This window comes from Drosophila persimilis, unplaced genomic scaffold (assembly GCF_003286085.1).
Source record: "Drosophila persimilis strain 14011-0111.01,24,50 unplaced genomic scaffold, DperRS2 tig00000477-arrow-pilon, whole genome shotgun sequence".
Taxonomy (NCBI): Eukaryota; Metazoa; Arthropoda; class Insecta; order Diptera; family Drosophilidae; genus Drosophila; species Drosophila persimilis.
In genome coordinates this window covers 443500-669875 of record NW_020825313.1, presented here as the reverse complement: position 1 = coordinate 669875, position 226376 = coordinate 443500, and the positions used below count along the sequence as shown (strand labels likewise).

At 44.3% G+C, this 226376-nt stretch overlaps 1 protein-coding gene and 1 long non-coding RNA gene across 2 annotated transcripts; one reads left to right on the top strand and one right to left on the bottom strand.

Moving 5' to 3' along the window:
- Window positions 1-48157: 48157 nt before the first annotated feature.
- On the top strand, window positions 48158-187039 carry LOC6603548. Its single transcript, XM_026989984.1, has 4 exons — window positions 48158-48750; window positions 89809-89917; window positions 130297-130461; window positions 186607-187039. The coding sequence occupies exons 1-4, from the start codon at window positions 48223-48225 to the stop codon at window positions 186669-186671; spliced, it is 867 nt and encodes a 288-aa protein (XP_026845785.1). The 5' UTR covers window positions 48158-48222; the 3' UTR covers window positions 186672-187039.
- Window positions 187040-206638: 19599 nt separating this feature from the next.
- On the bottom strand, window positions 206639-219912 carry LOC113566069. The gene is made up of 3 exons (XR_003408923.1): window positions 219885-219912; window positions 218982-218983; window positions 206639-206803 (listed from the first exon to the last, which is right to left on the bottom strand). It is a non-coding gene; the product is annotated as an uncharacterized LOC113566069 (long non-coding RNA).
- Between the last annotated feature and the right edge of the window lie 6464 nt (window positions 219913-226376).

Sequence of the window (226376 nt, the reverse complement as noted above, 5' to 3'; positions counted from 1 at the left end):
TTTCGGTAGGGAAACTTGGGTTTGCTAGTTTTTCCTGATTATGTGGCAAAATGCCTAGTTTTAAGTACCGAAAAATATACTGAAGTTATACTAGCAATGAATATGGAATAGACCTTGAATTTCCTAGTGGCATGGTGATGTAATGGGGTAGGATGAGAATTATTGAGATTTCCAGAACCTTCTCACAACTGGAAATCATGGAAAGGTGGGTACAGAATCGTGGGGGTTACCATCTCATCTCGATATTTTTGGAATACCTTCGGGTACGCCCTGGGTATGATTGTGCCGTTTAGTTTTCGTGTATGCTCGGAATAGGCACATTGTTGTTTTCGGAGTTAGATCCCGTAGAGTCACTGGATTCTATTTTCTTAAGTTTATGTAGTAGGAGTCAAGACGCGGTCAAACGAACGTTGTTGCATACATTTTTGACGCCCAACGTGGGGCAAGCTCCTATCTTTTGCTCGTTTGTATTCAAATGCTTAATGCTGACTTTAGTTTTCTGCGAAAGATCTTACCATCGGTAGGATAAAATTTCAGAATATTACGGATTCTGTTTCTTTTTTTTTACCGAACAAGCGATATTAATTCAGTTAATTAAGAGGATTTTAGCTTCAATAAATTTAATTGTGAAATTGATTAAGAATTCTTCCACTTTGAGCGGAGCATACGGTTACATATAATTGCAGAGTATATTGCATATTTGGTTTAGGCCAGATATCAGAACAGACTGTCCCTGAACGGGTCATGGAAGCACAGATATTACGGTCCCAGATTTGGTTGCACTCATACCGTTGAATTGGCGGGCATTACTGCAACGGCAAGGACGACGGCAAGTCCTATCCCTATCTTATTATGTCACCAATAAAATGTCACCATAGGAAGCAATTTAGAATATGGAAAAGAAAAATTATAAAATATGTGTTGTCGGTGGTCCCGCGGAGTTGCCTTTAACAGCTCTAGCAGTTATTACCACAAGTTCTTGTCCAGTGCCGGTGCCAGGGCCGAGCTGTGCTGGTCTGTTTTATTCTATAAAGTATATCGACACATAACCTAGTACAATATTGCCAAATAATCTTATCGCAGTGTACCCCCCTGCTTTAACCACGTGACAGTGAAAAGTGAAGCTTAAAACTATGGCGGCATCTCATGGTAGCCGACAGTATGCCCGTATACTTGTGGCTAGAAATTCACCTTTATCGATATACTTTAAATACAAGATCTAATACTATCCCGCCTATTGCAGTCAACTATCGTCCGACGACATGCGTTTACGACATAGTCCTCAGCGAAACAATCCGCTGGGTTCGGAAAACTTTCGTGGCATTTGTTGCTCCGAAATGTCCAATACTCAGCCGTGTTTTTGTACTCCTTGCAATCACGTTTTCTATAAAGCATGTCTGGAAGAATGGTTCCCTCATTACGATAATTGTCCGAATTGTAGTTGGGTATGTGCGTTATCTAAAGTAAAACTAGCTGTTGGCAATTGTTCTCCAAACAAGCAGCAGCCGGAACCAACAGAATTACCAGGTCGCTCGGGAATTACTACTCATACTTGAAAAAGCTTTGGAGGTAGCACAGACCCGGGTAATGGACATGGTCAGCCAGAGACAGGATAGATAGCAGAGGGAAATGGAAACAATACCCAATTGGGCCAAATTCCAACTGTAGGTTTAGTCCTGGTCGAACGGACCACCGAGTTGGCCCTCGTTCGAAAAGAATTCAATCACCAGCCAAAAAGCAGCTCCTGCAAGGCGATCTTCAGGTCCTAAAGTGGGGTGTTTGTCGGGATTGGATGCTAGCCATAGCTCCAACCAGACTGAAGCTCCATTAGCCAATGTCGCTGCTCACTCTAGCCAAACCAGGGCTTGGACTTGAATGTCCTCCAACAGATAATTGAGCGCACCGTTGCCAGAGTCATATCCAAAGGGCTCGAGCAAAAAGTCACCCGCCTGGTGACTGTCGGATAGTCGATCGGGCGAAGACTTGTTGTGACGGGACCCTAGAATGACTAGCTCGGAATTGATTTTTGACTTTATAATGATACGATTTATTTATTTGATATTTTCTTTGCTGTCGTCGTGCCCCGAAAGATTTTTGTGAATTATTCTAAGGAGGGTAAGATTGGCACGCGGGACAACGTCAAAGGAATTTCGCTCGGCGATCGCTATCTTATCGGTATCTATGTGTTCGGAGCTTACGAGTAAGTGTGGGGAATAAAGTGTCAGCATGGGGTTGGCTGTTGGCTTCGCGAAACGTTGCAAAGTAGTGAGTGGAAGTGGGCGGACCACCGGTTTTCTCGCCGGAATCCGGATGGTCGATGAGAGAGCAGCGGAAGGCTGTGTCAAGGGCCCTCGTGTTGGCCCCTCAGCAGAACACGAGTAAACCTGTGGTCGCCGCCGCAGCGGAGCTGACCGAACGAAAGGAGAGGTGGGAAGCCGGGCCGAACAGCAGGTACACTACCATAACCATACGGAGGGTAAAGCAACCCGCTGCAGAGGCCCCTTCCACACTATGGAATTGGGAGAACAGAAGAATTGCTGGCGAACAGCAGCTTGGAGGAAATCTTGAAATTTCTTTAAGCCAAATGGAACATTTGTGAGGTGTTCTTAGATCTAAACAAAGGTATGTTAATGTAATACAAAATTAAGTGGCTTCGATCCCGCGCTGTAATGTCCTGCAGCACCCATTTTATGGTTCGTTACAAGATGAAACTTTGGATAGCGATTTTTTCGGCCTTTGCAAACATTTGCACATCTTGCTGGTTGGCAAGCACGCGATTGGCAATACCACAAGCAGGAGTGGATCATATCATTTGTTCGGCATTTTGTCAAGCTCTTAGACAACAATAAATAAAATAAATAAAGACTATCTTCAGAGTTTATAAACAAGGAATTGATTCGATCTCGAAAACAAAACGTCAGAGAATCCTTCGTTATCTGGCATTAAATTTGCTTCCCGAAACTCGTCACAAAATGTTATATCAGTCCATTAGCTCAGTCGGTCAATTGAGCAGATTAGATTAGATTAGATGCATGAAAGCGGTCCAGAAAGCGATCCAGAAAAGGATGAGGATATTAACATAGAGGCCATTCAAAGCTCGACGGCTAAGCGCACTTGTTGGAATTGCGAAGAGTTTGGTCATGTATGGGAAAATTGTCTTGCAGATAGGCGTACATTCTGTTACGGCTGTGGAAGGTAACAACAATCGGATGCCCCCGAAAAACCACAATTAGCCTTGCCTGTTGTCATAACTCGCGACAAGAAGAATTTGGCTTCTTGTTGTCATAAAATAAGGGAAAGGGAGATGATCGTATAGAAGAGTTGTAGGTTTTTACCGTATCACGGATGGATAAATAATTATTTAGAGGTGCGAAAAATAATTTTCAATGAAGAACCACATGAAGTACCAAAACGAACCCAGCGTTTAAGAAAATATGTTAAATATGTTAATGTTAAAAATAACCGTAGACTGTTAGTTTACGCTATTATTAGTAGTCCCAAGGATATGCGCAGTTTTGACGAAGTATCCTTTCTGGGTCTAACAGCACAGGGTCTGCTAGACACCGGCGCAGATATAAGCTGTATAGGTGCTGAAGTATCTCGGACTGATTTTTCATCCCTTTCTGAATATAAACTCACAAAAGCCAATGCAAAAACAGCAGATAGACCAGCAGTCAACAGATACTGGGGGTGTTCAATGTCATCATGCCGTATCGAACTTTTGAGAAACCTATGAAGTTATATATAATTCCTTCCCTGAAATAAAATCTAATTCTCGGTCACGATTTTTGGAGATCCTTTTCGATGGCCCCAGACATAATTACAGCTGTCGACATAAGCTCGAAGGACGATGTGGCAGCCGAACCAGACCCATTACGTTACCTTAGTTGCAGCAAAACCAACAACTCGAGGTTGCTAAGCAGTTATTTTTGAACAACTAGGCGTTATTGAACCAGTGCTATTACTCCAGTGCTTGGAGTTCGCCAATGAGACTGGTTTTCAAGCCCAACAAAGTCCGTCTGTGTCTCGATGCTCGACGACTTAATGAAGTTACCCGTAAGGGTTTCCGGTTGCCCAAGGCAAATATCATACACAAGATGGACCTAAAGGATGCTTATTGGCAGATCGAACTCTCTAAGGATTCAAAGTCACCAACTGCTTTTACGGTCCCGGAAAGGCCTTTATACCAGTTTAAGGTAACAGTTTCTGAACAGTTCAGAAAAGCAACCTGACTCTGAATTTTTGAAAAATACATTTCTGTGTCACCAGCGTAAATTATTTGGGAGGTATTTGCACCGATCCCTCCAAAGTAGCTTGTAAGCTGAACTGACCTCCGCGAAGGAACATAAAACAGGTTCGCGGCTTTCTTTGGGTTTGTGGCTGGTATCGTAGATACATCACAGAGCTTCTTTCTGACAAAAACAAGTTAATTCTGACCGCGGAAGCTCAAGTCGCAATGGACTTCATAAAAACAGTATTGACTTCTGCTGTTGTGGTGGGAAGGTTAGCTCGATGGATCTTTAGATTGCCGCAATTTAAATTCTCGAAATCGCTCGAAAAGGAAAAGATCACATTGTCTCCGATGCTCTATCCCGATTACATGAACTTGAAGTATCCTCAGTAGAGATGAGTCCTGGAGTAGATCTCGAATCCGATGCCTTTCAGGATGAGAGCTACCAACAGTTAAAAACACAGTATATAAAACATTCCGCTTAACTGCCCGATCTGAAAATAATCGACCAATTTCTGTACATTCGAAACGAATACGTATATGAAAATGCTGTGCAAAATAGACGAATTTGGAAGTTATGGGTGCCCGAGCGATTGAAGACCGACGTTCTTAAACAAGCTCATGACAATCCTACGTCCGCAAGCCGGCATGCAAAAAAATCATAGAAAAATACCGTAAAAGCTTGTTTTGGTCCGGTTTAGCTAAAGATATTCGAGAGTATATTCGCAGTTGTAAGGTTTGCAAAGCTTTCAAAGCTCTAATTATACTTTGCGACCAGCCATGGGAAACCATATTCAAACTTGTCGACCATTTGTACATACATCTGCTTGGACCCTATCCACGCTGCAAAAATGGATATGCCGGCTTGCTAATTGTTTTAGATCACTTCAGCAAATACTATTGGCTATACCCCCTAAAAAAATTTACATCCGTAATAGTCCAAGAATTTCTGCTGCCTGAAACTGTCGTTAACGACAATGGAAACAAATTTACATCAATCTTCAGGCTGTTCACCATGTCGAGCCCTGTTTGGCCTAGATATGCTCACGCATGGGACGGATAATAAGCTTCTGAAGGAGTTAGACTTGCTGGAAGAACCCGATTTACTGGTATTTAGGTCGGACAATCTAGCGCAAATCCGAAAAAAGCAAAGCCTGTGTCGTTCCGAGAAGGTCAGGAAGTACTTCACCGAAGTTTTTCCTTTGAAAAATTCAAGCAAAATTGTAATGCCAAATGGGCTCCTAAGTTCCTTAAATGTCGCGTTCGGAAAAAACTTGATAATTGTTTCTAACTTCTGGAAAATTTGCAGAGCCGAGAAAGAGGAACCTTTAATGCGAAAGGCATTAGATCCTGATTTCCGCTAATATTCTGTCTAACGGTGGCAAATTATCGGGAGGTGTAACGGTTTCGGCTAGACAGTCCAGATCCAGGAAAGTCTATTGCTATGGTGCTCGGGTATATCGAGTGCAATAATCTTGGGCAAATTAGATTAGCAGATCATAGCATAGTTGGGGTGGGTGAATGCATGCTCGATTTAGGGAACAGCTGAGCTAAGCTTTCGCAAAGTTCTGTGCAGCGCATCGCAGAGGAGCTTTCGAAGCGAAGCGTTTAGATCTTTTAGCAATTATTTAAGCAGTCCAAAATAACAAGTTCGTTCTCTTTTTGAAAATTCGAATGGGTTCAACTGGGGATTGTCTCCGCCTCGACAAGAATTGAAAAAAACCAAAAAAAAATACTTTGAAAATCCCGTGCTGTGTGTGCTTCTCGAAAATCGGGGGAAATTAATAGCCGTGCGCCGAGAAAACTGGCAGGGCACCTACCCTCTCTTAAAGTGCCTATTTTCCACGCCTCGCCACCAATTGTTTTTCTGAACCGTGCGTCCCAAATTTCTGCAAAAAGAAAACAACACTCGTGTCCCCGTGGAAAATTCGGAGGAAAGTGCACTGTAGGAATAAATTCGATTTTTTTTCTTGGTCCTCGTGGTTTTGTTTCTGTTTCGCCCATAGGGCCCTGGCAGATCGGCAGCCATTCCAGCTAACCCAAATTTCTGCACCCATACCAAACTCCCACCCTTGACGGGAGTACTCTTCGTGACCCGACATTGGTGTGAGGCCGAGTTTTTATCCTTTGAAAATCGTTAGAAAAGTTCACCTGCCCGGTTACATAGCCTCCACCGGCCATATCCCTTGCGCCATCCATAACCTATACGCAGGCCCATGCGCTTTGCAGTTGCGGTGCATAAAGGTCATATGGATTACCCCCCGTGTGCTCCGCTAACTCGCTTTCTACGACGGCCTAGAAGACTGTTACGGATCCGGACCAAGATTTTATAGCATAGTGTATCTTTAATTTAATTTGCTTTAAGCTTGTATTGCTCGCATTCCATGCATTCCTCCTATGCATAAGAGCTTCACAGACAATTACACATAGAGTCCGCTCCGGCGAGGACATCGTCGACGTACATGAATGACCGGATAATGTGACTTGCTCTCGGGAATCTGGACTGGACGTCGCCTGCTAGCTGTTGCAACACTCGGATGGCAAGAAAAGGAGCACAGCTGACTCCAAAGGTTACGGTCTTTAGTTCATAGTTCCGGATGTGTCCCTCCTTGTTTCGAAATTATATTCGCTGGAAAGGGGTGTGCTTCGGATCAACCCAAATCTGGCCATACATTTTGGTGATGTCCGCGATGAGCACGTACCGGAAATAACGCCACTTTAGAATCTGGAGGGTCAAGTCAGATTGGAGGACCGGGCCGGCGTGCAGAAGATCGTTCAAGCTTACTCCGTTGGTCGAAGGGCTGGATGCGTTAAATACCACGCGGACCTTTGTGGTAGTGCTCTCAGGCTTGAAGACAGCGTGGTGCGGAAGGTAGTAAGTTGAGGACCCATGATTCGGAGGAACTTCTGTCATGTGATCAAGGTCTAGGTATTCTTGGATCACGGAGTCGTATTGCTTTTGTAAGGTAGCGTCTCTTTTTAAACGATTTTCGTTTCGCAAAGACTGAGTCAGGGCAATCGACCTGGAATACCCCAGATCGGATCCGAGACGATCTGGATCACGGAACGGCAACGCGACAACGTACTTTCCTTTCGACGTTCTTGAAGTGGCTCTGAGGAAATTGCTTTCGCATAACGCATCCGACTCGCCTACAGGCAAAATGACACAGCTTCGTGGATTGAGTGGATACTGTCTGATTAGGGCCCGAGACTTGTGCCTGGATTAGTCGGAACGGCAAATTGATTATACTGAAGAGACGTTCCGTGATAAACGTTGCCTCGGTACGACTGGGGAAGTGGAATCACGGGCGATTGGAGTGCCACGGTGCTGCAGCGTGTGGTGTCGGTCCCCACAAGTACTGCAGTTATGGGCACTTTGGCATTCCCGGATCTGATGGCCTCGTGCGAAACAGTTGAGCCAAAGCTGCTTTTTTTTTGATGCAGCTGGCACGAGCATCAGCGCTCATTTGGAAAAAGTGCGGACATAATCGGATTGGGTGATTCTTTCGGACTGTGTGAAGCGGACGGGTTGCCCTCGATGGTTTCGAGCGTCAGGTATCTCTGGCTGATGAAGGATTCCATCTCCTTCCACGAAGGCATCTCTTTCTTGGTGGTGACGGATTCTTCCCACAAAGCCCGGGTCAACTTCGGTAATTTGGAGGCACAAATAGTCACCAGCAAGCTGTCCCAGTTTTCGGTGGAGACCTTTGAGTGGGCCAGTGCGGTTAAAACCCCTTGGATGGTGTTGAGAAGCTCCTTTAGCGCACGACTGGATTCGGTACCAACGGAAGCCAATGAAACGAGGATATTTATTTGGTTAGTCACCAGGAGCGTGTTATTTTCGTACCGGTCCCGAAGGGCATTCCAGGCAGCCTCGAAGCCGTCATTTGTTTGTGAGGACTTTTCCACTATGGCCTTCGGATCACCACTGGTCTTAGTGGTGAGGTGCTACAGCTTCTCCACGGGAGATAGCCTGGGATTCTGTATGTAGATCGCAGTAAACAGGTCTCGGAACGTAGGCCAGCGTACGTAATCCCCAGCAAAAACTTCGCTGTCGCATTGGGGGAGTCTGCAGCCGCCGTGGAAATATGGCTGTGCGGAGGGACGGACTCCTGGTTGTTGGAGCTGATCAGTGAGATCAGCAATGCACTGTTCGTACAACGTAAAACAGTTATCGAACTTCGATTGAAGGTCCGCTTCAGCCTGCGCACCGCCTTTAGCCACAACCGGGAAACAATTTTTGTGCTCTGCCTCAACCTCCACATGCTTCGGATTTGGTCACGGCGTACCGTGGCAAGAGAGGCAGATGGAGTGCGGGGATTCGGAAGGTTTATTCGCTCTCAGAAATGCATAAGTTTGCGTGAGGCTGCTTCAAATTTAGCCTAAATAAATAATTATTTAGAGGTGCGAAAAATAATTTTCAATGAAGAACCACATGAAGTACCAAAACGAACCCAGCGTTTAAGAAAATATGTTAAATATGTTAATGTTAAAAATAACCGTAGACTGTTAGTTTACGCTATTATTAGTAGTCCCAAGGATATGCGCAGTTTTGACGAAGTATCCTTTCTGGGTCTAACAGCACAGGGTCTGCTAGACACCGGCGCAGATATAAGCTGTATAGGTGCTGAAGTATCTCGGACTGATTTTTCATCCCTTTCTGAATATAAACTCACAAAAGCCAATGCAAAAACAGCAGATAGACCAGCAGTCAACAGATACTGGGGGTGTTCAATGTCATCATGCCGTATCGAACTTTTGAGAAACCTATGAAGTTATATATAATTCCTTCCCTGAAATAAAATCTAATTCTCGGTCACGATTTTTGGAGATCCTTTTCGATGGCCCCAGACATAATTACAGCTGTCGACATAAGCTCGAAGGACGATGTGGCAGCCGAACCAGACCCATTACGTTACCTTAGTTGCAGCAAAACCAACAACTCGAGGTTGCTAAGCAGTTATTTTTGAACAACTAGGCGTTATTGAACCAGTGCTATTACTCCAGTGCTTGGAGTTCGCCAATGAGACTGGTATTCAAGCCCAACAAAGTCCGTCTGTGTCTCGATGCTCGACGACTTAATGAAGTTACCCGTAAGGGTTTCCGGTTGCCCAAGGCAAATATCATACACAAGATGGACCTAAAGGATGCTTATTGGCAGATCGAACTCTCTAAGGATTCAAAGTCACCAACTGCTTTTACGGTCCCGGAAAGGCCTTTATACCAGTTTAAGGTAACAGTTTCTGAACAGTTCAGAAAAGCAACCTGACTCTGAATTTTTGAAAAATACATTTCTGTGTCACCAGCGTAAATTATTTGGGAGGTATTTGCACCGATCCCTCCAAAGTAGCTTGTAAGCTGAACTGACCTCCGCGAAGGAACATAAAACAGGTTCGCGGCTTTCTTTGGGTTTGTGGCTGGTATCGTAGATACATCACAGAGCTTCTTTCTGACAAAAACAAGTTAATTCTGACCGCGGAAGCTCAAGTCGCAATGGACTTCATAAAAACAGTATTGACTTCTGCTGTTGTGGTGGGAAGGTTAGCTCGATGGATCTTTAGATTGCCGCAATTTAAATTCTCGAAATCGCTCGAAAAGGAAAAGATCACATTGTCTCCGATGCTCTATCCCGATTACATGAACTTGAAGTATCCCCAGTAGAGATGAGTCCTGGAGTAGATCTCGAATCCGATGCCTTTCAGGATGAGAGCTACCAACAGTTAAAAACACAGTATATAAAACATTCCGCTTAACTGCCCGATCTGAAAATAATCGACCAATTTCTGTACATTCGAAACGAATACGTATATGAAAATGCTGTGCAAAATAGACGAATTTGGAAGTTATGGGTGCCCGAGCGATTGAAGACCGACGTTCTTAAACAAGCTCATGACAATCCTACGTCCGCAAGCCGGCATGCAAAAAAATCATAGAAAAATACCGTAAAAGCTTGTTTTGGTCCGGTTTAGCTAAAGATATTCGAGAGTATATTCGCAGTTGTAAGGTTTGCAAAGCTTTCAAAGCTCTAATTATACTTTGCGACCAGCCATGGGAAACCATATTCAAACTTGTCGACCATTTGTACATACATCTGCTTGGACCCTATCCACGCTGCAAAAATGGATATGCCGGCTTGCTAATTGTTTTAGATCACTTCAGCAAATACTATTGGCTATACCCCCTAAAAAAATTTACATCCGTAATAGTCCAAGAATTTCTGCTGCCTGAAACTGTCGTTAACGACAATGGAAACAAATTTACATCAATCTTCAGGCTGTTCACCATGTCGAGCCCTGTTTGGCCTAGATATGCTCACGCATGGGACGGATAATAAGCTTCTGAAGGAGTTAGACTTGCTGGAAGAACCCGATTTACTGGTATTTAGGTCGGACAATCTAGCGCAAATCCGAAAAAAGCAAAGCCTGTGTCGTTCCGAGAAGGTCAGGAAGTACTTCACCGAAGTTTTTCCTTTGAAAAATTCAAGCAAAATTGTAATGCCAAATGGGCTCCTAAGTTCCTTAAATGTCGCGTTCGGAAAAAACTTGATAATTGTTTCTAACTTCTGGAAAATTTGCAGAGCCGAGAAAGAGGAACCTTTAATGCGAAAGGCATTAGATCCTGATTTCCGCTAATATTCTGTCTAACGGTGGCAAATTATCGGGAGGTGTAACGGTTTCGGCTAGACAGTCCAGATCCAGGAAAGTCTATTGCTATGGTGCTCGGGTATATCGAGTGCAATAATCTTGGGCAAATTAGATTAGCAGATCATAGCATAGTTGGGGTGGGTGAATGCATGCTCGATTTAGGGAACAGCTGAGCTAAGCTTTCGCAAAGTTCTGTGCAGCGCATCGCAGAGGAGCTTTCGAAGCGAAGCGTTTAGATCTTTTAGCAATTATTTAAGCAGTCCAAAATAACAAGTTCGTTCTCTTTTTGAAAATTCGAATGGGTTCAACTGGGGATTGTCTCCGCCTCGACAAGAATTGAAAAAAACCAAAAAAAAATACTTTGAAAATCCCGTGCTGTGTGTGCTTCTCGAAAATCGGGGGAAATTAATAGCCGTGCGCCGAGAAAACTGGCAGGGCACCTACCCTCTCTTAAAGTGCCTATTTTCCACGCCTCGCCACCAATTGTTTTTCTGAACCGTGCGTCCCAAATTTCTGCAAAAAGAAAACAACACTCGTGTCCCCGTGGAAAATTCGGAGGAAAGTGCACTGTAGGAATAAATTCGATTTTTTTTCTTGGTCCTCGTGGTTTTGTTTCTGTTTCGCCCATAGGGCCCTGGCAGATCGGCAGCCATTCCAGCTAACCCAAATTTCTGCACCCATACCAAACTCCCACCCTTGACGGGAGTACTCTTCGTGACCCGACATTGGTGTGAGGCCGAGTTTTTATCCTTTGAAAATCGTTAGAAAAGTTCACCTGCCCGGTTACATAACCTCCACCGGCCATATCCCTTGCGCCATCCATAACCTATACGCAGGCCCATGCGCTTTGCAGTTGCGGTGCATAAAGGTCATATGGATTACCCCCCGTGTGCTCCGCTAACTCGCTTTCTACGACGGCCTAGAAGACTGTTACGGATCCGGACCAAGATTTTATAGCATAGTGTATCTTTAATTTAATTTGCTTTAAGCTTGTATTGCTCGCATTCCATGCATTCCTCCTATGCATAAGAGCTTCACAGACAATTACACAGAGAGTCCGCTCCGGCGAGGACATCGTCGACGTACATGAATGACCGGATAATGTGACTTGCTCTCGGGAATCTGGACTGGACGTCGCCTGCTAGCTGTTGCAACACTCGGATGGCAAGAAAAGGAGCACAGCTGACTCCAAAGGTTACGGTCTTTAGTTCATAGTTCCGGATGTGTCCCTCCTTGTTTCGAAATTATATTCGCTGGAAAGGGGTGTGCTTCGGATCAACCCAAATCTGGCCATACATTTTGGTGATGTCCGCGATGAGCACGTACCGGAAATAACGCCACTTTAGAATCTGGAGGGTCAAGTCAGATTGGAGGACCGGGCCGGCGTGCAGAAGATCGTTCAAGCTTACTCCGTTGGTCGAAGGGCTGGATGCGTTAAATACCACGCGGACCTTTGTGGTAGTGCTCTCAGGCTTGAAGACAGCGTGGTGCGGAAGGTAGTAAGTTGAGGACCCATGATTCGGAGGAACTTCTGTCATGTGATCAAGGTCTAGGTATTCTTGGATCACGGAGTCGTATTGCTTTTGTAAGGTAGCGTCTCTTTTTAAACGATTTTCGTTTCGCAAAGACTGAGTCAGGGCAATCGACCTGGAATACCCCAGATCGGATCCGAGACGATCTGGATCACGGAACGGCAACGCGACAACGTACTTTCCTTTCGACGTTCTTGAAGTGGCTCTGAGGAAATTGCTTTCGCATAACGCATCCGACTCGCCTACAGGCAAAATGACACAGCTTCGTGGATTGAGTGGATACTGTCTGATTAGGGCCCGAGACTTGTGCCTGGATTAGTCGGAACGGCAAATTGATTATACTGAAGAGACGTTCCGTGATAAACGTTGCCTCGGTACGACTGGGGAAGTGGAATCACGGGCGATTGGAGTGCCACGGTGCTGCAGCGTGTGGTGTCGGTCCCCACAAGTACTGCAGTTATGGGCACTTTGGCATTCCCGGATCTGATGGCCTCGTGCGAAACAGTTGAGCCAAAGCTGCTTTTTTTTTGATGCAGCTGGCACGAGCATCAGCGCTCATTTGGAAAAAGTGCGGACATAATCGGATTGGGTGATTCTTTCGGACTGTGTGAAGCGGACGGGTTGCCCTCGATGGCTTCGAGCGTCAGGTATCTCTGGCTGATGAAGGATTCCATCTCCTTCCACGAAGGCATCTCTTTCTTGGTGGTGACGGATTCTTCCCACAAAGCCCGGGTCAACTTCGGTAATTTGGAGGCACAAATAGTCACCAGCAAGCTGTCCCAGTTTTCGGTGGAGACCTTTGAGTGGGCCAGTGCGGTTAAAACCCCTTGGATGGTGTTGAGAAGCTCCTTTAGCGCACGACTGGATTCGGTACCAACGGAAGCCAATGAAACGAGGATATTTATTTGGTTAGTCACCAGGAGCGTGTTATTTTCGTACCGGTCCCGAAGGGCATTCCAGGCAGCCTCGAAGCCGTCATTTGTTTGTGAGGACTTTTCCACTATGGCCTTCGGATCACCACTGGTCTTAGTGGTGAGGTGCTACAGCTTCTCCACGGGAGATAGCCTGGGATTCTGTATGTAGATCGCAGTAAACAGGTCTCGGAACGTAGGCCAGCGTACGTAATCCCCAGCAAAAACTTCGCTGTCGCATTGGGGGAGTCTGCAGCCGCCGTGGAAATATGGCTGTGCGGAGGGACGGACTCCTGGTTGTTGGAGCTGATCAGTGAGATCAGCAATGCACTGTTCGTACAACGTAAAACAGTTATCGAACTTCGATTGAAGGTCCGCTTCAGCCTGCGCACCGCCTTTAGCCACAACCGGGAAACAATTTTTGTGCTCTGCCTCAACCTCCACATGCTTCGGATTTGGTCACGGCGTACCGTGGCAAGAGAGGCAGATGGAGTGCGGGGATTCGGAAGGTTTATTCGCTCTCAGAAATGCATAAGTTTGCGTGAGGCTGCTTCAAATTTAGCCTTTGCTGTAGTGGCAGCGGAGTGAGCCATTGTGTGGGACGGTCGAGAATGGCTTGGACTGCTTTGCGTACGCGCTGGCACCTTAAGCGTGGGCCCGGGAGTACTGGATGACTTAACTTTGCGAGTCACCGAGGTGGGTATTTCTGGGGCGGACGAGCTGCGTGGTCTTCTGACACTTGGAGAGGTCACGGACAAAAGTTTTTTGCAAATTCGGAAATCACACGAAGAAAGGAGAACAAACCCCCACTAGGATGAGGAAGAGTGGGGCGAATGGCCACAACCTTGGTTGTATACGGAGATTAGGATGAAAATTGAGGATGAACAATAATATTGAGGCACGAGGTATCAATATATAGAGTCGGTTGCAAACGGCCGTCTAAAACAATATACCCTCGAAATGCAGGGTAGCGCGTAACTTGACGCTCAGTTACGGTCAAGCGCGGCACCGAAAAATGTTCTCCCACCAACAACAACGCAAGCGAACACGGTAGAAAAGCGAAAGCGAAAAAAAAAACGAAACGAATGCACCGCTGCTGCTGCTTGGATGTGTGTGCGTATGGATGTAAGTGCTATGTACGGTGCCTTGAGTTAACGCAATTGAACAACGGGTACAAAACGGTAACCGTTTTAAATACAAGATGTGTGTATGTATATAGATATGCAAGAATATGCTACTTTAAAAAGAATGCGTACTTATGTATATGTAAATAAATATGTGCCGGGCGTATGAAATCGTGTATTATGTTGTGGACAATATAATTAGTTAAGAAAGAGCGACGTAGTTAGTTTATATATGTATGTAATTATAAAACCAAAAACTGTGGGCTATTGGACATGCACGGAATAAACACCAAGGTGACTGCAAGAATCTGTGCAGAATATGTACAGTGGGGAGCAAAACTGAGTACATGTTCGCAGACTTTGCACATAAATGCCCACAGAATGAAAACGATCAAAGCAAAACAAACAATTTTTTTTTCAGTATTGCTTTATCAAATCTGAATGCATTTAAGTGAAAGAGAAAGAAAGAACAAAAGAATGGGGGAAAAGAAAACGAAAAAACAAAAACAACTCGCATGTACTCACTTTTGCACATTTCTATTTTGATCTATGTTATCGCAGCAAATCATCATCAAGCATCGCAGAAAGAAAGAAATAAGTCATTTATTATATTCTAGTCTCTTGGTGAGAACAGTGCAATCAAATGCATTATTAATTGAAGAGTTCCTAAAATGTAATAAAAATGAAAAAAACTCCTTTTGAAGTTGAAAATAAAATCCATACTTTAACTGAAAACGGCTGCTCGTCTCGAAAAATTGCAAAAGCATTAAATGTTAGCCAGTCGGTGGTAATTAGAGTGCAGAAAAGGCGTGGAGTTGCCTCTAAGAATATTTCTGGTGGACGCCCCCCACTGTTAAGAGATGGTGACGCAAGGCTAATAGTCACAAATCTTAAAAAAGACCCTCAAATAACACCAGAAATGGCTGCCACAGCTATTGGCAAAAATGTTAGTCGATGGACAACAAGGAGAGCCCTTAAAAAAATCGGCAACGTGGCTGAAATCAAAAAGAAAAAGCCGGCACTATCTAAAAAAAATGTTGAGGCTCGCTTAAAATTTGTCAAAAAACACCGAGACTGGACCATCGACGATTGGAAAAAAGTTATTTGGTCAGATGAGTCGAAGTTTAACCGGTACCAGTCCGACGGGAAGCAGTATTGCTGGAAAGGCCCAGGCGAATCATTACAACGACGTCATATAAAGGAAACCGTCAAGCACGGAGGCGGCAATGTTATGGCGTGGGGTTGCTTTACGTGGTGGAAGCTCGGTCCCCTAGTAAAAATAGACGGGATAATGAAAAAGGAGGACTACCTTAGCATTCTACAAACCCATCTTGCCAGCTTTGTGGATGTATGCTCATATCAGTCGGCTGAACTAACATTTCAGCAGGATGGAGACCCCAAGCATACAGCAAAGGTGGTTAAGGTATGGCTTTCGAGTCAAAGTTTTAAGTTGATGGAGCTATGGAGCAAATATTAAAAAAAGACAACAAAATTGAAATTGCCATAAGTGCAAAACTGAGTACATACGAGTGCCATTCATTTTGAATTTTTCTACGTTATATGGATTATTATTTTTTTTGTTTAACTATGAAATTTTGTTAATTATTTGTTATTGAATATGTATGTGCATATGTATGTACGTTTGTCAGCCGCGAAAGCTCAGCTGGTAGCTGAGAGAGGAAGGCAAATGAGTTACCGACAGATATGCATACATATGTGTATGAAAGTAAGCGCTGGATCGGATAAAATTGATCTCGCTGCAGGTGAATTCTTTTTATTTCACTGTGGCACAACTGATTGCACAGACAACGGAACTATAAGCACGACCGTTGTATTGGGTATGTAGATGTGGGTATATACTAGCACTCGAAGAAGCGGAGAGCGCCCGGAGAATATGCCCGGAGAATATTGCCAAGAATATGGCGCCGTCGATAGAATGGTGAAAGGAAAGACGCGGTACGTATATATATGTATATATGTCCAGCCGAATGGGACCACTGAGGAGCCACTGGAGATGGGCAGATGTGGAATCAGTACTTATCTTGGAGGCTGGGAATTATCCGCCGCTGCTTGCTGGGGTGGACTTCTCCTTTTGTTTAGGCGAAGATCCGGCTCGAATGAGCAATGATTGTAGTGGGGCGGACGAAGCTCAAGTCTCCAACGACGATATGGATGATCCAGAGAAACCTCCTAGTAGCCGTCGCACGAAATGAAATGCCGTGGTGCTTCGTGGTATATATGTAGTATTTATTTCGGGGGTCGCGCGGTAGATCGGGCGTTTGAAACGGGGGTTGAAACGTAACTAAGCTATGCCTTATGATCTATGCTCTATGATTGCTTGAGCGCCGGGTGGATCGTGGATCGTAAAATCTCCCGAGCGCCCGTCCGAGCGTGCGAGAGCGAGTTGGGACCGGAGCGCACAAAGTTGGCACAGTGCGTGGCACTCATCTGCTGCTGGCCTGAACAAATAGCAAGGTTCAGAAGGAATCAACAAAAAAAAATAAAATTAATGCAAATAAAACTACAAAATTGTAGTCCGGATCCTTAGCGGCTTTTTTTAGGCCGTCGCAGAAATTGAGTTACCGGAGCACCCGAGGGATGACCTCGAAGTATGCACAGCAACTGCACGGCGCATGGGGCCAGTGCATAGGTTATGGATGACGTGGTTATGTAACCGGGCAGTTGGATTTTTTGAACGATTTCTAAAGAAGAAAAATTCAGTCCCACACTTTGGTCGGCTGATTGATCTGTGCTGCCCAACTGCAACTGTTACAAGATCGCTCACGGAGAGTAAGATTCGGACGGTGTTGGCGGAGGCAGAGGCCATTTTATACTCCAGGTCACTCACTCCGGACAGTAAAGATCCCAAGGACGGAGAGGTGATCACGCCAGGCCATTTTCTGGGCGGCCAGGTACCACATAAACCAGGTGTCAACAGCTCTTAGCACTCCAACGTCGCTGGCTGAAGTTCGGCATTCTTGGGAACTGCTGTCTTGCGCCTCGTGGGTTGTGTCGGATTGCTGCAACGGCTGCCAACATTGTTGCGATACATTCGCCGCACTCTGGGCGTGGACTTCGCTAATATATAAGGTCAGCACACTTCTAGTGTCGGTGGTTATCTTATAAAAATGGTGTTGAAAAATTATTTTAGAATTGTCATCCCCCACTAACTATATTTTTTCAGTGTAGTGCCTCCGGATATAGGTTACCTAACAATAACGTTGGTGTCACGGGTCAAACACGGCAAGGATTCGGAAGTGGCGGAGAGCCAGAAGGCTGGTATCAGCTCACTGGCATGACGCCAATGGGTGAGTGGGGCTCGTTGCGCCTCCGCATGCGATATCTTGATGATCTTACAGTGCCTTGCGAGGAGTGCAGTCCACTACAGCAATTGCCTATGGAGAATGCTCGCCGTGTCGGGGTTCGCTGAAATTTGTTTGATCTCTGGATGTGGTAGATGAAATATAGTCTCGTGGTTCAAGAACTTGGCGTGGATTAAGCTGTACAAAAAATAGGTTCGATCTATTTCTCTTAAATTTATATAGTTTGGGATGGGTCGTCCTTTCTTCTGGGTCGTCTGCGAGGGTGGGCGCACGTGGCTGATTACTTTGTTCTGGTCAGGGGGGGTCGTCCTACCGGCGTTAGTCTAGGTTGCGGAGGTTTAAGTACGCTACGTGGAGAAGTTTTGTTGTGGAGGTTTAAGCAGAGGAGGGAAGGCCGAGGATAAAATACACTCCGAGAGGAATCGGAGACGGAGAATGAAGTACACTCCGAGAGGAATTGGAGGCGGAGTACACCCCGGATTAAATTGTGCATACAAATCATACCCATCATTTTTCTCCGATTAACTAAAGTTTAGCAATCTACTAGGGTAAGATGGCAATCTCACACCTGCATCCCAATTAAGGCCCCTCTGAGCAAAAAGTAAAAAATTGTCTATAAAAAAATTCTTATATCGGACGAACAAACGAGGTAAAGAGATTCTTTGTTATATAGGGATCGTCATATTTCTTTGATCACCTCTTTATAAACCCAAGCACGCTCATGGCCTTATTCACAATGAAAGAAATGTGTTCAAAAATGTTTAGCTTGGCGTCTAGTATTACACAATCCACCATGGTAATTATGTCAAGACAACCACCGCATGGGGTATAGGGAGCCAGCAAGGGGCTAGAAAGATGAAATGTCATTACTTTACATTTCGAGGCATTAAGCGGTAACACATTTGCTCAACACAATGACTAAAAGCTATTGAGATCGGACTTCAAGCGAGAATGAAATGAAATTTCCGAATGCTGGACAAATGAGTACATGAGGACTCGAGAGTATGTTAATACCAAAGGTAAGTCATTAAAAAAAAGTACGAAGGGTAAGGGGCCTAGATGGCTACCCTGTGGTACTCCCGATGAAACCTTGACTAGTGAAGAGAGGGAGTTTTTGAAGAGGACTCTTTGAGACCTGGAACAAAGATAGCTAGAAATCCATCTCAGGAGGTTGGGCGCAAACCCTAAAAGGTCAAGTTTATGCGCTAAAAGGGAATGGTTTACATAGTCGAATGCTTTACTAAATTCGGTGTAAATAACATCCGTCTGTAAGTTACCTTGAAAGCCTTTAATAATGAAAGAGGTAAACTCTAACAAGTTCGTGGTGGTTGATCGCCGCCTTATAAATCCATGCTGAGTTGAAGATATAAGTGACTTGCAGAGATGTTGCAAGTGCGGAGTTAAAACCTTCTCAAACAATTTGGGAATAGCGGATAACTTTGCTATACCTCTATAATTTTTTGCTTCAGACTTGCTACCCTTTTTATGGAGAGAAATAATAAATTATTCCTTTCAGATCGGTGGGAAGCATGAGGAATCAATGGACAGGGTTAATAGTTTACGCAAAGGTCCACTCAGAGCCTCGGCGCAGTACCTGAGTACACAACCTGGAACCCCGTCTGGACCCGGTGATTTGAGGAAAGATTTTCATTAGAAGACGCCGATTTCGACCGAATAACTCAAAAATTCTTCCAGTACGCCCAGGACAGAGTGTCGAAGGGGCAAAAACAAATTAAATTTAATTCACTAATCTAATTATCTATTCATTGTATGTACTATACAAATTAAAAATTAAAATGAATACATATTAAATTAAAAATTATTAAAAACAAACAACAAAATTTGCTTCCCTTTTCATATTACTTTCGGCTCGCAAAAGATAACATAAAGGGCTCGTAAACGATATTGCAAAAGGCTCGCAATCTATATTGCAAAAGTCTCGCAATCTATATTACAAAAGTCTCGCAAAAGATATCATAAAAGGCTCGCAAAAGTCTCGAAAAAGATGTCATGGAAGGCTCGCAAAAGATGTCATAAAAGACTCGCAAAAGATCCGTTTTTGAGCAGTGAAACTTTCACTGCCACAAACTGAGCGACTAGTTATTAATTTACTTATCTTAATTCAGATCTTAATTCGATACTTTTACACGGCTGAGTTTTGCGTAACTCTCGTTTGCGATATCGTTTACGAAGTTTTTGTCCACTGGGAACATATTGCGTGTGTTCTAACACATGTTTTCTCTGCGTTCTCTCATGATGACGCGTCAGTACCTAAACGCCAGAGCCGAAGTCTCTGGGGTTCTCAGACTGGTAACCCATCGTGTGACGCTTTCGTAGTATGAACTGGCACATTTATATACTGTATGGTTAGTGCTATCACTCAACCCTAAATAAATGTTCTTCCTTCCTCGCTGACTCTTATTAGATGTTGCTGCAAACGCTCTAATTTCAGTGTTTACTAATTCCCTTTTCAGCATTTGTCTGGCACATTGCTCTGATACCTAATACCTGAGTACCCGATACTCAAAATGAGTATTGGGTTATATTGGATTTGTGGTAAAAATGGATTTCAAAGATACGAGAAAACAAAAAACGCAGAATCGTAGAGAAAGACCATATCTTTTATGCTGCAGAATCTGAATTGGATCGTATCATTTTCTAGCCCTGTCTCTCTCTAACACACACTATCATAACCGGCTTTGCTTAGCGCAAATTAGCGCATAGATCTCAAAGAATATACGAGCTAGAGCAACCAAATTTGTAATCCACATTCCTATGATATCGAACCTGCACAAGTATATTTCAAAACTTTACCCCACCCCTTTCCACCCACGCAGAGGAGGAACACCTGTGGCATCCACAGATCTTAGAGACTATGAGAACTGACTGTAGATCTCTCACTGTTACAAAACTATTTGCAATTTTTCACTGCAGAGCTTACTGTTACAAGTGTATTTCTTTTTGCTCACTGTATAGAGCTCACTGCTACTGCCTTATAAATCCATTCTGAGTTGGAGATATAAGTGACTTGCAGAGATGTTGCAAGTGCGGAGTTAAAACCTTCTCAAACATTTTAGGATAACTATGCTATACCTCTATAATTTTTTGCGTCAGACTTGCTACCTTGTTTATGGAGAAGAATTATAGAAAAATTTAACAAGGGACTGAAAATGCCGTTCGACCTCGGTAAACCGTATGGGTACGGATGACCAGAGTAGCTTTCCTCAGAATAGGTCGTTTGGAAAAATTGGGCAAAAAGATCGGCAATTGCCTGATCATTAATTGCCGACGTATTACAAAATGATAGCGAGGATAAGTGTGCGGACGTTCTACGCTTACAGTTTACGAAGCAGTAAAACTGTTTAGGGTCCTGAGAAAAACGTATCCTGCATCGAGATAGGTAGTTCTTATAGCATTGAGCATTAAGAACTGAAAAGTTTGACCGAGCTATTACATAGCGAGAGTGAGAATTAGGAGAACCTACTTCTTGAAATTTTTTATAAAGTCTTGATTTTAAGTTTTTTAGACTGGATAACTCTTTGGTAAACCAAGGGGGTTTTCCAGATCTAATCGGACAAGAAAGCGGGACACAAGAATCAAAAAATGTACCAAGAGCATTGTAAAAAATGTTTGTGCCTTTTATGACATCAGTGCACAAGTACAAAGCGGACCAATCAAAATCCCTAATGAGGTTATTAGCCTACTCGAACGATCCAATACAGTTGGTCCTATAGTTGAAAGTAAGATGGTAGGCGTCTTCAGGTATTGTGAGCGGATGGGCTCGGGTTAACAACACTATGATCGGATCCGATACAAAGCACAGATCAAGCAATCGACCCAAGGAATTTTTCATATCGTTGACTTGAGACGGGGACAGGTCAAGCAATCCGTCAACAAAGTTTTGTCATGACAATCGATATTTACATTGCCAGATTTGTGCCCTCGGAATGTGCGCTATATTTGCAACTGTCTGCAGAAGTCTGTAATGGTTAAGTAACCCTCGGATTATATGTCGCGCACGCGCGTCGCGTCTGGTTTTGTTTTTCTTCGCTTACTGTGCCCTGCATTGCTGAATCCGCAAACCACAGCATCTCGTTTTCTCATAATGGTACCAAAGTATATGCAAAACATAGCTAATCCGATTAAAATTGGTAAGATTGCAGCATTTAGCGGTTGGTAATCAAAAAAACAATTCACAATTGTTCATTGCCTTTACTTGCTGAAAATACACAAAAACTATTTAAAACTATTTTGGGAATCAGTAGCGTACCTTCAGTAAGCGTCACCCATAAAAGTCATGGGTAGGTGGGACTTTCGACTGCATTTAACCACTAAATATTAATTGAATGCGCTTATTAAGAATATTAAATGATATATTAATACCCTTTCTACTTCGTTTTAATACCTAGTACTCGAAGAGTTTAGGGATATATTAGTTTTATGGGGGATGTACATACATGTGTGTAACAGTCAGAAAAAGCGTTTCTGACCTCATAAAGTATATATATTCTTAATAAGCATCAATACCCCAGTCGATGTCTGTGTCTGTCTGTCCGTCCGTCCGTCTTGTTTGACGCCTAGCTCTCAAAAACTATAAAAGCTAGTGCAATCAAATTTTGTGTGGAGACTCCTGTGATATCACGCAGAATCAAGTTTGCTTAAAACTTTTTCCACGCCCCCTACCACCCCCACAAAAAGCGAAAGTCTGCCATCCACAAATCTGAGGATACGAAAACATCGAATTACAGTGGATATGCTACCCCTTCCACGCGCTTACTCTCCCTACCCTCACTCGCACACACACTCTTCCTCATGCAGTGTGCGGGATTCGAACGCGAACGTTTCAAAGTGCGGCTGTTTTGCATCACGGGCTCCTGGTTTTCCGCCTGTGATATCCGTGCTGCGCTTGTGATTTGAAAAGTTGCTGAGAGCAGGTTGACGTCGCGCCGGTGCTTACTGTGTATAAATACAGGCTCCTTGGACATCCCGCTGAGCTGCAGGGGCACAATCGGTGCGCTCCGGGCTGCAGGGGAAAGGGGGGTGAACCCTCGTTTGGCACCTTCCACTTTCCACATTGTTGGTGGAGGAAAAAAGGAAGAAATATTCATTCAACTTTCCTCTTTTCTTCGTCTCGTCCGGAGCTTCACACAGAGCATCACACATAGCAGCTGATCGCGCAGAGTTACCACACGGACGGTGTTGCCAGATAGCCCTGAACGACTTAGGGCTGCCTGATTGTTGGTGAGCGTTGGGGTTGCGCGCCAACGGATATTCAAATTCAAATTTGAAATTCAATTCCTAAGTGAACGTTAGGAATGGAGGCGGAGGAGGAGCAGGCCTTTCGGAAGGGTAGCATGCTCGCCCGATCGCGGGCCAGAGTCGGGACAACGACTCTAGGGAGACCCCCAAGAGGGTTCGGGACCCAGCCAGCCCGGGAAGTTCCCAGAGGCAAACGCCGCCCAAGAAGAGCAAAGCCCAACAGGATGCTACCTTCCTAGAGGACCTCTCGGAGCTGGGGAAAATCCTTGACGAGGTTCAAACTAGGATGATGGACAAAAATACGCGCCACATCAACATGGCCACCAGAGCATTGTTCGTGCGCATGAAGGAGCTGCACTCGAACATCATTGAATCGAGCCAGGAAGCTGCAGCGGGTAGAAGCGCCTTGCAGGAAGGCTCCGGTGGAGGCATTGGTGGAGCTGGGAACCCCACCCACGCGACCAAGGCAGCCAGGAGGACCCTTAGGAAGGCCCCGTTGCGGCCACACGGAGGCGTGGCAACGACCAGCGCCATGAGGCAGCAAATGGAGCGTGGTGGCCAAGAGGCCGAGAGCAGTACGCCGCGCTCACCCAGACGCGGTCATAGTTCAGGCCTCCGGGAAGTCGTACAGCGAGGTGCTGGCAACGGTCACCAGACGAGACGACAACCAGCTTTCGGACCTGGGAAGCTGCGTCTCCAATGTGCGCCGCACTATTAACGGCAACCTTCTGCTGGAGGTGGCAAAATATAGCGTGGAAAGTGCTGAGGGCATGAAGGACAACATCGCACGGGTCCTCGGCGATGGAGCGTCAGTGCGCGCAATGATAGAAGAATCGAAGGTCGTCGTATTGAAGATACGAGACATCGATTCCCTCGCGACGGAGCAGGAGATCCGTGCCGCTCTAGCTCGCCAATTCAAGTTTGACGAGGGACAAGTAAGAGTCCGCAGTCCGCATACGTGGAGTCCCAGCCGGCGGTGGTAAGCTTGCCCTTCTCCCTGGGCCAAGCGGTCCTGAAAGGCGGCGATGTGAGGATCGGCTGGACCATCTGACGGATCCGGGAAAGAATCCTTGGGAGTCCAAGGTGCTACCGAAGCCTGGAACCTGGGCATATTGCGAGGATCTGCAAGAGCACAGTGGACAGAAGTGGCTCCTGCATCAAATGCGGTGAGAAGGGGCTCAAAGTTGCTGAGTTTACCAACGTGTGCATGTTTCATGAGCGGGGTCGGCAAATCCAGGACGACATGCAGTAGATTCAACTCAATTTGAATCACTGCAGGGCCGCACAGGATCTCCTGACGCAGACGGTGCGCGATCTTGTCTCTGAGGTGGCACTCCTCAGCGAACCACATAAGGTGGGCAGCAGCAGCGATTCGGCCACGGACCTCACTGGCAAAGCGGCCCTGTGGCTCTGTGGCGTTGACGAGCCACAATTGCGTGACACCAAGTCGGCAGACGGGTTCGTTCGAGGGAACGTAGATGGCATATGGCTCTACAGCTGCTACCTGGCACCCAGCCTCTCACTCGAGACCTTCAGCCGCATTATCGACGAGCTGAGTTGCGATCTGCGAGGACGCAACAACGTCGTAGTCGGGGGCGACTTCAACGCCTGGGCCCTGGAATGTGGGTCCTCCCGTACAAACGCCAGAGGCCGCACGGTGCTGGAGGCTTTTGCCTCTCTGGACGTCATCCTTCTGAACGAAGGGTCCTAACACATATTCAACAGGGCAGGTGTAGGGACGATCATCGACCTCACTTATTGAAGCAGCTCACTGGCCCGGCACGCCCGATGGAGGAGCAGCGACGTATACACTGCCAGCGATCACGAGGCCATACTATGCACCCTGGGCACCCTTGCCCGAACGAGAGGTACCCCGCTCCGGCATGGGAAGGCTGGGTACCACCAGGACACGCTCGAGAGCTACTCTGCAAACGATGCAGACGGAACCAACGACATGGCGACCAAATCGACGGCCGCACTGGAAGGCGCCTGCGATCAGAGCATGCTACCGAGAGGGACGTTCCGAAAGCACAAGGATCCACTTTTCTGGTAGAGCGAAGCGATTGTGGATCTATGCAGAACCTGACACCGGGCCAGAAGGCTGCTCCAGCGAGCCAGAGGCACACCGCGCTTGGCCCGATGCAGCGAGACATACAAAGCGGCGAGGAAGGATCTGAAGAGCGCCATAAGGAACAGCAAGAGGGAATGCTTCCTGAAGCTGTGTGATGCCGCCGAAGATGACCCCTGGGGAGGTGCGTACAGGATGGTGGTGAAGAGGCTAAACGCGGGCAGCAAAGCCCCAACAGATCCAGAGGCACTGGAGGGAATAGTCAGCGTTTCCTCTACTTCCTACTGTTTCCTCGAGGACGGCATATCACTAGCTCCCTACGGTTCGAGCGACATCTGCGAGGTTACGGAAGCCTGCAACGGAGGTTGCAGGCAGGCAGAAACCTGATACCAACAGTGCGTTGAAGCTGGCACTTCTTCTGCTCCCGAGGGAAGTTGCGGGCCTTTTCAGGAGGGGATCTTCCTTGAGAGGTGGAAAAGGCAACGGCTACTATTACTAACCAAGCCGGGCAAGCCGCCAGGGGTGGCCTCTTCCTACAGGCCCATCTGCCTTCTGGACTCCATAGGAAAGGTTTTCGAAATGGTGATCGGTGCGAGGCTGAGCGCAGCCATCGAAGCAGGTCTCCCAGAACCAATACGGGTTCAGGAAAGGGAGGTCGACGCTGGACGCCATTTTGAGGGTCGTACAAACGACGGATAAGGCCACTGCTGGGACTAGGTGGAGAGGCGGAACAAAGTCCTATTGCCTGGTGGTGACAGTGGAAATAAGGAACGCCTTCAACTCGGCCGACTGGACCCGGACGCTGGAGGCACTGAGGTCCTTCAACATCCCGGGCTACCTACTAAATATAGCGCGCAGCTATTTCAGCAAAAGGCTGATAATGGACACGTGTCAGGGCTCCAGGGTAAACGAAGTCTCAGCCGGAGTCCCACAGGGCTCCGTTTTGGGACCCCTGCTCTGGAACGCCATGTACGACGGGGTCCTAAGGCTACCGATGCCAGCCAACACTAACCTGGTGGGATTTGCTGATGACGTCGCAATAGTGGCTTTAGCGAAAGAACTAGCCGCAGTGGAGGAGCTTACCAACGTCGCAATACAAGCTGTTGAGACGTGGCTAGCCGCCGCGGGGCTGGAGCTGGCGGCCCAAAAAACAGAGGCGGTCCTAATATCCAGCCGTAAAGTGGTCGAGACCGCCAGAGTGCAGGTTTGTGACTGAGCCACTGAGCGGACATGGCTGCTTCCGCGGCTACCTCAAGCGCTTTGGTGAGGGACAGAGGGATGGTGCCCCGAGTGTGGCACAGGCATTAAGAAGAACGCTCGTCACGTCCTCTTCGACTATCACAGGTTTGACCATGAGCGTCAGATACTGGAGGCAGCAGCAGGGTCTAGGGTCAGCAAGTGCAAGAATTAACAATGGAATATAAATAGCGGTACTGTTTCTTCTGTTTCTCTTTATGTTTTCTCCATCTCTCATGATAAGTGCAAGCAAAATTGCTCCCCGCCTTAACCAACAAGTCAAATCATCCCTTTTACGAGCAGCGAGAAAATGCGGCAGTCATTGGCTTCGATACCAATTCCGACGTTTAGAGCCACGGCCCTTTATGGGGATCACAACGTTCTCGCTCGTTTTTTTTGGCTGCTGCTGTATCTCTATATCTCTATTTTCCTCCTAATAGAGACCGACGATGTCGGTGTATGTCCTATCGAAAACCCTTACAACCCTTACAAAATATGAATGTACAGCTGTGTTCAGTGAAATAGTAGTGCCACACCTCGCCACTTTCAAAACTCTTCTTGAGATATTTTTAATCTTTCAAATTCAAAAAGTGATGCCTTTTTAGAAAACCTTATTTGCTTATCTATGCTTATCGATACTCAGCGATCAGCAATCGGATGTGAAGGGAAAGCAAGCTTCACTTGCATTTTGGATATTACGCATTCAGCCAAATATCGTAGTTTTATGTGTGCGCTGTGTTGTTATTTAATCGGAATAATAATGATAATAATAATAATAATAATTGTTGGGGTTTAATTGTTTAATTGGGGTTTAAAACCATTATACAATTTGGTGACTCGACGTAATATTCTCAATTGCAGTGTCAACTAATGAAACAATCAAACAATCGCAGTGAACTCACAAATACACACAAATACTATTCCTGTCGTGGTAAGGGAATAAGACTAATAATGTCCCTAACGCAGTAATGCCAATTGACTTCTGATTTTATAAGCACAAGGCAGAGTCCATTGCGCGTCAACTTAAGGCCATGAATTCATTTCTTATCATAATATAGGCCATTCTTGATTGGACAGAATTCCACTCGATGTTCTCGACAACGATGCACAAGGCGTTCCGTATACCAATCATCGTTGGGTCAAATTCGATCCTAGAAGATGTCTGAGGAAATTAATGACAAGGCGAACAATTTTTTAAATATTCGATTAGATTTATGCCTTATGCGTTTTCCGGCACACGTCAAGGCTATTTTCGATCTGCAGTTTCCGTGCACTCAGCGATAAGATCAATGCTAACTTGCGTGCTCTTTAGACCTTGGCAACAACACAATACATTTCGGATGGGCTGCTGACTTACATCGTGTGCATGAAATTGGACACACCAAAAGCACAGAAGAAATGGGAGGAGAACCTGCCGACCGCAAGATTTCCCCAGTGGGCAGGCATGGCCTCATTCTGGGAAACGAAATGTAGGATGCTGGAGAATTTGGGATCGGCTATAGTAACAAGTCTTAGTCCAGAAAAGTAAATTGGTTTTTAAAAATATATATATGACTTGTTGAAGCATTAACATAGATTTGACACCATTATCAGGGGAAATTACCGTGTGCCTTCTTTATAAATATATGTTTTTAACCTAACCTTAATGCTTGAGGTGCTAATAGCTGTCACAGCCCGATACGATTTTCGGAAAGTTTGCAAAAAATTTGTGCGTAACAAGACAAAAGAGCGCGTAACAGATCAAGTTGTGCTCGTTATACATATATTTATTTCGATGAAGGGGTGGAAGCGACGAATGTTTCATTTCTGTGGGACCTGCATAATAAAAGTCAACATTTAACAGCTCTAGCCTTAACAGGTAGGAGTTTTTTTTAGAGGACTCATTGAGACCTGCATCAAAAGTTACTTAACCTTACGTCCGCTACTGATGATTATCTAGCACTTCTTGAAGACCCATACCATCCAACTCTATCAAATATCCCTTGAATGTGTCCGATCTAGTTGTACTGACAGTTCTAAGGCAAAAGTATTTTTGAAAAAAATTTCACTGAGCTAAATTTTCATCTCTCGCATGATGACGGTCGTTTCATCAATTACACTATGCAACACCATATTAACGCTTCGAAACAAATCGAATTTTTCTGATTTATATTTGGGGTTTTAAAATTTTTAATGAATAATGTTTTTTTCATAGTGGGTGTTTTTTTTTAATTTTTGAAAACTAATATTTTTTAATGTTTTTACAGCGGCATCGACCGCTGTTAGATTTAAATTAGAAGAAAATTAAAATGAAATAAGAAGAGACAATGATGACGTTACCATCTAAGATCTACCGCCTAACATATTTACATATGCATTCACACTTATGAAGAACCATAACGATGCAGAGCAACATACGCCGTAGCATAGCCTGGCCGAAAAATCAACTTGAAGAGAGTCGCAATATTAAATTTATTAGAAACGGTCGTGTTTTTCGTTCTCGTCTTAGCCTCCTATAGCCCTGGTTCACCCCGCGAGTCCCCGGTGTCCAAAGCCTAATTAAAGGCATTTAAACCAAAATAAATTATTCCCGCAAAAATCTACATGGCGCCCGAGCAGGGACCTTGGGATTGACTTTTCGTTATCGCACATTTTCGTTTGGACCAGATCGCTGTTCTACGCTGTTCCGTCGTTAAAACTTCACAGCGGAAACGTCATAGCCAGAAGACCACACCGAAGACTATAAAAACGATGAATATTCAGTTGCCATCGCCCAGGGAAGAAGATTCATACGATGATCAGGCAACAATGCCAAAACATTAGCGGCTAAAATAATAGCTTGGCATTGAACAGTACATGAACATGTAACCTAACGTTTCAATATTCGTGTGTCGCTTTGTAAAAGAGGAAGAGTATCAGAACGCGCCAACGCCAAAGTTTACCGCATATTTCAATTCTTGGGTTGCTAGGCATTTCGTTTCGTTGCTTGCTTTTGAAGCTTCGTTTGTCCTCTTTGCTGACCTCGCTCAACTTACGTTTCGTTCATGTGTCAAGAAGCGATCATTTCGGTCTCTTATACTTGGGAAGTTAACTAAGACATTAGAGCATCGCTCATCTTCGTCGTCGCTCAGTTTGATTTCCCAGTTCGTTCGTGTGGAAGGCTGCTCAAACTTCATTCTCTTAAATTGTTTGAATTAAATGTGTGAAGGCACAAACCTTCACAAACATCACAGCAACACCATCCCCAGAAGGGACAGACCCTTATTATTTCATTTCAATTCATTTGTTTACTTCAACACTACCATGAATCTGTATTTACCCCCCAGTAGATAGATCTCCAATAAGAATAAGAAATAGATTAAGAAAAACCAAAACGATGAGGTCTTTTACTTACTATGACTAATAGTGTAAAAAGAACACGAAACCGGAACCAGTACCAAGAACCAACCAGACCATCACCATCAATGGACCTTGCTCAGCACAGCGGCAGCTCACCACGAACACCAAGAGAAACAGCACGGAAGAGAGGAAGGCGGAGAGAGCCAACGACCGCTCACACCCTCGCAACCGAAGCAATAGCGCCGACGGACATATACAGCAGCATCTCATCACTAACACCAAGAGAAAGGCACGAAAGAGAGAGAAACGGAGAGAGCCGCCGATCGCTCTTACGACCACGCAGCCGATGCACCGCCGAGCAGAGGCCGGCAACTGAAGGTTACGAAGCAGCAAAGCGGCAAAGAGGCTGCCGACAAAGAAAAGAAAAACCAGGCCTGGCACTGTCCAGCGCGGGCCAGACTCGGGAGTGCTTTCTAAGCCCCGAACAAGAGCGGTCGCGCGGCGGAAGCCAAGATAAGTGAACAAAATAAGCATTAACCAAACATTGTACCCGTGTGTACATTCGGCTACTGAGTAGCTCCTTTTTTTCCAAAGTACTTGTATGTAGTAATAGCAGCGATAGAGCAGCGGAGAAGCGACGGAACAGCCGGCGAACCGAGAGGAACAGCAACATGGCAGAGGAGCCGTCGGTCCCAAAGCCATGGCCAAGGACAATATAAGGCGGAGCAGGAACACCTGCCGGGACAGTTTTTTCGAGCCTTCGGACAGATAGTACGAAGTGACGGGGGCTATCACCGAACCTCTGAGAAGTCGAAGAAATAATACGAACTAACGAGAGTGATCACAAAGCCTTCGAGCAGGATCACCTTCCCCAGTACCGTGCCGCGTGTCCTTCGACAGGATAATCTACCCAGTGCTGTGTATCCTAGTATAGGATCACATTCCCCAGTACCGTGCCGACAGGATCATCCACCCAGTGCCGTGTATTCTGGTATAGGACCCCAGACCCGGTACCGTGCCGACAAGACCCCAGACAGGAGCCCCGGTTAGTAACCAGGCCCAAGATGAACATACGTTGAATAGTGTCCCGTAGGAAGGACAAGCTACAGAGTCTAGCCAAGGAGTTTGGACTAGGAGAAACTAGGACCGTAGAGGAACTACAGCCGGATCACCGCATTCATCGCACGCCCCGCACACCCCGAAGCCGTGCAAGCAATTCTGGACGAATTGGCCACGCACTTTGGGATTATACCGAGCCTCAGGGACCACCGGAGCCTAGCCACGTCACCCGGGCCAGATAGCCGGACGAAGATGGAAGCCTGCCCAGCAGCCAAGGATCCAGCCACGGATCCACTTGCGTTCATCGAAAGGCTAGCTGAGCGAGTGGAATCATACGGTGGAAGCCCAGGGCAGTTCCCCGAGCCATCTCCGGTCTCCTAACAGGTAAGGCCGAAGGATGATTCCGAACTTTTCAGATGCAAGGACAGAATTGGACGGATTTTCGAAAGGAATACCTGGAAATCTTCTTGCCCCCAGATGTTTCCAGCGTCTGGAAGTCACCATACAAAGTCGGGCGCAGAAGCCCAAAGAATCTTTTTGGGATTACCTGATGGAGCTACGGTTGATGATGCAGCTGGCCCAGTATACTCGGGAACAGAAGCTCGAGCGGATCTACGAAAATCTCCGCCTGGAGTATCAAATGTACACGCGCCGACGGGATTTCCGATCACTCACGGAATTGACCCAACTCATATCGGCCTACGAAACCGCACGGGACCGAGAATCACCCCACAGCAAAGAAAACACACAAAACCATCGACCCGAGCCGCATACACGGCCAATGTAACAACCACGCAGCGAGGCACCACACACGAGTCAGCCGCGAAAGCAGAGATCGCCAACAGGGTCGCGCAAGACCGGAGAGACCTCGACGATGGACTACCAACTGGAGCCATTAGCCGACGCCGAGATAGCTAGGGAACGAAACCCAGCCGACCCGGATGACTACGAGAGCGCAATCTCGGCCGTCATTACCGCCCTGGAACCCCGAACCCCGAACCACCCCCAACGCTCCCACATCGTCGAGCACACAATAACGATGCGAGACAACAGGCCCGTGATGCAGCGCTATTTCCTCAAGAACCCGGCCATGCAGAAGATCATCAACGCGCAGGTAAACGAGCTGCTACGGGACGGAAGGATCGAACCATCTGGAAGCCCCCACAGCGCCCCGATCGTTTTAGTAGGAAAGAAGACCGGGGAGATGCGAATTTACGTGGCCAGCTATATGCCCGTTCAGTGCCTGATGCCTATCCGCTACCACGGATCAACCACATCCTCGAGAGACTCCGTCATACGCGCTACATCTCCACGCTGGATCTCAAAAAAGGGTACTGGCCGATCCTGGTGGTCAAGGGCAGCAGAGAGGCAACAGCATTTACCGTCTCAGGCAGAGGATTCTTCCAGTGGAAGGTCACTCAGCCCCAGCGACGTTCCAGCGAGCTTTGGACAGCGTCATCGGACCCACCATGGAGTCGTACGCGTTCGCGTATCTCGACGACATCATCGTCACACGTCGACAACCTTCGAGAAGTATTCAGGAGGCTGCGAGAGGCGAACCTCCGACTGAACAGAAACAAGAGTAGTTTCTTCAGGAAGAGTTTAGTCTACCTCGACCATTGATAATGTGTATGTGTGTAGGAAGCTGGGTTGCATACGGTACATAAACCGTCTACAGTTTGGTCGTCGCAACTAGAACTTGAACCAGTTGGATTGCGGAGTGGGTATCCTACGGTGCGCAAGGGAGGGTCTGAAGACACGGCGACAGCCTCTGATGATTGCGATGGAAGATGAGTGATAGGCAGTTATGGTACTGTTTCTGATACTGATTTTATTGATAAAAATGATTCTTATTTATAGGTAACAAAAGGTACAAAAGTGCTGAGTCTGCAAAAATATATGTTTGTGTATTATGGATATGTCTGGTGGGCAATTGCGACATTGTGATGGTCAGCAATCGCACAGCTGATTTTGCCCTCTACGGAAAGAGTGCATTGTCAGCAGAACTCACTGCAGTGGCTAGTGTGTTGTCGTGAGGTATTACATTACATGTTAAATAGAAAACTGTGTCACGGTGTCACTGTGTTATGCCGAAGGGTATTCTAAACTATTAATTAAGCATATTTCTACAACTGAACAACCATGTCATCAGCGAACGCGGGATTCACGCGGACTCAGACAAGTTCAGCGCAGTCCAGAAACTATCACCCCCATCACCCTGAAATAACTACGACAGATGGTCTCCTGGTATCGACGTTTCGTCCTCAACTTCGCCACGGTGGTCCAGCCCATGACCAACCTGCTCAAAAAGGATCAAAAGTGGGAGTGGACAGACGAACAACAACAGGCGTTCGAGACGCTCAAGGAAAGACTCACGCAAGCACCAGTCCCAGCATGCCCCGACTTCGCCAAGCGATTCATACTCCAAACGGACGCCAGTTCTTATGGCCTCGGAGCAGTGTTGACACAACAGATCAAACGAGCAGAAAGACTCATCGCCTACGCAAGCCGTCGACTTCTCAAGGCAGAGGAAAATTACTCGGCCACCGAGAAAGAGTGTCTTGCCATAGTCTGGACAATCCGGAACCTCCGATGCTTTCTGGAAGGATACCACTTCGATGTAATCACGGATCACCTCGCCTTTAAGTGGATGAACTCCATCGATAATCCAACGGGAGGCATTGCCCGATGGGCCTTGGAGCTACAACAATATAGGTTTGACATCCACTACTGACGAGGAAACCAGAACGTTGTGGCTGACGCCCTCTCCCAACAACCAGTAGAGACCCTGCAGCGAGTGGATGAAGACCGCAGCCCCTGCCCCTGGCTGCAAAGAATCGGCAAGCGGATCCAAGAACAGCCGGAAGGGCATCCGGAGTTCATCATTGAGAGCGATCAGATATACAAACAGGCCAGCAACAGAACAAGCGAAAAAGACCCCATCCAATGGAAATTATGTGTCCACAGGGACCATCGCTGACGCGTGCTAGAAGAGCAGAAGGACACTTCGGGATCAGGAAGACAGCGACACGGATAGCTCAGAGTTACTACTGGCCCGGACTACACCGAGATGTCACCCGATATATCCTACAATGTACCAAGTGCCATCAGTACAAGGTGAGTCAAACCAAACCAGGAGAGTAGATGCAGACCTGCCAAGCCCAGGAACCACTGGACATCGTATGCACTGACTTCGTCTGAGCATTTTTGTCCCTGATCAGCTCCAACTGCTCTTCAGGCATGCATTTTAGTGGCCACATGGGGGTCTGCATCTCCACCATGTAGTCCTTGAATGGCTCTCCCCACTTTTGCTTCCTTAACCTCACTTCCTGGAGCAATTTTTCGAAGTAGCCCCTCGGAAGGAAGTACGCTTGGAAGCTACCTGCAAAGGCATTCCACGACCGCCACTGCCTGTTGTTGGCGACGAACCACATGAGAGCCCGACCCTTTAACAGCTCTGGCATTGCTCGTGGAATCTGATTCAGGTCCAATCCGTACATGCCGGCTGACCACTCGACCTGCTCTAGGAACTCGAGTGGTTTTGCCGTTCCGTCAAAATGACCACTCCCTGACCTGCTTGGCGACGTGGGCAAAATTCGATCCGGGCGGTCTCGTAGCCTGTTCGTCGGGTCCCCGCCGATGATCCTCTCCTGCTCACCCCTCTGAAAACCATTGTGGGTTTCTCGCGCCCCTCTGCTCTGGCCGGCCTAGTTGGCCTCTCCCCACTCTCGGCCCGTAGCCTGCTGGCTGATCGGCTTTTCACCGGGACTGCCATGCTCGCAATGAGTTCCTCTTGGGACTCGGGTGGCTGGCTCCACAGCGCTGCCTGCTCCGCACTCGCCGGCAGCGTCGGGCGCTCGTATGGATCCGGTCCGTCCTCCATCTGGGCCGAGGGCGAGACTCTGCCCGCCTTCATTTCCCATCCTTCGAGCGCGTCCGCATACTGCGCATCTTCTCCGTGCTGCTCTAACCATTCCTTGAATACCCTGCGCATCTCGGACAGGGTGCCTTCCAATCGAAGCCCGCACGCCTGTGCACATTGGACCAAATCCTTCTTCCTCAACGAATGAACCGATCGTAGGCTCCTCATTTTTTTCACCCTCGGGATACCACACTCAGTACCGTCCTTTCCAAATGCAGTTTGTCTTTTATTTGTCGTGAGGCCCCACGTTGGGCGCCAGTTGCAACGAACCTCTTTGTTTCGTCTGATTCAGCTGGCTGGCTCAGCGGTCGGTGGGCTCGCCGCAACAAATTTAATAAGTTGCCCCGACGACAAATACATATGAACGCATGGATTGGGTTAGGTTACTGATATGACAATTATGCTTTTTTGTTATCTTAAAGCTATCTTACGCTACTTCGCCTCCTGGACTGTTTCGACAGTTCAGGACTGGCACGCTCGACTGCAGGAGTGGAACGCGCAAAGAAGGAGGATTCCGATGCAGAATAGGCCCGAATCCTCGGCGCCAGAGGAGAACCACTCGGCCGGGTTGATTGACAGCCGCTAGACTATGCACCAATGGAGTGGCTATTCCCAGTTCCCACTGACTGCGACGCCCCGAACCCGGAAACCCTAGCCAACACAAGGGAAACAGCTACCTGTCATTGGGCCTGGACGAGTCGGAGGTCGGCTGGTTATTTTTTTTTTTCATTTCATCCTCATTCATTTTCGGCCATTAGTTTATTAACATTTCAGGTTGAAGCACAATATAATGTCTTGTAAAGAACCTAAAAGGGTTCGATACAATTCTTCCCCCGACATATTATAAGCATAAATTACAACATCTCACAAATCACCCCGCATACATTATTTACCAACACCCCCTCTCCACACATAGCCACCGATCGACACCCGCCGACTCTATAACGCTGAGCAAAGACAACAGGTCACGCGGACTTCCCCCACTCCAGACCAAGCCACCGGCCAGACGCGGTCTTCCGGGTTCATCGACGCCAGAAAGATGACACCGCGGAAACTTACGACAGACCCGCCAGAAACAGAAACGAGGTCAATCCACGATCGCCAAAACAGCGAAGTGCAACCCGAAACGGAAGCACATTTCGACCCCGCTAACACAGCAACCACAGGCGTATAAATAGACGCCAGCCAAAACCAGCAGACAACTTACGAAGAAGACCCGACCGTGAGCATAAGTCAGCACGTTTAAGCTAAGAATCTATAGAAATATAAGTTATCAGTTTCACCAACAATAAACCCAAGTTATAAACGCCAAACGCTGCGTAAGTTCATTCCACCCCACCACAAGTCCACGCACGCCGTTTGTTATACACGACAAGCAGCGCTCGCCCCAGCCCCGGTCCACCAGCCCTAAGATAGGCCAACCCCGACGTCTCCCTCATTTTTCCATCTACTTCTACAAATTTCTTGTGGATTTACCCTGGACGTGACTGAGTTTACCAAAGCCTGAAATAGGTCCATCAGAAGTGGCGCCCGAGCAGGGACCTGAGGGAACGTCAACGCGGACTCGCGGAATAAAACCCCACGGCCACTAGAGGGCCAAGAAAAACACAACCCGAAGAAAACCCCGACCTCCCGCAATACCAACGGCACGAATTGCGCAACGAGCCAACGAAAGCGCGGCGCAGCAACAAAGAAACGCGAACGGTGCCATAGCACCGAGGGGAAATTCGAAACGCCCGCGGCGAAGCTCGACCCAGTGCCAGAAAACGCGAGCCAAACGAAACGGCAACCGCAGACAACGAACGGAGTAATGGAATCAAACACAGAGAAGCAGCCTGGCGAGAACCACTCTGGGAAATTTGTCGCCATCCCAGGGGTGAGTACCGGCTGGATACATAAACGCCGCCAAGAGAAGCTGGAGTCCTTCGCGGAGGAGCTCAAATTCAGCCGCGCCGTGCTCTCTCATACGGGGTAGACGTGAACTACCTGCCGCGAGCCATGGCGGAGCTCCTCACCGACCAAGCCAATCGATGGTTCTGCACCAGCCGACTACAGAGCGCCTCATGGACCGTGTTAATGTGTGTATGTGTGTAGGAAGCTGGGTTGCATACGGTCCATTAACCGTCTACAATTTGGTCGTCGCAACTAGAACTTGAACCAGTTGGACTGCGGAGTGGGTATCCTACGGTGCACAAGGGAGGGTCTGAAGACACGGCGACAGCCTCTGATGATTGCGATGGAAGATGAGTGACAGGCAGTTATAGTACTGTTTCTGATACTGACATTATTGATAAAATTGATTCTTATTTATAGGTAACAAAAGGTACAATAGTGCTGAGTCTGTAAAATATATGTTTTGTGTATTATGGATAATTTTAGTGGGCAATTGCGATATTTTGATGGTCAGCAATTGCACCGCTGTCTTCGCACTCTGCGGAGAGAGTGCATTGTCAGCAGAACTCGCTGCAGTGGATAGTGTGTTGTCGTGAGGTATTGAGGTATTGTTAAATAGAAAACTGTGTCACGGTGTCACTTTGTTATGCCGACGGGTATTATAAACTATTAATTACGCATATTTCTGCAACTGAACATTCTCCCGGCCGTTGAAACTGTGTTCAACCATCGTTGCACGGTGGTGAGATGGTGTGGCAGCTCGTGATGATTGATGACTGATAGTTGCTGACGTAGATCATCAAGTTCTTGAAGAAAGTCTGATGTCTGGTTCTTCAGTTGCCACATTGGTGGCGAGGGTGATGTCTCCGGTGGGATCACGTCACCAAACCGAGTGTAGGTCGATTTTACTTCGCTGATTGTGGTGCTGAAGGTGCTGATGCTTAATTCAGTATTGAGAGCAGTGCAACCAGGGGACATGGAGAGTAGACCAGTTCCTTCCAGTGTTATGGTTGACGGAACTCCGTTGCATACTGCTTGAAGTTTAGTTGTAGAATGCGTTGCGAAGATCCATTTATTTGGATGCTGAGTTTTTAGCCACACCGTGTCAGCCTTTGTGTGTGTTACCTGACACAGTGTTTCTGTTTTATTGTTAAACAGCTGAAACTCACAGCGATTGTGCACATAGAAGATCGTCTGATGGTCAAAGCAGATGAACTCCTCGTTGTGTACTTTAAGACAACGTCGGAATTTCTCTTAGGTAGTGCCCATGAACTGGTCTCGGTGGATGTTCACAGTTACTATGGTGGTTTTGAGGTCAAATAGACTCCAGCTTGTTGAATCCCAAAACGGAATTGGGATGATGCTGAAGACTTCGAGCTGAGCTGTTGAGACCAGCGGTAGCGTCAACTTGAAGATGACGTGTTTTGCAGTCGGGGTTCCTTCGGCTCGCATGATTCTGTATAGTTGAATCACCTCTTTCGTTGTGACCGGCAGCATTTGATATTGTGGCAAATGATCCCGTATCTGGTCTAGTTGGTCTGTTAGTTGCTCGGGAGACACCAAAGGGGGGGATTATTCTCCGATGATGAATACCGATTAGGACATCAGATATGTCGGACTGCATTCGTTGGAAAGTTGTTGTGTGCAGGGTTAATTGTGATATTAGTCCTAAGTACGCTTGAGTCAGATGATCGCTGTGATATGACCCTCTTTCTCGGTTGATAATAGCCATATGCTGTTAATGCCTGGATTTGGGCTATTCGATTTGCTACAAATGTATGGTATGTTGATGACGATGCGTTTATCCAGGATAACACAACGGTGGAATCACCCCAAAAACATCCTGAAACCGGGCTAATGTCCATGTGCAGATCCTGTCGGACTCGGTTTGTGAGCTCGGCACCGAGGACTGCAGCACAAAGTTCTAACCGTGGTAGCGATTGTTTGGCTGTCGGCGCCACACGTGATTTCGAACAGAGCAGTCTTACTGACACTTGGTTGTTTTTGTATGTAGCGCGTACATATACTGCTGCGCCATATGCTCGTTGTGATGCATCTACAAACGTATGGAGTTCTTGGGTAACTGGAATTTTACCATCGTAGATATGCCGGGGAATTTGCATTTTGTTCAATGTTTGTATGTCGTCGCGGTATTCTTTCCATTCGGTTTGGTGTTGTAATGGTAATTCGTCATCCCAATCCAGTTTGAGCTCCCAAAGTTATTGCATGAAGATTTTTGCCTTTACTACCACCGGTGCCTGACTTTTCTGTGTTCGTCCACACAATGTATCCTTCTTCGGCATCCAGATGAGACCCAGAGTTTTCACGCTGTAGTGCTCTAGTGTCTCTCCTAGTTTTACATCGGTTATATCCTCTTTGGGGATTCCTTCGAGAAGTTGCCCATTGTTGGAGCACGACTTGCGCAATTTGAATCCGGACGGTAGCAATATCTTATTTAGTTCTTGTCGAACATGAATTGCCTCTGGAATCGTGTTTGCTCCAGTTAGACAGTCGTCAACATAGAAATCGGTTTTTAATGTGGTTGATCCTACTGGTAGTCTGTCTTTGTATTGTATTTCCAAATGATCCAGACATTTCGTTGCTAGTAACGGAGCAGCTGTTGTCCCATATGTTACTGTTCTCAGGCGATAGTACCTGATCTCTTCGGATGGATTGTTTCTCCAGACTATCATCTGATGGAATTGATCCTCCGGATTCATCCACACTTGCCGGTACATCTTTTCTATGTCCGCTGTGAATACGTACTTATGAATTCGAAATCGTAGCAGAATGGACATAAGTTCGCTGTCGTTCAAAGATTTCCCGCTTGTTGATTTGCATGAGGCATCGAATACTACCCGAAGCTTTGTGGTGGTGCTCTCAGGTTTAAGTACACAGTGATGTGGAATGAAGTAGTGCCTTTTGGGAGCTTTTGATGCTGGCACAATCTTCATATGTCCTAGTCCTTCATACTCTTCCATGAAGTCCACATAACTCTTCCAAGTTTCTGTTGAGCTTCGCCGCTCCAACGCTAGGAATCTTTTTGTTGCGGTTTTCAACGACTCCCCCAGGGCTGAAGGGTGTTCGGAAAATGGGAGCCTTACAATAAAACGGCCGTCTGAAGCTGTCTGAAGATTTTCTATAAAATGAGCTTCGCACTGTGCTTCCACTCGAGTGCGTGGTTTGTCTTCCGTCTCTAGATTGTCCACAGTCCAGAATCTTTCCATGAGCTCGTTTACTCCCGTTGCACAAATGGGCTAGGAACTGTGGGCAGTCTTGACTTTTCCTGCCACAATTCATCCCAGTTTTGTATTTTGTAGCAACGAGCCTATCCTTAGCTGATGTTGATCTGGGAGCAGCAACGAATAGTAATGCTCGGCTCCGATTAGCATGTCGATTTTGCCTGGGTTATGGAAGTTTGGATCTGCCAGTGAGATCTTGGTTGGTACGTTTAAGCTCTCTGAATCGAGTGCCTCAGCTGGTTGATCAGCTATTATCTGTGGTAATACGAAAGCTTCAATTCTTGGCGTAAAACCATTGTGAAGGGATTTCGTGAGCACATTTACTCGTGCTCTGCTGGTCTTGGATTGACATCCAATTCCTTCGATCCGTAATGTTGTGTCTTTTAGTTTGAGTGACAACATTGATGCCATTCGTTCAAAGATCAAGTTTATCTGTGATCCTGAATATAGCAGTGCTCTGAAATTAGCAACCTGCCCGTTGTTGGCTTCTACTGCCACTTTTGCTGTGGCCAGAAGATTGTAACTATTGTTACTTGCTGCACCAACCGTCGGGCCTCTTGATTCTGTAGCTGCACCTGTTGCTGTTTCCAAATGTAGCATCGTGTTTCGCTTCTTGTCACACTTGAAGCAGTTTTGACCTGGGCATGCGTTTGTTTTGTGATTTGTTCTAAAAAAATTAACGCACATTTTTTGTTTTTGTACCCAATTTAGTCGTTCTGATGGAGATTTGGAGCGAAATTCTTCGCATCCGTAGACCCCATGGCTTGCTTTCTTGCAGAATGTGCATAAGGGTGCTCGCGCTCTCCCTGTGCTTGCTGATGCACATGTCGTGCCTTTTGGCTCTCTCCTTGATGCTGGTGGCTTCTTACTGGTTCCTAGAACTCGAATTCTTTGCTCCAAGAACTGAAGCATCGTATCCAGCGCCTGAATGTCCTTTGAGCTTCGCAATGATTGCTCATACAATGCCTTATTTGTAACATCCAGTTTGTTTCTGATAATGGCAATCAATATCGGATCCCAAGTAGATAAATTGATGCCCAATCCCTTTAGTGATGCAAGGGATTCTATGGTTGTTATATACAACTCATTTAATGACTTGGTATCGTCATTAGTTGTTTGGTGATTGAGAAAGCGGTTCAGTACCTTATTCGACACATCTCTGGGATTGTTGTATGCGTCAACTAGTATTTCCCAAGCGGCTTCATAATTTTCTTCCTTTAGATCGATGCCACATCTTTTTCACCGTAGGCATGTTGGTTTCATGCACCATGCATGAGAACAGATCGAAGAACTGTGTCCATTTGAATAGATCCCCATCAAACTTTGGGATGCTGATGCGTGGAAGCTGCACGTTATCCGTGTTTGGTGTGGCTGATTTTGCCAATACTCTTTGGACCTTACTTTCCAGTGTTAGGTAGGATTCCATGTCACATCCTCCTTCCACTGGGTCCTCGTATTCCTCATGAATTGTGAAGTGGACTTCCTGTGCTTGAGTCCATAGTGATTTTATCAAATCACTTGATGTGCGTCCTTCTGCCTCTGAAAGTTGTTTCAGATTGCGTTTAACGGACTCTACTATGGTTTTGTCGGCGACATAGTGAAAGCAGTATGCTGTAATCCTTCGAGGACTACTGGAGCAGACCGCTTTCTTTGGGATCTACTGGAGGATTCTCATGCTTTTCTTTAAAGACGATTTGACGTTCCCCACGAGCACTAGTAGTCTGTGATAGCTTATCCATGCATTCGGTAAAAATCGTAATGTATTGCTTACATGTTGTACGTAAGTCTTCACGGAATTTTACGTATTCATCCGTTTTGTCTGTATCGCGAAGATTGGAGTCGTTTTTGTTGAAGCGATTCCACGCATTTTCGAGTGCTGATATTTTGGCTTGAAAATAAGAGGCCGTTTGCTTTCGTTCTTGGGAATCTTTTTTAAAGTTCCGAATGCACCTCGATATTTCCTCACCAATCTCTTGTTGCACATCCATTGCCATTGTAGCGGCAGCTTCTGCCTCCATATGTGTATCCATTCTATCTGTTTGTACTTATTACTTTTGACCCATTGGGAGTGTTTTATTTGCTTTGAAACTGCATACGCTCCGAATCGCATTCGTTGTCGGTCAGAAGGTAATAGTACAGGTGATGTGTTAGATGGAGGGATTTGTGCTGTTTCCAATCTATGGAACGCACGAAACAACAAAAATTGATTACCTTGGTGGTAATCCAATTCTATAGCTGTTTTTCTGTTGGCTGATAACCTGAATACATATGTCAGATTTGCCAACGTGATACTTATTGGTAGGAGATGCTACCGTAAGTGTATGGCCTGATGCAAAATTTTTATTGAAGATGTCCTGTTGACTGCTTCAATCTGATGTCCAGATCGAATCCTTTCACTGTAGCTTGTCTGACAGTTTGAAAGGATGACCAAGGTCGGGGTCACCAAATGTTAATCTGTGTGTGTGTGTAGGAAGCTGGGTTGCATACGGTACATAAACCGTCTACAGTTTGGTCGTCGCAACTATAACTTGAACCAGTTGGACTGCGGAGTGGGTATCCTACGGTGCGCAAGGGAGGGTCTGAAGACACGGCGACAGCCTCTGATGATTGCGATGGAAGATGAGTGACAGGCAGTTATAGTACTGTTTCTGATACTGACATTATTGATAAAACTGATTCTTATTTATAGGTAACAAAAGGTACAATAGTGCTGAGTCTGTAAAATATATGTTTTGTGTATTATGGATAATTTTAGTGTCTGGTGGGCAATTGCGATATTTTGATGGTCAGCAACTGCCCCGCTGTCTTCGCCCTCTGCGGAGAGAGTGCATTGTCAGCAGAACTCACTGCAGTGGCCAGTGTGTTGTCGTGAGGTATTATATTACATGTTAAATAGAAAACTGTGTCACGGTGCCACTGTGTTATGCCGACGGGTATTATAAACTATTACTTAAGCATATTTCTGCAACTGAACAGTTCCTGATTTGAATAACTGTGTTGTTTTCGGAAGTGACACAGTTAATGGGGAAATGGGCATAGACAGCACGTATCATGTATTGAAAGCCAAACGTTACTCCCTTAATCATATTCTCAATATGACTGCAGACGGTACGTACTGCCGCAAGCTCCTTCTTTATTCCAAACCATTTCTCTACTTTCAATGAACTTTTGTCAGACATATACATGTCCAAAGCCAAATGCTTGAAGCTACGTTTCAGGATGCCGCGAGTACCGAAAATGTACTCGAGTACTCGAGCTCGATTTTCACGCACTGGGTCGAGTTTATCGTCCACATTTTTATGGCAGCTCCGTAAACCGACTGGAAAAAGGTTGCTCAACGCGTTCGAGGAGATGCCGGAGCTAAATGCGCTGAAGGAAGAGCAGGCATGGCCAATTGCCCCAGTTGCCTGGCAGGTGAGCACGCCCGATCCCGCAAAGCCTACTGAAAGTCGCTAGCTCTCTGGCGGCGTGGCACGGGCGGAGCCGGATCCGCAGTCTGGAGTATCTCGACGGCCAACGCTTCCGCGTATCGATCAGGGGAGACTTGGTTCGCATTTCGCTGCGTCCCACTCCGAAGTAGGAAGGGAGTGTGAAGAGACAAACCTTTACAAACATAAAAGCAACACCACACCCTGGAGGCACAGCCCAAAGGGCTTCTTATTTCATTATATTTCGTTCATTTACCCTGACACAACCATGAATCTGATCCCCATATGCTTGGATCTTCGTTCGATGTGGCTAAGCGCCGATTCTTATCGTTAGAGAAGTTGCTTTTACGAAGAAGTACCTCGAGCTCGGTCATATGTCTCAAAGAGCCAATATTATTCCGCCAGGCCTGATAGTATCTCAACCAAACTTCAAGTCGTGTTCGACGCGTCAGCGAAGACTACTTCAGCGCAGTCATTAAATGACATTTTAATGGGGCCAACTATTCAGAGGGAATTGCTATTATCTCTCGTCAGATTTCGTTTTCATCGCTTCGCCTTAACAACAGATGTATCGAAAATGTCCAGGCAAGTGGCTAGGGCTGAAGACTTTCATCTTTCAAATTGGTTTGCAGACGACTGTAGTTTTTACGGGCTTCAGCAAGGCATTCGATTCTGTGAACCATGCTCTGCGTATTCACAAGCTCTCTTTATTAGGGTTCCCAACGAATCTTCTAGATCTGATTTTGTCCTATCTCTCTAACCGTACTCAACGTGTTTTGTTTTCTAACGTGTTGTCAAATACTGTTAATGTTACTTCAGGTGGCTACAGGGAAGTCATCTGGGCTCGCTTCTGTTTATTTTATTTGTGAATGACCTTCCTCAAGTTATAACATACTCTACTACACCAATGTATGCTGATGATGATAAAATCTGTCTGTCTTACTCTGATTGGTATTTGCACACACGCCTTCAACTTGATCTAAGTGAACTACTATTGTGGTGTTCAACTAATCTTCTTTTTCTGAACCTTTCCAAATGCAAACTTATGACATTTTACCGTCGTGCTCCACATTTTGTCTCATATGTTCTAGGAAATCATGTCCTTGAGCGAATTTCGAGTTCAAATGACCTCGGAGTCCTTTTTGATCATAAGATGTGTTTTAACAGCCATATAGCTGCAACTGTAAATAAAGCTAAGGGTGTTTTAGCGTTCATCTAGCGTTGGTCCAAGGAGTTTGACGACCCGTACGTTACGAAACAACTGTACATCTCGTTAGTACGTCATATATTGGAGTATTGTTCTTGTGTGTGGAGCCCGCAGTATAAAGAGCAGCAGGTTGTTTTTGAATCCGTGCAAAAGCAATTCTTAATTTTTGCCCTTCGGAACTTTAACTGGGACTCGGGTAGAACCTTGCCACCCTACCGATCTATGCTAAATCTTATTGACCTGCCGTCGTTGCACCATCGCAGAATATGCAATGGCGTAATGTTCGCGCACAAGCTCCTTCTTGGGACTGTTGACTCCCAAACTGTCTTGTTTCAGATGGACTTGGCCGTTCCACCTAGACCTACCCGTACTTTTAGGCCTATCCGTTTACCTTTTAGGGTTTTATGCCATAATTATAACTCCCTCTGCCAAACCCTATCCCCTGAACTGTCTCTTAAACTAATTGCATGCAATATTTATAATCACTTAAATTTAGCTAACTTTTAACTCTCTCTTTTTCCGCCTTTTTTAATTAAGTACCATTATTAACAACAAATTTGTTAATTTAATAAATAAATAAATAAAAATTAACTGATCAAATTAGCAAAAACAAATTCTATGGTACGTCCATGAAAAGAGGTAACAAAAATTACAAGACAATTCGAAATACAAGTTATGACGAACATATGACGACTGACAACATAGAACAAATATTTGTGTGCTCTGTAAATCCTTTATGTTCTGGTCTGATGAGCTCGTGAGGTGGCTCAAAGGGGGTCTAGCTGAGGCCACCGGACGGGTCGCATGTTGCGGATAGCGAACGACCTACCTATATACAGGTCATATAGGTAGGTCAGCTGCGAATAAGCGGACATCCCTAGGGAGAGTACCGAAAATAAGCAGCCCCGGACAGCCAGCGGGTGTTCGCGAAGTAGCAACACTGACGATGCGCTTGTGGTGCCGCCTCGTATCAGTAGCTCACACACTCTCCTACCCCTACACACTACCTACCCACATCCCAACCCCCACATTCAGCTCACACCGGACCGGACTAAGAGTGTTATTCGACCCGTGCTGAGAGTCAGCCTGGCTGGGGGCCCGGTATATAAAACTAGCCCAGTCGTTAACGGAGAGCTCAGGGACTTGGCAGCAACACGTCTAAGAGACTCAGATCAATGGGTGACACAGTGCATAGGTCACTCAGCCATATTAAATAATAGAAGTACCGTCCCCTCAAAAACAGACTACCAAGTTCCAAGAGAGTACACAGTCACTCCCTTTGACACAATCATCCCTCACAGAGACGTATGGCTCGAGGGACTCCCAGGCCCAGATGGATCAAAGCTGGACGACAGAGTCGGATGGGGAATCTACTCTGAACAGCTAAATATAAGGTATTCCTTCAGGCTCCCAGATCATTGCAGTGTCTTTCAAGCGGAAGTCATAGCAATCAGGGAGGCTCTAGACTGCCTACAAGCGGCTGCCGTTACGGCAACCAAGCTAAACATTTAAAGCGACAGCCAGGCTGCGATCAAATCGCTAAGTGCGATTTCCTCGAACTCGGCCACCGTGGCAGACTGCCGCAAATCTCTGCACGAGATGGCTCAGCAATTTGCTATTAGCCTAATTTGGGTCCCGGGCCACCGGGACATCGAGGGCAACTGTATAGCGGACGAGCCTGCCAGATCTGGCACTACAATCCCCCTTCTCCAAGACAAGGAGGATATCTGTATGCCAAAGGCCACCTGTAAGCTTATTATAAAAGAGCAATACAAGCGACTATCAAACGATATGTAGCAAATAGTGCCACGATGTCGCATAACTCGGCAAACATGGCCGACCATGGACAAGAAGCGCACCTCCGAGCTCTGCACGCTAGGCAGGAAAAGGTGCAGCGTAGTTATACGTTCCCTCACGGGACACTGTCTAATAGGCACCCACGCTAACAGGCTGGGGGCCCCACATAACGATTTTTGTCGCAGCTGTAGAGACGAGGAAGAGGAAGAGACAGTGGAACATCTGTTCTGCTCCTGCCCAGCTCTCAGCAGAAGAAGGCTACAGCACCTGGGCTCAGCCTTTCTACACGACATCTCCGAGATGTCCAAACTATGTCCCAGGAGGATAGCGAACTTTGTGAGAGCATCTGGATGGGATAATTGCTGACAGGAAGTCTCACAACGCAGGAAGGAATGATCCTATGCGGTATCAAAACGGGCTGAAACCGGCCTAAGTGTGACGGGTTTCCGAGCGAGCCCGGCAGCCGCCTCAACCTAACCTAACCTAAATCCTTTATAGTATGCATAATTTGTTCTTTAATAATTTTCGGATTTTTCGGACATTATCGAGTTGGTTCTGGATGGATCATGTAACTTCAGCACATTTTCTGGCAACAAGGGCCCCCGCTAAAGTAATCAAAAAAGACGACACTTCTTGGATGGCAGATATCGCCAGAGAGCGACTCGAAGAGCAGAAAGACCATCACAGGAAGAAGGAAGAACATGATATGAGGCAGGAAAAGATGGTCGAGGAACATCATTCCAACCTCATCAAAAAATTCCAGAATGATTTATTCGAAGTGGTGAAAAATAAAAATAAATAAGTTTATAATTTGCATTACGATCTAAACAATATTTTGCGATTGCAGATCGTATCTATTGCTGCCATCGGGCTGTTCGCATACTTTTCTGTTGAACCACGGCCGAAATAATTGTTCCATCTTCATCATCCTTTATAAGAAAAAAATTTAATAAATCTTCCGCGCAAATTTAAAGTACTTGTTATTGTCATCAGCTCCATCAGTTCCAGTGTGAATTGGAGTTTCACATCTGTCAAAAAATCCCACCATTCCCCCGGGATGGGCTCAGTGTGCAGAGCCACGGACCATCCCCGAAATGGATGATGGTTGGTGGATGTTCATCAGTGTGAATAGTCTATCAGTCTGCAATGTCAATCAAATTCGCACTATCGATAGTTCCATCGATTTTCTGGGATCACAGCATGTATATCTATTTACAAATCTTAATATGTGTGCACAGTATCTTTGTGATTAATCGGAAAATAAATTATTTGGTCATGCCAAAGATATGATGATAACTTTAATGTGTTTGTGGATAAGAAGTGAAACAACTAACGAAATACAAATAAATAGTGCTAACCAATGTCAACACCCTTGTTTTTGTTTATTTATAGTGCAGTCGCGAGTCATCACTAACTAAATGTATAGAATATATGTACATATATGTTGATATAAATTTATGTACATGTGCATACAGTTTAAATTATAAAAAGTATATAAATAAAATAAGATTTAATAATGTAAAAGCACAGCATCTATTTAAAACAAAGTCTATCAATTTATGATTATAATATAGCACTATGTACATATGTACATCTATAAAATATGGTTTTAACCGTATATGTATGTGCAAATAAATGTAGATTTGTGTCACAAACATAAATACCATAAATTTAAATTGTTGTCGACAGTTGTCGACTTGTACGTATATTTTATTGATAATACCCAATTGTCTATAATCTTTGTACTCTTATAAACAAAAAAATAAATCAAAATGTATTAAATATGTTAATCCGACATAAAAAAATTGGTTAATAATATCAAATTGTGAAATTTTTCGAAATCGAATGCCATTTGATACTTAGTCTTTAAAGACAGCCATTAGCATAGTTTCCCATATCAAGTCGTGCACGTACTTATTTAAATATATTTCTAGATGTTCGTCAACAATGCTGTTCTTTAATAAAACATAATTTATGTGTTTAGCTCGTCGTTGCGCCGTGTCAATGAAATCATTTTAACTTATCGCCATGTCGGCAACCTCATCGGTTGAAACACCCACAACACAAAATCTTCAGAGTAAAACGGCAATAGTCATCAGTGAACAAAACGTGCAATCGCAATATGTGAAACGTTCTTTTTCCGTATCTTTAAGCGTGTCTTCTTCAACTTCATTAGGAGCCGCTGGGTCGGCAATCTCTCCATCAGTAGATGAGAGAACTGCTGTGATTGCTCCACCGCAACTGCTTTTGCAGTCCTCATCATCCTCAACCTCAACAAATGTGGCAGCCACAATAGCAGCAGTGCATCAGCGCAAATCGTACTCTTTAGAGCAAAAAGAATCATCGTTGCGGCATCAAGTAAAGCCAAACCAACAGCTCGCAAATATTTCGCTACCGGTAGCCATGACTTCGTCAGAAGTGACGCCATCGTTGACTGGAGCATCTGTGGCTATTCTAGGTACCTTAGAGGCTACCTCACGTCATTGCACCAACGCCACAGGAAAAATAGCACCGTTGACTTCACAGAAGATGCACCGAACCATACCATCTGATAAAGTAAGCATTATAGCATTGACATTTTGAGTATGTTACATTTTGTATTAATAATCTTTTCAATTCTGAAAAACTAATAAATGCAACTTCAGTCGGCCCTCAAAACCTTGTAGCCTAAACTTACAGTTATATTAACCCATGGTACGATTTTCATGAAATTTATTGTACCTGGGGAACCATATTAACTAAAAGAATTTTTTACTGTTATGGGGTGTTGGTGAATTTCTGTAAGTTGATGGTTAGATCGGCTCCTGCGACTCCGTTCTATCTGATGTCGTCCGCCAACATCTTTCCATGTTCGAGTCTCTGGGGTCATCTCAAGAAGTGGTGATCGCAAGCATTCGAAGAAAGACCAGCTAAACATAACGTGTTTAGCCATTACCTTAGGTTCACAGTGGTGTCAGCATGCGTCGGGACGCTCGAAACGGTTAAAGTACATATGCCGTGAAGCAGCAGTGGTTCGTTAGTACTACAGACCCACGATACAGAAAATCAAGATAGGGAAATGCACAGCACCGTTATGTTAGAAGAGGACAGATACAGTGCGCGTGTCACATGTACACTTGCTTGCATATCTCTGCGTACACTTAGAAAACTACATTTTCATGTTCAGTTGCGGATAACTTTTAATATAAGGCACTTTGGGCAACGATTTCTATACCCGATACCCAAAATGAGTATTGGGGTATATTAGATTTGTGGTAAAAGTGGATGTGTGTAACGTCCAGAAGGAATCGTTTCCGACCCCATAAAGTATATATATTCTTGATCAGCATCAATAGCCGAGTCGATTTAGCCCTGTCTGTCTGTCCGTCCCTATTACGCCTAGTGCTCAAAGACTTTAAGAGCTAGAGCAACGAAATTTTGTATCCAGATCCAGATATTTTGTATCAATTTGCAGTGGCTACGCAGCGCCCGACGTCACGCTCAGACTGATTTTCTGTCTCTCTCGCACGCACTCTTTGTCGTGTCGTTTAATATTAGCGGCGTCTGCCGGAGGAGAGCCATACTGACTAAGTATCGGGTATAAATGTAGAGTTGCGGCGTTACCAGCAACTCACAACGTTGTATGAACTGGCACATCTATATACTGTTATGTTAGTGATAAAATACTGTAGTGTATCCGTGGCCTTGTCCAATACTGTCGTGAGCACTCAAATGAGTCACGAGTGCAATCATAACAATTCCTCTCCCCAAGAATTAATAAAAAAGCTAAAATTAAGTAATAATATAAATGTCCAATGTGAGCAAAAAAAATACTTTAAAAGAAAAGCAGGAACTGCATATTCAGTTTTTTATCCGAAAAAAACAGACGGTATTTGACAAAATTTGTTTCATATCGTGGGCTTTATGACACGGCCTTATGAAACCCTATTATAATGTCAAAAATTGGCTTGCATGATCACCCAAATTGCCAGGAATTTAAACTTGGATCGTATTTATTGATAATAACCATTCAACAGAAGGAAATTCGTTGGAAGATAACACTCCAGACTTCGACCGTAATCTAAAGTCAATGACGGGTTGTTAATTGAAATATTGATTTCTAGATTAAATACGAATTATTATTGCTTATTGGGAATTATCTATAGATCAGTTAAGCCTTAATTGCCAAGAAAGATTAATTACAGATTGACGGTTTGAGGAGATAGGCTGATATATTTTGGCATAGTTTGAAGGATAAACTGAGGTTATCTGCAGAATTTTTCAAATCGAATCGTTAGGGTACACCCAACAGTTTCAATTATCTCATTTTCTATTTAGTATGCATGTTGAACGGCCATATTATTATAGCCAAAAGTAACAAATCAATTTGCAGTGGCTACGCAGCGCCTGTCGACACGCTCTGACTGATTTTCTGTCTCTCTCGCGCGCACTCTTTGTCGTTTAATGTAGCCATACTGACTATGTATCGGGTATAAATGGTCCGCAACGGTCTCCGCAGCAACTCACAATGTTCTCCTCGTTTTAAATCAGTTTTCTTTTAACCGTTAACCGTTAGGACAGCCTTGGACTTGGTGTTCGGGGACAGTATTTCTGCACTCTGATCACCACCGATTGACTAATGCAAAGTTTTTGTTTTTTTTGATAGCAATATTACGTATTGAACAGCCACTATTAGTATCAATACGATTAAAAATGTATGGTCAATCGTGAAACGACGACTTGGGCAATAGGAATCAGTGCCATCTGACCTAGTCGATCTTTGGGGAGGTTAGATGCGGATTGGAATTCCCAACCATATTAAAAAAGTAATATCAAATATGGACAAAATGTTAATACACCTAATTATTATTTTACACGGTAGATCCCCTAAATTTTTTCCATTTACAAGTGCTCTGACCAGTAAATTTGCTTGGATGTAAATATGTATATGTACACAAAAAAAAAACGAAAGAGAAACAAATATGTACATATGGGTATTTCCGCGGTCACTCACACAACTTTCGGAAGCAAAATAAAATTTTAAATGTTAAATAAATCAAAAAATTTTAAATTTTGTAGACTTCACCACTAATCATTTTTTTTTTGTATTTTGAGAGTACTATCAATGCATTGCCATTGCAATGGTAAACAAAAATTGAGAGCCTCCGGTTTTTATCTTTTGAGCATAGCTCGCAAACAACGGTCAACACTTTTTCCTCTCGTCACTGACAAAACAGAAAAACACCACGAAGACACGTGGTCTCTCACAGAGCAGAAGGAGCTGCACTCGAACATCATCGAATCGAGCCAGGCTGCAGCGGGTAGAAGCGCGCTGCAGGAAGGCTCCGATGCCCAAGGCCTGTGCCCGAAATGCTCACAGAGCACGCGGAGCGCAAACAAGGAGCAGCAGACAACGACCGTATGGAGGAAAGATGCCGCAGCGCAAACCGAACCGTGGCGTAGATATAGCCAGCCATCCGTGGCCGAAGGTCCAATGGTGGAGCCGGGAACCCCACCTACGCGCCCAAGGCAGCGAAAAGGAGCTATCGCAACCAAGAGGACCCTTAAAAAGGCCCCGTTGCGGCCACACGGAGACGTGGCGACGACCAGCGCCATGAGGCAGCCCAAGAGCCCCGGAATCCCGGACAGCGAATGGAGCGTGGTGGCCAAGAGGCAGAGAGCAGCACGCCGCGCTCACCCAGACGCGGTCATAGTTCAGGCCTCCGGGAAGTCGTACAGCGAGGTTCTGGCAATGGTCACCAGACGACACGACAACCAGCTTTCCGACCTGGGAAACTGCGTCTCCAAGGTACGCCGCACCATAAACGGCAACCTTCTGCTTGAGGTGGCAAAAGACAGCGTGGAGAGTGCTGAGGGCATGAAAGCCAGCATCGCACGTGTCCTCGGCGATGGAGCGTCTGTGCGCGCAATGACGGAAGACTCGAGGTTGTCATATTGGAGATACGGGACATCGACTCCCTCGCGACGGAGCAGGAGATCTGTGCCGCTCTTACTCGCCAATTCAACATTGACGAGGGTCGAGTAAGAGTCCGCAGTCTGCTCCGCGGATACGCGGAGTCCCAGCTGGCGGTGGTCAGCTTGCCCTTCTCCCTGGGCCAAGCGGTCCTGAAAGGCGGCAAGGTGAGGATCGGCTGGACCATATGTAGGATCCGGGAAAGAGATGGACTCCCAAGGTGCTACCGATGCCTGAAACCCGGGCATATCGCACGGAACTGCAAGAGTACAGTGGACAGGAGTGGCTCCTGCATCAAATGCGGTGAGAAAGGGCACAAAGTTGCCGAATGCAAAAAAGAGCCTGCGTGCTTCATCTGCTCAGCAGCTGGAAAGAAGGAAGTCACGCACCAGGCAGGCACTAAAAACTGCCCAGTGACGCGAAGCGGGGTCGGCAAAACCAGGACGACATGCAGTTGATTCAACTCAACTTGAATCACGGCAGGGTCGCACAGGATATCCTGACGCAGACGGTGCGCGAGCTTGGCTCTGAGGTGGCACTCCTCAGCGAACCACATAAGGTGGGCAGCAGCAGCGATTGGGCCACGGACCTTACTGGCAAAGCGGCCCTGTGGCTCTGTGGCGTCGACGCGCCACAATTGCGCGACACCAAGTCGGCAGACGGGTTCGTCCGAGGGTATGTTGGCGGCATATGGTTCTACAGCTGCTACCTGGCACCCAGCCTCTCGCTGGAGACTTTCAGCCGCATTATGGACGAGCTGAGCTGCGATCTGCGAGGACGGAACAACGTCGTAGTCGGAGGCGACTTCAACGCCTGGGCCCTGGAATGGGGGTCCTCCCGTACAAACGCCAGAGGCCGCACGGTGTTGGAGGCTTTTGCCTCTCAGGACGTCGTCCTTCTGAACGAAGGGTCCCAACACACTTTCAGCAGGGCAGGTGTAGGGTCGATCATCGATCTCACCTATGCCAGCAGCACGCTGGCCCGGCACGCCCGATGGAGGATCAGCGACGTATACACAGCCAGCGACCACGAGGCCATACTATGCACCCTGGGCACCCTTGCCCGATCGAGAGGTACCCCGTTCCGGCATGGGAACAGAACACAGAATGCCAGAACACGCTGAGGGCCCAAGCCTTCGCAGGCGCCCTTGAGAGCTACTCTGCAAACGATGCAGACGGAGCCAACGATATGGCGGACGCACTTGAAGGCGCCTGCGATCAGAGCATGCTACCGAGAGGGACGTTCCGGAAGCACAAGGATCCAGTTTTCTGGTGGAGCGAAGCGATTGCGGTTCTCCGCAGAACCTGCCACCGGGCCAGAAGGCTGCTCCAGCGAGCCAGAGGCACACCGCGCTTGGCCCGATGCAGCGAGACCTACAAAGCGGCGAGGAAGGATCTGAAGACCGCCATAAGGAACAGCAAGAGGGAATGCTTCCTTAAGCTGTGTGATGCCGCCGAAGAGGACCCCTGGGGAGGCGCGTACAGGATGGTGGTGAAGAGGCTGAACGCGGGCAGCAAAGCCCCAACAGATCCAGAGGCACTGGAGGGAATAGTCAGCGCACTGTTTCCTCGAGGACGGCAGATCCCTAGCTCCCTGCGGTTCGAGCATAGCCCGAGCGATATCTGCGAGGTTACGGAAGCCGAGGTGTTGCAGGCAGGCAGAAACCTGATACCTAGGAAGGCTCCGGGTCCGGATGCGATCCCCAACAGCGCGCTGAAGCTGGAACTACTTCTACTCCCGAGGGAAGTTGCGGGCCTTTTCAACAAATGCCTCCAGGAGGGGACGTTCCCCGAGAGGTGGAAAAGGCAACGGCTGCTACTATTAACCAAGCCGGGCAAGCCGCCAGGGGTGGCATCTTCCTACAGGCCCATCTGCCTTCTGGACTCCATGGGAAAGGTTTTCGAAAGGGTGATCGGTGCGAGGCTGAGCGCAGCCATCGAAGCAGCAGGCGGTCTCTCCCAGAACCAATACGGGTTCAGGAAAGCGAGGTCGACGCTGGACGCCATCTTGAAGGTCGTACAATCGGCGGAGGAAACCATTGCTGGGACTAGGTGGAGAGGCGGAACAAAGTCCTATTGTCTGGTGGTGACACTGGACATAAGGAACGCCTTTAACTCGGCCGACTGGACCCGGACGCTGGAGTCACTGAGGTCCTTCAACATCCCGGGCTACCTACTGAATATAGCGCGCAGCTATTTCAGCAAAAGTGTGCTGACAATGGACACGTGTCAGGGCTCTAGGGCATACGAAGTCTCAGCCGAAGTCCCTCAGGGCTCCGTTTTGGGACCTCTGCTCTGGAACGCCATGTACGACGGGGTCCTACGGCTCCCGATGCCAGCCAACACTAACCTGGTGGGTTTCGCTGACGACGTCGCAATAGTGGCGGTAGCGAAGGAACTTGCCGCAGTGGCTAGCCGCCGCGAGGCTGGAGATGGCGGCCCAAAAAACGGAGGCGGTCCTGATATCCAGCCGTAAAGTGGTCGAGACCGCCAGAGCGCAGGTTGGTGGGACCACGATCCAATCGCAGAGCTCCATCAAGTACCTAGGAGTCCTCATCGACACGCGCCTGTCCTTCAAAGAGCATCTGGAATACGTCCACACGAAGGCCGGTGGGACCGCGGGAGCGCTATCCAGGATGCTGTTAAACACCAGAGGGCCAAAGCAGGCAACGAGGAAACTGCTGACGAGCGTCGTGACGTCGCAGATGCTCTACGCCTCTCCGGTGTGGGCAGAAGCCGCGAAGGTGAGGACATGCGAGGAGTGGAGGCAACGTACCGACTGTGCGCCATTAGGATCGCGTTCTCGTTCCGGACCATCTCAGACGAAGCTGCGTTAGTCATTGCCGGGCAAGTTCCGCTCAGGGAGCTGATAAGGGAGAGGAAGGAGATCCATGATGCCATGATGGACAGTGCAGCCGAAGTACGCTCCAAAGCAGAAATAAACGACGCCGCCAGAAGGACCAGTATGGACAGATGGCAGACCCGATGGGACCACTCACCCAAAGGCCGATGGACCCACACCCTCATCCCAACCATAGCATGCTGGGTTGAAAGGAAGCACGGCCAGGTGGATTTCTACCTTACCCAGGCACTGAGCGGACATGGCTGCTTCCGCGGCTACCTCAAGCGCTTCGGCCACGAGACAGAGGACTGGTGCCCCGAGTGTGGCACAGGCATAGAGGAGGACGCTCGCCACGTCCTCTTCGACTGCCACAGGTTTGACCTCGATCGTCAGACATTGGAGACAGCAGCAGGGTCTAGGGTCAGCATCGAGACTCTGGTGCCGCTGATGCTGGCAGACCCGAAGGTGTGGGAAGCGGCCGCGGAGTTCGCCTCTAGCGTGATGCGAACGCTTAGGTCCTTGGAGAGAAGGCGGAAGGAGCAGACGGAGTAGGTGTCCACGCCACTGCGAAGCAATGCTTTGCGGCAGTACCGCGGGGCCCCTAGTCCCAACAGTACTCTTGTCCGTTAATTTAAGTTAAATATAAATTATATAGTATTTATTATAGAGCAAATAAATAATTATATGAATATAAAAAAAAAAAAAAAAAACGTTCTGAGTTGCTGCGTACACCGCAACTCTACAGTTATACCCGATACTAAGTCAGTATGGCTCTCCTCCGGCAGACGCCGCTAATATATAAAGACACGAAAAAGAGTGCGTGCGAGAGAGACCGAAAATCAGCCTGAGCATGACGTCGAGCGCTGCGTAGCCAGTGCAAATTGATTTGTTCCTTTTGGTTACAAAAATGATCTGATCTGATCCAGATTCAGCAATCTGATAGATATGGTCCTTATCTATGATTCTGAGTTTTTAGTTTTCTCGAATCTGCAATATTGTGGATGCAACAGATTTTCGTCCTTTGTGGGAAGGGTGTGGGGCGAAATTTTGAGATATACGTTTTATAGTGAGATCTAACAGGAGTGCGGATACTAAATTTGGTTACTCTAGCCTTAATAGTCTCTGAGATTTGTGGATGCCTCAAATTTTCGTCCTTTGCGGAAGCGGAAGGGGGTGTGGCGAAATTTTGACACAAAATGGTCAAGGTCCGATATCACAGGAGTGTGGACACCAAATTTGGTTGCTCTGGCTCTTATAGGTTCTGAGATCCTTGAACTCATGTTTTGCAATTGGCAAAACCGACCATGAAACCTGTGTGTTAGAGAGAGACAGAGCGAGAAAGAATGAAATTGTTTTCTTGATTCTGTTTTTATCGTATCTTTAAAAATGTGGATGCCACAGATTTTCGTCCTTTGTGGGGGCGGAAGTGGGCGGGGCAAAGTTTTAAAATATTTTTGTAGCAGTGACATATCACAGAAGTCTGGATCCAAAACATCGTTGCTCTAGCTCTTATAGTCTTTGAGCACTAGGCGCTGAAGGGGACGGACAGACGGACGGACGGACAGACGGACAGACAGACAGGGCTCAATCGACTCGGCTATTGATGCTGATCAAGAATATATATACTTTATGGGGTCGGAAACGATTCCTTCTGGACGTTACACACATCCACTTTTACCACAAATCTAATATACCCCAATACTCATTTTGAGTATCGGGTATAAAAACTGAGCAGAACTCTTTGTCTCTTCGCTTGTGTTATGTGTTTCGTGTTTTCGGTTGAGACCGACACACGATCGTGTCTCACAATAACAAATTAGAGAGACACTTTTGTCAAGCGCTCACAGAAAAAGTGTCTTTAGATGAGCAGAACCAAAAAAAGTGTCTGAGTAAATTGTTTTTAGTTTTTTTTTCGTGTATATGTTTATTTATTCATGTTTTCCGCATCTTTTTGGCTATTGTATTGTAATATGTACGAACATTTTCGTTTTGCTTTTCACTATTCATTTTAAGCTCCAATAGTCAAACCGTATAGAATTCACAAAAATTTATCGTTTGCCATAAGCATCGCACGTACAAGTACGCATACATACGCAAAAGACACTTTGTTCGTTTGCTCGCGTTAAGATGCTCAGTGAAATACAGGAACAAAAGAGAATTGAAGAAATCGGTCTTTGCTTGAGCGAAGAGCGAGTTGAGCAAAAACAGATTTGATCGGGTCTTTTCAGTCCATTTTCTCAATGTGTCCGTTAATGACAGGTTTTTATCAGACACGCCGAAAGTGTCAACAGTTATTTGCGAGCTATGATATATAGTGGCGAGCACATGTGGATACATGTTTATCACTTTTCACTTTTAAATCTTAAAAAATGATATGATGTTTTATTTTAGGTTCTTTTTTTTAGTTATAATAAAAAAGACAATAATTTCAATTTAAAGAGATCCTTTTCCTTGAGAGAGTTTAATTTGTTCAAAAAAAGAGCATGTATCCACTTTTGCACGTTTCAAATTTTTGTACTTTAATAATTTTTTAAAAATATTTGTTCCCAAGGGCCTTAGCTTTTATCATATTCCGAATAAGTATTGACATACTCGCGACTAAATTTAATAGGTGCTGGCAAGGTATCATGCGCCACTCCGACTTCACGCGCTCCCAAAGACTCACCGAATCCTTTTGGTACAAACTCGTACTTTTCCAATGTTTTTTAAACAGAGCCCATCGATTTTCAATGCTTTTCCATGCTTTATTGTTTCCTTGACCTGATGATTTTTCAGCTTTCCACTTGAGCTGTGCCAGTAGTATTTATTTCGATCAAACTGAAAACGGTTTATTTTGGTATATCTGACACAATTACCTTCTTACAATCTTCCGTGGTCCAGTTCCTATGCTCCTTGCTAAATATAAGATGCGCAGCCACTTTTCATCAGAGAGGGCAGGATTTTTCTGGCTAACTGCCGGTGTCAGGCCGATCGTACGCAGAGCGTCCACTCATGGAACGTTCTCCAATTTGTTAAAATCTATGGAACAATAAAGAATGAACTTACGCAATTGGATATTATTCTTATAATTAGACACTTTATGACGAATATCTTAGCACTTTAAATTGGATTAGTTTGATAACTCTACTGATCGCCGGTATCTCTCGTAAGCTCCCGGTACAACGTCTGTACTCTGAGCCGGGTTTCTGCGTGAGCTGCCTTCTGGTTCAGGCCGGCGTATATTTATACGCCTGTTGTTGCTGCGTCAGCGGCAGCCAGGGCCGCGCCTGGCCGGTAGCTTGGTCTGGAGTGGGGAAAATCCGCATGACGCGTTTCGATCGGTGGCTATGTGTGGAGGGGGGTGTTGGTAAATAATATATGCGGGGTGTTGTACGAGGCGTTGTAGTTTAGTAAAGGGTTCTTATATTCATATGTCGGGGGAAGGAACCATCGCGGGAGTGTTCAGGTGGTTTTAAAGTCCCCGAGAATCGAGGTTTTTTTTAGCATAGGCCAGCAGTTCCTGTGGCGTCCTCTTGTAGGCATCTTCAAGTGATGCCAGCACTGGGGCGCCGAGGTATCTCCTCCTTGCCCTTGAGAGAGCCGGACAGTTGCAGATGAGATGTTCCAGGGTTTCGCCACAGGTTCATCGCATTTCCTACAACTGTCTCTGTTGGTGATGCCTACCTTTGTTGCATGTGCAGCAGCCAGGCAATGACCTGTTAGTATTTCCACTAACAATCTACAGTCCTTTCGTGGTAGGTGCAGTAGGTAGTGGCTAAGTTTCTCATTGCGTTCCTTGCACATTATTTTCGAGGTTCTGCAGGTGGTGGTACTCCTCCATCTGCTTTCGGTTTGTGATCTGGCCTGCTTCTCTAGATCGCTTTGCAGCGTTCTAAGGGACACAGGCACGTTCTCGGTCCTCTTATTCTAAAGCCCGACGCCTTCCTTAGTACGTCCGCCGCCTCGTTTCCTTCGATGCCTTGGTGACTGGGAACCCAATAGATCCGCAGAGACTTTGTCGTGCTTAGGGTATGTGCCTCCCAGTGCCTCCCAGCTCGCCAGGACACTTCTGGAACTAACCGCGAACGACTGCATGGATCTTATCGCATGGAATATGCTGAAATGGTCCGGTAGCTTATATGACAGCCTTATCTCAGGGTCTCTACAATATAGCCCCGCTCCTACTCCTTCGTCCATCTTGGAGCCGTCCGTATATATATTGAGGTGCTCAGTTTGGTCTCTACCGATTTTCCAGTCTTCAGGTCCCAAAGATGCGGTTGTTTTGACGTCGATGCTAGTTTGGGGGGTCATGCAATCAGTTGATCTGGTCATTTCCCTGCCAATTGAACTATGCCCGTATCCTTGTGGCGACAGATTTCCTGAAGCGATGAGGTAAGGTTCCAAGTAAGGTTTCGAGTGCTTTTGTTGGTGTTGACCTCAGCGCCCCTGTGATACAGAGCAAAGCCTGTCGCTGAGTCTTTTCCATAAGCTTATGATACGTTTTCTTTCCGGTAGCTTGCCACCACACTAAGACTCCATACAGCAGAGTTGGTCGTACCACCGAGATGTAAATCCAGTTAATCAGAGCAGGTGACAGGCCCCATGTGCTGCTGAGCATCTTCTTGGATGCATAAAGCGCAATGGTGGCCTTCTTCACCCTTTCCACTACATTGGGTCTCCATGCCAGCTTGCTGTCCAGTACTATGCCTAGGTATTTCACCTGTGATTTGGAGTCAGCCTAGTTTGGTCAATTTTCGTGGGGGTCCATATCGGTACTTTGTACCTCTTGGTAAAGAGGATGAGGTCCGTCTTGTCCGCATTGATACTGAGTCCTACCTCTTCCGCCCACTCACGTATCTCCCTGAGTGTACGCTCCATTAAGGAGCTGAGGGTCGATGGACATACACCCGTAATAAGAATGCTTATGTCATCTGCATAAGCTTTTATCTTTGGGGCCTTCCTTTCAAATCTCTTAATGAGGTCGTCGACCACCAAATTCCACAGTATTGGCGACAGGACTCCACCCTGAGGTGTGCCTCTGTGTGCCGTCTTAACCATGGAAGCGGTGCCCCACTCCGATTGCACCAGTCTATAACTTAGGAGGTTTTTGATCCAAACGTTGATTGCTGGGTGTATGTTATTCGCTTCTAGGCGACTTGTTATTGCGGTTGTGGCCACGTTGTTGAATGCTCCGGAGATGTCAACAAATGCCTCCAGTGCATACTTTTTATTGTGAAGGGCGCTCTCGATGGTGGATGCTAGCGAATGTAGTACCGTCTCCACTGATTTCTCTTTGGTGTAGGCGTGTTGGTTTGTTGACATCATTCCTGATGTGTAAATCCAACAGCTTTTCTAGTGTTTTTAGGATAAAGGAGGTAAGGCTATCGGTCTGTAATCCTTGGGACTCACGTGGCTGCACTTTCCTGCCTTTGGGAGGAAGACGACTCTTGAGGTTCTCCATTGGACAGGGATATAGCCCGTACTTAGGCATGCTGAGTATATTGCGTAGAGCCATGGGGTGATAACCTCTTTGGTCAACTGCATCATGGCTGGGAATATCCCGTCCAGTCCTGGTGCTTTTATGGCCGCGAAGGAGTCTATGGCCTAGTGGATTCTCTTAGTGGTTAACAGACCTGTGGGGGGGTGCTGTTGCCAGGTCCTGATGCTCCTTGGCGTCAGTGACCTCGGTGCATCCAGGGAAATACGCCTCCATTAGTGCTGTTAGGGCTTCTTTACTGCCCTCTATCCGCTGTCCGTTGTCTAGTTTTAGTTGGCTCTGTACTGTGGGCTGCTTTGTAAGCAGCTTCCGGAGCCTAACGGTTTCGGGCACTTTCTCGATGTTGGAGCAGAAGTTCCTCAACGAGTTCCTTTGTGCCTTACGTCTTGTAGCTCCTAAGTAAGATTTTATATCTTAAAGATCTTAAAGAATTCCTTGAGGTTGTTCCTTTGGAGAGAGAGATCTCGGTTCCACCAGAGTGGTTTGGACCTCTTCTTCGTTCTCGAGGCTTTGCACGATGCGTGGTAGGCATTCAGTAACTCGTTGGATATGGTCTTTAGGGACTTCTCGATATCCTCCGCAGATTTCACTGAGCCCGGATTCGCGAGCTTCGAAATAATTGTCTTTTTAAACTTTACCCAGTTTGTGTTCCGGGGGTTTCTATAGACTGTTATCTTCGAAGAGTGTTCGAATTCGCACTTAAACTCAATGTACTTATGGTCTGAGAAGGATGGTCTTTCGAGGACTCTCCAGTCAGATACCAAATTACTCTTTCCCGTGACGAGAGTTAGGTCTAGTACGTTTGACGAGGTGGGACCTACGAAGGTGTGTGCATCCTCTTGGATGCGTAAAGCGCAAACGTTATGTCGTCCGCATAAGCTGTTATTATTGGCCTTCCTTTCATATCTTCTGATGAGGTCGTCGACCACCAGATTCGACAGGAGGGGCGACAGGAATCCACCCTGGGGTGTGCCTCTGTGTGCCTCATTTACCATGGAAACGGTGCCCCACTCTGATTGCACCCGTCTGCAACCCAGGAGGTTCCTTATCCACAGGTTGATTGCTGGGTGTGTATTAGTCGCTACCAGGCGATTTGTTATTGCTTTCGTAGCCACGTTGTCAAACGCTCCGGAGATGTCCACGAATACTCCCAGTGCATATTTTTTATTGTGAAGGGCTTTCTCAATGGTAGCTACTACCGAGTGTAGTGCAGTCTCCACCGATTTCCCTTTGGTATAGGCATGCTGGCTGGTTGACATCAGTCCTCCTACCTCAATCCTGATGTGTAAGTCCAGCAGCTTTTCTAGTGTTTGTAATATAAAGCAGGTAAGGCTTATCGGTCTATAGTCCTTGGGACTCGCATGGCTGCACTTTCCTGCCTTTGGGACAGGGATGTAGCCTGTACTTAGACAAGGTGTGAATATTGCGGAAAGCCATGGGGTAATCGCCGCTTTGGTTACCTGCATCATGGCTGAGAATACCCCGTTCAGTCCTGGTGCTTTTGTGCAAAGGAGTCTGTTGCCCAGTAGATGCGCTTAGTGGTTAATAGATCTGTTTGGGGTGTTGCTCCTCGGTTGCTAGGTCCTGGTGCTCTTTGGCATCAGCGACCTCGGTGCAGCCAGGGAAATTCTCCTCCATTAGTGCTGTTAGGGCTTCATCACTGCCCTCTGGCCACTGTCCGTCGTCTAGTTTTAATTGGCTTTGTATGGTAGGCTGCTTAGAGAGCAGCTTCCGAAGCCGTGCGGTTTCTGGTACTTTCTCGATGTTGGAGAAGAAGGTCCTCCACGAGTTCCGTTGTGCTTTGCGTATTTTCTTCTTGTAGCTCCTAAGTGGGAGTCTGTATTCCTCATAGACGATCCCTTCGTTCGCTTGTTTGGTTGAGGTTGAGTTGCTTGAGGTTGTTCCTTTGAATAGAGAGATCCCGGTTCCACCAGAGTGGCTTGGACCTCTTCTTCATCCTCGAGGGTTTGCACGATGTGTGGTAGGCGTCCAGTAACGCGTTGGTTAGGGTCTCTAGAGACTTCTGTATGTCCTCCGCGGATTTCACTGTGCACGGACTCGCGAGCTTCGAAGTAACTGTCTTTTTAAACTTTTCCCAGTTTGTATTCCGGGGGTTTCTATAGACTGTTACCTTCGAAGAGTATTTGAAATAGCACTTAAACTGAATATACTTATGATCTGAGAAGGAGGGTCTTTCAAGGACTCTCCAGCCAGATACCATAGTACTGTTTCCCGTTGCAAGTGTTAGGTCTAGCACGTTGGATGAGGTCGGACCTAAGAAGGTGTGCTCCTCCCCAACGTTTGCTATATATAGATTAGTTGCTAGTATAAAGTACACATTGTGGCGTCCGTCCCGATTACGAGTTAATGGTTTTTGGTGCCGGCTTTTGTCACCAGACTTCTGAGTTTGTCGGGTGGTGCGGCTCTGTCATGAGCCATACGCTACCTTGCTTTTATGCAAGGTGAGCTGCAGCACTCTCAGCATCATGGGTGGCTGGCTCAATTGCAACTGACGTGTTGACTATCAGGTCATCGTCCTCCTCTTCTTCCTCTGCGTCTTCGAGCGCAAGACCCTGGGCGGCCTCCACGATGGACTCGAGACCTAAGTCCCTTTCCACCTCGCCTGCCTGTAGGGTGTGCGCTTTTTGAGGCGCAGGTAGACGTTTCCCATGCCCCACGCCATCTTCCCTCTGCTTCCTTATTTATTTGGATGATCACACATTGGCCCCCCTCGTTGGGTAGTGGGCTACCAATGTGTAAGATCCTCCAATCGGTCGTTGGCACGTTTGCGTTTTGCCGATGAAGGAGCTTCAGCGCTCGCTCCCCCTGGATTGTGATGGGGAAGAATACCTTCGCCTTAGGTTTGGACGGGATAAGCTTCCGGTCCACAACCTCCAGCTTGGCCCCCTCCCACATCGCCTCCAGTTGGCAGACCGTGTGCGTTTGCCACTTTAGGGTTGGATCGTCGCACAGGGGCGATTTCGACGAAAAGAGGTGGCAAAAGTCGGAGATTTTTTTAGCGCTTTGGATACAATGAATATACGCATCTAATAGAGAAGTTTCCAGAGCTTTTAAAAATTAAACTTTCAAATTCGGACTTTTCGTTTAGAAGATATGAGCACTCAAAGTTGAAAATTGTTTCAGTGCGCACAATTTTTATACCCGATACTCAAAATTAGTATTGGGGTATATTAGATTTGTGGTAAAAGTGGATGTGTGTAACGTCCAGAAGGAATCGTTTCCGACCCCATAAAGTATATATAGTTTTGATCAGCATCAATAGCCGAGTCGATTTAGCCCTGTTTGTCTGTCCGTCCCTATTAGAGCCTAGTGCTCAAACACTATAAGAGCTTTTAATAAGTAACGAGTACTTGGGCGAGATGGTATTACTATTACTTTTTTTTTTCCATAGTCCGAAGCCATTTACTTTCTTTATTTTTAATTTAACGTGCAAGAAAAAAACAAGCCATACACTTCACCGGACAGAGTTCACTACAAATGACCACATAACACGGAGGATTACCTATAAGACAGACGGACGATCCTCAGCTGTTTCGAGGAACCCTTGCCCACCCTACATTGGTCATGCCATTCCATACATCTATCTGTCGGCCATGACCCCTTGGTGTGCCGATACGCGCTACAGGGGCTTGGAAGGGGAGATCATAAGAAGGGTTTAGTTAAACATTATAATGATATTTATTGGAGCTAAATTATACATAAAAATACGGGGTAAATGTATCCTCCCATAGGCTACCTGGGCCTGGTTCCCTTGAAATAGGATCAGGTAAACTTATAAACTAGTATTTGATTAAATGTGAAATGGTAAAGATTAAAATTTAAAGATAGAATATAAATGTTGATTCTTACGGGCTACGAAACGGTAAGGAAATTTGGTCGGAACACCCATTGGTTATGAATTAGTGGACTGTATAATCGTTTATATCTTGAGCTTATTTATTATTTATTGATTATTTAATATTGGTGGTTATAGCGGGGGGGTCGTTTCTGCGGCGGTACAAACTATGCGTGCGGGCAGTTTCGTCTAGAAGTTTCTACTGCGGTACAAAGGAAGCGTGCGGGCGGCTTCGTCTAGAAGTTTCTACTGACTCAACTCCGCGAAAAGAAGTCGAGCAAAAGGGAATTGGAAGATCACGCGATACGACTCGACGCGACGATCTCAATGCAAAACAACGGAACGCATCGCTGTGTGCGTGTGCAGCTGCGGGTCTGGCCATGCGTGTGTTAACATTACAGCTATGTTCTGGACCCGAGTAAACAACAACACAGCTATGCGCGTAAAAATAGTTACTTAGGCGGTGTACTACAATCATGAGCGTATAAATCGGTCAATCGAAATATACATGAACGTTGAATAATAAAACTACGAGGCTCATTTCTCAACATACCGGCTCCCCTGAACGACTGTTCAGAACAAGGGAAGCACAGAAGTTTGGTAATAGGTCTCTTGTACACTCCTCGGGCTGTTTTGACGGTGACCACTCGAACCCTCTCGAACTTCGGTGATTCGCCCAAGCAGCCACTTGCTAGGCGGTTGATTTGGCTCCTTCAGTACCACAAGGGTGTCCACGGTTATGTCTTTGGACTCTTGCTGCCATTTCGTGCGAGGTTGCAAGGAAGTAAGGTATTCCAGATTCCAACGTTTCCAGAATCCTTGAACCTTGTCTTGCAGTTGTCTCCAACGCTGCAGTCTGTTAATGTTGACGTCTAACAAGGACGGCTCCGGCACCGACATGTGGGGTTGACCTGTAAGAAAATGAGCGGGGGTAAGGGGATCCAAGCTGTGATCGCTGGGCGCGCACAGTGGGCGAGAGTTGAGTAACCCTTCAATCTGAGTTAAAATTGTTGAATATTCCTCGAAAGTCAACGCACTGCTACCAATTACTCGGCGAAGGTGGAGTTTGATAGAACGTACGCCTGCTGAATAAAGTGCCAGTTGATGTCCTGACTCGTCAGAAAATTAGCAATTTCCTCGTCTTGACTTTGAGATACAGCTACCGTTGCATCTCCGTTAGTTCCTTTCTGGCTCCATGGAATGTTGTGCCATTGTCCGAGTACAAGTCGGATATAGGGCCACGTCGAGACCAAAACCGCTTGAAAGCGGCGATAAATGCAGGGGTCGTCAAATCACTGATGAGCTCGAGATGAATTGCTTTGGTGGACAGACAAACAAACATGGCAAACCAAGCTTTGCTAAACTTCGGTGTCCGACCTGCTGACATCTTGATGGGAACTGGTCCAGCGTAATCCAATCCAGAATGTAGAAAGCAGCGGGTGGGCTGAACGCGAAAGGCGGGAAGATCAGCCATGAGTTATGTGCTCGTTCCTTTGCGCTGGAGGAAGCATATCTTGCAGTTGAATACAATTTTGCGGACTATATTACGGGCTCCCAGGATCCAATACTTCTGTCTCAACGTGTGAAACATAAATTCGACTCCAGCGTGTAACGATGTGACGTGCTGGTGTCTAGCTAATAAAACAGCGACTGGTGATTCCTTTGGAAGAAGTACGGTGTTTTGCATCATAGGTTGTCCTCGAATTTCCAATGCGTCCTCCTACGCGTAGAATTCCTTGGTCGTCAACAAATGGAGTGTACTGAATCAACTTGGATTTTTGAGAAAGGGCTTGTCCAGTGCTCAGCTGTCTGTACTCCACTTGGAAGAACTCCATCTGGACATGTTTGATTACCCTAGAGCGGGCATATTGAAGCTCCCATGACGATAAAAATTATGACAGTCGGTCCTTGCAACGAAGTCGATGTACGAAACGAAAGCAATAGCTAAGTGTCGGCAAGAGACGTGATCAGGAGGAAGCTTTGTTGATCATACAGTTAAGATAATTTCCTTCATTGGAAATGTGTAGATTAACTTGGGGCTTGACCTTTACTTCCATCCGCTCAGCGTCCTCAGTCGACAATGCGACCTTGGCCTTAGCCAGGTCGCGATGTGATTGGGAAAGCCACGGTGGTCCATTCCACCACAGTTTATGTTCTACCAGGTCCTTTGGTAGAAGTCCGCGTGATGCACAGTCCGCGGGATTGTCCTCAGTGCGAATGTGTTGCCAGCAGCTACGTGGGCAAGCTTCTAGAATCTCAGCAGTGCGATTACAAACATAAGTGTTCCAAGTCCGTGGGAGTGATGAGAGCCAATGTAGTACAATTTCGGAGTCTGACCAACACGAAGTACTGGAAATAGGAATAGTTAGAGCTTGCTTAACCAGAGACATCAATTTCGACAGAAGATGGGCGGCATTCAATTCGAGCCGTGGGATGGAGATAGGTTTGATGGGTGCCACCCGGGTTTTTGCGGCGATCAGTGTTACAGCGTAGTCCTTATTGAATCTCACGCGACTGTAAATGAGGGCGGCGTATGCATGAGACGAAGCATCGGCGAATCCATGCAGCTCCGTTGCTTGAAGTGGCGAGGATAGGTAGCGAGGTATGCGACAGCTTTCCAGTAAATGAACTTCAGCTACAAACTTTTGCCACCGTGCGCATAGCTGCGCGGGTAGTGGTTCGTTCCATTCGACCGAGCTCAGCCAACTATCTTGAAAGAGAACCTTTAGAAATACAGTTGTGGGGGCAAGCAACCCCAGTGGATCGTAGATCTTGGCAAGCTCGGACAGCAAAATCCGTTTTGTCAGAACCCCTGTGGCGTCAGGAATGGTCAACTTGAAGGAACGCTCGTCCACAGCCGGGTCCCAGCGTATTCCAAGAACCTTGACATATTGTGTTGGGCTATCTCCCTCTAGGGCTTCAAGTGGATACTCACAAATGTCCTTTGGCAGTGATTTGAGTAGTGACCAACAGTTTGAACTCCATTTTCGAAGTTTAAATTGAGCTTGGCTCAATAGCAAAATTAATTCATCTTTGAGTGCAATGAGATCGTCGATATTATCGCAACCAGTAGAAATATCATCCTCGTACGCGTCTCGTACAAGCACAGCAGCAGCCTTCGGATACAAATCGGCATGATCTTGCGCGATCTGCTTGAGAACTCGAACAGCCAAGAACGGTGACGACGCTAAACCATACGTCACGGTCAGCAATCGATAATTATCGAGTGTAGCAGTCTCCTCCTTTCGCCAGACAATCCGTTGGTAATGCGTGTGATCTTCTGAAACCAGGATGCCTCTAAACATTTTCATGTCCGTACAAAACACATAGCGATGCTGACGGAAACGTAGACATACTCCAAGTAAATCCCTTTGAATAGGTGGTCCGATGTGTAGTCGTGAATTAAGTGAAGATCCACTGCAGTCCTCCCCAGAGCCATCAAATACAACTCGGCATTTCGTGGTGGTGCTATCTGGTTTAAATACTGCGTGGTGTGCTAAGTAATTGTGATTGGCGGGATCGTTTTCTACGGTAGTAGAAGGAATCACCTCCATGTGTCCTCGTTGTATATAATCCTCCATAAAGTTGACATACTGTTGTTTGAGCGCCGAAAATTTTCGAAATTTCCGCTCGAGAGAAGAAAAGCGGCGGAGGGGCAGATTCCTTGAACGGGTATTGGACGATGTACACGCCATCGTTTTTGCGGTCGTGCGTATGAACGAAGTGTTGCTCAGCGAGATCACTAGCATCAATAGTAGCGTCACTTGGTTGAACTCGTTCCATGTCCATGAACGATCGAACCAAAGTGTCCAGATCCTCGTGCGCGTGATGTGCTAGTGCGTGGTTGTGAGCATCACTACTGAGATGGTAGCTGCCTGTAATGACCCAACCAAAATTAGTATGAAGTGCAATAGGATATTCAAAACCAAACTCTTTGCGTTGTCCAGTGTAAAGGTTCCAAAGCTGATCAGCTGCTAGAATCACGTCGATTTCGCCTGGTTTACTAAATGTAGGGTCCGCTAAGGGCTCACGAATCCTTTTTCACATCGGTGTGTTAGACTCGATCCTCTGGGCTGGAATCGAGGAGGTTAAAGTGTTCATAATCAGACCTGTTACCACCACTGAGGCCGAGCTTGTGCGGGAGAGCAGCGCGACCTCTAGTAACCCCAGCAGGATTTGCGCCTAGACAAACCACTGGTATACGAGCATGGGTGCGCGGCAATCCAATTCGTTGAATAAATGATTCGGCGACCATCGTTATAGTTGAACCAGTACCCAACAGTATCCTGCAGGTGGTCTCGTTGCCCCAGGAGTCGACTATAGTGGCCAAAATCGTTGGCAATATGGCCTGACTCTTGGCCACGAATTTCCTCTCCAATGACCACGGCAGGATCAGCATCAGCAGGGAAACTGGACGAGCGGACGGGTGAGTCAGCGTATTGACATCAGCGGAAGCCGTGACAGAGCGTATGTCCTCTGGATGAACAAGAGTGTGGTGCCTCAGCTTACACAGACGGCAAGTGTTTGTGGGATTACACTCCTTGACTTGATGAGATCGGCTTAGACAATTGAAGCACAAATTACCATCCCTTGCGAACTTGCGGCGGTCCACAACATCCAGAGCCTTGAATTGAGTACACGCATAAAGACTGTGTTGCTCGTGACAATATACACAATCACGAGCAGACGTATTTGGCACGTCAACATGATGAGAAATTGCACGACGTTTATTCCTGGATTAGCTTTGGATCTTGACAAGACTCAAGTGCATCGCAACGTGCGAAGACAAAGCCGAACAGGTCATTTATGGTCACATTTTCCTTGCACGATTCATTGGAGGTGGCCCAAGCTTCCTTGCATTCCGGGTCTAGCTTTGAGAGCAAGATATGGATCAGCCACACATCGCGGCTGTCGCAGCTCAGCGCATGTAGACCACGTATACTTTCGTCGGCGGTGTCGACTATTTTACGCAACTCGGCGATGTTTGAACCCTTTGCGGTTGGCAACGAAAGAAAGTTTTGAATGAACGAACGAGCAATCAGTGACTTCTTGTTATAGCGATTTTCGAGCCTCTCCCATGCGTCCTGGTAATTGGCATCCGATACGGGAATATGTTTTATCAGAGACAACGCTTCACCGTCCAGATAGGATTTCAAATAATGAAACTTTTGGCACTTGGACAGACTACTCTTCTTGTCGACTGAGCCTAAGAACAAGTCACTAAACTGACACCAATCCTCGTATCTGCCCGAAAACGTCGGAATTCGTATTTTCTCGAACTGCAGCTCTGTGGTTCCCGATGAGTCCCAAATCCTCTCTAGAAGTTGAGTTTGTCCCTCAAATAAGCGTTCCACAGTGTTCGATAGCAGTAGATTTGAGTTGTCGTGCTCATTATCGTGACTGCTCCGGTCACGTATGGCTTCAGTGAAAATACTATGCGCACTAAAGAACCTTTTCTCATGTTCGGGGATGTCCAAATCCGGATCCACGTATTCATCTTCATCATTATATTGGACCAGCTCTTCAGACAGCTCCATAAAGCGGTTGAAAGTTGCAACAAGTCGGTCCAACTTGTGCTCTAATGTTTGCACAGAAGTACATGACTGAACAAACTCTTGAGCCTCCGTAGCCACGCGAGTTAGTTGGGATTTGCAGGCACCACGTTGCTGAACTAGACGATGCACCAGGGCCTTCATGGCAAACAGCGGTTAACGGTATCACTCAAATAAACTCAAACGCGGAGATCCGGCTCGAAGGACCAAAATTTGCTATGGTTATGAATTAGTGGACTGTATAATCGTTTATATCTTGAGCTTATTTTTTATTTATTGATTATTTAATATTGGTGGTTATAGTACAATTATATTACAAGAACAGCGGGGGGGTCGTTTCTGCGGCGGTACAAACTGTGCGTGCGGGCGGTTTCGTCTAGAAGTTTCTACTGCGGTACAAAGTAAGCGTGCGGGCGGCTTCGTCTAGAAGTTTCTACTGTGGTACAGAGTAAGCGTGCGGGCGGCTTCGTCTAGAAGTTTCTACTGACTCAACTCCGCGAAAAGAAGTCGAGCAAACGGGAATTGGAAGATCACGCGATACGACTCGACGCGACGATCTCAATGCAAAACAACGGAACGCATCGCTGTGTGCGTGTGCAGCTGCGGGTCTGGCCATGCGTGTGTTAACATTACAGCTATGTTCTGGACCCGAGTAAGCAACAACACAGCTATGCGCGTAAAAATAGTTACTTAGGCGGTGTACTACAATCATGAGCGTGTAAATAGGTCAATCGCAATATACATGAACATTGAATAATAAAACTACGAGGCTCATTTCTCAACACCCATAGACAATTCCTTTTATGCCCAAATGATTGTGATTAAACACCTAGTAAATAAACTCACTTTTACTGCGGATCCACCGTCGAAAGCGCTTTCTGATGGTTGCTGCAAAACTGTAGTTAATATGATATTTCGGGTTCGGGTGTATTATTATTGCATTTTGGTTTTTTTTTTGTTTTGTTTTGATCTGTGCATGGAAGGTTATCTATTTATGTATTTGTTTTAGTTTCATATTCTCTTTTCCTTTTGCCCTTCTTTTCCTACTCTATGCTCCCTCACTGCTGTTCTTCATTGCTGCATTCCTTTTTATGTATATATATGTAAACTTAAATAGCTGTTCTGCTGATCGGTACTATTCTGCTTACTCTTATGCTAACTTATGCTACTTCTCTCGGCTTATCGCCAGCCCCCTTCGGCTCCGTTGCTGGCAACCGTTTCTATAGCTTGCTCGCTCTCCTATTGGGCTCTGCCTTTGCTGCTTGCGTGTTCTCTCTCTCCCCCGCTCTTACTCTCTGCCTATGCGCGCATCACCTTCGGCTCCGCTCGCCTTCTATATTTATAGGGCATTACCCTTGCAGCTCTGAGTACTGAATTCCAATAACACACTAACACTTTCCTTCACTATGTGAACTGCGGATCTTAATTGGACATTGTTAGCTTAATTTGGCATACGGTACGTTTAGGTATGATTTGAGCGATTTGCCTCCTTTTTCTCCGTTCGCATTTCGCTGGTTGCTGAACTTTTCACTATCGCGGATTATCGACCGTCCCGCTTTGTACCCGCCGCCTCAGCGACGTCGATCCGGCTGCCCGCGAAGGTCGATACTCTCAGAATTGCTGCTGCGTCTCTGCTCCCTCGCTCTGTGCTGCGTCGGATCAGCTGCTTGGAGCGCAGCTGCTTCGCCAGCCCAAATTGCTAGGAGCCAAATCCGTCAATCTTGGCCCCAGTGGCCGACCTAGCTTCAGTTTTCCTAGTCCCGCGACTTTTGCTTTGCTGCTGCTGGATACCACTCGCGCTTTGACAATATTTTTTTTTTCACCTTGACTTTGGAATTTTTTTTTCTAATGATTTTTGCTGAGCCTGTTCGGGGGCGATGTTGGTTGCTCGACATCCAAATTCCAAAGATTGACACGCTCCCATCCACTATGAGACCGGTCGGATCCGCTGGATGATGTTCGAATGTCATCGCTTTCTCCTCTTTCTCTTCAACTGCCATCAGCGTCAACTCACCCCCAGAGGGAGACAACCTTTCAGAGCTCCGTTTTAGAGCCCCTGACTCAAAAACCCCCTGTAGCAGCGAGACTATGGCTGCCCATAAAACGCCGTTGGCGGTCCATTTAGTTTTCGCCCTTAGCTCAGCTACAAGCCTTTTACAAAATCCCCCTACCAAAATCAGACTTGGGGATATTGCCTGCTTTGATGAATCCACAAGGCTGACTTGCTTGTAGCTACGCTTGCCGAATATCCTTCCCGTGGTATCTTCCGATGAGCTTTCCTTGTAAATCTTGCAGCACATAAATCGAGTTCCCCACTTTCCGTCTAACTCTCGCCTTAATAAACATTGGACCTAGCTAAGCTTTGTAGCCGGCTTGAAAATTACTCTGTTTAAAATTTCGCCGTAGCACTTCCTGTCCCACCTGGTACGATACTTCCTGTGCCCTCAGGTTATAATGCCGTTGATTTCGCTCATATTGCTTTCCCATAACTTCACACGCTCTTTTTGACGATATCCAATGAATCCTCACGTGTAAAGTTCGCTGCCTTGTCCTCTAACATTCCCAATTTCCTCAGTAAAGAATACGGTGCGCCTGAAGACAACATCTGCTGGCCGAAAACCATTTAGTAGGGTGTGGATCCTAACCCTGAGTGAACCGCCGACCTCAAAGCACAGCATATTTTGCTAAGACTCTCATCCCAGTCTTTCTGGTCACTGCGAATATACGACCGAATGGCAGCAATGACCGAACGGTTGACTCGCTCCGAAGAATTAGCTTGGGGAGCGTGGACAGCTGTTAGCGTGTGCGTTATTCGATGCCTTCTGAGCAGGCCTTGAAACTTCTCGGATCTAAATTGTGATCCGTTGTCAGATACAATTCCCTCTGGAACTCCGAAAGTATGGAATAACTCCTCCTCTAAATACTTCAGCACAACATCAGCATTTAATTTTTTTACAGCCTTGAGGAAAACAAATTTCGAATAATGGTCCAGGATAATTAAAATTCCTATATTTCCACTGCGAGGCCTAGGATACGGACCTAAGAAATCAATATAGAGACGCTGGAAGAACCTTTGCGACTCGGCCGCTTTTCCCATCGGTGGACGTAAAGGAGCGTTTGGAGCTTTTGACATTTTACATTGCTCGCAGGCTGCCACGTAGTCTTTTACGTCATTGACGAGTCCGGGCCAGAAATAATAACTCCGGATCCGCTCGAGTGTCTTGTGGACTGTGGGAAGCCAGTGGATCATCGTGTGCTCTGTTTAGCACTTCTTTGACCATCCCCCTGGGTACCCACAACTTACAAGCAAACGCGTCGTTAAGAATGCCTCCTTTTACATGCTCGGATCGCCGATAGATCAGAGAATCAACTTTGAGTCCGGGTAGTTAAGCTATATTGCTCTTAATTCCCTCTATTATTTCCAAATATTCTCCCGATTTGAAATGAGCTGACTCAACGTCCACCAACAAGCCATTGCTGAAATCCACTGCAGCTACTTGGTCAAATGGGACCCTGGACAAGGCATCTGGAACAACATTCAGCTTCCTGTTTCTGTGTTGGATACTGAACCGGAAACCTTGCAGTTTTAAAGCCCATCTCGCTAACCTCGAATTCAAATCACTTAGAGACATGAGCCATTTCAGCGAGGCGTGATCCGTCATTACAGTGAACTCCTGGCCCTCTACATAGGCTCTGAATCTTTTTATGCTCATCAGAGCAGCGAGACATTCCTGCTCTGTAACCGTATAGTTTTTTTGGGCTTTGTTAAGCTTCTTCGAAACAAACGTGTCATGGTTTGAGAGGCATTACGGGGACCAAACGGCATGACTTTATAATGATACAAGGGCCTCCTTGGAACCGTGAATGCAGTTTTACACCTAGATGCCCGATCCAAGGGGATCTGCCAATATGCGTCCTTCAGACGTGGCTCCGCTGCTTGTCCTTAGGGCGACCACTCTGACCCTTCCGTCCTGCCCTGCGGTTGTTCCGACCATTCTTCCAAAGAGCCACTGTTGAGGGGGCAGGTTGTCCTCGGCGACGATTACGAGGTCACCTTCCTTGATGTTGGGTTCCTCATGGTGCCACTTGCATCTTATTTGCAAGCCCAGCACATACTCCCGGGACCATTGCTGCCAGAACATTTGCCTGGCTGACGAGACAAGCCGCCATCGCTTTAAGCAGCTCAGACCCGGGTCCGGGGTCCTGGGTGCTGGGGGTGCGATTAGTGGCCCACCTGTCAGCAGGTGCCCGGGAGTCAGCGCGTCTCCGTCGCTTGGGTCTGGGCTTAGGGGTCCTAGCGTGCGCGAGTTGAGTACCGTCTCGATCCCGACCGCCTCTATCTTCCTCCGCAGTTCGCTGAAGTGGCGACTTGCTTCGACGAAATTTGTCGCGTTGTCGCAGTTCACGCGTTGCGGACATCCTCGACGACCGACGAACCTTTGGAATGCCAACAAGAAGGAATTAGTCGTCAAATCGGAGACAATTTCTAAATGAACCGCCTTGGACGCAAAACTGACAAATAACGTTATGTAGGACTTATAAGGCGGCCTTCCACGAATTTTCAGAGTCGTATAGACTGGGCCACAAAAATCAACACCACATACTAAAAATGGGCGGAGAGCACGGAGCCGGCCTGCGGGTAAGTGGCCCATCATTTGGGTCTGGATCTTGCATTTAAAGAAACGAATACACGACCTAACTGTTGCCCTGCAGACCGGAAACCTTGCAGTTTTAAAGCCCATCTCGCTAACCTCGAATTCAAATCACTTAGAGACATGAGCCATTTCAGCGAGGCGTGATCCGTCATTACAGTGAACTCCTGGCCCTCTACATAGGCTCTGAATCTTTTTATGCTCATCAGAGCAGCGAGACATTCCTGCTCTGTAACCGTATAGTTTTTTTGGGCTTTGTTAAGCTTCTTCGAAACAAACGTGTCATGGTTTGAGAGGCATTACGGGGACCAAACGGCATGACTTTATAATGATACAAGGGCCTCCTTGGAACCGTGAATGCAGTTGAGCGTTCTGAGCCTGAGCCTGAGCCTGAGCGTTCACTATCCAAATAAGCTGTCTAAGGATACTCACAAGTGCTCGTGGGCCGGCATGAAAATTCGTTTAATGCAGATGGCGAACGTATGTCTGCAAAAACTACGAGCGTTTTGTCAATAACAAAGGAAACTTGGCATTATATGACATAGGAGCGTTAACTAAACGCCCCCAAGTCGCAACAACGAAAAAGAGCACCAAGACCCAGCCTCTTGATGGATGAAGGGATTCAAACGCTGAAGTCCGGAGCCTAACTTGGTGCCTTTACGAACCCTTTCAATATCTTCTTGAGACTCATTTTTCTGCGTTATTTCGACTATTTTTAGAAACGCCTTGTCGTATTCTACGGATGACGGAATTTTCTCAAAGTTGAGACTTTGTCTTTGCATTTTCGGATGAAGCGGAACACGAAAACGAACACTCTTAGCAGTTTGAGGTGTGACGAGTATCCCTCGATTAAATCCACTACATAATTTGGCTTGGGGCCGACGGTCAGTCCGACCGATTTCTTCCGACTTTCCATCTGTTGCTCTTCTTCGGAAAGCTCGAAGTGTGGATTATTGGGCCAGCTCTCTTCTTCAAACTTTAAGAATGCTGGTCCACCAAACCAGATCGACTGCACGATTTCCTCTACGTCACAACCTCTCGAAACTATGTCTGCTGGGTTCTGTTTTGTTGGCACATGCCGCCACGTAGCTTCACTTGAGCACTCTTGAATCTGCGCTACTCGGTTCGCAACGAATGTTGACAACGACGAAGGGTGGGATCGGATCCAATGAAGAGTAACTTCCGAATCTGACCAGTATATTATTTTTTCAATTGGAACCTTGAGTAGCGATTTGATTCGGTGACAAAGGTCTGCGAGAAGGTGAGCGGCACATAACTCAAGCCTTGGGAGCGTTTTCGTCTTGAGCGGCGCTACTTTCGACTTTGCAGTCAACAAGGAGACCTCGAAAGCTTCTGCAGTCTTTCTACGGATATAGACGCAGGCTCCATAAGCTCTCATGGATGCGTCGGCAAAGGCATGTACTTGAATCGGTGACATGGGATCAGTATGCACAAATCTAGGTATGGTAATCTTCTCCAACTGACCCAAGGATTCTTTTAATAAGTTCCATGCCGTTTCCAAGTTCATTGGAATTGACTCATCCCAATCTAGCTTGTTAAGCCAAAGCTCCTGCAGTAGGCTCTTTCCCTTAATTACTAAAGGACTTAACAAGCCAAGGGGGTCAAACAGCTTGGATGTCACCGATAATATGTTCCGTTTTGTCGCTCGGAGACCTATAACTGACGTGTCAATTTGGAACTTAAAGACGTCTTCGTGTGGCAGCCACGATATTCCTAACGCCTTAGTTGACTCTGAGTCCGAGATCGTTATCGGTTTAACTGTGCCCTCGGATGCGGTGACCTCAGGTGAGTTCGAAAACCATTTAGTCAATTCAAACCCAGCGGTTTGAAGAACCTGAGCCACATCAGACTTAATTGTCTTTAACTCCTCTACGCAACCAGCACCAGTCAACATGTCATCGACATAGAAGTCGGAGTCAATAACTTCAGCAGCTTTAGGGAATGAGAGTTTTGCAGACTCACTCAACCTCTTCAAACACCGAATTGCCAAAAATGGGGCTGGTCCAGTCCCATATGTTACGGTGTTGAGCTGGTATATTCTCAAGGACTCAGACGGGTCTCTTCTCCACACTATGAGCTGGAATTGTCTATCCGCATCAGCGACCCAGACTTGGCGATACATCTTCTTAACATCGGCTGTCAAGGCGTACCTGTGTAGTCTGAATCGGAGCAATGTCGAATACAGCTCATCCTGTATCGTAGGACCGACTATCAAGATGTCGTTTAAGGCCACCTGAGAGGACGTTTTACAAGACGCATCGAAAACGACACGGAGCTTGGTCGACGTGCTTTGGGGCCTCAACACGCACTGATGTGGAATGAAATAATGTGGAGTTTATGGGATTGTGTTGTCCGTGGTAGACATGTGACCCAAGGAGAGGTACTCTTCCATGAACTCCAAGTACATTTTCTTTAACTCGGGGTCACGAGACAATCTTTTTTCAAGCGATAAAAACCGCCGTTTAGCCACTTCAAAGGAGTTGCCTAAGATACTGGGATCTGATTTGAACGGTAGTTTTACTTCAAACCGACCTGAAGGCACGACCTGAGTAGTCCTTATATAATGCTGTTCACATAACTTGTGTTCAGGAGATAGAGACTTTTTAGAAGACGGCAATTCTTCCAGTGACCAAAACTTTTGTAATGTGTTGTCGATGTGTATCACTGACTCTTCTCGACAACTCAAACAATTCCTCGCTTCTTGGGTGGCAGTCACCTTTGGAGTGTATCTGCCCGACACAATCCAGCCGAGAAGCGTTTTCTGCAGGATTGGATAGTCAGGACCTTGTCTAATTTGACCAACAGATAAAAGTTCGAAAAATGTTTCTGCACCTATCAACATATCTATATTCTGTGGCTTAAAGAAATATGGGTCTGCAAGTGGTAAGTTCTTCGGGATTTTCCAGTCACCCACGTTAAGTGTTTGATCAGGGTGATACACCGAAATGGACCTTAAAATCCAGAAATCGACCGAAAACTCACTACCAGTAATTCGCGACTTCACCACCGTGTGTATCTTTTTGTTGACTTGTGAATTGGATTCACCAATACCAAGCAAGTTGATACACGACTCCTCCCAACGGATCTGTAAGCGCTGTGCTAAGTCCTCAGTTATAAAATTGGTTTGAGACCCCGAGTCAAGCAGAGCTCGGGCCAAAACATGTTCACCATTATTTGTTCGGACGCTTACGATCGACGTAGCCAGAATAACTCTATCCATAGCTGTCGCATGGAGAGCATACGTGGAAGGTTGATTCTGATTGGGAGGAGGAGAAAAATTCCCGGGGGGTGATGGTAACGCCACACTTTTATTCGCCATTGTGTACCTATGCAATAAGGTATGGTGTGAGCAGCCACACACTCGACACTTCTTAGCTTTGCATCGTACTACAGAGTGGCCTTGTTGCAGACAATTGATGCACAGGGATGCAGTTTTTGGAAATTCGAACCTTTGCATTACTGCCAGCCGACCAAATGGACTGCAATCTGTCAACAAATGGTCTTTCGCATTGCAGTAGCTGCATTGTTGGTTTTTGGTATTCGCGGTAGAACACGCGAATGAGCTCCTGCTTTGGTTTGTCCGAATTTTCGGCGGAATGATGCTGATGTCTGCGATTAAGCAACTTTTCACAGACAGCCCAAAGTGGCAGTGTTCTTCCAATTTCTCTTTGGTCACCGGATCGACTCTGCTCAAGACGAGATGAATAATCATCGCATTCGAGATCTTTTTATCATCGCCTATCGACATGAACCATATATGGATGAGGCGGTATCGATAAGGTTCCTTAAGGACGATGCTGATTGCTGGGTCATTTTGGGAAGACTAAATAGGGCATCAATGTGATTTTTAAAGATCAGGCAATCATTATCGTAGACCCGTTTTAAGCTAGCCATTGCTTTCTCATGGTTGGTCTCGGTTACTTGGAAAGCCCTAACTGTTCCCAACGCTTCACCAGAGAGATAAATGGAATGCTTTCGTCATTGTGAACCAGAGTCTCAAATAAACCTATGAAGTTTTTAAAGTCCGAAAAGTTGCCGCTGAACTGCGGCAGTGCTAACTTCGGAAGGCGAGCACGAGTTGGGCCACCATAAGCTGGTACTGCAGGTTTTGTCTCATCAGCTGTCTTCAAGGCGCAAATGAGAGACATTAATTTTGCCTTTGTGACAATTGAGAGTTCTTCCAACTCGACTCCAAATTCATCGTCAGTGGCTATATCTTCAATCTTCTCTTCGCGTGCCATGTCAATGCTACGCATCAGCGTTTCGAGTCTGCACTCGAGCTCCGTCAGTACCAGCGGAATATCCCCCGCTTCTAAACGGTCCGCTAATAAACGAATGCCTTTAAAACGGCAACTGCGCTTTTTCTTCAGCTCTTCAAGGACGATATTGTTGGCTTTTGAGGTCATATTTATTCTCAATACAAGCAACTGAAGGTGAAAGGTCGTTTCTAATAATCGTATTCAATGCCGAGGCACTCAATGAAATAATGGGTAATTGTACCCAAACGAGGTAAAAAACCAATATACCCGACAAATTTTGGGTATTGCGTCACGTAGCTCAAGTGCTTACGTATCTAGTTCGTGGTTGTACCCAACGAGCTGAAAATCAATATACCCGATCAATTTAGGGTAGAGCTTGGCTTGGCTGGCGCGGAAACGAAAACCAAACAAAAAGAACAGCGATAAGCAACGGTGAGGAGCGAAAGCGAAACGAAAAAGTCACCACTGTACTTCTGAAAACTGGATGTTGTTTATACGTATGCACCGACGACGATCGACGCTAAATTGATTTGCGAAGCACGACTTTGTCTTAATTGATAGTTGGATCCTACTGACACCAAACGAATATATCCGACGGAAATAAGGTAGCGCGTCACTTGGTGTTTGGTTTGGATCAAGCGCGCCAAAGAAAAAGAACAGCAATAAGCAACGGTGATGAGCAAGACCGAAACGAAAAATTCACCGCTGCAGCTGCGTATTGGTATGCGTGCTTGGCCAAGGACCCAACTATAAATATAAATATTTGACACAACAAAAACTAGAAAGTGGGAAGGGGTGACAGCGATTGCAGTTAAATGAGTTACATATATGTGTTGCGTCCAAGATGGTTGGGTGTATGTATATGTATTAATATATGTATATGTATGCTCAACTCTAACTACAGCATGCAAATCTAGCTCTACTATGTCATACGTATGTGTAAGAATTGAAAGCGAGGTGCAATTGTTTCAGCACAAGACAATAATTGCGAGTTTTTTAATCTTTGCGTCTTCACTCGAGCATTCAATTTTTTGCACAGATACCTCTTTATCTTTAACGGAAAATCCAGGTGCTGTACTCTCCGCTTCTGGTGCTGGATGCTCCCACTTGGCTCTCCTGTGCTGTTTTCTCGCACACACGTCGCGGTCAACTTGGCAATTTCGATTTGGGCATATGTACATACATATGTCCATACATATGTCCATACATACATATGTAGGTTGATAAATTTTATTTATTTTTCACTCGTGTCACTGTCACTTTTGCCTTCCACTTTTAATTAATATTTTTAATTTGCGAGTCCACCGGGGGGCGCAATGAAATTTTAGAATAGTTTTTCTAAATATGAAATACCGAAAACTTTGGGTGGCTGCAAATTAATGTATTTTACGACGAACAAATAATAAGTGCGTGCGTTCGTTTTCAATAGATTTTGTCGACTCCTCTATATTCAAAAAATTTTTTTTAAGCCTATCGTACCTACGGTGGCAAAGCGGGGCGAATTCGCCAAGAGCGAGAGAGCGAGCTTTTATTGCGCTCCTGCTTTGCCCTAACCTTACTTACACTAGACTTCATCAACTTCGATCCTAATCTTATTCTAACACAAATTATAAGCCAAATGGCGCTACACCCAGAGAATGCCAACTAAGTTCGTATGGCTGTACAGGACCCAGTCGGAAAGCCGGCACATATCTCACCTAACCATTTTATTTTTATTTAAATCAAAAAAATTTTTAAGTGTTCAACGCCGTTTTTTTAAAATAAAATATGCTTAATACGTTTTTTCCACTATAACTAATAATTTAAATATGCATTGTTAAAAAAAAAGCGGTGGCACACCCATTTTTTTATACCCGATACTCAAAATGAGTATTAGGGTATATTAGATTTGAGGTAAAAGTGGATGTGTGTAACGTCCAGAAGGAATCGTTTCCGACCCCATAAAGTATATATATTCTTGATCAGCATCAATTGCCGAGTCGATTGAGCCATGTCTGTCTGTCCGTCCGTCCGTCTGTCCGTCCGTCCGTCTGTCCGTCTGTCCGTCCCCTTCAGCGCCTAATGCTCAAAGACTATAAGAGCCAGAGCAACGATGTTTTGGATCCAGACTTCTGTGATATGTCACTGCTACAAAAATATTTCAAAACTTTGCCCCGCCCACTTCCGCCCCCACAAAGGGCGAAAATCTGTGGCATCCACAATTTTAAAGATAAGATAAAACCAAAAACGCAGAATCGTAGAGAATGACCATATCTTATAGACTGCAGAATCTGAATTGGATCGTATTATTATTATAGCCAGCATCAAGAAAACTATTTCATTTTTTCTCGCCCTGTCTCTCTCTAACACACACGTAGCATAGGCGGCTTTGCTTAGAGTAAAACATTAGCGCCTAGATCTCAGAGACTATAAAAGCTAGAGCAACCAAATTTGGTATCCACACTCCTAATATATCGGACCGAGACGAGTTTGTTTCAAAATTTCGCCATACCCCCTTCCGCCCCCGCAAAGAATGCAAATCTGGGGATATTCACAAATCTCAGAGACTATTAAAGCTAGAGTAACCAAATTTGGTATCCGCACTTCTGTCAGATCTCACTATAAAACGTATATCTCAAAATTTCGCCCCACCCCCTTCCGCCCCCACAAAGGACGAAAATCTGTTGCATCCACAATATTGCAGATTCGAGAAAACTAAAAACGCAGAATCATAGATAGCGACCATATCTATCAGATTGCTGAATCTGGATCAGATCAGATCATTTTTATAGCGAAAGGAAACAAATCAATTTGCACTGGCTACGCAGCGCCCGACGTCACGCTCAGACTGATTTTCTGTCTCTCTCGCACGCACTCTTTGTCGTGTCGATTAATATAAGCGGCGTCAGCCGGAGGAGAGCCATACTGACTTAGTATCGGGTATAACTGTAGAGTTGCGGTGTCCGCAGCAACTCACAACGTTCCCCCTCGTTTTTTTTGTTAAATCCACTTCTTATTGATTATATATATCCAATACAAAAAACTAAAATAAAAAAATCTTGTTCCGTTCTGGAGTTATTAATTTTGGCCAAAAAAAATGGTCGTTCGGACCATAGTGCACCGTAAGGTTAGTTAATAGCAGGTTAATAGCAAATACGCCAGCTGGCTGATTGGAAACAGCTTGCTATATGATAGACAGTCCACGTCCACAGGACGAGCAATAGGAAGACCAACAAAAACCCTGGATAAGTGTTCAGATTACACTAGAAAGCGAAAACTTGTAGATGCAACATGTCATATAGATACGGAAGAGAAGGATCCCTCCCTCTATAAGCAAATAATATCCACAGACGATAAAACTATTACAGATTCTAACATGTTTATAGCTTCTCTTCGACCACTGCGGCTTAAGTCGGATACATCGGAATATTGGAAAAATCCTCGACCTTCGTCTGCCAATTATTGCCGTCCTATATTGATCAAATACGCCAAGGAATCTTCGGAACTAATAAAATCCACTGTAAATGATATTAAGAATCAGATTTCAAATATAGGACCGTTTGTACATAAAGTCAACGAAGAAAAATCCATTAGTGTCAATTTTGAATTTTTCCTTACTATGATTGATGGAAAAGTTCTTAACGAACTTACTAATACTAAATCGACCTTGAAATGCGCATTGTGCAAAAAACACAGAAGGAATTTCAAAATTTGGATGATTCCATAATTGAAGAGGAAAATGTAGAATATGGAATTTCCCCATTAAATGCAAGAATTAGATTTATGGAGTTTATTTTAAAGCTTGCATATACCATTCCGCGAGAGGGAGAATCTTTTGACAAGAGCACGCCAGCCAACGAAATACAAAAGACTAGGAAAAAAATTATTCAAGAAAAATTCTTAAACAAACTATCACTGAAGGTGGACTGCCCCAAACAAGGATTCGGAAGCAGAAACGATGGAAACTCATCACGGACATTCTTTGAGAATAACGAAATTAATGCAGAAATAACTGGAGTGGATATTGACATTATCAAAAGATTGTCATTTTAAATATTTTAAACTGCAAAGAAAAAAAAAATACCTGCAAGTTTGGTGAATATGCCTCGAAGACTGCAGAGCTGTTACTGGAATATCCTGAAAAGAAACTAACTCCCACGCTTCAAAAATTGTGGCACATGGTCAAATTTTAATTGACCATCAGAGCCTACCGATTGAAGAGATGTCAGAGGAAGGCCAGGAAACGAGAAACAAATATTAAAAAAAATACAGGAATATGAATACGTGCAAGACATCACGAATTAAGCAAAACCAAGACCTTTTCAACATGTTGGCAGCGTCTTCAGATCCATATATCTCATTCATTAGATATGTGAAGAAAAGTCACAAAGTAAATCGACAAGCAGTTATTCTTTAGAAATAATAAGTTTATTAGATATTCCTCACACTAAACACTTCCTGTTAGACGATTATTTTACAGAAATAAAAAAAACCAACCATTTTTTTAAATATATAAAAAATTGTTTTTTGTCATTAAAATTTTTTTTAGATTAAGTTGAGTTGAAAATTAAGTCAAAAATATTTTATAATAAAAAAATAGCATTAAAAGTACTTTATCGATAAAAAAAATTAAAAATAGAGCATTTTACATAGGAAAATATGCACCGGCAACAAAGTTCAACTCTAACCCATTATTGTGAAACTTTTAGACACTGTAGCAGAATTTACTTAAGCAGATACAATTTTGAAAGATTTTTCTTTCAAATTCAGTTTGTTTCATGAAGATATCTTTAATTGTTCAGAAGTTTATATATTATATATATTTTATGCATTTCTCACTTTCTAGTCACATAAGCAAAGGTAAATCGAACTGTGTCTGAGTTAAAATATGTGTGTGTTCATGTTTGAACAGTCTGTTTTTCCATACCGTTTGATGCATAGTTTTCAGACCCTATAGGAGCCGAATTTTGTGTGCAGACTTTTTTGATATAGCACTGAATAAATTAGTTTTAACATTATTCCCACAGCCCCTAAAGTAGTGAAATCTTGTGGAATGCACTGTCTTTTTTGCAGGTAGATTCGAATTTGAATTTCACCAGGGACAAGATTTCTTAGTTTTTTTTTCATTGAATATTTGATTGATTTGCCAAATTTATCAGAAATATATATATATATATATATATATATGTGGGGATTTTATTTACTTTAGGTTTAATAATTCATTTGTATTTAATGTTTGATAAATTTAGGATAAATGTATTCTTTAATTCTTCGTTTAATTCTTCTTTTCTGCGGCCGGCGTCGTTTTTACGTATTTTTGGTACTATCCTCGTTTTATTTCTCTGCTTGTCTCTTCCTTGCTCGTCGTCTTCTTCGTGATGGCATAATCGTTGTTCGTCGTTCTCTTTAGTGATGGGATCAGCGTTGCTGGTCGTCTTCTTCGTGATGGCATAATCGTTGTTCGTCGTTCTTTTTAGTGATGGGATCATCGTTGCTCGTCGTCTAGGGATCTTATCTTCATTTGGTATTTTGTGTGGTACACCAACCCACATTCGGCCATTCTGATTAAGCATTCGAACCGAATGCGTCGTCGTCGTCGTCGTTGCCAATGGACCATGGCTTTATGTACTCCGCGCACGATGAGGTATTCTTTGGGCCATCGCAGTTTCCGGCTTTCTGAACATCATACGCATTGTTATGTTTGATTCCAACAACTTGGTAGGGTCCCAAAAACTTTGCTTTTACCATTTCGTGGGGTCGTCGATACTTAGTTTTGAGAGCACTGAAATTATGATTGCATTCAGTCTCTCAATTTGACCATTTACTCTCGGTAGTCCTGTAGTCGTCTTCACCAGCTTAATCCCTTCGTCGTCACAATACTAAACAAAGTCTTGCGAGGTAAAAGCGGAGCCCTTATCCGAGATTATAAACGATGGATACCCAAATGTAATACTTTGACTGCTAAGCTTCGCAATGACCTCATTTGCGGTAGTCGATTTTGTAGGATACAGCCAGCAATACTTCGTGAATGAGTCTATAACTGCAAAGATATGTTTGTAGTCCTTGTGCGTCGAATCCAGAGGTCCCAAAAAGTCAATATGATAAGTGTGTAATGGAACGTCTTCTTTCTATAGTGGGTGTAGTAGCCCTTCCTGCTTGCCTCTCTTTCGGTTCATCAAAATACATGGAATACAGCACTCAATATATTTCTTGATCTTCTCTTCGACATGTGGTATGTAGAATTCTCTGCAAATCAAATCCTTCGTCTTCTTTGCTGCAAAATGCCCTCTATCATGTGTACGGCTAATAATTTTTTTCTGCATGTCATTGGATACCACCCTAAGTTCTTTGTCCAGTACAACTCTATATAGCATACCAGACTTAAGGAAATAATCGTCGTAAGTCTTCTGTTCGTCGTTCAGAATTTGTTTAATAGCCTTAATCTTTTCATCTTTCGACTGTGCATCTTTTAAAGCGATGATTATGCTGTCTTCAGTTATCATCATGATTGGGTAGCGGCTGAGAGCATCGACATGCTTCATTCTAGTTCCTGACCGATGTTCCACAGCATAATCGTACTCCTGCATAAACAAAATCCATCGCGCCACCCTAGTGCATAAGTTTTCTTTCTTCAGCGTCTTTGTAAAAGCATTGCAGTCTGTTATCAGTTTAAAATGAATGCCTAAGAGATATACTCTAAACTTGGTTAACGCTTCTATTACTGCCAAAATCTCTAATTCATAACTGCTATATTTCCGCTGTGCATCAGTAGTCTTTTTGGACATTTAATAGACCGGGTGTAGCTGTCCGTCGTCTGGCGATTTCTGTAATAGAACTGCACCAAAACCATCAATTGATGCATCTGTGTGTACTTCAGTATCGTAAGTCTGATTATATATATTCAATACTGGGTTCTCTGTCAGCAGTTTTTTTAAGATATTAACGGCATTCTCTTCATATACATCAAATTTAAATTTTGTCTTGTTCTTTGTCAACTCCGTTAAAGGTCTAGCAATGCCTGCATAATTCGGGATAAATTATGTCAGTCAGTCCCAAGAAACTCTCTACTTGTTTGAGTGATTGTGGCATTTTAAACTTTGATACAGGATTTTTTTTTTTTTTTGTTGAAGGATAAATCTTACTGTTTTCATTTATATGACCAAGAAATTGAATACGGGTCTTCAGAAAGTGGCATTTTTTTATGTTCAATTCTAGGCCAAAATCTTTGCATGTTTCGATAACTTCCTTTAGATTCTTCCTAGCTTCTTGTTCTGTCTGTGCTGGAATAATCACGTCATCAACGTAGGGTAAAGCAATACCTTTGCTGGACAGATGTCGAAATATCGCATTGATGTGCCGCTGAAAAACTCCTGGTGAATTTGAAAATCCAAACGGAACTCAAAAATTGATATTGGCCTCGCTTAATTAAAAATTCAGAAACCGGCACATGAAAAAACGCATTCTTAAGATCAATCGTGCTGAATATCTTGGCCTCTTGCAATCTGTCTAGTTGATCTTCAATAAGCGGCAAAGGAAAATGATATTTGACAGTTACCTTATTGATCCTTCTGTAATCAACACAAACCCTTGCCGAACCGTCTCGCTTTTTAACAAGGACTATTGGACTTGTAAACTCCGATGTAGATTCTTCGATAATGTCATTTTTAAGCCACTCTTCAATCAGTTAATCGACGATACGAGTTTACGTAAACGCTATTCTGCGCGGACGCGAAAATATAGGAGACTCATCTTTTAATACGATACGCATCTCTACATTTGTTGTTTTTGATTTGTTTGGCACATAATTGTCTATTAGTTCACGTACTTCTTTTTTGGCAGATTCACTTGCTGCTTCATTAATGTCAATTACGTCATTGTCAATTTCCGCACAAATTTTCATTATATTTAGATCGTCACCGCTCGACATATTGCGCACTTGAAGTCCGTTTCTATTGAAAACAATTTCCGCCAGTAAACACAGTTCTTCTCAAATAATTAGCTTCACGTTGATAAGTCTGGTTGGTACTACATAAAAATCTAACAAGAATTTACCATTATCAATTAGAATTGTGTGCCTAAAATGTCCAACTGGTTTTATCCTATTAGAGTAGTCACATCCAATAAGAACAATTGTGCAGCTTTCCAATTTCGGCTTGCCAATCTCGCTATAAAAGTCTTCCCGCATAACGTTGAACTTGCTTCCCGTATCAAAAAGCGCGATACACTTTTTATTTTCAAATGCGACTTCTTTGTGTGTGATATCGGGTTTTGGCTGCAATCTACGCGTATTTACTGACGTTTGTAGCATATTGGATATTACCAAACCTTCGCGGAAGGCTGAGCAGGTGATGATTCGTCTCCCGTCCGGGCACGTGCTTGTTCCGGCTTCCGTCTCATCGGCAAGAAATGGGGGGGTTTTTTATTTCCCAGAACGGACGGGACACAGCTCTACTCCAACAATCATAATACTGACACGTAACGTTCATTAAAATTTCACGTGCAAGCGAAGTATCGACACAAATATGTACAAGAGCAAATACACCTAACTACGCACACGGACACATACACACATACAAGTCGTGCCACGGTGTTGTTGTGACCACTCATGCCCACCCTACCATGATCACCGCTCCCGGTTCATCCGGTGATCCCATAAAGAAGGCTCTTACAGCCTCCTATCCAACCCCATTACCCTCATTTGCCCAGCATGGTCCCCGCATATAGAACTCTAGCCCCGATTCATGTTAAATCCTATATTTCATATTGAGCAATAGCACATGCATCGCAACTAGTAAACTAATAAATGATTAACTCTTAATAATACAATTTAGATTGAAATTTAGCTTACAAATTGAAAGAAGGGTAAGGTACATATCTCTAGCTTTTATGTTAGGCAAATAGATAAATAAATAAATATGCAAAAGGGAATGTAAAAACTGTGCGCAGCGATCGTTATGGCAGGTCAGTTATTCAAGTGCATTAGCGAAAGCAACCGCAAGTAGAAAGCATAAAAGAACGTCAGAGCGACCAGCCTCGCATCTTCCCTTTTGTGCCTTGTTCTTAAGAGGGCTGTTTCTTATGCGCGGCGTAAGCGCTTATGGTTGCCAGCAGGGCATAAGGGAGAGCGCACAGCCTCTCTTAAGCGAAGAAGCCCCTGACTACGTGAGGTTTTTTTCTTTTTCGGTTATGCAATAAATAGTTGCTAATAACAAACAAACTCCAATATTTTATCTTTATGTTTTGGGATCACTTACGGCCTTCCTTTGATTTGTTTTAATAAATGCGTTGAAACAGCGATGAAAGCTCTTCCATGGACTGCGGCAACGTTCCTAAAACGAAAGCTGGAGAAATAATTTTACAAAAAAAACTCACGCTCTCCTCTGCCGTTTAACCGTTGTTCACTTTCGCCTTGTCACACATTCCACTTGCTATTTCTTCCGAACAGAATTTAAAAACACAACCAAAAGAAATTTACTAAGCTAAGTACACTAATGACTCAATAGCATAAAAATAGGAATCAGCGGTTACACTGATGGATAAAAAAAAACGACAGTCGTTGCCGCCGGCTTCACATCTGGGCACTCCTCGGCACTTCGTATGGGGAAAAGAAAATAGGTCTAGGCCCAGATCTATATTTCGGGTAGAAATTGGTTGACCGTTTACATCGCTTTAATAATTTCCGCAGAATTGGACGGCCTCCAATATATCGCGGGTCCGTGACACATAAGTGGCTCGCGCCCGCAAAGCGACTGATGAGCAGATCTTTTACGCCTCCCGCTTTGTGCTCTTCGGCCTAGCGCTGGGAATTTTTGGTACGGAGCTGTAGTTGGGCGAGGAGCATAAGTCCCTTGTCGCGGGCGGAGGCCCTAATATCGGGGAAATTGTTGTTGCGAGCTTTCGTATTGGGGTTCAGACAGGTACCCAAACGATTGCCCGAAGTTTAAGCAGGTACTAACCGCCAATCTGAAAAATTAATTTCCTACAATAAAAAAAAGCACTACCCTACGCCACGAGTGTATGTGGTGTATATTAGCGACGCTGAAATACATACCAATTGAAATTGGCACTTAACACACTTTTACTTTATAAACGCACAATAATTTTTCCTTTTTGCTGTATTCAGCTGTTAAGATCTTTTCCCGGTTTTTATTCCTTTTTTTTCTTTATACTTGGACTGGACAACAATAGCACGTCTGTCTTCGCCAACAGTTTTTCTTCCAAGAGACCGAGGCTAGCTCTGCACAGTCTGAGACCCCCAGTACAGCGTTAAAATTGAGAATCCTCCATTTTCGAATTGACCCCGTAATTATTTTACATGTTTCAACTCAAAAAAACAGAAAAAAAACCGCTCTCCTTCGTTTACCTTTTAACTTGAATTGAGGCGGCAAAGTTGAGTAACATGGGGAGACCAATATCCCTTCTTGGTACTTTTCTAAATGTTCCCTTTTGTGGATCCCAGTATTTATACCTTTTTTTCTTTTTATACTTTACTCTTTCAATGGTAAACTAAAAAAACTTTCTTCTTCAATAGTAACCACTTTTAGTTCATTCCCGGAGGAGCGCCCAAAATGTGGGGTTTTTATTTACTTTAGGTTTAATAATTAATTTGTATTTAATGTTTGATAAATTTAGGATAAATGTATTCTTTAATTCTTCGTTTAATTCTTCTTTTCTGCGGCCGTCGTCGTTTTTACGTCTTTTTGGTACTGTCCTCGTTTTATTCCTCTGCTTGTCTCTTCCTTGCTCGTCGTCATCTTCGTGATGGCATAATCGTTGTTCGTCGTTCTCTTTAGTGATGGGATCATCGCTGCTGGTCGTCTTCTTCGTGATGGCATAATCGTTGTTCGTCGTTCTTTTTAGTGATGGGATCATCGTTGCTCGTCGTCTAGGGATCTTATCTTCATTTGGTATTTTGTGTGGTACACCAACCCACATATGTATATATATACAATAACTAAAAATGGTTATAGCTACGCCACGGGGTACCCAGCACTTCATAATTTTTATATTATTCCTTATTTTCAGATTAACCTACGTTTAATTCTCGTTAGTGGCAAAACCAAAGAATTTATATTTAATCCATCAGATTCTGCTGGTGATATTGCACAAACAGTATTCGATAATTGGCCAACTGGTGAGTATATTCTTTTATAGGAGTATCTGCACTGTTAATATTTATGAAAAAAAAAACTAGATTACTTTAACCGGTCCAATTTAGCCCATGGTATTAACCCATCAAGAATAAAAAACTATTTTTTTAAATGCACTGACAATAAATGCTCAATACTTTAAATATTTCTTAAAATGAAAATTGCTGTCTTTTAAACAAACTATCTCAGGAGCAGGGTTACATCGGCAGTGTTCTATGATTTCTTTGACAACTAAAATCGTGACGTCTAATTTCAATACTCGTTCTCAACACAACACATGTTCACAAGCTTTAAACATTGTTAATATTACTTATACTATCCGATTACACTAGTCAAAATTAACTAAAATTCCGATTTCCTTGAAATTTACAAAATTTTCTATCATATGTACATACATACACTACTGGTCAAAATAATAAGTACGTACAGTGGTGCTCATACACTTAAGCCACAAGAACTACACCAAGAATTTAAGCGAAAATCAAGAAAAGTTTTTATTTTACAGCTTCCATTTTTTGTCTCAAATTAGTTCTATATGTTCTATATTTATGTTTTAATACAACAATAAACAAGTTATGCAAATAGCGAAATAATTAAAAAATTTGAAACCATGTCCAAAATGTCCTGCTCATATACTTAAGCCACCTGGAAAAAAATGGTTAAAAAAGATACAATTTGCTCAGTATTCCTAGTATTTTTAATAAAATTACTTTAATATAGAGTAGGATGATCTTTCTGCTTAAGAAAAGTGGAGCAACGCTTTGGTATTGAATCTGCAGGATTCAGGATGAGGGGTGATTTTCTTTCATTCTTCCTGTAAAATTCGGCACAAATCCTTTTAATTGCTGTTTTTTTTTTTGGGCAGCGACTTGGTTTAGCATTCCACAAGTTGTCTATATGGTTCAGGTATATGGACTCTGCGGAGGCCATTGCAAAACATTGATTCCCTCTTGGTTAAGCCACGACTTGAATATCCTGCAGCAATGTATCGGGTCGTTGTCCTCTTAAAATATCCAGGCAACTGGCAAATTATCTTGCCGCAAACGCATTTCTATACAAGTATAGAATCGCCAAAGTCATACAAAATAAGTGTGGCTATACCGTATACTAACATACGATTACTAATAAGAAAATAATTTCTTGTTATTTTGTTTATGTTTTTAGATTTCATCGACCACAAACTATATATGTGAAATGAAAAATGAATTTGTTAGATATTTTTATAATCTTTTGTAGGTTAGAAAACTAAAAAGTGAATTGCATTTTTTCTCTACATTTATTAAAAAAGTTTTACGAGCGGGAAAGAAAGCTTATAAGCGTGTACTTATTATTTTCACCACTAGTGTATGTACATATACAATTTTTGACTTTTGCCACCTCATTTCATCTGTGCGACGCCTAATTAACGGTCCTAAGCCAGCGATCGGATGTGTGCAGACCATTGCCCTATACGAATTCAAGGGCAGGCACGGTGCATGGATAATGTCTCTAGGGACGTTTCCGTGTCTTCCGCGGATTTTACTGAGCAAGGAGCCGTGAGCTTCGACGTAACCGTCTTCTTAAACTGTACACGGCTAATATTCCGGGGGTAAACTGAATGTACTCATGATCCGAGAAGGAGAGTCTGTCGAGGACACCAGCTATATAGCAAAGTACTCTTTCCCGTTATAAGTGTTGGATCTTGTACGTTTGATCAGATAGCACCTACGAAGGTATTTTTATCAAGCACGTTTGCTAATTCTGGATTAGACTTCAGGCTCCTGGACCAAGCTTGCCTCGATGATGGTATCCAGATCGATGTTCTTCTCTACCTCGCCTGCTTGTAGGGTATGCGCGTCTTTATCCTTGGGAGTGGCGCTTCTTGAGGCACCGGTATATAATACCCATGCCCCACGCCATCTGGGGTACAACAGATCCTCCACCTTCTTGTTGACCTGGAGTATCACACACTGGCCCCCTCTCGTTGGGTAGTGGTAGTCCCTGTGTGCAAAACCTTCCAGTTCGTCGTTGGCACCGTTTGATTCTGACGCTGTAGAAGCTTCAGTGCACGGTCACTTTAGATTGCGATGGGTAAGAGTTCTTGCGCCTTTGGTATGGACGGAATTTGCTCCTTGTCCTTCAACTTCAGCTTGGGCCCTTCCGACATCGCTTCCGATTGGCAAATCGTACGCGTCAGCCACCTGAGTGTCGGGTCATCGTTGCACTTCAGGATTTTGCCCTCTTTAGCCACCTAGCGTCATCGAAATGGGGCAAGGGTGCTGTGGGTTCTTTCTCCATCCGTGCAAAGAGGGATCCGACGAGAGGCGCGTTCACCAACTTCAACTGTGCCGCCGTCATCTTTGAGTTTTCATCGCTTCGGTCAATGAGTGTGACGATAAGTTTACTCTTGGACACTTCGCTGACATTTGCCTTTGTATTGGGCAAACGCATGGGCCTGTCTTGGTCATGTCTGGCTTGTCGGGAGATTGAGGCCGAAATGCGTACATTTATGAGACAGACTCGAACTGGGTTTCTGGATGTCCGGAAACAATTTGTGGCTCTCAACGAGAATTTTCTTGCCCTTGAATCACAGTTTCTTGGGCTCAAACTCTTGAGCGAATCGCCTAGACGGAAAATTCCGCATAATGATACCAATCTCTTGCAACCTAATCCGATTGGTACGCCTGCCTCCCACCTTCATCCATCGGAAGCATTTCCGTGTAGTCATGCCACGCCGTTGTCTGTAAATCCGCCAACGGTGGCTCCGGCGTTCTTTACACCGAGCAATGTGCTTCCTTCCGCCTAGTGCGGGTGTGCTGGTTGCTGACGACGTCTTGCCAATTCCTGCTCCAATTCCTGCTCCAATTCCTACTCCAATTCCTGCTACAGCCATTGCTGCCATTGCTGTCAATATGGCCTGAGCATACAATTGTGCATGAGTTCCTTCTCAAAGATTCGAACTCGAATCCAAGAATTACCGAACATGCTCCAAAAAATTGATGTACTATTTTTCCATGCACTATCAGAACGTTCGCAGTTTGCTGGGAAAATTGCGTCAAATTCATACTAATAGCGCGTCCTTTGATTTCGATGCCATCGCGTTTACCGAAACCTGGCTTAACTCCTCTGTCAATGATCATGAATTTTTCATTGATAGTTACACTATTTATAGAATGGACCGCCCATCTTTTGCAGGTGGGGTTCTGATTGCAGTTAAATCTGTTTTCTCATCTGAGTTATTCCCATTCAATAACATTCATGGAATTGAATTTAATGCAGTCAAAGTTCGTGTTGGCTCCGCAATTTTTTTATTTAACCTGCTCTTACATTCCTCCCAGGTCTGATGCTGAGCTTTACTTACACCACCTCTCAGCAATTAATACTGTTGTTTCTGCATTAGGGTGCAATGATCGAATTATTGTCATGGGGGACTTTAACCACCCATTTCTTTCTTGGCTGCCTTGTGATGACGCTAACCTGTTGTTTCCCAATTGCCATAATGACTTTATCAATGGGCCAACGGATATTTCCCTTGTCCAAATTAATGCCGTTAAAAACGTTAGGGACAGACTTCTTGGCCTCGTTTTTGTTAACGATGGTTCTCTTGCTACGGTATCTAGAGCAAGCCCAATATCTCTCCCTGAAGATCCTTACCATCCAATTTTGTTGATATCACTGGAGTGTACACAATCTGGAGGTGCTGACAGTTCCATGGCTCCTTGTCACATAAAGTGCTTTCGCAAAACAAACTTTATCGATTTAGATCTACATCTTTCGCGTGTTGATTGGTCGTTTCTTTATTCATTACCGAACATAGATGCAACTGTTAACTCGTTTTATAGTTCTATTTACTCCGCCCTTAATACGTTTGTTCCAGATATCACTGTACCTGTATCGTCCAAGCCTCCCTGGTTCTCCAAGTATTTGTCATACTTAAAAAATAATAAATCCCGGCTCTATAAAAAGTACCAGAAGTCGGGCTCCACGTTGGCCTTAGCTCTATACTCCTCCGCTCGCTCTCTGTTCCTTGCCGTCAATAGTCAGTGTTATAATCATAACCTTTCACAATGTAGTAGTAACTTTCGTAGTGATCCTACAAAATTATATTCGTTCGTTAACTCTAAGCGCAAGTCAAACGTTTTTCCTCCCTCCCTTCATTACCAGAACAAAACAGAAGCTTCTGCTGTTGGTATTGCAAATTTATTCGCTAACTTTTTCCAAACAACGTACTCGTCTCATATTTACAACGCATCCACTCCGTATCCGTACCAGCTACCTCAAGCTAACAGCATTTTTCTGCCCTTTTTCGAGGAAAGCGTTGTTCTGGAAGGTTTGTCATCTGTGGACATATCGTTTTCTGCGGGTCCAGATAAGGTACCAAGTTGCATCTTAAAACACTGTGCCCAGTCCCTTTGCAAACCCTTGACCTTTCTCTTCAACCTCTCCTTGGAACAGTCTTGTTCCCAGTAATTTGGAATGAGTCCAATATCATTCCGCTTCACAAAAACGGTTCAAGATCAAACATTGAAAACTATCGTGGTATCGCAAAGCTTTCCGCCATCCCGAAGCTTCTTGAGTTCCTAGTCACCCGGCAACTGCAACATCTTTGTTGCAGCTGATATCTCCGTCGCAACACGGTTTTTTCAGACATCGTTCAACATCGACTAACCTTCTTGAGTTTTCTAACCTAATCCACCGTGGTTTTCAAATTGGTTTGCAGACGGATGTAGTTTTTACGGACTTCAGCAAGGCATTCGATTCTGTGAACGATGCTCTGCTTATTCACAAGCTCTCCTTATTAGGGTTCCCAACGAATCTTCTAGATTGGATTTTGTCCTATCTCTCTAACCGTACTCAACGTGTTTTGTTTTCTAGCGTGTTGTCAAATACTGTTAATGTTACTTCAGGTGTGCCACAGGGAAGTCATCTGGGCCCGCTTCTGTTTATTTTATTTGTGAATGACCTTCCTCAAATTATAACATACTCTACTACACTAATGTATTCTGATGATGTCAAAATCTGTCTTTCTTACTCTGATTGGTATTTGCACACACGCCTTCAACTTGATCTAAGTGAACTACTATTGTTGTTAATGTGTGTATGTGTGTGTGTAGGAAGCTGGGTTGCATACGGTACATAAACCGTCTACAGTTTGGTCGTCGCAACTAGAACTTGAACCAGTTGGACTGCGGAGAGGGTATCCTACGGTGCGCAAGTGAGGATCTGAAGACACAGCGACAGCCTCTGATGATTGCGATGGAAGATGAGTGACAGGCAGCTATGGTACTGTTTCTGATACTGACTTTATTGAACAAATGCATCTCCTTATATAGCTAACAGTGGAATTCTTATTCTATGGGAAGGACCGCACAGGCTCCTTGTGAGTGTATTTTTAGATTGGGTACACTTACTCTGTGCGGGGGTTATATTTCAGTGTATTTACTTAGGTACTTGGCAGCAATAAAATAGATAGTTTATTGCTTGATCCCTTTTGGTGGGTTCGAGTTTACAAGTGCTATTGTCTATTCTTAGTTGCTAATGTATTTTTCGTGTCGTCATATTCAGTTACATGAAATGACATGAACCATTTTATTTATGAGTATTTGTGTATGAGATTGAACTGTATATTCCTAATATTCATTAAATACATGTCTGTGGCTGAACATTCTCCCGGCCGTTGAACTGGTGTTCAACCATCGCTCAAGTCGACCGCAAACCGGCGTGCAGGGGGTATAGGGGGTGATGACATGGCTGGATCGGGATTTGATGGCCTTGGTTTCCATAGTTGATATTTATCCCGGAAAATGAAGGCAATGATCAATAAAATTAATATTGCTAGGGTTGCGTAAGCAGCGAGTTGATGGTGCTGCACGGTGGTGAGATGGTGTGGCAGCTCCTGATGATTGATGGTTGATAGTTGCTGGCGTAGATCATCAAGTTCTTGAAGAAAGTCTGATGTCTGGTTCTTCAGTTGCCACATTGGTGGCGAGGGTGATGTCTCCGGTGGGCTTACGTCATCAAACCGAGTGTAAGTCGATTTTACTTCGCTGATTGTGGTGCTGAAGGTGCTGATGCTTACTTCAGTATTGCGAGCAGTGCAACCAGGGGACATGGAGAGTAGACCAGTTCCTTCCAGTGTTATGGTTGACGGAACTCCGTTGCATACTGCTTGAAGTTTGGTTGTAGAATGCGTTGCGAAGATCCAATTATTTGGATGCTGAGTTTTTAGCCACACCGTGTCAGCCTTTGTGTGTGTTACCTGACACAGTGTTTCTGTTTTATTGTTAAACAGTTGAAACTCACAGCGATTGTCCACATTGAAGATCGTCTGATGGTCAAAGCAGATGAACTCCTCGTTGTGTACCTTAAGACAACGTCGGAATTCCTCTTGGGTAGTGCCCATGAACTGGTCTCGGTGGATGTTCACCGTTATTATGGTGGTTCTGAGGTCAAATAGACTCCAGCTTGTTGAATCCCAAAACGGAATTGGGATGATGCTGAAAACTTCGAACTGAGCTGTTGAAACCAGCGGTAGCGTCAGTTTGAAGATAACGTGTTTTGCAGTCGGGGTTCCTTCGGCTCGCATGATTCTGTATAGCTGAATCACCTCCTTCGTTGTGACCGGCAGCATTTGATCTTGTGGCAAATGATCCCGTATCTGGTCTAGTTGATCTATTAGTTGCTCGGGAGACACCAGCGTGGAGCTTATTCTCCGATGATGAATACCGATTAGGACATCAGATATGTCGGACTGCATTCGTTGGAGAGTTGTTGTGAGCAGGGTTAATTGTGCTATTAGTCCTAAGTACGCTTGAGTCAGATGATCGCTGTGATATGACCCTCTTTCTCGGTTGATGGTAGCCATATGCTGTTCCAAAATTTTTAGGCGATTATCAGTTGTTACTTTGTCTTTTCTGACTACGTTTATTGTCGCGTCGATAATTGATGTTTGGTTTTGGAGCAGATGTAGTAGAAAGTCTTCATTGGTTTTCACTTTCTCAATTACTTGAGTCATCTCTTCTGCGTATTTTGCGTCGAGAACACCAAAAAGACTGCTTGCTACGTTTCCTATGATTTCCAGCGGCGATCTGCGTTTTCGAGAGGTTTTCATTAGCACGCTTCCTGCTTGTAGCTCGTTATGCACATGTTGAAAGTGTTGAACTATGGAGTTACATGCCGGAACATTTTTTAATTCAGGGCACATGTATCGTAACTCTGAAATTCCAGCAGACATTAGTTGCATATCCTTCCAATATGGGTCCAAGTCATAGTATACGATCATGGTCCACTCAGACGTTGCTATTCTTGATGTTCCAAGTTTCTCATAGAATATTCCTGGCTTGTTTGCGAATTGTGTCACATTTATTGACTGTGACAATGCTAATGGAAGCATGAGCAACAGCACCACTAATGTTGACGTTAATGTAGGTGAAATTTTTGTTGTTCGCTGTGTGGGTGGCTCATCAATCTCCGTGGTGTCACTGATCATGTTGTGGGAACGTTTGACTGCCACATCTTCTGGAAAGAGCGGCGCTAGACGAGTGATCGGGCGCTTGTATACGCCAGATGCTGTCTTAACGTCAACCACTCGTACGTGGTTGTCCTGTCCAGGATATGTCTTAATGATGCGACCCATTGGCCACTTCATTACAGGAAGGTTGTCTTCCTTAACCAAAACTAATAATCCTTCAGGTACGTTTGGTGAAGCGGTCTTCCATTTATGCCGAGCTTGCAATTCTTGGAGGTATTCTGTAGACCATTGTTTCCAGAATGAATGCTTTAGGCGCGATACCAATTCCCAGCGCTTGACCAATGTTCTTCCTTGATGATCAGTATTGACGTCAGGAGGCGTTGTTAATGGTTCACCAATCAGGAAGTGTCCTGGGGTGAGCGCTGTTGTATCAGTGGGATCATTTGACATTGGAGTGATGGGTCGAGAATTGAGAATTGCTTCAATTTCGATTATTACTGTGTTTAGTTCTTCAAATGTCAATGAGGCTGTGTTGGTGGTTGTTATCAACAGCTTTTTTGCTGATTTTACCGCCGCTTCCCAGAGACCGCCAAACGATGGAGCCCTGGGAGGAATGAATTTAAAATCCACTTGCTTTTTGTTGCAATGATTCGTGATCAGAGCACTTGCCTTTGAGCTGAATATAGAGTCTTCTAATTCTTTAAGCTGATTGTTTGCACCCACAAAGTTCGTTGCATTGTCGCAATGAATAGTTTGGCACTTCCCACGTCTGCTTAAGAATCGACGCAGGGCGGCCAAGAATGCATCTGTGGTCAGGTCGCTTACCAGCTCCAGGTGTACTGCCTTTGTGGAAAAGCAGCAGAACACGGCGATGTACGCCTTATCTGGTCTTTTGCCTCGGATCTTATGGTGGATCGAGATTGGTCCACAGTAGTCGACGCCTGCATTAAGAAACGGGCGTGCTTGTGTGACTCGTTGTGCTGGGAGATTGCCCATGATTTGGTGCATCAGCTTTGGCCTAGCTTTGGTGCATCTAACACAGCTGTGGATGATGCTTCTAGCCATTGTCTTGTCATTGATAATCCAATATTGTTGTCTTGCGATTGCCCTTAATGCTTGAGCACCACAATGCATGTTCTCCTCATGTAGCTCCCGCAAAATCATTTTGACGATTGGGTCATTGTAAGGCAGCAAGACTGGGTGTTTTGCGTTGTATGGAAGTAGAGCTTCTTCAAGTCTACCACCAACTCGGATGAGCTCATCGTCTCCTAGGAAGGGAGATAACGATATGATCGAGCTCTTTTTATCCACAGTCTTATATCGTTGGAACTGTTTTAGCTCTGCTGTAAACTCGACTTGTTGTATGGTTCGCAGGATTATAGTGCGGGCGTGAGTCAGTTCTTCTGCGCAGAGCGTCGTGGTGTTCGCTCTGTTGGTTTTGTAGCAGAAGCGTAACATATATGCCACAATGCGTTGCAGCTTGTGAAACGAGTTGCTATGTCTGCAAGTATATAATTCATCCCCAAGTGCGCTGGGTGTGATTGGCAAGCTTACATGTTTAGCTTTTCTCTCAAGATTGCTGGGTTCTATGTTGGGTGCCTTCGTCCAGTTGTCTCGAGATCCGTGCAGAAATAATGGTCCATATAACCACAGATTGTGATCTGCCAGTCTGCTTGCTGCGATTCCTCTCGACAGGACATCGGCTGCGTTGTTGGCCGATGACACGTGACGCCATTGTGACTGGTTTGTTAATGCCTGGATTTTGGCTATTCGATTTGCCACAAAGGTATGGTATGTTGATGACGATGCGTTTATCCAGGATAACACAACGGTAGAATCACTCCAAAACCATCCTGAAACCGTGTTAATGTCCATGTGCAGATCCTGTCGGACTCGGTTTGTGAGCTCGGCACCGAGGACTGCAGCACAAAGTTCTAACCGTGGTAGCGATTGTTTGGCTGTCGGCGCCACACGTGATTTCGAACAGAGCAGTCTTACTGACACTTGGTTGTTTTTGTATGTAGCGCGTACATATACAGCTGCGCCATATGCTCGTTCTGATGCATCTACAAACGTATGGAGCTCTTGGGTAACTGGAATTTTACCATCGTAGATATGTCGGGGAATTTGCATTTTGTTCAATGTTTGTAAGTCGTCCCGGTATTCTTTCCATTCGATTTGGTGTTGTAATGGTAATTCGTCATCCCAATCCAGTTTGAGCTCCCAAAGTTGTTGCATGAAGATTTTTGCCTTTACTACCACCGGTGCAAAGAGTCCTAGTGGGTCAAAGATTTGGGCCAGTTCGGAACATACCACCCGTTTGGTGATGCGTGTAGCCTGGCTTTTCTGTGTTCGTCCACACAATGTATCCTTCTTCGGCATCCAGATGAGACCCAGAGTTTTCACGCTGTAGTGCTCTAGTGTCTCTCCTAGTTTTACATCGGTTACAATATCCTCTTTGGGGATTCCTTGGAGAAGTTGCTCATTGTTGGAGCACCACTTGCGCAATTTGAAACCGGACGGTAGCAATATCTTATTTAGTTCTTGTCGAACATGAATTGCTTCTGGAATCGTGTTTGCTCCAGTTAGACAGTCGTCAACATAGAAATCTGTTTTTAATGTTGTTGATCCTACTGGTAGTCTGTCTTTGTATTGTATTGCCAAATGATCCAGACATTTCGTTGCTAGGAAAGGAGCAGCTGTTGTTCCATACGTTACTGTTTTCAGGCGATAGTACCTGATCTCTTCGGATGGATTGTTTCTCCAGACTATCATCTGATGGAATTGATCCTCCGGATTCATCCACACTTGCCGGTACATCTTTTCTATGTCCGCTGTGAATACGTACTTATGAATTCGAAATCGTAGCAGAATGGACATAAGTTCGCTCTGAACGGTGGGTCCAGCCTGCAGAATGTCGTTCAAGGATTTCCCGCTTGTTGACTTGCATGATGCATCGAATACTACCCGAAGCTTTGTGGTGGTGCTCTCAGGTTTGAGTACACAATGATGTGGAATGAAGTAGTGCCTTTTGGGAACTTTTGATGCTGGGACAATCTTCATATGTCCTAGTCGTTCATACTCTTCCATGAAGTCCACATAACTGTTCCAAGTTTCTGTTGAGCTTCGCCGCTCCAGCGCTAGGAATCTTTTTGTTGCGGTTTCCAAAGACTCCCCCAGGGCTGAAGGGTGTTCGGAAAATGGGAGCTTTACAATAAAACGGCCGTCTGAAGCTGTCTGAAGATTTTCTATAAAATGAGCTTCACACCGTGCTTCCACTGGAGTGCGTGGTTTGTCTTCCGTCTCTAGATTGTCCAGAGTCCAGAATCTTTCCATGAGCTCGTTTACTCCCGTGGCACAAATGGGTGAGGAGTTGTGGGCAGATTTGATTTTTCCTGCCACAATCCATCCCAGTTTCGTGTTTTGTACCACCGGCCTCCTGTCCTTAGCTGCTGTTGATTTGGTAGCAGCAGCGAGTAGTAATGCTCGGCTCCGATTAGCATGTCGATTTTGCCTGGCTTATGGAAGTTTGGATCTGCCAGTGAGATCTTGCTTGGTATGTTTAAGCTATCTGAATCGAGTGCCTGAGCTGGTTGATCAGCTATTATCTGTGGTAATACGAAAGCTTCAATTCTTTGCGTAAAACCATTGTGAAGGGATGAGCACATTTACTCGTGCTCTGCTGGTCTTTGATTGACCTCCAATTCCTTCGATCCGTAATGTTGTGTCTTTTAGTTTGAGTGACAACATTGATGCCATTCGTTCAGAGATCAAGTTTATCTGTGATCCTGAATCTAGCAGTGCTCTGAAATTAGCAACCTGCCCGTTGTTGGCTTCTACTGCCACCTTTGCTGTGGCCAAAAGATTGTAACTATTGTTACTTGCTGCACCAACCGTCGGGCCTCTTGATTCTGTAGCTGCGCCTGATGCTGTTTCCAAATGTAGCATCGTGTTGTGCTTCTTGTCACACTTGAAGCAGTTTCGACCAGGGCATGCGTTTGTTTTGTGATTTGTTCTAAAACAATTAACGCACATTTTTTGTTTTTGTACCCAATTTAGTCGTTCTGATGGAGATTTGGAGCGAAATTCTTCGCATCCGTAGAGCCAATGGCTTGCTTTTTTGCAGAATGTGCATAAGGGTGCTCGAGTTCTCCCTGTGTTTGCTGATGCACATGTCGTGCCTTTTGGCTCTCTCCTTGATGCTGGTGGCTTCTTACTGGTTCCTAGAACCCGAATTCTTTGTTCCAAGAACTGAAGCATCGTATCCAGCGCCTGAATGTTCTTTGAGCTTCCCAATGATTGCTCATACAAGGCCTTATTTGTTACATCCAGTTTGTTCCTGATAATGGCAATCAATATCGGATCCCATGTAGATATATTGATGCCCAATCCCTTTAGTGATGCAAGGGATTCTATGGTTGTTATATACAATTCTTTTAATGACTTTGGATCGTCATTAATTGTTTGGTGATTGAGGAAGCGGTTCAGTACCGTGTTCGAAACATCTCTGGGATTGTTGTATGCGTCAACTAGTATTTCCCAAGCGGCTTCATAATTTTCTTCCTTTAGATCGATATGTCGAATCAATCTTTCTGCCTCGCCGGTAACGGTGGTTTTAAGATACCACATCTTTTTCACCGTAGGCATGTTGGTCTCATGCACCATGCATGAGAACAGATCGAAGAACTGGGTCCATTTTAATAGATCCCCATCAAACTTTGGGATGCTGATGCGTGGAAGATGCACGTTATCCGTGTTTGGTGTGGCTGATTTTGCCAATGCTCTTTGGACCCTACTTTCCAGTGTTAGGTAGGATTCCATGTCATACCCTCCTTCCACTGGGTCCTCATATTCCTCATGAATTGTGAAGTGGACTTCCTGTGCTTGAGTCCATAGTGATTTTATCAAATCATTTGATGTGCGTCCATCCGCCTCTGAAAGTTGTTCCAGATTGCGTTTAACGGACTCTACTATGGCCTTTTGTCGGCGACATAGTGAAAGCAGTTTGCTGTAATCCTTTGAGGGCTGCTGGATCAGCCCGCTTTCTTTGGGATCTACTGGAGGATTCTCATGCTTTTCTTTAAAGACGATTTGACGTTCCCCACGAGCACTAGTAGTCTGTGATAGCTTATCCAGGCATTCGGTAAAGATCGTAATGTGTTGCTTACAGGTTGTACGTACGTCTTCACGGAATTTTACGTATTCATCTGTTTTGTCTGTATCGCGAAGTTTGGAGTCGTTTTTGTTGAAGCGATTCCACGCATTTTCGAGTGCTGATATTTTGGCTTGAAAATAAGAGGCCGATTGCTTTCGTTCTTGGGGATCTTTTTTAAAGTTCCGAATGCACCTCGATATTTCCTCACCAATCTCTTGTTGCACATTCATTGCCATTGTAGCGGCAGCTTCTGCCTCCATATGTGTATCCATTCTATCTGTTTGTACTTATTACTTTTTGACCCGTTGGGAGTGTTTTATTTGCTTTGCAGCTGGATACGCTCCGAATCGCAACCGTTGTTGGTCAGAAAGGTAATAGTACAGGTGATGTGTTGGATGGAGGGATTTGTGCTGTTTCCAATCTATGGAACGCACGAAAAAACAAATTGATTGCCTCGGTGGTAATCGAATTCTATAGCTGTTTTTCTGTTGGCTGATAACCTGAATATGTCAGATTTGCCAAAGTGATACTTATTGGTAGGAGATGCTACCGTAAGTGTATGGCCTGATGCCAAATTTTTATTGAAGATGTCCTGTTGACTGCTTCAATCTGATGTCCAGATCGAAACCTTTCACTGTAGCTTGTTATACAGTTTGAAAGGATGACCAAGGTCGGGGTCACCAATTGTTAATGTGTGTATGTGTGTGTGTAGGAAGCTGGGTTGCATACGGTACATAAACCGTCTACAGTTTGGTCGTCGCAACTAGAACTTGAACCAGTTGGACTGCGGAGAGGGTATCCTACGGTGCGCAAGTGAGGATCTGAAGACACAGCGACAGCCTCTGATGATTGCGATGGAAGATGAGTGACAGGCAGCTATGGTACTGTTTCTGATACTGACTTTATTGAACAAATGCATCTCCTTATATAGCTAACAGTGGAATTCTTATTCTATGGGAAGGACCGCACAGGCTCCTTGTGAGTGTATTTTTAGATTGGGTACACTTACTCTGTGCGGGGGTTATATTTCAGTGTATTTACTTAGGTACTTGGCAGCAATAAAATAGATAGTTTATTGCTTGATCCCTTTTGGTGGGTTCGAGTTTACAAGTGCTATTGTCTATTCTTAGTTGCTAATGTATTTTTCGTGTCGTCATATTCAGTTACATGAAATGACATGAACCATTTTATTTATGAGTATTTGTGTATGAGATTGAACTGTATATTCCTAATATTCATTAAATACATGTCTGTGGCTGAACAATTGTGGTGTTCAACTAATCTTCTTTTTCTGAACCTTTCCAAATGCAAACTTATGACATTTTACCGTCGCGCTCCTCATTTTGTCTCATATGTTCTAGGAAATCATGTCCTTAAACGAATTTCGAGTTCAAATGACCTCGGAGTCCTTTTTGATCATAAGATGTGTTTTAACACCCATATAGCTGCAACTGTAAATAAAGCTAAGGGTGTTTTAGCGTTCATCAAGCGTTGGTCCAAGGAGTTTGACGACCCGTGCGTTACGAAACAACTGTACATCTCGTTGGTACGTCCTATATTGGAGTATTGTTCTTGTGTGTGGAGCCCGCAGTATAAAGAGCAGCAGGCTGTTATTGAATCCGTGCAAAAGCAATTTTTAATTTTTGCCCTTCGGAACTTTAACTGGGACTCAGGTAGAATCTTGCCACCCTACCGGTCTAGGCTAAATCTTATTGACCTGCCGTCGTTGCACCATCGCAGAATATGCAATGGCGTAATGTTCGTGCACAAGCTCCTTCTTGGGACTGTTGACTCCCAAACTCTCTTGGGTCAGATTGACTTGGCCGTTCCATCTAGACCTACCCGTACTTTTAGGCCTATCCGTCTACCCATATGTAGGTCTAATTATGCTGATCATGAACCTTTTAGGGTTTTATGCCATAATTATAACTCCCTCTGTCAAACCCTATCCCCTGAACTGTCTCTTAAACTAATTGCATGCAATATTTATAATCATTTAAATTTAGCTAACTTTTAACTTATCTTTTTCCGCCTTTAGTAACTAAGTACCATTATTAACAGATCATTTGTTAATTAATAGGTTAGGTTAAAGCGGTAGCCGGGAGGGGGGGGGGGGGGGGGGGGGGGGGATAAGAGCCTCCCGCCCCCAAGCTCACTTGGACCTATAGACAGGTCCGTTGTGTTGCCGCATGGGCATGTGCCCCTTCGCGTTGCCCGAACCGTGAGAGCATACTACTGCAGGTTAAGGGCAGTCCCATCCGGTGGCTTGGATGTATTTGGACAGGGTCCCTGGTTTGATTACGGATAGGTCCGAAATGTCCGTGAGGAAAGCGGCCCCGAGAATACGAAGACGACGATTTCCAAGGGCTGGGCAGTGGCAGAAGAAGTGGGGGACCGATTCCTCCTCCTCCTCGTCGCGACAACTCCTGCAGAAGTCGTTATGAGGGATTGACAGTCTAGAGGCGTGAGTGCCGATCTGCCAGTGTCCCGTAATGGCTCTAGTAACTGCAGAGCACTGTGCTCTGCTGAGTTTATACAGCTCTGCTGAGCGCTTCTTCGATCGATATGGCCATATCAATCTTGAGACTTTACAGGAAACGGTTTGCTGCCATCTCCTATTGGCATATTGCTCGAACAATTCGTGCGTTAGGAGCCTGCACGTAGCCAAAGGCATCGCTACTTGCTCCCTCTCCGATAGGAGAGGAATCGTAGTACCCTGCCTGGCTAGCTCGTCGGCGGCGTCATTCCCCGCGATGTCCCTGTGGCCGGGGACCCATGTAAGGAAGAGATCTAACTGCTCTGCGATCTCGTGCAGTGACCTGCGGCAGTCATTTACAGTCGCTGAGTTCGACGATATTGAGCCTAGAGCTTTGATAGCTGCTTGGCTGTCCGAGAAGACGCACACTAAGTGCGTATCTAGGGGTAGTTTGGAGACGATCGAAATGGCCTCCTTGATGGCTTCAACCTCCGCTTGGAACACAGTGATCCGGGAGCCTGAAGCAATGACTGATGTTCAGCTCGCTGCAGTAGACTCCGCCTCCTACGCGGCCGTCTAGCTTTGAGCCATCAGTGTAGAAGTGGACCGCATTAGCAGGCCCTGGTTCGCCCATCTCCCAGTCCTCCCCAGATGGGATTGATACCTGGAAGGGCGTCGAGAGGTGATCACTGGGGATACAGTAATCTGTCCTCTCTGGTAATTGCGGGAGTCTCATCAGGATTCCCGAGTGCCCAACCGCGGATGCTTTCCACAGTCTGGCTTCTCTCATTCGGAGGGCGGAAAGTGTTGCCACCTTCTTTCCCATGAGATCAACCGGGAGGAGGTCCAGCACAGTATCCAGGGCTTCCCCTGGAGTAATGCGTAGCCCGCCGGTTATGCATAGTTCTGCCATGCGTTGAACTCTGCTGAGTTTATTGAGGCCTGTCCTTTTGTCCAAGGCTGGCCACCATACCACCACTCCATAGAGCATGATTGGTCGTATGATGGCGGTGTAGAGCCACCGAACTATATATGGGGTCATTCCCCATTTTAGTCCGATGGCTTTCTTGCAAGTATAGAGGGCCACTGTGGCCTTCTTTACTCTATCCTCTATGCTCAATTTCCAATCGAGCTTTCTATCGAGGATAAGGCCAAGATACTTGGCGTTGTTGCTGAAGACTAGCGTTTCCCCACATAGTCTTGGGGGAATCAGTGCCGGAACTTTGTACTTCCTAGTGAAAAGCACCAGTTCCGTTTTAGACGGGTTGACGCCTAACCCGCATTTGTCTGCCCATTTCGACATTTTCGTGAGAGTACTTGTCATGCACTCACACAACGTCTGCGGAAATTTTCCGGAGAATGCTATGGCAACGTCGTCCGCGTACGCCACCACGCGGCAGCCACCCCCCTCTATCTCCCGCAGCAGTGTGTTCACTGCCACGTTCCATAGGAGGGGCGAGAGGACTCCGCCCTGCGGTGTGCCTCTGCTGACAAATCTGGTACACGTTGACGTCCCCAGTGATGCCTCAACCGTCCTGCATTGTAGCATCTGATCGATCAAGCTCACCGTCCTGGAGTCAACGCCCAGATCCGTCAGTGCGCCCGTGATGGCGGTCGGAAGGATGTTGTTAAAGGCGCCTTCTATGTCGAGGAAGGCTACTAGGGTGTACTCCTTAAAATTAAGGGACGCTTCGATGATCGATGTGATCGAGTGTAGGGCCGTTTCGGTGGATCTTCCCTTCCGATAGGCATGCTGGGAGTCTGAGATCAGACTGGACGGAATGCACGCCGTTAGATGCAGCCCCAGGAGCCGCTCCATCGCCTTTAGAAGAAAAGACGATAGACTTATGGGTCTGAAATCTTTTGGGGCAGTGTGCGAGGGCTTGCCTGCCTTGGGTATGAATACGACTTTGGTCTGAAGCCAGGTGTCAGGAATGCACCCGTGGGAGAAGATTCCCTCGTAGATTATTTTGAGCCAGTTAATGGCTTTGTGTCCCGCGTGAATCAGTTGGGCAGGGAAAATGCCGTCTGGCCCCGCGGACTTGTAGGGTTTAAAACTTCTGATCGCCCAGGAAATGTTCTCCTGGCTTAGCAGTCTCAGGATGGCATTTGAGGCGACGGAAGGAGGCGCGAGGTAGTTGGGTCTGTTTTCATCGCAGCCAGGGAAGTGGGTATTTAGGAGAAGATTTAGCGACTCCTCGCTGGACGTAGTCCACGACTGGTCGGTGTTCTTCAAGTAGCCCAGGGTGGGTGTTGTCTTCGAGAGAACTCTGCGCAAGCGTGAGGCTTCTGAGTTACTCTCGATTTCGCTGCAGAACTTACGCCAGGAGGCGCGTTTGGCTTTTCTAAGTTCTTTGTTGTAGGTTGACAGACTGGCTTTGTACTCGGCCCAGTTTTGCTCAACGTTTTCAGCCTTAGCTTTATTGAAGAGTCTCCGGGAGGCTTTCCGGAGTTCACCCAGTTTCGGATTCCACCATTCAGGTTTCTTCCGGCCTCTGTTCTTGCCAGAGGGGCATGCTTTGTCGAGCGCCTTATTGCAGGCGTCGGTAAAGATCTTAAGAAGACGAGTCGTGGCCTCCGTGGAGAACTCCTCCTCAGATGGGGGCTCAGGGAGAACACGACAGAGGTAGTCAGAATACCGAGTCCAGTTTGTCCGCCTGATGTTCCGGAATCGGACTGGCTTCGGCACTGAGAAGGAGAAGACAGTTTCCACGTACCTGTGGTCCGAGAAGGAGTGCTCTTCCAGGACCCTCCAGGATACAATGTTACGCTGTATCTCATGAGAGGCAAGCGTGAGGTCCAGGACCTCCTTGCGGTTTTTAATGATAAAGGTGGGATCACTACCCCGGTTTAATAAGACCATCTGTGTGGTCAGTAAGTAACTGAAGAGGTACTCACCCCTTTCGTTTGTGTCAGTGCTTCCCCACTGACAGTGATGTGCATTGGCATCACACCCCACAATTAGGCCGATGTCCTTGGCCGAGCAGTCTGCGATTAGAGCCCGGAGAGGCGCGTGTGGAGAGGGGTCTGGTTGTTCATGCCCCATGTATGCGGAGCAGATCCTCAGTGAGCGCTCCTGGCCTTCGAGGCTCACTGCGGTGTGGTCTTCATTGCTGAAATTTGGGAGCAAAAATAAGTGCAACTCTCTTTTTGCAAGAATGCAGGTACGAGTTTTACCTGTGGTTTCAGCTACATATAGCTTGTAATCAGAAGTACTCAGACCGGAGACCCTGTTTCCGAGGATCCAGGGCTCCTGAATGAGTACTATGTCGGCTCCACCCTTGGCCAGGTGGAGCAGTAGAGCAGCGCATGCTGCCTTACAATGGTGGAGGTTTATCTGCAGGAGCGTCAACGACATTCCTGAGGCTCGCCTCCACCATTGTTACTTCTGGATCGCTGTCAGGGGACTCCGGCTCCTCCCCGACAATGATATGGCTGAGACCTCTGGCTAGGTCGCTCTCGTCGAACGCGTAGTCGTCCAGGATGTCGTCCGACATCAAGGACGCCGCATCCGACGCCGGGTTATCCTCCTCACACGAGGCCCCCTCTTTCGGGATCTCCGGCAGCTCCGGGTCTGGCTCGACCTCCGCTTGCCTGCCCTTGCGATCGGACTTGTACGTGGATATGGTGACCTTCTTATAGCCATAATCCACTACACCGTCCGACTTTGCGAGGAGATCTATTGATTCCTCATTTAGGACGAGGATAATCTGGCGCCTCTGCCCTTGGATATCCTCCACCTTTGCCACCTTCCAATCGGCTGTAGGAAGGTGGGGGTTGCAGACCTGCAGTAACCTGAGGATCTTCTCAGGCTCTGCAGGCTTAGCCGAGACCCACGCTCTGGCTCTCGGGCGACTAGGGACATCTTCCCACTTCACGGCCTCCAGTTTCGCCCCTGGATAGACCTCTTTTAGGGCCGCCACCGCCTTCATGTAGAGGGCCGCAGAGCGAGCGTCTTGGCAGGCGATGGCTTTCACCTTGCCTTGATGCCACCCTGCGTCCTCACACTTTGGCGGTGGTCCGCCGTTCTCCTCAAGTTCCAGTAGGAACCGGTCCTGGAGCTCGTTCTCCACCAGGTGCCACTTATCGCGGGGGACATGGCCGTCCTCGGCGCCCCTGTCCAGGACACCGATCAGGGTCTTGCCCCTCGCCACCTCAGCGAACGACCGGTTCGTGAGGTGGGTCTTCACCCGCTTGGCTTGCTGGGCTTGACCTGGCTGATTTGCGGGGTCCTCCGCTGAGCGTTGCCGCTTGTTGGGGGCCTTGGCTGCGCCCTTTCCAGCTTTGGCTGGCTGGAACAGGGGAAGGATTGAGCAGGCCCACAGCCTCTGCTCCTTTCCTTCGGTTGACGCCTTGAAATTCGGGTCTTCGTTGGACAGGATGAAGGCCGCTCGTCTCCTGTCCTGGTACGACGGCTTTCCTCCCCGTGGTGCAGAGACGCTGCCCGCCGGGGGTCCCAAGGGTTCTTCGGTCCCGGTGCGCTTACCAGCCGCGATTACGCTCTGCTTGGCAGCCACACCGGTATCCGCTTCGCCCTTGGAGCCACCCGACTTGGAAGAACCCGATTGGCTTTTCGGGCCCCCCCTCGCTGCGGCTGCTGCCTGAAGACGGTGGACCGACTCAGTCTCCTTCCCCGTCTTCTTTGGACCCGGTTTCCCAGGCGCTGGTGCAGAGGGATTGGCTTGTCCCTCCGGTACTTTAAGAGGAGTACCGAGCTCCTTTGCGGTGTTTTTATTTTTAATATATGATTTGTTTGGCATTTTTGTTCCCACGAGTAGGCGGGAAGGGGTTGGTCACCCGAGGCATAGCCCGCTTGCCCCGGGAAGCCTGATTTAAACTGGAGGTCGGCAGGTAGAGTTTTCTTCTCTCCGCCCGACTACCATTTGCCAGCATCCTAGCAGAGACATGACCGTGCTAGGACCTGTTTCCAGCCGCCCTCACGGGGAGAGTATAGTCGCACTTCCACCGGTGTGCACAGTTACGGCGGGTGACGGCTCGCTCGCAACCCTCTGTGTCCTAGGGGGGTGTGAGACGCAGACCGCACCGGGTATTACTAACCGGAGCGGCTGCGCCTCAGTTCCGAGTTCACAGTTGTGCGAGCCGACCCGTCATCCGTTTGTCCCCCTGTAGCACGGCCTGACGGCCTGTTAATTAATAAATAAATAAATAAAAAATATTTTCTTGATTAAATTGGGCTTCGTCGCCGCAGCCGAGCGTTCCTATTTGGTGGGCAGCACGTGTTTGGGTTTGTTGTTATTTTATAAATCTCTTTATGTATTTATGTTTGGGTTTTTAAAAACTCAAAAAAAGTATAGGAGTATTTTAGATTTTTAGGGAAAATAGATGTGTGTAACGCCCAGAAGGTTGACGTTTCCGATCCCATAAAGCATTCCTGATCAGTAGCAATATCCGAGTCGATAGACCCATTTCTATCTGTCCGTCTGCCCTTCTTATTTGATGTCTAGTTCTCAAAGAGTGCAAGAAAGTCGAAGATTTTTTGATCGCTTTGGATAAAATGAATATACGCATCTAATAAAGAATTTTCCAGAACTTTTAAAAATCGAATTTCAGGCTTCAATATAAAATCATATTTTGACAGTTTTTCGGGCGAGGTTGTGGCAGGTAAATCGGTATGGAAGCCGAACGGCTATTATTTCTACCTTTTTGTAGAGTTAGAAAGGTACATATGTATGTATGTACATATGTGTATTTATTGAATTAATTTTTATCACAGCTCTATAGTTATATTTTGACTTTTTAAGGATTCAGCTACGTATATATAATTTAAGAATTAAATTTTCGTTAAAATGGCTATGAAAAAATACGAAGTTGTTTGAGATACTTAGAAATTCAACCACTGTAAATGAAATAAATTTAGTATCGGACAGCCCAGCATGGTCAATTTTAATTGAACACCATAGCCTACCAATTGGAGAGATGTTAGAGGAAGTTCAGGAAACGGAAAGCAAAGATTTTAAAAAGCTGGAATATGAATTCGTGCAAGACATCTCGAATTAAGCAAAACCAAGATCTTTTCAACATGTTGACAGTCTCTTCAGATCCATATATTTCATCCATTAGATATGTGAGATCACAAAATAAATCGGCGAGCAATTATTCTTTCAAAAATGCTTAGTGAATGCTTAGATATTCTTGCCACTAAACAGAAAGTGGAGAATTATTTTACAGAAACAAAAAGATTCAAACAACTTTCAGTTAAAAAAAAATTGTTTGTAATTAAAATTTTTGTAGATTAGGTTAAGTTGAAAATTAATCGAAAATAATATTTTTTTTAGTAAAATTTACCATTAAAAGTACTCTATCGATTTAAACAAAAAAAATACAAATTGAGCATTTTACATAGGAAAATGTGCACCGGCAACAAGGTTAAACTTTAACACATTATTGTGAAGCTTTTGGACATTGTAGCATGATTTAGTTTAACTGATTTAATTTTAAAAAATGCGTTTGTTTCATGAAGATAACTATTCGTTCAGAAGTTAATAATTTAGCAATCTAAAACGGCCAAATGTCCCACTGTGCGCCGTTCATGCGCTTACTTATTTTCCGTCTCTCTCTTTCACATACTCTTCGTCGTGAGCGTGTGCGCCGTCTGTCCGAGAAAAGCCATCATGAATAAGTATCGGGTATAAATGTAGAGTTGCGGCCGTAGCAGCAGTTCACAACGTTCCCCCTCGATTTTTTTTTTTCTGTTTTCATCGTAGCACGTCATTACGGACGGTGTTGCCGGACAGCCTTGAACGACACAGGGTTGCTAGAGTGTTGGAGTTGCGCGTCACCTCAAATTTCAAATTTAACATTTCAAATTGAAATTCCATCAGCAACATAAGAGCAGTAGGAATGGAGGAGGAGAAAAAGTTGGCTTTCTGAAAGGCAGCAAGCTCGCCCGATCGCCGGTACCCGCGTCACCTACAGCAGCAGCGGGACCCGAAAGGTTTCGGGACTTAGCCAGGTCGGAAAGCTCTCAGAGGAAAACGCCGCCCAAGAAGAGCAAGTCCTACCAGGAAGCTACCTGCCTCAAGAACCTCTTGGAGCTGGGGAAAATCCAGGACGAGGTGCAGACCAGACCATCAACATGGCGAAAAGAGTGATGCGCAAGGAGCAACAGCAGCGCGCAGAAGCGCCAGGAAGGAAGGCTTGCGCTCAAGTCCTGTGCTCGAAAGGCAGCACGTCGCGCTCGACAAGCGTGGTCATAGGGCATTCCGGTAGGACTTACAGCGGAGTGCTAGCAATGGTTTCCAGGAGGGAAGACAATCGGTTATCGGACTTGGAAAGCTGTGTCACCAAGGTACGCCGTAGTAGCAGCCAGTTTAAGATTGGAGAGGGACGATTGAGCCGCGGATACGCGGAGTTGGCAGTGGTCAGTTTAACCTTAAGTCCTAACTGTATCCCTGTCCATGTCCTTTTTTCCGTCTGGCTATAATAATGATCCGATCTGATTCAAATTTTGAAGTCTGAAAGATATAGTCAGGAGTGTCTAGATACAAAATTTCGTTGCTGTAGCTCTTATAGTCAGACAGACATGGCTCTATCTACTCGGCTATTGATGCCTATCAAGAATATATATACTTTATGGGGTCGGAACCGCTTCCTTCTGTGTGTTACACACATCCATTTTGTGCACAAATATAATATACCCCTTACTCTTTTTTTAGTATCGGGTATAACAAAAAAGTTCAAAATGTGCAAAACGACAGGCAATAAATCTCGCTTGGGTGAACTTTGCACTAAGTCGTGCCCATCGCACTATGCCAAAAAAGCCCGACTTTGAGTTATTCTTATTGGAAAACAATGTTTGCAAAAGCGTTGCATAAACGGAACAACTAAAAATACTACAGCTTGTGCCTTACCGGCATGTTCTTACCTTGTAAATTGCACAAAAAACATCTAAATAAACTGCCCCACAGGAAAAGTTTTGAAAAAATCATCTCAAATAGATTGTGGTGGTTTCTAACTATGCAAGTCAATTTCGAAACACAACCAAAACACAGCCAACTATTAGACAAAGTGTTTAACAAAACAAAGATCACAGACTTCATCATCTCTTTCACAAAAAGTGTGCAATTCCATAGTAACCTACAAAAACACCGACATAATACATTACTCAAAACTTACACATTAAGGCCCTCGTCCCAGCACGCGCCAACAAATTTAATATCATAAAATGGCTAGCCAGGCAAAAATCCAACTGCAACAAAACGTAACAAAAGCGATAATAATTTCTAAAATCCACTACACACTTATGGACACATACTAAAATGAAGACTAAATAAATTTAAAACTACCTTTAGCTCAGCACTAGGAGAATTTCGCATGACACCTATCTAAAACCTATTATATGAAACCAACAAACCAGTAAAAGAACTAACACAACGAAACTCATACACTCTAAAAACACCACCAGACATAAATTTATTAAATCGAAAGCAAAAAGAGGGGGAACGTTGTGAGTTGCTGCTGCAACCGCAACTCTACAATTATACACGATACATAGTCAGTACGGCTAGATTGAGCGACAAAGAGTGCGTGTGGGAGAGATAGAAAACGTGTTTCTGAACGTGTCGCTGTGGCTACGCACACTACAAATTGATGTGTTCCTTTTAGCAGTGACATATCACAGAAGTCTGTATACAAATTGTCGTTACTCTAGTTCTTATGGGGTCGGAAACGCTTCCTTTCGGGAGTTACATACATCCACTTTCACCACAAATCTAATATACCCCTATACTCTTTTTGAGTATCGGGTACAATTAAGTGAGAATTTAATTTCTTCCGCTAACAATGTGAATAGTGGATGGCCCAACATGTTGCAAGCCGATTTAAGCTTGTATTTGTTTCCACTTAAGATTTTATTTTTATTCAAAAACTACAACTTACTATTGTTTAAAGCTCTTGTAGCCGATACAACATTTTGCCGTGAATCTGATATTTCTCAGGTTCCACTTTTGTATATTTCGGTGCACAAAGCATTGACTCGTTTACTGCTTGCGCTCTTGTCGTTAGCTTCCTCTTTGTGACCCGATATTCTGGTTTAAAGTGCCTTTCTTTTCCGCAATTAAAACCCTTTTTGGCCTGACACATGCAGGGCCCTTGCTGCATGAGATTTTTTTGCTAACGTTATCTTCTTGCCTCCTTCACAAATTTTTGTATTTTAAGAACAGCAACAAATCTTTTAAAGAATTTAGGTAGACAGTTTAGCAAAACAACTGATATCATCAACCTTTATGCTGCCCTCTGCTAAAGCCTCGTGTACCACATGGAGTTTGTGCAAATATTCCTGTGCATTCATGTCTTCCGTCATTTTTACGACAACAATTGTTTAATCGGAGATCGGTTTCAAACTTGCACACGTTGGCGCTGCACATTTACCACCTCAAATTCGACAAAATGTTACTGGAAGAAGACCAGTCGTAAATGTAGACTTGAATCGCGCTGCTTTCGGAAATTATTCCGCAATCGCCGACAAAGATCTTCTGATTGATTTCGGTTCATTTTCTGTGGTATGCCAGTATTGAAATGCATTGAGGTTTCAATCGGAAACCTGGCATATGCTGCGCTGGTGGCAAGGTGAAATTGCCCATTTTAATTCATCCGCTAGAGCCATTGTGTTCGTTTCCCTATGGAAATACAATCCAATGAAATCATTTCCAGCCGAATACACAAACATAACGACTTTATTGATGAACACGGCTGCAATCTCATTTATAAAGTAATGGCGTCTTATTATCATAGCTCGCAAACGACGGTCAACCCTTTTTCCCTTTGCTGTCTCGTCACTGACAAAACCGAAAAAGACCACGAAGACACGGTCTCTTACTGAGCAGATGAGCAGAACCAAAAAAGTGTCTGAGTAAATTGTTTTTAGTTTTTTTCGTGTATATGTTTATTTATTCATGTTTTCCGCATCTTTTGGGCTATTGTATTGTAATATGTATATTTATTTGCAAAATTGGCAAACGAACATTTTCGTTTTGCTTTTCACTATTCATTTTAAGCTCCAATAGTCAAACCGTATAGAATTCACAAAAATTTATCGTTTGCCATAAGCATCGCACGTACAAGTACGCATACATACGCAAAAGACACTTTGTTCGTTTGCTCGCGATAAGATGCTCAGTGAAATACAGGAACAAAAGAGAATTGAAGAAATCGGTCTTTGCTTGAGCGAAGAGCGAGTTGAGCAAAAACAGATTTGATCGGGTCTTTTCAGTCCATTTTCTCAATGTGTCCGTTAATGAGAGGTTTTTATCAGACACGCCGAAAGTGTCAACAGTTATTTGGGAGCTTTGATATATAGTGGCGAGCACATGTGGATACATGTTTATCACTTTTCACTTTTAAATCTTAAAAAATGATATGATGTTTTATTTTAGGTTCTTTTTTTTAGTTATAATAAAAATGACAATAATTTCAATTCAAAGAGATCCTTTTCCTTGAGAGAGTTTAATTTGTTCAAAAAAAGAGCATGTATCCACTTTTGCACGTTTCAAATTTTTGTACTTTAATAATTTTTTAAAAATATTTGTTCCCAAGGGCCTTAGCTTTTATCATATTCCGAATAAGTATTGACATACTCGCGACTAAATTTAATAGGTGCTGGCAAGGTATCATGCGCCACTCCGACTTCACGCGCCCCCAAAGACTCACCGAATCCTTTCGGTACAAACTCGTACTTTTCCAATGTTTTTTAAACAGAGCCCATCGATTTTCAATGCTTTTCCATGCTTTATTGTTTCCTTGACCTGATGATTTTTCAGCTTTCCACTTGAGCTGTGCCAGTAGTATTTATTTCGATCAAACTGAAAACGGTTTATTTTGGTATATCTGACACAATTACCTTCTTACAATCTTCCGTGGTCCAGTTCCTATGCTCCTTGCTAAATATAAGATGCGCAGCCACTTTTCATCAGAGAGGGCACGTTCCACTCATGGAACGTTCTCCAATTTGTTAAAATCTATGGAACAATAAAGAATGAACTTACGCAATTGGATATTATTCTTATAATTAGACACTTTATGACGAATATCTTAGCACTTTAAATTGGATTAGTTTGATAACTCTACTGATCGCCGGTATCTCTCGTAAGCTCCCAGTAAAACGTCTGTACTCTGAGCCGGGTTTCTGCGTGAGCTGCCTTCTGGTTCAGGCCGGCGTATATTTATACGCCTGTTGGTGTGACCTGGTGTGGTTGGTCAGCGCTATGGAGTCGGCGCGTTTCGATCGGTGGCTATGTGTGGAGGGGGGTGTTGGTAAATAATATATGCGGGGTGTTGTACGAGGCGTTGTAGTTTAGTAAAGGGTTCTTATATTCATATGTCGGGGGAAGGAACCATCGCGGGAGTGTTCAGGTGGTTTTAAAGTCCCCGAGAATCGAGGTTTTTTTTTAGCATAGGCCAGCAGTTCCTGTGGCGTCCTCTTGGAGGCATCTTCAAGTGATGCCAGCACTGGGGCGCCGAGGTATCTCCTCCTTACCCTTGAGAGAGCCGGACAGTTGCAGATGAGATGTTCCAGGGTTTCGCCACAGGTTCATCGCATTTCCTACAACTGTCTCTGTTGGTGATGCCTAGCTTTGTTGCATGTGCAGCAGCCAGGCAATGACCTGTTAGTATTCCCACTAACAATCTACAGTCCTTTCGTGGTAGGTGCAGTAGGTAGTGGCTAAGTTTCTCATTGCGTTCCTTGCACATTATTTTCGAGGTTCTGCAGGTGGTGGTACTCCTCCATCTGCTTTCGGTTTGTGATCTGGCCTGCTTCTCTAGATCGCTTTGCAGTGTTCTAAGGGACACAGGCACGTTCTCGGTCCTCTTATTCTAAAGCCCGACGCCTTCCTTAGTACGTCCGCCGCCTCGTTTCCTTCGATGCCTTGGTGACTGGGAACCCAATAGATCCGCAGAGACTTTGTCGTGCTTAGGGTATGTAGTGCCTCCCAGCTCGCCAGGACTCTTCTGGAACTAACCGCGAACGACCGCATGGAATATGCTGAAATGGTCCGGTAGCTTATATGACAGCCTTATCTCAGGGTCTCTACAATATAGCCCCGCTCCTACTCCTTCGTCCATCTTGGAGCCGTCCGTATATATATTGAGGTGCTCAGTTTGGTCTCTACCGATTTTCCAGTCTTCAGGTCCCAAAGATGCGGTTGTTTTGACGTCGATGCTAGTTTGGGGGGTCATGCAATCAGTTGATCTGGTCATTTCCCTGCCAATTGAACTATGCCCGTATCCTTGTGGCGACAGATTTCCTGAAGCGATGAGGTAAGGTTCCAAGTAAGGTTTCGAGTGCTTTTGTTGGTGTTGACCTCAGCGCCCCTGTGATACAGAGCAAAGCCTGTCGCTGAGTCTTTTCCATAAGCTTATGATACGTTTTCTTTCCGGTAGCTTGCCACCACACTAAGACTCCATACAGCAGAGTTGGTCGTACCACCGAGATGTAAATCCAGTTCATCAGAGCAGGTGACAGGCCCCATGTGCTGCTGAGCATCTTCTTGGATGCATAAAGCGCAATGGTGGCCTTCTTCACCCTTTCCACTACATTGGGTCTCCATGCCAGCTTGCTGTCCAGTACTATGCCTAGGTATTTCACCTGTGATTTGGAGTCAGCCTAGTTTGGTCAATTTTCGTGGGGGTCCATATCGGTACTTTGTACCTCTTGGTAAAGAGGATGAGGTCCGTCTTGTCCGCATTGATACTGAGTCCTACCTCTTCCGCCCACTCACGTATCTCCCTGAGTGTACGCTCCATTAAGGAGCTGAGGGTCGATGGACATACACCCGTAATAAGAATGCTTATGTCATCTGCATAAGCTTTTATCTTTGGGGCCTTCCTTTCAAATCTCTTAATGAGGTCGTCGACCACCAAATTCCACAGTAGTGGCGACAGGACTCCACCCTGAGGTGTGCCTCTGTGTGCCGTCTTAACCATGGAAGCGGTGCCCCACTCCGATTGCACCAGTCTATAACTTAGGAGGTTTTTGATCCAAACGTTGATTGCTGGGTGTATGTTATTCGCTTCTAGGCGACTTGTTATTGCGGTTGTGGCCACGTTGTTGAATGCTCCGGAGATGTCAACAAATGCCTCCAGTGCATACTTTTTATTGTGAAGGGCGCTCTCGATGGTGGATGCTAGCGAATGTAGTACCGTCTCCACTGATTTCTCTTTGGTGTAGGCGTGTTGGTTTGTTGACATCATTCCTGATGTGTAAATCCAACAGCTTTTCTAGTGTTTTTAGGATAAAGGAGGTAAGGCTATCGGTCTGTAATCCTTGGGACTCGCATGGCTGCACTTTCCTGCCTTTGGGACAGGGATGTAGCCTGTACTTAGACAAGGTGTGAATATTGCGGAAAGCCATGGGGTAATCGCCGCTTTGGTTACCTGCATCATGGCTGAGAATACCCCGTTCAGTCCTGGTGCTTTTGTGCAAAGGAGTCTGTTGCCCAGTAGATGCGCTTAGTGGTTAATAGATCTGTTTGGGGTGTTGCTCCTCGGTTGCTAGGTCCTGGTGCTCTTTGGCATCAGCGACCTCGGTGCAGCCAGGGAAATTCTCCTCCATTAGTGCTGTTAGGGCTTCATCACTGCCCTCTGGCCACTGTCCGTCGTCTAGTTTTAATTGGCTTTGTATGGTAGGCTGCTTAGAGAGCAGCTTCCGAAGCCGTGCGGTTTCTGGTACTTTCTCGATGTTGGAGAAGAAGGTCCTCCACGAGTTCCGTTGTGCTTTGCGTATTTTCTTCTTGTAGCTCCTAAGTGGGAGTCTGTATTCCTCATAGACGATCCCTTCGTTCGCTTATTTGGTTGAGGTTGAGTTGCTTGAGGTTGTTCCTTTGAATAGAGAGATCCCGGTTCCACCAGAGTGGCTTGGACCTCTTCTTCATCCTCGAGGGTTTGCACGATGTGTGGTAGGCGTCCAGTAACGCGTTGGTTAGGGTCTCTAGAGACTTCTGTATGTCCTCCGCGGATTTCACTGTGCACGGACTCGCGAGCTTCGAAGTAACTGTCTTTTTAAACTTTTCCCAGTTTGTATTCCGGGGGTTTCTATAGACTGTTACCTTCGAAGAGTATTTGAAATAGCACTTAAACTGAATATACTTATGATCTGAGAAGGAGGGTCTTTCAAGGACTCTCCAGCCAGATACCATAGTACTGTTTCCCGTTGCAAGTGTTAGGTCTAGCACGTTGGATGAGGTCGGACCTAAGAAGGTGTGCTCCTCCCCAACGTTTGCTATATATAGATTAGTTGCTAGTATAAAGTACACATTGTGGCGTCCGTCCCGATTACGAGTTAATGGTTTTTGGTGCCGGCTTTTGTCACCAGACTTCTGAGTTTGTCGGGTGGTGCGGCTCTGTCATGAGCCATACGCTACCTTGCTTTTATGCAAGTTGAGCTGCAGCACTCTCAGCATCATGGGTGGCTGGCTCAATTGCAACTGACGTGTTGACTATCAGGTCATCGTCCTCCTCTTCTTCCTCTGCGTCTTCGAGCGCAAGACCCTGGGCGGCCTCCACGATGGACTCGAGACCTAAGTCCCTTTCCACCTCGCCTGCCTGTAGGGTGTGCGCTTTTTGAGGCGCAGGTAGACGTTTCCCATGCCCCACGCCATCTTCCCTCTGCTTCCTTATTTATTTGGATGATCACACATTGGCCCCCCTCGTTGGGTAGTGGGCTACCAATGTGTAAGATCCTCCAATCGGTCGTTGGCACGTTTGCGTTTTGCCGATGAAGGAGCTTCAGCGCTCGCTCCCCCTGGATTGTGATGGGGAAGAATACCTTCGCCTTAGGTTTGGACGGGATAAGCTTCCGGTCCACAACCTCCAGCTTGGCCCCCTCCCACATCGCCTCCAGTTGGCAGACCGTGTGCGTTTGCTACTTTAGGGTTGGATCGTCGCACAGGGGCGATTTCGACGAAAAGAGGTGGCAAAAGTCGGAGATTTTTTTAGCGCTTTGGATACAATGAATATACGCATCTAATAGAGAAGTTTCCAGAGCTTTTAAAAATTAAACTTTCAAATTCGGACTTTTCGTTTAGAAGATATGAGCACTCAAAGTTGAAAATTGTTTCAGTGCGCACAATTTTTATACCCGATACTCAAAATTAGTATTGGGGTATATTAGATTTGTGGTAAAAGTGGATGTGTGTAACGTCCAGAAGGAATCGTTTCCGACCCCATAAAGTATATATAGTTTTGATCAGCATCAATAGCCGAGTCGATTTAGCCCTGTTTGTCTGTCCGTCCCTATTAGAGCCTAGTGCTCAAACACTATAAGAGCTTTTAATAAGTAACGAGTACTTGGGCGAGATGGTATTACTATTACTTTTTTTTTCCATAGTCCGAAGCCATTTACTTTCTTTATTTTTAATTTAACGTGCAAGAACAAAACAAGCCATACACTTCACCGGACAGAGTTCACTACAAATGACCACATAACACGGAGGATTACCTATAAGACAGACGGACGATCCTCAGCTGTTTCGAGGAACCCTTGCCCACCCTACATTGGTCATGCCATTCCATACATCTATCTGTCGGCCATGACCCCTTGGTGTGCCGATACGCGCTACAGGGGCTTGGAAGGGGAGATCATAAGAAGGGTTTAGTTAAACATTATAATGATATTTATTGGAGCTAAATTATACATAAAAATACGGGGTAAATGTATCCTCCCATAGGCTACCTGGGCCTGGTTCCCTTGAAATAGGATCAGGTAAACTTATAAACTAGTATTTGATTAAATGTGAAATGGTAAAGATTAAAATTTAAAGATAGAATATAAATGTTGATTCTTACGGGCTACGAAACGGTAAGGAAATTTGGTCGGAACACCCATTGGTTATGAATTAGTGGACTGTATAATCGTTTATATCTTGAGCTTATTTATTATTTATTGATTATTTAATATTGGTGGTTATAGCGGGGGGGTCGTTTCTGCGGCGGTACAAACTATGCGTGCGGGCAGTTTCGTCTAGAAGTTTCTACTGCGGTACAAAGGAAGCGTGCGGGCGGCTTCGTCTAGAAGTTTCTACTGACTCAACTCCGCGAAAAGAAGTCGAGCAAAAGGGAATTGGAAGATCACGCGATACGACTCGACGCGACGATCTCAATGCAAAACAACGGAACGCATCGCTGTGTGCGTGTGCAGCTGCGGGTCTGGCCATGCGTGTGTTAACATTACAGCTATGTTCTGGACCCGAGTAAACAACAACACAGCTATGCGCGTAAAAATAGTTACTTAGGCGGTGTACTACAATCATGAGCGTATAAATCGGTCAATCACAATATACATGAACATTGAATAATAAAACTACGAGGCTCATTTCTCAACATACCGGCCCCCCTGAACGACTGTTCAGAACAAGGGAAGCACAGCAAGTTTGGTAATAGGTCTCTTGTACACTCCTCGGGCTGTTTTGACGGTGACCACTCGAACCCTCTCGAACTTCGGTGATTCGCCCAAGCAGCCACTTGCTAGGCGGTTGATTTGGCTCCTTCAGTACCACAAGGGTGTCCACGGTTATGTCTTTGGACTCTTGCTGCCATTTCGTGCGAGGTTGCAAGGAAGTAAGGTATTCCAGATTCCAACGTTTCCAGAATCCTTGAACCTTGTCTTGCAGTTGTCTCCAACGCTGCAGTCTGTTAATGTTGACGTCTAACAAGGACGGCTCCGGCACCGACATGTGGGGTTGACCTGTAAGAAAATGAGCGGGGGTAAGGTGATCCAAGCTGTGATCGCTGGGCGCGCACAGTGGGCGAGAGTTGAGTAACCCTTCAATCTGAGTTAAAATTGTTGAATATTCCTCGAAAGTCAACGCACTGCTACCAATTACTCGGCGAAGGTGGAGTTTGATAGATCGTACGCCTGCTTCCCAAAGACCTCCAAAATGCGGGGCAGACGGCGGAATAAAGTGCCAGTTGATGTCCTGACTCGTCAGAAAATTAGCAATTTCCTCGTCTTGACTTTGAGATACAGGTACCGTTGCATCTCCGTTAGTTCCTTTCTGGCTCCATGGAATGTTGTGCCATTGTCCGAGTACAAGTCGGATATAGGGCCACGTCGAGACCAAAACCGCTTGAAAGCGGCGATAAATGCAGGGGTCGTCAAATCACTGATGAGCTCGAGATGAATTGCTTTGGTGGACAGACAAACAAAGACGGCAAACCAGGCTTTGCTAAACTTCGGTGTCCGACCTGCTGACATCTTGATGGTAACTGGTCCAGCGTAATCCAATCCAGAATGTAGAAAGCAGCGGGTGGGCTGAACGCGAAAGGCGGGAAGATCTGCCATGAGTTGTGTGCTCGTTCCTTTGCGCTGGAGGAAGCACATCTTGCAGTTGATACAATTTTGCGGACTATATTACGGGCTCCCAGGATCCAATACTTCTGTCTCCACGTGTGAAACATAAATTCGACTCCAGCGTGTAACGATGTGACGTGCTGGTGTCTAGCTAATAAAACAGCGACTGGTGATTCCTTTGGAAGAAGTAGGGTGTTTTGCATCATAGGTTGTCCTCGAATTTCCAATGCGTCCTACGCGTAGAATTCCTTGGTCGTCAACAAATGGAGTGTACTGAATCAACTTGGATTTTTGAGAAAGGGCTTGTCCAGTGCTCAGCTGTCTGTTCTCCACTTGGAAGAACTCCATCTGGACATGTTTGATTACCCTAGAGCGGGCATATTGAAGCTCCCATGACGATAAAAATGATGACAGGCGGTCCTTGCAACGAAGTCGATGTACGAAACGAAAGCAATAGCTAAGTGTCCGCAAGAGACGTGACCAGGAGGAAGCTTTGTTGATCATACAGTTAAGATCATTTCCTTCATTGGAAATGTGTAGATTAACTTGGGGCTTGACCTTTACTTCCATCCGCTCAGCGTCCTCAGTCGACAATGCGACCTTGGTCTTAGCAGGTGGCCAGGTGCGATGTGATTGGGAAAGCCACGGTGGTCCATTCCACCACAGTTTATGTTCTACCAGGTCCTTTGGTAGAAGTCCGCGTGATGCACAGTCCGCGGGATTGTCCTCAGTGCGAATGTGTTGCCAGCAGCTACGTGGGCAAGCTTCTAGAATCTCAGCAGTGCGATTACAAACATAAGTGTTCCAAGTCCGTGGGGGTGATGAGAGCCAATGTAGTACAATTTCGGAGTCTGACCAACACGAAGTACTGGAAATAGGAATAGTTAGAGCTTGCTTAACCAGAGACATCAATTTCGACAGAAGATGGGCGGCATTCAATTCGAGCCGTGGGATGGAGATAGGTTTGATGGGTGCCACCCGGGTTTTTGCGGCGATCAGTGTTACAGCGTAGTCCTTATTGAATCTCACGCGACTGTAAATGACGGCGGCGTATGCATGAGACGAAGCATCGGCGAATCCATGCAGCTCCGTTGTTTGAAGTGGCGAGGATAGGTAGCGAGGTATGCGACAGCTTTCCAGTAAATTAACTTCAGCTACAAACTTTTGCCACCGTGCGCATAGCTGCGCGGGTAGTGGTTCGTTCCATTCGACCGAGCTTAGCCAAGTTTTGAAATTTTCTTGTAGCAGTCACATATCACAGAAGTCTGCATCCAAAACATCGTTGCTCTAGCTCTTATAGTCTTTGAGCATTAGGCGCTGAAGGGGACGGACAGACGGACGGACGGACAGACGGACAGACAGACAGGGCTCAATCGACTCGGCTATTGATGCTGATCAAGAATATATATACTTTATGGGGTCGGAAACGATTCCTTCTGGACGTTACACACATCCACTTTTACCACAAATCTAATATACCCCAATCCTCATTTTGAGTATCGGGTATAAAAACTGAGCAGAACTCTTTGTCTCTTCGCTTGTGTTATGTGTTTCGTGTTTTTGGTTGAGCCCGACACACGATCGTGTCTCACAATAACAAATTAGAGAGATACTTTGGTCAAGCGCTCACAGCAGAACCAAAAAAGTGTCTGAGTAAATTGTTTTTAGTTTTTTTCGTGTATATGTTTATTTATTCATGTTTTCCGCATCTTTTGGGCTATTGTATTGTAATATGTATATTTATTTGCAAAATTGGCAAACGAACATTTTCGTTTTGCTTTTCACTATTCATTTTAAGCTCCAATAGTCAAACCGTATAGAATTCACAAAAATTTATCGTTTGCCAGAAGCATCGCACGTACAAGTACGCATACATACGCAAAAGACACTTTGTTCGTTTGCTCGCGATAAGATGCTCAGTGAAATACAGGAACAAAAGAGAAGTGAAGAAATCGGTCTTTGCTTGAGCGAAGAGCGAGTTGAGCAAAAACAGATTTGATCGGGTCTTTTCAGTCCATTTTCTCAATGTGTCCGTCAATGAGAGGTTTTTATCAGACACGCCGAAAGTGTCAACAGTTATTTGCGAGCTATGCTTATTATATAAATTAAAAATTCGTCTAATTTTCTTTTTTCGAAAATGTTTTCAAACATTTAGGTTTAAGCGCGAATCCACCATCGAGCTTGAGCTTTGTTCCCACCACCAAACGAAGATCAGATCTATTTTGTTGGTGATTCGGCAATTTAACTAGATAAGCGACAATAGAAACGCGTGTACAAGACTCATCGGTCATATGATTCACATCAAAATTACCCATTCTGTCCTGGAGAGGGTGGCTATCATTTCGATATAAAGATAGTCCGTCCAACGACAGGTTTGTTTACAAGTCATCTCTTCTTTTCCATTCTACAACTAAGTTCGAATACATATTTCAGGAATAGAAACGAATGTAAAGGACAGCTCAATGAATTTTTATCCGTGTCAATTGATGATTCGGTAAGACTTTGACAATCCTTTGGTGGGATATTGCCGGTTGTTTCAACAGTACTCCGTTGACATGTACGCAATGTTGGAAAAGAAGCGTCTCAATTTCATTCGTTTTAATCAGTCGAAGTTACGATCAGACGAGTACATCCATTAGCGTGGCTAATGGCAAGGGTTAGGTTGTTGGTCTCCTGCCGCCATTTCGAGCGTGATTGCAAAGAAGCAGGTTATTCAAGATTTCAACTTTTCCACAACCCTTGAACATTTCCTTGCAGTTGTTTCCAAAACTGCAATCTGTTAATGTTGGCATCCACCTGCAAGAAAATAAGCGGGGGTAAAGGGATCAAAATTGTGATCGCGCAGAAAGAACGAAAGTTGAGAAGACTTTCAATTTGGGTTGAGCTCGAAACGCGGGAAAATACAGCCATAAGCCCAGAGCTCTTACTGTTGCGCTGCAAAGTGGTTCTGTGTGTAAAACTGATTCTTTCCGCTTTCGCTATATTCATTACTTGTTCCGATATTGCTTTGTATTGGATCCGATCATAGTGTTGTTAACCCGAGCCCATCCGCTCACAATACCTGAAGACGCCTACCATCTTACTTTCAACTATAGGACCAACTGTATTGGATCGTTCGAGTAGGCTAATAACCTCATTAGGGATTTTGATTGGTCCGCTTTGTACTTGTGCACTGATGTCATAAAAGGCACAAACATTTTTTACAATGCTCTTGGTACATTTTTTGATTCTTGTGTCCCGCTTTCTTGTCCGATTAGATCTGGAAAACCCCCTCGGTTTACCAAAGAGTTATCCAGTCTAAAAAACTTAAAATCAAGACTTTATAAAAAATTTCAAGAAGAGGTTCTCCTAATTCTCACTCTCGCTATGTAATAGCTCGGTCAAACTTTTCAGTTCTTAATGCTCAATGCTATAAGAACTACCTATCTCGATGCAGGATACGTTTTTCTCAGGACCCTAAACAGTTTTACTGCTTCGTAAACTGTAAGCGTAGAACGTCCGCACACTTATCCTCGCTATCATTTTGTAATACGTCGGCAAATAATGATCAGGCAATTGCCGATCTTTTTGCCCAATTTTTCCAAACGACCTATTCTGAGGAAAGCTACTCTGGTCATCCGTACCCATACGGTTTACCGAGGTCGAACGGCATTTTCAGTCCCTTGTTAAATTTTTCTATAATTCTTCTCCATAAACAAGGTAGCAAGTCTGACGCAAAAAATTATAGAGGTATAGCATAGTTATCCTAAAATGTTTGAGAAGGTTTTAACTCCGCACTTGCAACATCTCTGCAAGTCACTTATATCTCCAACTCAGAATGGATTTATAAGGCAGTAGCAGTGAGCTCTATGCAGTGAGCAAAAAGAAATACACTTGTAACAGTAAGCTCTGCAGTGAAAAATTACAAATAGTTTTGTAACAGTGAGAGATCTACAGTCAGTTCTCATAGTCTCTAAGATCTGTGGATGCCACAGGTGTTCCTCCTCTGCGTGGGTGGAAAGGGGTGGGGTAAAGTTTTGAAACATACTTGTGCAGGTTCGATATCATAGGAATGTGGATTACAAATTTGGTTGCTCTAGCTCGTATATTCTCTGAGATCTATGCGCTAATTTGCGCTAAGCAAAGCAGGGCTAGAAAATGATACGATCCAATTCAGATTCTGGTCTATCTATAAAAGATATGGTCATTCTCTACGATTCTGCGTTTTTTGTTTTCTCGTATCTTTGAAATCCATTTTTACCACAAATCCAATATAACCCAATACTCATTTTGAGTATCGGGTACTCAGGTATTAGGTATCAGAGCAATGTGCCAGACAAATGCTGAAAAGGGAATTAGTAAACACTGAAATTAGAGCGTTTGCAGCAACATCTAATAAGAGTCAGCGAGGAAGGAAGAACATTTATTTAGGGTTGAGTGATAGCACTAACCATACAGTATATAAATGTGCCAGTTCATACTACGAAAGCGTCACACGATGGGTTACCAGTCTGAGAACCCCAGAGACTTCGGCTCTGGCGTTTAGGTACTGACGCGTCATCATGAGAGAACGCAGAGAAAACATGTGTTAGAACACACGCAATATGTTCCCAGTGGACAAAAACTTCGTAAACGATATCGCAAACGAGAGTTACGCAAAACTCAGCCGTGTAAAAGTATCGAATTAAGATCTGAATTAAGATAAGTAAATTAATAACTAGTCGCTCAGTTTGTGGCAGTGAAAGTTTCACTGCTCAAAAACGGATCTTTTGCGAGTCTTTTATGACATCTTTTGCGAGCCTTCCATGACATCTTTTGCGAGACTTTTGCGAGCCTTTTATGATATCTTTTGCGAGACTTTTGTAATATAGATTGCGAGACTTTTGCAATATAGATTGCGAGCCTTTTGCAATATCGTTTACGAGCCCTTTATGTTATCTTTTGCGAGCCGAAAGTAATATGAAAAGGGAAGCAAATTTTGTTGTTTGTTTTTAATAATTTTTAATTTAATATGTATTCATTTTAATTTTTAATTTGTATAGTACATACAATGAATAGATAATTAGATTAGTGAATTAAATTTAATTTGTTTTTGCTCCTTCGACACTCTGTCCTGGGCGTACTGGAAGAATTTTTGAGTTATTCGGTCGAAATCGGCGTCTTCTAATGAAAATCTTTCCTCAAATCCCGCTGTAAATAAATATTCATGTTTATTATATCACAATATACATATAATAATTTGAAAATAATACTTACTACGGATGGCTAGAGTAACCCGAAAGCCCCTAATACAATTTTGCGCCTCTGTGCCAAAGTCAGTTCAATCGAAAATTTTTATTTTCGTTGACGAAGGTGGCCTGATGCACACGAAGATGGCTAGCAAAAATATATACATATACACAGAATGTGTAGATTTTTGTCTTTGTGATGTTTTATAATGCTCCCAAACTCAAATTTTGTGCACTATACTATACTATCAAATAAAGAATAATTTACTTAGCAATTTTTCCTTTTTATTGCACTATTAAACGGGGAGTAACGTTTACTTTCTTCCGCTGCGATTTTGCCAAGCCGCAGTTTTACATGTTCGTTAATGTTCTATTACGAGATCCGGCGTTTCTTGCGTTTGTTCCCGTTTTTGTGTCCGGTTGTGATAGTTTTGCGAGACATTGGTCGTCAGTCCGTCTGCGAGCATTTTGCGAGACTTCACCCGTACCTACATAGCTATTTTTATACCCGATACTTAAAATGAGTATTGGGGTATATTAGATTTGTGGTAAAAGTGGATGTGTGTAACGTCCAGAAGGAATCGTTTCCGACCCCATAAAGTATATATATTCTTGATCAGCATCAATAGCCGAGTCGATTGAGCCCTGTCTGTCTGTCCGTCTGTCCGTCCGTCCCCTTCAGCGCCTAGTGCTCAAAGACTATAAGAGCTAGAGCAACGATGTTTTGGATCCAGACTTCTGTGATATGTCACTGCTACAAACATATTTTAAAACTTTGCCCCGCTTTTAAAGATACGATAAAAACAGAATCAAGAAAACAATTTCATTCTTTCTCGCTCTGTCTCTCTCTAACACACAGGTTTCATGGTCGGTTTTGCCAATTGCAAAATATGAGTTCAAGGATCTCAGAACCCATTAGAGCTAGAGCAACCAAATTTGGTATCGACACTCCTGTGATATTGGACCTTGACCGTTTCGTGTCCAAATTTCGCCACACCCCCTTCCGCCCCCGCAAAGGACGAAAATCTGGGGCACAAATCTCAGAGACTATTATCGCTAGAGTAACCAAATTTGGTATCCGCACTTCTGTTAGATCTCACTATAAAAGTATATCTCAGAATTTCGCCCCACCCCCTTCCGCCCCCACAAAGGACGAAAAACTGTTGCATCCACAATATTGAGGATACGAGAAAATTAAAAACGCAGAATCATAGATAATATCTATCAGATCTGGATCAGATCAGATAATTTTTATAGCCAAAGGAACAAATCAATTTGCAGTGGCTACGCAGCGCCCGACGTCACGCTCAGACTGATTTTCTGTCTCTCTCGCACGCACTCTTTGTCGTGTCGTTTAATATTAGCGGCGTCTGCCGGAGGAGAGCCATACTGACTTAGTATCGGGTATAATTGTAGAGTTGCGGTGTCCGCAGCAACTCACAACGTTCCCCCTTCTTTCAATTATTTTTCAGTTTTCTGTCCATTTTTCACCCGTTTTAAGTCAGTTTGTGATAGTTTTGCGTAAATGCTCTTTTCTTAGTCCGTCTGCGAGACTTCACTCATCGCTCCCGGATCAGAAAATCAGTCTGAGCGTGACGTCGGGCGCTGCGTAGCCACTGCAAATTGATTTGTTCCCTTTGGCTATAAAAATTATCTGATCTGATCCAAATTCAGCAACCTGATAGATATGATCATTATCTATGATTCTGCGTTTTTAGTTTTCTCGTATCTTCAAAATTGTGGATGCCACAGATTTTCGTCCTTTGTGGGGGCGGAAGGGGGTGAGGCGAAATTTGGAGATATACGTTTTATAGTGAGATCTAACAGGAGTGCGGATACCAAATTTGGTTACTCTAGCGTTAATAGTCTCTGAGGATTGTGAATATCCCCAGATTTTCGTTTTCTGCGGGGGGTGGGGGTGTGGCGAAATTTTGAAACAAATTCGTCTCGGTCCGATATCTTAGGAGTGTGGATACCAAATTTGGTTGCTCTAGCTTTTATAGTCTCTGAGATCTAGGCGCTAATGTTTTACTCTCAGCAAAGCCGCTCAGCAAATGCTACGTGTGTGTTAGAGAGAGACAGGGCGAGAAAAAATGAAATTGTTTTCTTGATGCTGGCTATAATAATAATACGATCCAATTTAGATTCTGCAGTCTAAAAGATATGGTCATTCTCTACGATTTTGCGTTTTGGGTTTTCTCATATCTTTAAAATTGTGGATGCCACAGATTTTCGTCCTTTGTGGGGGCGGAAGTGGGCGGGGCGAAGTTTTGAAATATTTTTGTAGCAGTGACATATCACAGAAGTCTGGATCCAAAACATCGTTGCTCTACCTCTTATAGTCTTTGAGCACTAGGCGCTGAAGGGGACGGACAGACGGACGGACAGACGGACAGACAGACAGGGCTCAATCGACTCGGCTATTGATGCTGATCAAGAATATATATACTTTATGGGGTCGGAAACGATTCCTTCTGGACGTTACACACATCCACTTTTACCACAAATCTAATATACCCCAATACTCATTTTGAGTATCGGGTATAATTAAAAATATGAGACATACAATAAATTAAATTATATTCATGGAATTTCTTACAACATTATGGAGCCGATGTGCGTAACCAGGAACTAATACCTGAGAGGAGTCCAAGACGGATACCGAAACTTTATACAAGTTTCCATTTGATAACCTTATTATAATTTAATTAAATGAATTATTTAATATAGATTCTTACACAGTTCTAAGACATAATTATTATTTTTTTAGATTGGACGCGTGAAGCCGTTTCTAAGGCTGAAATTTTACGTTTGATTTATCAGGGACGTTTTCTTCATTGCAATGTAACGTTAGGAGCGCTGGGACTTCCATTAGGCAAGACGACTGTTATGCATTTAGTGCCTCGTGATAATTTGCCTGAACCCAATTCGCAAGGTGAGTTTAATATTATACGTTATTTGGGATGTATTTTTTTTTTATTATTAATACAGTACAAAATACATTAGAGATCGACGCGGAGATCCTTTTTAAAGCTCGGCCCGGCCCTTGCACTTTATAATTAATTATAATTTTTCAAGCAAAAAGAATTAGTTGAAAAAATTATAACTAACGAGGGGGAACGTTGTGACTTGCTGCGGAGACCGCAACTCTACATTTATACCCGATACTTAGTCAGTATGGCTCTCCTCCGGCAGACGTCGTTATTATTAAAAGACACGACACAGAGTGCGTGCGAGAGAGACAGAAAATCAGTCTGAGCGTGACGTCAGGCGCTCCGTAGCCACTGCAAATTGATTTGTTCCTCTTGGCTATACAAATTATCCGATCTGATCCAGATTCAGCAACCGGATAGATATGGTCATTCTCTATGATTGTGCGTTTTTAGTGATCTCGAATCTGCAATATTGTGGATGCAACAGATTTACGTCCTTTGTGGGGGCAAAATTCAGAGATATACGTTTTATAGTGAGAGCTAACAGGAGTGCAGATACCAAATGTGGTTACTCTATCGCTTATAGTCTCTGAGATGTGTGAATATCCCCAAATTTTCGTCCTTTGCGGGGGCGGAAGAGGGTGTGGCGAAATTTTCAAACAAATTCGTTAAGGTCCGATATCTCAGGAGTGTGAATCAAAAATTTGGTTGCTCTAGCTTTTATAGTCTCTGAGATCTAGGCGCTAATGTTTTACTCTCAGCAAAGCCGCTCAGCAAATGCTACGTGTGTGTTAGAGAGAGACAGGGCGAGAAAAAATGAAATTGTTTTCTTGATGCTGGCTATAATAATAATACGATCCAATTCAGATTCTGCAGTCTAAAAGATATGGTCATTCTCTATGATTCTGCGTTTCTGGTTTTTTCGTATCTTTAAAATTGTGGTCGAGCGTCACAGCGTGCACCCTGTCCGAGATGCGCAGGGTATTCAAGGAATGGTTAGAGCAGCACGGAGAAAATGCGCAGTATGCGGACGCGCTCGAAGGATGGGAAATGAAGGCGGGCAGAGTCTCGCCCTCGGCCCAGATGGAGGACGGACCGGATCCATACGAGCGCCTGACGCTGCCGGCGAGTGCGGAGCGTGCCACAGATTTTCGTCTTTTGTGGGAGCGCAAGTGGGCGGGGCGAAGTTGTGAAATATTCTTGTAGACATATCACAGAAGTCTGGATCCAAAACATCGTTGCTCTACCTCTTATAGTCTTTGAGCACTAGGCGCTGAAGGGGACGGACAGACAGACGGACGGACGGACAGACAGACAGGGCTCAATCGACTCGGCTATTGATGCTGATCAAGAATATATATACCTTATGGGGTCGGAAACGCTAACTTCTGGACGTTACACACATCCATTTTCACCACAAATCTAATACACATTTTGATTATCGGGTATAAAAATTGATTTTGATTTGATTTTTTAAAAACTACAAATAACAATTATTCCGAAACTTTCATTTAAAAAATCAAAAATAAAACTTAAATTGATTATCATTATCATCAACCAAGTGGTGAATTACCATACATTTTTGAGCTATAATTCAAATACCTTTCAAATGATACATCGCATGTCCTTCAAGGAGGAATATTAAGGATCCTACTAATTTATATTATATTCAATTATTTCTTGCACATTATTTTGCAGTACTATATGTAGCATTTACTAGCAAGCAAAATATTAATTGTTAAGACCACAATCTTTTTTTCACTATAATAGTTTAATAATTTCACAAATTATTGACTTTAAACGCGTTCCAATTTTTATTGTATGTAATTTGTATGTGGATAGTGGCAAAAGATGCCAGAGCCTTCCACAATATAAGTTAAGCGATTTATACACTAAGTTGCAGCGAGCTAGCCCATCCAATGGGCTATAAAAAGCAGTAACTAAAAGTAACTGACAGCATGATGCTAAGCGAGCAACGGTAATGGTACGATTTCGTTACGCTAGCTCAGTGCAATGACCAAAAAGGTACACAAAATAAATTGATATGCAATAGAAGGGAAAGTACAAAAATGTACTCCCTCCCGTGGGAGGATCCATGCATGCCCACTGCCCACCCTCTGCAGCAGGCTGTTTATCACAATGCAGTCAGCCACCTGCTCTTTTGTCCCGAAACTCTTTAGAGCTCGCAGATTAGCAATTTTGGTATCTAAACATTGTTGTAGAATCGATTCTTAAGCTAATCTAGCGCGATGGGATAGCTGGCCTGGCCCAATTCTAGTGATTCTAGTAATGAACATGGTTACGATTTCTACTAATCGTACGAGTAGAAAAGCAAATTATCAGTTCCTACTGATCACCTCTTAGACCACTAGGGCTATTGGGGTTGATTCCTTAAACCCCCACGTAACTTCCCTAGCGCCGTGCGTAATCTACACTAAGATTTTTGTGTTGATGGTGGCTTCTTTTGACCTACCGGACGTGCGTAACCATTGGACATCAAAAATGCCCACTCGAGTTATTTTTACTGGAGGAAAGATTTCTGCACAAATAAATTTTCAGATATTGAGTTATTGATAAGTACTGGTTTTATTTAGTAAAAATTTGCGGTTTATAAACAGTTTTTGATGCTTAGAATGTTTACTTAGGTCTGAAGATATCCTATGGATTATTACCCATACTATGCATTTTCTAATCATTCATTCATAGATGCATCCTGCTGCCTGTTGCAAATTTGCTTAGGTCAGCAGTACATTTCGCTCATAGTATTGGCGTCTTATGGCTTACTATTAACTTAGGTCTACTCGTACCATTAGTAAAAATCGTAACCTTGGTCATTTGTGAACAACTTGTTTTAGAGACGTAGAGATTAATAGCATTAATAATAAACTTAAAAAGTTTTAAATGACCTACACAATCGATCGCAGCATTCGAAGTGAATAACGCGTGAACGCTTACTTGTGCGCAACCGCCAGTCTGAATAACCATGGTTTTACGCGAATTAGCCAACGACATATTGTTTGTTATAATTGTTTATGTTTTTTATCACTTCAGGGGATTGAGCTATTGAGCTTCTTCAGTAGCGTAGATTCGATTGCGATAAAGTATAGTATTTAAATATTTTTTATTTTCGTGGATGCTGATGGTGAGAAACTTACTAAGAACCCGATGTCGTGTTTAAGCGATACAAAACAAGGGTGAAATACGGTCTATAGCCATTTGTAATAATAGGTAGACAGGCCACTGTGTCAGACGACGGAACTTGCGATTGCGGTGATGATCGATTAAGATGTGTTTTCTGAACCTATCTAGGCGCAAGAGCCTATAATGATCTCCAGTAGAGCCCTCCCTCTCGCATTCGTCGTCACGCTTTCCCACTCCTCAGCCCACGCATTAAAATCACCACCGATGGCTACTGGGTGACGTCCTCTAGCATCCGCCGCTAAGTTGTCTAGAATACCTGCAAATTCGGAGAGCAACAGGCTTGGGGCGAGGTAAACGCTGTAAACCCAGACTCTTCCAACTTAAGCACGTACAAAACCAACGTCAGAGCTTTTGAAGGAAAGCTGCAATGATGTGACACCGCATAGCCATATCGCGGCCTTTTTGGTGGCATCCAGGATGAATCCAGGAGACTCCCTATTTTGGTATGGCTCGTTGAGGATGGCGAGGTCAATTGCCACTTTTCTCACGGTTTGGCTCAGCAGGTCTTGAGCCGCAGCGCAGTGGTTGAGGTTGAGCTGTATAACCTTCATTATTGGGGTGGCAAGTTGGACGCACCCCTGTCTGCTCTGCATCGCCTGCTACACGCGTAGTGATTCCTCTCGTTGCTGTTGTTAGCAGGGCAGATGAAACACCATAGATCGCTCTGAAAGGTTGCCGCCTTGTGCCCGTTCTGCGGCAGCATCCGGTGCGATGTACCGCGTTCTTGCACTTGATTACTAGATGCCCAAACTCCAGACATTTATAACATCGTCTCCCGGATCCTACAGCTTGTCCAGCAGACTTTTAGTTTCCCCAGTTCCAGCAGGGCTCTTGCCTGCACGGGCGTCAGGCACACTACTGCCAGTTGTGTACTAGCAAAAGACGGACTCAAGATTTTAATGGCGCTGCTGTCTACGCTGGGTGCGTCTATTGTTGCAGCTATCGCTGCTGCGATGTCCTCCTTCGTGACCAGGCTGTCAAGATCCTTGAACTCCACGCAGAGTTCTTCTGTTTTTCTCTTCAGTTCCGCGCTGATGTCCTTGAGCTTAGCCGTGTTGCTTTTGCTCGCGCCGTTGAGCTCAAGCAACAGCTCGCTCTTTGCCGCCCACCGGATTTTGTTCACATTTTCCCCCACTTCCGTGAGCTTACCGTCCTGGCGCCTGGTGACCATTCGAAGGATGATGCTGTGAGCTGTGTAAGCTCACCCTGGGGTTGGATAATTATCGCGTCCGGTCTTGGCTCGAGCTCACGGGGCTCCCTTTTTTCTTTCCCCCGGTTGCCGCTTGAGCTGTTTTTTTTTTAGCGGCTGCGGTGGCACCATGGTCCACCGCTCCTGAGGGGGATTTTTATACCCGATACTCAAAATGAGTATAGTGGTATATTTGATTTGTGGTAAAAATGGATGCGTGTAACGTCCAGAAGGAATCGTTTCCGACCCCATAAAGTATATATATTCATGATCAGCATCAATAGCCGAGTCGATTGAGCCATGTCTGTCTGTCCGTCCCCTTCAGCGCCTAATGCTCAAAGAATATAAGAGCTAGAGCAACTATGTTTTGGATCCAGACTTCTGTGATATGTCACTGCTACAAAAATATTTCAAAACTTCGCCCCGCCCACTTCCGCCCCCACAAAGGACGAAAATCTGTGGCATCCACACTTTTAATGATACGATAAAACCAAAAACGCAGAATCGCAGAGGATGACTATATCTTCTAGAGTGCAAAATCTGAACCAGATCGTATAATTATTATAGCCAGAATCAAGAAAACAATTTCATTCTTTCTCGCTCTGTCTCTCTCTAACACACAGGTTTCATGGTCGGTTTTGCCAATTGCAAAATATGAGTTCAAGTATCTCAGAACCCATAAGAGCCAGAGCAACCAAATTTGGTATCCACACTCCTGTGATATCGGACCTTGACCATTTTGTGTCAAAATTTCGCCACACCCCCTTCCGCCCCCGCAAAGGACGAAAATCTGGGGCAACCACAAATCTCAGAGACTATTAAGGCTATAGTAACGAAATTTGGTATCCGTACTTCTGTTAGATCTCACTATAAAACGTATATCGCAGAATTTCGAACCACCCCCATCCGCCCCCACAAAGGACGAAAATCTGTTGCATCCACAATATTGCAGATTCGAGAAAACTAAAAACGCAGAATCATAGAGAATGACCATATCTATTTAGTTGCTGAATTTGGATCAGATCGGATAATTTTTATAGCCGAAAAGAAAAAAAACAATTTTCAGTGGCTACGCAGCGCCTGACGTCACGCTCAGACTGATTTTCTGTCTCTCTCGCACGCACTCTTCGTCGTGTCGCTTAATATTAGCGGCGTCTGCCGGAGGAGAGCCATACTGACTTAGTATCGGGTATAACTGTAGAGTTGCGGTGTCCGCAGCAACTCACAACGTTCCCCCTCGTTCATACTGAGACTGCGCCAGCTGCTTGAGCTGAGTCGACGTTTGTTGTAGCTTCGTGCCTCTCTTCCTCTTTGTGGGCTCAGCAGTCATTTGAGCCGGTTTGAGGCGGCTTCGTCGCTGTTTGGACTCAAATAGTAGCGGTCGACCTTTTCCTGGTGTGCAGCTTGTCGAAGTTTTTGACCACAAGCGCCTGTAAAGCATCCACGTTGTCAACTTGCCGCTGATCGTTCATCCTCTTGACCAGCTCATTAGCCCGAGTACCCAGGTTTTTAAGAAGCTCTAATTGGTGAGAGTGCATTCGCTCCTTCTCCTTGCCATCCGGTCCGAACTGGAATATTCTCGAGCCATGAGCTTTCGCAGGTGCCTACGGAGGTGGGGATTTAGTAAGGGGATTTAGTGGGGATTTAGTAAGTCTTCGCTTACCGAAGACTGCTTCCTCAGTCATCTTCTCTGTCTGTGTATGTGGTGCGTGTGCTGTGTTTTCCATGTAGTAAGGATCTCCACTCGAGATCGTTATCCCTGACTGCAGTGCGTAGTCACCGTCGGTCTGCGCGTGTCTGTAGCTATGTGTGGAGAGGGTGTTCTTAAAGTTCGGAGTATAAGTATAAATATTTTGGTGTTATATTTTAGTGGGGTAATAATGTGTTACTCTACGTCGGGAGAGGCGCTGTAGCGAACCCTTTGCACCCTCCCCCTTCTGCACCGAAGAGAGTGACAAAGACTCGTTCATCGGGGTGGGCGCGGTAGCGGTGGCGCCACCACCAGCTGTCGAATAGGATTCGCCCCTGTGGTTCCAGCCGTTCAGTTGGTCGACCAGTTCGTCAATGATCCGCCGCATGGCTGGGTTTTTCGGGTAGTACCGCTGGGTCGGTTGTCCCTCATGACGATGGTGTGTTCCGTGAGATCCGTCGTCCCTCGAAGGCCTGCGAGTGTCGGCACTTCATCGTCCAGGAACTTTTGTATCTGCGGTGCGACGTCAGGAGGCCATGGGTCGGAGATTTGTTCTGAATCGTCCTCTGGTGGTTCGTTGATTCCTGGGTCGCAAGGTTGGTCGGGGTTCTCGGGGAGGATCGTCGTGTCGAGTGCGCTTGTTGGTTCGACTTCACTAGGGTATTCGCTTATGTGGACGATGTGTTAGGTGCATCGCGGCTCCAATTGGCGCCTCGTGTGGCGGTGGTCACCTTACCCGGTTCCTGCCTGGGAGGACGGGGGCGTATCGGGTCGGTCTCTATCATTTTCGTTGCAGTCGTGGGCCGGGTCGGGTGGCGGTCGGAGCTGGTACCTCGAGCGCTTGGCTGCTGCGTGGTGGTTGTTGTTGATAGGGCCGGGTTGTCTTCTGGAGGGCCGTCCTGAGTTGCTTGCCTTCGTTGGTGGAACCAGTCGGGAGACTGGCTCGCTTTCTTTGTTGCTTTGCATGGGCTTGAGTTTTCTTGAGTGGGCCTGGAGCTCGTGTGCCTCGTCATGGCCGTGGGTTCCATGTTCCTTGTTTCTTGCGTGCGTGTCTCGAGCCGAGTCGGGGCTCCTGAAGTGTCACCTTGACTGGCGGTGATCACCGACGTGTTTCAGACGGGGCGTTAGTGGTCTTGGTCCATCTCCAAGCTCGTGGTGCCACACTGTATTGTGGTTTCGATGACACAAAGAAAATCAATCCCCACGATGACTTGCTCTAGCATGTTTGGCAGTACTAAGAGCGGTAACTGGTCCTCCCGCTCATCTAGTCGGATCCGTTCCAGCAAGATCGGAGTTAACTCGCGTGCCCACTTGTCGGCTAGCCGTATCTGGACGCGCACCTCTCGAAGGTCGTTGCTGTGGTCTAGTTGGCGGGCGAGATCAGCATTGATGAAGCTTCGGGACGCGCCGGTGTCGACCGTGGCTTTCGTGCGCCGTCCTCCGATGGTCACTCTCGACACTATCCGGCACTTATCCGGTTTTGTTCTTGTATCATGTTCTTTAGTTCGATGTCTGAGGAAGCGCTGTGCCCGGCCGTTCCCGTGTCAGCCGGGGATGCGAATCGTTTCCCGACGGGTCTCGGCGGCAACAATCCACGGTCCGTATTCCGCGCTTACCGCATTCCCAACAGAAGAGGATGGAAGGGTTAGCGCAGTCGCGAGAAACATGTCCAACTTCCCCACAACGTCGACAGGCCGCGTGTGGAGAAACATGTCCAACTTCCCCACAACGTCGACAGGCCGCGTGTGGGTTGGCGATGGGCGTCCTTGCGGGCTGTGGGGCGTTCTAGTGGGGTTTTCGAAAGGGGGCTCGATTTGTACCGCTTTTGTTTGGCGCCTGTTGTGCCGTTGGCTGCGCGTATCGTGGGGTTTGTCGAGGGGGGATGTGCGTTGCTGGGATGTTTCGCTCCTGTATACTCTCAAACTCTGTGGTCAACATCGTCAGTTGCGCCAGACTTCGCAGTTTGTGTCTTCGCACATATATCTGATACGCCGGGAGGATGTTGTCATAGATGCGGTTAAGTTCTTGGCGGCGTCGTACCCGGCGTACGAAATCTTTGAACGCCGCCTGTTTGAGGTCTTTAATCTGGTCTTCCAATTGCTAGAAGTACCGGGGAGGCAGGAAAAAGGCTAGAACCACCTGGCGGAAATCAGTACAAGAGGCGCTCAATCTATTCCAAGCTTCGCGCACGACGGGCCCTTCGACTAGTTCGGCGAAATTCCTTCGCAAATCTTCCACGTTGCCTTCGCAGCTGAACCCCAATTCTTCCGCGAAGGCTTCCAGCTCCTCTCGACGGCGTTTGTGTATCCAGCTGGTACTCACCCCTGTGTTGTCGATCCCCATTGTTCTGCTTATGGCTCGCGTCTGTTGTTTCGCTTGGTTCGCGTTTTCACGTCACTAGGGAAACTCTTCGAATTTCTTCTCGGAGGGCAGTAGCACTGTTCGCGTTTCTCTGTCGCTGTGCCGCGCTTTCGTCGGCTCGTTGCGCAACGCGCACCGCTGGAAGTGCGCTAGTTCGGGGTTTTTTTTTCTGCGTTGTTTCCCGGTTCTCTGGCGGACGCGGGTTTTTAGTCCACAAACCCATCGTCGACGTCACCGTAGGGCCCTGCTCGGGCGCCAATTGTGATAGAACTATTTCAAGCTACGTATGGCGAACAAAATAAGTATTTTGGTGGGATATTTTAATGGGGTAATAATGTTACTCTACGTCGGGAGTGGCGTTGTAGCGAACGCTTTTATGTTCGTTATATTTTGATCCAAAGGTTTAAATAAATTTTCTGAGCCGTAACTACTGACTTTGAGCTAATGGAAGAATTAAAAGCTAGAACTATGCACTGCTTGCTTCGTTCCCTCAACTAGTCCTCTTAGTTTTGATTTTTTGTTTTTATTACAATTTTTTTTTCCAAAAAAAAATTAATGATATATGTAGAATACACTGTGAAAGCAATGCTCTCCGAAATCAATAGTGAGAAATTATTTTTAGAATCATAGAAATTCTACAACCAAACAAAACTTGAATGAATTTTCCAAATTTCTGGTTGTAAACGAAACAAAAAAGAGAAATATTAATATATTAATATTTGGCCACTCCTAATTCTACCGATATTGACATTTTACATTTTGGAACATGCTATTAACCTTAAGCTTTTACAAATTCCTGTTAGCTCGGCAACTAGCGAATGTAATTATTCCACATCGGAAAACATTCTGTTAAGCACTAGTTTGGATAAAATTATATTCCTATATATATAAAAATACATATGTAAATAGATTTCGCCGAAAGAATTTTATCTCCGTTTTTAACCATTCTCAAAATTGACACATTTGACACCAGTTGTTACGTTTTTACAGTTCGTATTCCGGATTGAGAACGGAGTCAGAAAGATAGTTTCTATTTAAACGGACAGACTTTATTTTCTACAAATTCTAGCCTTGACTGACTATTTTCAATATAATCGGAAATTATAACTGTAGAAAGGTTATAATTAGTGAGGCATTCAATTTGTATTTAAAATAGCATACAGCACGCGTTGGTATTTGCGGCACCATCGATACACTCGGCGGACAATACCAATAGTAAGATATCGGATAAGAAACATGGAGAGTGAAGTAAGGTCACTTTGTAAATGGCGATCGTGAGAGACAGACGCGCAGCTAATAAGAAGATATATTAAATCGCCGGGCTTGTGTTTTTATACATAGGCATTTCACCCACACGCCGATATTGGTCACTACAATTCCCTTGTTAGACGGCCTACAAATTCAGAAGTGGGATAGGATCAACCGCCGCCACTGAGAAACAGCGAATGAAGACGCCATTGCTGAAAAACATGTCTTGCTTGGCCGGCACGGAAGAGTTCCCAGCCGCCCAATTGCGCTGGAGTTCCTCAATCTGCCAAAAGGTGGAAGCAAAAACGCCATGGCAGCCAGGCTTAACGCGGTAGCAGCAACAACCGTAACAAGCGAGAACGAGAGGGAAGATGAGGCAGCCGCAGATCAAGACTCGACGAAGAGCGTAGCCAAAGGGAAAACCAGCGGAGGGGACGGAGAGCCCGAAAATACGTCGTCAATCCACAACAATTCAACGGGAGAGGACAACGGCGAACGCAAAGAGAAGAACGAAAAAGCACCACAAGAGCCTGGACACAACAACAAACACGGCGAATATAAAGCAGAGGTTGAAATATGAATCATCGCGGGAGTGTTCAGGTGATTTTAAAGTCCCCGAGAATCGAGGTTTTTTTTTAGCATAGGCCAGCAGTTCCTGTGGCGTCCTCTTGGGGGCATCTTCAAGTGATGCCAGTACTGGGGCGCCGAGGTATCTCCTCCTTGCCCTTGAGAGAGCCGGACAGTTGCAGATGAGATGTTCCAGGGTTTCGCCACAGGTTCATCGCATTTCCTACAACTGTCTCTGTTGGAGATGCCTAGCTTTGTTGCATGTGCAGCAGCCAGGCAATGACCTGTTAGTATTCCCACTAGCAATCTACAGTCCTTTCGTGGCAGCGTTCTAAGGGGGGCAGGCACGTTCTCGGTTCTCCTGTTCTCCAGCCCGACGCCTTCCTTAGCCTTGTTTCCTTCGATGCCTTGGTGACTGGGAACTCAATAGATCCGCACTGACTTTGTCGTGCTTAGGGTATCTAGTGACTCCCTGCTCGCCAAGACACTGACCACGGACGCCTGCATAGATCTGATTGCCGCTTGGCTGTCGACGAATAGATTGACCGTATCGTGTGCTCTTTCAGTGAGAAGAGCGACCTCTGCTGCTTTCCAGATGGCAAAAACTTCTACCTGGAATATGCTGCATTGGTCCGGTAGTTTATATGACAGACTTATCTCAGGTTCTGCACAATATAGGCCCGCTCCTACTCCTTCGTCCATCTTGGAGCCGTCCGTATATAGGTTAGGTTAGGTTAACCCGGACGGCCCTCAGCGGGGCCGCGCATAGGCCAATATGGCCCTTAGTTATCCGGATGGGGGGGGTGTATGATCCGTCGCGGGAGTGTTAATGTGGTTTTAAAAAGTCCCCGAGAATCGAGGTGTTTTTAGCATAGGCCAGCAGTTCCTGAGGCGTCCTTTTGGAGGCATCTTCCAGTGATGCCAACACTGGGGCGCCCAGGTATCTCCTCCTTGCCCTTGAGAGAGCCGGACAGTTGCAGATGAGATGTTCCAGGGTTTCGATAGCCCCAGGTTCCTCACATTTCCTACAACTGTCTCTGTTGGTGATGCCTAGCTTTGCTGCATGTGCAGCAGCCAGACAGTGACCTGTTAGTATTCCCACTATCAGTCTACAGTCCTTTCGTGGTAGGTGCAGTAGGTAGTGGCTAAGTTTCTCGTTGCGCTCCTTGCACATTATCTTCGAGGTTCTGCAGGTGGTGGTACTCCTCCACCTGCTATCAGTCTGTGCTCTAGCCTGCTTCTCTAGATCGCCTTGCAGCGTTCTGAGGGAGACAGGCACGTTCTCGGTTCTCCTATTCTCCAGCCCGACGCCTTCCTTAGCTAGTACGTCCGCCGCTTCGTTTCCTTCGATGCCCTGGTGGCTGGGAACCCAATAGATCCGCACAGTCTTTGTCGTGCTTAGGATGTCTAATGCCTCCCTGCTCGCCAAGACACTTCTGGAACTGACCGCGGACGACTGCATGGATCTTATCGCCGCTTGGCTGTCGACGAATAGGTTGACCGCATCGTGTGCTCGTTCTGTGAGGAGAGCGACCTCCGCAGCTTTCCCGATGGCAAAAACTTCTGCCTTGAATATGCTGCATTGGTCCGGTAGCTTGTACGACAGCCTTATCTCAGGGTCTGTACAGTATAGGCCCGCTCCTACTCCTCCGTCCATCTTGGAGCCGTCCGTATATATATTGAGGTGCTCAGTTTGGTCCCTTCCAATTTTCCAGTCTTCAGGTCCCAAAGATGTGGTTGTTTTGACGTCAAGGCAAGTTTGGGGGGTCATGTAATCAGTTGATCTGGTCATTTCCCTGCCGATTGAACTATGCCCGTATCCTTGTGGCGATAGATTTCCTGATGCTATGAGGCGTTGTGCTGCCTTTCCCGCAATCAGGCGAGCGTGAATGTCCAGGGGGTCGATTCCGAGTATGGTTTCGAGTGCTTTTGTTGGGGTTGACCGCAACGCCCCTGTAATACAGAGCAGAGCCTGTCGCTGAGTCTTTTCCATAAGCTTATGGTATGTCTTCTTTTCAGTAGCCTGCCACCACACTAAGGCTCCATACAGCAGAGTTGGTCGCACCACCGAGATGTAGATCCAGTGCATTAGAGCAGGTGACAGGCTCCATGTGCTGCTGAGCATCTTCTTGGATGCATAAAGCGCAATGGTAGCCTTCTTCACCCTTTCCACTACATTGGGCCTCCATGCCAGCTTGCTGTCCAGTACTGTGCCTAGGTATTTCACCTGTGATTTTGGGGTCAGCCTAGTTTGGTCAATTTTCGGGGGGGTCCATATCGGTACCTTGTACCTCTTGGTAAAGAGGATGAGGTCCGTCTTGTCCGCGTTGATACTGAGTCCTACCTCTTCCGCCCACTCACGTATCTCCCTGAGTGTACGTTCCATTAAGGAGCTGAGGGTCGATGGACATACACCCGTAATAAGTATGCTTATGTCATCTGCATAAGCTGTTATCTTTGGGGCCTTCCTTTCAAATCTCTTGATGAGGTCGTCGACCACCAGATTCCACAGTAGTGGCGACAGGACTCCACCCTGAGGTGTGCCTCTGTGTGCCCCCTTTACCATGGAAGCAGTGCCCCACTCCGATTGCACCCGTCTGCAACTTAGGAGGTTTTTGATCCAGACGTTGATTGCAGGGTGTATGTTATTCGGTTCTAGGCGACTTGTTATTGCGGTTGTGGCCACGTTGTTGAATGCTCCTGAGATGTCCACAAATGCTCCCAAAGCATACTTTTTGTTGTGAAGGGCGCTCTCGATGGTGGCTACTAGCGAGTGTAGTGCCGTCTCCACTGATTTCCCTTTAGTGTAGGCGTGTTGGTTTGTTGACATCAGTCCCTCTACCTCATTCCTGATGTGCAAATCCAACAGCTTTTCTAGTGTTTTTAGTATAAAGGAGGTAAGGCTTATCGGTCTGTAATCCTTGGGACTCACGTGGCTGCACTTTCCTGCCTTAGGGAGGAAGACAACTCTCGAGGTTCTCCATTGGATGGGGATATAGCCCGTACTTAGGCATGCTGAGTATATTGCGAGGAGCCATGGGGTAATAACCTCTTTGGTCAACTGCATCATGGCTGGGAATATCCCGTCCAGTCCTGGTGCTTTTATGCCCGCGAAGGAGTCTATGGCCCAGTGGATTCTCTTAGTGGTTAACAGACCTATTTGAGGGTGCTGTTCCTCGGTTGCTGGGTCCTGATGCTCCTTGGCGTCAGTGACCTCGGTGCATCCAGGGAAGTGCGCCTCCATTAGTGCTGTTAGGGCTTCTTTGCTGCCCTCTGTCCACTGTCCGTTGTCTAGTTTTAGTTGGCTCTGTACTGTGGGCTGCTTTGAAAGCAGCTTCCGAAGCCTAGCGGTTTCGGGCACTTTCTCGATGTTGGAGCAGAAGTTTCTCCACGAGTTCCTTTGTGCCTTACGTATTTCCTTCTTGTAGCTCCTAAGTAGGATTTTATATTCCTCATTGACAATCTCCTCGTTCGCTTGTTCGGCGATCTTAAATAATTCCTTGAGGTTGTTCCTTTGAAGAGTGAGGGGTTGGATCATCATTGCACTTCAGGATCTTAACCCCATTTAGCCACCCAGCACCGTCGAACGTGGGCATTGGGGCCGCGGGGTCTTCCTCCATCTGTGCAAAGAGTGCGTCGACGAGACGCGCGTGCACCAGCTTCCACTGTGCCGCTGACATCTTGCCGTTTTCCTCGCTGCGGTCGATGAGTGCCACGATCAGATGTCGTTTGGTCACATCGCTGACCTTCGCTTTCGGCTTCGTTGGCTTCTTGGCCGCTTTCGGTGGAGGGGCTGCACTCTTGGGCCCGCGTTGCCGCTTGCTCGCTGGAGTGTCCTTAATGGCACTCTCAGTCGAGCGTTGCCTCTTGGTGGCCATCATCTCCTCCACCTTATTGGCATATTCGCCATTCGACGCCCTCATCTGTGGCATCTGAGCATAGTGTAGCCGACCCTCCTCTACTCTCTGCTCGGCCCAGGCTAGCTTGACCTTCTCCTCCTGGGAGATGTCTGCTTTGCCTTGCAGCCGGCTTTTTATGTTGAGGGCCGCTTTGTATTGCGCTTTGGCCTTCATCCCCTCCTTGGAACGCTTCGGCCCTTCCCTACGCAGGGAGCTGGTGCCTGGTTCCGGCGAGCGGAGAAGGCTCTCTTCATCCGTCCTGCTTAGAGAGAGCACACTCTCCAGATCCGTGTCTGTATCGACTACGGCATCTGTGCGGCTCAACTTGCAGGCCACGGAGTGAGTTGTTTTGGTTGTTGTTGTTGTGGCAGTAGCTTTACAACTGACCTGGCCTGCTTCAGCCAAGTCTGAGGTGTGACCGCTGGCGACACGCAGAGAGGATTGCTCCTCCCCGTGCCCGCCGGTGGTAGCAGTCACGCTTTCCACCGACGTTTGGGTTGACATCCCAACCCGTGCTTGCTCCTTCTTCGACTCCATAGTTGGCCCGAGGGTCCATACTGGTTAATATTTTTCGGGGGGACCACCCCCTAGCGTTTTAGGCCTGACCGCCAGGCACCTCTAGCCATGGCCCTGGTTCGGTTCCCCCGACTTTGAATCGGGAAGACGCCGGACCATAACCTTAGCTAGACACTGCATTACCCCGGACAGAGCAAGCGACCCTTGTCCGGGGTAATGCATTGTCCATTGCCCAGCCGGCACCCTCGTGGAGGGTTCAGCTAGAGCATTTTCGCCAGCCCGTCCGTATATACACTACTGGCCAAAAAAATAAGTACATCGGTGTCGTGCTAGTTTGTTATAGAATAGCTCGAATTTTTGTAAATGTATGGATGCCAATTGTTTATATTTAAATAAAAAAAAAAGTGGAGAACCATCTTTATAAAATTCTATGCTTAAATTTGTGCTGAATGGGCATTTTTGGTCTGGCCAAAATAATAAGTACACTGGTGTTATTTATAAATTTTAAAGGATTTTTTAAGGATTTGGTCAAAGGATTGTTGGTTATTATTGAGTTCTTTCATATTTAAGAACATGAGAGTTAAAAAAAATTCTTTAGATAGGCCATACTGCTGAAGAAAAGAAGTTTTCCATAAGTCTTCATCTACGATCGTGGCTTCCCTTCCTATGTAGGAATATACACCTCTACATCTCTCGCTTGTTGTTTGGTCGTTTCTTTATTCATTGCCGAACATAGATGCAACTGTTAACTCGTTATACCCGATACTCAAAATGAGTATTTGGGTATATTTGATTTGTGGTGAAAATGGATGTGTGCAACGTCCAGAAGGAATCGTTTCCGACCCCATAAAGTATATATATTCTTGATCAGCATCAATAGCCGAGTCCATTGAGTCCTGTCTGTCTGTCCGTCTGTCCGTCCCTATCAGCGCCTAGTGCTCAAAGACTATATGAGCTAGAGCAACGACGTTTTATATCCGGACTTCTGTGATATGTCACTGTTACAAAAATATTTCAAAACTTCGCCCCGCCCACTTCCGCCCCCACAAAGCACGAAAATCTGTGGCATCCACGTTTTTAAAGATACGATAAAACCAAAAACGCAGAATCGTAGAGAATGACCATATCTTTTAGACTGCAGAATCTGAATTGGATCGTTTTATTATTATAGCCAGCATCAAGAAAACAATTTCATTTTTTCACGCCCTGTCTCTCTCTAACACACACGTAGCATTTGCTGAGCGGCTTTGCTGAGAGTAAAACATTAGCGCCTAGATCTCAGAGACTATAAAAGCTAGAGCAACCAAATTTTTGATTCACACTCCTAAGATATCGGACCTTAACGAATTTGTTTGAAAATTTCGCCACACCTCCTTCCGCCCCCGCAAAGGACGAAAATCTGGGGATATTCACAAATCTCAGAGACTATAAGCGATAGAGTAACCACATTTGGTATCCGCACTCCTGTTAGCTCTCACTATAAAACGTATATCTCAGAATTTTGCCCCCACAAAGGACGAAAATCTGTTGCATCCACAATATTGCAGATTCGAGAAAACTAAAAACGCACAATCATAGAGAATGACCATATCTATCCGGTTGCTGAATCTGGATCAGATCGGATAATTTGTATAGCCAAGAGGAACAAATCAATTCGCAGTGGCTACGCAGCGCCTGACGTCACGCTCAGACTGATTTTCTGTCTCTCTCGCACGCACTCTGTGTCGTGTCTTTTAATAATAGCAGCGTCTGCCGGAGGAGAGCCATACTGACTAAGTATCGGGTATAAATGTAGAGTTGCGGCGTTACCAGCAACTGGATGTGTGTAACGTCCAGAAGGAATCGTTTCCGACCCTATAAAGTATATATATTCTTGATCAGCATCAATAGCCGAGTCGATTGAGCCCTGTCTGTCTGTCCGTCCGTCCGTCCGTCTGTCCGTCTGTCCGTCCCTATCAGCGCCTAGTGCTCAAAGACTATAAGAGCTAGAGCAACGACGTTTTATATCCGGACTTCTGTGATATGTCACTGTTACAAAAATATTTCAAAACTTCGCCCCGCCCACTTCCGCCCCCACAAAGGACGAAAATCTGTGGCATCCACGTTTTTAAAGATACGATAAAACCAAAAACGCAGAATCGTAGAGAATGACCATATCTTTTAGACTGCAGAATCTGAATTGGATCGTTTTATTATTATAGCCAGCATCAAGAAAACAATTTCATTTTTTCACGCCCTGTCTCTCTCTAACACACACGTAGCATTTGCTGAGCGGCTTTGCTGAGAGTAAAACATTAGCGCCTAGATCTCAGAGACTATAAAAGCTAGAGCAACCAAATTTTTGATTCACACTCCTAAGATATCGGACCTTAACGAATTTGTTTGAAAATTTCGCCACACCTCCTTCCGCCCCCGCAAAGGACGAAATTCACAAATCTCAGAGACTATAAGCGATAGAGTAACCACATTTGGTATCCGCACTCCTGTTAGCTCTCACTATAAAACGTATATTTCAGAATATTGCCCCCACAAAGGACGAAAATCTGTTGCATCCACAATATTGCAGATTCGAGAAAACTAAAAACGCACAATCATAGAGAATGACCATATCTATCCGGTTGCTGAATCTGGATCAGATCGGATAATTTGTATAGCCAAGAGGAACAAATCAATTTGCAGTGGCTACGCAGCGCCCGACGTCACGCTCAGACTGATTTTCTGTCTCTCTCGCACGCACTCTGTGTCGTGTCTTTTAATAATAGCAGCGTCTGCCGGAGAAGAGCCATACTGACTAAGTATCGGGTATAAATGTAGACTTGCGGCGTTACCAGCAACTCACAACGTTGTATGAACTGGCACATCTATATACTGTTATGTTAGTGATAAAAGACTGTAGTGTTTCCGTGGCCTTGTCCAATACTGGCGTGAGCACTCAAATGAGTCACGAGTGCAATCATAACAATTCCTCTCCCCAAGAATTAATAAAAAAGCTAAAATTAATTAAAAAAGCAGGAACTGCATATTCAGTTGTTTATCCGAAAAAAACAGACGTTATTTGACAAAATTTGTTTCATATCGTGGGCTTTATGACACGGCCTTATGAAACCCTATTATAAGGTCAAAAAGTGGCTTTCATGATCACCCAAATTGCCAAGAATTTAAACTTGGATCGTATTTATTGATAATAACCAAGGGATCCATTCAACAGAAGGAAATTCGTTGGAAGATAACACTCCGACTTCGATCGTAATCTAAAGTCAATGACAGGTTGTTAATTGAAATATTGATTCCTATATTAAATACGAATTATTATTGCTTATTGGGAATTATCTATAGATCAGTTAAGCCTTAATTGCCAAGAAAGATTAATTACAGATTGACGGTTTGAGGAGATAGGCTGATATATTTTGGCATAGTTTGAAGGATAAACTGAGGTTATCTGCGGAATTGGTCAAATCGAATCGTTAGGGCACACCCAACAGTTCCAATTATCTCATTTTCTACTTTGTATGCATGTTGAATGGCTGAACTATTGACATTAACATGAAGAGGTCTTAGGGCATAGTCGATGACATTGTCATTTATCATTGCAGAAAAATGCATTTATAAGCGACTTAGTGGAAAAATCATAAAAAAGTTGTTTCTAAAACAATAAACAGTGCTCACTGTAGATCAGCGGGGGGGTTGTACATTGACTCTAACAAAAATAAAAAAAAATAAAAATAACGAGGGGGAACGTTGTGAGTTGCTGCGGACACCGCAACTCTACAGTTATACCCGATACTAAGTCAGTATGGCTCTCGTCCGGCAGCGCCGCTAATATTAAACGACACGACAAAGAGTGCGTGCGAGAGAGACAGAAAATCAGTCTGAGCGTGACGTCGGGCGCTGCGTAGCCACTGCAAATTGATTTGTTCCTTTTGGCTATAAAAATGATCTGATCTGATCCAGATTCAGCAATCTGATAGATATGGTCATTATCTATGATTCTGCGTTTTTAGTTTTCTCAAATCTGCAATATTGTGGATGCAACAGATTTTCGTCCTTTGTGGGGGCGGAAGGGGGTGGGGCGAAATTTTGAGATATACGTTTTATAGTGAGATCTAACAGGAGTGCGGATACTACATTTGGTTACTCTAGCTTTAATAGTCTCTGAGATTTGTGAATATCCCCAGATTTGCATCCTTTGCGGGGGCGGAAGGGGGTGTGGCGAAATTTTGAAACAAACTCGTCTCGGTCCGATATATTAGGAGTGTGGATACCAAATTTGGTTGCTCTAGCTTTTATAGTCTCTGAGATCTAGGCGCTAATGTTTTACTCTCAGCAAAGCCGCCTATGCTACGTGTGTGTTAGAGAGAGACAGGGCGAGAAAAAATGAAATTGTTTTCTTGATGCTGGCTATAATAATAATACGATCCAATTCAGATTCCGCAGTCTAAAAGATATGGTCATTCTATACGATTCTGCGTTTTTGGTTTTATCGTATCTTTAAAATTGTGGATGCCACAGAATTTCGCCTTTCGTGGGAGCGGAAGTGGGCGGGGCAAAGTTTTGAAATATTTTTGTAGCAGTGACATATCACAGAAGTCTGGATCCAAAACATCGTTGCTCTAGCTCTTATAGTCTTTGAGCATTAGGCGCTGAAGGGGACGGACAGACGGACAGACGGACGGACGGACGGACGGACAGACGGACAGACAGACATGGCTCAATCGACTCGGCTATTGATGCTGATCAAGAATATATATACTTTATGGGGTCGGAAACGATTCCTTCTGGACGTTACACACATCCACTTTTACCACAAACCTAATATACCCCAATACTTATTTTGAGTATCAGGTATAAAAAACGCGTTTAAATATGTATCTTGCTTTTAAGGAGTGTTAATGGATTTAAATTGTCTACTGTATGTAATTTGCAAAATTTTAGAAATCGGGGTTTACATAAGTGAACGTGTATAATAATGTGTTAATGTTTGAACATTGCCCTTGAATTCAATGATTTGAGCTAAATTTTGTATTTTTTTTTTTACGGTATTTTATTTATGGAACCTTTTCTCTTGGAAACTAAAAAGTACGAAAATCTGAATCTAAAATACACTGCCCGACACTTGAATACGACACACTAAAATGTACACTTCAGGCACTAAATATCCGGCACAAACCAAAGAAAACGGTGAATTTAAATTTTCCTCAAATCTATATTCAATTTAGAATAAATTTAAAAAAAAAAAATAATAGCACTATTTATCAAAGTAGATTAAGGAAAACAATTTAATTGAAATAACTCAAATTTGAGAGGTTGAAATATGAATCATCGCGGGAGTGTTCAGGTGATTTTAAAGTCCCCGAGAATCGAGGTTTTTTTTTAGCATAGGCCAGCAGTTCCTGTGGCGTCCTCTTGGGGGCATCTTCAAGTGATGGCAGTACTGGGGCGCCGAGGTATCTCCTCCTTGCCCTTGAGAGAGCCGGACAGTTGCAGATGAGATGTTCCAGGGTTGATAGCCCCAGGTTCATCGCATTTCCTACAACTGTCTCTGTTGGAGATGCCTAGCTTTGTTGCATGTGCAGCAGCCAGGCAATGACCTGTTAGTATTCCCACTAGCAATCTACAGTCCTTTCGTGGTAGGTGCAGTAGGTAGTGGCTAAGTTTCTCGTTGCGTTCCTTGCACATTATTTTCGAGGTTTTGCAGGTGGTGGTACTCCTCCACCTGCTTTCGGTTTGTGATCTGGCCTGCTTCTCTAGATCGCGTTGCAGCGTTCTAAGGGGGGCAGGCACGTTCTCGGTTCTCCTATTCTCCAGCCCGACGCCTTCCTTAGCCTTGTTTCCTTCGATGCCTTGGTGACTGGGAACTCAATAGATCCGCACTGACTTTGTCGTGCTTAGGGTATCTAGTGACTCCCTGCTCGCCAAGACACTGACCACGGACGCCTGCATAGATCTGATTGCCGCTTGGCTGTCGACGAATAGATTGACCGTATCGTGTGCTCTTTCAGTGAGAAGAGCGACCTCTGCTGCTTTCCTGATGGCAAAAACTTCTACCTGGAATATGCTGCATTGGTCCGGTAGTTTATATGACAGACTTATCTCAGGTTCTGCACAATATAGGCCCGCTCCTACTCCTTCGTCCATCTTGGAGCCGTCCGTATATACACTACTGGCCAAAAAAATAAGTACATCGGTGTCGTGATAGTTTGTTATAGAATAGCTCGAATTTTTGTAAATGTATGGATGCCAATTGTTTATATTTGGAAAGGTTACAGTATTGCCAAATATTTAAATCAAAAAAAAAGTGGAGAACCATCTTTATAAAATTCTATGCTTAAATTTGTGCTGAATGGGCATTTTTGGTCTGGCCAAAATAATAAGTACACTGGTGTTATTTATAAATTTTAAAGGATTTTTTAAGGATTTGGTCAAAGGATTGTTGGTTATTATTGAGTTCTTTCATATTTAAGAACATGAGAGTTAAAAAAAATTCTTTAGATAGGCCATACTGCTGAAGAAAAGAAGTTTTCCATAAGTCTTCATCTACGATCGTGGCTTCCCTTCCTATGTAGGAATATACACCTCTACATCTCTCGCTTGTTGTTTGGTCGTTTCTTTATTCATTGCCGAACATAGATGCAACTGTTAACTCGTTATACCCGATACTCAAAATGAGTATTTGGGTATATTTGATTTGTGGTGAAAATGGATGTGTGTAACGTCCAGAAGGAATCGTTTCCGACCCCATAAAGTATATATATTCTTGATCAGCATCAATAGCCGAGTCGATTGAGCCATGTCTGTCTGTCCGTCTGTCCGTCCGTCCGTCTGTCCGTCCCCTTCAGCGCCTAATGCTCAAAGACTATAAGAGCTAGAGCAACGATGTTTTGGATCCAGACTTTTGTGATATGTCACTGCTACAAAAATATTTCAAAACTTCGCCCCGCCCACTTCCGCCCCCACAAAGGACGAAAATCTGTGGCATCCACAATTTTAAAGATACGAAAAAACCAGAAACGCAGAATCATAGAGAATGACCATATCTTTTAGACTGCAGAATCTGAATTGGATCGTTTTATTATTATAGCCAGCATCAAGAAAACAATTTCATTTTTTCTCGCCCTGTCTCTCTCTAACACACACGTAGCATTTGCTGAGCGGCTTTGCTGAGAGTAAAACATTAGCGCCTAGATCTCAGAGACTATAAAAGCTAGAGCAACCAAATTTTTGATTCACACTCCTAAGATATCGGACCTTAACGAATTTGTTTGAAAATTTCGCCACACCTCCTTCCGCCCCCGCAAAGGACGAAAATCTGGGGATATTCACAAATCTCAGAGACTATAAGCGATAGAGTAACCACATTTGGTATCCGCACTCCTGTTAGCTCTCACTATAAAACGTATATCTCAGAATTTTGCCCCACAAAGGACGAAAATCTGTTGCATCCACAATATTGCAGATTCGAGAAAACTAAAAACGCACAATCATAGAGAATGACCATATCTATCCGGTTGCTGAATCTGGATCAGATCGGATAATTTGTATAGCCAAGAGGAACAAATCAATTCGCAGTGGCTACGCAGCGCCTGACGTCACGCTCAGACTGATTTTCTGTCTCTCTCGCACGCACTCTGTGTCGTGTCTTTTAATAATAGCAGCGTCTGCCGGAGGAGAGCCATACTGACTAAGTATCGGGTATAAATGTAGAGTTGCGGCGTTACCAGCAACTGGATGTGTGTAACGTCCAGAAGGAATCGTTTCCGACCCTATAAAGTATATATATTCTTGATCAGCATCAATAGCCGAGTCGATTGAGCCCTGTCTGTCTGTCCGTCCGTCCGTCCGTCTGTCCGTCTGTCCGTCCCTATCAGCGCCTAGTGCTCAAAGACTATAAGAGCTAGAGCAACGACGTTTTATATCCGGACTTCTGTGATATGTCACTGTTACAAAAATATTTCAAAACTTCGCCCCGCCCACTTCCGCCCCCACAAAGGACGAAAATCTGTGGCATCCACGTTTTTAAAGATACGATAAAACCAAAAACGCAGAATCGTAGAGAATGACCATATCTTTTAGACTGCAGAATCTGAATTGGATCGTATTATTATTATAGCCAGCATCAAGAAAACAATTTCATTTTTTCTCGCCCTGTCTCTCTCTAACACACACGTAGCATAGGCGGCTTTGCTGAGAGTAAAACATTAGCGCCTAGATCTCAGAGACTATAAAAGCTAGAGCAACCAAATTTGGTATCCACACTCCTAATATATCGGACCGAGACGAGTTTGTTTCAAAATTTCGCCACATCCCCTTCCGCCTCCGCAAAGGACGAAAACCTGGGGCATCCACAAATCTCAGACTATTAAGTAACAAAATTTTGGTATCCACAGTCCTGTTAGATCTCACTATAAAACGTATATTTCAAAATTTCGCCCCACCGACTTTCTCTTGAAACTCTCTTTAGAACAGTCTTGTCTTCCAGTACATCGGAATGAGTCCTACATCATTCCGCTTCACAAAAAAGGTTCAAGATAAAATATTGAAAACTATCGTGGTATCGCAAAGCTTTCCTCCATCCCCAAACTTCTTGAGTTCCTGGTCACCCGGCGACTGCAACATCTTTTTTGCAGCTTGATATGTCTGTCGCAATACGGTTTTTTCAGACATCGTTCAACATCGACTAACCGTCTCGAGTTTACTAATCTAGTCCCCCGTGGTTTGCAGAAGGCTGTAGTTTTTACGGACTTCAGCAAGGCATTCGATTCTGTGAAGCAAAAAAGCTTATCGATTGGATTTTGTCCTCTTTCTAACCGTACTAAACGTGTTTTGTTTTCTAATGTGTTGTCAAATATGGTTAATGTTACTTCAGGTGTGCCACAGGGAAATTATCTGGGCCCGCTTCTGTTTATTTTATTTGTGAATGACCTTTCTCAAGTTATAACATACTCTACTGCACTAATGTATGCTGGTAATGTTAAAATCTGTCTGCCTTACTCTGATTTGTATTTGCACACACGCCTTGTAACGTCCTTGCTTCCTTCACACAAAATACCACAATAGGGAACCTAATTCCACCCGTTGATATCATACGCGATTGGTCGCCGGTTCGCATGATCTTTCGGTTCACCCATAAGCTCACACCCAATTGCTTGACACAACCCTGTTTGTTTGTCCCCTGATACCGGATAACTTGGCTAACAATCTACAAAAAAGACGTTGTACCCGATCAGCTGAGCGAATGTAAGTGGGTTGATTTTTGATTGATTTAAACGCGTTTTTTAGACCCGATACTCAAAATGAGTATTGGGGTATATTAGATTTGTGGTAAAAGTGGATGTGTGTAACGTCCAGAAGGAATCGTTTCCGACCCCATAAAGTATATATATTCTTGATCAGCATCAATAGCCGAGTCGATTGAGCCATGTCTGTCTGTCCGTCTGTCCGTCCGTCCGTCTGTCCGTCCCCTTCAGCGCCTAATGCTCAAAGACTATAAGAGCTAGAGCAACGATGTTTTGGATCCAGACTTTTGTGATATGTCACTGCTACAAAAATATTTCAAAACTTCGCCCCGCCCACTTCCGCCCCCACAAAAGACGAAAATCTGTGGCATCCACATTTTTAAAGATACGATAAAACCAAAAACGCAGAATCGTAGAGAATGACCATATCTTTTAGACTGCAGAATCTGAATTGGATCGTATTATTATTATAGCCAGCATCAAGAAAACAATTTCATTTTTTCTCGCCCTGTCTCTCTCTAACACACACGTAGCATAGGCGGCTTTGCTGAGAGTAAAACATTAGCGCCTAGATCTCAGAGACTATAAAAGCTAGAGCAACCAAATTTGGTATCCACACTCCTAATATATCGGACCGAGACGAGTTTGTTTCAAAATTTAGCCACATCCCCTTCCACCTCCGCAAAGGACGAAAACCTGGGGCATCCACAAATCTCAGAGACTATTAAGTAACAAAATTTGGTATCCACAGTCCTGTTAGATCTCACTATAAAACGTATATTTCAAAATTTCGCCCCACCGACTTTCTCTTGAAACTCTCTTTAGAACAGTCTCGTCTTCCAGTACATCGGAATGAGTCCTACATCATTCCGCTTCACAAAAAAGGTTCAAGATAAAATATTGAAAACTATCGTGGTATCGCAAAGCTTTCCTCCATCCCCAAACTTCTTGAGTTCCTGGTCACCCGGCGACTGCAACATCTTTTTTGCAGCTTGATATGTCTGTCGCAATACGGTTTTTTCAGACATCGTTCAACATCGAGTAACCGTCTCGAGTTTACTAATCTAATCCCCCGTGGTTTGCAGAAGGCTGTAGTTTTTACGGACTTCAGCAAGGCATTCGATTCTGTGAAGCAAAAAAGCTTCTCGATTGGATTTTGTCCTCTTTCTAACCGTACTAAACGTGTTTTGTTTTCTAATGTGTTGTCAAATATGGTTAATGTTACTTCAGGTGTGCCACAGGGAAATCATCTGGGCCCGCTTCTGTTTATTTTATTTTTGAATGACCTTTCTCAAGTTATAACATACTCTACTGCACTAATGTATGCTGGTAATGTTAAAATCTGTCTGCCTTACTCTGATTTGTATTTGCACACACGCCTTGTAACGTCCTTGCTTCCTTCACACAAAATACCACAATAGGGAACCTAATTCCACCCGTTGATATCATACGCGATTGGTCGCCGGTTCGCATGATCTTTCGGTTCACCCATAAGCTCACACCCAATTGCTTGACACAACCCTGTTTGTTTGTCCCCTGATACCGGATAACTTGGCTAACAATCTACAAAAAAGACGTTGTACCCGATCAGCTGAGCGAATGTAAGTGGGTTGATTTTTGGTGGAGTTATCGGAGGGGGACTCTCTGGCATCAGCTAGCGTATCAGCCTGGGGGGGGTTTTTTGACGCGTCCGTTCCAACACACCTACAGCACGACAATAAAAGTAGGAAAAGAAGAAGGAAGTACCTGGGGACTCGGACCTGATCGCTCCCAATTACCTAGATGGTATGGTAACGCTCTTGCCTTTATACCCACCCTACCAATGATTTTCCAATGGCAATGATTATAGGAAAATCCCTAAGCGGTTACAACACTTTAATTATTCTCTACTAACCCATTGTGGAAAACCTTAAACACGTTATTATTCCATTCTTAATATTTACATATTACCTTTAAGCTAATAAATTCCAATAGATTATACGACATTTCTTTTTATACGTGCTATTCATTTGCACATCATAGTAACTACATTCTGATTACTGGTAAAGAAAACAAATCAAAACAAACCAAAGATTTGCGTCTTGCTTTTGCCTACCATAAACGCTATATCGGCTGTATACGAATATGCGCAGAAAACGGAATTGCCAAAACATTAATAGCATTACAATGCTGATAATTATAGCAAATTCAGTATTCTTATCTTTTTCTTACTCTTCTATCTACTTTTTCTTGATCGTTACGTGTGCTTTTGTTTTTGTTTCTTTTTGTTTTCAAGCTCCAATTTCAATTACTTTACGTTCGGTGGTAATCATATAAATAAACAATTGAATATATGTATAGATATATATATGTTTTGTATGCACTCATGTCCACTTCATGTCCACCGAAGGCCTTCGTCGTTGCGACGAGCTTAGATGCTTTCTCCGCTTATGGCACTAATTCAAAAAAAAAGATTGATTATTTATATGAGGCACCACTTATTTTACTAATTAGAATCAACTTGCGCGATTAAACCATTATTTGCATTTGTTTGGATTTTGCTCTTTGCGTGCTTCTTTCCCTCATTTTCTTTCTCTTTAATTTCTACGTTGCGCTACTTTCGTTTGGCTTAGGCAAGACAAACCAAAGAGAAAAATAAAAATGCAAGTGTGCTTTCGTTGTCGAGTCGACTACGGAATATGTACTCTATCCTCGAGGCGTAGTCACTCAACACATGCCGTAGCTACTCTCGATGGACCCTCGGGGTCGGGGTTTTCCTCCGCTGCTGAAGATCAGGAAGATTTTTCCGTTATAGGTGCACTTGCTGTAGCACCCTCTGCAGTATGCTGCTAGTGTATTTGTAGGTGGGGTTTTCGCCCAAAGATTGCCCCGTTCTCAGCTTGAAGCGCAAAAGCTCAGACTTAGACGCCGCTGCGGTAGATAATGCACAATGCTACGATCAAACCGGGTGACCGCCGTCGCCAAGGTTCGTTGACCCTCCGAACCTAAGGCGAATTCTAGAGCCTTAATCTACGGGATTAGCCTGAAAAAGGACAGTTACTGCCGGATGTCTTTGCCATGGTAAGTTCCCTGTAGGTTTCTAAAATATAGCGACTGCTGCAAACTTTTTCTCTAACTCTAGATTTTAGCCATTGCCGATTGAGTTTAGCATTAATATTTCGTGCAAAATTGCGTTGGCTAAAATTTCGTCGAAATACTTCCTGCCCTATTTGAAAATTTACTGTTCTTGTTCTCAAATTGTACTGTTGCGCATTCTTTTCATACGCTTCCGACATATTCTGTTTAATTGCCTTCCGTAGTATCTTTAGTTGGTCGTCTCTAACTAGCCCTTTTACGGATTGCTCGAGGAGATTCAATTTCCTCAGTAAAATAAACTGGGTACCGTGTGTCGTCATATCAAACCCATAAAGAGCATGATACGGTGAACAACCTATTGCTTGATGACGTGCGTTGCGTAGAGCACAACTAATAGGGTAGATAAACTCATCCCATTCTCGTTGATCTTCCCGCAGGCATGCTCGAATAGCCGCTATCAACGATCTATTGACTCGCTCAGAAGCATTTGATTGCGGGGAGTATAAGGCGGTGTAAGTATGCTTGACTCCTAAGGAAGTCAACCATGAATTCAACTCACCCGACTGAAACTGAGACCCGTTGTCACTTACCAAAACTTCTGGGACAAAATATATGATTCTCCCGCTGTAAACTTTTTCAATGGACACAGCTAATGAAATTTAGACAAGTGATCTAGGACAATACACAACCCCATATGACCACGTTTACTCCTAGGATATGGACCAAGTATATCTACGTATAGCCTTTGGAAGGGACGCTCTGAAGTGACCTGATTTCCCATAGGTGGTTTTAGCGTGACATTTGGGGCTTCGTAGTTTTACAAACATCGCAATTCCTAATATATTCTCGAACTTGAGCTACCATTTTCGGCCAATAAAAATTTCTCCGAATTAACTCAAGCGTCTTACCCATACCGCCGTGAGCAGTAACAATCGAATCGTGGAATCTCTTAATAACCTCTTGAGTCAACCCGACTGGAAGCCATAGTTTCCAGGTATTCTGTTTATTAGATTCACCACCCTCGTCATGTTCTGTACGGATATATACAAACTGATCTATCAATTTAACATCAGGTTAATTTTCCTGTCGATCTCGGGTCCGATGAGTTCAAGTGCAGCAATATCTGAATAAATTCGCGATAATGCGTCTGGTACGACATTTTCTTTACCTCGTCTATGACCCACGCTAAATTTATAGCCTTGCAATCGCTTAGCCCACCGAGCTAGTCTACCCTTTAAATTTGGTTTCCATTAGCCATACTAAGCTGGCGTGGTCAGTGACTACTTCAAACTCCTGCAACTCCAAGTAACAACGGAATCGTTCTATTGCCTCAAGAGCTGCTAGACACTCTCGTTCCGTAACACTATAGGTACATTGCGCACTATTGAGTTTTTTGGACATAAATGCAACTGGGTTCTCTATTCCCTCGTCTGATATCCGCCCGCTCCAATGCCATAGTCATTAGCATCACAATGAACATACAATTTCTTCTGAAAGTCTGGATTAATTAAGACTGGGGCCGAGGTCAATAACTGTTTTAGCTTAGCAAACGCGCCTTGCGTAGCTGCCGTCCATTCAAGCTTCTTCTTTGTAGACAGAAGTTCTCTAATGGGGAAGGTTACGTCTGAGAAGTTTCCTATGAATCTTCGGTTCCAACCAACCAATCCTAGAAACCCTCGGTCTTGCTTTCGTGTTTTTGGAGCTGGCCAGTTCCGAATGAATGCAATTTTCCGGGGATCTGCTGCAATACAACCATGTCCTATTACAAACCCAAGATATGGCACTTCCGTGACAAAAAACTTGGTCTTAGCTGCCAGAAGATTTGTTTGAGTAATCGGGGCCACCCGACTGTTGTCGGCGGATGGTCCCTTTCGGAAGTTTTCCGACTTTTTCAGTCAAACGGAACATTGAGGTTTATAAACGTTTTTAGCTCCGCAGCCATAACAAAATATGCTTCGAGGCTGTAAGCACAAGTCCCACCCGTGACCTTCCTGATCGCATTTCCAACAGGTAAACTTCTTAGACGAAAAGTTAATGGCATATACATATTTCATCCTCCGTTTCGTCCTTTCCCATCGCAGAGGCAGCTTCCTCTAAGCCGGCTATTGTTCGTCAGTATGGTTTCTGAACTGTGCTTCCTCGGAACACCTGCTCTTTCCAAAGATTCTCTCGCAAGTGCACTAACTGCCTCAGATGCGCTACTGATGATACAGTTACATACAAAAGAATCTGACGCAACTCGAGTACCAAATTTCTTTTTAATTGCTGTATTAGCCTATACTCATCTAAAGGAATAGTCAGTCGAGACACAGGAGTCACGATGTAAAAGACAAACAGTTCTCCCTCTTTTTGCTTCTTCGCTCGCACTTCTTCCATAATGATGTCATCGTCCTTGTGATCCTGATATTAGCTCTTTAGGGCTTCGCAAAACCCTTCCCATTCTATCCTATTAATCTCTTTACGATAGCGCCAATACCACTCTCTGGCTTTACCACATAGGACGATGTGCAAATTCTTGCATAAAATACTAAAATCGTTCTTCCAACTTTACAACATTTAACTTTACGTTCCAACTTTGGATAACTTGTGCCACTTTCTCAGGACGCAGGACCCCTCCGGTATTCATTTGGGATCGTGTCGTAGACTGTACTCGCTCTATTGGCGACTGCGCACTTCCAACTGAACTTTGATTTCTCAAATTTACAAATTGTTCGTTTCCCTCTAAATTGGTTTGTACCTGTAAGGTAGCAAACTTTCTGTCTATTAAATTTTCCATCATACCAAGTATCTGCTCATAATCCAAACGGTTCTGGGTCGGAGATCTTTTGGAACTGTTCGAAGAATTTACCAAACCGGATTTTACTTGTGTCTGCTTTCTTGAAGGCCGACCTTTTCGCGTGGTATTGATACTACTGGTCATAGCTGGGCTATGAGTAAAGGTTGTATTCAAGGCTGGACCCTCGCTGCCAGTTGATGGACCTGACACGTCATTTCTATTTCTAGATTTGCTACGCGTATGATGTGCTTTCGGAGTAGCCCTCTTGGTGACTGAAACTGTTGCTGGTTGTGGACGTTGACCTACCATTGCGTCATCGTAATTTAATCTCTCGGATGACGTAATTGATTGCATACCGGACACTCCTTTTTGTTGTTTTGTTTTGATGTAGGTTCGCAGACATTTTTCATGAAATTTATGCTACCAGTTGGTAATAGTTAGTTTTTCCATAGCGAGCATCTCAAAGAAACAAATTCTGCATTGTTCGGGAGCCAAAGCGCCTCCGTTTTCGGGCAAATCTTCTTTGCTGCGTACGACAAACATTTCTCTAATCAGTTTCTTATTAAAGTTATATTTCACGAGTATTTGTTGTCTTATTTGAATAATTTGTTAGATTTTATAAGTTTTCCTATAGGTGTTCAAACATGAACATATTATCGTCGAAATCATGCCACTTTCGGCCCCTTGCAGAATTTTCAAACATATGTAAATATATTATTGTACACATTCACTCATGTATCCAAAATATGGATTTCTAAAGAAATCACATAAAGTAAGTAAGTTAGGACAGTTCGGGTGTAAACAAAGATATGTAGTCCATCAAAAGATACTACAACAAAACACAAGTGGGGAAAACACTTAAGCAATGCATTCTTAAAATAACACTAATGTAAGCATGCACTTAAATAGACACCCGCAGTAAAATGTATCCTTTGCGTAGGTCTAACGATAATTATAGAATACAAAAATGTACCTCCTCCTCATTGTCAAATCCCATATAAGGCTCTGATTTTAAGAATAAAATTTAGTTTGAATTTACAACTCAATTCGCCAATTTCTAGACTTTTCTTTTATGGTCTTAACATTTTGGTCCTTCGAGACTCTCCGTTGTTTCCCCCCTGTGGTAAGAGCACGGGGTTAAAACAGCTCCTTTGAGACTGAACAAGTGTCTAGTTCACTGACAGCTAAAGGTAGCAAAATAAAAAATTCTGATTTCCTTCCTATAGGAAGGAACAGAGTATAAAATAATTTAATGAAGCGTAAGTTTCAATTAATAATTTGGAAAATACGAGCTAAACAGGCTGTATTTTTAATAGATAACGAAAGATGTATATCTATTGTAATTGAAAAAAAAAATTTTTCGCGACGGTGGCGTTTTCGAGGAGGTAACATCGAAAGAAAAAAATAAAAATCCGAAACGTCGAAAATTCTTAATGGCTAGCAATTGACAAAAAAAAGGTGGCAAATAACTGTGACTGTGAAAAAAAACGAGGGGAACGTTGTGAGTTGCTGCGGACACCGCAACTCTACATTTATTCCCGATACTTAGTCAGTATGGCTCTCCTCCGGCAGACGCCGCTAATATTAGACGACACGACAAAAAATGCGTGCGAGAGAGACAGAAAATCAGTCTGAGCGTGACGTCGGGCGCTGCGTAGCCACTGCAAATTGATTTGTTGCTTTTGGCTACAAAAATGATCCGAACTGATCCAGATTCAGCAACCGGGTAGATATGGTCATTCTCTATGATTGTGCGTTTTTAGTTTTCTCGAATCTGCAATATTGTGGATGCAACAGATTTTCGTCCTTTGTGGGGTCGAAAGGGGGTGGGGCGAAATTTTGAGCTATACGTTTTAGAGTGAGATCAAAAAGGAGTGTGGATACCAAATTTGGTTACTCTAGCCTTAATAGTCTGAGATTTGTGGATGCCCCAGATTTTCGTCCTTTGCGGGGGTGGAAGGGGGTGTGGCGAAATTTTGACACAAAATGGTCAGGGTCAGATATAACAGGAGTGTGGATACCAAATTTGGTTGCTCTGGCTCTTATGGGTTCTGAGATCCTTGAACTCATATTTTGCAATTGGCAAAACCGACCATGAAACCTGTGTGTTAGAGAGAGACAGAGCGAGAAAGAATAAAACTGTTTATACGATCTGGTTCAGATTTTACACTCTAGAACATATAGTCATCTTCTACGATTCTGCGTTTTCAGTTTTCTCGTATCTTTGAATTTGTGGACGGAAGTGTGGGGGCGGAAGTGGGCGGGGCAAAGATTTTAAATATACTTGTAGCAGGGACATATCACTGAAGTCCGGATATAAAACGTCGTTGCTCTAGCTCTTATAGTCTTTGAGCACTTGGCGCTGAAAGAGACGGACTGACGGACGGACGGACGGACGAACAGACAGACAGGGCTCAATCGACTCGGCTATTGATGCTGATCAAGAATATATATAGTTTATGGGGTCGGAAAAGATTCCTTCTGGACGTAACACACATCCACTTTTACCACAAATCTAATATACCCCAATACTCGTTTGGAGTATCGCGTATAAAAATGAATAAATTGGTTTGTGTGCAGCAACAATAACTGCAGCGACATCAGCAGCAGCGACATCAGCGACAGCGACATCAGCGACAGCGACTTCAGCAGCATCGACATCAGCAGCAGTGACAATAGCTGCAGCGACATAAGCAGAGGCAACACCAGCAGCAGCGACAACGGTATCAGCAGCAGTAACAACAACAGCAGAAGCAGAATTCATCAGCTGAGTCAGATATTTACAATTTTTTTTACGCCTTATTAAGTATCAAATTAATGTAAGATGTTATCAGAACAAATAATTAAGCTAATAGAGGCTCAAGCCGCGATAGCAAATAAATTAAGAAGATTGAAGCTGGTCATTTGACCAGCGATGTAATTCAAAGGTTAGGAGACCTTAAGAACAAAGTTACAGGAAATAATTCTGCACTGTTAGCATATGGAGTAGTCGATCATGACTACTATAAGAGACAGCAGTACCAAAAAATGATTAAAAATATAGAGGCCATACATAAAAAATATGTAGAGTCAAAAAATAATGAAACCCTAACGAAAGGAAAGGTAGAAAAAACAAAGTTACAATCAGTGGAGACTGGAACTTTGAAGGAAGACATAGAGCCCATTAGTGACAATAGCATAGAAAAAGTATCTGAGGAAATCAACAGAACAGTGGAAAACCTGAAGACGTATTTAGAGCAAACCATGCAGAGGTTTGATCAGGCTGAAATGGGAGAGTGTAGAATAAGAAAGGAAAAAATTGAGTTCCTCAGTAAAAAACAAGAGTTCAAAAGCATGTTAAGCAACCTAGAAGTTAAGATGCAAACCGTAGCTGAGGGAAACAGCATGGATACTAAAAAGGCAACGATAAAAAAAGAAGATATCGATTTGCCTGATCTTCCGAAAGTGGAAGTACCCACATTCTCGGGCGAAGAAAAATAGTGGAACGGTTTTTTATAAATATTTTGTGAATTAATTCATAACAGAGGTAGTCTAAGTACATCTCTAAAATTCAAGTATTTAAAAATCGCGATAAAGGGTGAGGCACGGAGTATGGTAGCTCACCTTTTAACTGGGCCGCTGGAGAATTATAATGCCGCTTGGGAATTGCTGACCAAGCGGTATGAAAATGAAATAAACATTTTTTCCGATCAGCTGAATCGTTTACTAGACCTACCAATGCTAGAGCACGATTCAGCGAAACATATTAAATGGTTTTCTGATTGTATAAATGAGTAAATACATTTAATCAAATTGAAGTCACAATTCACAGAAGAAGTTGATGTGATTTTCGCGCACATAAAGTTGGAAAAATTCAACAAAGATGTCTTGAAAGTCATATAAAAAGAGATATAAGCATTGCCAGATGTAATGGAATTTTTAGAACAACGGTACACTTCTCTTTACACGTCGTAGGATAAAGAGTGGAAGGCGATGAAAAAAGTAGTGCAATATGGCAAAATAAAAGAAAATTGTCCGCTCTTTAAATGTCAGGACATACCATAATTCGCTGCTATAAGTTTAAGGGAATGAGTCCGATAGATAGAGGCCAGTTTATTCAAAAACAGCGCCCTTGCACAACATGCTGTAGGCATGATATGTATAAGAAGTGCTTATCTGAAATTTTATGTGGGATTTGTAAAAAACCTCATCATACGATGCTCCATATTCCCTACTGTAATAAGTGTGAACTTAGATAACTTCAATTTGGAGCGTCTGCTCCGCAGTGTTACTTTATTCAGAATGAATCTTATAATTTCATGTTGGGTTCAGCTAACCCGAAACATGCAATGCTTATATCTATGTCTTATATTTATGTGTAAGTATATTGGTATATACATATTTGTATGAATGTACATGCAGAAGGCATATACATTGGAATGCTCATTTGAGCACTTGGAATATATTGCCGACACTGCAGTTCTCACGCTGCCACGCAGGCCAGTCCACATATAAGGGACTGATCGTATTACGGCTCTTGAGTGTGGTTGTGTTACGTAAACATTGCGACAAAGTGTCTTTATGTTTATGAGCGTGATACTCTACATTAACTTTAGGCATATGACCACTTGACATATTGTATACACTACAATACGGTGGGCATAGGCTTATTTGGCATAGAACATACTACACCTCCCTTTTTAGAGAAATAACGTAATATAATTATGTAGTTATTTTAAAAAAATCTTTTTTTTTTTTGATATCGTGTATGTTGATTATCTCTTTTTTAAAATATTTGTGTTCATTGATAAATAACTTTTTTTTATTTTAATATATTTGATTTACTTTAACTCAGTTCAACCTTAAATTTCCATTCGACTTTCCCAGAAGAATTTAAATTTTCTCTATTTTATTCCCATTTGTTTTTTATTATATACATTTATCATTACATTATATATCTTTTTTTTAAATTTTATTAGGTTGATCAGACCTTTTTTTTTCTCTTTCATGAAACGTTTCATTGATTATATATTTTTAACCTATCCTTATGTACTTTTTGTTTCTTATTCTTACTATCTTTAATGTAAATGTTATTATTATCTTCTATTTTTTTTACTATATATGGTCCTAAGTATACTGGGTCTAATTTGTGGCGTGCTTCATTTCTTATAAGTATCTTATCTCCTACTTTTAATTTAAAATTTCTTGTTTTTTCATCGTATGCTAATTTCCTATAAGCCTTGGCTTTTTCTAACATAATTCTAGCTCTTTTGTATGCTATTTCTAATCTAAACTTTTCCTTAGTGTAAATAGGATCTAGGTAATAAGTTCTGTTTAAATCTATGAACTGTTTTGGTAGTCTGCCAAATACTAGTTCGTATGGACAATACTCATGCGTTTCTGATGGTGTCGTGTTGAAACAATAAGTAAAATATTGAATCCAGACATCCCAATCAGTTTTGTCTGCAGAGATGTATGAACGAATGGATTCATTAAACGTTCGATGACTTCGTTCTATTGTCCCTAATGTTTGGTGATGATATGCAGTAGAGGTGAGATTCTCGATCTTCATATACTTGCATAAATCAGTTAAAATCTGGTTTTTATACTCTGTTCCCATGTCCGAGATGAACGTCTTCATTGGACCAAACTTGAGTATGAAGTTTTCGAATATAGCTTTTGCGACATTATTTGCGCTTTTGCTTTTTATTGGAATGGCTACTAAATATTTTGTAAGGTCACAAATTAATGTGACTATGTATTCATTGCCATTTTCTGATTTAGGTAGCGGACCAACAGTATCCACTATTACTATATCGAAAGCATTCACAGGTGTTTCTGTGAGAGTCAAAGGAGTTTTTGTGTGCGTCTTTGTTTTAGACATTTGGCATTTTTGACATCTACGTACGTACTTTTTTATATGACGTATCATATTTTTCCAGTAGTAGTGTCTTTTTATTTTCGCTAGCGTTTTTGTCATGCCACTGTGGCCTCCTTGAATTGGGTCGTCATGGTATGTAGACAATATTTGTTGTGTCTCTTTTTCATCTGTTATTTGGGTCACCGGCTGGAGTAGCGCTACTCTTAAAGATTTTAATATTTCATTGCCCATATTTTTAAAAGAATCTATTGAAACTGATTAAAAAATCTTTTCGCTCGGTGCCAGTTTGAGTTGGCTGATTTTTAATATACCGGCCTCTTTTTCGAGCCTTTGGAAGAACTGACCTAGGTCGAGAATTCCATTAGTATATAAATCGCTAACTTCTATTCTTGCGATAATTTTATTTCCATGTTTAAATAAACATTTAGATTCTGTTATGCGCAAGGTCACTACTTTTCGTACTTCATCATTTGTAATGACTTCATGTACGTTGGGCTTAGATACATTTTTATGACTTTGCCTTGGCAGAAGTTCATATTTTTCTACTGTACAGTTTTTATTTTGTCTACTTTGTCGCCTGTTAGTGACTTTCAGGACTTTATGTTGCATGTCTTTGAATTCTTTTATAGTAATACGTGAAAGTGCGTCTGCTACAAAATTATCTTTCCCCTTTAGGTATTCTACTGTGAAGTCATATTCTTCAAGTTCTAGCCGCATGCGAGTTAATTTCGAACTGGGAATAGTCATAGAAAAAAGATATGTTAATGGTCTGTGATCCGTTTTAACAGTAAAGTGTTTGCCATAAATATATGGTCTGAAATGGGTAATTGCCCAATGAATTGCCGCTAACTCTTGTTCTGTTGTGCTCTTATTGCTTCCCCCTTTTGTAAATGAACGAGATGCATAAGCTATTGGGAGCTGAATTCTGAGTTAGAACCGCTCCGCAAACTTGTCTACTAGCATCTGTTATAATGCAAAATTCTTTGCGAAAATCAGGATATTGCAATAATGTGGGGTGCATAAGCTTTCTTTAAGGCATTGGAATGCGTTTTGGCATTCACTTGACCATTCAAAAGGAACATTCTTTTTACATAATCTAGTTATGTGCCGTGAATAATCGGCGAAGTTTTTTATGAATCGACGATAATAATTGCAGAATGCTACAAATCGTCTCGGGCTGTCCGCATCATGAGGGACAGGATAATTTTTGATGACGTCAAATTTCTTGTTATCTGGCAATACTCCTTTGTCAGTGCATTTGTGACCTAAGAATGTCACTTCATGCATGAAAAATGAACATTTTTCTGGATGCAACTTTAGGTTATATTTCCTACATACATTAAAAACATCAGTTAAATTTTTAATCATGTGTTTTTTGGAACATCTTATCACCATTAAGTCATCCATATAAAGGAATGCCTGAGAGGGTTCTAAACCCGAGAATGCTATTGTCATCATTCTCTGAAATGAATTTGGTGCTATCTTAAGACCAAATGGTAATCGCGTGAAGCGATATGATGACATAACACTAATCCAGAAAATAGAAGCGAACAAGTACTTTCAAAGTTGAAAAGCTCGTTGAAAAAGATGTTCTATTTCTTGAATTTTCTTCAAGTTCGATTTGGTGAAAAACTGACATTAAGTCAAGGCATGAAAAGTATTTAGCTCTGCCCAGTTGGTCTAGAATATCATCAATTCTGGGCAGCGGGAATTTATCAGAAAGTAGTTTTTTGCTGATTTGGCGATAGTCAATTACCAATCGCCATTTCTTTTCTTTCGTATGTGGTAATAATTTTTTCGGAACTAACAAGAGTGAGCTGTTATACTCGGATACAGACGGTTCTACGATTTTCTCATTTATTTGAATTTGAATTTCTTCAACGTGGCTATGCGGGCTTCTGTAGTTTTTAATATAAATGGGTTCATCATCTTTAAGTATTAATGTTTGTTTATAAAAATTATTTGTCGCTATTGGTTCGGTTTCCAGTCCGAACACATCACTATACTTGGTGCATAATTCTGTTAGTTGATTTTTGAATTGTTCTGGAACATTTTTTTTTAACTTTGAAAGTACTTGTTCGCTTCTATTTTCTGGATTAGTGTTATGAATGTCGTAATCTGTTAAAATTTTCATATTGGGTTTTGTTCACTTTGACGAATTGGTCGAAATTAGTTGTGTTTAGAAGGCGAATGTAGACATGTTTGGATGCTGCTATTGTATTTGCAACATAAATTTCATTATTTATTTCTTGATTAGGAACAAATATATAATCGTTTACTGTATTAATGCCTATTTTTCGAATTACTTGGGATCTGGCTGGCAAAGAACTGTATTATTGCCAGCAATATATGTTAACGGAACATAAATAGGATAATTTAAGTTTTGAGGTCTAATTATAAACCAGTCACATGGCTTGAAGTCTAATTGGCAAATGAATTTTTTGTATAAAATCAATGCCTATTATTCCATCACACGTTGAAAAATCGGAATTTACTAAATGAAATTTATGTGGAATAATATATTTTGTTGATTGAAGTTCTATTGAAGTTGTTCCTTGAGATTTTATAACACCTTGTTGTTGTTTGGATGTTTATAATTTTGTCTTCTTGAATATTGAAATTATCTGAATTTATTTTTAAAAGTGAGATGTCTGCACCAGTATCTATTAGGAATGTGAGTTTATTTTCAGTTGAATGATTATAAAAAGTGACAAATATATTAAGACTGTAATTGATGGAATGAACCTTTGCATTTACTGATTGTTTCCTAAAGGGTTCTGAGAGTTTTCCGACGCATTTTGCGTCACTCTCACATTGTTATAATTGTAACCTTGGTTGGAGTTACCTCGGCCTCTTCCTCGATTTTGGCCTCGTCTCCCTCCACGGTTTTTGTAATTATTATTGTTTTTGTTGTTACCACCTCGGTTGTAATAGTTGTGGTTTTAATTTCTGCCACGATTATAACCTCGGCCTCCTCTATTATTGTGATTTGCACCTCATCGATAATACAATAATAATACAGTGTTACTTTGACCTGTTACCTCCGTGAAACTATTGAAAAATTTGGAAACGGCATCATTCATATTTGTGAATGTGCCTGCCTGCATGATAAGTTTTACCTTATCAATCGAACAATTTAGGGTCATAGCTTTTACAGCTGTTGTAGTGCTGTATTTGTTTGCAAGTGATTGGCTTAGACCTTCACTGATATAGGCTCCTTCAAGGGCCTTTGCCAGTTTTTCCACCTCTTGGGTGTTGCAGATTAAGTAGCTTGGCAGATACAACCTCTACCGATTCTCCTTTTACTGCATTTGACAGTTGCGTAATGATTGCAGGAATTGTCTGCTCATTACTAATTTGATTTCTCGCATGGCCTTTAAGTTTTGTTTTTATAAGGCTTATGGCTGTTGGCTCATGTGTGCCTTTTAAGGTATCTAATAGATTCAAAGAATCTAGAAAACTTTGCAGATTTTCCGGCTTACCGTCAAACTCTGGTAATAGAGATGCGGCTAGCTTGATAAATTCTGCAACTGTTTGTGCTATTTCAGAGATTGTTATCGTTTCCGGTTTCGTTTCGATTGTATCGCTTTCTTCTAGTGCTTCGATGTCACTATCAGGTTCAGCGTCGCTTGACTGAGTCGATTCGTCTAGTTCTTTTAATTGGTCGGGATCAAACTCCGCCAATTGATTTCGACTTTCTGGTACTTTTATCTGAATGTGTCGCCTGTTGGTGACAGTAATTAATCTTGTGTTTAGGGATTTTATTACCCTTAAACAATTACTTTTGTGCTCAGATGTTAATTTGTTTTCGAATCGATTTACTATATTATTATGTTCCCTTACTAATATTTCTATATGGTTTTTCAGAGTTTCCGCTTTTATAACTGCATCTTTATTAATGAATTTGTAAGATTTATCGAATTTGTAACGAAAGGAGTCTATATGTATGGGATTTTATAAAGAAAGAAAAAATATATTCCTCCCTTTCAAGATCGAAAATAAAAATTGGAGTGATATTTTCATTGCAATGAACTTATTGCAAGATTTATCAATTACACAAAGTTTCTAATCGCAGCTGAGTATAAATACTCAGCAGTAGAGACGTGGAAAAGTTAGTTATTTAGTTTATGTGGTTGGCTCACAATTCAAAGTTACATTTCATATATATAAAAAAAAATTCTCCAACCACATATGTTAGTAATGAAAGCCTAACAGGTTTTAGTGTTTTGCGACTTGCACTAATGTGCGTCAATTCGCATGTAGAAATTGAATCTATGGCAAATTAAGGCTTACGCATATTTGCGGCCCCCTTGCGTGGCTTCGCTCGGTTGCGAAGTTTTAATTCAGCTTTTAATTTGTTGATGCGCTCTATGTAGCGCTGTCGGTCTTCTGGTGTCGTCGCTGCCGCCAGCAAATCTTGTTGCAGACGCTTTTGTTGAAGTAGCTTTCTCACTTGTCCTCCACGTTTTGTCTTCTTTTTCTCTGTAGTTTTTGTCTCTTGCCGTGCTCGGTACTCACCTATTGTGAGTGGGCGGGGTCCATCGTTTGGAAACACTTCTAAGGCCTCTTGTAGGCTGAGTGCATCCCTTTGCTCTCTGCTGCTGCTGGTCGAGCTGAATCTACGAGGTCACTTTCCATCGACGGTGCAAGGGGCGGTCCTATGCCACTCGCACTTTTATTGTTGGCCCGTGCTGGTCTTCGCACAGGCTGTTAAATTGTCTTGGGTAGTGTATATTTCTTGCCGCATAGTAGTCCTCAAATTTAAGGGTATACATTATAATCAATTGGTTTGGCGAAACGGCATTTTGGTTGTCTGCTGTGGGTTTTCCTTGGCACTGGCACTGGGGACAGCACTATTTCAATAGTTTTTCCAATTCATAAATTTTCTTTACTGTGTGCTATTTTTAAAACAAAATCCGTAGATCCGAGCAGCTTATCATTTCATTTCACATAGCATTCACTGTTTCACCTTTGATTTGATTGTCACATTAACAGATTTATTTGGTGGATAAATGCGGATATATTTAAAAAAATATATTCTTGTGATTTTTCTGGTTTTTTTTTTTGAGCATTTACATTTTCATGACACTTGTCACGGTCGCCATGTAATAAGTGTGAACTCAGATAACTTCAATTTGGAGCGTCTGCTCCGCAGTGTTACTTTATTCAGAATGAATCTTATAATTTCATGTTGGGTTCAGCTAACCCGAAACATGCAATGCTTATATCTATGTCTTATATTTATGTGTAAGTATATTAGTATATACATATTTGTATGAATGTACATGCAGAAGGCATATACATTGGAATGCTCATTTGACCACTTGGAATATATTGCCTAAAAAGGCAACGATAAAAAAAGAAGATATCGATTTGCCTGATCTTCCGAAAGTGGAAGTACCCACATTCTCGGGCGAAGAAAAATAGTGGAACGGTTTTTTATAAATATTTTGTGAATGAATTCATAACAGAGGTAGTCTAAGTACATCTCTAAAATTCAAGTATTTAAAAATCGCGATAAAGGGTGAGGCACGGAGTATGGTAGCTCACCTTTTAACTGGGCCGCTGGAGAATTATAATGCCGCTTGGGAATTGCTGACCAAGCGGTATGAAAATGAAATAAACATTTTTTCCGATCAGCTGAATCGTTTACTAGACCTACCAATGCTAGATCACGATTCAGCGAAACATATTAAATGGTTTTCTGATTGTATAAATGAGTAAATACATTTAATCAAATTGAAGTCACAATTCACAGAAGAAGTTGATGTGATTTTCGCGCACATAAAGTTGGAAAAATTCAACAAAGATGTCTTGAAAGTCATATAAAAAGAGATATAAGCATTGCCAGATGTAATGGAATTTTTAGAACAACGGTACACTTCTCTTTACACGTCGTAGGATAAAGAGTGGAAGGCGATGAAAAAAGTAGTGCAATATGGCAAAATAAAAGAAAATTGTCCGCTCTTTAAATGTCAGGACATACCATAATTCGCTGCTATAAGTTTAAGGGAATGAGTCCGATAGATAGAGGCCAGTTTATTCAAAAACAGCGCCCTTGCACAACATGCTGTAGGCATGATATGTATAAGAAGTGCTTATCTGAAATTTTATGTGGGATTTGTAAAAAACCTCATCATACGATGCTCCATATTCCCTACTGTAATAAGTGTGAACTTAGATAACTTCAATTTGGAGCGTCTGCTCCGCAGTGTTACTTTATTCAGAATGAATCTTATAATTTCATGTTGGGTTCAGCTAACCCGAAACATGCAATGCTTATATCTATGTCTTATATTTATGTGTAAGTATATTAGTATATACATATTTGTATGAATGTACATGCAGAAGGCATATACATTGGAATGCTCATTTGACCACTTGGAATATATTGCCGACACTGCAGTTCTCACGCTGCCACGCAGGCCAGTCCACATATAAGGGACTGATCGTATTACGGCTCTTGAGTGTGGTTGTGTTACGTAAACATTGCGACAAAGTGTCTTTATGTTTATGAGCGTGATGACAAAGACTATACAATACCAAGATGTTGCATGAGGAACAAATTCTTTTTCAATTTTCGTTTGACGCTTCATGGTACGGGCGCGCGGGGCTATTACTTCAATTCTCTTTTACGCTACCTTCGCCTCCGAAATGCTACTCGGCTTCGTCAATGCCTCGGTCAGCGTCGAGTCGGTGTGTCTCGAAAAAAAATTGTATGAGTGCCTTAGATAAATTTAATGTACGCATCTAATACAGAATTTTCCAATCGAATTTTCAAGATAGTTTTAGTTTAGAAGATATAAGCACTCAAAGTTAAAAATTTTTTCAGTGTGCAAATATTTATTGAACTCATATTCACTAACTAATTTAGCCAGCTGAGACGCCCAAAGGTCCCACTGTGCCGCTCCAAAGACATCGGGGATCCGCGACCACCGCTTCGACGGTGCTGAGGCTCGAGAGTCCAGAATTGCCGAACAGACGAAACCGATGGGCAGCGGGGTCGCGGTAGAGACGAAGTACAGGCGAAAAGGGAATTGAAACCCCGCGCCCTCCCTCGTGCCTTTTGGGTTCTAATGTTAGGACCCGTCATAGAACAGCTTTTTGGTCGCTCATGCAACATCTTGGTATTGTATAGTCTTTGGTGATACTCTACATTAACTTTAGGCATATGACCACTTGACATATTGTATACACTACAATACGGTGGGCATATGCTTATTTGGCATAGAACATACTACACTACCAAAGAACCAGCATTTTTAGCCACAGCACTTAAAAAAGTAAGGGCAAGGAATGGTGGCTATCAAAACCTTAGAGCTCTAATTTATGGTGGGTCGTAATGTACCATAATTACAGAGGAAGCTGCGCAAATATTATACTTAGTACGAAAACGAGCGAACACCGAGGTAAGTGGAGTGTCATCTACAGACTCTTCCACTTCAAAGTACAAAGTTACGTTATCGGTAAAAACTCGTTATTATAATAAAGGTCCTCTAAATATTGAATCAATCAGTCTTCCGAAACTGATGAAAGTCTTATCATTAAAGTCTTTCAATATTGACAAAACTATGTGGCAAGATTATGTGTTGGCAGACCCTAACTTAAACAAACCATGTAGGGTAGATTTAATAATTGGGATAGATTTGTATACCCATATTTTAAAAGACGGAGTATTAAAAATAGACGGACTACTTGGTCAAAATACAGAATTCGGATGGATTTTATTAGCACCAAATCAAAAGGTGATAAATTTATTGTGGCGACAACAATTGAAGTTGGGGACTTAGAGCGATTCTGGGAATTGGAAAGCGAAAATAATGACGTAGAAAAAGATGTGTGCGAGGAGCATTTCTTGCAAACAACAAGAAGAGATGGCAGGTATGTGGTTAAAAAACCATTTAAAAAAGAAAAGGATCTGGGAGATTCAAAACCCTAAGCTATAGCGCGATTTTACAGTTTTGAAAGAAAGCTCAGCAATAATAAAGGTTAAGTTAGGTTAGGTTGACCCGGGCGGCCCTCAGCGCGGCCCCACATAGGCCAGTATGGCCCTTAGTTGTCCGGATAGGGGGGTATGAACCGTCGCGGCAGTGTCTGGGGGATTTTGAAGCCCTCGAGAATCGAGGTATTTTTCGCATAGGCCAGTAGTTGCTGTGGCGTCCTCTTGGAGGCATCTTCCAGTGATGCCAGTACTGGCGCGCCCAGGTACTTCCTCCTTGCCCTTAGAGAGCAGAACAGTTGCAGATGAGATGTTCCAGGGTTTCGGGTGCCCCAGGTTCGTCACATCTCCTACAACTGGCTCTGTTTGTGATGCCTAGCTTTGTTGCATGCGCCGCAGCCAGACAATGGCCCGTTAATATTCCCACTTATAATCTGCAGTCCTTCCGTGGTAGGTGCAGCAGGTAGTGGCTGAGTTTCTCATTACGGTCCTTGCACATGATTTTCGAGGTTCTGCAGGCGGTGGTACTCCTCCACCTACTTTCGGTTTGTGATCCGGCCTTCTTTTCTAGATCGCCTTGCAGCGTTCTAAGGGAGACAGGCACGTTCTCGGTTCTCCAATTCTCCAGCCCGACGCCTTCCTTAGCTAGTACGTCCACCGCGTCGTTTCCTTCGATGCCTTGGTGACTGGGAACTCAATAGATTCGCACTGACTTTGTCGTGCTTAGGGTATCTAGTGCCTCCCTGCTCGCCAAGACACTGACCACGGACGCCTGCATGGATCTCATTGCCGCTTGGCTGTCGACGAATAGATTGACCGTATCGTGTGCTCTTTCAGTGAGAAGAGCGACCTCTGCTGCTTTCCTGATGGCAAAAACTTCTACCTGGAATATGCTGCATTGGTCCGGTAGTTTATATGACAGACTTATCTCAGGTTCTGCACAATATAGGCCCGCTGCTACTCCTTCGTCCATCTTGGAGCCGTCCGTATATAGGTTAGGTTAGGTTAACCCGGACGGCCCTCAGCGGGGCCGCGCATAGGCCAATATGGCCCTTAGTTATCCGGATGGGGGGGGGTGTATGAACCGTCGCGGGAGTGTTAATGTGGTTTTAAAAAGTCCCCGAGAATCGAGGTATTTTTAGCATAGGCCAGCAGTTCCTGAGGCGTCCTTTTGGAGGCATCTTCCAGTGATGCCAACACTGGGGCGCCCAGGTATCTCCTCCTTGCCCTTGAGAGAGCCGGACAGTTGCAGATGAGATGTTCCAGGGTTTCGATAGCCCCAGGTTCCTCACATTTCCTACAACTGTCTCTGTTGATGTGCAGCAGCCAGACAGTGACCTGTTAGTATTCCCACTATCAGTCTACAGTCCTTTCGTGGTAGGTGCAGTAGGTAGTGGCTAAGTTTCTCGTTGCGCTCCTTGCACATTATCTTCGAGGTTCTGCAGGTGGTGGTACTCCTCCACCTGCTATCAGTCTGTGCTCTAGCCTGCTTCTCTAGATCGCCTTGCAGCGTTCTGAGGGAGACAGGCACGTTCTCGGTTCTCCTATTCTCCAGCCCGACGCCTTCCTTAGCTAGTACGTCCGCCGCTTCGTTTCCTTCGATGCCCTGGTGGCTGGGAACCCAATAGATCCGCACTGTCTTTGTCGTGCTTAGGATGTCTAATGCCTCCCTGCTCGCCAAGACACTTCTGGAACTGACCGCGGACGACTGCATGGATCTTATCGCCGCTTGGCTGTCGACGAATAGGTTGACCGCATCGTGTGCTCGTTCTGTGAGGAGAGCGACCTCCGCTGCTTTCCCGATGGCAAAAACTTCTGCCTGGAATATGCTGCAATGGTCCGGTAGTTTATATGACAGCCTTATCTCAGGGTCTGTACAGTATAGGCCCGCTCCTACTCCTCCATCCATCTTGGAGCCGTCCGTATATATATTGAGGTGCTCAGTTTGGTCTCCACCGATTTTCCAGTCTCCAGGTCCCAAAGATGCGGTTGTTTTTATGTAGAGGCATGTTTGGGGGGTCATGTAATCAGCTGATCTGGACATTTCCCTTCCAATTGAACTATGCCCGTATCCTTGTGGCGACATATTTCCTGAAGCGATGAGGCGTTGTGCTGCCTTTCCTGCAGTCAGACGAGCGTGGATGTCTAGGTGTTCGATTCCAAGTAGGGTTTCGAGTGTGTTTGTTGGGGTTGACCTCAGCGTCCCTGTGATACAGAGCAAAGTCTGTCGCTGAGTCTTTTCCATAAGCTTATGATACGTTTTCTTTCCTGTAGCTTGCCACCACACTAAGACTCCATACAGCAGAGTTGGTCGTACTACAGAGTTATAAATCCAGTGCATCAGAGCAGGAGACAGGCCCCATGTGCTGCTGAGCATCTTCTTGGATGCGTAAAGCGCAATGGTGGCCTTCTTTTTCCCCCTTTCCAAAACATTGGGTTTCCATGCCAGTTTACTATTCAGTTCTGTGCCCAGGTATTTGACTATTATTTTTGAGGTCAGCCTAGTTTGATTGATCCTTGGGGGGGGTCCATATCGGTACCTTGTACCTCTTGGTAAAGAGGATGAGGACCGTTTTGTCCGCGTTGATACTGAGTCCTACTTCTTCCGCCCACTCGCGTTTGTCCATGATTGTACGTTCCATTAAGGAGCTGAGGGTCGATGGACAGACACCCGTAATAAGTATGCTTATGTCGTCCGCATAAGCTGTTATTATCGGGGCCTTCATTTCGTATCTCTGGATGAGGTCGTCGACCACCAGATTCCACAGGAGGGGCGACAGGACTCCACCCTGGGGTGTGCCTTTGTGTTCCTCATTTACCATGGAAGCGGTGCCCCACTCTGATTGCACCCGTCTGCAACCCAGGAGGTTCCTTATCCACAGGTTGATTGCTGGGTGTGTATTAGTCGCTACCAGGCGATTTGTTATTGCTTTCGTAGCCACGTTGTTAAATGCTCCGGAGATGTCCACAAATACTCCCAGTGCATATTTTTTATTGTGAAGGGCTTTCTCAATGGTAGCTACTACCGAGTGTCGTGCAGTCTCCACCGATTTCCCTTTAGTATAGGCATGCTGGTTGGTTGACATCAGTCCTCCCACATCATTCCTGATGTGTAAGTCCAGCAGCTTTTCTAGTGTTTTAAATATAAAGGAGGTGTGGCTTATCGGTCTATAGTCCTTGGGACTCGCATGGCTGCACTTTCCTGCCTTTGGGAGGAAGTCAACTCTCGACGTTCTCCATTGGACAGGGATGTAGCCTGTACTTAGACAAACTGTGAATATTGCGGAAAGCCATGGGGTAATCGCCTCTTTGGTCACCTGCATCATGGCTGGGAAAATCCTGTTCAGTCCTGGTGCTTTTGTGCCCGCAAAGGAGTCTATTGCCCTGTGGATTCGCTTTGTGGATAACAGATCTTGGGGGGTTGGGGGGTGTTGTTCCGTGGTTCTACGTCCTGGTGCTCTTTGGCATCAGCGACCTCGGTGCAACCAGGGAAATGTTTCTCCATTTGTATGGTAGGCTTCTTAGAGAGCAGTTTCCGAACCCGTGCGGTTTCTGGTACTCTCTCGATGTTGGAGCAGAAGGTCCTCCACGAGTTCCGTTGTGCTTTGCGTATTCCCTTCTTGTAGCTCCGAAGTAGGAGTCTGTATTCCTCATAGACGATCCCTTCGTTCGCTTGTTTGGCGATCTTAAATAATTCCTTGAGGTTGTTCCTTTGAAGAGTGAGATCCTGGTTCCACCAGAGTGGCTTGGACCTCTTCTTCGTCCTCGAGAGTTTGCACGATGTGTCGTAGGCGTCCAGTAACGCGTTAGATAGGGTCTCTAGAGCCGAGCTTCGAACTAACTGTCTTTTTAAAATTTGCCCAGTTTGTATTCCGAGGGTTTCTATAGACTGTTACCTTCGAAGAGTGTGTAAAATCGCACTTAAACTGAATGTACTTATGATCTGAGAAGGAGGGTGTTTCAATGACTCTCCAGCCAGATACCATAGTACTGTTTCCCGTTGCAAGTGTTAGGTCTAGCAGGTTGGATGAGATCGGCCCTACAAAGTCTAAGAGCGACTCACCTCTGTCATTGATGTCGGTGCTTCCTCACACATTGTGGTGGGCATTGACGTCCGTCCCGATGACGAGTTGATGGCTTTTGGTGCCGGCTTCAGTCACCAGACTCCTGAGTTCGTCGGGTGGTGCGGGTCTGTCATGAGCCATATAGCAGGAAGCTACCAGAAGGCGCTTTTCCTCACTTTCCAGCATCACAACCGTCAGGTCATCCGTGCTGTAATGAGACATAAGGTAAGCATGGATTCCCTTCCGTACGAGTACGACGGTTCTGTTCCTGCTTACCGATGTTGAGTAGAACAGGTTATGATTTGAGGACTTTAGTCCGGCCACTGAATTGCCTGTCGCAATCCAGGGCTCCTGGACTAGAGCTATGTCGGCGAGCCCTTACTCCATGGCGATGAGGAACTCCGCCGACGCTACCTTGCTTTTATGCAAGTTGAGCTGCAGCACACTCAGCATGGGTGGCTGGCTCAATTGCACCTGACGGGTTGACTACCAGCGTCAGGTCACCGTCGTCCTCTTCTTCCTCTGCGTCTTTGAGCGCAAGACCCTGGGCGGCCTCCACGCTGGACTCGAGACCTAAGTCCCTTTCCACCTCGCCAGCCTGTAGGGTGTGTGCGTGCTTTTCTTCGGGGTGGCGCTTTTTGAGGCGCAGGTATACACTACCCATGCCCCGCGCCATCTTCCCGAATTTGGAGCACAGCACCTCTGCTTCCATATTTATTTGGAGGATCACACATTAGCCCCCTTCGTTGGGTAGTCGGCTACCAATGTGTAAGATCCTCCAATCGGTCGTTGGCACGTCCGCGTTTTGCCGCTGAACGAGTAATGTGATGGGGAAGAGTACCTTCGCCTTAGGCTTGGACGGGATAAGCTCCCGGTCTACAACCTAAAGCTTGGAACCCTCACACATCGCCTCCAGTTGGCGTGCGCGTCAGCCACCTTAGGGTTGGATCGTCGTTGCTCTTTAGGATTTTAACCCCATTTAGCCACCCAGCACCATCGAAAGTGGGCATTGGGGCCGCGGGGGCTTCCTCCATATGTGCAAACAGTGAGTCGACAAGACGTGAATGCACCAGCTTCCACTGTGCCGCGGTCATCTTGCCGTTCTCCTCGCTACGGTCGATGAGTGCCACGATCAGATGTCGTTTGGTCACATCGCTGACCTTCGCTTTCGGCTTTGTTGGCTTCTTGGCTTCGGTGTAGGGGCTGCACTCTTGGGCCCGCGTTGCCGCTTGCACTCTCAGTCGACCGTTGCCTCTTGGTGGCCATCAGCTCCTCCACCTTATTGGCAAATTCGCCATTCGACGCCCTCCTTTGTGGCATCTGAGCGTAGTGCAGCCGGCCCTCCTCTACTCGCTGCTCGGCCCAGGCTAGCTTAACTTTCTCCGCATGGGAGATGTCTGCTTTACCTTGCAGCCGGCTTTTGATGTTGAGGGCCGCTTTGTACTGTGCTTTGGAACGTGTCGGCCCTTCCGTATGTAGGGAGCTGGTGCCTGGTTCCGGCGAGCGAAGAAGGCTCTCTTCCTCCGTCCTGCTTAGAGAGAGCACGCTCTCCAGATCCGTGTCTGTTTCGACTATGGCATCTTTGCGGCTCCATTTACAGGCTGCGGAGTGAGTTGTCGTTGTGGCAGTAGCTATACAACTGACCTGGCCTGCTCCCGCCAAGGCCGAGGTGTGACCGCATCTCAGTGGCAGGAACCTTAGTATCATCTAAGCGTGCAATCAAGCACCTTGTAGTCTTGGTAGACACATGTCTCTGCTTTCGAGAGCACTTGGCCTACATAAGCAAGAAGGCGGCGACCAGCAACGGTGCACTCTCGAGAATAATGCTGACCACCCCAGGACCAAAGCAAAGGCGACGACAACAACTAACGGGTGTGACGAGATCGGTGATGCTATATGCGGCACCAATCTGGACAAAGGCCCTACAAACAGCGAGCTACGCCCGGGGACTGGCAACCACGCACCGCCTCTCTTCGTTACGGATCACCAATGCCTTGCGAACAGTCTCGGACGAAGCAGCGCACGTAATCGCAGGCTTAGCACTCCTGGAATACCTGGCTGAGGAGCGGTCCACCTACTACCAGGGTTGCAGAGGTATGGACGCGGCTGTTAAAAGGCAGGTGCATCAGAGCCTCAGAAAGTGGCAACAACGCCCTAAAGGGCGATGGACTCACCAGCTCATCCTAACCATCGACGCGTATGTTAACAGGAAGCATGGACAAGTCAACTTTTACCTGACTCAGCTCTTCAGTGGCCATAGTTGCTTCTGAAGTTACCTTCACCGCTTCGGACATGAGGACTCCGCAGAGTGCTCTTGGTGCGGGCACAACGTGGAGGAGGATGCCGAGCATATCATATTTGCGTGTGACAGATTCTCAGCACGACGGCTAGAAGAAGCCCAGTGCGGGGCATTAACCAAGAAAAACCTGGTTTTTCTGTCCCCGGATAACTGGGGGGCGACTAGCAACTTCGCGGCAATCATCATGCAGAATACAGAATCAACAACCCGCGGCCGCCAGAGAAACCGGAAAACAACGCAGAAAAAAAACCCCGACCTCGCGGAATTCCGGCGCAACGCGCTGACGAAAGCGCGGCACAGCGACAGAGAAATGCGAACAGTGCTATTGCCCTCCGAGAAGAAATTCGAAGAGTTCCCCTAGTGACGTGAAAACGCGAACCAAGCGAAACAACAGACGCGAGCCATAAGCAGAACTATGGGGATCGACAACACAGGGGTGAGTACCAGCTGGATACACAAACGCCGTCGAGAGGAGCTGGAAGCCTTCGCGGAAGAATTCGGGCTCAGCTGCGAAGGCAACGTGGAAGATTTGCGAAGGAATTTCGCCGAACTAGTCGAAGGGCCCGTCGTGCGCGAAGCTAGGATTAGATTGAGCGCCTCGAAGACACGAACTGCGAAGTCTGGCGCAACTGACGAAGTTGACCACAGAGTTTGAGAGTATACAGGAGCGAAACATCCCAGCAACGCCCATCCCCCCTCGACAAACCCCACGATACGCGCAGCCAACGGCACAACAGGCGCCAAACAAAAGCGGTACAAATCGAGCCCCCTTTCGAAAACCCCACTAGAACGCCCCACTGCCCGCAAGGAGACCACACCAAGCCAGTACTCCAGAACAGGAAGCTACGCATCGGATGATCACCACGCCCATTGCCAATCCACACGCGGCCTGTCGAAGTTGTGGGGAAGTTGGACATGTTTCTCACGACTGCGCTAAATGTTAGCGTATATATAAAGTATCCATAAAGTATATATATTCTTGATCAGTATCAATAGCCAAGTCGATATAGCCATGTCCCTCTGTCCTGTTTAAAGCCTAGTTCTCAGAGACTATAAGAGCTGGAGAAACCAAATTTTGTCTCCAGACTCTTGTAATATCGCACTGATACAAGTGTTTCTCAACCCCTAAAAACTTTATCGTTTACTTTTATTTTTTTGTTAAATTTTCTTTGAAAATTCATTTACATAAGATTATGAGCGATTACGATTCATTATTAAATAAGATTACATAAGATTATAAGCGATTACACTAGACAACAAAATTTAAATTCTTGTTTCGCTGAGAACCAAACGAGAACGAATTTCTGATCGATTTGGATCTTTCAAAATATTTCAACGAATTTTAAAACTGCCATTTTGCCGTTAAAAACTGTTACAAATACAACATTTTGGTATTTTTTGAACAAAATGGTTGAATTTCGAGTACCGGAATTCAACTGTAAAATGCGTAATTTGAAGGTTTGGACAAACGGCTGCACCTTAAGCCTAAAAAAAACGAGGGGGAACGTTGTGAGTTGCTGCGTAGACCGCAACTCTACATTTATACCCGATACTTAGTCAGTATGGCTCTCCTCCGGCAGACGCCGCTAAATTAAACGACACGACAAAGAGTGCGTGCGAGAGAGACAGAACATCAGTCTGAGCGTGACGTCGGGCGCTGCGTAGCCAGTGCAAATTGAGTTGTTCCTTTTGGCTATAAAAATGATCTGATCTGATCCAGATTCAGCAATCTGATAGATATGATCATTATCTATGATTGTGCGTTTTTAGTTTTTTCGAATCTGCCATATTGTGGACGCCCCCACTTTGTGGGGGCGGAAGGGGGTGGGGCGAAATTTTGAGCTATACGTTTTAGAGTGAGATCAAAAAGGAGTGTGGATACCAAATTTGGTTACTCTAGCCTTAATAGTCTGAGATTTGTGGATGCCCCAGATTTTCGTCTTTTCCGGGGGTGGAAGGGGGTGTGGCGAAATTTTGACACAAAACGGTCAAGGTCAGATATCACAGGAGTGTGGATACCACATTGCCATTTTGCAATTGGCAAAACCGACCATGAAACCTGTGTGTTAGAGAGAGACAGAGCGAGAAAGAATGAATTTTTTTCTTGATTCTGGCTATAATAATTATACCATCTGTTTCAGATTCTGCACTCAAGAAGATAAAGTCATCTTCTACGATTCTGCGTTTTTAGTTTTCTCGTATCTTTAAAATTGTGGATGCCACAGATTTTCGCCCTTTGTGGGGGCGGAAGTGGGCGGGGCAAAGTTTTCAAATATACTTGTAGCAGTGTCATATCACTGAAGTCCGGATATAAAACGTCGTTGCTCTAGCTCTTATAGTCTTCGAGCACTAGGCGCTGATAAGGACGGACGGGCGGACGGACGGACAGACAGACAGGGCTCAATCGACTCGGCTATTGATGCTGATAAAGAATATATATACTTTATGGGGTCGGAAACGATTCCTTCTGGACGTTACACACATCCACTTTTACCACAAATCTAATATACCCCAATACTCATTTTGAGTATCGGGTATAAAAATCATGAAAAATTTTGAAAGCACCATATTAACAATTGTTTTCGATCAACATTCGTTAGCCTCAGGAAATTTTCGGCGTTTAAGCACACTTCGGTGCTAAAACATATTGCTGGCAATTTCCCTGTCGAAACAATTCGATCAGTGCAGTGCATTAGACAGTGCAGTGAACTAACTAATACATACAAGCGGAATAAAACGCAGAATCGGATAGCTCTCACAGCTAAACGCATTAGTTTTATTATCTTTGCTCGCGGCTCCCACGTTTCTACATATACTGGGCGTCTTGTTCTGTCGGCAGCACCTGAGCCTACTAATGTCGCGAACGCAGCAATGTAGCAAATCGAGCGAATGAATGCAGATTTCGATGCCGCTCAAAACGAGCCTTGAAATGCTGGATTTGCTGCTGTTAGCCCATGATGCCCGATTGGATTTTTCGAATATTTATGTGAAAGTTAGGTCAGGTTCAGGCAGTCGCGGGAGTTGATGGCTGCTCGCACAGTTAACACTGTCAATTCAACGGCTCGGCATACTCTCGAGGAGAATTCGTCTTTGCTCGCCTATGATATTATAGGGCGTTCTCGAATGCCCGAGTTGCAGATTCCTCCATTTAGTGGAAACTACATAAATTGCCCAGAATTCCATTCCATGTTGTCGACAATGGTGCACAAGGACCAACGTATCCCAATCATCGAAAAATTCCAATACCTTTGTGGATGTCTAGACGGTGCTGCGTTGGATACGATTCGTTCATTGGAACTTTTTGAAGAAAATTACAAGGCGTTGAATTTATTGAAGTTGCGATTCGATAATAAACTTTTGCATTTTCAGGCACACGACAAGGCTATTTTCGGGCTGCAAGGGGTGGAGAAGGGCCAAGCTATCGGCTTGAGCGCAATCAGCGACAAAATTAATGCGCAATTGCGTGCTCTTTAGACCTTGCCAACCGCTCAGGAGATTTCGGACAGGACATTTAGGCATGAAATTGGACCGCATGACCAGCCGACCTCAAAATTGCCTCAGTGGTCAAGCATGGCCTCATTTTTGGAAGCAAGATGCTGTGAAATTGGGAACCAGCTATGGTACCAAGTCCTAGCCAGCAGGTTGGAAAAGACAAACATATCACCCTTAATACATCCAGGAACGACACATCCTAACCCTACATGTAAACATTGCAATTCCTCCGAGCAATACATATCTAGATGTCAGGCATTCCTAAGTCTCTCTGCGTTTGAACGATATAAAGAAAAAAAGAAGAGCTACTAATTATTGAAGTGCCCCAACAAAGGCCATGAATTTCAGAGGTGCAGGTCAGGATTTTGCAGACATTGCCAGGCCACCATCACACACTGCTTCACATCCCATTGCAGCTTCATCTTCCTTCTTCTTCGTTATGGAGCACTTATCCATTATCGTACCATTTTGCATTCTGCGTCGCAGGCAAACTGTATAACATCCAGGCTTGCTAAACAGTTGCAGTTGGATCATCGTTTCTCTTATTTGAACATCTCCGGTATTGGAAATTCCATTCTACTTTCGAGCAAGTCTGTACATATTGTTGAACAATCCCAGGATGCAAGCTTTCCAGATTCTTTTTCTGCAATTGTCACCAATTCCATTCGGAAAATGCAGACCAACTTTTACTTGGATACAAAGAATTGGCCAATTCCGAAAATTGTGGAGCTCGCTGACTAGCTAGCTGAAAAATTCACTTCAAGCCCCAACGAGTCGATCTTCCGATAAAAGCTGGCTTATTCTTCGACCTATTGTGCGTCACACAGATGCGGCTTTCGGCACAGCTGCCAATTTTTCAAGAGATAAACCATAGCTGTCAGGAAGCATTATTAACTCGGAGAATCAGTGTGCAGTGTTAGCCGCTTTTGAAAATTTCTCTCGCATTGCTTATGACGTTTTTTGACCCACCACGCTGGAGTACCATACCATACTATACCATAAGGAGCTGCACGAGTGCCAGGAGCAAGTGCAAAAACTGCGATTGGAGAATTATGAACCTACATATCCACGCTATATGAAATGCAAACTTCAACATTGGAAATTTCTACCTTTCTAAATTGTCTGCCATTCTATGGAATTTCAGAGGTTCCCGATGATCAAGATTCACCTACGACACGCCGCCTTAGTAAAGAAGCGCCGATTGGTACATTCGACGATTATCCCAGTGTAGCCGTCATCCGTGCCCAAGTTAGCGTCTTCAAGAGGGCCGCTGGGAAGATAGCGGTTCTGCCTCTTCAGAAGGCTTTGCCTTCTGGAACAGAACATCGTAGATTAGCTGCTTGCCATATAACAGCCAATTATTGGCCTTCAGCCGCTTATTCTGTTAGCCGCTAATTTGTATGTCCCTCGAATGTTTGTTAAAGCGTTCTCTCGAAGCTCGCTCTTCGTTATTTCCGCTTTGTGTCTACCTACCCATGTCTGCCGAGCGAAGCTGCGCTTAGCGATCGAATCTGCAATGTAAAGGGCAGGAAGTCTAATCTTGCAATTTAGATGTCGCGCAATAAAGTACATATCTCAATTTATGTATATTTAATCGAAGTAATTAGTCGTCCGATCGGAGAAAAAACCATTATCTCCACAGATGGATCTGATAGCTTTACAATTTTGTAATGAACTATGGCTGTTTTTATATGGCAAAGATTATTTTTTCATCTCTTAAAACTCGTACTTTTTAAATGTTTTTTTAATTTTGATGCAGTGGTTTTTTAAAATAACTTATCTTACATCTTTTCTGAATAGCTGATAAATGCATCTATAAATCGGACCTGAACAATTTGTAGGTCCAGCTTACTGTCCGGGAAATATGAATATCAAAATTTTTATTTTAAAAATCTCGGAGAACGTCAAAGGAAACTGTTTGTTTGTGTTTTTTAAATTTTAGTTATATAGTTTCGCAATGTCCCTATTTTTGAAATAAGCTCATTTAATTTTTAAAGACAAAATTTTATAAACTTTTATACAGCCTGTGTTCGGAGCAGCAGCCGTTAATAACTCTTAAGTCACGTCTCTCTTAAGTTTTCTGTTATCACGCTCAGCCTATTTACGCTCAGTGCATACACGCACACACCTATGTAAAGTTATTACTTGTTATAAGCCACTGCTTCGACCCTTCCTTTTGTCTAGTCGGTCGTTCCTATTCGAGGCAGTCGGTCTGCAGTACTCTTTGTCACCCAAAACGCCTAACACCTAAATCTAAGTCCACGGCCACGGCCTCGAACAAAAAACACACAAACAATATCAAACAATAAACGCCAAATTGTAACCTTAAAAACGGAGCAATTTTTTTCTTTTAAATTTTGGAGTCATAGTTGCCGAAAAAGCTCGGCAGCTTCTAACAGCGGAGGCGGACCGAGACGTAATTATCCATCGAAGAGGACGGTATTGTAGAATTACTCTAAGCACTCGTTGTAATAAGAAATGCTAAGAAACGGGGAGCGACGTGCGGATTGTAAGAGCGCACAGAACCGTGAGAGCGAGATCGAGGCAGAGGGCGATGTAACTGGCTGTTAACTGAGCGCGGTACCCAGCAGCGATAGCAGACTGTTTTCCTGGGCTGCCAACAGCGTGGTTGCCCTGTTACAGCTGTTACCCTGAAAACAGTCATACCTGTCTTTACGTTTATGCAAACCTTCTATTTGATTTAATTTAACTAACCAGGTTTTTTCTTATTTTTATAGATCAAAGACAAAAGAGTAAAGGCGGTTCTGGAAGTTGCTGTTCAACAACGTGCTGCATTTTGTAACTAATTTTATATATAAAATAAATTACTTAAATGAATGGATGATAAAAGACGAAAATAGAAAATAGTTTTTGTGCAGTCATGAAAATTAAGGAATGAAAAAAACAAACTCCGTTTTGTTGGAAATATTATTGTATATAAGGAATATATTTTATTTATGCGAACTATAAATACGGGTATTTGTAAGCAGAAGCTAAATGCAAAATGCTTATTATGTTCTACGCTGTAATAGTCTGCATAAAAACGTATAAAATGTAAAATATTACTACAATACAAAATATGTTGATCAATCTTTACTGTAAACTTAATTGAAAAAAGAAAAGATCTTTATGCACTAACTAAACAATATGTAATAAGATAATTAAACCAAATTTACCCAGGTCCTAATATTACCAGTATGTTTTCATACCCTTTTTGATTTTGGTCAAGTGTTTGCAATGAACAAAAGGCTACACATCCGACCTCACAACATTGTATATACATATATTCCTTACCATCATAAACATAAGAGCGATAAAGCTATGTCAATCTGTCTGTACTTTGATCCTCTTGCCTGTTTTTATATATACTAGACTTGGCAGAGACTACTGTATTTTGGCTGCAGGCTTCATAACATCCAAGATCCAGGACATCCAAAATATAACTACATTTCGTTTTATATCTATATTCACAAGTCAGTAAGATTTATAAATTTTGGTAACAGAATCATCTACTTGCCGTAGAAACTCGGTTGCGTTTTTTTTTTGTAAAGTTTTCTATTTCTACCCCACGAGGTATATATAAGAGTCCTACATTAATACGAGGTATAACCACATGTAGTAGTGCTTTCGAGAATTACGCATTTTTCTTTAGCCACACTGGGATCTCCCGGAGTCACAAATAAAAATAGCTAGTATGTCTCTGAAAACACTCAAAACGTGTTCTTGCGTGGACATTAGTGTTGCGCTTATTTATAAAAGTTTAATTTTCAAAGGTCTCAGGCTCTAAAAATGTTTGTTTTGTTATAAACCAATAAAATATAAAGTTTCAGTCTGATTCGAAAACGTTTAGAGGCGACTTGAGGTCAAAGTTCAAAAATACGATATTTGGCCAATTGTTCCTATGGCAGCTATACTATATATTGCTCTGATCGGATTGCATTTTTTTTGTGATATAGAACATCAAAATAAAATATAGCCCCCAAAATTTCAGCCCGATTGGTTAACATTTAAGCCAAAAATAAATAGATAACATTCAACTTCTCATACTAATGTGCAAATTACACGTGCAGGGTATTTGTTCAATATTGCACTCGCAAATGCCATGTCGATGATGCAAATTGAAGAAGACAAGACATTTCTTGCACTGCAGCGCCAGACCCAAAGACCAGGGCATTTAGTTGGACTATTTAGTTGAGCGCCAACTAAAGGATCAAGTCCGAAAGCGAATTGCTACTCAGATCGTTTCATTTAATGCCGGCAGTAAGATTATTACGTAAACCATTAATATCTGCAGGACGTTTCACATATTCTGGAAGTGAGTGCGAATCCAGCGATTATTCGATGCATAATCATCTGGAAATGGAAATTTCGGATAACGAAACCGAACCGCTTGCAGCGAAAAGAGGCAGGAAAAATTTGTTTACCCAAAGAGTTTTATCTTTTTTAGATAAGTGGACGATCACTACTAATGCAGCCATGCACTTGATTTCCGCTATAGCTGAAGCTTTAGGCCACGAAATCATTGAATATGATATTAATAGGAGAGCAATACAGCGGCTGCGAGAAGATAACAGACAAAAAATATATCTGTCGGCAAAACAAAACTGTCAACATTTGGAAAAGAACTTACGTATTCTCCTACAAGTTAGTCACGTTTATTCTCACATGTCAGCAGTGGTTCATTGGGATGGTAAAATGCTTCCTGAACTGACTGGGCACGGCAAAGTTGAACGATTGTCAATCATTATTTCACATATGGAAGGCAAAAAACTTCTAGGAGTGCCAAAATATACATTTCACACGCAACGTTTGTTGACCGAATTGGGAATAGTTGGTAAAATCAATACAGCCTATTTTGATACAACTGCATCCAATTCTGGATGACTTAATGGCGCTGCATTCTACCTAGAGCAACTATTAGACCGAAACTTTTTATACCTCCCGTGCAGACATCACATCAGTTAAATATGTTTGCGGGCAGCCTTTGAGTCATGTGCCGAAGCTACATCAGGTACAAACGTTCCACTCTTTGCCAGATTGAAAGATTCCTGGAACACTATTGTACAAGCCAAGTTTTGGGATCGGCTCCAAAAGGTCATCGTTTCCGACTCCCTGGATAAATGCACCATTCTTGCTGGATGCCCAAGGCGATTTATACATTAAAAGTATATTTTTTTCGAGAGGAGTTTACGTTGACAACTCGAGAAAAATAATGTTTGCGCGACGTTATTTTTATAGTGCGTTTTTATATAAATTATTGGTTCCGGTCAACATTAGCTATTGAAGCTCCAAATCTGGACTTTCCATTCATATGCGAAATGTACACTTATAAAGAAGTTATTCCGATAATTGCAAACGTCGTTCTAAAAAAGACTTGCAGCCATTTGTGGTATTTATCTGATGAAAATATCGCACTTGCATTGTTTGACGATAAAGTTACTTTCATGGAGAAACGAGAAATGTCGAAGCAACTCTTGGTACTTTGTGTTGACCATGATGATGTCGAAACTTCTGCAAAACGACTACTTTTAAAAGAAAAACATTTGCCTACGTTCAAGACTCTCTGCCTACAACGACACTTTCTGATTTTGTGAGACCTAATTCTGCTACATTTTTCGATCGCTTTTATATTGCCAAAGATTTTTTAACTGACGACCCTTCAGAATGGCATAGACATGAACATTTTCAAAATGCTTTGAAAATATTTAAAAATTTAAAAGTAGTTAATAATTTAGCCGAACGTTCTGTTAAACTTTTGCAAAACGATAACCAAATACTAACCAAAAAAGAAGATGAGTTTTAGAAGTTTCTAAACGTCGCAAAAGAATATGCTAGTCAATATCCATTGAATAATAAAAATGCGTTAATATAATACAAAATGGTCGTTTAACTTTTTATTATTGGCTTAAATGTTAACCATTAGGGCTGAAATTTTGGGGACTGGATTATATTTTAATGTTCTACATCACAAAAAAATGTAATCCGATCAGAGAAATATATGGTATAACTGACATAGGAACCATTGACCAAATATCTTATTTTTAAACTTTTATCTCCACCTCTAAACGTTGTCGAATCGGACTGAAACTTTATATTTTATTGTTTTATAATAAAAGGAAAATTTTAAGACCCTGAGACTTTTGATTCCGGCACATTTTTTTCGCCCATACAAATAAGCGCAAGCCTAGTATTATAAATAGTATAGTAAGGGAAAGAGACAGAAAGACAATTTCAAAATTTTATTTAAAAAAAATTTACATAGGTTTTTTTGGTAGATCTGCCCGCTTGCGTACTAGCAGCGATACACTCAAATAAATATTAATATTATGTTTTCTTCCTACCAGAAAATCAAAGGGAGAACGCAAATGGAAAGTGCGAATTTCGTATATATCTCAGTAAAAAAGCCAACGCTTGTTGTGAGTGAGCATTCTGAAGAATGAAACAACTTCTCACGAATTGGAAGACTGTAGTATACATAATATCAAAGACTATATATGCAATACCAAGATGTTGCATGAGGAACAAATGCTTTTTCAATTTTCTTTTGACGCTTCATGGTACGGGCGCGCGGGGCTAGTACTTAAATTCTCTTTTACGCTACCTTCGCCTCCGAAATGCTACTCGGCTTCGTCAATGCCTCGGTCAGCGTCGAGTCGGTGTGTCTCGAGAGAAAGAATACAAAAACAAAATATGAATCGTTGACGACGGGAAGCCATCTGGAGTGACTCAGCACATTGATGCTCGACTTGAATTTGAATGGTCCGATTTTTTGGTTTATCTTGGTGTTCTGTTTTGGTTTTTTGGTTCAAAAAGCCGTTGGTTGTATTATTTGACAACATACTTTATATTTTTAGGAAATATTATTTTTAGATTTAAGTTCTTTTTTTAACTTTTTTATTTCTGCCAGAAGCCTGTTGCATTTCTTTTTATAAAAGTTATTTGACTTAGAATTTTTTTTAAATTTTTCGCAAATAGATACTTCTTTTTCTGCATTAATTTCGGGCTCAATAAATTCAACAGAATTATTTTCCAGTTCAATTTCTAAGTTCAAAGTTGGAATAGCTTCGCTTTTCAACTTTTTTTTCCCTATATATGCGCTAGAAAAATGATCATCGCATATAATCAGTTTTTGTTCATAATTCTCCAGTGCAACACAACATTTTTCGCGCCAAATTTGACCAAAAATGCTGTCTGCAGGCGGAAAATTAAACATTTTTATACCAGGATTGGTACGCCTTGATTTTTGGCATGTCTTCACAATGCATTGCCGGTCGGACTTTGCATCACCTTTTCTTATTCCGCTCATATTTTTTTACAACTGATTGCAATGATTGCTAAACAAGAAGTGAAGAAGCGAGCCTGGCACGAGCTCGAGCCAACCCAGAAATATGCTTGTAGTTGTGTATATGTGTGTATGTCCTAGGTCGGCACGGCTATAAACCGGTTCCGCCCGCAGCATATACGGCTTTTAGCTTCACACACAAGCGCACTGAAAGCATGTCAGTATCTGCGTGCCGAAACCGCAACCGTAGGGCAGCGTGGTCGCTGATTTCTTTGGCGCGGCACAGTGGGGACTCAGCCGAAATAGTAAAAAAATTGTATGAGTGCTTTAGATAAATTTAATGTACGCATCTAATAGAGAATTTTCCAATCGAATTTTCAAGATAGTTTTAGTTTAGGAGATATAAGCACTCAAAGTTTAACATTTTTTCAGTGTGCAAAAATTTATTGAACTCATATTCACTAACTAATTTAGCATGCTGAGACGGCCAAAGGTCCCACTGTGCCGCTCCAAAGCCATCGGCGATCCGCGACCACCGCTTCGACGGTGCTGAGGCTCGAGAGTCCAGAATTATTTCGGCTGGTGAAGGCATTGCCGAACAGACGAAACCGATGGGCAGCGGGGTCGTGGTAGAGACGAAGTACATGCGAAAAGGGAATTGAAACCCCGCGCGCTCCCTCGTGCCTTTTGGGTCCTAATGTTAGGACCCGCCATAGAACAGCTTTTTGGTCGTTCATGCAACATCATGCAAATAGTCTTTGATAATACTAAAGACTATACAACTACCAAGATTTCAGACCGAAAAATACTACGTTGTAGGGCATGGGACCGAGCCCAGACGACTTGAACAGATGAAGCCAAGTGGGCAGCGGGACGCGGTCCTAGACGAAGCATAGGTGAAAAGACAATTGAAACCCCACCCGCACCCTCTGTCCCTCTGGTCTTACTTTGGTCCTTCACGAAAAATCTTTTTATTGTATAGTCTTTGAGATTACATCATCTTCGTCAAACTCAAGAAATGAATCCGTTTCTCCGTCCGTCTGCCTGTTTCGTCTGTTTCTAAGAAATCTCGTGCCTCAGTTTCTAAGCTATCTATCTGTTACTTTTCAGCACTCAGTGTTTTGAACCAGCACCACCACAGATTATATTTTATATACCGTTATTTTATGTCATCGTTAATATTAAAGATCGATTGAAAACCAGTCATTGCAATGCATTGTGAGAAAACATTAAAACTCCTGTTAACTCGGATCGATTAAAAGATTTTATGTCATCGCTACATTGAAATTTTGGCTTTTATAAACGAAATCTTAAACGAGGTCTAATTTATATTCCTATAAAAACAAAGTAAAACAAAAGTAAGAGGCCTTAACATAAAATATTATTCAGAATCAGTATTTTGATCCGAAAGCAGACTTACAGTTTTCTGAATTCTGAATAAAGGGAACGTTTTGAGATAGACTAAACCTAAAGAAATTAATGAAAAAATAATCGCGAAAATTCGCAGAAACTATGGACCATTTTTCAATCATTTTAATCAATTTAATTTTAATTTAATGTTATGTTCTTCATTGATATTTCCTAATATAAAACTCATAAACACGCAAACATCTTTTTTTTTTTTAATTTTCTAAATTATTTTCGGTTGAATGAAAAAAAATGAATTTTTTTTACCAAGTGTAAATTTACGCAAAATTCATTGTTGCGCCAGCGATATTACATATGTTTCCCTTGAAAGCTTTACAGCCCGATATACAGCTATATGAAAAGTACAAAAAATTGTCGGTAAGGTTCATCGGTTGTCGGTTGTTAATCGAATAGATTAAAAAATACCTTATTCGGATTTCGAGAACCTGAAATAATATAAGCTACATTGGCCGTTTTACCCACTGTGGATCGGCAAGACATCGGATCACGAAGACAAGTCCGAGAAATGATCTTAAACAGATCATTCGCCTGGAATTGAAGAACATATTGAAATAAAATATGGCAGAATAGTTATGAAAAATTGAATAAAACTGGTACTTCTGTTAACTTCTGCGTCCATTGCGCAATTATTGTGTAAGTGCGTAATTTTTTCGAGGTAATTAAAAAAAAATCAACGATGTTAACTAGATATAATCCAGTAGTAGTGCCAATTATAAAAGTAAAAAAAAGTTTATTTTTTTACGCCTCGAACTTAACCGAACTGTTTTGATATAATATGGTACCTTTTCTTTGGTAAGGTTTTTTTTCAGAGGTGCTACTTTTTTTTATAGAACTATAGTGTCTTAAATTCATTTGTATTGAATATTAAACTTCTGAAATGCAGATAAATGTATCTATAGGACCTATGCACTTTGTAGCTTCAGCTTAACGTGTGGGAAATATTAAGATTTCAAATGTAAAATATATCACTTTTGCGATATTTTTATACCCGATAAACAAAATGAGTATAGGGGTATATTAGATTTGTGGTGAAAATGGATGAGTGTAACGTCCAGAAGGAATCGTTTCCGACCCCATAAAGTATATATATTCTTGATCAGCATCAATAGCCGAGTCGATTGAGCCCTGTCTGTCTGTCCGTCCGTCTGTCCGTCCCTATTACGCCTAGTGCTCAAAGACTTTAAGAGCTAGAGCAACGAAATTTTGTATCCAGACTTCTGTGATATGTCAGTGTTACAAGTGTATTTCAAAACTTCGCACCACCCACTTCCGCCCCCACAAAGGGCATCCACAACATTGAAGATACGAGAAAACTAACCATATCTACCAAATTGCCGAATCCGGATCAGATCGGATTATTTTTATACCCATAAGGAACAAATCAATTTGCAGTGGCTACGCAGCGCCCGACGACATGTTTAGACAAGATTTCTGTCTCTCCCGCACGCACTCTTTGTCGCTCAATGTAACAAGTTTTTAAAAATTAAACAAAAAATTAGCATAGAAAAACAGCCATAGTTCATTAAAAATGTGTACAACCCCAAATCTATCAGAAATTTTCGGTTTGGTTCGAAACGTAAATATGGTGTTGCATGGTATTACAGTCAACGAACATCGGATGATTACATTTGCGCTACCCTGTAGTTACACCCAGCGAAAAAAGCCGCACTTTAATATTCTATGCCTTTTTGACTTCCCCAGCGTGGGGTTTCCACAAATTTTATACGATTTGGATAATTTTTTTTTGTGTCAATAAATCAATTCCTTAATAAATTTTTTTTTGTCCTATCCTTATAATTAAAAACAAATACTTTTTCAAATAACACTTTTTCCACCGGTCATTTGGTAATTTGATCAAACGAAGGAAAAAAATTCAGCATATCTATAGAAACGATTTCTTCAACAAAAACTAAGTTTTTTCCAATATGTTTTTTATTTTGTTTTTTTTTTTCTATTAACTAAACATAAACTGATTTAGAGATAAAACAACGAAAATGGTTGTGAGCATTTTAGCAATGCTCACGGAGATTCACACATTTTTATTATTTTTCACACTGTTTTCGCTTTAAAAAAGGTATCACGCATTTAACCGCGAGATTGTTTGTATTAAAGATAGAATAAAGAAAATAAGTTCCTATTTATGTACGAGTATAATGGTGTGGTTCCCAGCAATGAAAACAAATCGAAATTCACATTCTTATTATTTTAAGAGAGCGCCTGTGGTTTAGTAGCTAATTTACAGTCGGAATGTCGATTAAAGTTTTCATATTTGTTTTCTGTATATAAAAGTATATATTTAACTAAGATTTAAGTATTGTTTTCTGTTACGTTTAAAAATAATAACTGTGAAATTTAACTTACAGCCGATACAAATAAATATTCGTAAATAATATTAAATTTGGCTCAATATTTTGTTAGTTTGTGTCATCAATTTTAGCTATTGAAGCTATGTATATATACATATGTTTTATTTTTCAAAGCGGCACATGGTATTTTCTTAAGTATATTATACCAAAGACTATAGAATACCAAGATGTTGCATGAGGAACAAATTCTTTTTCAATTTTCGTTTGACGCTTCATGGTACGGGCGCGCGGGGCTATTACTTCAATTCTCTTTTACGCTACCTTCGCCTCCGAAATGATACTCGGCTTCGTCAATGCCTCGGTCAGCGTCGAGTCGGTGTGTCTCGAGAGAAAGAATACAAAAACAAAATATGAATCGTCTGCGCGCCGAAACCGTAGGGCAGCGTGGTCGCTGATGTCTTTGGCGCGGCACAGTGGGGACTCAGCCGAAATAGTAAAAAAATTGTATGAGTGTTTTAGATAAATTTAATGTACGCATCTAATAGAGAATTTTCCAATCGAATTTTCAAGATAGTTTTAGTTTAGGAGATATAAGCACTCAAAGTTTAACATTTTTTCAGTGTGCAAATATTTATTGAACTCATATTCACTAACTAATTTAGCAAGCTGAGACGGCTAAAGGTCCCACTGTGCCGCTCCAAAGCCATCGGCGATCCGCGACCACCGCTTCGACGGTGCTGAGGCTCGAGAGTCCAGAATTGCCGAACAGACGAAACCGATGGGCAGCGGGGTCGCGGTAGAGACGAAGTACAGGCGAAAACGGAATTGAAACCCCGCGCGCTCCCTCGTGCCTTTTGGGTTCTAATGTTAGGACCCGCCATAGAACAGCTTTTTAGTCGCTCATGCAACATCTTGGTATTGTATAGTCTTTGATTATACGTAGCATCTGGTCTGATGAGCGGGTGAGGTGGCTCAAAGGGGGTCTAGCTGAGGCCACCGGACGGGTCACAGGTTGCGGATAGCGAACGACCAAGGGCGAGAGTCTGGGTGCCCGCCTCCATGAAGGAGCCGGAACGCATCCTAAAAATACTGCAAAGATGCAACCCCCACCTCCCAACAGCGGACTGGAAGGTGGTCAAAGTTGAAACGACACAGCGCCCCACAAACCAGGTGGTGGTCGTCCTCAACAAAGAGTCGCTGGCCCCGATTGAGGCTGCCAAAGGCGAGCTCAATTTTGGGTTCAGCTCTGTGACCGTAAAGGTCTACAAGTCGGATGCAGCGGCCGGGGCACGTCCTGTCGACAAGCCAGTCGAGCAGGACGCTGCCTCGGAGATCGAAGCACCCGACGATCACACAGAGACACCTCTAGCAAACCTAGGGGGAAAAAGAAACCCCCTGGTGGTCAAAACAAATAGACATCCTACGTAAAAGCTGCAGGACCCTCTTCAACAGGGCCAAAAGTGCGAACGAGGAGAGCCACTGGGCAGGCTACAAAATCAGTCTGTCACTATATAAAAAGGAAACAAGGAAAGCAAAAAGGACCTCTTGGCAAAAATTTTTCTCGGAAATTGAAGAAACGTCAGAGGCCGCAAGGGTTCGCAAGATTCTCTCAAAAACTAACCACTCGGTAGGGTATCTTAAAAGGAATGACGGCACGTGGACCAACTCCAGTGAGGAGTCCTGCACATTCTACTAGACACGCATTTCCCAGGGTGCACAACCATCGAGACGGTACATCTCCCAGGAGAGGGACCGGTAACCTCGATGGATCATGGAAAATCCACGGAAAGGGCTCTTCATGAAGTGATCTCAGCGGTAGAGAAATCTCTCCATCTCAAAGAGTACTCACTCATAGCCTTTCTCGATATTGGGGGAGCTTTCAACAACGTTGTACAGGGTGCCATTACAGAAGTCCTGACTGACCTGGGGGTGGACCGTCACTTGGTGATGCTCATTGATCAATTGCTCACATGCAGGACGGTGACATCATCGATGGGATCGTCCGCCCAGTCAAGGTACGTCAACAGAGGCACCCCGCAAGGTGGTGTCCTATCTCCTCTTCTGTGGAACATAGCAGTCAACAAGATTCTATGTGACCTAGAAGGGGGGGGGCTGCAAAGTCGTGACCTATGCGGACGACGTTGCGATTATCTTCTCGGGGAAATACCCCCTTTACTCTCCTTTAGCGACAGTGCCAGTTACTTAGGGTTGGTAATTGACAAGAAGCTTAGCTGGAACCTGAATGTCAAAGACAGAGTGAAGAAGGCAATGACTGCACTCTACACATGCAAAAAAAGCTATTGGGCTAAGATGGGGTATGATCCCAAGCATAGTCAAATGGATATATCAAGCTATAGTTAGATCAATACTACTCTACGGAGTTACGGTGTGGTGGCCGGCCCTATCAAAAAGGGCGATCACCAAGCAACTGGGCAAAGTCCAGCGAACTGCCGCCCTATGTATCAGCGGAGCTCTTCGCACCACCCCAAATGATGCGTTAAATGCCATCTTATGCCTACAGAGCCTTGACCTCGCAGGAATGGAACGGGCAGACGCAGCAGCAGCAGCAGAAGCAATATGTCTAAGAGACTCAAATCAATGGGTGAAACAGCGCATCGGTCACTCAGCCATATTAAATAATTCAATACCGTCCCCTCAAAAACGGACTACCAAGTTCTAAGAGAGTACACAGTCACTCCCTTCGACACAATCATCCCTCACAGAGACGAATGGCTCGACTGACTCCCAGGCCCAGATGGGGCCATAAACATCTTCACAGATGGATCAAAGCTGGACGACAGAGTCGGAGGGGGAATCTACTCTGAACAGCTAAACATAAGGCATTCCTTCAGGCTCCCAGATCATTGCAGTGTCTTTCAAGCGGAAGTCATAGCAATCAGGGAGGCTCTAGACTGCCTACAAGTGGCTGCCGTTACGGCAACCAAGCTAAACATTTATAGCGATAGCCATGCTGCGATCAAATCGCTAAGTGCGATTTCCTCGAACTCGGCCACCGTGGCAGACTGCCGCAAATCTCTTCACGAGATGGCTCAGCAATTTGCTATTAGCCTGATTTGGGTCCCGGGCCACCAGGACATCGAGGGCAACTAGCGGACGAGCTGGCCAGATCTGGCACTACAATCCCCCTTCTCCAAGACAAGGAGGATATCTGTATGCCAATGGCCACCTGTAAGCTCATTATAAAAGAGCAATACAAGCGACTAACAAACGATATGTGGCAAATAGTGCCACGATGTTGCACAACTCGGCAAACATGGCCGACCGTGGACATGAAGCGCACCTCCGAGCTCCTCAAGTTAAGCAGGAAAAGGTGCAGCGTAGTCATACGTTCCTTCACGGGACACTGGCTAATAGGCACCCACGCTAACAGGCTGGGGGCCCCACATAACGATTTTTGTCGCAGCTGTAGAGAAGAGGAAGAGGAGGAGACAGTGGAACATCTGTTCTGCTCCTGCCCAGCTCTCAGCAGAAGAAGGCTACAGCACCCGGGCTCAGCCTTTCTACACGACATCTCCGAGATGTCCAAACTATGTCCCAGGAAGATAGCGAACTTTGTGAGAGCATCTGGATGGGATAATTGCTGACAGGAAGTCTCACAACGCAGGAAGGAATGATCCTATGCGGTATCACAACGGGCCGAAACCGGCCTAAGTGTGACGGGCTCCGAGCGAGCCCGGCAGCCGCCTTAACCTAACCTAACCTAACATACGCAGCATGATTTGTCAGGAGTCCACCTAATATACTTCATATGTAATTAATCGTATGTGTATAGAAGTTAGAATTTTGTAGCTGCTGGTCCTATCCAGTCCGTTATGTTTGTTGGTTTATGAAAAACTAAATTTTCATATGCAAAAATACTTTAGGCTAAATCTGGTCCATACATGTGAACATTCATCTTAAACCATTGAACGTGTATTTTTTATGTTGCTGTTGATGTCCGCAGATTAAAATGCTGCCCATGTCAGTATGTCTTCAGTATGTCAGTATGCTTTTTTGTCATAATTGATGCGGTAAAAATTCTGGCCTCTGGCTGTTGCAGATCGCTTGCAAAACTGTCATACTTCCTGTTTTTTTTTTCAGAGGAAATCCTGCGTTTCCATATATCTAGAGTATGCTATACGTATGTATGTAGTTGTAAAGAATTCTGAAAACGATTAAACGATATCTGAAACGAGGCCTAATTTACATTCCTATATGAACAAAGTATAACAAAAAAACTATGAGTAAGAGGCCTTAACATAAAATATTATTCAGAATCAGTATTAGGATCCGAAAGCAGACTTACAATTTTCTGAATTTTGAATAAAGTGAATGTTTTGAGATAGGCTAAACCTAAAGAAATTAATGAAAAAATAATCGCGAAAATTCGCAGAAACTATGGACCATTTTTCAATCATTTTAATCAATTTAATTTTAATTTAATGTTATGTTCTTCATTGATAGTTCATAACATAAAACTCATAAGCACGCAAACATATTTTTTATTTTAAGGAACTTTTTTTCTTAAAAATTATTTTTTAATCTTTTTTATTCTAAATTATTTTCGGTTGAATTAAAAAAAAATGAATTTTTTGTACCAGGTGTAAATTTACGCAAAATTCATTGTTGCGCCAGCGATATTACATATGTTTCCCTTGAAAGCTTTACAGCCCGATATACAGCTATATGAAAAGTACAAAAAATTGTCGGTAAGGTTCATCGGTTGTCGGTTGTTAATCGAATAGATTAAAAAATACCTTATTCGGATTTCGAGAACCTGAAATAATATAAGCTACATTGGCCGTTTTACCCACTGTGGATCGGCAAGACATCGGATCACGAAGTCAAGTCCGAGAAAAGATCTTTAACAGATCATTCGCCTGGAATCGAAGAACATATTGAAATAAAATATGGCAGAATAGTTATGAAAAATTGAATAAAACTGGTACTTCTGTTAACTTCTGCGTCCATTGCGCAATTTTTGTGTAGGTGGTAATTTTTTCGAGGTAACTAAAAAAAAATCAACGATGTTAACTAGATATAATCCAGTAGTAGTGCCAATTATAAAAGTAAAAAAAAATTGATTTTTTTTACGCCTCGAACTTACCCAAACTGTTTTGATATGGTATGGTACCTTTTCTTTGGTAAGGTTTTTCTTCAGAGGTGCTACTTTTTTTATAGAACTATAGTGTCTTAAATTCATTTGTATTGAATATTAAACTTCTGAAATGCAGATAAATGTATCTATAGGACCTAAGCACTTTGTAGCTTCAGCTTAACGTGTGGGAAATATTAATATTTCAAATGTAAAATATATCACTTTTGCGATATTTTTATACCCGATACACAAAATGAGTATAGGGGTATATTAGATTTGTGGTGAAAATGGATACGTGTAACGTCCCATAAAGTATATATATCTGGATCAGCATCAATAGCCGAGTCGATTGAGCCCTGTCTGTCTGTCCGTCCGTCCGTCTGTCCGTCTATAGAGCTATAGCAACGATGTTTTGGATCCAGACTTCTGTGATATGTCACTGCTACAAAAATATTTCAAAACTTCGCCCCGCCCACTTCCGCCCCCACAAAGAACGAAAATCTGTGGCATCCACATTTTTGAAGATACGATAAAACCAAAAACGCAGAATCGTAGAGAATAACCATATCTTTAAGACTGCAGAATCTGAATTGGATCGTTGTTTGAGATGCCAAGCTTTTTTGGCACCTATGTGTTTCAAAAATGAAAAGAGATTTTGGGTTAAACTTTATAATTCGTATTTAATCTTGGTGGCTTAGCGGAAGCCGATTACTTGCTATTGCCAGATAAAATTTATGCGAGATCGATATGCAACCAATGCGCAGAGGGGTTAGCATAGAACTAAACTATAGACGACGGCGTTAGATCAAAGTGATTGCCGAAGTGGCGGCAGCAGATCAAAGTAGTTGCCGAAGTGGCGGGAGAGGCCCTTTAGCGGAAGAGCGCAGCAGCTCTGCAAAAAGTCAACGTTTTACAACATAGGCGGCTCTCTCTGCTCATAAAATAATAATGTTAAAGTTACGGTTATTCTTCAGCGGCTGACCCGAACAATCGTATTATTATAATAATAATGGCTATAAAGCCAGCATCAAGAAAACAGTTTCATTTTTTCTCGCCCTGTATCTCTCTAACACACACGTAGCATAGCCGGCTTTGCTTAGAGTAAAACATTAGCGCCTAGATCTCAGAGACTATAAAAGCTAGAGCAACCAAATTTGGTATCCACACTCCTAATATATCGAACCGAGACGAGTTTGTTTCAAAATGTCGCCACACCCCCTTCCGCCCCCGCAAAGGATGAAAATCTGAGGCATCCACAAATCTCAGAGACTATTAAGGCTAGAGTAACCAAATTTGGTATCCGCACTCCTGTTAAATCTCACTATAAAACGTATATCTCAAAATTTCGCCCCACCCCCTTCCGCCCCCACAAAGGACGAAAATCTGTGGTATCCACAATATTGATTGATCAGATTTCTGAATCTGGATCAGATCAGATCATTTTTATAGCCAAAAGGAACAAATAAATTTGCACTGGCTACGCAGCGCCCGACGTCACGCTTAGACTGATTTTCTGTCTCTCTCGCACGCACTCTTTGTCGTGTTGTTCAATATTAGCGGCGTCTGCCGGAGGAGAGCCATACTGACTAAGTATCAGGTATAAATGTAGAGTTGCGGTGTCCGCAGCAACTCACAACGTTCCCCCCATCTAACGGAGGCCATCTAATAAAGTTGCTGCAATGCCAGAATATGCAACGGCCAATGCGATGCAACTTTTTTTGTATCGTATATTGGCAAGAAGTAGCGAAATAAGGAACGTTTTTCCACTTCCACCTGGATCAAGAAAAAAGGATCCTCCTTATCCTGCCGAAACTGCCAGCATAACGAGGTCGTAAGTAACTTTTTGTTTATCATTTAGTAGTGGAACATTGTGACTAACAATGGCTTTAGTGCACGATTCATATCTGTCTTGAGTAAATCGGATGCACTTTGATTCGGTGAGCTCAGACCGAAATGACTGATTGGTAAACTCGCAATATCAATGCAATGATCCTCGATAGCAATCAATGCTTCATTGTACATTGCATCACTGAACGATATCGTTTGATCGTTACACCTTGTACGATGTCGATACAGTATATCATCAGTCATTGAATCTTTGTGATTATCCCAAAACACTTGTGCTCGGGCCGGGAAACATGTAGTCATTACTATAGAAATTTTTTTGTTCCTGTGCAGTTTAATGCTGCTTCAGCAAGCATACTGTCCCAATGATTGTTGTCTTTTAGCAAGCCTAGTGCAAGGCATGCATCTTTATACGTTGGATACTGTTGTCCATCTACCTTGCGTATATCTTGAAATGACAATGGTCCGGTAACATTTACGAACAACAGTCGCACATAAAAGCACTCAGTCTGCCTTGGATTGACTGTATATACACAACCCAAACTATTTGATTTGAATAGAGCAGTGTTTGTGCGAAGGCACCAAAAGCATCCGCACGATTGCACAGCTCAAAAAAATCGGTGAGCGTAGTTTTTGGTGAATTTATAGCACGGTCAAGCGCTGTACCGTCCGTGAAATATACGCGCTGGCCGTTTTCAAGATGAACAGCTAAATTTATAGCTGCTGGATCCCGTTAATGAATTGGGAAACCAAAAATAGGCCAGACAGCTTCATTGGAACTGATATACCGGCCAATTTGGTAATTCGTAATTTCATCATTTTTATTCACCGGAGGAGCATTTACATACATTAGTATTTTTATACCGGATACTCAAAATGAGTATTGGGGTATATTAGATTTGTGGTAAAAGTGGATGTGTGTAACGTCCAGAAGGAATCGTTTCCGACCCCATAAAGTATATATATTCTTGATCAGCATCAATAGCCGAGTCGATTGAGCCATGTCTGTCTGTCCGTCTGTCCGTCCGTCCGTCCGTCCGTCTGTCCGTCTGTCCGTCCCCTTCAGCGCCTAATGCTCAAAGACTATAAGAGCTAGAGCAACGATGTTTTGGATCCAGACTTCTGTGATATGTCACTGCTACAAAAATATTTCAAAACTTTTCCCCGCCCACTTCCGCCCCCACAAAGGGCGAAAATCTGTGGCATCCACAATTTCGACTATACGAGAAAACCAAAAACGCAGAATCGTAGAGAATGACCATATCTTTTAGACTGCAGAATCTGAACTGGATCGTATTATTATTATAGCCAGCATCAAGAAAACAATTTAATTTTTTCTCGCCCTGTCTCTCTCTAACACACACGTAGCATAGGCGGCTTTGCTTAGAGTAAAACATTAGCGCCTAGATCTCAGAGACTATAAAAGCTAGAGCAACCAAATTTGGCATCCACACTCCTAATATATCGGACCGAGACGAGTTTGTTTCAAAATTTCGCCACACCCCTTTCCGCCCCCGCAAAGGATGCGAATCTGGGGATATTCACAAATCTCAGAGACTATTGAAGCTAGAGTAACCAAATTTGGTATCCGCACTTCTGTTAGATCTCACTATAAAACCTTTATCTCAAAATTTCGCACCACCCCCTTCCGCCCACACAAAGGACGAAAATCTGTTGCCTCCACAATATTGCAGATTTGAGAAAACTAAAAACGCAGAATCATAGATAACGACCATATCTATCAGATTGCTGAATCTGGATCAGATCAGATCATTTTTATAGCCAAAGGAAACAAATCAATTTGCAGTGGCTACGCAGCGCGTGACGTCACGCTCAGACTGATTTTCTGTCTCACTCGCACGCACTCTTTGTCGTGTCGTTTAATATTAGCGGCGTCTGCCGGAGGAGAGCCATACTGATTTAGTATCGGGTATAACTGTAGAGTTGCGGTGTCCGCAGCAACTCACAACGTTCCTCCTCGTCAATTCTAAATACAGCCCTGATCTTTGAGCCGCATAAACTTCACGTTGTTTCTTCCACTTTGTAGATCGAATTATTCCTTAAATGAACCATTTAGGGTCGTATGCTCGGATAATAATTCCCTCTACCATATTATATCCACCACTAATTCTCATCCTCTTATTAAATTACTAATCCTTACACACTTTTCTAGTACTTAAGTAGTAATAGTAGTGGTATTTGTATTTGTATTTGTATTTTGAATGCATGGTTAGTGTTAAGCTATTAAGCGTTTTTAATAACTGTTGCAATTTGAAGTTAATGAAAGTCGAGAGGCCGTTTATAATTCACAATTTATTTGCATATGTAAATCAACTTATCGCGTATGTACATATGGGAATGATTGGGCGAACGATTGATGCGAGGATGTTAATCTAATAGCTGCGACGATTAGCTCAAGACTGCCCTATGCAGCAAGCTTAGACGCGAGCGAGAGCGTATGATAGCCCGAGAGCGTTAGAGCTGCTCGGGGACGCTGTTAAGCCGAGTCCGAGAGATTGCGACATAAGGAGACGAAAGAATTCCGCTGCATGCGTATATGCGGTAGCAAATGATCTTTGCAGTGGGGGTATTGGAAACGACAACACCAAAATGCATTTCCTTTGGGCCGCACCACTGGCAATAATTTAAAATATTTAAGCTGCTTGACCCGACATACTCCCCCCGTTGGAAGCCTGACTTTCAACAGCATCTTTAAGGGGCAGCAGGCACAGCTTGTTGACGGCGCGCTTTGTGATTCCAGATGACGTCTTCAGCACAGCAACTCGGGAAACGCCATCTCGTCCGGGCAAAAGCTCGACCACTCTCGCCAGTAGCCACTTCACAAGAACCAAATCTGCGACAGCTAAACTAGGCTTCGCAGTGCGCCACTTTGAGCGCTGCTGCAGTGACGTTATGTACTCCTCCTTCCACCGGAACCAAAAGAGCTGCTGCAGGTACGAAACGCGCTGCCAGCCGTCCAGGCGATCGAAGTTTAGCTGCGTGACGTCAGGCTCAGCGAACGAAGCAGGAGGGCCACCATTCAAGAAATTCGCTGGAGTTAGAGCATCTAGATCGGCAGGGCTCTCTGAAATTGAAACTAAAGGTCTTGAATTAATCACTGCCGTGATGTGGCACAACAGCGTCCGCAGCTCGTCAAATCCAAGAACCGAGTTGCCTATCGCACGGTAGAAGTGGTACTTGGCCGTCTTCACTGCAGCCTCCCATAGACCACCAAAATGAGGGGAGCGCGGAGGAATGAAATGCCAGTCATAGCCTCGACCAAGCAAAAATCCAGCAGCGCCTTCTGATGGTCATCGCTGAGGACCAGGCGCTTTATTTCCATCAGCTCATTCTTAGCGCCGACAAAATTGGGTGCGTTGTCTGACCAAATTTGCCGCGGCTTTCGTCTGGTACATATGAAGCGCTTTAGTCCATGTAGAGCCACACGAGATTTGACACAAAGTAAGCGACTGCTGGAATGCTGACCCTTGGACACAACATAAATGCATGCACCTTAAGCCTCGATGCTGGCATCGCAAAATCCGTGAATTTCAAGCGTAGAGTCTGGAAGGAGTACAAGCCGAGGAAATTCAAGTCGACGAATCTGGCCAAATCTGGCGCATATTTCCTGCCACTCGGTGTTCAGTGCGACTAGAAGGCTTTCATCCCAGGACAACTTCTCTTGGCACATTCGCTGGAGAAAGATTTTGGATTTAGTAATTACGGGACCAGCTAGTCCGAGAGGATCGTAGAATCGCGCTATGGATGACAAAACAGAGCGCCTGCAGGAATTCAAAGAAGATTGAAGGGCCGAGAACGAAAATAATAGTAGATCAGAAACCGGATCCCACGCAAGTCCTAAAGTTTTAGTCACATGGCTGCCATCGTCGAACTTCAAAAATGTTTCCTTGTCCTCTTCCGGAACTCCATCCAGCACAGCAGGGACGTTCGAACACCATTTCCTCAATCTGAACTGACCTCTAGCCAAAATTCCAGTAGTTTGCTCCCGAATTCGGATAGCCTCCTCCTGCGAGCTGGCTCCAGATATCAAGTCATCCACGTAGAAGTCACGGCGAAGGATTTCATCTCCAACTGGAAACGCCATCTGCTCGTCCATTGCCAACTGATGCATCGCTCGCACAGATAAATAGGAGGCAGGCTTCGTCCCATAAGTAACGGTGTCCAATTGAAACACATGCAAGTCTTCTTCCCTGGAGTTTCTCCACAGAATACACTGCAAGTTGCTATCCTCGGTCGAGACTCTTACACAACGATACATCTTACAGATATCTCCCGTAATCGCAACGGCGTATTACCGAAATCGAGCAAGAATATGAAACAGTTTGGGTTGGATTACGGGACCAGCCATTAAAACGTCGTTCAGGGAATATCCAGATGAGGTTGAAGCGGATCCATCAAAAACGACGCGAAGCTTGGTCGTAGAACTATCTTCCTTCATGACGCAATGGTGAGGCAAAAAATATCGGCAGTTGCTGATTGACTGGGTAGGAACCTGAGACATATGGCCTAAATCAAGGTACTCCATTATAAATGCTGCATACTGAGATTTAACATCAGGGCGACGATCTAACTTTCTCTCAAGGGTCAGGAATCTACGAAGCGCTTGATTGTAAGATAAGTTGGAGATCCAAATTATATTTTGCTGGCAGCCGAACACAATAATCGCCTTTATGTAGTCGACGGAAATGCTGCACAAAGTGTGCTTCACAATCTAGCTCTTCTTTGGTAGACTTTATTATTGGTTCGATGCAATTTTCTACCTCCCAAAACCTCCGAAGAAGCGCTTCAAGCCGATCCTCTGGACTATTATCCTCAGCAGCTACGGCCCGTGCGCGAGAGATCATCAACGAAGAACCTTTTGAACGCGAACAACTTCCAGACACGACCCATCCCAAGCGCGTTTTCTGAATTGAAGGCAATCCTGGCAGTAGCTTGACCTGACCAACACACAGGAGCTCGAAAAACAGACTTGCGCCAATTAGCAGATCGACGCGCTGTGGCTTATAAAACTCCGGATCAGTTAGTGGTATGTTAGATGGAATGTTCCAGTTTTGAGTGTCAATTCCAAAGCTTGGCTGTCGATCGGTTATGCTAGAGGCTACAATGGCAGTGATGAGAGTTGAGTAATCCGATGAGCGAGAGTGCAGGCTAACGTTGACCGCGACCACCGCTTCGACGGTGCTGAGGCTCGAGAGTCCAGAATTGCCGAACAGACGAAACCGATGGGCAGCGGGGTCGCGGTAGAGACGAAGTACAGGCGAGAAGGGAATTGAAACCCCGCGCGCTCCCTCGTGCCTTTTGGGTTCTAATGTTAGGACCCGCCATAGAACAGCTTTTTAGTCGCTCTTGCAACATCTTGGTATTGTATAGTCTTTGATTATACGTAGCATCTGGTCTGATGAGCGCGTGAGGTGGCTCAAAGGGGGTCTAGCTGAGGCCACCGGACGGGTCACAGGTTGCGGATAGCGAACGACCAAGGGCGAGAGTCTGGGTGCCCGCCTCCATGAAGGAGCCGGAACGCATCCTAAAAATACTGCAAAGATGCAACCCCCACCTCCCAACAGCGGACTGGAAGGTGGTCAAAGTTGAAACGACACAGCGCCCCACAAACCAGGTGGTGGTCGTCCTCAACAAAGAGTCGCTGGCCCCGATTGAGGCTGCCAAAGGCGAGCTCAATTTTGGGTTCAGCTCTGTGACCGTAAAGGTCTACAAGTCGGATGCAGCGGCCGGGGCACGTCCTGTCGACAAGCCAGTCGAGCAGGACGCTGCCTCGGAGATCGAAGCACCCGACGATCACACAGAGACAGACCCAGAGGGCTACTCCACCGATGGCACGCTGAGATGCGACTTCGAGGCGATGTGTTGCCACGAGGAAGTCGAGAACGATTCAGATGCCGATATTACAGTGGTGGAGAACACTAAGGATGGCCTTGAGGCTCCTTCAGAGCCCCGAAGAGAGCGGAGCAGAGGTAGCCCTGATCCAGGTACCTTGGATAGTGGGAGACAAGGTTTGTGGACTAGGGTCGAAGGAGTACAAGATAATTGTAGCTCAACATGAAGGTAAAACCCGCACCATTCTCGCATTCTCGCCAGAAAGCACCTTAATATCTTTCTGCTCCATAATTATAGCGATAGCGACAACACGGCGGCAAGCCTAGAGCTGAAAGGGACACATCTAAGGCTGATGTCGTCCTACATGGCCCATGAGGAAAACGATCCTCCCAACGACCTTGTTCGAAAACTAGACAGCGACAGCGAGAGGTCGGACATAGACCTATTAATAGGTTGCGATGCCCACGCGCACCACACTCAATGGGGGAGCTCGAATACAAATGTAAGGGGTGAGTCACTTTTCAGCTTCATCCTTAACTCAAATCTATTTATTTGTAATCGGGGCAACGACCCCACTTTTATAATTAAAAATCGACAGGAGGTTATTGACCTCACCTTAGTGTCTCCCAACCTGTTAGACATAGTCAAGAGTTGGCAAGTCCTTGATGACCACTCTTTCTCTGACCACAGATACATCGAGACCACACTATCCCTCGAGTGTCCGAAACCTAAGGACTATATTATTCCCAGGAAAGCCAACTGGGAAAAATATAGCTCAGCCCTGGAGGACTTACTCCCCTCAAAAGCACCATCATGCCCGGACACAAAAGACGACCTAGATCGCCTAGTGAACAGGTTCACAGAAGCATGCAACAAAGCCTTCGCGGCAGCATGCCCCTCTAGCAAACCTAGGGGGAAAAAGAAACCCCCCTGGTGGTCAAAACAAATAGATATCCTACGTAAAAGCTGCAGGACCCTCTTCAACAGGGCCAAAAGCGCGAACGAGGAGAGCCACTGGGCAGACTACAAAATCTGTCTGTCACTATATAAAAAGGAAACAAGGAAAGCAAAAAGGGCCTCTTCGCAAAAATTTTGCTCGGAAATTGAGGAAACGTCAGAGGCCGCAAGGCTTCGCAAGATTCTCTCAAAAACTAACCCCTCGGTAGGGTATCTTAAAAAGAATGACGGCACGTGGACCAACTCCAGTGAGGAGTCCCTGCACATTCTACTAGACACGCATTTCCCAGGGTACACAACTATCGAGACGGTACATCTCCCAGGAGAGGGACCGGTAACCTCGATGGATCATATCCTCACAAAACGTAACATAAGCTGGGCAATAAACAGCTTCAACCCGTTCAAATCGCCAGGCCCAGACCAGGTAATCCCGGCCCAACTTCAGAAGGCCGGGGATACGGCCATCAACTGGCTACAAGGTATCTTCAGGAAGATACTGGCTGTGGGTACAATCCCGCAAACATGGCTTAAGGCAAAGATAGTCTTCATTCCCAAAGCTGGGAAAGCCTCGTAATCAGCTGCAAAAGACTTTAGACCAATCAGCCTATCGTCCTTCCTCCTCAAAACCTTTGAGAGACTCGTCGGGCTGCAACTGAGGACAACTATACACCCTCAGTTGCTGTCTGGCGCACAGCATGCCTACCGGAAAGGAAAATCCACGGAAACGGCTCTTCATGAAGTGATCTCAGCGGTAGAGAAATCTCTGCATCCCAAAGAGTACTCACTCATAGCCTTTCTGGATATTGAGGGAGCTTTCAACAACGTTGTACCGGGCGCCATTACAGAAGCCCTGACCGACCTGGGGGTGGACCGTCACTTGGTGATGCTCATTGATCAATTGCTCACATGCAGGACGGTGACATCATCGATGGGATCGTCCGCCCAGTCAAGGTATGTCAACAGAGGCACCCCGCAATGTGGTGTCCTGTCTCCTCTTCTGTGGAACATAGCAGTCAACAAGATTCTATGTGACCTAGAAGGGGGGGCTGCAAAGTCGTGGCCTATGCGGATGACGTTGCGATTATCTTCTCGGGGAAATACCCCCAAACACTGTGCGACTTAATGTCCACAAAGCTAGCGCAACTGTCGGATTGGAGGGAATCGCGCGGTCTGGGAGTAAATCCCTCAAAAACGGAACTCGTATTATTCACAAACAAATACAAGGTCCCGCCCCTCAACCCTCCAATACTACAAGGATGCAGGCTCTCCTTTAGCGACAGTGCCAGTTACTTAGGGTTGGTAATTGACAAGAAGCTTAGCTGGAACCTGAATGTCAAAGACAGAGTGAAGAAGGCAATGACTGCACTCTACACATGCAAAAAAAGCTATTGGGCTAAGATGGGGTATGATCCCAAGCATAGTCAAATGGATATATCAAGCTATAGTTAGATCAATACTACTCTACGGAGTTACGGTGTGGTGGCCGGCCCTATCAAAAAGGGCGATCACCAAGCAACTGGGCAAAGTCCAGCGAACTGCCGCCCTATGTATCAGCGGAGCTCTTCGCACCACCCCAAATGATGCGTTAAATGCCATCTTATGCCTACAGAGCCTTGACCTCGCAGGAATGGAACGGGCAGACGCAGCAGCAGCAGCAGAAGCAATATGTCTAAGAGACTCAAATCAATGGGTGAAACAGCGCATCGGTCACTCAGCCATATTAAATAGTTCAATACCGTACCCTCAAAAACGGACTACCAAGTTCTAAGAGAGTACACAGTCACTCCCTTCGACACAATCATCCCTCACAGAGACGAATGGCTCGACTGACTCCCAGGCCCAGATGGGGCCATAAACATCTTCACAGATGGATCAAAGCTGGACGACAGAGTCGGAGGGGGAATCTACTCTGAACAGCTAAACATAAGGCATTCCTTCAGGCTCCCAGATCATTGCAGTGTCTTTCAAGCGGAAGTCATAGCAATCAGGGAGGCTCTAGACTGCCTACAAGTGGCTGCCGTTACGGCAACCAAGCTAAACATTTATAGCGATAGCCATGCTGCGATCAAATCGCTAAGTGCGATTTCCTCGAACTCGGCCACCGTGGCAGACTGCCGCAAATCTCTTCACGAGATGGCTCAGCAATTTGCTATTAGCCTGATTTGGGTCCCGGGCCACCGGGACATCAAGGGCAACTAACGGACGAGCTGGCCAGATCTGGCACTACAATCCCCCTTCTCCAAGACAAGGAGGATATCTGTATGCCAATGGCCACCTGTAACTCATTATAAAAGAGCAATACAAGCGACTAACAAACGATATGTGGCAAATAGTGCCACGATGTTGCACAACTCGGCCAACATGGCCGACCGTGGACATGAAGCGCACCTCCGAGCTCCTCAAGTTAAGCAGGAAAAGGTGCAGCGTAGTCATACGTTCCCTCACGGGACACTGGCTAATAGGCACCCACGCTAACAGGCTGGGGGCCCCACATAACGATTTTTATCGCAGCTGTAGAGAAGAGGAAGAGGAGGAGACAGTGGAACATCTGTTCTGCTCCTGCCCAGCTCTCAGCAGAAGAAGGCTACAGCACCCGGGCTCAGCCTTTCTACACGACATCTCCGAGATGTCCAAACTATGTCCCAGGAAGATAGCGAACTTTGTGAGAGCATCTGGATGGGATAATTGCTGACAGGAAGTCTCACAACGCAGGAAAGAATGATCCTATGCGGTATCACAACGGGCCGAAACCGGCCTAAGTGTGACGGGCTCCGAGCGAGCCCGGCAGCCGCCTTAACCTAACCTAACCTAACATACGCAGCATGATTTGTCAGGAGTCCACCTAATATACTTCATATGTAATTAATCGTATGTGTATAGAAGTTAGAATTTTGTAGCTGCTGGGCCTATCCAGTCCGTTATGTTTGTTGGTTTATGAAAAACTAAATTTTCATATGCAAAAATACTTTAGGCTAAATCTGGTCCATACATGTGAACATTCATCTTAAACCATTGAACGTGTATTTTTTATGTTGCTGTTGATGTCCGCAGATTAAAATGCTGCCCATGTCAGTATGTCTTCAGTATGTCAGTATGCTTTTTTGTCATAATTGATGCGGTAAAAATTCTGGCCTCTGGCTGTTGCAGATCGCTTGCAAAACTGTCATACTTCCTGTTTTTTTTTTCAGAGGAAATCCTGCGTTTCCATATATCTAGAGTATGCTATACGTATGTATGTAGTTGTAAAGAATTCTGAAAACGATTAAACGATATCTGAAACGAGGCCTAATTTACATTCCTATATGAACAAAGTATAACAAAAAAACTATGAGTAAGAGGCCTTAACATAAAATATTATTCAGAATCAGTATTTTGATCCGAAAGCAGACTTACAGTTTTCTGAATTCTGAATAAAGGGAACGTTTTGAGATAGACTAAACCTAAAGAAATTAATGAAAAAATAATCGCGAAAATTCGCAGAAACTATGGACCATTTTTCAATCATTTTAATCAATTTAATTTTAATTTAATGTTATGTTCTTCATTGATAGTTCATAACATAAAACTCATAAGCACGCAAACATATTTTTTATTTTAAGGAACTTTTTTTCTTAAAAATTATTTTTTAATCTTTTTTATTCTAAATTATTTTTGGTTGAATTAAAAAAAAAATTAATTTTTTGTACCAAGTGTAAATTTACGCAAAATTCATTGTTGCGCCAGCGATATTACATATGTTTCCCTTGAAAGCTTTACAGCCCGATATACAGCTATATGAAAAGTACAAAAAATTGTCGGTAAGGTTCATCGGTTGTCGGTTGTTAATCGAATAGATTAAAAAATACCTTATTCGGATTTCGAGAACCTGAAATAATATAAGCTACATTGGCCGTTTTACCCACTGTGGATCGGCAAGACATCGGATCACGAAGTCAAGTCCGAGAAAAGATCTTTAACAGATCATTCGCCTGGAATCGAAGAACATATTGAAATAAAATATGGCAGAATAGTTATGAAAAATTGAATAAAACTGGTACTTCTGTTAACTTCTGCGTCCATTGCCCAATTTTTGTGTAGGTGGTAATTTTTTCGAGGTAACTAAAAAAAATCAACGATGTTAACTAGATATAATCCAGTAGTAGTGCCAATTATAATAGTAAAAAAAAATTGATTTTTTTTACGCCTCGAACTTACCCGAACTGTTTTGATATGGTATGGTACCTTTTCTTTGGTAAGGTTTTTCTTCAGAGGTGCTACTTTTTTTATAGAACTATAGTGTCTTAAATTCATTTGTATTGAATATTAAACTTCTGAAATGCAGATAAATGTATCTATAGGACCTAAGCACTTTGTAGCTTCAGCTTAACCTGTGGGAAATATTAAGATTTCAAATTTAAAATATATCACTTTTGCGATATTTTTATACCCGATACACAAAATGAGTATAGGGGTATATTAGATTTGTGGTGAAAATGGATACGTGTAACGTCCCATAAAGTATATATATTCTGGATCAGCATCAATAGCCGAGTCGATTGAGCCCTGTCTGTCTGTCCGTCCGTCCGTCTGTCCGTCTATAGAGCTATAGCAACGATGTTTTGGATCCAGACTTCTGTGATATGTCACTGCTACAAAAATATTTCAAAACTTCGCCCCGCCCACTTCCGCCCCCACAAAGAACGAAAATCTGTGGCATCCACATTTTTGAAGATACGATAAAACCAAAAACGCAGAATCGTAGAGAATAACCATATCTTTAAGACTGCAGAATCTGAATTGGATCGTTGTTTGAGATGCCAAGCTTTTTTGGCACCTATGTGTTTCAAAAATGAAAAGAGATTTTGGGTTAAACTTTATAATTCGTATTTAATCTTGGTGGCTTAGCGGAAGCCGATTACTTGCTATTGCCAGATAAAATTTATGCGAGATCGATATGCAACCAATGCGCAGAGGGGTTAGCATAGAACTAAACTATAGACGACGGCGTTAGATCAAAGTGATTGCCGAAGTGGCGGCAGCAGATCAAAGTAGTTGCCGAAGTGGCGGGAGAGGCCCTTTAGCGGGAGAGCGCAGCAGCTCTGCAGAAAGTCAACGCTTTACAACATAGGCGGCTCTCTCTGCTCATAAAATAATAATGTTAAAGTTACGGTTATTCTTCAGCGGCTGACCCGAACAATCGTATTATTATAATAATAATGGCTATAAAGCCAGCATCAAGAAAACAGTTTCATTTTTTCTCGCCCTGTATCTCTCTAACACACACGTAGCATAGCCGGCTTTGCTTAGAGTAAAACATTAGCGCCTAGATCTCAGAGACTATAAAAGCTAGAGCAACCAAATTTGGTATCCACACTCCTAATATATCGAACCGAGACGAGTTTGTTTCAAAATGTCGCCACACCCCCTTCCGCCCCCGCAAAGGATGAAAATCTGAGGCATCCACAAATCTCAGAGACTATTAAGGCTAGAGTAACCAAATTTGGTATCCGCACTCCTGTTAAATCTCACTATAAAACGTATATCTCAAAATTTCGCCCCACCTCCTTCCGCCCCCACAAAGGACGAAAATCTGTGGTATCCACAATATTGATTGATCAGATTTCTGAATCTGGATCAGATCAGATCATTTTTATAGCCAAAAGGAACAAATAAATTTTCACTGGCTACGCAGCGCCCGACGTCACGCTTAGACTGATTTTCTGTCTCTCTCGCACGCACTCTTTGTCGTGTTGTTCAATATTAGCGGCGTCTGCCGGAGGAGAGCCATACTGACTAAGTATCAGGTATAAATGTAGAGTTGCGGTGTCCGCAGCAACTCACAACGTTCCCCCCATCTAACGGAGGCCATCTAATAAAGTTGCTGCAATGCCAGAATATGCAACGGCCAATGCGATGCAACTTTTTTTGTATCGTATATTGGCAAGAAGTAGCGAAATAAGGAACGTTTTTCCACTTCCACTTGGATCAAGAAAAAAGGATCCTCCTTATCCTGCCGAAACTGCCAGCATAACGAGGTCGTAAATAACTTTTTGTTTATCATTTAGTAGTGGAACATTGTGACTAACAATGGCTTTAGTGCACGATTCATATCTGTCTTGAGTAAATCGGATGCACTTTGATTCGGTGAGCTCAGACCGAAATGACTGATTGGTAAACTCGCAATATCAATGCAATGATCCTCGATAGCAATCAATGCTTCATTGTACATTGCATCACTGAACGATATCGTTTGATCGTTACACCTTGTACGATGTCGATACAGTATATCATCAGTCATTGAATCTTTGTGATTATCCCAAAACACTTGTGCTCGGGCCGGGAAACATGTAGTCATTACTATAGAAATTTTTTTGTTCCTGTGCAGTTTAATGCTGCTTCAGCAAGCATACTGTCCCAATGATTGTTGTCTTTTAGCAAGCCTAGTGCAAGGCATGCATCTTTATACGTTGGATACTGTTGTCCATCTACCTTGCGTATATCTTGAAATGACAATGGTCCGGTAACATTTACGAACAACAGTCGCACATAAAAGCACTCAGTCTGCCTTGGATTGACTGTATATACACAACCCAAACTATTTGATTTGAATAGAGCAGTGTTTGTGCGAAGGCACCAAAAGCATCCGCACGATTGCACAGCTCAAAAAAATCGGTGAGCGTAGTTTTTGGTGAATTTATAGCACGGTCAAGCGCTGTACCGTCCGTGAAATATACGCGCTGGCCGTTTTCAAGATGAACAGCTAAATGTATAGCTGCTGGATCCCGTTAATGAATTGGGAAACCAAAAATAGGCCAGACAGCTTCATTGGAACTGATATACCGGCCAATTTGGTAATTCGTAATTTCATCATTTTTATTCACCGGAGGAGCATTTACATACATTAGTATTTTCAATTCTAAATACAGCCCTGATCTTTGAGCCGCATAAACTTCACGTTGTTTCTTCCACTTTGTAGATCGAATTATTCCTTAAATGAACCATTTAGGGTCGTATGCTCGGATAATAATTCCCTCTACCATATTATATCCACCACTAATTCTCATCCTCTTATTACATTACTAATCCTTACACACTTTTCTAGTACTTAAGTAGTAATAGTAGTGGTATTTGTATTTGTATTTGTATTTTGAATGCATGGTTAGTGTTAAGCTATTAAGCGTTTTTAATAACTGTTGCAATTTGAAGTTAATGAAAGTCGAGAGGCCGTTTATAATTCACAATTTATTTGCATATGTAAATCAACTTATCGCGTATGTACATATGGGAATGATTGGGCGAACGATTGATGCGAGGATGTTAATCTAATAGCTGCGACGATTAGCTCAAGACTGCCCTATGCAGCAAGCTTAGACGCGAGCGAGAGCGTATGATAGCCCGAGAGCGTTAGAGCTGCTCGGGGACGCTGTTAAGCCGAGTCCGAGAGATTGTGACATAAGGAGACGAAAGAATTCCGCTGCATGCGTATATGCGGTAGCAAATGATCTTTGCAGTGGGGGCATTGGAAACGACAACACCAAAATGCATTTCCTTTGGGCCGCACCACTGGCAATAATTTAAAATATTTAAGCTGCTTGACCCGACATACTCCCCCCGTTGGAAGCCTGACTTTCAACAGCATCTTTAAGGGGCAGCAGGCACAGCTTGTTGACGGCGCGCTTTGTGATTCCAGATGACGTCTTCAGCACAGCAACTCGGGAAACGCCATCTCGTCCGGGCAAAAGCTCGACCACTCTCGCCAGTGGCCACTTCATGGGAGGAAGATTCTCATCCTTGACAAGAACCAAATCTGCGACAGCTAAACTAGGCTTCGCAGTGCGCCACTTTGAGCGCTGCTGCAGTGACGTTATGTACTCCTCCTTCCACCGGGACCAAAAGAGCTGCTGCAGGTACGAAACGCGCTGCCAGCCGTCCAGGCGATCGAAGTTTAGCTGCGTGACGTCAGGCTCAGCGAACGAAGCAGGAGGGCCACCATTCAAGAAATGCGCTGGAGTTAGAACATCTAGATCGGCAGGGCTCTCTGAAATTGAAACTAAAGGTCTTGAGTTAATCACTGCCGTGATGTGGCACAACAGCGTCCGCAGCTCGTCAAATCCAAGAACCGAGTTGCCTATCGCACGGTAGAAGTGGTACTTGGCCGTCTTCACTGCAGCCTCCCATAGACCACCAAAATGAGGGGAGCGCGGAGGAATGAAATGCCAGTCATAGCCTCGACCAAGCAAAAATCCAGCAGCGCCTTCTGATGGTCATCGCTGAGGACCAGGCGCTTTATTTCCATCAGCTCATTCTTAGCGCCGACAAAATTGGGTGCGTTGTCTGACCAAATTTGCCGCGGCTTTCGTCTGGTACATATGAAGCGCTTTAGTCCATGTAGAAAAGCAACTGTGGATAAGTCCTTTATAAGCTCCAGATGAACAGCCTTGGTAGCGAAACAAATGAAGACGCAGACGTAGCAATTGATTGGAGCCTTGTTGAGTGCCTCCGGTTTGTAGAAAAACGGCTCACAGAAGTCCACGCCTGTGATCTCAAAGGCATGAGAACCATCGAGCCGCTCCTTTGGAAGATCCGCCATAATATGCTCCAATACCCTGGGCTTCAGTCGAAAGCATCTTACGCACTTGTTTACTGCCTTGTTTACCGTCTTCCTCCCCCCAATAGGCCAATATTGGGATCGAATCAGTCCAAGCAAAGCTCGAGGACCAGCGTGCAGATTCCGCTCATGAAAATGGGAGATTATTACAAGAGTCAGTGGATGGCTGCTGGGCAAGATGATTGGATGACGGCCATCAAAATCCAACGAAGAGTTTTTCAGTCGACCATCTACCCTGAGAAGTCCAAACTGATCCATGAATGGCGATAACGATGCGATTGAGCTCGATTAGGAGACTGCTCCCCTTGCCCGCAGTGACTTCATGACCTCCCATAGCTGAGTACACTGGACTAGTCGTAGAAATACCTGGGTTCCATGTTCAATGTCTGAGACAGTGAGTCCGGGGCGCCGAATTCGGTTGCAAAACTTGTGAATGTATCCGAAAACGCGTTGCAAAGAAGCAAATGAATTCGCATACTTGGAATCAGCAATAATGTCCATGTAGGGCGATTTGACCAGAAGAGCCTTCCGACGAAGTTCAAGGGCTGGCTTATCAGGTAGCACAGTGGGTGGCCAGTCATCTGAGGAGCCGCAAAGAAATGGAGGACCATGAGCCCAAAGAGGTGACTCATTCAGGCGGATGAGCCCCTCGAGACAGAATGTCGGCTGGGTTTAAAGCTGTAGGAACATAGCACCATTCCATTTTTTCGGTCATTTCCTGAATCGTTGAGAGTCTATTTGCAACAAATATATTAAATCTTGACGGCTCGTCCCGAATCCAAGAGAGCGCAACAGCAGAATCACACCAACAGTAACACCTTCCCTTGAATACATCCATTCCAGCTACCTCAGATATGAGCCTAGCCAGCAACTCCGCTCCACAAAGCTCCAACTTTGGTACTGTAAGTGTATTCAAAGGAGCCACACGAGATTTGACACAAAGTAAGCGACTGCTGGAATGCTGACCCTTGGACACAACATAAATGCATGCACCATAAGCCTCGATGCTGGCATCGCAAAATCCGTGAATTTCCAGCGTAGAGTCTGGAAGGAGTACAAGCCGAGGAAATTCAAGTCGACGAATCTGACCAAATCTGGCGCATATTTCCTGCCACTCGGTGTTCAGTGCGACTAGAAGGCTTTCATCCCAGGACAACTTCTCTTGGCACATTCGCTGGAGAAAAATTTTGGATTTAGTAATTACGGGACCAGCTAGTCCGAGAGGATCGTAGAATCGCGCTATGGATGACAAAACAGAGCGCCTGCAGGAATTCAAAGAAGATTGAAGGGCCGAGAACGAAAATAATAGTAGATCAGAAACCGGATCCCACGCAAGTCCTAAAGTTTTAGTCACATGGCTGCCATCGTCGAACTTCAAAAATGTTTCCTTGTCCTCTTCCGGAACTCCATCCAGCACAGCAGGGACGTTCGAACACCATTTCCTCAATCTGAACTGACCTCTAGCCAAAATTCCAGTAGTTTGCTCCAGAATTCGGATAGCCTCCTCCTGCGAGCTGGCTCCAGATATCAAGTCATCCACGTAGAAGTCACGGCGAAGGATTTCATCTCCAACTGGAAACGCCATCTGCTCGTCCATTGCCAACTGATGCATCGCTCGCACAGATAAATAGGAGGCAGGCTTCGTCCCATAAGTAACGGTGTCCAATTGAAACACATGCAAGTCTTCTTCCCTGGAGTTTCTCCACAGAATACACTGCAAGTTGCTATCCTCGGTCGAGACTCTTACACAACGATACATCTTACAGATATCTCCCGTAATCGCAACGGCGTATTACCGAAATCGAGCAAGAATATGAAACAGTTTGGGTTGGATTACGGGACCAGCCATTAAAACGTCGTTCAGGGAATATCCAGATGAGGTTGAAGCGGATCCATCAAAAACGACGCGAAGCTTGGTCGTAGAACTATCTTCCTTCATGACCCAATGGTGAGGCAAAAAATATCGGCAGTTGCTGATTGACTGGGTAGGAACCTGAGACATATGGCCTAAATCAAGGTACTCCATTATAAATGCTGCATACTGAGATTTAACATCAGGGCGACGATCTAACTTTCTCTCAAGGGTCAGGAATCTACGAAGCGCTTGATTGTAAGATAAGTTGGAGATCCAAATTATATTTTGCTGGCAGCCGAACACAATAATCGCCTTTATGTAGTCGACGGAAATGCTGCACAAAGTGTGCTTCACAATCTAGCTCTTCTTTGGTAGACTTTATTATTGGTTCGATGCAATTTTCTACCTCCCAAAACCTCCGAAGAAGCACTTCAAGCCGATCCTCTGGACTATTATCCTCAGCAGCTACGGCCCGTGCGCGAGAGATCATCAACGAAGAACCTTTTGAACGCGAACAACTTCCAGACACGACCCATCCCAAGCGCGTTTTCTGAATTGAAGGCAATTCTGGCAGTAGCTTGACCTGACCAACACACAGGAGCTCAAAAAACAGACTTGCGCCAATTAGCAGATCGACGCGCTGTGGCTTATAAAACTCCGGATCAGTTAGTGGTATGTTAGATGGAATGTTCCAGTTTTGAGTGTCAATTCCAAAGCTTGGCTGTCGATCGGTTATGCTAGAGGCTACAATGGCAGTGATGAGAGTTGAGTAATCCGATGAGCGAGAGTGCAGGCTAACGTTGACCGAAAATCCATCCGTGACGAAGCTAGAGTCGCCTATTCCCGAGACTGCAGTCGATGATTTCATTTTTCGAAGCTGAAGCTGACTCGCGAAACGAGAAGTTATTAGATGCAACTGGGAGCCGGAATCCAGCAACGCTCGGCAGGGAACTAAAACTCCGGAACGATTTTTGACTAAGACCGTAGCCGTAGCAAGTAGAAAAACACCATTCCTGAGATCTCGGGCAATAAGGGCAGACGAGGTAGACGCTGAAGTAGAGGGCTCAGTGGTATGCTCAGACGGCGTAGACTCAGACAGCGCAGACTGAGATGGAGTATACGGAGCTGATTTCCCTTGGACTGCGGTATCTTCAGGGCTACCAAAATGAAGGAGGTTATGGTGTCTACCCCCGCAGGTACGACAGTTGCTCGAGGTGCACTGAAGTAATCGATGCCCTGTTCTGAGACAATTTATACACAACGAAAGCCGCTTGGCTTCTTTATGGCGATTTGTGGGGGACAGCGCTTTAAACTTCTGACAGTGCTGGACCTCGTGAGCACCATCGTTGCACAGCGCGCAGCGTGCTAGGGTTTGGTTCGTTGTAACCAATGTGGACCTAGAATTATTATGCTTTCTACTTCTGCCCACCTGATTGCTCAACGCATAGCTTGCCATAGAAAAGTCCATCGTCTCCAATGATCTGCATCGCTGCTCCAAGAACGAGGCCATAGATTCCCACGACGGAATTAAGTTGGCGAATGCGGGGTCGTTGAATCGTTCCTCCCACTTCTCTTGGCTCGCTGGATCCAGTTTTCGGAGAAGCTCCTGCACGATGATGCATCCTGCGATCTGCTCAGTGGTGCCTAAACCCTGGAGCGCGCGCATATGTGAATTGAACTTGTCTGAAAGCTCCCGAAGCATGACCATTGACCCAGGTTCCACAGCCTGAAGCGCCAAGATCTCATTGATGTGTGCCTGAAAAACCAATCGCCGATTATTGAATCTGTTTTCCAACAAATCTAATGCCACAGCATAATTGCCATCTGAGATTTCCAGCGACCGAACAGTCTCCAATGCCGAATCCCGCAGACAGGAACGCAAATGATGGAGCTTTTCTATGTTTGTTAAGTCCGGATGGCTGTCGATGATGGTGGCAAACATTGAATAAAAGTCCGTCCAGTTCGCATACCCGCCGCTAAACGTCGGCAATTGTATAGGAGGCAGGGATGGTACTTGTCTACGGTGAGGTAGAAATTGCGAGCCGGCAAAATCAACCGTAGTGTTTCCTCCAGCCAAGGTAGAATAAAACGGCATGCGGCCGCTACTCTTAGCCATTTCCCTCATAATCGCCGCCTTCAGCGAGCTTGCAAGTGACTCAAAAATGTCACACAAACCACTGCGAATTTCGCTTCGATCCAATTCCTCAAGCTCGCCGTGAAACATCTCAAATTTGCCGATCAACTTCTCGACTTGCTCTTGCTTTACCACGAGCATGTAGTAGTCACAGTCCGACGACTGATTCTGCCAAGCGGTAGCTAACCTTTTCATTTTCTCGCATAATTCCGTTGACTTAAGCTTCAAAAAAGACACCCTGTTTTGCTCACTGGTCATTGGAATTTCGTTAGCAGCATTAATTTCCATGGTAGCGGCAGCGTTAGCAGAAAGACCAACGTCTCTAGCGGGAAGATGATCGCAAAGAGTAACACGAGCAATAGACGACAAGAACCGAGCCCAGCAAGCGAACAGCTATGTACGAACTGTATATACAAAGGCGACCGGTGCAAGAAACGTTTCTTGCGGGAAGATGACCGAAAAGAGAAGCGCAAGCCAACAGCTATGTACGTGCACTACCGAATATGCAGGGGAGGCCGGTGTATATATGTGTGGATAACTTATGTGGTTGATGACACTGGTTGAGATGGCAATTAGTTTAGATCTTTGAATGCTATATTAGTTTGTGATTGCACTGATGGATTATTTATTGCACAATCACGTCGGGGTCACCAAATGTTAAGCTATTAAGCGTTTTTAATAACTGTTGCAATTTGAAGTTAATGAAAGTCGAGAGGCTGTTTATAATTCACAATTTATTTGCATATGTAAACCTACTTATCGCGTATGTACATAAGGGGATGATTGGGTTAACGATTGATGCGAGGATGTTAATCTAATAGCTGCGACGATTAGCTCAAGACTGCCTTATGCAGCAAGCTTAGACGCGAGCGAGAGCGTATGATAGCCCGAGAGCGTTAGAGCTGCTCGGGGACGCTGTTAAGCCGAGTCCGAGAGATTGCGACATAAGGAGACGAAAGAATTCCGCTGCATGCGCATATGCGGTAGCAAATGATCTTTGCAGTGGGGGCATTGGAAACGACAAAACCAAAATGCATTTCCTTTGGGCCGCACCACTGGCAATAATTTAAAATATTTAAGCTGCTTGACCCGACACTTAGTTTCTTAGTAAGTGTAGTGCCAATTTTCCTCGAATATTAGTGTAACATCTATCTTTACTGCATGCTCGCGTAACAGCCTTCTACTGGTTTCAGACGGGCCACTTGACGGTGCAGTGATTGCATCCAAGAAGTAAAATATATTTTCCTTTATTCACATAAGTACTTGCAAGTATACTTGATACTCTTCACCGAACTGCAGGACTCAACATTAATATGAGCATTGAATGTTTTGCTCAGCAGAGGTAAATATGGTACCACCCAACGATTGTCAATGTCGATGTATGCGTTACTGATAGCTTTAATGAACGATTTTCCGCCATTTTCGGTACTTCTTCGACGATATATTGGATATCCGTCAACATGTGGTACCGTATCGTTTGTAAAATCTTTAAGAAAACACTACATTGTACTTGCACACTGTTTATTTTCCGTCTACCATGCACGATGATGAACGATTCAGATTCAATGTTTGTAGTAACAATATCAAATAGTAATTGATCAGTGGACGGATTTGGAATCTCTGCAGAAATCAAACTATCGATGTCTTCAGCACGTATTTTGTCGACGAACCTAATTAAAATGTGAGCATGAGGTAATCCACGCTTTTGCCACTCAACTGAATACATCCAACAACGTGTGAGGTTTTTGTTTAACCACACGTGCTGTTATATTATGACGATGTAGTGCTATTTGTACTGGTAATAGCCACGATGTAATCTCCTGCCATTTTGGATTACATGTAAAAGTAATGAAAAGACACGGTCGCCCATATTCACGCACGAAAGTGATAGCATCCTGTATGTGTTCTTCCATGTTACGTGGACTACCTACGTAGGATCGTGGTAAGATAACATAATTATAAATTTCGTGAATATATTTGTCCGCACGCAGCTTCTGTTGATTATATCGCAAGAATCGTAGTCGTTCACTCTCTATCTTCCCATACATATGTACATTTCGACCATAAATTTTTGGCAAAGCTCACGACATCGTAAAATGGTGCTGTCTCGGCGGCGTCTAATCATCAAACTATACGAATAAAAATCCTTCGAACTAACGTTCCTATCTGTCTCGGCTCCTGCAATAATAATTTAAGATTTATTCTTTAATAACAAAATAGCCATGTTGATGGTAATGAATAAATTACCTGTTACGGGATCTCGTTGATTTACACAATATCAGTCTTGTCCCTTCCAGAAAATTAGTGGATATTGGTGAGCGTCATATGAGCGATGGGTATCATTAATAAACTGAAGATCATTATTTATTCTCCGAATCACGATTTGTCGCGTAGCTGTACGGTCGCCAACCATGATTTCGTCAAAAACAGGTGCATTCAATCTACGTATATGCTCTCCAGCTGGTGTTCTATCAGGATTGATGAGAATAGCATGACTTTCACTTTGTAGTTTTTGCATGTGCGATTTTAATAATTTCAATAATTCATTGTGCTCATTCAACAAAGCGTTCAAAGAATTGATTACGATAGTCGCAACGTGCATCCACGCGATTGGGGAGTGCACGTTCGGAGTCCTCGCCACCCATAAAGCATATTTGTAAAAATGTATGAGATTCGTTTGGAATTGGTAGCAATTCGCCCACTTTGTGATAAACTTTGCCTTTGATTTTGAAGGTGGAATTAAATTGTTGACCGTTTGCAGTAATATTGTTAACTATTTCTTTTGCTCCAAATGATGTCATTTGGAAACATGAATTGAATGTGCGAATTGACTTCAAAAACATGTTCGAATCTGGATCTGTACCGATAAGTAAACAGTGCAATGGTTCAGATGATGTTTCAAATTCGGTTATTTGTACTTCTCCTGATGAGCAAGACATCCCAACTGGCTAGTTTTAAATTTGAGTGCATGTCAACGCGGGCATTTCTTTTCCAAAGTACCAATAAGCACTTTAGAATGAGCATAATATTTAACATCAGGCTCATACTGGAATGCTAGTCGAAGAAATAAATTTAATGTAAATGATCGATGATATTGTTGGTGTTGTTGGTCAATTCCTCTACGTCTTTCGACTTTTTATCTGCGCGTTACTCTCCGTTCTAGTTGCCTCTGTTGATTTGGTTCATTATTGGCATTGCTCAAATGTATTAAATTCGCTGGTTACAATGTTTGTTGTTGAACTTCTCTGAAATGGCTCAACCGATTTTTTTTAAATTTCATTTGCTTTCGATTTTTTTGTTGGTGTTTTCGCTTCTAAGAGTGGCCTGGATGTTGGCCGATGTGCTCACGTAACCGATAAGCACACAATATTTCACGAAAATCAGTAGAGCCATTTCGGAGGCGTTTAGCAACAAAGACCTCCCAAATAAAGGACATACATAGGTACCCAAAGAGTGGTCTGATCGGGATAAAAAAAATAGATGTTGGACGATACGCACACCTATCCGATAATCACACAAAATTTCACGAAAATTGGTCGAGCCATTTCGGAGGAAATTAGCAAAAAAGCTTATGACACGAGAATTTTAAATATTAGATATTAAAAGTAAAAAAATTGTCGATAAGGTTCATGATTTATTGTTAATCGAATAGATAAAAAATACTGTTCGGGCCAGCCGCCGAAGAATGAATTAGGAAGTAAATTTATGCATTGTAATTGTTATTGTATGAAAAGAGTGAGCCGCCTATGTTTTGCAAGCATTGACGTTCTGCAGAGCTGCTGCGCTTTCCCGCTAAAGGGGCTCTCTGCCGCCGGCAATTCGGCAATTAACTTGCTGTGCCGCCGCCGTCGTCTTTTAATTTCATGCGAACCCCTCTGCGCATCGGTTGCCTACCTCTTACCTATCTCGCCCTAGCAAGCAATCGGCTTCAGCTCAGCCACAAAAATCCAATAAATATTATAAAGTTAAACCAAATTTCTTCTTCTTTTAGTTTGGAAATTAATAGGTGCCAAAAAAGCTTGGCATCTCAACCATTGGTAACCCCCCGACGTGATATAAAAACATTGCTTAATCGCATTCCGTTTAAAACACATTAATTGTACAATATTTTGTTGTTGGGTAGTTTAACTACCAACAAATACATTTGGTGCACGTTAAAAAACAGTGCAAATTTCAGTGAGAGTTCCGGTACTTTAAGCATCGAATCTCTCATTCTCTGCGCAGCTGCAGCCGCGGTTCTTGACTTTTCGTGTCTTCCATTCTCGCTCTCGCGTCTATACATCGTCGCTTAAGCGGTATTTCATTTTCCGTTGCTGTGTCGAATTGCACAACGGTTAACATGAACAACGATCCGAATACAGGCTCGGGCGGAAATATTGTGATGGCTGATACCAGGCTGAGCCTTTATAAGCCTAAAGTGCAGTCATTATATGATCAATTGTACAGACTTGGCGAATCCTTCGCGGGAAATAAAATCGACAATTTGACCGCCGCGGAATTCGAGGTGCGCATTGATATTTTGGCAGAAATTCGAGAGGAATTCAATAAGGCCCATTATATTGGAGGCTCTCGATCAAAACGAGATTGGGAGTGAGCTGCACGAAAACTTCGATACTCTGTTCATATCATTGAAAGCTGAGTTGCTGGCTGCTGTTGAATTAAGCCAGTCACACGCCGCTGCCCGAGCCGGGGTCCCGTTAAGGCAGGGTTATAAAAGGAAACTGCGGCAACGGAGCGACAGCTTTCGCAGATGAGTGGTCGCGCGCGCACATTGAACCCCGCTAAAACGTAAAAGTGATACCCGGTACGGTTCGAAGAAGTGTAGTGAAGTGCATACGGAAGAAGAGAAACAGGCCCCGCCTGCCCACAGAGTGAGTCTAAGTTAAGTGGTGATCCACATCTACTGGCGGAATCTAGGAGGGGAGTGCGAGACGTGGAGTGCGGACTTGAGTGGCGGGCCAAAGCAATCGCTGAGGTCAACTTGCCCCAATCATTAGCCTCAACGCTGCCACACTCGACGAGAGCCCGTGCGTGGTGGAGATCCGTAGCTAAGTAAAATTTTCATATCTAGCCCTAAGTCCTAATATAACGCCATACGAATAAAACGAAACTAGATCACCGAAGAGCAAGTCTTTATTATTTGTCGTTGGGGGCAACAATAAA

Bases quoted from the DNA above. Each gene is read 5' to 3' on its own strand.
- LOC6603548 (XM_026989984.1), top strand. From the start codon at position 48,223: ATGTCGGCAACCTCATCGGTTGAAACACCCACAACACAAAATCTTCAG. The intron at 48,751-89,808 runs GTAAGCATTATA...CCTTATTTTCAG, and splicing joins GAACCATACCATCTGATAAA to ATTAACCTACGTTTAATTCT. The intron at 89,918-130,296 runs GTGAGTATATTC...TTATTTTTTTAG, and splicing joins ATTCGATAATTGGCCAACTG to ATTGGACGCGTGAAGCCGTT.